The following is a 284,873-nucleotide window of genomic DNA, read 5'->3' on the forward strand; positions in this document are numbered from 1 at the left end:
CCACTGACCCTCCGGGGCCCTCATAAATGTCGGACTTCCTAAACGCAAAAATAGAATAACAAACGCGTTTCGCACTTTCCACTCTTTATTCCCTAATAGTTAAATGAAACAAATCGCTCTCACCGAAATAAATCATCAACGGATAGCCCTTCAGAGTGACAAAAAAATATTGTCCCTTCTATATATTCCTTTTGAAACATTTTTTTCATACCCAGAACAGATCGAACGCTCCGGTTATCCAGGTCTGGTCATTTTTTCCTCTTCTCACTCCACTTTTTATTTTTATTTATTTTTTTTCCACCGCTCCATCAGCGACGCCGAGGGGGTGGAGGAATAGCCGTAAATCAAACGGGCGCATATGCACAAACAAGAGGGAATCCCCGTGTGCTGCATGCAACCGGCGCCATCTTGTGTACAGCAACAGAGACCGGGGCCACAACTGGTGAACCGGAAACGACTGATAGTGACGCCACTGATCGACGCCTATAGAGTATTTTCACGATGATGAGGGCAGGGAGGGTTTTCGAGGCCTCCTGTCTCGTGCCACTGTGTTCACCCTTCGATGCTTCACAACCACCAAAAAACGATATACATCGGCATTGTGCACAGGGCAAATATCCTCGATAAGCGATTTGAGGAGAGATTTTACGGTTCGATCGTATAATCACGCGGTTGCTTTTAAACTTTACGATGTATTCATTCAAATGGGTATGGGAAATGGGGGTACAAATGATTATGAGGGTTTATTCACAGATTCATTTGTCGATGGGGACTGAAATCATTTTTTCTAGTTTTTTTTCGATGAAAAATTTGATTTTTAATCGTGAAAAGTGAACCGTTTACTAAATTAATTGCCAAATCCGAAGATCGAGGGCTCCGTCAATGGGAAGAGCGGCCATTCATCAAGATAAATAATTAAAATTTCATCGAAGTATCAACAAGACACCATTCCTTCCGGCATTCTGCCTAATTACGAAATTTTCCGGGTAAAGTTTATTAAAGTGTTCCTCTCGTGAGAATTTCTTTCTCGAATAAAATATTATATTTCGTGCTGGCTCGACGATTTTTGATCCCTCCATTGATTTTTCAATTTAAACCACCCCAAGACATTCATAAGACTACAATGCAACACTTCGCCCGTATATTTATCAAGCAGAATGACCGCATTCTGTTGTCCCTCTCTCCAGCCGGAAACAACCGGAGGAAGACGTTGAATGAAGAACCTTCAAGCCCCGAAAAACTCCTTGCCAAGAGGCAATGGTGAAGGGCACCCCACCAGATTGCGTGAAAAGGGTGGATTTTGGCACGCAAATGGAGGGGTTTTGTATAGTGGCACAACGAGAGACAGCATCAGGGGATGTATTGTCGTGCGTCAATGCCACGGAAACTAACACCACCCCCTCTCTCCCCATCTCTCCTACATCTCACCATCATATTACACCCAGTGCCAGAGTGGCTCCCAGTTTATGGATGTATTCAGCAGAATTGTCACGTGCTCAAAGCCCTTTAACCATCAAACAACTGATGTCCAGTACTCAAGCGCCACTAGAAGTCAACGGGAATTATTTTTCATTTGGATTTTATGGAATAAAAGAAATTTCTCGGTTTTTATTTAGCTCCATCGATGGACATTGATGGGCATCTTTTGTCTAATGGTGAGCCACTTCAGGGGCTGGTTTGGTGAGACCTTGGAAACAGCCGAAAGTCCATTTTCAAGTTTTTCGTTGTGTTGCCACATTTTGCGGTACATTTCGGGTGAAAAACCACCTACACGCCCTTCACTGTACGATCAGAGCCATTTCTGTTGTATTTTTCTTCCCCTGGAAGGGCCATCAGGGAGAGAGAATCCTCCAAATACTTCTAATTTACGGATTGGTAGATTTTCTTTGTGCTGGTTCTAATTAATTTCCATCGGTTTTGTCCCTTAATCCAGAACAGCTCGGCCATTTTCCCAGGGAAAGAGTTGGAAGGGAATGATTACTAGAGTATTAAACGTCTTTTGGACTGGGGGTAGAATGAAGAGCTGAGAATCCTCAACTTTTAAGTCATTCCATTCTAAATATGAAGATTATATTTTTCCTTCTGGTTTTTTGTCAATTCTATTCATCAAATTCACTTCTCGCAACAACTCACAATTCTATATCATCAAATTCAAAAACTGATTCATACAAAACCATTTCTCAATTCAACCCAAACTCCAATGAATTCTCAATACTTCATTTCGCCCTCGAATTTATGAAAAACCCTATCAATATTCGTGGATAGAAAATTTTTCAGGAATAAGTTTCATCCCTCAGGGATATGTCTCAAGTATAAAGGAAGGACGATGGGGGTGAGGTTAAGGTGAGTTGAAAAGAGATGGTGAGGGTAAATTCGTCGAGCCACCGGAAACTACGTCTTTTCGCTATCGGACAAAAACGATTTATCATCCCCGGGCGTTTCATAGGAATATTGAATACGACAAGATAATCTCTTGAAGAGACGTTACCTCACTCCTGGATACGTTTCATAGTGCGGCCTTTTGGAACACAGAGAGATGATGTGAGAGGGTGGAGGATGGCAACGGTTGTGCTTAATGTACCGCAAGGCCCCGATAAGCTGCCACACTGTTGTGACGTAACCTTGGGTAGTTTTTGTCACAATGACTAGCCAAAGAGAGTGCATGTACCCGCAGGACATTTAACCTCGAGTTTTGTAAAGAAAAAATTTTATTGAAACAATGCATTCCCCTACCGAGTTTCCCTATCTATCCACTTTTAATTGTTCACAAATTTAAATAAAACGAAAAATTTTCTAATGATTATTATCACTGCCATTCTTCTCTCAAGAACTATTTCTCAACAAATACTTGTTGAGGTGCAGAAGATACTCATACAAAAAATAAAATGAGTTTGATTTTGTTTCGAAAATGCAATGTATCATAAAATATAATATTCAAGGGCTCAATAACTCAGAAATATATGAATTTCTTGTTATTCTAAAATGACGTTGAGTCACATTAATTTAAAAAATGTGAGAAAATTCCAAGAGAAATGAAATTCTCGAGACACAATATTTTCCAAGTGTGTTATATCCCCACTCACTGCGGCTTTTCGACTCCCATATGAGCGTCAAATACCATAAGTGCAAACCCCGTTGGGTAAACACACACGTAACATGAAGAAATCCCTACAGGAGTGTGTCTAGCGGACGACGGCCAACACCCACCCATTTTCAGTATAATAAAACCATTAAGACTGATCCTCATACGTGAATTCAAACCGTATAAATATCTGTTGAGATCCCTCACCGTCGTTTCCCCGCAGACAAAAATGAAAGGAAAAAAAAAAAAGCGAAATGGGAAACTCGTGAAGCAAAAATCCAACACACGTGGATTTCACTCGCTATAAATCCAAACTGGAATTTTTTTTCGAGGATCAAGCGCCTGTCCCTCGAGTCAAACGCGTTCACGCTGTTTGGATCGGTTGTTTCTACGTTTGTGGCTGTCAAAGTGCGTTATATAAAACCATTTATCTATTTTTTTTCCACTACTGAATGACTCGGTCTTTATTATTTTTCGTCGGGCAGGGGGAAAGGGGAGAGAGAGAGAAAAATCTCTGATGAATTATTGAGAGGCTCGTCCACTGGGCGGCTCTCTGTTTATGACCGGGCGAGTGCCATAAATGGGTAGATAAAAGGGAGATGATAAAAAGAAATGTTTAACTATTAGCATAAAGTGGTGATAGGAAAATTATGTGCATAAGTTATTTATCTTATTCATAAAATGGACAAAAAAAAGTTTTTATCTTTTGTAAATGTTTGAGGAGGATATCTTATTGGGTTGGTACAAGTAGAATCATATGTCAACGAGATAGAACTTTTTTTTTAACAACAAAAAAATTCTGTAACCTTGTGAGACGCCATATTGTTCATAATTCTCAATTGTTTTTAATAATTTCTGTCGTTTTGTATCGTTCAAATGAAAATGTAATTTCAGACTTATCACTTCAAAATTTCCATATCGTCTGTACTCCGTCTGATAATACCGAATGCGCATTGCTGACAAAGTTATATAGCGTGCGACTGGCCTGCAACGATAATTATGTACAGGGAGGAGACACTTGCTTGGTCAGCCTTTGCTTAGGTCCTTTAATAGGGTAGGATCAGCAGGGCTCTCAACAATTATTCCACCTCCCCCCCTCTCCTCACCCTTCCACAGCCACTTATCTACAGGCTCTTTAAACTGAAATCTTTTCGTCGCGACGTGAAGAAAACACGAGTTTACTCAGGGTGTAAGCAAAAGTCGACCCCAGATGCTTGGGAATTCGAGAGTTATTTACCCTCGAGGGGGAAAAAAAAGAGGGGAGTGGATCGATCCTCGAAAGAATCAACAAGTACTGAGGTCCGAGAGGGACTCCATCCCTCAGGGCGATATATTAAGACCGGAGGGGGCTTCAAACATGTGGCAGTTTCACTTCAGTGATCAAAAGTGACTGACAAGGGATGAAATTTTTTTTTTAACATTTTTTTTACGGCTCAAAGTGATAAGTTTTTAATAAAAATATTCGAGGATATCCAAGTACTTTTATAATTTTTAATTAACTGGAGTAGTTAAATTGCATGACAGAAAATTGAAAAGAAGGGGAATAGTGAGGGGTATTCGGAGGCCATTTAGGGTTGAATTAATGTTTTCAACAGTTATTGTCTGTAAACAAATAATCATCATGATTTTATTGGAATTTACATTCGAAACTTGAGTCACAGAACTGTGAAATGTCCCGTTAATTCAGGCGAGAAGCTTCTCCATTCTTCATTATTCACATTCATCGTTTCACGAAGCATTTTCATGAACCCTCCCAAGTAGCCAAATGATTAAGTTACCACGGGGATGATTTACCAACGGAAGCCCTCGTATTCATCCAAGACGCTGCGGTTTAAGAGGAAAGCTCAGGGTTTGTGAGGGAGCAAACGCGTGGCATATTCCTGAGAAAGTCGTGTAGGGGTGGTAGGGTGAATTAGTAGGTCTCGGTATACGTAGGGTTGATGCTCTGCATCTTCCAAAACCGTGCGGTGGTTTAGCTTTCTCGCTTGTCAGGTCGCCAGAGGGGATTGGGTTAACTCCGAAGAGTGGCCGTGGTCGTCGGGGCTCCTGACCAGCCCCCCTACCATCGAGGATGTTAATGATTGATGGGAAAATTTCCCTCTTGGGAATGAGCAATGAGGACGATAGCCGAGAGGCCGAATGATATTCGCGAAACTGAGGAAGATTTCGTTATGAATAATCGAGAATTCCAGTGATATGCAGTTGAATTGTCAATTTTTTAATACGAAAAGATGTTTTGCATTTTAAATGGAATATCAGAGCTCTCATTAGAGTTCATCTCAACAAAAATTTAGGACAAAAAATTGTTGAGAAACGGTAGACAAACATTCCTTGTTCCTATGCTTTCTCATAATATTTATAAAAATTAAAATTACCATTCTCAATTTAAATGAAAAAAAATTCAACCTTGAAAAATGATTATTCCTCGGTGAACAAAGGGGGAAAAATCAACTAATTAATAAGCATTTCTGCGCGATCCTCTCCAGGAGCAGCTACCGAAGGGAATGCTAATTAAATCATTATTGAAATTACTTGAGAAAACACCTGGCGAAGTGTTCTCCTGTAACTATTCCAATATGAATGCAAAGGCATTCCTCCCTCTCCCGAGGGATTTCAAAACTTCAAAGTTGAGTATTTAAAAATTGATGAAAAAATTTGCAGTAAAATACTGGCCAATGAGAGCTGCATAAGCCCAATACCTTATGGTATTGACAATAAAAGTTCGCGATAGCCATTGTTCATTTCATCAGACTGCACTCAAAATGGTGTGGGTGGTTGGGTGGTCCAGTGGTGTTTTGTCTTTTGTTATGAATGGGTCCTTATCTTGGACCTGGTCCGTCAACCACTGGTTTTGTCCTGCCGCACTGTCTGTGTTTTGTAAGGAGTACAGGAAACCGGACACGCCAAACGTCTGGACAAGTCCAACTGTTCTTTCATTTCTCTCCTGTCCCACCCCCCTACCCCCTCAATTGCACTCGAAATCATTTCGCCTAAATTTCAACTGAGATTGACTGTTTGGGTATCGAATGAGGCGTGAAAATACCCACTTTTTTCACCGAAAATCAACCCCTCGTCATCGCTGGATGGAATTTCAGCCCTCGGTTATGGGAATGAGGGTTGGGATTAATATTTTGGTGACTTTCACTTCCTCGCATGGGACTTCAGGAAATCACAGACATAAAGATAACTGCTTTTTTTTCAATATTCAAAGCGGCCATTGTATTTTGAGGGCAGTAGCACTCGGTGCAATTTAGTTAAATAAAAAATCATGGAAAGTCCTATTTATTTAAAAATCCAATAGAATTAGACACTCAATAATTAATAGTGGATTGTAGAGTTGAATAAATTAGAAACCTCTCATCCGAAATTCACTGTCACTATCCCGAAAATGACTAATCAACTATTTGCAAAATTTTTTTATTTCTCAACAGTATCAGGTCCCCATGAAATTAAATAAAACCCAATGTCACCCATAGCAACAATTTCCAAAGAATAAATCCTTGAAATTCGCTTCATCTACTCAAATATCGTCCACACAATACCCATACACTTTAGTCTAGGCTCACTCGTCCGTACATACACGTGCTTAATGAGAACCGGTGGCTCGATCACACGCTACATCCCTCAGTTGACCACTCCAACCCTCTCTCACTTTCCCTCCCAACAACTCGGAGCCGTCGTTCCGGTTAAAGGCTAGGGTTTGTGCGATGTAAATCAGCCGAGTGGTCAGTCCGCCTGCACTTGCCGCACATTAACTTACCCCCTACCCCCTTGCAACTTCAACCCCCCAGTGCCTCTTTACAGTGGAACAAACACCACCACCTGAGATTTATTCCTTCGTGCAAATGGAAAAAAAAAAAAAAAAAAAAAAAACCAACAGAGGGAGAGAAAATGGGAGAAAAATCCTCAACATTTTAACTCCGACAAACATCGAGGGATCGATCCTCGGTGAGTTTCTGCTGGGGACACTTACAAATTAGCCAATCAAGTACTAATCCCCCTTCTTCAGCTACACCTACATCCCAATTGGCCGGTGCACCCCCTCCCCCTCTCCCACCCACCCGCAAATACTTTAATCCGTCCATTAATCCGAGTGAAGATAAAAGTTTCCCCAGTAGTCACAGCCCTTTTGTCGTCTGTCCATCGCCCCCTCCCCTCCCCCCGTCAGCCACTACAGTTACCCGCATCACTGACAACTGGCACGAAAACCGTTCACTCTGGTATTGGCGTATCGATGACAATCGGCCAGTCTCATTTACCGATTAATCGTACGAAAATGGGAGTTCAGGGGCTGACGTTGGTGATCTTTCGATTTGGTATTGCTTTCTTTCGGTTAATTTAGGGGTGGGGAATGATCTCCAGATTATTTCTTTCACCGAGAAAAAAAACTTCGATAATACATTGGAAATGTCTAGTAATCATTGAATAATCGCCGCGAAAATAATTTTTTTTTTCGATAGACCCAACCCCTAAATTCTCAGTTTTCTTGTGGTAATTATATTTCTGATAAAATAATTTTCAAAATTGATTTATTTCTCGCGATTACCATTTAGTTCAGGGCGGTAAAAAAAATTAGACTGTGGGGAAAAAGGGTGAGTGAGGTAGACATTTGAATTTATGTCTCACATCTTCGTGGGCCGTCGGTGGCGATTTTTTACACCGTCACTACTATATACACTGGACAAACAACAATAAATATATTTTGCGTACATACGGATGGTGGTAGTAGGAGGGGATGAGTCTCTAAAATACATGGGATCGGCATAGCGAACTTCCGTACGAGCACGTACAAGCATAGCTTAGCGTAATCTGACTGCACACCATCCCTATTTCAGTATGTGCCCATTTCAGGGGGAGATACCAATGACCCCAGACCCCTTGAACGCCACAAGTATCATCACCTAAAAGAATTTCTCGTGTCCATTTGAATTCTTTTGTGGAAAATAATATCATGTAAAAAATATATTAAAAATTGGAATGAAATCTTCACATGGAAATGAAAAACATTACGTTTTCTTCAATAAAACTTCATGTACCACCACTGAATTTGATAATAAATAATAATTACTGCAAATATTCTAAAATATCGACTTAAAGTCAATCATTGGAGTGACTAATTAAATTACTGTTCCATTAATTTAAAAAAAATGTTGAAATGAAATAAATTCAGAATTGATACATCCACAATAGGAAGACACCATAATTTCAAATGCTAATGGCCGATTATACACGTAATACGGTTTTTGTGTGAGTTTCACGTGTGACCACGTTCGCAGAAGCTTAAAACATCCCTTAAATTACCCAGCCATTAGTAGTGAGGGCCGCCTCCCTCGAATGCCCAGCAAACGAGGATTTCAGTGTTGCCCTCCTCCCCATCGAGATTTATTTCATGCGAAATATTCCTCCCTCCCCCCGCACCATTCCGCAGAAAAGGGCGAGAATTACGTTGTTACGAGAATAGAAGTTAGGAAAAGGGTTCGAGTGCCTGTGCATACCAACGACTTTTCTGTGAGTGGAGTGAGCCCTTGGCAATGCGTAAAGATTTTTAAGATTTTCCCTTTTCACCCTGAGATTATCCAAACACCCTGTGAATTCATGGAATTCCAAAAAGAAAAGGGATTTTAAAGGAGAGGCGGAGAAGCTCGTTATCGGTCTTATCTCCTTAATTTCTTCAAAGTGGCTACTCCAGTTGGTGAATAAAGAGGATAAAGGGGGCCGAGTGGGTGGTAGTCGAGGGGGAGAGAGAGAGAGAGAGAGTGAAGGAGAGCGATTTTGTGAATTTAAATAGCCCCGGTATTCTCTGGATAGGGATAAGGCCAAGGATTAAACTCACCCTGTCTCCACGAAAAACCATTCCTCCCTCGATATAATGTCGCAGAGACTCGGTTACGCTTTCCTTCCTTCCGTGGGATAAAACAAAACACTGTAGCTTGAGTATATTAATGCCGAGCTTAATGTTACCCCCGTTTGCTAATTAATGGACTCACCGGATGTTTTAAAAAAAAAATGAAGGTCTGTGGGAATTTAATGAGAGATGCGCGAGCATATCATTTTTTTTAATCATATCATTCACTTTAGAGGTCTAATTTTTATCCAAAATTCTTATCCGTCCAGTTTTTCATACCACAAATAGGATAATGTGTATCGAAAATCAATTTAAAAAATCTCTGCTCATAATCAATGCCAGGATTATCGCACCTGTCTCTCAGCGAATCCCCGCAAAGTTCCCTAAAGATAAGGCCAAGATAAAGATAATCTTGTAGTCAAACTGGCTCGACCTATTACTTTCATTCCTCTCAGACCTGTTCTCGAGTGGGCGTAGTCCAACTGTCTCATTTTTTTAATTTTCCGAGTCTCCTAGGAGCTTCTAGGAGATGATAGCCCGGAGGGTGGTGCCACCACATTGGGGCGGGGCCTCAGGTGGCTGCAGAGAGCCGGCGCTGCAGCTCTCAGATTCATCTGAATGCGTCTCAAGAATTTCTCAATTTACCCGACTCCACCCGGAAAAATATTCCATCCCCAGACGGAGAGAAAACCTCGGGTGGAAACAATCATTTTAAAAAATTCCCACCCTGTCATATAATCAACCAGAAATTGCCAGATAACGTTTATCAATCAGTCGATAAATTTTCCTGACCAGTTCAGTCATTTTTCTTGAAAAATAAAGGACAATTGCCAGACGGTTGGGTAATTTCTACCCAACTTTTTCACTCCGTTGAATTATTGTTATATCTGGGTTTATTTGATCGAAAAATTTTGCATTGTCTGATCGGGTCATGGTAAGGGGGTCTCTGACAAGTGCTAGGGATAATGTATATATCGGTTACACTGCGGCAATATACAGTGGTTAGTGGTTGATGAACGCGCAGCGTGACTAATCGAATTAACGTTGCTTTGAGGATCAGGGGCCGTGGATGATCCGATCACGTGGCCGATGGACGAATTGCCAACGATGCGAACCACTTCCGTATGTAGTGCCATTCCCAACTACCCTCAGTAACTGGCTATCTCGTTCCATTCTCTCTTGGTTATTATGGAGTCGACTTGAACCATCAGCCTGCACCGGCGAGCATTTACTTTCGATTAAAATCAGTTGGAAATATATCGTCCTTGGATTTTTTTCTGAGTAACGAATAGGACTCAAAATTATTCAACTCACTCGAAGTAATAGGACCAAAGTTTGTCAGGAAAATTAGTGAATCATTTTTACAAAATAATTTCACTTAAATTGTCCTTGTAAAATTTGTAAACCATTCGAAGTTGTCTATCTGCCTACTTCAAGAGCTACTTTTATAACAAATTTCATAGCTATAAAGGACAAAGCTCCTGCTCAACCTCAACGATTCGTTTTGCGGTAACAGAAAGTACATGAACAAAGTGAAAATCGAGTCTAGAGGGGTAGATTTTGGCCCTAGAGTCGAGAGAGGGTTATCGTTCGCCCGCGGAGGACTGCCCGCAGGAATTTCTGCGGTCACATTCCGACGGTTGAGACTTCAGTATTCGAGAAATGGACTCGTTCAAGCTCCACATCGTATCTGAACTTATTTCCCACTGGTCATTTTATTCACCTGGAATTTACGTATTTTTATCCTGTCATTCCTACATGAATTGAAATAATTTCCTGGTTAGACTTTAATATCCGGATCAAAGGGTTTTGGGTATATTTGTTTGCACAAAACTTGGCTCACAGGAAGATATTAAACGTTGGTTAATATTGTCCAGGATATTCATGCGATAAAACGGTAACTTTGCTCATAATCAAAGTTCAGTCGCCACTGTGCATTGTTGAAGGTATCTCAAACAGAACTAAATCTAAAAGCACTAAAAGCTGCTCTATTGTCCAGCTTTTACTGTAGAATAAAATTCGGTGTCAATGCAACAAATGAAAAACAAATGTCTGAAAAATTATTCCGAATCGTAAAAAATCAAATGGAAAACTCGGAAACGTTAAATAAATTTTCTCCAGCAAAGGGAAAACAAAATGACATTTTACCTCGAATTTTTTCCCCGATTTGAGATGGAAAAATTTTCAAAAAATGAGTAGTTTATTCCACAACCTGAATAATTTATAAATTGACATTTTTCTCCGTACAATCGACTTGATTTACCCCATTCAAGCGAATACATCGGAACATGCTACGGGTCAAAACTAATTCGATTCTAAACTCCTCTCTGACCGCACCACAAAACGCCCCCGCACTCGGACACAGATGGCACTAAACCGCTGTTAAATTCTCAGTGTCCCTACCCCCTTAACTCTAATTACTCATAGACAAACTGAGAAAGCCACAGATACCGGCAGCTGCCGTTGAAACTTGATAAAAGCGATATTCAGACACATTCTGGTGCTAGCAGTTGAGACAGATCAGCATTCTAAATTTATTTGCCCCTCATATTCCATCCAATGACTATTAACAGGACCGTCGAAGTACACCCGAGCATTTTCAATCATTTTCACTGTTAACTAATTCATTTCTCCAATAATTAATCGACTAATTTATTCGTCAGATACTGCGAGATGACGATGGATGTGAGCAAGACGGAGCCGAGTAAAAATGGAGCTCCTCAGCAGGAATGCGCCGGATGTGGAAAACCAATTACCGAGAGGTAAAAATTACATTTCAAAATCATTATTCGAGAGTTGAGAATTGCGTTGAATCACAAAATTAAATTTATTTTAATTAATATATCAGCCATATTTGATTATTCATACATTCTGGAAAGCGTGGTTCCAAATTTAGACGCGTAAAATCTATTCGTTGAGAATAATTGAATTACCCCGGGGGAATTCATCAAGAAGTGAATACCCAGAGGTTTGTCTGCAAGAATAGACTAAATGAAAAATAAAATTCTACGATGTCCATAAATTATTTAAGAAATATCGTCTTGTTCTTCGTTTGAGAACGATTGCCTACAAGTTTTCATCCGAGGACGAATAACCGAAGAACAAATATCGGAATAATCATTTTCCAATAAAAAAACGACAATTTCCCCTTCACCAGGTACCTCCTGAAGGCCCTAGACATGTTTTGGCACGAAGATTGCTTGAAATGCGGTTGTTGCGATTGCCGACTCGGTGAAGTAGGTTCAACCCTCTACACAAAAGCCAATCTGATTCTCTGCAAGCGCGATTACCTCAGGTGAGTCAATAAAAAGTCAATAAAATCATAAACGAAAAAAATAACTCATCCAATACTCCGCAAATATAATATCTCCCTCCCCCAAATTGAATTTCACAGACGAGTTCGCTTTATTGAATGCCAACATAAACTCCGAGATGATTTGCTTTACCAATGTGGATGATATAACACGTGGGTGTAGGGTATTTTATCAATGATATTACTGTATGAAAATGAAAGAGCGGAATACCACCGGTTGGTGAGTAAATAAAGTGGGTTGAGATTACGAAACTCCCGAGGGAATACACCCAGGTGGTATTGTGAGTTGGGGACTATTGGAGCTGTGGACTTTATTAATAGATCCAATATTTGAAGAGAACATTAGGCCATTGTCATCCCCCTCTGGACAATAGTTTATTGGTTACCGTTGTCACTATAAATAAAATTCAATATTTTTGCAGATTATTTGGTAACACTGGATACTGTGCTGCATGCTCCAAGGTTATTCCGGCATTTGAAATGGTCATGAGAGCTAGAGCTAATGTCTATCATCTAGAGTGCTTCGCTTGTCAGCAGTGCAATCACAGGTGAGATATGATAAATGTTCATTTAATTTGGCGAGACAGGGGCAGTTGAAAAATTCCCAGAAAATAATACCCATTCAGGTGAAATTCAATTTCAAGTGGTTTCAGAATTTTTTAAAATTTTTTCATTTCCTTTTACTGTATGAGAATGATGGAGCAATCATGGGGAAACAATGGCAGAATAGTTGGGAAATGCTTTGGTTGAGGTTAGAAGATTAATTTATTCCCCTGATATCAAATATTCTCGGTAGAATTACTCGCAATGTTTTCCGTTAAATTAGGAAAGATGATTTGCATCTGACGTGTAACTCATTCAACTCTCTTATACCCAAGTTGCCAACAGTCGGGGGAAGAGAGAAACTCTGACTTTCAGCCTCAACGCCCGTCCGTCAATTATACTTGCCAGATATAGTGGGGTTGGAGATATGAGATCTTGACTAGCACACATTATACGAATGTCTGAGTTCGAGAGGGAAATGGAGGAGTGAGATAAGTTGAAGTGTTGCCTGTTGTCAGATCGAGGAAAATGTGGAGTTATTCCTCTGAGATATTTTTTTTACAAAAATTACGAATAATTTTGCGTACGAATTAATAGTTAATTCTTCGATTGCACGACTTTAAAAAAAATTTCGTTGTCCATGTCACCCTGAGAGATTAGTCTTTCCGTAAATTCTGACATTTTAATGTCACGTTCACGACATTTTCGTGACCTTTCGCATAAATTAAGAGCCTCCCAGTGGCACGTGATAATTAAATCGAGCAAAATTGCAAACAAAAAAAAAAATGGATGGATACAAAGTACAGGCCTTAGCTAACTGAAACGTCGAAGGTGCATTTCTTTTCGTTAAGATTGTTATCCATTTTTCAAGCCCATTGGGCTTCAAGGGCTTTCTTCATTCGCAGGAGGTGAAAGTGGTGGTTGACCGGGTATAGGGGTTACCCACAACCAGGAAACGGATATGGCCGTTGGGGTCACGCGATCGAAGGCACTTGAAGCTAAACCATAAAACACTTGAAGTTGTTTAATCATACACTTACAAATAACCATAGGTTGCAATAGAAACGCACTTTTTGTGAAGTTATGCTTTCACTCGTGAACATTTTTTTTTCTTCTTTCTTCATCTCGGTTGCTTTTATGGGGAAAAATTAGTGGGGCTTCCGTGCAATGGGAAAACATACAACGTAAAAATGGTAGCAAAGTATGAAAAGAAACGGAAAAGAAATTAAAGTCAACGACTTTCGGTGGGAGCATAAAGTGAGGGTTTCACATAGACTTGGAGGAAAAAAAAATTGCAAATATTTTTTGCTGTAAAAAAAAATACTGTGTAACGAACCGTTTCTAATCGCCAATATCTTCCAACCCGAAAGAACCTCTGGGGATAATTTGCAAATGCCTTGAAGAATACCACCCGAATATACACAATTAACAAATATTTTAAATAACGCGGATAATAAAGAGAAAAAATTGCAACTGTGTAAATGAATTAAAAATAAATAAATAAATATCAGAATTAAGAATCCCCGTGGTACAATATTTTGTTCACTTCCATTTTCGCGAAACAATGCAAACTTGAGTTCAGGTGCGCCAGGGGCTGACCGTCGGCCATTCGGCATCCGGTGTCCCTCCGGGTGACTTCCGCTCGCGTCGCCGTCACGCATTTACCAAAGTGTAACAACACCCCCACCAAAATATACATGCATATAAATATACTCAATGCTGTATGTAGTTGTATACTTAGGAGTAAACTCAAGAACAAGGTGGAACTCACTCACTCACTCTCTCTTTTCCTCTCTCACTCACTCACTTCGTCTGAGATCTCCTTTCGCGATTATATTCAAATTAAATGCGGACTCCCAAGCGGTAATATACTGCCGCCAATTTAGCCACACGAGGGTGTCCCGTGGGGGCGCTTTACGCTGCCTATACCTCTTCTCACTCGAGGCCCTCGTGCTCTGGCAAACCTCTCTAAACTCGTTTCCAGTTCAATTGTTTCGTTTTGTCACACCCAGAGAGCACATTTAATATCAACTCTCTTTGAAACTAAATATTTTCAATTCCCGAGTGTTTTCGTTTCTCATCGACATGTGTTTTCGACTGCGAAAATATCGGTAGAGAAATTGTACACTATTTTACACAAAATTCTTTTATTATTTTCCATTGAGAGAACCAATCTACACGAAAAGAAACTTTAGGTAAAAAATTATACCTCCAGAGGGTGAAACGACACTAATTTTGTGGTTCATTGTCATTTCGTCCCACGTTCGGCCCTCTACAGGTCCAATTATTATCCAAAATTCCGTTCCGTGTATTTCCAACAAAATTGAGTGTGATAACTGACCATACCCCATCAGACATTATTTACCATTACCCAGACGATATTTTTCAATTGATATTTAATTTTCTATCTCAAAAAATTCCCAAAATCCACGTTTACCGAATGAAAGGGCAGTTTTTACCAGATATTCCTCCCTCTATCTGCACCCGTGCCACTGAATAGCTCTGAAACTACCCCCGTATTTTTCTCTCCCATCAAAACATATGTTGAGCGTTCGATAAAACTCCCGGAAAGGGCGAAATGCAAAAAAAAATATATATATTGAAACAATGTTTTCGGTTCCTACAATCAATGAATATGACAAGGAGAGCTAAACTACCGGTTTAACGTGGCGGTATCGCGTTCAAGCGCCGCTGCATTCGAACACTGGGGGGCTTCGGTTGCATTTTCAATGGTGATAATCCAAACGGTTTGGGTGTCTCTCGGTTGGAAAAGGGTAAGGGCGGGGGATAGGTGAGGGAGGAAGAGAGTTTCAGGGAGGGTAGGAGGGTTTTGGAGTAGGCAGGATCCCGAAGCCGCTTTGTCATCGGATAACCTAGACTCGGCATTGCCGGCTCTGGTTGCGATAGACCATCACCCTTCCGCCTCCATTCCCTGTACTATCCATACACGTATTTCCCCCCTCCCTCCCCCTCCATCAACCACCCCACTAGTTCACCATCCCTCGGTCCCTCTTCTCAAAATCCTCATCCTCTGTTTCACCCGATACCGATGGCCGCGTAATAAGCGTTTCGTCGATTATGAATGAATGGATTGGCGGATCATCATTTCGTGAGAGACTATCGCTTGTGATGTGGCAATTTAATTTTGAAAATCGATGAGATTGAGGGTAATGAGGACCTGAGGATGTTCAAGATATTTGGATAATTTTTATTTGGACAGAAATCGTTGAAGAGATTGACGATAACTGAACGAATAAATCAAAAATATTATGTAATTCCGGGCTTGAAAAATACATATACATTTTATGTGAAATGCAGATATTTATTTTATCGATGTAAATGACAAACAATTTCCCTCGCGTTACCATCACTATTTAACTGTCCATAAAATGTAATTTTTCCCGAAATTAGTGTACAATATAAGCATTAATTCCTTTGAAGTAATTTGTCGTAAAAATTATCTGGCAAATATTTGATTAATAAACAAGCCTATTCGTTTGATTTGTCACAACAAATATATCTTGAATATTTTAATGGTAACATTTGGCCCCGACAATTTGTATACTTCACATGGCTGTAATAAAATTAGGTACCATGGGATAAAGTAAACCGATGTATGTGGATGTATGGGTTGCATGGCTGGTAATTAGTGGTATGCATAAATCATCACACACCGTAAATGCTCCCGTGTGTACACGCGTGTGGATATAGACGTGTAACCCACCCATTACCCAACTAAAATGCGGTATAATGTGTGTACGAAGGGAAACACTGTCAATGTTGGACCAACGTTTATTCAAAATTTTTCAATTCTTTTTCGAAATTCACAAGCACTTTTCAATCGATTTGAATTTTAAAAAATCTTTGTAAATAAATCAATCAATTATTGAATGTATGAATAACTTAACAGATGGTCAAAGAAATAAATAAACAAATGCAATGTAAAATTCCCCGATTTTTTAAATTATTAATTCAATCAAAAGAATTGTGTCTAAAGATTAATTCAATTATAAATTATTTCAGCTTTATCTTATGATTATAAATTTGATTTACCCCTGTATATTAATATAACGTAGGGCTTGCCACTTGAGAACGTTAATCTCAACCGGGCTTTTTGGATCTGAAAAGCTCCGTCGTGCAGAGAGTGACGACTTAATCTCCCGACGCTCATGAAATCCCTCATCAGAATAGATACTGAATTCAAAATGGCAATTGGATTATAATATGATCGTTATTAGAGACAAACGGAGCCGAATGATTGGACGAGACCGGGTGTGAGGTATCACAGTTGCAATCAATGTACTTTCCTCTGTTCATTGCTTCATCCCCTATCATTTACCTTTATCAAACAATTCCCGATTGCTTTGATAAATCAATTATTTTAACAGCACCAAATGAATTACGAAGAATACCGTATTATTTTAACTGTGTAAATTTCCTCCGAGTTTTTTTTTACCGGAGAATGGATTTACCGAAATTAATTGACGATTTTTAGCGCATATTTATTTCACTGGTATGTTTTTTCTTCATTTCCGGTTGAAATTAATGAACGTTGAGAGGAATAAATAATTGTGAAATATGAAGCTAACTTTTACTCAATCCATCACTCACATATTCGTTATTTCTCATGAAGAGAGAATTTGAAAAATCAATTTTTTTCTTGTAACAATTGAATTTCATCTGTGAAACGAGTACTACAGAATAATTATCGAAACATCGAATTCCCGCGTCTCAAATAAAGGGTTTCGATTTCAGTGCGTCATTTCTCTCTGCACATACAGAACATGAAGTACAATTTTAATCAATTAAACACCAATCATTTCTGTTATTCCAACTCATTTGGCTCAAAAAATAAAAATAAAAAAAACCTATCAATCAAATTTTTCGTTCATCATCAATTGTCTTGATGAAAAAAAAATCTTTTCCATTCTCCCCTGATATTCATTAATTCTGAGGTGAGGGATTAATTACGCGACCGGAAGCGAACTGTCACTCACTCCAACGAATTAAAAAATCAATCTGTGTTTTCGCAATTGCAACAAGAGACAAGACTATAGAGGTTAAATTCCGTCTATGAAACAGGCACGACAGAATAATTAGCGAAACATCAAATTCCGTTAAATGACCCCACCCACAGTTGAATTAATCGGGCAAATACGAAATTAGCTGAGCGAGCACACGCCAAATGGTGGACGCTGAGAGACACGAAACGATAAAACGTTGCACCTCTCCACCCCCTCTACCCAAGCTCGCGAAATTGTGCGACAGGACCAAATATCGTTAGCAACTAATGTGATTTTCCGTACTTGACACGCGTTCATTTACAATTGAATTTGCATCATTTAATTTTGCTCCATTGAATTTTCCCGGTATTTCAATTAATCAGCCATCAGTATTCAATCATCAATTTTCATTGAATATTTTTTGGCTATTCATCCATGAATTAATTAATTGCATTTACTGAGTCTTGCGTTCAGTAAATGATGTGGAAACATATGAACGAATTTCCCAACTACCCTAATTACTCCCTTAAATAATTTTCAACTGGAATCATCTCTACAATTCTCAGCTCTTCTATACATCAAAAACATTATTCATTTATTTATTATTATCTACTGACTCTGACCAAGAATTCATTGAGTCAATTACTGAGTCAATTACTCACTTAATCGAATGAGATAATTCAAATCGAAATAAATTTATGAATTTGTTAAGTGCCAGGAGAGAAAACATTTTTTTTCTAATCGAAATGAGAACTCGCAATCGATCTTATCGTCAATGTCATATAGAAAATATTTCTGATTGATATTTTTAGTAAAATTCTTCGGCCAAAATGTCATTCAAAACAGCCACCACCCGGACTACAATCATAATAATAGCATCACGAGCAAATACTCTCGGCTCTTACGGAGTAATAGAATCCACGCGGGTGGAGAAGGGAGGAAGGGATGAAACGTAATGTTTCGCATGCATACTCACGTTGCAGTATCGTAACTCGATGACGTCGAGCCTCGTTACCGCTGTGTAATCATCGTACCATTCCCTCCCTCCTCTCTGTAACAATATGTCCTGTCCACCAACAACGAGGGAAGGGAAGGGAGGGAGGGAGGGAGAGGCCCTTAACGTTTGTCAGAGGGTCGAGCCGAGGACTCGTATCACGCGACTTGTGAATACAAATAAATTTTAACGTATACAGTCATCTAGATTAAATTAATCTCAAAGAGAATAAATTAATGGATTTTCATTGGGGAGGGGGTTAATGAGTCGTGGAGTCCTAAACTCATGAAATTGGTCATTGCAGTTTTTTTAATCTATTTTGCAATCAATTTCTAATTATAATTAAGACGAGGAAGTACTTAGTGGTACGAAAAAATATTGTTGAGGTAGATAAATGGAAATATTCAATAAAAATCGCGGAGAATATAATTTACAGCAAATTTTTACTGAAGTATATAGTCCCACGGTCACATATATGACCACATAGAGAAACGTCTGTCACCTATTTTATTATTTCCACTAATTATCTCCTCATTAAAACCGCTCTCCTGAGCCGTTTGTCCTCAGAATCTGATCTATTATTTTTCTAGTATAAAATTCAATCGTCAATATTTTTTTGTTAGTCCCAAACGATCGAATTAATGATTCCAATTGATGCATTACGTACGTTATAACGCGTACGTGAGTAGTCATAGAATCACTCGCTAATAAATTCGCTCGCAATCGTAATCTCTCCACCGTTAAATCGATAAATCGGTATTTTATTATCGCTAATAACCATTGGAAAATTATTCAACGATATTTACACGGCGGAGAATGATTCGTAAATCCGGGGAAGAAGGGGGGAGGAGGAGGTGGTTGTGCGAATTGGGATGCACGCGTGCCATTATTTATATACAAATCCCCTTGTTCAGTGTTGGTGTGTGCCGTGGGGAGGTGCGTAACACGTTCGTCGGTTTAAATCGAGAACGCGGTGGAAAGCTATTGTTTATATCGAAGTAAAAATTAACGGGCCATTTTGTACACGCTCCATTCAACCTGGCCACGGCAAACCACGCCAATTATCATTCTGATTGTTGAAATCCCTTTAATTGTCGAGGGCCATAAAGTCCACCGGGGATTACAAAATATTTCGATTATTGTAAGAGCAATTCATCAGTTTGAAATTCACCGGTTAATGGATTTTTTTTTTTTAACAAATCTCTGAATATGTAGAGCTGTACCGAGGGACTCAGGTGGTGATATCTGCGTCAGACAGACTTCAACTGAACTGATACAATATCAAGTGTCACGTCTCATGTCACATGAAAGGCACATTCAGGAGTTTATGGTACGATGGCAGTTCTATGTGTGCGAGTCAACCAATTTAGTCAGCTATAATTCAATGGCTATAGCAGGGCATTTTGTGAAAATTTAAGCCTCAAATTTATGAATCTTTGAATTTTTTTGTCAAACAATTGCCCCAGTCAGCCACCAATAAACATAATTTTTTTATAATAATGCAATAGTTGCATTTGTTTCACTTATTTATGAAAAGTTAACTCATTCGTAATTTTTTACTGCAATATAATATCGACACATGAAACCCCCCACAATTCTTATTCACCTCATAACCACTGGCAGTCTCGTAAGTTAAAACTTTGGATACAAAACTGTCTGAACACACCAGTTCTCTCTCTCCTTTCCTGACCAACCCGTCCACTGCATCAATTTCAACTTTTCTCACCCACGGCATACCTCCACCATTTTCTTCCACTTAACTTTTTCAACGATAAGAAAACTAAGTGGAAGAAGGAGGTAAAGTCGAATATACGCCAGACGCGTAGCCAAAGTTATTCTTTACTTCGTTAGGCACTTGAACCAGCCCCCTGTGACAGGGGATAGGGCTCCATTTCTTCTTTCTTCAAGTCGTAAAAATTATGGGAATAGAGGTTGAGAGATAACCTAGTAACATTATTCACGGAATAGACCGGTAGAATGATCGAGTCTCTGATAAAATTTTGCTTCTCAAGCGTAAAAGGTAAATCCGAGTATTTTTTTTCATTTGGCGATATTTTTATCATTTCATTCCCTAGCTGTCGAAAATTTTGAAAATATTCACTGCGATCCCTTAATATTTTCCGATCACTTAACAAATAATCGATTTCCCTTAACTTTTGTCCGAGGGGCAACAATTGTCCCCATCCTGAATTCGTTCAGACTGCCGTCATATTGCCTCAAGGTAAGTGAAGAATAGGGGGGAGTGACCCTTCTCCCATCGTCGAAAACTACGTTAGGGAATGATGTCGGAGATCCTTTCGAACTCCCAAGGGTGAAATGGCTCATTCCCGCGCACTTATCCGGCGCGCACGCCGTAGATAACCATAGATTAATGGGTCCCACACTGAACACAAGGTATATAGGTATACAAGAGCCAAATTGAGACTGGGAAAAGAGCCAGGAGTTAGTGTTAAAGATGAAAGTGGCATATTTCTTCTTCTTTTTCTTCCGTTTTCACTGATTTATCGTTTATTGAGAAATATGGCGATTGGCCTTTTTTCCTTCTGCCCTGAAGAGGAAGATTAACCCCCTTTGAGTTCCCTCTTCAGATATACGCGGATTCAGGATATCAAATGAGAATGTGGGGATAAATCCTGGGGTTATTATTGACTCATCATCTGATCCTCCAACTCCAAAAGGGGAATATATATCAAATTCATGAAGAAACATTACATTTATAACAACCAAAAAATCATTATGTATAAATCCATTAATGGAGTAACTCATTCTCGATAATTACCCACCATAATAAATGATTTTTAAACTACTAAAGTCAATTTTTCTTGCAATTTTTACAACGTGACTAAAATTTATGGCTCCCAAAAGTGTTGATCCTAATACCATCAAGTTTCTCTCAATAATTCTTCATTTTCTATGATATCAACAAAACTGAAATCAGTACAGTCGCCATGGGAATGGCCAGTTGTTGCCGAGAGGTATTAAGTATGACTTAGTACTCAAGTTTCCATCATTAGCCGGTCCTTCCTCCAACTTTGTCTGCCACCCCCCCTCCCCACCCCCGCACCCCTTTCCGAAAAGGCACTTTCCACACTAAAGGATACATCGTCCAAGTTGCTCCAGGGGTTTGGGCATTGTCAGGGCTTCCTTTAACGAAAGTTTCCTCGGCTTCTCTAACACCCGATTAGCCGGTACCGAGTGGGGATTATACCTACTTCACCTCCCTCCGACCCCTACCGTTTCATCGAAAATCCCCTCGGTAAACTCCTATCGGTCAAAAATTACATTCACTTCGACTACAAAACTCGTGAATTATCACATTAATGCAGATGTGTTCAAGTCTGTTGTGGATAAATTTTGATAACGCATCGGAAAAGACAAATGTCTGAATTTAACATTCCTTTTTCCAGTGACAACAATTACTAAAAATTTTAAAAGCACTAGAGAAAATTTTTCGGATATTTTGTTATGAAAAATTGGTAAATTTTGATGTAGCTCTTGGGGTTGAAAAAAATTTTTATGAATGAATTCTTGACGAAGGGTACGAGGGAGGGGGAGGAGCGGAGAAGACGAGCAGAAGGAGGATAAATTAAGACGAATCCTGAGAGCTCTAATTCACGTAGTAGAGAGCCCATTAACCCTTTTAGGATGAGATGTTGGTGCTTTAGGTAGGTGCGTTATCTACCCTGAGGCAGCTTGTTTGACTTCCGGCCGGCTGTCTCCGGCTGGCTGGACGTTCACTTGATAACCGAATATATAAACCCAGTGGTAGCTTAGCCACTAATCCTTTCCGGAGATGATCTTCTCTTGTATTATGAAGTCTCACTTATCCATCAACTTCTCGCTAATTTCCAACATTTTCGTATTCAATGGTGAAACTTTGTTGGAGTAGTTGGTTGGAATATTCACTGTTCTTACACGAAAAGAAATTTTGGGATTTGGGATTTACTTTAAATTTCTTTTCGTGTACTTATGAATGAAGACTTGACATATCTTTGCAATTGCCTAAACATCGAATGTCAAATTTGAAGGCGACAATTTTATATTTTCCTCACACGCTTTTTAATATCTGAAAAATGTATTTAACGTCTTTACCGAAAATAACTTCTTGACTTTAATATTACTCAAGGCCCATAAAACCCCCAACAATTGAACGATAAATATTTCCAACTTTTTCAACTTGAAGACTTCATAATTATTCTCATTATTTTCTAGATAATAAGAATGAATGATGATTCCTCATTCATTTTCCCCCTCGATCAAAACTCTGAATAGTACGAATTATTCTGAAGGGGTTGCCAAAGGATTTCTCCGTCACGCAACCCCTTGAAACTCTGGCTATCTCCTCGGCCACCCAAAGCGTCAACTCCCTCTAATTCCCACCATCTACGTGCCATGATCTACGTCATTAATATTGCTTTACCAACCGCGCAATTTCACCAGTATTATTGATGAGTCTGGATTCACCATCGATATGAGAATATCCAGTCACAATGACATTATTAAGCATCTCATTAATTTTCCTGATATCAAAATGATAGCCATTTTAATTTTCAAGTTTAAATCACTGTCCTGTTGTATTTCAAATGACATTTGAACGCGCATCAACTTGACACTTAGATAGTAACAGTCAGGCATCTTCAGAGGGTGGTAAATCTGTCCCCGGTAGGGAGTCTATGCTATACATGTATATAAACCTTAGACTGACGTCACTCTGCGTATTCTACACCGCCCCAACCTCCCACCCCTCTCCTCAAGAGTTCACAACTGATCGAATTAACGCGCCACGGCCGCTCTGATACCCCTTGACAGTCTGAATTAATTAACAGTTGGAAGCCGCCATTATCGAGACGTCTACGAGTGAGCCAAAAATATTTTATCAAGTGATTTACACAGATGTATAAATTAAAAATATCATCCCAAACAAAATGATATGTTTCACCTTAACAACGCAGCCCTTTAAATCAATTAATTTTCTTTTTTAATTGACAATAATAATTGACTGGTTAATTTCTGAGCCTTCACCAATATCATTACAAATGCAAAAAAAATAATTCAATAAATTTCAGAATCAATGTTCCCCTGTCCTCAAATTTACAACTAAAAATAACCAAAATTCCATTAAACTCTATTTCCTTATTCATTCAGCCGCGAAGGGCAAAGATTGAAATTCCATGAATAAGCCAACAATCCTCAACCAGTGGCATCCCTCAATGTCACTGGAGTTTGCATCCACCAGTAAGAGTACCATCATTCTATACCTGAACCTGACTCCATTAACTTCACACTTAGCGCCACCTCCGTCGTCTTCCTTCGACAAGATCTGATTAGGGCCTCAAGAGTCTCAGCTAAACGCGTTAGACTCGCTACTGCACGAGTGAGGATGCAGTATGGAGAATGAAGGCATGGGGTGGCTTCACCCCTTACCTCTCCCACCCCCCCAACCCGCCACTTCATCTCTCTTTCTCTTGTCTCGACGGTTTGATGCAAATTGAGTACGAGCGGCGCCAACTACCGCCAGCCCTCCTATTCCTTCGGGAATTCCTGATCGGAGCAAAGTTTATTCGGGGAATCCCCCAACTCTCGTTTACCCCCAACCACCTCCCCCTTTCAGCCCTATAGCAGCGCTTACCGTTGTTGAGTGTCGTTTGGGGTTTTGCACTTGTTTGTTGGAGGAAAACTTCTAGTCCTTGATAAACAAACATCTCTCAATTTCACTTGACAAATATTTTTGCTTTTGAATTTTGAGAGGTTTTTTTTAAATCTATTTCTCATTATTTTTTTATTTAATAAATATTTAAGAATATTTTAAATTATAATTGACTTTGACTCCCCCCTGTCCCTGTCCCTATCTCTCTCTCTCTCACTTTACTCCCTCTTTGCTTTCAATTTTTCTATCGATTGTCCCTATCAATATCATCAATTCCAGACACCTAATGCCCAAAGCATTCAGCAGTATTTATCCATCATGTTATCATGGAAAATATATATACCCAATCCTGTCAGAAAATCACCGTGAACATTATACAGAAATCAAGGTCGTTGAGAGTGTGGGTTACAGGTTTTTATGACACGGTATTTTGATGTTCGGGAGGCATCGATTTCGATGCCATCGGGGAAAACACAATGGTATGTACTTATCGTACCCCGTTACGATGCCACATTGGTTTTTATGGCTGCACGATGGCACCGTAGTTTCTATAGTGTTGGAGATACTTCCGATTCTGGGGAAATTAAAAGGAAAGATGAATGGTAATGGAAAATACCATCACCATGCAAAGAAATTCGATGATATATTTTTCATTTAAAAAAAATAACGTGTGCTTTCTCACGCCTGTTTGGGCCCTTATACAACATTAAATATGTTTGAGGTGTAAAGGAATCACGTCTACACCAGCATAATCACGAATATAAACCACTGGACGAGGAAAATTCTGATGGTAAATCATGGCCAGCAAGGGCGTAACCAGAATACTCGATGGCTAATGAATAAATAAATAATGTAACCTCGGGATGTTTGAGTACAGTGTCAATAGACCTTCGTATTTGATATGCAACCGGAGAATTAATGATGCAGAACGTAGTATATCCGTCTCACAGTTTGATCAATAGCTTTTTAATATTCTTTCAAATAGGAATGAAAATACTGCCATGAAAAATGATCAAATCTAATTTGTATATTTATATTGGAAAAAATTTTCCCCAATCCCCTCAAATAAAACCATAATGACATTCGATCAAGGCAGATTTAGAAAGACTGATGTCCCAAGGACACACTCGGAATTTTAAGTAATTTCAGAAGGATTTTTGAATCTCCCCCTAGATACCAACGTTCTCTCAACATTTCACATGCATATCTCGACTATCCCTTGTCGTCATTCAAAAACATAAAAAGTGAGAAAAATGCCGGGGTAAAAGATCAGCTTTTAAAACCAGCAATAAAAGAAAAACGTGAAGAACCTCACACACTCTGGTACGAAATTTTTTTTTAAGCTTCCGAGGCGACAGTTGGTACGGTACGTAAAACCAGAATACCATTCTCCACCCCAACACAACAGCCAAAAATCATAACCCAGGCGAAGCACGTTTTCCGAGAAAATTCACCCTGGTTTCTTATTTTGTTGAAGACTCGATGAGCCCGTTCAAGCCTCTGATGATTGAGAGAATCAGCGCAACTCATGTGTGTCCAATCGACTAGTTTTTTAATTTAAAAATTCAATGAAAAAATGAAAAATCGTAAAAAATTTTAGAACATTCCCGGAGCCTTCGAAAAATCACAAATGCCCTCGCAATTGCCATTAACTAATCATGTAACAGTTGCAAATGAAATATTAATCAAACCTCTCATTATTAATTATCAACTCCTGCCTTCAATGAAATGTTTATTGTTTCAGATTTTGCGTAGGGGACAGATTCTATTTATGCGAAAACAAAATTCTCTGCGAGTATGATTACGAGGAGCGACTGGTATTCGCAAACATGGCCCTTCATCCACCGCCCACGGCAACACTAGCGCACATAAAGCGTCAGGTGACACATCTCCAGCCCCAGGTGAGTCTCGAATAATCCTTTACGTGTAGAGGCCTGAGTAAACTCGGGCGATCATCTCAGACCCCGTGAGGGATTTCCAGATTTAGTTTTGAGACACTGACGCACTGTAAGTTTGAAGTACGTGCTACCTTGAGACAGGGCAAGCCCTAGAGCGGTCGTAGCAAGGGGGAGTTCGGGGGTAAAGTGGGCCCCTGACCCCTTCTAAACAACAAAGGACACGAATCCCTCGAGCTTGGCACGCCTTCAACCTCTTGGACGGGTATCGCGTGTCCTTATTAATTAAGTCAAGAAGAGCCCTCCTGGTATGCTTGGAGATCGTCTTTCTGATCATCTTATGGTCCTTCAACTTTCACTCCCGTCCAATAGTGTTTATTAATTTATTTCGCAAGATCCATTCGTCAAAGAAGAGAAATGTTCAATAAAAATTCTAATACCACAGGAGAACCTTAATTTTAATTTCACCTGGAAAAATAACATTTCATTTCCGGAAAATAATGTACGTTGTCTTATTGAACATTTCTCCCCGGATATCAATTTTTCCAAAAATTTTCACAAATGATGATATGAATTCAACAAAATTGCCTTAACCCGCTCCCCCTCAGCCACAATGATAACATAATCCCACGGAAATGTTGCTTCCCAAAAGGGTCTCCCGAGTGCCAGCAACCAATCCCCAATCAACTTAATCCCGTCTCCGAAGATCCAACAATAACCACACCCCAAAACACTCACACCGGCAATCATGTTCAATGAATGTCGATGCAGTTTTTCTCCAAATGAAAATATTCCAATTACAACAGTCCAGATGCGTGATACTCGACTATACACCAAAACTATTCACCCTGAAATCCCCAGGGATGGATTTGGCAAAGTTGAAGGGAGTTGGGCTGATGGAGGTGGGGATTCTCTTGCTTCACTTTCCCCCCCTGAATTCCATATAAGTATGCATAGAATAACGAGCGCGATCATATCGGAGTAACGTGTACTACTTATAATATGCAAATGCCAAACTTCTCACTCCCTTTCGCGGTTGATATTAACCATTTCTCAGTGGAAATAACTGGCTTGTTGTGCTTGGAATGATGCATGTGCCTTCATTTTTGTTTAATTAGTCAGAGTGAGGGAAATTCATTGGGGACGATACCCTTTTATTCAATTAATAAATGAAAAAATCAATTTTTCATTATTTTAAATTTTGAGTGACATGGGATATTATCTAAGAGACGTCCACCTTAAATTGTTACAGGGAAATAAATTTTAGGGAGAAATTAGACCTTCAGGGGGGTAAACGAGGGATGAAGGTTAATTTTATCACAAAAATTAGATTCTCAAGTCTAATTTTTTAAATAAAAATTAGCCTAAAAACTCTAGAAGGCTAATTTTTATCCAAAATTTATTTTCCTGTACATCGCATTACTGCACCTGCCGAATTTCACCCTCAGAACCTTTCGCAAGTGAGAGAACGAATTTACTGGCCCAAATCAATCTATTCTATGCATTAATTCATGATGGACTGATAGATTTTAATATATGTTTATAAACGAAACTGTTTTATCATAATAAAAAATATTCCAAGAATATATTCCTCATCCTTTCTTCTATTTTATGAAGGGTTGTTTACCTGAACTGATGTTTTCAAGAGGGAGCTATAGGGGTGGAAATTTATAAATGACTCGTGTATATAACGCCACGTCAACGGTTAATACCAATATAATCGCGGGAGGGGGAGGTAGAATGCTAATGCTCCTGGAGCATCTATTACCCTTAAGCCCCCTGACGAATCCCACTCGATGTCAGAGGGGAATAAAAAAAAAACAGAAAAACTCCCTCAATGCTCTACAATAGGAAATGGGGAGTATTCAAAAGGTGGACGTTCGATTCATTCCGGAGTCTTCATTCTATTTATTAAAAATACATCCTCTACCTCGGCTACTCGATCAATTATTGACGCGTGAAAAGACATCGTCATCGTCGAAGAAAAGACGATTCAGGGGATGATAAATAAATTTCATTTCACGGAATTATTATATTTTAATGTAAGAAAATGATTGAAACTTGTGTCAATCACTCATTCTGTCCTGAATTAAAAAATTATGGACTTTTGTATGAGAAAAATGTAAAATGAATTCTATCGAATGAATATGTCGGTTCCAAAGGGCTGCTTTGGGGGTGAAAAACGTCAATCTAATATTTTTCTTCATCAAATATTTATAGCGAAGTTAAACTAATTTCCTTAAAATTTTTTCGTTGAAAAATATTCGCGTAAACCATCTCCAATTTTGAAAAACTATAACTGTTAATTTCCTTCTCAATAAAAAATACTTCTCCTCCCGTAAATCAAGTCTATTTTTGGTATTCCGTCTTCCCTAGTGTTTTTACTTTGCGAAAAATAAAAATTATTCCCAGATAAAGCGCAACTCATTCCTGTGCACACCCCGAGCACAAAAAAAAAATTGAAAAATTGACATAGAATTAGGTATCACTCACCGGGTTGAAATTCAAATAGAAGTGCCGGTCACAATCTCCCACTGAAGATCAGCCGAGTAGATTCTTTTAAAAAACCACCAAGTGGCAGACGTTCCCATTCAGGGACTCAACTTACTCCCTGCCACCTCACCCCAAAGAAAAGTTGTTGAAGGGTGCTGAAGCCCTCACACCCCACCACCATCTTCAGTTTTTCTGATTGCCTGAGAATATCCAGCTGTACCAATCTCCTCACCACCGTGACGAATCATCCACCACTCGTCGCTCCATTATAATCTGTAAAAATAATTTATCACTCAGTATAATGCAATTTTATAAATACAATATAAATTTATCTGATAATTGCTGGGACTTTTTATAATGATCTAGATATCACCCTTGGGTGTGTCACATTGGTGAGGTGGGGTAGAGATGGTATGGGTGAGAGATGGTTGGGGAAGTAGGACTCGAAACGATTATCTGAGTTTTAAAACAAACTCTCAAGTGTCTGCAAAGTCCTTCGTGAATCCTTGGGGGTGAGTTTTAAGGGAGGGGTTAGTGACGGGATGAGATAATATGCTAATGCTGAGGAAGCTACATGGGAATTTAAGAGGATCAATGCAACCTCTCATCCTTAACACCCGTGAGGAGATACAGTCGTTACGATTACGTATAACTAATTCTTCAATTATACTGAGAATAATTATTCTCACATGATAGTTTCCAATCACTTAATACAATTAAAAAGTCGACATTTGACACAACAATAATTAATTTTTCACTATCATTTCTCTCTCCCAAAATTTTTCGTCGAAATCAACAGAATAAAATTTCCTACTTTACCAAAAATCATCAAAACCCATAAAAAAAAATCATTTCATCAAAATGTATCCAATCATTCGCCAAATGTACAGCCATTAGCCAAGTTCAATTAGCCGCCCTTGTACTCTGTTATCCCATCAAACTTGCCACCAAAGCCCACCTCAACATCAATACAAATTCCAAACTAAGGAATTAATTTAAAGAAAAATTTGATAAATAAGTTATTACCCCAGTAGGTCTTCCGAAAGTTCATGGGGATCGATTCTCCGTATGTTTCACTCCCTGAATAATAACCCCTCCCCCCCTTCAACCCCCCTGCCCACCAGGATACTGTAAGGTGCATCGTTAGTTCGCGTGGCTCTGCCCACCTAACGAGCTTATTATTAGGCGGTGGTATAGCTGAATTTCACGTAAGCCCTGAGTATAAACGCACCCGGAGAAATGGGGTGTACTGAGGAGGTATGGAGTTTCGCATGGGAAAGCCCAGCTTGGAGGCTTTACGTGAGATTATGAGTTTTGTTCTGAAACAACTCCAAGTTCTCGGTGTACTCACTTTTATAACGATTATTGCCCCCTTTCGTCATACTCAGAAAAACCATTGGCCATTTGCGTCTCATCGTTGATGTAATTGTTGGTTTATTCGAGTGATTTAAGATGGAGATGATTTATTAAAAATTCCGAGAGCGTTAAACAATTGATTTTAACTCAATAATTCATCGAAACCCTCCACAAGCCCCCAAAAAAACCAAAAATCTCTGTAAACCTGCCCACCTCAGGCGATCATCCCCGAGCGATTATCACCGTTAAAAAAAAAAAGAACTCCCACCCCCTCCAGCAGAATCATAGATCACCCCCTGAGTCTCGTTAGTGCCGGCCAGTTAATCTCCCAGAGCACACGAATTTCTTCAGTACAAATGACCACAATATCTTTCTCTTTATTTTCGCTCCATCCAACTCACTAACCACTCTCTATCACCCCCTGGGTAAACTCCTCGTACACAGTGGGGTGCTAATTTTTGCGCGAAAGAAAAGCCGAGGAAGCACCGACACCTGGCACGTTCCCAGCCCCAGGAGATCAACGGACAAATGACACGCGATTCCCATTCCATCCACACCTTCGCATCTCAGTGCTTTTTCGGTTGATGAAGGGGGGGGGTAGAGGAAGAGGAGGTTCAGTGGCAGTTTGTAACCACCCTCCGATTAATGTCTTATTCGCGAGCGACTCATGATTCCAAAAGAGAAATTCTCCCGGCATTCAGACCCCACACATCCCCCGTCGGAAAAGGAGATCATTCTCGGGAACAGTAACACGATCATATACGTGAACGCTAACGATCCGAGGATGGATTTCTCTACCCCCAACCCCCTAATATTATCTCGGATAAAGTAAATTCGACGATTATTTATACTCCTGTTTCTCCACTTAATCCCAATAATATTTTTACCTATTTCAGTTGCAGTGAGAGAATTATTTTTAATGAAATCCTTAGTGATACCGAGATAAATTACCTTTTAAAAATTATATTACATATTATATATTTATATAGTATATTAATTCTTGAAGTATTAACTAAACAAAGAATTCTATCCACTCATTGTTGCATCTTTCCTCGTTTTACCGGGCCCTGTCTTCCCATAATTGAGTAATTAGGTCGTAAATAAAGGTGATAAAAATGATAAAACTTTCTCGTTGTATTGTGACTTTCAAGGGATCCTTAAATCCCAGTGAAGCCAAACCCTTTTCCTGGAAACATTGTCCCCGCAGTCCTTCACCGCACTCCTATCTCCACACTTTTTCGTGCGTATAATTAAGAAATCCCCGAAAAGACTCGACTAAATTAACTCCATGACTTATTCGTGTTTTATCTACAATTGCAGAGTTGTGAAATTTCATTTATTACATCGGATATTACTCAATTTTTAACATTTTCATTCCATAAATATAAACGATAAAAAAATCGTAGCACTAATTATTGTCTTTCTATTCTTCGAATCACACATTTGACTGAAATTAACACACCTTAGAACGTGGTAAAAAGTGGAAGTTTTATTCAATTTTCATCTTTATTTACGATAAACTCCCTTTACAGGGCTGTTAGCTCTCGTTAGACGAGATAATCGGGAGTGAATATTCGAGAATTTAAGATGGCAAACTTGAGTAAACTCAAGAGAACAGGCAAGAGGGTTCTGATTGCAAATTTTAAGCTTGTTTAATTTAACACCTTGCCCGTGTAAGCTTCGTCTTTTAAACTGGTGTGAGGGGGATAGGTAAGAGGGATTGAAAGAAAGTGAGAGGAGGTAAGGAGGAGAAATACTGAGGGAACCAGAGGAGTCGAAAGTTTGAAGTTTTCAACGGCTCGACTAACATCCACTAAATTTCAGTTCTCCCTCGCTCTTACGCTTCACGTCGCTACAGCAGCTTTCGCTCCACATAAATATGGCTTCGAGAGCGAGCTGCACATTTCACCCGTCTATATCCTCCACTACCTCTCCCCACTACCCCTCAGCCGTATTTCCTCTTAGTTCACCACCCTCCTGAGTCAAGTTACCCGCCCGAGTTGAGATACAAGTTCGTCCGACCTTTTGTTTCACCAAGTGAAGCTCGACAGAAGTGTTTCGCATTAGGTTCATCATACTTTGATGATTCAATTTTCAATTGAATGAATTTCAATGAAAGCCTTTCAGGAGAGTTATTAGTAGAGACCACAGGGTGGGAAATATTTACGAAAAATTCGGGTGATAGCCGAAGTGATGGGCAGGAAATAAATTGTGTTACTGAAAATTTTATTGGCCTAAACGTCAATTTTTCCCGAATTTTGGTGAATGGCGGGAGTCCGCAAAATTAGCAACTCAAGAGCAAAGTAAGATCTTGAATCAGTGTTCAATAAATGACAATAATTGTCTAGTTCCATCGAACAATTGATGAAAATACCACCAAAATAAATAGTAATACAATATTTTTTTTTTTCAGAACGTAGCTGCAGCCCAGGCAAGACAAACAAATGGAGATATTGCCCATAACCACAATGGGTATCAGCCAGCAGCAACCTCTACCGGGGCCCATAATTCTCTAAATCCCATGAATAATTTAAATGGAATCAACGCACAAACTACGTACGACACCAAATGACAGTCAAAGTAGGAGAAATTTTTTTACCTAAATAATGGTGAATCTATTTCTCCCCGGAAGAAAGAAAAACGATGGAGAAATGTCTAAAGCTGCCAAAGACTAGAACAATCGGGATTACTTGTTTACCCGCAACTCAGTCCTCTTACGCATTGCAAAAAAATATTTTGCAAATTCTAAATAGATATGCCTTGCGATGAATTTTTTCTTACCGCACGCGTAAAAATTAATCTAGAAATTCAACAATTTCATTTTATTTTTCAAAAGTCAAAGCTAATGAAAATATTTTATTTTCGAGGGCTCGATAAGATTAAAAATATGTAGTCAACAGCAAATGATAAATTAATATCTCATTAATTCCATTATTTCAATATTTTTTCCCTGTTATATTGCACAATTAAATTATTATCTGGTTACGTGTAATTAGGCTGTAAATACTGAGGGAAATGTATGGAAATTATTTAAAATAATTCATAAGCTCTCATTTGTTGATTCCAGTATATTTCCTCAGTAAAAAAAAATTGGTGCTCTCTAGAAAATTAAAATCCATTGTTAGGAAAAACATTAAAGCCAATGGATTCTAAAAGGCCTCTCCCCACCGATATAAATCATCTGCAAGTTCCTCTCACACGAGAAAAAAATGCTGGACAAAAATTACGTAGAAATTCTGGTAAATTATACCGTACAAGTTAACAAGTTAACTATATTTCCACTTCAATGGAAAATTTTTATACAAAAATCTAAAGCGTCAATTTTTCCAAAATTTTCACAGTAATTTCCACAATTTTTCACAGTCAGTGAATGATAATTTTTTTCATTATTCGAGAAAGAATTTCTCTCAGTGCTGTAATTTTTCTCCAGCTCTTTTCTCCATTAAATTAAACGTTAACCAAATAAAAATGATTTTGAAAAAGAATTGTTAGATAGATCGGGTATTCGAGCGAGAGTTAGCCGGGGTACAACCCCGGGGGTATAATACGTTAGGGGTGACTTAGCGTCGTTTCAACTTTGAATCTCCGTAGAGGCCCAGATTGATGCGGCCAACTTTTACGTTGCCTTATTTGCGAGTCAGATAACGAGGCTGAGTTATGCCCAAAGTTTTTAAACACAGGAGGAATAAACCGGAGGGCGAGGATGGAAAAATGCTTTATTTCAGGTCATGTGTAACCAAAGGGCCACATACATTCGCAGGTTGTGGATGAGGGGATGATTGGGCGAATGGAATGAATGAAGCTGAATCGTGCCTGCGACGAATGCTTCCAAATGTAAAAGAATGTTTAAAAAATAGTTGTAATTTATGTAAAAATACCACAGAGAGAGAAAAATTCAATAAAAATTATTCAAATAATTCGGTAATTGTGGAGTGAACGGTCATTAAGAGATAAACTATCAAATAACATTGAATTTTTACATAATATTACAGACAAATCAGGGTCTGTTCTGTAAACAATTCAAGTTGTTTGGTAATTTTTCTCTAAATGATACTTCGCATTAAAAATAAACATTAAAAATTTATCATTTTCCTGTGATCAAAATTTATTCGTATGAATAATCTCTCTGTGTTTCCCGAGTGGAATAAAAAAAATCTAAAAATGTATACTATCCTAGCGTCAATAATCCACGACTAATAAACGTACTTTTCTGTAACATTTGTTGAATCCGGGAGAATTGTAAAGAGACTTCCCTCCTCCCCCCCAAAAAAAAAACACCGAACCATGTTTTTTGTATTATAGTTTATCACTGTGAAACGAGAATAAAGAATTCTTTCGATGTTAATATTACACCAGTTGGATTATGTATGAAAAAAAAAATATAATGGGAAATTGATCCCGGAATTTTAACACGAAATATTCATCGATAACGTCTCTTCACACTCGATTCTTTCCCTTTCCCCAGTGAAATGTATCCTGTGTTCTTATCAAATATTTAAGGTGAGTACGTGATTGGCTGTACAATATTCCACGTCAATAATTTACCAATCATAACGCTACTGCTGCGCTTGCCACCCCTTTTTCTTTTCTGTATTTTGTGGAGAATGCCAAGGGGCCACGAATACACGGTGAATAAATTCTATTGTGTATTCAGGAGGTGAGTACAGATTTTGGGTCTATTCAAGGGGAAAAGGAAGACGCTGGCTCAGACAGATATAGAGGTATCTCAATCTAGCAATTTACACTTTATATTTTACCGGGAATTTTTAAAATAATAACAGACATTAAAAAATAAGAATTTTTCAGAAAATGTTGACGTGAAAATATAAACATTGATGTTATGTTTAACAGAAATTTACGAGAAATAAATGTATTATTCCAATCGATCAAAGGAATTGTTAAAATCGACGTATTATAATTCGTGGAATTGATTTTTTTCTATTTGTTCTAATTGTCCCAACTTGATAAAATAAATTAAACTGGATTATTTTCACCCTTTTTCGATGATGAATCGAGTTTCGATAAAATAGAGAGGGAGTAGACACAATAGAGGGGCTGGAGGGAGCAATGACGAACGACGGGCATTCGATGCAAATGGGCAATTTTTCCCAGGCGGCTCTCACGCGGTAATCATCGGCAATTAGTCCCTCCATACCCTGGTCAAACTCACGGGCCCTCAATAAATGTTATTTATGGGGATGCGATTAGCCGACGGGCGCGCCTAACGGCCAAAGTGCCCCCTGAGTCTGGCCAATCATTCAAGAAAATTCCCCGTCAATCGATCCATCCAATACCAATTGTCTTGATGAAAAACTAAACAGAACTAAGCCCAGAGCTTCTCTGTACCATTTAAAAATTTTCCAAAACCTTCTCTAATGGCTTTTTTCCACTCTTAACGGTCGACTTGAAACAATAAAATCTCTGAAATGAAGAATACTCGAGTGGCTCACTTGTTTCCATGAAAATTCATTTACGGAAATATGCGCACTGACTGAAATAATATCCGGCCGGCTGATGCGTGTCCCCTGCACTCTCCTCGTCGGCACAACCAATGGAAAAAAAAAGGGAATGACACAATAAAAAGGTAAAAAAGCCGACTAGACCCCAGGGAGTACGAGAAAGAAAGACAGAGGGAATGAGAACGACCAATGGGTGGATGGAGATGACGAGGGCGAGTTTGAGAGAAAGAAAGTTTTCACATTTTTTCATTTCCATAACTCTTATAAAAATATTTCTAGTCTGGCATTGTGTGTCTGTACTTCATCCACCTCACCTTCACCCTTCGCTCCTTAGCATCAAGAGAAGGGAGAAGAGGGGGGGGGGGATGCGAAGTGTGATTTAAACGCGCGTAAAATGGTCGTTAAAACAACAAAGCTTTTTAACGCCCTCGCCTTGATTGCCCAACTCTCTTTATTAAAACGTTGTGATATTATATTTCATTTTTTCTCATTTGAGTTTTTTTTTAAACTTAAACTTTGACAATATATATTCTCAGCGGTTTTTTTTCCCTAAATTACATTTTTAGCGGAAAAGTTGATAGTTTCAATTTTACAATTTATCATGCGCATTGTTAAATGAAAAAATTATCCTTATGACAAGTAAAATCCCTTTTTCAGAAATGTATTCTTTAAATATTGAGTTCAATGAATTAATCACCGGTTTATTTTGCAAGAACAATCCCAAAAATTCATTTAAAAAAATTATTCAATCACCAATATGGATAAAAAATTTTCATAAAGCACAAACGTTCCCCAAAAATATCAAAGGGCACAATTCCAAGATATCTGTCCATTGAAAGCTCTCCAAGCACGCGAGCTATCTTTTCATTTTGCTTTGTCCCAGAATCCACCCCCATGTCCATATGCAAGGTCCAGACATCGAGTAGTTTCTTTCTCTCCGGGAGTCTTCAGAGCATTCCTTCAACCATTTCGCGTCAGCGATTTTTCTCCACTGACTTTTTATTCCTCCGCTCACTTGACTTTTTTTATTGCTCTACCAGAGTCGTTCCGAGAAATCACCTGTCCTTACGTACACCCTTGTTCACTCCCTCGCCCTCCCCCACCCAAACAGCCACCAGTAGGAAATTTCTTTTCTTTTCTCAATCGTAACAGTGAAAATGTAGTTGACTTTAATTTTCTCTCTTTATTCACGTTATGATGCCATTTAATTTTTTTTTCCCCGCGGGTTTAAATGGCTTCTGTCAGACATTCAAATGAGAAGAAACCTTTGAAAAATTATTATTGCATTGGAATTTCACTGGAACGATTTATTTTCGATAGAACGATTTAAAAGATTCAGATTTTATATGAAAAGTTATTAAAATATTCCGGACTCTTTACTATCCATTAAAAAAATCAAGAAAAATTAAATATTAAAATTTTATCTCTTTAATCAATAAAAATTTGTGCATGAATTACCATCCTTTAATGCAAAAAAAAATGAGACAACTCGAATGGGGCAATTTCAGATTTGAAAGAGAGCCCCACGAATAACGTTGGTCTGGGGTATTACCTTTTGTTTCACCGGGAACTGCCACTTGTAAATATAATTACAAACTCCCATGCCCCCCCCTCTTTTTCCTCCCCCTCTATTCCCTAATTTGATTCCGCGGTTGTTTTCACCCGCTTTTGCCTCCTCCCCATCTCCACTGACGTCGGAGGTTCTTCTGTCCCCCAATTGCCAAACGCATTGTCTCGCCATCTCTTCATTCAAATTACCGCACGATTTTCCCTCTATTCCACTCTTACTATTCAACGCTGGAAACACGCAACAGAGAGTACAGGGGAGAGATACCTCCTACCCCTTCCCTTTACCACCCCTGGTCTCTTTTTTTTTTTTTTCAGGTATTGTACGGTGGTTTTATTCAATCTACTGTGCCACCATTGTCTACAACGCTAGACGATGCTCTTTGTCCGAAGAAAATTTGACAATTATGTTTTATCTTTTTTGGGAAGGGGGTAATGAGAATTTTAGAGACGACTGAAAATATGTGATTTAATTTTTTATGGGACAGTGGGGGATAGTGACTTGTGGACAACGAGGACAAATAATTGCAAAATTATTTTTTTTTTTTCATTAGCATCTCTATATTTTTCTGGGTTTTTACGATTCTGTTCTGGGAAATTTAAGAACGTCCATTTAATCTCATATTTTGCTTAATTCAGAAATTTTATTAAATTATAGGAAAGGGAAAGTCCTTGAATTAAAAATACCGCTCCAAATCCTATAGAAGAGATCCCCCATCCCCTAAATTAATGAATAATTAAACCAAAAAAAATCAGATAAATTCCCGAATAACTGGAACGGTATTCAACAAAAGATGAATAGAACTGAGGAAGGGGTGGATAGGTAAGAGAAGCCCTGATATTCACGTAATTAAAATTCCACCCTCTCTAGGCAGGCTACGGTGGGTGGGCTATACGGCGTAGGGCAAACGATTCTTGTTTGTCTTGACAACAAAGAGGTTAACGCGGGACTGAGGGAATGACGGTGGTTTCCCGTTAAGGGTGAAAATGGTAACCAGAGGGTAGTTAGTACCGTGGTACAGTTAAGGTGGAAAAGAGAGAGGTAGAAGTTAGAATATCCTGTGCAGTTTGGTTGGACCAAGTGGAAAACCGGGGTAGAACTGAAATTATTACATCTTTTGTTTGAGGTAACTCTGTAACGCCCCATTTGTGGAATTGCAGATCGCATTTGGGACACGATTGCGGTATTTGCGGGACAAGTGCGGAACACCCCATGGGGGGTAACTTCCTGGTATATAACGACGGGTTTTGTTAGTTGTAACTAATTTCTAACATAGGCAAAATGTGAATTGTTAACTTTAATTCTCATCAAACTGAGAAAATTAATTTTTTCTAATGAGAGATATTATGTCTCCACAACAAAATATTTTTTCAACTCTATTATTCCAATAAAAGATTTGATACTCAACTTCATGACTCCATTCAAAGCACAAATCTGTGGATATTCTAACAATAATTTTCTTCAATTCATATAAATGGATAATAAAAATTCCCGTATTTAAATGAAATCATTTTATTAATGAGCACTGAGATTTTTTTAAATCCCCAGAATTATGTTAATAACCCCGGAACCGTTGAATTTTGATATTAGCAATTAAATGTGAATAAACCCGGTATAATCTCAACCCTCTAACCCAAGTTGAACTTCTCGCGGGTACTCCCATCGGTGACTTTATCCGCACCATGTTCGTACCCATCTCAACGAACCCCTTCAACAAAAGGAGAACCGTATAACAGGATCGTTAACGTTAAAGGAACTTGGGCAATGTTATTGCCAATGTGTTCCCAGTGAAACTCAACCGCTCCAACTTTTAGTTTTACGCGTCGATTCGAATTAAGAATTTATGGTAACTGCCACTTTCTTTATACTTTCAAACTGAGAATGGTATACCGGGGTTATTTCAAATGTATTCCCAGTGGAGAATGTACTCCTTTACTTTTAATTATTTTTCAAGAGTAGAATATCACCAAAAGTAAAAGAACAATTTTAACGAACAAATTATTTCAATACTTCATTGAAGATAAAAGAAAACAATGAGAGAGCGTAACGATGAAATATGATACGAGTGTTATAATTATCCAGAAATGATCACAACGACAATACCAAAGTTACAACTCCACTTCCACCCTCAACTGGAGTAAAACCAAGAGGGTAGACTATCCCCCACACCAGTCTGTTTTCTTTGGAGCGTAACTTGGAGCCAGTGGGAGTCGGACTAACTTCTGCTAATAACGCCGAGACATTAATTTCGGACGATTGGGCCCAACGGGGCGTTGTAACGCCCAAGACACATTGCAGAGTTCGCAAAACTCAATTTTTACAACCCTAAATTAATAATCAACGAGAGGAGAATATAATCATCGAAAAATAACTTTACCATCGTCAATCAGTGATATCGAACGTGAAAATACTTTCAAAAAAAATTCTCACCTCCACCCTTTACCTTTCCTTTACCCTTTTTTACGTCTTATAATCGACTCCAAGGCGGCTTAATACCCGTGAGAGTCGTTTACCGGGTGAAACGAGACTCTGAAGAATGAAACGAGTCCGACGAAAAGTTTAACGAGCTGACTGGAGACAATGGATATATTTACTTCTTTATCGGCATTTATTATATTGAAATAAACAACATGTGCAACTAGACATATCACTCATGAGATTCCAACTGATAATTTATTAGAAGAAAAACTCCACTTTAAATGGACAATTACCAAATTATCCTGAACTCAAAAATACTATCCTCCACAAAACGAGTGGAAGAAATTGCAAATAATTTGTAAAAAAATTGCACCTGAAGGGTTCCGTAAACGTTCTACGCTAATAGCCCACTCTGAAATATGCACCTTCTGCCCACCGGGTAGCGGGTAACAATAAACTAACACTCAGCCCTCCCTCCCCCACCACCCTTTGAATGACACAATAGGGACACAAGTCTCGTCACCCTCAGCGTGCCCTAACGATTCTCACCTACGACTCGTCAACTCTCACTCCCGAGTACTCACTCCAGTCGCCGAGTAATCCCCAGGAGTCACACGTGTTTACTCCCTCATTTATTTATTTTTCTTCCTCTACGGATTTTATCTCCATCTCTTTTTCGCCTCGTTTTCTTAAAAAAGTTTATCGTCCTCTGGGTAATTTTCTTTTACTTAGGGGGAGCAAGTTTTTACGAGAATTTGGAGCTCCTCGAGGAGTTGGAGACGTGAGGAAACAATGAATTGTAATGATAATGATGAAGATGTGATTCTTATTTTTTTTTTTTTGTGGAAAAAATATTGAAGATGTTCTTGAGGAAAATTATTGGATCCGAAATACTCGTCAGCATTTCAATTGATGATTTATCAGGAGTAATCAACAAATTAACTCAATAAAAATTAATAAGCGTAAAATAGCTTCAATGATTTTCCATATCCAATGATAAAAATTAGTGTCATTCAATAAAGTGTGAACGATTATTTTTTCAAAGCCTTCATCGTCCGTCAATACCCGCAGCATTTACCCAATGTCAAGTAGAGGACATAAACTAAGAACCCAATGGATTTTGTACTCACCGGAGTGCCTCGAGTAGTTTCCTCTTTCATCCTGTACACACGACACTTTTCACCACTTTTCACATTTTATTGACTATTTTTATTGTTCACCACAAAAATTACACTAACACTCAACAAACACTAACACACTGACACTAAAATCAAGTCCCAATAAATTTAAAAAAAAATTAGTTGATTCTACGTCTTCTTCCCTCCTCCCCCGATCGACGCTCCCTCGATCGAGGATTCCCTCAACCCTCCCTTCGTCCCGTAAATATTTTATCCCGCAAAAAAAAAAATTAACTAATTTATTTACGCGGCTCTCAATCATCGAATAAAATGCGGATCTTAATTTTTTCAAAGCATTCCTCTCCTGTTGATACCCTAAACCCTTACGGAAAATAACAAGAGGAACAAGGGGTATCAGCAGGGGGGACGCCAAGAGAGAACAATGGCTTCCTCACTTACTGTCGGGTAATTACATCACGCGATGTTTTTCCGCGTCCAAAACACATTTTTCATCACTTTCCACTACTTTTTATTATCTAATTTGATTAACTACCGCGAATATCACATTAATCCGATACTCAATCCGCGATAAATTTTAATAAAACTATTAAAAATGAATTTATTCCACATTTTTGCAACGGACATACTTTAGCCGTTCCATTGTCTTCGAGCGTCTTCTTCCTTCTCATCCCCCCTCCCTCACTCCTCCGCCGATCGCGGCTCCCTCGATCTCTCATTGGTCAGGTAAATATTTTATCCCGCCAAAAAAAATTAATCACTTTATTTACGCGGCTCTAAACAACCTCAATCATCAAATAAAATGCGGATCGCGGACTAATTTTTTCCAAATATTCCTCTCCTCTTGATACCCAAAACCCTTACCGAATATAACAACAGGGACAAGGGGTATCAGCAGGGGGGACGCCAAGAGAGAACAATGGCTTCCTCACTTACTGTCGGGTAATTACATCACGCGATGTTTTTCCGCGTCCAAAACACATTTTTCATCACTTTCCACTACTTTTTATTAACTAGTTCGATTAACTACCGCGAATATCACACTAATACTGTACTCAATTCGCGATAAATTTTAATAAAACCAACAAAAATGAATTTATTGCAGATTTTTGCAACGGAAATACTTCAGCCGTCCCGTTGTCTTCAACCGTCTTCTTCCTTCTCCCCCCCCCTCCTCCCGCCCCCGATCGCGGCTCCCTCGATCGAGGATTGTCACGATCCTTCATTGGTCACGTAAATATTTACCCGCCAATAAAAATTAACGATCTGATTTACACGTCCCTGAACAATCTCAACCGTCGAATAGATCGGAGAATAAATTCTAATGTGTTAAAAATGATCCCCTATTGCTGATACCCAAAACATTGACGCAATCGCCAACAACGAGGATATGAAAACAAACCACGACGGTGTTTCCACTCACCAGCAAGTCCCCACAATATTAGATGTGTTTTTCCTGTCTCCACGACAATTTTCGGCACTTTTCACTGCATTCTATTGTCTATCACCAAAGTCACACTAACACTAATGCCGATTTAAATCAATTGCAATAAATATGAGTCTATCCATTTTGTTGCAACGGAAATACCTGAGACACTCCATTGTCTTGGACAGTCGTCTCAATCCTCCATTAGTCATGTAAACATTTTGGGGGGTTATAAAAATTATTGAACTTATTTACGCGTTCCTCAACAGCCTCAATCACCGAATAAATCGCGAATCGATATGTTTGAAAAGTATTCCTCGTCTGCCGATATCCAAAACATTTACCCAATGTCAACAAAGAGGACACACAACGAGAAGTGTAATAGCTTCTGTCCTCATCGTCTAATTCTCGTGTCGTTTCAGGTTTTTCTCTGTTCGTATGATATTTTTCAGTATGTTTTATTACTTTTTATTGTCTATTGTCATTGTTTAAAACCCCTCTAGTAAACATTTAAACCGAACACTGCGTACCGCAACACCGTAGCACTACGTAATTACAAGTACTGTGGATAGATGCCACCGCGCGCGCCGGCATTTCCACACTGAGTTGCACGTCTAGGTAGAGCGCCTCACGACCTGCTCCCGAGTTGTAGGTGGCGCTTCCGTCGTTTCCCCCTTTACGCGCTCGGTCGCCATACTTCGCGTTTCCTCTCGCGAAGTGTTGTATTTTGTATTCCATTAATTAGTGAGGAATCCGTTGATTCCTTTACCGGAAAAATGGTGCAAAAGAAGGTAAACATATTTATTAAGAAGTGATTGCTAATATTTTTTGATTATGTCAATTTGGCAATTTTTGGGGAAAGGTTGAATGTCGGTGGGTCGGCTCAACGACAGATTCACCTCCACGTTATCAACATGTTTGAGCTCACGGGGTGGTTATTTGTTAGGAATTGAACGAGCTGTTGTTTAAATAATTACAAAATGTTAAATTGGCATAAGAAAGAGTGCCTTTTTGAGCTTGCCAATTTGGTTTGCTCAATTGAAATGAAAACATTGAGAGACGAGTTCTCTTGAACCTTTCGAGTTATATATTGAGGTTATCACCATGATGATGTTCTCTTAAATGTATCGACGGTCATTTAATAACATTTTTTGATTAATAACAAATAATTTGAATAAAAATTTTGAATAATGATGAAAAAATAGAGCCAATCCCATGATTTGCTGTGAAAAGAAACCTATTTTTACCTGAAATTTCGTTGTAAACATTTTACAACGATAAATATTTTGTCAGAGTAATTAATGAGCCCTTTGTTTTGTAGCCCAAGAAGAAGGTAGGCAAGAAGGTAGCAGCAGCTCCTTTGGCAGTGAAAAAAGTTGAGTTGAAAAAGCAGACAAATCCACTGTTCGAGAAACGTACTCGCAACTTTGGAATTGGTCAGGACATCCAGCCAGCTCGTGATCTGAGCAGATTCGTCAAGTGGCCCAAGTACATTCGCATCCAGCGTCAAAGGGCTGTACTCCAAAAGCGTCTGAAGGTTCCACCCCCAATTAACCAGTTTACCCAGACCCTCGACAAACAGACAGGTGAATATTTTTTTCAGCTCAGTCCAGACAAATACTGTGCTCTCTGTGCTGTCGATGATTAAATTTGTAGAAATGAATTTCTGACAATTTTATTTCGTGATTTTTTCAGCAACACAGTTGTTTAAAATCTTGGAGAAGTACAGGCCAGAGTCGGCTGAGGCTAAGAAGAGGAGGCTGAAGGCTAGGGCTGAGGAGAAAGCTGCCAAGAAGGAGGACACACCCACCAAGAGGCCCAATGTTGTTCGCAGTGGAACCAACACTGTTACGACACTCGTGGAACAGAAGAAAGCACAACTCGTTGTCATCGCTCACGATGTCGATCCCATTGAGGTAAATCATTACACATTTTGCAAAATTGTGGAGAAAAGGTTATGGGGAAATTGGATTCGTAATTGTAATTTTCTATGATGCTAGAATTTCTTCACCTGAGGCGAAAGGAATAACGAATTCCTCTCGTTCAAAGGATGAAACTTGACTCTGAGTTATTGATAATTTGAAATTCAAAGGGAACCTTCTTGGCTGGAGAAAGCTGATTAATTTTTTTCTGGGTGTCTTATAGGTCGTCCTCTTCCTCCCTGCTCTCTGCCGTAAGATGGGAGTCCCATACTGTATCATCAAGGGCAAAGCTCGCCTGGGACGTCTCGTGAGACGCAAGACCTGCACCGCAGTCGCCCTTACACAGGTAAAAAGCCAATTCACTCGACAATTTACTGTCGATTGCAAAATACTTAATGATGAAAGATAATAGAGCCAATCCCATGAACGGTTGTGATAAAAAACCTATTTTTCTAACTGAAATGCCTCAGAAGCCCACCAAGTTAATTAATGAATTCTCGGAAATCATTAAACTAATCAATCAATGTTTTTTTCAACCTTTCAGGTCGACTCTGCTGACCGAGCCTACTTCACCAAGGTCGTTGAGGCAATCAAGACCAACTTCAATGACCGTCACGATGAGATCAGACGTCACTGGGGTGGTGGTCTCCTCGGCAGCAAATCAGCCGCAAGAATCGCCAAATTGGAGAAGGCTAAGGCTAAGGAGCTCGCCCAGAAGCAGGGTTAGAGAACCAATAAGGTTTTATACTCTCCTCTGGTCAATTAAAAAAATAATAAAAAAATGAAAAAAAATTTAAACATTGTGTTTTATTTGAAACCAAAAAGACAAGTACTTAAAATCATTCTCCAGTGCTTCACCCAACAATAAATAACAGTTGTGGATTCGACAAGAAATTAATTCAATATATACAATCACAAATAGACGGAACCTATCTCAAAGTGATAATTTATAAAATTCAGTAGCAAAGTTGTAAAACATACTACTATAATAATCGCTAACTATGGTCCAACTTTTCTAGCACGAAATTTTTTATCGCGAATTGAAAATCATTCGAAGAATGCGGCTAAAATTGCATCCAAAAATTGATTGATTGAGTAGATCATTGCATATATACAATACTTGCTCATTTACACGATTCATCATAAAGCAATCTTTCACCTTAAACATTCATTCATCTTCACGTTTCCCCTAAAAATCAGAATTCTACATTCTCTTCTTGATAAGCTTCTCCAGCCTCTTGATTTTTCCCGCCTCTAGTTCTGGGCTATCCCTCACAAAGTGTCCCTGAATATCCCCCACCTCACTCCCCCCAATTCTGAATTGCTCGACGAGAGCAGCTTGCTCCTGCTTCCTCAGCCCTTTCATATCCAAAATTTTCTGAAACTCTTGGACCTGCAAATCCGGCAGCAGCCTCCTACACTGGTCTGTAAATGCCTTAGGACACTCAGTCGTCGACATGACGACCTTGAGAATCATTTCAGCCTTAGCCATCCCCTTGACTACGACTTTGGTGTAAGTAGCAGGCGCCTTTCTCGATACCTGACAACCAGTCGAAGGCAGATCCAGTAGGGCGGTCTTCAACATGTGGACATCCAACAGCAGCTGCTCTGCACCAACTGCACTCAGTGGTTTGCACCTGTACAGCTGCTGCACTAACTTAGGAATAAATGAACTCACAAACTTCACACACAACTGCGTGAAGTACTTCCTGCAGGAAGACAGTCTGTCCCTGATAGCTGGAATGGTCTGTCTCAAGTGAGCGACAATAGTACTGACGTAGGGGCTCTGATCTCCAACCCCCTCAATCGCTCCCCACTGTATCTTAATCATGGCTGTCAATGCAGCATCACAGCCGGCCTCCAGGTCTTGCACGAGTAATTGAATGCAATTTGAAATGACATTGTGAAAAATGTCCTGCTCCTGGGACAAATTTATCTTATCAGCAAATGATTTATCCGTCTTCTCCTTAAGCTTCTCCTCCAACTGTTGAGTAGTCTCCAAACAGTACTCAGCTGTCGTCAGGATGCAACAGATCCTCGCTTGCTCCTCCTTGCTGAACCTGGTAGTCTCTCCCTCCTTCAAGAAGCTCTGAAAGTTCTGAATGAGCCCGGCAGTGGACAAATCCCTGAAATCCCTTGTGATGCTGCTCATACTGGTTCCGAGGCTCGTCCCTCCTACCTTTGGTAGGTTGTTCTGGAGCAGCTTGAGGGCGTACTCCCGCAGGTATTTCTGGAAGGTCTCTGCGAGACTCAACATGATGGGACCAGTGCTGAGCTGGGTACACTGGAGCATGCACTTCTTGTAAAAAACGAAAAGATCAGCGCATGAGGACAGAACACTGCTGGGTCCCTCGATCCCATCGAAGTCCTTGGCACCTGGAGGCTGACTCTTGCAGTCTGCCACGAATTTCTCCATCAGATCTGCAAGATTCCTGTCCAAACTCTCTATGTAGATGTTTAGATAAGGCTCGAAGCATCGGCCCACCAAAGTAGCAAAGGGGGTGACTGCTGGCTTCTCACCCTCACTCTTCTCGGTATCTTCCTCTTCGAAGGGATTTCCAGGTACCTCTTCTGCACGAGTCTCGACTTGTGCTGGCTTCTTCGGGGGATCAGAACCCTCCAAAGTCACCCCTGAAAATCTAAGCGCCAACAGACTCTCGAAATTCGTTGTTTTTTGTATCGCGTACAGCAGCAATTTCACGTCGATCTCTGATCGTCTCTTCTGCATCAGTTTGGAGAGATCCTCTCGGGTTACGTTGCAAAACTGCACAGCTATTCTCTCGGATATCTCCCAGTCCACTGGGAAGATCGTCCCGAATTTTTGCTCGAAGTCCATGAGGTGTTTCTTTATCCAGGTGTATCGCTTGTCAATTTTGTCCAACCACGCGATGTCTTGGTTCTCATCAAAGAGGTGGGCATACTCCTGGAGCTGAATACCCACGAACCAGGTGAGGAGGTCTTTCTTGACCTTTGGGTCCAGAACTGAGAGGACTAGGCAGCCCTCAGTCAACTGGGTGAAGTGTTTAGGGTTCTGACCTAAAAATGGGAATACAGGCAATTGTTTTTCGATTGATAGAACCCTTTGAAAATGTTTGTTTCATTAACTGAATTTATAGTATGACAAGAGATTTTACCCCCACCTGAGAAGGCCTCTTTGAAGTCCGAGGTGATCTGTTGAGCGAGTTCTATCTCAATTTGACGGACCTCACTGGACAGTTCCTTGATCTGGGGAATATCCATGTAAGAGCTAAAATACTGCATCACCTCCATGATCGCTTGGAGCTTCAGGACTATTTCTCCATATTGTTTCTTCTGAGTCAGGCTCTTCAGGCTGTCCACCTCACCCACTAGGACATGGAGTTTGTTCAGAGATGTGATGGAGGCCGTGAGATTTTTCTTTGCAAAGTCCAGTTGTTTGATGTCCCGAGTGATCTCTTTCACTGTCTCCTCAGACTGCTCCGCCTTGTCCTTTATATCCTTAATGTGAATGAAGAGCTGGCGGATGACCTTTTGGGCGTCGTCCAAGGCTGCCCTACCGTCCTGACCCACGTTTGTCTGCCCCCGAACGACTGAACGAATTTCTTTGTCGATGGAACAGATCTTGTACTCCATTTCGTTTACCACATCGTCGATGTTCGAGAGCGACTGCTCCGTGGGGAAGAGGGAGTTGATGTAGTCCACGGCGTTGAAGTTGGGCTGGTCCAGAGGGTCTGTGCTTGGGAGAACCTGTGGAACCAGGAGATATTCTTGAATATCACGATGCTTCAAATGAATTCAATCATAATTAAAAATATTTGGTTGTGTTGATTGATTTGACTTTGATATCGTTGATAACCTGTTCAATGACACTCTGGACACTCTCCGGAAAACTGTAAACGGTCGACTGCAACTCCTCGACCTCATCCTCCTCGTGAGTTCCCATCATTTGGCGATAACAAAAACCTCTCAAGCTTCAAAATTCTATCCAATTAGAATTATAATCCACTGTCTGCTCCAAAAGGCACTGTCAGGCCCCCTCCCCCAGCTGTAGTGACAGGTGCTCCGAAAAATTCCCCGAATTTCTACTTTGCCGATGTTTACGATCGAAACTCCCACGACACCTCTGGGTGATGAATTAAAAAGTGTTCGTCAAACACACTGGACCAATCGGAATCAATTGTGAAATGTAAACGTGTCATGGAGCAGATGCATATAAACTCGCGGTATAATCCCCTCCGGATTAAATAGAGTATTGAGTTTTGCACTGGAGGACATGGTGGCATTGGTTTAACTGGGAAAAATCTGGGATTTTATTTTTTAACTGATAACTGGTGGGACTGGTGAATAATGAGAGTTTTGAGGATGAGGCGAAGTCGTACGGTGAATGTCCTCATTGGGCTGACAGTTGTGGTTTTAGTAGTTTATGCTATTTGTTCGATATTTTCGACAGATCATGTCAATAATATTAAGGATTATTTGAGCGAGGGACTGCGAGGCAAAAGGGTGAGAGAAATTTTATCAATTCGTTGATGTTTGCATTTCTAGGGGAAGTGTTTTCCATGGCCAGGTCAGGTCTATGGGGAGGGCAGTATTTTTTATGACGTGGACAGGGAGAACTCGTGGGTTGAAGGGATATTTACTCAGATGTAGTCTATCCAGTTTATTTGGGTCAAAAAATTAAAAGGCATTTAAAGATACTTCTGCAACTTGCCTTCACCAAGTCATTTTCTTTCATTTCGGATTTTCACATTTAAAAAAGGCGGGATAGACGATTATTTTATAAGGATGTTGTTTATTGATAGAATTTTTGACTAGAAATCTTTGTACATAAAATACATATTTCTAGTTCCAGGGATCTTGACTCAAATGGCTTTTATTTGTCTTTGACGGATCAAAGAATCACATGGCACAGAGCTAGAATTCTTATCATTGTTTTACTATGAATTTTTTTCTTTTATTCATTGAGTCATTTTCAATTACGTTCGTACTACTTTCCCGGAGTTTTTCAAAAGAAAACACGTCTAATAAAAATCCAGGTGCAAATATCCATTGCAAATACTTCAATAAAAGTTGTGATCACATAAAATTTAATACCACGTCAGCAGTAATGGAAAATACTGATGTTATTTAAGTAATTGAAACGTCAGCATTATTAAAAGATTAACCATAATTGTAAATCCATCCACGTTGATTTCTGCGTACCACAAATATTCCGTGACCAATTTTATAATCTTTTATTTCCATGTTTTCCCACTCATGATTATACACTTCAATTATATTTGAAATTTATTCATTACACGTACATTTTTATAAATAAATCTAGTGTAAGATCCACTTTACAAGCTTGATGATTTATTAAAAATCGTTGAATCTATAACGTGGTACCTCGATGCCCTTCATAAACTTTGCAATATCTTCAGGTCCCGCGCTTCATAGAAGGCCTCGGCAACTTCGAGCCGCGCGACGTAAAGCCTCGAAAGGGTCCCGGTGAGGGAGGCAAGCCCCACGTCCTCCGCGACGACCAGCAAAACGACGTCCAACAATCTGAATCCGATTATGGGATGAACATGGTCTGCTCCGACGAGATCTCCCTGGACCGAAGTATCCCAGACATGCGTCCGGGGGAGTGCAAGCACTGGGACTATCCAGAGGAACTCCCAAAGACCAGTGTCATCATAGTATTCCACAACGAGGGCTGGTCAGTCCTGCTGCGCACAGTCCACAGCGTGATAAATCGTACACCTCCCCAATTCCTCGAGGAGGTGCTCCTCGTGGACGACTTCTCGGACAAAGATAATTTAAAGGCTGAGCTGGAGTCCTACATCGAGAGGTGGGACGGTAAGGTTCGATTGTTGAGGAATTCCGAGAGACAGGGTCTGATCAGGACTCGATCCCGTGGGGCTAGAGAGGCGAGGGGAAAAGTCATTGTTTTCCTGGACGCCCACTGCGAGGTCAACGTGAACTGGCTGCCACCGCTCCTGGCACCGATCGCAGTCAGCCGCACTGTGATGACAGTTCCAATAATCGATGGCGTAGACCACAAGACCTTTGAATACCGCCCTGTGTATCAGGAGGGCCACCTGTACCGTGGTATCTTCGAGTGGGGAATGTTGTACAAGGAGAACGAGGTCCCCAAACGAGAATTGAAGACTAGATCCTATTCCAGCGAGCCCTACAAGTCACCCACTCACGCTGGGGGACTGTTTGCGATGGACAGGGAGTTCTTCCTCTCTCTAGGAGGATACGACGAGGGTCTTCTAGTGTGGGGGGGTGAGAACTTTGAACTGAGCTTCAAGGTCTGGCAGTGCGGGGGGAGTATCGTCTGGGTGCCCTGCTCTCATGTGGGCCACGTCTACAGAGGATTCATGCCGTACAATTTTGGAAAGCTTGCACAGAAGAAAAAGGGACCTCTCATAACCATTAATTACAAGAGGGTCATTGAGACGTGGTTCGACGAGAAACATAAGGAGTTCTTCTACACTAGGGAGCCCCTCGCCAGGCTGTTGGATCATGGGGACATCAGTGAACAGCTCAAGTTCAAGGAGAGGAAGAAGTGCAAGAACTTTCAGTGGTTCATGGACAATGTGGCTTATGATGTTTATGATAAGTTTCCAGAATTGCCTCCCAATATTCATTGGGGTGAGCTCAGAAGTGCTGCCACTTCAGCTTGTCTTGACACCATGGGACAGGCACCTCCTACTTTGATGGCAACTTCCCATTGTCATGGGTATGGAAACAATCAGCTTGTCCGGCTTAATGCCAAGGGACAGATGGGTATTGGGGAGAGGTGTGTTGAGGCCGATAGCCAGGGAATTAAACTCGCTTTCTGCAGGCTGGGAACTGTCGATGGACCCTGGGAGTACGATGAGAAAACCAAGACACTTCTTCACAGAGTTCACAGAAAGTGCGTGGCTTTTCATCCACAAACTCATCAACTTTCTCTCATGCCGTGCGATGTTAATAATGTTTATCAGCAGTGGAGTTTTCACCAGATACGTCCTGACTGGTGAAAGTGGGGATCATTGTTGAACAGATTTTTAATATTGAGTACTTAAAATTAGCTGTGAAGTTTTCGAGGATACGGACTTTTGGAAGAGGTGGGAAGGTCGATATTTGGAGAATTATGAGAATTATTTTGAATAGTTGGAGGAGTATAGTCACTATTTACGGTTATCTGTTGGGGTTTTGCGGGACTTTTTCAGTACTGCTTTTGACAATTTAATGGAGGATATTAAACATTTTTTTCCATTTTTATAACTGACGAGGGTTTTACAATTTTCTCCAATATCTCAACTTTTTGAAGAGAAAATCATGTTGAGAGCTAGAAAATGTTGGATTCTATCCCTTTGTTTCTTTAGGTTAATAGAAATTTGTAATTTTGATAGACCTAGACTAAATGGATTAATCTTCCTGATTTTTCTGATACTCGTAGGTGCTAAAGACATTCCACGAAGTGATTCCGCCTGATTCCTAAACCAGTCTTTACACGTCGTAATTTTGCGAGATTGTTTACCCCAGATCTTCCACTTGATAGAAATTACAGTTTTGAAATCAGTTCAACTCTGGGTATACGATTTATGAACTCTCTGATGATTAGTGAATCATTGACTTGTGCCGAATTGATATAATTGTACTAGCAAATCAAACATTCTACAACAATGAAATCATTAAACTAGACTAATATCTAGATATAAATTCAATGAACAATTTTGAACAATGGATATTTCTATGGATATCTGTACGCCAGAACTAACACATAAGTTTTTATATCCGAATATAAAAAATGACTGACTCAAATTTATTTCATCTATCTGTTAATTCATTCACACCGAACTCATGTAATTCTACATGCGAGCAGTGACTATTTTATTACAAAATAAACGATGTTTATATTTACATCCACAGCCGTATTCATTTGTTCCCAAATCTTCTGAATAAAAAATCCCCCAAAAATTTGGTAATGAAAAATAATTGTGTTACTAAAGGTGAAATAACTTTATTTATCGTATGACAAGCAGTTGATACCATCGACGGCGCCTCGAGCCCCTCACAACTCCACAATTTGCTGAATGAAAAATTACTCGAAGGAACAAAAGTAAAAAAAACAATCCCTTACTGATTTGTATTGACAATGTCATCGATCTTGAGTATACTCCTCACAGTCTCTGAGGCTAAAGTAATACAACTCGTTGACACCAGGAGTGGCTGTACCACATTCTCCGCTAGAATATTCGTGATAGTTCCCTTCCTGACGTTGATTCCAGCAGTTAACGCTCCCTGGGCGTGTTTATTTCTCAGTTCGGTAACCGTGGCAATAGGGTTCAACCCAGCATTCTCAGCCAGCGTGGATGGAATGATCTCCAATGCATTGGCAAAAGCCTTGATGCAGTAGGCATCGACACCCCCCAGAGTCTGGGCATAAGCCGAGAGTTTGAGGGCCAGTTCAATCTCGGGAGCTCCACCTCCAGCGATCAACGCCTGCTGCTTGACAAGACAACGAATGACGCAGAGTGCATCGTGAAGGGAACGTTCAGCCTCCTCGAGGACGAGTTTATTGCTGCCACGAATTAAAACAGTGACAGTGCGTCCTGGATTTTGAATTCCAGTGATTCTCACGGATTTCGAGGCTCCAGTTTGAATCTCCTCAACGTGCTCAGCAGTCACCAGGTTCTCAGCTGTGAAATGGTCCAGGGAGGCAATTGGCCTGCAACCCAGGGTCTTACAGACAAACGAGATGTCCTCACGCTCAACGTCCTTGATCACCATCACCTTGATCTTGTCCAGGAAGTGAATGGCAAGATCGCTGATGGCGTCACGCAGAATTGACTTCTGGACGAGGAGAACATTGCATCCCGATTTTTTGATCTGTTTGACAATATTGAGGATATAGGCGCGCTCCTCCTTCAGGACACGATCCATCGCGGAGTAGTCGGACACAACGACATTGTGATCCATGTCGGTTTTGGGGGGAGAAATGCAGAACTGAATCAGACCGATCTTGGCTTTTTCGATTCTCTTGGGGCCGTTTACGTTGCAGGACTTCTGGGTGAAGACCAGGCCCTCGATCAACTCTGTGTCCTCGACGGTGCCTCCCAGTTTCTTGATCACTTTGATGTCGCTGAGGTTTGTGGCTTCCTCACGTCCAGGCTCGGTAATCTTCAGGACTGCGTCGACAGCGAGGGGGGCGAGCAGTGAGGACTGTTGGAATACAACTTTCGAATTCAGAGATGTGGCTGCTGCTTTTATCAGGGACGTTCTGTCGGTCAAATCTACTGATATTGCCATCGAGTTGTTGAGGATCTCCACTGCCTTTACTGCTGCCTTCTGGTAGGCCTCGCTAATGGCTGTTGGGTGAATTCCCTTGCGCAGGAGTATCTCCGCTCCTTCCAGGAGAGACCCTGCGATTACTACCACGCTCGTGGTACCGTCGCCAGCTTCTGAATCCTGAGCTTTCGATAACTCTACCAACTGGAAGGATTAATTGATTGATCACTGATTTTATTTGCGAGGGGAATCGAGGGGAAATGTTCATTAAGAAAATACTGTATTACTACAGTGTCTTACCATTTTAGCTGCTGGATGGATGACATTCATCTGCTGCAGAATAGTGGCACCATCATTTGTAATTGTCACTTCGCCATTTCCTGCTTGAATCTGCAACGCAAATTTTTTTGATCTAATGGAACCTATTTATTTGAAATCACTAAACGATCCTGAGTAATGAAATATGTCAAAATAGACATATATGGTTGGAATTATTTATGAAAATGCAATTATTACAGGAATTAATTATTTATTTACCATTTTATCCATTCCACGAGGACCCAAGCTGGTACGAATCGCATCGCAAACCGCTGTGAAAGTGAAAAACCATCATCACTATTACTTATGAAAAATAGTATTAGGAGACTGAAAGATGATAAAGAAGAACAAGTGAGTGAATCGACCGGTGTGTGAGTTATGCCCATAAAAGGTAAGAATTGTACTCCAGCACAGAAGCAATATATTTTCCTCCAAATCCCCTAAAAACCCTCGGGCACTGGAAAATACCTTTGGCAGCTAGGATGTTGCTACTACGAATATCTTTTGGTTTTGTTCTGTCCTGGAAAGCTTTTCCATGACTCTGGGTGCGACTCGGCTCGCCGACTTTGCTCAGTGTCGTCATTTTCGCCTCTACGTTCGTTGTACTCAACCTCTGAACATAAAACACAGTTCTTAAACTCAAACTTCTTACACTAACTTCTTGAACTGCAACAAATCTTCATCTTTATGTTGAAAATAGTAAACTTACGGTTTTATAAAATTTTTTAATTGTAAAAAATTGTCTCAGAGTCGATCAGCACGAGGTAACCGCAGCGTTGGACATGAAAAACATCAGACAGATCGAGATACTCCTCGATTATCAAATATGGCGGCTGTTTTATTCTCCATCTGGTGGGTTATTTTTTAAGCTCTGGACCATGTCCCGGAGCGAAACGTAAATAAACATATTTTTGGAATTGCCGATGGTGCGTTCGACGATATGGATGAGGAGACATTGAACAGGTACTAGTGAACATGAGCACAATTGAGTGAAGGATGAATTTAGTAGTTGGAAGTGCACAACAGATATTGGAAGTGAAATAATTTTTTTTAGGCTAGCTGCTGAGGCCCTGATCGAAGAGGCCAAGGTTGGGGCTCGGAGGGCCGAGATAATGGGCCCCAGTGGCTGGGTGAAACCCAAGGAGACAATCAACAAACGCTTCCTACGATCTACACTCCGAAATGCAATTCTGTCTAACAGGCATCAACAAAGATCGAAGGAGAAACGATGTGAGACGTCCTCTCACAAAGATAGCAGTGCTAAAAATGATGAGAGGTCCAGGAGCAAGAGGAAAGAATAATTCAGGACTTGGAAAATGATTGATCATGACAAGACAAGTGTAAAAAATTATTATTCAATCATTTATCTTTCTAAAATAATTTTTTAATAAATCATAACAAGTAAAAGTGAAAATCAAAGGCAAGTTTGCATCAAACTCATACCCAACTCTTTTCAATAATTTCAGAACAATTTTTCCTGCTCATTCGTAAAAATTTAACAAGCACCGAAGTACGATTTCAAAGTACGAAATTCTATATTGCAATCGCCTTACCAGGTTTCAAATGGATCTTAAAAAATTCTCAAAATCAAATGTTCCACTTTTCACTTATAAAAAACGCATATACAATTATAATAATTAAAATATTTTGCATTGATAGGTTGCTCACAACAGTTCAGTTAATTCCTCAATATCTTAGAATTTTTTTCTAAACAAAACAAAGGGAGAAACCAATGGCTTGATTGTCCGGCAAGAGCTGCCATCGTTAGCCCACTTTTTGTGTGAATACAGTCACTGCAACAGTACCTATCCGGGTGCCACTGGCTGATAAGAAAATTTATCATGTCCACTGACTATTGCAACTCTTTGTTGCCTAATGACGCATTGACATTGTACCGAGAGCACAATGAACGCTCGAGAATAAAAGAAAATTCTTTATCCGAATTTTAACTCAACATAATCATTTAGAGCCATTCTTCTGGTGCTGGGTACTTTTGTAAGCTATCATGAGGCCCTTTATGTCCGCCAGGGCTTTTTCTATTTCCTTCGCGAATCTTCCTGAATCCTGAAAGCAAAATTAAAAAAAAAAATCAGTGAATAACTGATGAGGAGCGAGAAATCTTCTTATATTTAAAAAATGATTTTTTATGGGATATCTTAATTGGGATAGCAATATGGAGAGATATTTTAATTATGATTTGATTTATGATGTAAAAAATGGCTGTAAATATCATTAGCAAGGCCTACAGTCTTAGGACAACTAGTTTTCTTAGCTATAACGAACCAGACAAGTTTTTTCCCTATCATTACACGAAACTCCACAATGAAAAAGTGGGAATTGAAGAGCGTGAATAACTATGCCGTTTCTTTTATGAACTTAATTGAATCAATATGCAGATATTTTCTACAATGTCTTATGTTGATTGAGGATACAATTTATTCCCATCACCATTCATTAATGATTACGTTTTTTTAAATGAAATAAAAATTGAAATGCTTACAGTTTCAGGTGAACTAGTTTTACTAGAAATATGGAAGAAAACGAGATCTTCCCCAGCAATGATATAAGACACTCCATATCCATCGTCAGCAACTGGGCCAAAACCTCCCCCAGCGGACAAGCAATTAGGATGTTTCTTCAAGTCTATCTTGGTGGTCTGTCCGTGAGGTGTCTGCGACGTGGACAGCTTCCAGGGTTCACTAAGGACTTCCTTGAGGAATGGAGAGTCGACCTCCAGGTATTTGGACACCACATAAAGGCAGAACAAATGTCTATCGATTCCTTTCCCAATCATGGCATCCTGGTATCCACGTTGATGCTGATTAACTGCATGTCTGAGGAGCTTATGTCTCTCCTCCACACTGGCCGATTTATTCTCCATGGCCTTGACCCAATTGGCAGACTCAATGGTACAGGGACGAACCGTCTCGGTCCTTCCCTCCCTGTACAATCTCGTCATCGATGCCTCATAAGTAAGTGAAAACCTGCCTGCGTCTCGGTAATAAGCAAGCTGCAGCGCCATTTGAATGTATGCATCCGGTGACATTGAGCACTTCTTCATGAAACCCTTTCCATAGTGATCGTGCTGATAAATGCACAGATCTACATCGTTCAACAAATCGTTAGCCCCCTACAAAATCATAAACGTTAATTTATAAATCTGTAGCGAACCTATTCGCAGGAAAAATAATTCGTCAAGGATGCATAAACTATTTTTTAAAATGAGGACGATTAGACTTTTTTCTTTCAATTGAATTAAGAAAAACATGAGTGGAAAACTCACTTGCACAGCGTCTTCAATCACTTCGTTGCATTCGCTGCTGATCTCCCACTGGAGACGAGACGGCACCAGTTTGAACTCCGGAGTTCCAATGGTATGACCGTCCTCAGTATATCTTCAGAAATTAAATAATAGTAAGTGAAAATATTCTAATAGGGGCTAGTTAATGCCAATGTCGATGAGAACAATGTAAGTATGTCCATTTTGCCCCACCCTGTTCCATTGTTATACAGATAAAAGAAAAATCGTTATGTACAGCATGCACTGGCGTGAAGCAATAGTTCAAGATGAAAGAGTAATATACAATGTGAAAAAGAAATGAGTTAATGAGAGGCTGCGGTGTACATGAGATTACAGTCTATGTAATTTATCTAAATGAAAAAACTCAAAGTGTTCTTTCTAATCGACTGCTAACAGATAACTTTCAACCAGCTTAAATTACCCGGTATCCGTTATAGCAGACCCAATAGCGTTTTCCCACATTGCGCCCATCACTGGTGCGTCCGCCCTGAATCAAAAAATCAACAGAGACAATTAAGCGAAGAAGAAAGCGAAGAAACGTAACTGCAATCAAGAAAGTGCTATAGATCACAGTAAATTATTATAAACATAAATGACAGATGGGCAGCTTATGCAGAGATAGAACCTCGTAGGAGTTACGACTTTTTTTTCTACATTTTTTTTCTACTGATTCTGGATTCTTACACATTGTTCAGCGTAACATCCCAATACTGGATGAATTCCCAAAAGTGTGACATCACGGCTGCATCTGCCCTGTTTTTTGCATTTCAACGTAACATTTTTTTAAATTATACTCTTCGGCATTAATTTCTCATATCTTGGGGGTATTTGTGAGAAGTATGATGGTGGTATCTCGAAACGAGTGAAAATGGGAAAGATATTATTGGGATCGTGGAAGGAAGACGATTGACATTTTACATACCAGGAGTGTTCGGCATTGAATCCGATTCTGCCATTGCTGCCGACGCAGAGGGTAAAGGATTTGTCGAACCATCTGTCGTAGCCTTTCCCGTGGAGCAGGTCTCGACCGTATTTGCTCAATTTCTCTGGATGTACCTGGTTGGAAATAAAGAGAAGGATTCATAGATAGGTAGAAATTCTCGAAGTACCGAATACCTTTTGTCACAATGAATAAATTTCGGACGTACCGGATCGTATTCATAAGGATAATCATCGAGCGTGACGACGAAGGCGGATTTTTCGATGAGCTCCAGGGAAACTTTATTAAGTCCCTTGACAAAGTGCGTCTGCCTTGCTTGTGCCCACGACGTTCTGTTGATAGCAGTGAGAGCCGCAAGTTTCTCCTCTCCCTTCTGCGGTACCGCATTGTGATTAAGAATGTACTGTATCTGGTGCTCAATCTCGCTGGGATTCAAAATCCTGTTCTTATAGTAAATGAGAACCTTGTAGTAACATCCCTTGTGATAAACAACAATGTGCTTTGAATCATTGTAATGAACAATTCTGTCTGTTTCGATTCCAGGCACTCTGGTTGTATTGAACAGTCTCTCGTACTGCCAGGAACAGAGGGGGACCACTCCCTGGAGCATGATGGGCTCCAACTCCTGTCTCTCGATGGATCTGCGATACTGGAGACAACCATAGATAACATTGGCAGCTCTTGATGCTTGAGTTCCGGATGGTTCCATCATAACAGTATCAATACCGAAAAAATTTGAGTTGACCATTATTGGTGATCTTCCACGGAGATAAACGTACTCCTCCCACCAATCAGAAACGTAATTCGTTGACCACCAAGATTTTAGAATGAGATACCGCTGGAGTTTAACAGCTATTCCCTCTTCGAACTCTTTGGCGAGTTTCTCCATTCGTTCGTAGTTCTCGTCGTCAAGAAGTGGTCTAGCGCTTCTCAAATACTGAAATTTCATTCATAAATAATTGAATACTTTGACGTTTCAAATGCTAAATTGAATTTATAGAGACTTGGATGTAAAGTGTCTTTGCTGAGATGTTTTTTATTCCTCTAAAAACGCCAATAAAGTTTTTACTCAATGCAATTGATAGATTGAATAGTGAATATAAAAAATTAATAGAAACGTCTTTCGTATGGAAAATTGCTTGCTCATGAATTTTTCATTGGCTACACTGTAAACATCATGAAGTGCATTGTTAGAAAATTCAATATGAAGAGATTTTCTTCAATTTCTGTTCAACTGAAAAAATTTTATTCGAATGAGATTGAAATGCGGTTGAAGCCAAGTGTGGATGACCTATGATTCGCTAAGTTCATTGAGTAATATGTTTATTTACTCTTTGCATCGTATCCTTGACCGATGGCAATGGCAATCTTGGCAGTGAACCTTGGAAACTGTACAGCATTGGCTTCTGCCATCCTGACAGAAGCTTAACAGCAATCACCCAAGCACGAGTAGCGAGACTGATCTTCTGTCCAGGCCCTCTCGACTCGTACATCCAGCCATGGTACATGAGCAGGAGTTTCAGGGTGTAACGCAGGGTATAGATTACGGTGATCCATAGTAGAAACCCAGCGACTATCGATCCTCCCAGATGAACTGGTATTGATGATCTGTAACGCGTTTTGAGTGGAATGGAACAAGAAAAAAATTATTTTTTGAGGCTCCTTGGGATTACAGACATTTTCAATCCCCTTTCATTTATCAATCTGTCATTATACCGTTGCAAATCGCTTAAAATTAAAAAACTCATCCCAATATCTAGCATCTCTGGATAGGATCAAATATAGAAGAGATAGTGTTAATTTACCCTTCGAGATAAGGTGCGACCTTTCCCACAAGGTCGAACGGCACTTTAAAACCCGCGAAATGGATAGCAGTTACCACTGCTATTGTCAACCACAGGCTGCCCAAGGACGCTGGGTACACACCAGTCCGCAAATTATTCTGTGAATGAAAAAAATTATGTTCGTAGTGACATAGGTAGTAACTCAACCCTCAAACCGCCCCACCATCTCCAATAAATTCTCCTGAATATATTTTCAAGCCCCATAACAATTCCATCAGAGTTCCCTTAAAATCCTATTGAATAATTTTGAGCAATTCATTCCCGTTCGAATCGATTATCCACTCGAGTGATCAACCGCCAGTGGCGTTGATAAAAAACAAATCCCAATTCGAGGTACATCTCCCTCGAATGAACGCGATACCGCAGATGTTGCTAACAGTAAACTTACGTGAAATCGAAAGAATCGCTTTTTCCACGATCTCAAGCCGGACTGCCAAACGAGGTGAAGAACCTCACGGTCAAAATTCACATCCCAGCCCTCATGAGTTATGGAGAAGCTGAAAGCAACGGCTGAGTGTGCCTCCGCCATGCCTGCTGTCTAATTACTCTGCGAACATGATAAAGTAATGCCGTTGAAGTAGAGGTACTCCAGCAATGTCAGGATTTAATACGAACGCAAACATTGAAAAAATTAACGGGGATGAAGTAACCAAGTTGCAGATTGAAGCATGTTGCACACAGGCTGCGACCATTTGACCTTATTTAAACCCATAATTGTTTTTGTGCTGTTGCATGTGTAATATGGGGCCAAAGTATTTTCGCAACTCGGTGAAATAACGAGGAAGAAAAAATATCATTTGCGGGATAATATTACTTCGAGTATTTGGCTTTCTTTCTTAAATTTCCCATCACATTCTCCTTCTCAACCACTCACCAGGTCAATCCACATTCAATTGAGGATTCATTAACTGCCTTCTATATCATCTATTAAAACTCGAATAGTCGCAGACAATTACAATTCCATTTCATCAATTGCATTCACTATATAGAAAATAAAATCTCTATTTATTTAAATCAGAGACGTGAAATATCGCCTTTCTCACGCTGTGACATTGAAATGCTGATTATTTATGATAATATTGATTAGTAATTCAAATAGGTCTAATTATACAGGAATTCTGCAGGAAAAACGCAGACGGGAGCTAATTAATCCTGAATACTCGCGAAGCCAGCCAAAAACCCAACAGATTTTCGATTTCTCGCTGAAATCGTGGAGAAAGCTGATCAAGAATATAGTAACTGTACCTACATGTGTGAGATATAAATACATACAACATATTTATATGTGTAAAGGCGTCATGGACACGAGTAGTCGTCTGGTTGGACTTTGGACCTGAGTACGAAGCAACACAGCTGTTAGGTACTCACAATTTATGGTCTGCCTTCGATGTGTATTTTGTTTCAAAATCCCTCATCGTAGGAGGCTCGACTTAATTCCCCTCTCACCCCCCCCGGAGTCATAGCGATTTTATCACCGCGATACTGAAGTAAAAACTGAAGAAATAACACTCGCAACAAAATATATTTTTTATTTCGCTCAATTCCTTCGATTCCGCCGATCAAAGTCCGTTATTATTTATCTACTCTTCCGTCATAGTTTACCTATCGCAACAAGTGTTTTCGACAAGTGAACTGACAGCAAAATATATCCTATCGATTCACGTTCGGATGAATGACGTCTCTCGGTGTTTGCCAATTGTTCACTGATAGTTCTTATTTTACGCATATTTGGTCAAATCTGGAGGCGATCAAAGTGCGATTAATTTATTCCGGTAAATTCTTAACGTATTAACGACAACCACGTGGGCTAAATTGGACTTTGTACCGATGAAGTATGCGATTCTGATGGTTTCAAAGCCAGTCATCATATTAAAAATCCCAACGCAGCAGTTGGCCTTCACTCACATTTACGTTTGACAAGTTGCCACTACTATTATGCACTACCTTACAATTTTATCTGAAGGGAGAAAACGAGAATACGAAACACGAAGAGAAGTGTTCAGTAAAAATGACGGAACTTACTTGCTGATTACGGAATTCAATATGAAAATCTAAGTGACGATGAATTTTGGAAAATGCTTCGGCAGAAGTGATGGAAAAAATCAATTGGGGTCACTTTCAAGATCACTTTCTCATACGTAATTGGAACCGAGATGACGACGCACAGAATCCCTGTAGTCAAAACATGCGTAAGTGTTGCGATAAATTAGACATCATTAACATGAAATGAAAACAAAACAGCGGATATCGGACTTATTAACCATTAAAGACTGCGGTCTCATCGGCGGTTTGTGTCGCCTACCTTTACTTTAATTAAAAATATCGGACAATGGTGAAATGAATATTCACCGACTTTTACGGGGTCAGAGGGCAAGGATTGATTTCCCTGGGGCCCAGACGATTTCAATAGATAAAAAATTAGTCTAGTATACCCCCCAGATCAATTGTACTGTGCCAGTCTCGTCGATTGAGTGTATTTACACTGTCGAATAACTAATGAAATCTCTTGCAACCCAATACTGGGAATTATTCCGGTGTCCTTGATATCTCTCCGACACCCTCTCGAACAATATCCTGTGACGTCACAAGACGTGGAATGCTGTGACACCTTCTAGAAACGGAAATATAAAGGGTCTGAAAACTTCTGCTGTCCAAAGATTGGAGTACATCGTCTTGAGCGACGTACCGTCCGAACTTGTCAAACGTACTCAATACTCATGTGCGCCAGCTGATTGCTGATACCTCAGAATGTATTCAGAAAATCATTGGAATTTTTACGATTCAAATTACGATATGATAATTTCTGGTGAAAGAAGTGTTGAATAGTCTCGACGAATTTGAATGTCAATAATTTGGAAATTGAAATTGCATCAATAAGACTTTTATTTTATAATGGTACGCTACAAGGCCAAGAGGAAAGGAGAAGCTATTAGGGATTGATAAAGAGATGAAAATACATCTATCAGTTATTCGTAAAAGTTACCAACTGTTTTATCACCCACAGCTCCTGTTTTTAGTTCCGCTTGTTATAACCGCGTTTGAAGGAATAAACGTTCACAACAAACAATTATCCTTAGTCACTCAATCTCATCAGCAGTAGAAACTCACGTGAAAAAAATTCCCTCGGAGACTGAAGAATTTATGTAGGTAAAAGTAACGATGTCTGGGTCAAAGTCACGGGGCATTTTTAACAACAAAATAAATCGACTAGTTGAGGCGGACTAACAGCAAAAGCCAATTACAAATTTTTATATCACTTAGGAAAAACGTTTTAGCTGAAGACTGTGACTACTATTTTTCCTGGTAATCGATTAATCCAGTCAACAAGTGAACGACAGGATTGGAGGCAGCAACACCTGTTGCATATGACCTAATAATCCACGTGAAACGTAGTAGGAATACGTTCACTCGGGCTTTCTTTCCTGAGTTACCGAAATGTGCTTTCACAGTTAGTTATCATACAATGAACGATAAACCAACAACAATCATGAATGAATGATATAATAATCGAGTCTGGAGTATTCGCTATCAGTGAACATTTGGGGGTGTTCTCGAGGACGAGCCAGTGATTAATCCCAACGATTATGCAACACGCGTCTGAATAAAATCACAGGCGAAAGAAAAAACTGATTAATAAATCTGCAAAAAACAGGTGAAAAAAGCCATCAAATGCTCACTTACCAACAGGAGTCAATACACCTGAAAAATCTTCTGTGAAGTTGAAAAATTCCAGAACACTTAGAATTTTCGTGAAATGGATTACTCAGAAAAACAGTAAACGCAGTTATTTCAGTTTTTGAAAATTTATGTGGTGATTTAATCCCGCAAACGTAATAAATCGGCGAATTTACTGTCAGGACACTCACCAATAGGGCCAATACGTCTGATAAATCTTCTCCAAAGGCCAACAATCTTAGAGCACTGAGAATTTTCGCCAATTCGATTAATCAAACGAAAAACAGCCAAAACTTATTTCGATTTTTTTGGGCATTTATTCAGTGATTTAATTGCGGAACTGTGACAAAGCAGAGCAAATACAAAATTGTCTGTCGACAAAAGCCTTCTCTACTCGAAGAAGGAGAACGAACTAACGGACGGGGCACGTTTTGCGAGCCACTTCGGCGTCTCCCGCCGAACACCCGAGCCACTTCGTCGTGGCTGTATTTACTTGAGTAAATTAAAAACAGGATCCTCTCACTCCGATTGCGTGCGTAGGCGACAGACACGAACTGCTGTATTTTTCTCAGTTTATTTGAGAAGAGGAAAGGGAACCGCGGAATTGACTTTATCAAAGATCAATTTGTCAATCGTTCTAACCCGTTGAACACATGACAAACTCAATCCAACTGCACCAGTGTTGATGTTCGACGGTGAATTTTATTTCGCGACGAAGCCATTCGCATATGTTCGGATCATTTCGGAGAACGACTAGACAAGATGGCGACGATCTTGGGGGGGATGGATCCGCTGGAAATCTGGTGTATCTATTTGTGGAGGTTGTGGAGACATCTCAGAGCAGTTTTACGGAGAGTGGCTGGGCCCTCCTACAGCCAATAGCCTCCCAGCCCCGTTCTCCGTGGTGATGCTTTACCAACAGGCACATTCACCATCATAGTTCATGCGCCACCGCTACTCCATTTTGCGGTTGTAGCCGCTCTGCAAGTGTCAGCAATCTCCCCATAATTTTAAGAGTTGATTCAACTTCCATCGAAAATATTCCGTCGGTTAATTCTGTGTTTTGGGAATATCGTGTTATGAATTCTTCACCTTCTCTGAAGTCAGTGCATCGGTGTTGAGACTGTTTGAAGACCCTTTGTGGAGTCAGTCAAGCAGGAAGTCGAGCTCGTGAGGTTATGTTTACAGTTGTTGGAACGAGTTGTACATGAACATCTTGGAGTTAGTGGAACAATCACGAACAGTTGTGTCAGTAGTGAAGCAGTTATTTTAGTTATAATTATTCATCGATAAGAAATTGGATAACAACAACGTTTCGCAAGGGGGTTCCATCGTTATTTGGACGGTTTCGGGCTTTTTATGGAGTGAGTGGGGCAGAAGTTGGACATTGTGGGGTTATGTTTACAACTGTTGCCGTCATTTGTGTTTGAATGCTCTGGATCTAGTGTGGAATCACGAATTGCGTTGCTTATAAATATTCATCGGCAGAACATTTGCTAAGGGCACAATGGAGCCGGAGTACGATGAGGAGAGAGGAGGCTGGGGTGATGATATGGGGCGCGGAGACGATCCGGGAGGTGAGGATCCCCTGGACAATCCCCAGGAGGTTCTAAATCAGTGCCTGGAGAAGTTCAAAACGCCGGATTACATCATGGAACCGGGGATATTCACTCAGCTCAAGAGATATTTCCAGGCAGGAGGCAACCCAGAGACCGTAATTGAGCTCCTCTCCAAGAACTACACAGCCTGCGCCCAGATGGCGAATCTCCTCGCAGAGTGGCTGATCCTGGCGGGTGTGAAAGTGACAGACGTTCAAGCAATGGTAGAAAACAACCTGAAGGACATGATCCTGAAGACCTTCGACCCCAAGAAAGCGGACAAAATCTTCACCGAGGAAGGAGAGACCCCGGCCTGGTTGACAGAGATGATTCAGCACCCAACCTGGCGCTCTCTGATCTACCGGCTAGCTGAGGAGTACCCAGATTGTCTCATGTTGAACTTCACCATAAAGCTCATCTCAGACGCAGGATTCCAGGGCGAGATAACCAGTATCTCAACAGCAGCCCAGCAGATCGAGGTTTTCTCGCGAGTACTGAAGACTGCAATTGCTGGATTTCTCCAGAACACCGAGGACTGGCAGACGAGTATAAAGGAATGCGCCAAGATGGTGTGCCATGGACAACATACTTATGTGTACAGTCAGGTGTTGCTGCAGATACTGGCGCAGGAGACGAGAGGCGGATTCATGATGAAGAGACTCTCCCAAGAGATAACAAAATGTGCTCAGCAGAACAGACACGACGTAACACCAATCACAATGGCGCTGAATGGAGCGGCCAGCAGTCCGGCAGCTTGCCAGGCCCTGGCATCAATGTTATCAAGAAATACCCTGAACCCAGCAGACATTAGTGTCCTCTACAGACACTACTCCTTAGCAGAACCACCCCCAATAGAACTCGTGAGGAATCCCCAGTTCCTGGAGCTCCTCGTAGACTCACTCTTCAAATCTGGAGTTAAACTCAATCCCGAGCACAAGTCGAAGTACATTTACCTTTTGGCTTACGCTGCCAGTGTATGCGAAACTCTCCCCAGGAAGGGAAACACTAGAAAAGTGAATAAAGACGAGTTGAAGACGACTATTCAAGCTATCGAGAAGGTCCACAATATCTGCAATATCAATAAGGGCTCTACTGAACTGGTGGCTGAGCTTAACACACTTTATCAGTCCATTCGGTTCCCAGTGGTGTCTGTGGGAATCATCAGGTGGGTTGAGTGCACTGTCACCGAACCTTCGTACTTCAAACTAAGCACTGAACACTGCCCTATTCATCTGGCACTGCTGGACGAAGTCGTTGCTTGCCACAATTTACTGCACCCCAAAGTTCTCCAGTTACTGGTGCAGCTCTTTGAGAGCAAACAGGATGAACTGGAGATCCTAGTGCAGCTGGAGATGAAGAAAATGTTGATTGACAGGATGGTGAACCTGTTGAGTCGAGGATGCGTTGTGCCAGTTGTGTGTTACATTAAACAGTGCTGGCAGCGGGGAGACACGGATATTTCTTTGATTAGATATTTTGTCACTGAGGTACTTGAAGCAATAGCCCCTCCGTACAGCGTGGAATTCGTACATCTATTTCTTCCAATGGTTGAGAACGAGGAAATCACTGGTACAATGAGAGGAGACAGTGATAATGATCTTGTTTCTGAATTCATCAGTGAGTTTGACTTTAGCTAATTTACTTTATTGATAACAATTCTTTTTACATGACTTCAAAGATATTTCTTATCATTACAGTTCACTGCAAAGCCCATTGTCCTGTCGTGAGATGACGATTTAAGGATTGAATTTTCGTGGTGTTCTTGATGGAGAGTAATTCTACGATGTGCAGGTGGTGGTAAATTACGTGGCCTCTGAAACATACGATCATTTCGCGTAAGAAAATACTTATTGGATATAAATATGATAATCACACATTTTTAAACAGTCGTTATTTTTCAAAATTCACTGTGACGAAAATCGTGAGTTATTGATTATTATTATTAGTTCAACACTCTCAAGACGGGGGAGTTAGGGTTATTATCAGAGTTGCAGGGATAGCAATACGTTTCAGAGGGCAAATCGGGGACTCTTTAGACTTACAATCGTCGATTGATAGCTTTAAGACCTCTCAGCTGTAAATAATTAGAATAGTGAGGTAGTGGATAGACAAATTATTTAAGAATTATCGTAATTATTTTGTAAGGCTGGTAATCCAATAAAATACGAGAAGCAAATCTATTTCCTTTCAATGCTTATCTTAATTTATAAGCGTGATATCGAATAGGAAAGTAGTGGACGTTGAATAAAAATTTTTGTTTAAGAAGGGCTTGTCTGAATGGGAATTTTGAGAGAAAATGTGAAGGCATTTTTTGAAATTTTTTATAATATAAACGTAAGTGATATGAAAAAATATAGAATTCCTCATCATTCAGATGAATTAATATAGAAGAAGATCTAATTTTGAAAGAAACATTATTGTTTCTCTTTCAAATTTGACAAGAATTGGTCAATCTATTTTTTTTCCCTTTTCGGGATCTTCTATCATAGAATTTCCCGGTTCACCACCAAAATAAATGATTCAACTTACTGATAGGCTTTCCATCCTTCCATGGGGTAAACTTGACACTAGACTCCTCTCGCTTGGCAGCAGAGGCCCGAAACTCGGCCTTGAGTGCCTGGCGAACTAGTTTCGCAGCAATTTGCGAGTAATTGATGTAACTAAACACAAAAAATGCCAAAAAATTATTAAAATATGAAAATGATCAAAAAATGGTAAATAATGAGAGGTTACATAATTTCTCATATCACAAATCCTGTCATAGAATCATTAATTCTCCCTTCACAATCAAACCTAATTAACCATTAGATAATTACGTACTTTAATCCAGCTTGTCTCCACGCCGACATTTTCTCTTCAATTTATTTCTCCTTTTTTCGGCGATCGACAATAAAATACCTCTCAATCGACACAGAGGAATGGCTCTGTCCTATCACGCAGGCGCAGGTTTTTTTCTCTCTCACTTCCGGTTCATAGCATGTGCTGCCCCCACTTCAGAGGAACTAGTTTGATTTGGAGTTTCTGTTTTATCGATTTTTTTGCAATTAACATATCCCGTTAATTCATGAAAAAGAGCGAATGTTGAATCGCAATTTTTATTGAATTTCATTCAATTTATTCATAAGATCAACCAATTTTCTATTACCCAAATCATCATCAATCTCTCGAAGTCGATTATTTGTTGCTAAAAATTCAGAATTTAATTATTGAGATGATGATTCATTCGATAATCAAAAAATTGATGAGTAATATACCTCAATTGCCGAATCATTGAAATCATATAATTTGGTCAGAAGCCATACTTTCAGAACAATATTCAATAATGAACAATAGACAGTCTTTTGAAATAATTAATTCCATCAAAATTTAATCCGAAGGACGTGTGTGCAACAATAAACAAAATTTAACTTCAATTTTGGAAATTCCCTGGGCTTATTAATGCCCGAGGTTACGTTATTTCAAGGTTAATATTGTCTTCGCGAGTTTCGTGGCAGGGGGGAGGCGAGGGTCGTTAAATATTTAATATTTGTCGTATAAATATTAACGCAGCGAGTCATCATTGAGACGGAAAAATAAGAATAAACAGTTCGATTCATTAGTGAGAATTGAATCGTCCAGTTTGGGATGGGAATTTCGGAGCGCTCAGTCTGAATTATTTAACGGTTCGATGATATAATGGATAAATCGATGAGTGTGATGACTATGGTTAAGGGGAAACCGTGATTTTGCGACGATTCCTCGGGGCATCCAAGTAGGCCATGGTTGCTTCTTCAGCGCTGGGTCTGGTACAACGCACTCTGCTTCGTTTTTTTTTCCCTCATTTTTTCATGCCGTTTGGATTTTTACAAAGGACACGGATCGATATTGCGTAATGATTTATACGAGTGGCAAATACTTCACATTGACTTGGCTCAATATTCATGGGGCGATACGTGTGCACGATTCGTGATCGATTTGTTTTCGAGAGGAATTAGGTGGATGGAAAAGTCGGATTTTTTTGGAGGACATTTGAGGCGAAGTATCGTTTTTTAGTTCTAGTTAATCCAGGTAAGATTAATCGATTTTGTGTGTTTGTGAACAAAGCTACAGAGACTAATGGGTAACTTCCTACTCTGGGATATTTTTTTTCGCGAGAATCATTTGAGAAAAATGATGAGATTTAATAGTGTAATTTTTTACTAGACCATTTTTGCGGGAAATCAAATAAATTCTAGGAAAAAAAATCATAATGACCGAAAATATTAAATTGCTTCCATTGATTTGAGTCACTTTTCTGCCCAACGCATTAGCATATTTTCACAAAAAATTATAGTGTGGTAACATCAATACTTTTGAGTAGAGCATAAAAAATGATAACTTCAACCTGATAATCGATATTTCTATTTTTGCAAATAGAAACTGCGCACTTGTTTGGAATTGTTATCCATAATTTTTCTAATTTCACGTTGTCCCGAGGTTTTACTTCTCCGAATAAATTCTGCGATGCGACAAATCATTCAATGAACAAATTTCCGAAGGACCTTTTGCGCCCCCAGTCACCATCCACCACTATCTGCTTTCGTAAAATTGAAAATTGAAGATGACAGTTCCATGAACCATTGTTTTGCCAACTCCTAGATATGCGAAATAATCGGTCAAGTGCGCATGTGGGTTTATGATCCGTGAGAGACCTTAACCCACCGCTTTAGTATCCATCGATGTATCTGTTTACCCTTGAGTATTCGATGTGGCTATCGCGTATGCAGGTGCACGAAGGCGTCGGTGATGAGAGGCGCCGATGGGAATAATATATGAAGTGATTAAAAAATGTCCGTTGGAATTATCAACTAATGAAAGGGGAGCTACGGTGGCAGTGCTTGAGACGAATGTATCAAGTAATTAATTAGATCACATGGAGAGTAAATTTTGGTAATGCGAGAGCAAAGTTTCACTCGCTGAAAAATTACCGAACGAACTAGACATTTGCGAAGGAGTGGAAATTGTTGACTTGTCAACGGAGATGTCTCACGCGTCAATTGATACGACAAATAGATCAACGATGAATGACTAGACTAAACAGCGACTTTTCAGGAATTTTCCAGAATCCTTTCCTCCGCTGACATTTTACGGTAATTTTTTAGAAAAGCAAATATTTTCCTTCAATTTCGGGATATTAGAGTCGGATTCCGTTAGCTTAAGGCGGAGACAGAGCTTGAGGTCAACAATATTCAATTCTCTGTAGAAAGTCTCACAATTTCGCGAGACTGGGGTCTCTCAATTTATCTAAGAAGAACACGAACTTACGACTAACGATGTCATACTATGAAACCACCGGGAAATGATTAATTGACGCGTCCCCTAATTCACAAGATACCCAATGATAGATGGGGTATCATAATTAGGTGGTAAATGCCCTGTTCACAGACAGAATCACTAGCGTGAACAAATGACTAGATCAAACCCAGACTTTTCAAGAATTTTCCAGAACCAGTTACTCTCGGAATTGTTGGTCACACAAAAACGAAGTGCGAGTAAACAAGGGACTCATCTTTCTCACTGGTAAACCAGAAAATTTTCCAACAACATTGACACACTAATTTTCCCCCACCGTCTTGAAAGACAATTTCCTACTTTCGTACATCGGGCACCAAAAAAATGATGAAAAGAAAAATTTGAGAAAAAAAAAATGTCGAAACAACTGAGTGAAACAAAGTGACTTGTTCCGGTGGCATTTGCATCCCTCCTACTTCCGCGATTGCACAAGAATATTCGTCTTCACTTCCGCTTGAATTCGTTAACTAATTTCAGTACATCGTCCCGATCCCTCGATGAATGGCATGACGAACGGCTCTGCTCATTCCTCTCTAGATTTTTTTTTTCAATTCTATTATACGATTTAGGATTATAAAAAGCAGCCAGATCAAATCGCATTTCCTCAAGGCGTGAATCAGTCTCACGCTCTTATCTTAATTGCCCAGTTATCCGTCAGCCACAGCGGGTACACGTACATTAAACCAAGAAGTCTACAAACCGTATATTCTTTTCAGCGTTATTCATCCGATTCGTTGTTTTTTCCTCCTGTCCGAGGTCAGACGAATCGCTGCCTCGTGCACAGAGAAATGAAAATTCTATATTTTCAAGAATATGCCCCTAACCAGTGAGATAACTGTCCAGTAAGAAGTACGAAACTCCTAGAAATTAAAGCTTTCGGTCTCAATATTCAATGATCAAACCTCCTGAAATAATTCAGAATTTTAGGTCAATAATACAGGACTTCGTATCATCCCCTGTAGTTAGAGGGTAATTTTTACTGAATTTCGAGTCTAAATTCACCTCACATGATCTAAAAATACCTCCCCAACGTTTTTCGGTGTGAACATCCCCAGTTAATCAATTCTACCGTAAAATAAACCGACTCTAGTAAAAATTAAAAGATGTAAACACTCAAAATTTTCTCATTTGCTCAGGAAAAAAAATATTTCAAAGGAATAAATTTATCGTTTACATGAAATTTTGCTTTTTTATTATCGGATTAATATTTCCGTAGTGTAATTAATTGCGCGATTTTTTTTCCACGTGGAACTATTGTCGAGAGGAGCAGATAATTGGGCCTCACTGGACAGTGTGTTTATCCAAATTATTGACGTGCCTTTAATTTATGTCAACCCACGCTTTACCATGAATCTTAACAGTTTACAAGATTTTCGCTGGAATTGGTGTGCAGTTAACGAGAATATGCTAACGCATAGTGATGCTTGACAAATGGAACTGCTGGGGCGATGATTTACGGAGATTTAAACACTTGGGAGAGGCATTGATGAGTGGAAAAATCCATTTCTGAATGTGTTGTAAATTCTGGGGATAATGGGGTGTCAACGGTGAGTGCCTCCAGCGCATCAACATATGTGCGATTTTTCTTCGTTATTTTTCACATTATTTTTGTCTTCTCTAGATACGAACGTTCGATAAAAAAAAAGATTAGACACGATTTTCCAAGACGAATCCCCATACGTTTACGTGATAATTAAGGTGGAAATTTCTACCCTCATTTCCTACGTCTCCTTCGATTTAAAAAACCAATCGATTATTATCGCCCTCGACGAATTGATTAATGCATTATCCAGTAATGAATTGATAGAGGTTCGCGGTGATAATTCAGGTAACATAATGAGTGCGTGAATGACGTAGGGACGAAGGTCGAGGCAGAGTGTGTTATGGTGTCTCGTTATCTCATTAGGATTTTCGACGCCTGTTTGGTGTCACTCGAAGAAAGGCATCACCAGTGGGTACGGGTTATTTTACCAGCAATAAATCATGATGCTTGGGGCAAACGCATATGCAAATAGAACTCGGTATTGCTCTCGACTACAAGAGAACAATAATTGTGTACCCAATGTTTTCATGATTGCTCCTGTCATATGGAGAAAAAAGTCAGGGAGATAGTGTCTTCGAGATTACTGACGTGTTCTGATTGATTTAGAGAGCAAAGGATTTTATTTAATTTGTCTAGTTGTGTGAGACCTATTTGCGATGAATGGAACGTCCATAAAATCAATGGTATTAGGTAACTCTGGATTTTGTATAAAAATGAAAATTTAGTGAAATTTTTCTGGGTTATTTACTCACGTCTTTCTTCCACAAATTTCGACGGATTTGTTCCGTTTTCTCTCGAGCGTCAATTTTACGAACTTTCTCACAATAATATCGAAGAAACCCAGAACATGAGGCTCAAGAATTTTGTAAATAAATTCTCATGCAGTATATAGTAAATTAAAATTAAGACCGCGGAAAATACCATAATTTAGTTCTATTAATTGTTGTTGTCCGCGTATGTCATCATTCTTCAACTATTCGACTTCTCTCATTCTCCTATTTGTTTGTCTCCCAGCAGTTAATGACGTGAAAGACCATTTTGGCCTAAAAAAATTAAATTCTACTTTCTAGTGTCTTAACCAGATCGTACCGGAAAAATCCAAGTTCATTGGCGTTAAGGAATAAGTTTGTGACGATGTGGTTTAATTGCATCCAATTAGCATTCGAGTTTGAACCAGTTGGTCCAGTCCCTTCAATTGTGGTCACACTCGGGGTAGTGCGAAATAATTCACGTGACTCATTTGAGGAAATTTCAGGCTATTGTCCGACACTTTGAGTACTCTACATTGAGAGACTAATCGCGAAGTAATAAATGTGATCTTTATGGGTTTGCGTCTGGCCCCGACCGAGTTCCTTTGCTCCGGAAAAATTCGGTTCAGGGGCATATGGGCCTATTACCTGGTGGGTGGGATCATGGGGGTCTTGAGTGCTGGGCTTTTGGGCCCTATTGTGAGATGTCACAATGAGATAGTCGAGCCCCTGCAACTCAGGGGGTGGGACTACGAGACTGTCGTGTTGTACAACAATATTTGACTTGCGGTTGGAACGGTAAACAATGAAAATCAGTTGGAAATTGTTGAACGGGTGGATGATTTATACATCGGAGGCAGGTGGATCATCATCGTCGACCTGTTCCCATGGATAGAGTTAATGAGTAATAAATTATTGCCAAGTTCTCTTTCTCGATGAAATGAGCTTTGTCCTTCGCATCAATGAGTGAGTCCCAATCTCGAAGTATTTTTTCTCCAATCACTGATGAACTTCCTCGAAGAATAGAAAGAAATGCCCGACAGACGGTCAATTCAATTCATGCAATTTCTTGGCTGTCGACTGATAATTGTAGAATGGTAGCAACACGTGTGGTTTTCTCGCCAGATTAACTGGTAGTTGACAACGAATGTTTTTACGATTTGTTTGACAATGACGTCGGGAGGAATTAAACTGGCTGTCATCGTGATGGCGATGTCCTCGGTATCGGTATAATTAAACAATCGTAAACAGTGATATTAAATGATTTCATTATTTTATTAGTCAAAATTATTGTTCTCCGAAGATAACTGGAGAGTAAATTTTCTTTAACTTGCAAAAATTGAGATAATACGGAGTTTTATTGACGCTATCAATTCACGTAATGTTTTTGTTATTTTTCTGAAAAAATAATTGAGATAGATGTGGCCATCAACTGTAATTAACACAATTTTTCTGAAAACACGTACCAAGAAACATCACAGAAAAAGCCCGACGAATCCGGGCAACTAATTACAGTCGAGTTCTATTGAACAGTTTGTTCGTTAGTAGACAATGAAAATTAATAGGAATTAATTCTCCTATTCAATTTATCCCATCGTAATTTCTCATAGCAAATATTCTAAAGTTATGGTTTCACTTAATTTTTAGCATAAAGAGAGAAATAAAGCGGGAAAAACTTTAATGAAAAAATTTTCCCTAGTGAGAACTGAAGATTTTTCATTGATTTCCGGAATTTTTCTGCTAAATGTTTTTCCACTGAGTCTTCCCAAGAAGTTGTTTTTCAGTAAAGTTTGTTAAAACTGCAGTTAATGAATTACAATGCACAATGCCCCATTGTCACTCAATTTGGTACGTGCCTTGTAATACCTAGACGACTTTCTGATCGTATTGGTTAATCGTCAACTTACAGTCTCGAACTTTCCTCGAGTACCTGATCGCATGTCTCATTGTTTATTGAAGACACTTCGACATACGACATCAGGCGTCTGGATATTTGCCAGATTCAGATGCCATAAAATTTCCACTCCACTGGAATCGTCCAATTCCAGCGATTTCCCGGACATTTCAGGATTTATTATCTTTCAAACTGCTCCCTCAATACTAAATTTTGAATTCCTTATTTTAATTTCATCGATTGTTTCTAGGATTGACGTCAACAGCACTTAGAAAAGATAAAAATCTTCTTTATGTCATATGACAGAAGTTTTGTGGGTTCCGATATTTCTTTTACGTTCCGAACCACAAAAGTTATAATTCCAATCAAAGTTTAATCAATAATTGAAGATAAAATTCTCAGGACTTGTTTTCAAGTCCCATTCGATCGAAAGAAGGCTCGTTAAAATATTTAATAAATTGGAAAGTATTTTCGAAGAAGTTTCCTAAAGTTAATGAAAAATTTCTATTTTTCAATGTTCGAACCATTTGTCATGAATAATTTATTACTGATTTTCTCCTTCAAAAAGTTTGAACGGTTTTCACAATTTATTGACCAAACTATAATGAAAAAAGTCCACTCTTCCGGACAATGTCATACATTATCCCCGCATTTCCCAAATGGAACCGTGAAAATATTCTTCCACTTTTCATGTTGGAGATACCGGTGATAATATTTCCCCTTAAACGAATATTTCAAAAGCGTCACACTCAGGTCGATAGCTACCGTTGATAACGCGTAAACCGGTGTAGCTAATGCATTTGTGGATGTTCCGAGGTAGCTGAACACTCACTGATTCGCTGACATCATAGGAACGGGGCATTCCCAATTAGCGTTGTCAGGGCTTGTCAAAATTACGAGAAAAGAGGCAACAACTTATCTCTCGACCAAAAGCTTTCGCAGTTCCCTCAATTTTTCCGGCTCAAGCTCTTACTCCCGAGCTGATAAGAGTGGGCCTCTAGCCCCAAATGCCTGAGGAAATAAGGGCACATAAACCAACTCCTCTAATTTTATTTAAAAAAAAGACAACAGCGATCGAGGCGATATTTTCAATAAAAAAATCGTCAGCACGTGGTAAAACCAGGAGAAAATTTCCGATCAATGACATTCCCAACAATCACCCTTAATATATTCCTCTCGTAAAATGAGAAACGACATTGCATACGGGGATTGAGTCACCCAATGATCATGAATAAATGAGAGACATGTGTAAACAAAAGAAAATTTAAATGAGATGAATATAAAAAACGACAGAACGGCCTCAGCCAGTCGTACGCATATCTTACGAGTTAAAACTCGGAGTGAAAAATTGAACAAGTAGTTATATATTTTCGCACCTAATTATCACGACAAGATAAATAAAAAGAGAAATGTGAGTATTGTTATGAATTACTTGTCGCAAGTGTGCGTTTATCGAAATAGATTACACACGTATGAGCTGTGATATTCCAATAATTACATTACAATTGACATGTCTGCTCTTCCGCGTGCGCATAACTTTCACCAATCGAAACGTTCGGTAGCGATTGAAACCGAATTAAAGGAGATATTAAATCCGAAGAATAAATAAACAAAGGGAATACACGAGTTGGATAATAAAACTCGAGTAAATTGGAGCGGTCTCGTCATATATTTATTCATTCTCACCTCATTTGCCGACTTACGCAAGAGGACGTGGCGCCTCTTGAGGCCCTCGAATTCTTTCTTACGATTGAAACCGTTAACAGACGATGTTATCAACATTTTCATTGATAGAAAGACTGAATTTTGAGGAGCGGAACATTTTTTCACGATGGGAAACAGAAAATGAGATTTAATCGAGGAACAGTTGGGCCGCAACGACGATTAGTCCAGTTTCTGACAATTATTATTTGTCTCATCGATTGAAATACCGGGAGGGAAGAGTTCAATCGATTGTTCAACACCTCGAACACATCGAGAAGGACGACCGGGCACTGGAGGATTGACCTTGGTCACGGAAAACCGGAACCCTCTGGCCGATACGATGATCCGACCTCCATAGGAGTAGAAAGGAAATAAATAAAAAAATAAATATGGTTTCTGAAATGAGCGACAGGTTGAAATGGTAACTGGAGGGAACTCCCATGTATAACGAATGTGTAAGTCAGTTGACGATTGGCCAGCATCCAGGCTCGTACGAACTCCGGAGCGCGGCAGAATTCGTCTACTTTTGAAAACAAAGTTTAAAGTAATCGTTCTTTGTGTTTTATTGTGAACAGTTTTTGGAATTTTTCGAGGTATTTATTCTCACAATTTATGTTGATTCTCGGACCCTTTTATTACTTCAAAGGAAATTCTGGAGGATTTGTTCTCTCCCGGAATTAATTTATTAAGAAAGTGGAAATATGTCTAAAGTCCATTTCTCAGCGGTTTGGGAATTATAAATTAATGGATAACAGTTTTCTGAGTTATTTCATGGACTGAAGAAAAGGTGTTACATTTCTTACTAATGCCAATCATTTTTGAGATATCCACAATTATCGAAAGGTAAACTCACTTTATTCGCGTTGCGTTATTTCCTTATGGAACATTTTCTCGGTTCCCGTTAGGTATTTCTTTTGTTTCTTATTCCTTCGAGTGAAATATTAAAGAATCGGTTAAAAATCGTTATCCTTTCAGAATAAATCACGTAATATTGAATTTCAATAATCAGCCATGAGTCGTGAAGTGGAAATCCTCCTAATTCTCGTCTTTCCGTTTCAATTTGAAAAATTGAATACCAACAAGTGGCCGTCCTTACGCAAATATCAAATCAATTAGCCCAATAAAGACAATTATAAACGTTTCCTGTAAAGCAATTTGGCACTGCGAAAAATCGTAATCACATGGGTCTCTAAAACTTCAGTTTCGGATCAATGAGTGTGATTTTACTCATTAAAAATTCTTCTGATTGCTTCTGATTAAACTACGTCTCCTAGTTCTATCGTCGCCATTCCAATTACCGAATTTTGATACACAAGAATGGCCGCGTTTACCCAAATGGCGAGTGAGTTCTTCCACCAAAAAACATCCTCCGATATTTCATTCTAAAACCGCAAGTCTTGGAGGTAAATACCCAATCACAAAAACATAAATTCAATTTAATTTAATATATAATAAATAGCTATTGGGGTAATTAGCTATGGATTAGTCTTATCTCACTAATTGAAAATAGTTATTACTCCGAATTGACCTAATTTGAAAATCTAGTTCTATCGCCTCCCCTCCAATCCCCAAACTTTGTCCCACAAAAAAATCCCCCTCAGCCGAAATCGCTTCGTCCACCAAAAAAATTGCATAAGCTGCAACACCATCGGAGACAAATAAATAATTACCAATAATCGAATTATTCCATTAAAAATATTAATCGCTCCGAATTGATTTGAATTAAAATCCTTCTCCCTGTTTCCCCGCTGTCATTTCCAACTCTAAAATCTGGCACACAAAAGTGTCAACGCCAATACAAAAATCAATTCCTTCAACGAAAAAAAAAAAAAAAACACATTTCTCATTGAAACACGTCGTTAATTCCCCACTCCTCGTTATTGTGTACACAACAATCATGAAGCTCTTCGGTGTCTCCGCTCATACGGGGAGAAAAAAAGAGAATTTCAGAAAAAAAAGAGAGAATCCCAGGGGTGGGGGGAAAGTTGACAGTATAGGCGAAACAAGAGGAGTACAGTAGACTTTGAGTTGTACACTTGGCAAAGCTTATTCCTAACCGAAGGAATATCGTTGGTGGCACAAACTTACAGGCAAACAGTACCGATCCAAAGACCGTTGGACTGTTCAGTTGTCTCCGAACCCCCGAAGTGTTCGGACGTTATTTGTACCGTGAATTGTCGTGACAAACCGCGACAATTTAACTACCCCAATTACCTTTAAACAAAACCCCTCAATATCTCAATCAGTGAAACAAAAGGTGATTTTTTTATTGTTTACGAGGACGACCGTAACCCGAGGGGTGGAAATATATTTTATTCATTGAACCGGACGTTTCACAATCACAAAAACGTGAGTAACTCCCAAAAACTGATTAAAAAATAAATTGTGACTGTGATGATAAAACGGTAAAATTCATCGCGAGTAATTCGCAAAGTTTGACACCCACTACGTGACAGAAACTGCATCATTAATGTCACCAGATCGGTGTAAAAATCGTCGAGTGAATTCCCCGATAAATCAACTCCGTCGAATTACCTCCAGAGATAATAAATAAAATTAATGAATAACTTCCACCGCTGAGCGATTCTCCATAACTTCCTCATCCTCCATATCGTTATGATATCGAAATACAATCCGTGGAATACAATTGACCAGCAGATCGGCAATCGATGGAGGCCCACAGGCTGTGCCCCCAGGACAGACGATAACACGAAATAATAAAAAAAAAAATCCATTAAAGAGACAAACGGAAACTTGTTGCTGCTCAATCCCGAAGCGCTAATGAGTTTAAAACTGCTGGGGTAGATTCATTGAGCCTAAGTAGGTTCAGGTGGTTTATATTTAGATTTAAAACGAGGCATGTAAGAAGTATCGATGGGTAATACGTGTGAGAGTAGATGATTAACTCGACTCGTCGTGAAGAAACGTTAGGATCACATTTTTTTTTCCTTTTTCTTCATTTCCCTCATCTTCTAATGATCGGTCTCTCGGATGCGCACCTCTAGTACCTCCTTTTGTTGGCTATTTATAGGTTTTAGAATCGAGAGGGATTTTCGAAAAAGGTGTTACGAGAGCCGCAGCTTGGAAACACGAGTCTATAACGCTCACAAACGTTCTTTGACACACTTCCCAGTTGACTACGGAATGCTACGATCATTGCCACGGGTGGTTGACTATAACGTATTTTAATGCCTATACTTGGTATTCCAGACATATACTCTCGATCATTTTTCCTTGGCATCGTAGGGGAATTATTCAATTATCTTATCGATTTTTGCGGAATACAAATGAAATTAAAAATCGATCAACTGATATTTTCATTCAATTTCACCGAGGGGTAAAAATAACTCGGGGTTTTTCTTCTTAATTCAATGATAATTCAGTCTGATTAATTGACACAAGGTACAGCATTAATTTTTAATCAGTGGAAAACAGTTCAGGCGAGGATAATCATTAACATTTGGAGTCCTTCGCTTTTGCAATCGCATTACAATAACAAAAAAACGTCAATAAAAAATGAAATGTTTTTTTTTATTCATGCGTGTGTGCATGTGTTGTGAAATGAAGTGTTGCAGATTGGACGAGAGACGCTCGGTGGAATATACGTGTGCACTAATACCGAGAGACGACAGTAATATAAATCACGATCCTTTCGAGACTTTCTAAAGCTAGAACCGATATGTATAAGGCGATATATATCGTACGAAATACGTGGATACGCATACGGAAAAAATTTGAGGTCATTTTGTAGAATTTGTTAATTCACGGGACGAAAAGAAATTGCATTCTCGTGTTTTTTTTGAAAATTTTTCATTTTATTTTACACATGATCCGTGTTTAACTTCGCAATGATAAAAAGTGGAAAGAATACACGTTCGTGCGGCCTATCACGTGTCGAGAGCGCAAAAATGTAAATTTTTTTTTTATGTATCATTTAAATTTAATACTTTCAAAGCCATGGCCAACATTTTCCATTCTTCTGTGCGCTTTAATTATCCAGGGACATGAGTCACGCGAAACAAATGGATAAAAAATAACCTAACACACGATTACCCAAGAGCCGATAATTTTCCATTTCCTCAGTAACCCAAACATTTATTATACAATGAGCAAATCAATGATGCGTCGAGCCGGTCAAATAACTGCTGACTGTGCTTTATAATACAGTGGAAAACATTTTTTTTCCTCCTTTTGTTTTCTTCATATCACACAAATTGTATTGGTGTTGGGAAAAAAAAACGTAGCTCAAGTCGACGTGTGCGGAGACAACCTGGCAGGCGGCAAATGTCGTTGTACTCACGGACACGTGTATCTGTTATTCACGAGTGGCATTTTAAAATCAGTGTAACACGCGTCGGGAAGAGTTTATGCATTTTTTAAAAATTTACACCTCTTTTTTTCACTCTCTTTTCACCCATTTTATGCTGCTATCGCGGATAAAGTTCGGAGTAGAAAGGGAAACAAGTGCGAGACCAATATATTCATGAAGGAACATAATTTTCAGTCGCTGATTTAACGCTGGGATCGATTGTTAGTCATTTTGTGCTGAAAATAATATGGAAATTTTTTGTTATTATTCAGGTGATGGATTTTAACAATTTTTTTGCGATATCTACTTTTATTTTAGGGTTTTTTTACCTCTCTCAGGTATTTTGCGCTGTTATTGCAGATAAATGTTTATAGCCGTGATAAAATTGAATTGATATTTCACGATTCGAGTCCGTAAACAAATTTCTATTAATTTTATTGAGAAAAATATTGATATGAGTTTGTAGTCTTCCGGTGGAGGATTGTATTATTTTTCTTTGGGGAGAACCTTCATCAATATTGATAGCTCTCCATCATAGGCCGATACTAATATATTTATTCAACCTTTATATTTGTATTTGCATAAGAATGCACGTGACACTGTTACCGCTAATCGAATTGCCGGCGCACCTTTCTCGGTACATGGAAAAATAAGAGAGAAAAAAAAAATGATGAAGTTGAATTTTTCAAGCAATGTATCTCGACTAGTCAATTGTAACAACGCGTCGAGACGTAATTGTTGAATAGAAATGACGAAAAATTGCATTCAAGTGACTAGTCCTAGTGATTCGAAATCAATAACGGGTTAATGACTCGTGCGTGATGTAATATTAGACACAGGAATTGCTTTCACGTGCTCGGAAGATCGAGATTCTCGAGACCTTCCCTTCTTTTATTTGTCCGATGTCAAATGGTGAAAATCGATTTCAATTGACCTACGCGGAGTACATTCTAATGTGTATTTATTGGGGAAAATTTTCACTCACTCATAAATTTATTGCCATTCTCTAGTGACACTCAGTGATTTTTCCTTGTAGATAGTGGGCTGAAAATTATGATTGATTTCATTCTCTCACTCATTTGGAAAATATTTAACAATTTTTATACGAGGATTTAGAAGGATTTTCTAACATTGTTGTAGATAAAAATCTTTTTCTAATTTCCGAATATGTTTGACGACATTGCGAGGAATTATCTGTTACCGTTGGCTCCTCAATGGCTCTCAAACATATAAAAATTGAAATATTTACTGCAAATGAGAATGTTGATGACATTTTTTAATTTTTAAACGATCACTTGGAAGATATTCATTGGAGTCTTAATAAGATGAACTGAAAGGTAGTTCTTGAACAATATAAATTATTGTCCCGTTACTGGTGACGACAATATTAGTCAGTTTTTCATTTTTAAACATTTGAATTTTTCCTCAATCACGGAAATTAATCGCTTCTGTCCCAATATTAGCGTAGATAACAATATTCCCATCAATTGTTGAACATTCTCTTGCGTAATTCTGACGTACATTCAACGATGTAAAAAAACGTCTGTTCTTGTTGAATTCTCAATGAGCCCTAAAAATATAAAAATCGAAATCAGTTAAGCTGCAGCTAAAAATGCTAATGAGTTTTGTCAATTTTCAAGCGATCTTTGAACAATTGAAACTCAAGGAAATTGTTAAAAATTATCTGTTTGTGTAATTTTTAATGAGCTCCACAGAAATTGAATTTCAAATAATTCTTCAAAGCAAGAGGAATGAGTTCCCATTACTGCTGATGACAATGTTCCTCCTGATTCTTCATTCTCTAGTCTTATTATCAATTACTTGGACTCGACAAAGCGTCAAAAAATTATCGAACCGTTAAGTATGGAGTGATCAAAGCTGAAATAAAATTGAAAATAATCCCCCAACCGGAGAAAGTAATTGCTCTCACGCTAGACAATAAACTTATCGATATTTGGGGATTTCCAATATGTATACCTTTCTAACATTCTCCCTCCATAAAATCATAAAAATTCATAAATCATCACATAAAAACGTTTCCATCACCAACCGATTCCGTCCTCCGCACGAACGTAAACAATTATCATTTCTCATTGAGTCTCTAACGACCTCTCCCGCAATAAAAAAAAATCCTTCAACAAAGAACCTCAGCATCCCTATCACTCCAAACATAAATTATCAGCATCAATACCCGATCTCCAAACGATTCTCTGAATAATCCAGACTCGCCAAGAGCTCCCTGGAACTAAACCAAAAATTCCGCACACTCGCAGATAAAATATTCACGATAACCATTAATTGTCAAACGTTTTCTTGAATAATCCAGGCATCTGCCTGACAGTGTAAAAAATAAATACCCGATCTTCTCGAGTCCTCCCCGGTGATCTTCCCAGGAGCGAAACCGAATAATCTTCAGCAAGAAAAATCACTTGCCTCACGGTGATTGATTATCAAACGATTTCTTAAATAATTCCGACAGATGTAACATCTCGCCAAAACCGCGGAGAATTATCTATTCCTCGAATCCCTAACGATCCCCCCCCCCCCCGCCCCCCTAATTTCCCGCAAGGGTCATCAGCTGCTCCACCACATTTGTTTACACTTTTATCTCCTCCGAGATTAATGATCCAAGGACTTCACCCATCCTTTTTCGAATTTAGCACGATCAATGATCGTCCTTCACCCGAGATCCCGCCACTCCGCTGGATCATTAATTGCTTTCCAATTGGGTAATCCCAGGCAGTAAAATCGAGGATTGAAGGAGCTCTGATTGGTTGGAAAAAAAACTGGCCAACAGGGCGAAACGAATTATTCTATTCAGATAATGAATTTTTCATCCTCGTTCACCTCGGTGTAAATAAACGGGTAATTAATTTATGGACTATACTGAGTGGTTGGATAGTACTGTGACAAACACTCTTCGTGGGTAGCAGAACTATCGGGCATTAGTCGGTACCTGTTTCTCAGTCCTTGAACTTTTATCACCGCACTTTCCGACCGATACACGTGAGTTATTGGTTGATTATTTTTTGCGCTTAGTCTATTCGCAATCAATGTCTACGATTGATTCATTCTCCTGCAATTAGAATAGTATTCATGGGGACACTATTTGTTGTTATATCTTTTAGGGCAGGTCGAAGGGGGAATTTGATTTTTCGAAAGTCAGTTTCTTTCGAAATTTGGTGATTCCAAATTGGAGTATTGCTGATTGGTATTGAACAAATTGAAGTAATCAATATATTGCAGTCACTTCCTCTCGCATTCCCCCGGAAATCGCTGAACCAGTTTTCTAAACGAATCTCGCAATCGCAGCCTTCTTAATTACCCCTTCATTGGCAACGTAATTACGGCTAAGTAACACTCAATTCAGGGAGCTCCCTCCATCTGATCTGTTCATCTCCATTCTAATTTTCATTTGGTGGACGGAGGAGAAGCGATTCGAAGGTCTCGACTGCTCGTAAAAATTCTCAACCCGCGACTGCATAAACCACTCGCAACTCCCACCGAATAGCGCCGATAATCAGGTATTTTCGGTCGTATTTTTTGATCGATAAATTGGAAGGCAGTCAATCGGGTCAATATTTTGGTTCAGACATTTCTGTCGTACTCCGACAAAGAAATGACACGCGTGAGCAATAATTCAAGTGTCTCGAGTAGCTCCGGAATTGATAAATGTTTTGCGTGTGACTCATTGTCACTTATTTGTCCTATCGGGTTTCTCCATTGTCAGTTGTTGGAGCGTTAAACAGTAGTAGGTATAAAAAAATCAGAAAATGTTCTGCAGTTCAATAAAATTAGGAAAAAAGTGGAAAATTTTTTTGTGCAATTTTCCAGACGATGCGTTGAATTAATCGATAATTTTTTTTTGTTTATCCGAGTATAAATGAGTATAAATTTCATTTCCTCGCTTCATGTCAATGAAAAAGGGAACATATTTCCGGAATTATTCACAACTGAGCATGACCAAATACTTCACATGCACTTTGACTTCAATCACGAGTCCAATAATTCCATGACTAAGTGAGAATTCATAGAAAAGAGCTAAACAATCGGAAAAATAAAATAATCTTTTCAATTCGAATGAAGTTGAAAACCGAGCAAAGTTATTTTCACTGTCAAATTGCTACGTGTCACTTAGCCATGTACTTTTATCAAGTAATATACGTGCACCAAGACACAGACCTAGTTTACACAATACCCAACAGCCTATAGAGGAATAGAATCCATGTTAATTGTTCGTCAACAATCTTCAGTCTCCTCCAATTGATGATAAAGCACGCAGAAGATTATATTTTGTTAAACTATTGATAATTTCTTTGATCTTTTTCTATTCAAGTATTTAATTTAATTTTTCCCTGGAATCCCCTCTTTTCAATTAATTACTCCTAACACTGACTCACAAACATTTAAACAGTGCTAGAATTTAACATAATTAACCTCCACACTTAACCAAGGTGTAATGAATTATTGAAAAATTCCATTTCCCTAACATCATCATGTGCTTTTATAAATAATGAATACCCGATCAATTCATTCACGAACCGTTAATTAATTCTCTCGTAATGAGTCTCATCGTACTCATACTCCACAAAATGATTTTCCAGTTGAAATGAATTAAGGTATTCTTCAACAACTGTTACTTTCCCCACCCGGGGATAAACCTGTTCTACTCTTTTAATCAGATCTTTGCAATTTTTCTGCAAACGCCTGTACTCATTGACCACCTCATTGTTTCCCTCGTTCCCTCGTGCACTTCTGTCTGCATTTAAATTGATTATTATAACGCAATGTCTACCAGCGTGTACCTGGAACGCTGAGCAAGAATTTTATAAATGTCAGATCATAATTAGACGCCGGGGAAATATAAATATCGGGGGTTTTTTTCTCCATTTCTCAGCAAATCCCATTAACTATGTGATTGGCTTCGACGTCGTTACGTTCACTCCTTCAATTCACGTCTATTTTCATCCTCTGAGGATGATTATAGTCAATAGTTAACCAGAAAAATATTAGAATTGAGGAAATACTTGGTTTTGTAATTTGAGCACACGCGCAGCCAGTATTGCTGTTAAAAAATCATAACCGATTTGCAATTGTCGATCTTGTTAGCAAAACATCCCACCAAACCACGGAATACCTCTCATTAATCTCATCTATTGTCAGCGCTGTTTTTACCCCGTGTCTCGAACTCTTGACAATGTAGCCATGACAAGTCTTCTTCTTGTTTTGATGATCAAACCGAAGAGAATAATTCAGTGGAATTGATTTTGTTTAATAGCAAACACTGCTGATAATGCATAATTGATGAGTGTGGTAATTCCATTATTCACATTTGCAATTGAAATGATTTTCCCAAGTGCTTGAGGAAATTGGGAAAAACTACTCATCTTCGAGACTTAGACTGTTGCTTCGTCTCTCTTCTTCGCTTTGAATAAATCGGGGAAATCATCATCAATCATCTGGTTTTATACTCTAATTGACAACTGCCTCTAATTGAGTTCATCATTATGCAGCACTTAAAGTGAGTTTCTCGAGTCAATGAAGATATTGGGAGATTGATTTTCCTTTGATGTAGCCAATGAATAAACATTGATAATTACGCTCAATCCGACAAGTTATTCAATGAATGCAATATGACTTTATTATTTGGTTTTACGGAGAGCTACTGATGATCCCTCTAATATCGATCACTCTCTACTCCACTCGATAACACAATTGTTTCTCAATTTTTAGGTAGCCAAAAGGTAGAATGGTGGCATCGCAGAACGATGGTGGCAGAAGTGGAGGTGATACGAATCCCGCAGCTGGTGAGCACGAGACAGCAGTTTACACAGTATCAGTGAGTGGTGGATACAGAAATGAGGGATACAAAGAGGACAGTGGTGATGGCATACCCCCAGAGCCAACGAAACCCCCGGCACTGCCGGCCCCCGAGGATGACACCCAATCCCGCAAACTCAAAATGTCACGCAGTGAAAAATGGAGAATACTGAAGAATATTGGTACAGTGTCAGTGGCATTTATGGTGCAATTCACAGCCTTCCAGGGTACAGCCAATCTTCAGTCATCGATAAATGCCAAAGATGGACTTGGCACTGTATCGTTGTCAGCTATTTACGCTGCCCTGGTGTTGTCATGCATCTTTGTACCAACATTTATGATCAAGAGATTCACTGTCAAGTGGACACTCTGCTTGTCGATGCTGTGCTATGCACCGTACATTGGCTCACAATTTTATCCCAGGTTTTACACCCTTGTACCTGCTGGTGTACTGCTGGGTCTTGGAGCTGCACCCATGTGGGCAGCTAAAGCCACTTATCTAACCCAAGTTGGTGGTGTTTATGCCAAGCTCACTGATCAGCCTGCTGATGCTATTGTCGTCAGATTCTTTGGATTCTTCTTTCTTGCTTGGCAGACCGCTGAACTCTGGGGCAATCTCATTTCATCTCTGGGTGAGTCATTTTTATCCTGTTATTATTAGAGTAAATAGTGGTGTATTTTTTAAATGTACGAGTGACGTCTGTATGAATATTTTTTTTACTCACAAAACACTATTTGTGAAAATTGCTCAGTGAATTGAGGTAAATTCGAGACAGTGCGGGCGAGTTCGCTGTCTCCAGCGACTAGGAAAAAAGTATTATATTACATAAAAATATCGGTGTTAAACGAACCGAGTGAATGTGAAAGAAAGTTCCGGAGGATATATATACAAAACGTGTATAATACTTTCACGAGACATGCACATCGCCTGGATGATTCCCGTAGTTTATTCAACATGCTTCATTTTGTATCGGAAAGTTTCGAGAAACTTTGATTTTTGATTAATGACATTATCATTTGCCATGATGAACTGCTTTTGCGGGAGCGCTGGGCCAGTGGAGTGGCTCAGCGTTTGATCTGGCGCACCAGTTAATCATAATCGTTTGAAGCGCGCTACAATTGTCTCGTTTAATGAGGGAGACTTTCTTTCGATTTAAATCAATTGCCTTGAACATGTTGCGATTCAATCCTTGACAATTGTCGAGTCACTTCTGATCGATTGTTTGCATCGAAACTGCTTCTCCTCCGGTGCAAAGTGAAACTGAAACGATAAATACGGTTCTCAGCATGAGAGGTACCGTAAAGAACCTTTACCCACGTGCGGGGACACGTGACCACGACTTTATCAGGGAAATTAATTTTTTAAAAGCCTAGAATTGGTGCTGAATAAAATCTTAACTTGATGGTTGGGAAAAATCCTGAGTTGTTGAGGAAAATTTCTAGGGATTTTTGTTGAAACTTCATGAGACCACAAAAATTCACGCACCACTCGCAGAAAATGTCAGAAAATACTGTAATATTGAGCCACCAAGAGACTATAAAATCCTCAATATGTTCATCTCATCCTGCCTATGTGTATCGTGAATAATTATGAGTATGACGTCAAAAAAGAGAGGCGAGAGAACCTCGCCGGCCAGGAGTCGCCAAGCACAACCGTAGTGTCTGTTCCCTGGTTATAAGAGGCGAAAGATCGCCTCGGGCGAAACGACAAACGAGATTTAACCGGTATAAACTCGCATTACCCGGCTTTCCTCGGCTCGTGGCATTCACGTGCTGATGTAGTGACTTCGGACAATTTTTAGTACGAATTACTGTTGATTTATCTGAAAAATATTTTGCATAAAGTATTAAATAATTTCGATTGCTCATCTCGATAGTGTAAAAAGTCATCACGAGAAAAAAAAAACATCTAAATAAAACATGTTTCAGGGGTAATGAACATGAATAACGTGTGTTTTTATAGTTTTATTTTTGCTTACGGAATTGTAAATTAGAGGCACCAGCAGTAAAAAGTGAAAAATCAAAAATCAACAGGTTTTATGGCTTTGACCATTCAATTACGTTGGATATCTATAATTATTTTCTTAAAATAGCTGCTGAGCATTTCTTCGTGCTTCGCCATTACCCAGAAGGTCAAGATCGTTTCGAGTCCTTGCCAAGGCCGTTATACAAACCCAAGTGAACATTGCCCTCGGGAATACCGAACGGGTGAACGATACGAAGCTTCAATGGAGCTCAACAAGAGGTCTATTACTCTGAAATATTTAATTTTCCTGCCCTAGCCAATTTGCTTTTCATCGTTCGATACGATACTAGTCGAAATTAAATATTTGCAAATCAGAGACGAGAGTCGTTATCGCACAACAGAGGAACGTTTTGAGTGATAATGGTCTTTGCGAAAGCAAATCAATGATAGGAGGAACTGTTAAGGGGACAATATTTTGACAGTTCTGAGATATGACGCATCCTCCACTTGTGCAAACCCTCAGTCTGCGTCACTGTTCTATGGTTTTTATCCTCTTCTTTCGTCATAGAAAGATGGGGCCCATGTTTATGGGCAAAAAATGTAAATAAAAATGGGGCCCGCGTCAGATAATTATCAATTATAATGGACCGACGAGAAAAAAAATTAAACTTCACAGGTAATCCGCCTGAAACCATAAACATCCCGTGGAAATCCCAAATTGATGTCATTCATCTCCTTCAGTCGTCGTAATAGACCACTATAATCATAACAACGCGGTAGCTTCTGTATCTCTCGCCTCTCTGGTACCACAATCATTTTTACGTTGTAGAACTTCTACCTGAACAGGTGTTTTCGTGATCGCTTAGACAAATTCAGTCGTTATCGTGACGTTTTATTAGTTTTAGACGTCAATCAATGGACGTAACACGAGGGAATTATTTCATCACCATGGTAGAATCACTTATCGGTGAAATCTCCAAGTCGCCGGATCGTTGTTCGGTGTTTCCTCACGTGGAAAAAAACAGAAAATTTTTCGAATCACCTGTGTCAATTTGAAGAGAGTTATTTTATGGAATCGTGGACATGTTTCGTCGCGTTCCGCAGTTTTGTCAATTATCAGACAAAATGTTTCATCAGAAGGAATGTTTACCAATGGATTGAGAAATTAGTCAATTCTAATTGATTAACTGCGTAGATGAACAAGTACTTTGAGAACAAAAAATCACGCAATTATGTGTTTTGCAATAAAGTGGTTTCCTCTGGTTAAAAAATGTTAATTACCCTTGAAAATGATTTATTGGATGTTTTAATGAATGAATCGTAGTAAACGAATAGCTCGAGATGTTAGATATATATTGCACTCCCGGATAATGTAAAGAAAACAAAATTATATATAATGATACAAAATCATCGCTTATTTATTTAATGGGAATAAATTCAGGAATAAAATAATTCAATCAAGTTCTCAATGAGGTTACATGTTATAGCATATATATTATACATAGATGTACACGATAGTATGTACGTGTGTACATAATATTCATAAAAGAAAAAGATAAAACTGGGAAGCGGGAAGTTTTTAATATTCTGGCGCCCACCGAAAATCATGCGCGTGCCGAGCACGTGTTCTCCCCTATCTAGACAAATATTTCCTGCTGGCACCTGTTACAATAATAATTAATATTCCCTAAGAGAATATGCTAATGTCAAAACTTAATACTTTATAAAAACATTTGTCTAGTCCAGGGATTTTGATGAAATTTTTGTCCCGCCAAAGAAACCTCCCCAATCAATATCTCGTCTTCTTTCAGTCCTGAGTGAGGGAGAATTCGGTGGTGGTGGCGATGAGAATTCCACAAACTTCAACCTGGAGAAGCTGAGCACATGTGGTGCTGCATTCTGCACAATGGGTGGTCATCACGAAGTAGAACGTCCCCCCGAGTCTGAGATCTTCGAGATTTCCTCCATCTACCTGACGTGTGTCATTGTTGCTGTGATAATCGTTGCCCTCTTCGTGGATCCTCTGTCAAGGTGAGCTCCCCAGAAGCAACAAAAAAAAAAAGTATTCAATCGACTGAGCCATGGACACCGGAAATGCCTCGTTAATTCGTAATAGAGAATGATTAATGTACGTCGTTTCGTGTCAGACTGATAGGCCATTCCTTGAGTTCCGATCCTGAACAAAACGATTCACTTATCGTAAGTGTTCAGCACTCGGTTGTGTTAAAATTGCAGGGCTCAGTCTCCTGCAACTTTGAGACGATTTTTTTCCACTTCTCTCAGAATTCAATATTTTTTTTTCACTCAACATTGGAGTTACGAAACAGATGGCTAATAAGCGAGTATCACGGGATCCTCGGAATATCCCTACCATTGTATATCCGCCATAAACATTGCTCTGCTGGTGATTGCAAAATGGCATACATCCGACTTGGGACGCGCATCGTTGCACAGGTAAAAACCGTATGCACGAGGTTTACGTAATTTTTTTTTTCTTCAGCGATCGTTGACGATTTGTATTTATGAAAAATACACTGGACCCAATAGCATTTGCCGTATTTCCGTTGATAATAGATTAATGTACAGGCGGTTTTATGAATGGAGGTGATCCTGTTGATGTCAGAGTACTCACTCTAAGTAATTCGTGACTTGCAATAAGTTTTGCATCGAGTCATTCGAGAGTCGGTGGTTGATTCAAGAGCTTTTGTGCGAGAGACTTCTTGAATAATCACCTGGAAAATTACTATGATTTATTCGGCATCATTACATAGAGTTAACATCGACTTTTTTATTGAATCGACGCATCCGCTGATGTACCTTCGCGAGATCAGGGAATTTTCAGTAATTTTCAATATTATTCATTCACTAGTGAACAAAATCCTTACTTTGGAGCCTGAGGAAAAGTTGATGGGCAGAGCGTTCCTTCAAATTTCAAGTCATGTCTCAGATTAAATCCCCTCGGGAGCACAACGTAGAAACGATATTTTTTTCGATTTCTCCTCAACGAAACAGTCGAAATATCGTTGATTACAATTTTTTCGAGGCTCTGCCTCTCGAGAAATGGAATTTCTCCCGATCATTCGCTATCATTAGCCCCAAAAAGACGAATTTATCCGCAGTAAACATCAGTTACATATTCACGAGTAGAGAATGAACGGCTACAGTCAGACGCGGCGCTCGATCATCATAAAAACCAAGCGACTGTGATTAAAATCCCATCACGTCTTCCGGCAGTACTGATCGGTCTTCAGAATATTCTCGACGATTTCCCCGAATAATTTAACATGCTATGAAAACATCCTCGATGACGTTGATCTGCGCGAAAAATTCTCAAAAATCTCTATGTACGATCCAGGAGATACAGTGATAGAAAAATCGATGAGTTCTTCCTCGTACGTTCGTCGAACCTGTCTAGTCGATGGAATGCGTCAGATGCGACACACAACACCTCTGTTATGCACACACGCGAGTCCTTTCACCTCCGGTCACACGAGAGATCTAAATAATCCATCAACATTTAATGTCAACTAGTAGTCTCATTTTCATTTTAATAATTGCGATCGGCGATTGATAAAGCGCGGAGCGATGGCTCTGACGAGTCAACGAGGTTGTGGGGAGGGAGGGGGTATATTTTTTCTCTCATTTTTTAATGACTTTATCGTCCGTGATATCTCAATCCCTGAGCGTTACGCAATGACAGGTGTATGCATTTAAATCGTATACACTTGCTCACCATGTCCGCCATTTTAACTCGGGGCACAAGGTTAAGCTACTGGCGTAACGGTTTATGATGCTGTTTTTATCGGTTTTTTAATTCGCCATGTTCCTAAAATAATAAGGAAGAAAAACATTTTCAACGTTTATTATAATTTTCGATTTTTAATGGAAAGAATAGATTTTTTAATCCCGCAATTTCCCTCTTTCTGGTGAACGTAATTTTTTTTTCTGTGAAAATCAAACAAAAAGAATATGTCAAGTGAATGAATGTTGGACCATCGTGGTCTGTCAATCATGAAATTTAATTTGAATCACATCATCACAATAATTCTCTTCGCAAATAAAAATAAATTGACTGCACAGCGATGAAAGTAATTTTCCACTTGTTTATTTTTAGAATCTGCAACAAACTCGATTTCTAGTTTTTACCATTCAATTCAATGGAGAAAAAAAATGGGAAAGTTGATGACTTATAATCAATAACGCTTGATAAAAATGAAAATGTTTTATGATAATGACTGTTGAAAACATTTTCCCCCGTTGCGGATGCGAAAATTCATAAATCAATTCACGATAAAATCATTCAATATTCCTGGAAATAACTTTATGGTTTCTGTATGTATCATCGGCGTCAATCGGGTAATTATCCTCTGCTCCAATCCCCCCACCACTGGTTAACGTGTGAGCGACCATGAGATGGAGAGGATAACCTTGCAAGGCTGTCTCCACTGTTGATTTTTTTTTTCCTATCGACGTTGCTCAGAGGGAGAGGGAGAGTTTTTCATGTTCTCGGCATTTTCTCGTCGTTTTTTTCTCCATTCATGACGTTATTGCTCCTGGGCATAAACGGTGATTCAGGGAATACTTTACGATTGCATTATGAGTTGAATTATGCATTGAGATTGTCGATGAGAGTGCGGAGATAGGAATGCACACGAATGAATTTTTTCGCATTCTCGGTGGTGGGATTTATCAGGTGGATACGAGAAGAATTTCTTGATTCTAATGGAGCACTGAAGCTCCCGTGACTTTTGTGTTGTTCAACTAAACAAAGCATTGATAATCATGAATCATTGTTTCTCTCAATGCTATTGAAATGATAAATAATCATGAGAATTGGTGCGAGAAAAAATTCAAATTTATTTACTGTCATGAGAAAATTTAATGTCTCACGCCTTTACCTGAAAATCTACGAGACAAAAACGATAAAGTACTGACGTTGATAATCTAACCTGATAAATTCAGTTATTAAAAATGCAATCCATTAGAATAATTCAGATCATGATCATGGGATTTATAAAACACTCCCGATTACATTAGTATTCCCCATCGGATAATCCAGAGACTAAAAAAATCTTAAACACGTTCGCCGTACCGTGGAATGCGGTCCCTGTACTATATTATGTCGCTTTACCATCGTTAAAATCTCCTGCTTCTCATATATTAATGTTTTAGTCGCCTCTCGTGGACCAATAGCCCTAATGCGCTCAGTGGTGCGCGGTGGCGGAATTTATTTCTCAAATTAGTCACAGAGACAAATTGGGATGAAATAAAAAAATGAAAAATCAAACACCGCGGTAGAATTGGGCGGAAAAAAATGCCTGAGGCTCTGCAAATCTCTGATTTATCCTGACACATTGTGTTCCCATGAGCGGAGGTCATAGAACTTGTTTTTGACCGTGTGAGATAGTCTTTTTCGTCCAGACAGACGCATACGATCATTTTTTATGATCGCACCATGGGAGTCTACGTCGTGGGGATTTGGGACTCAAATGTTTGCTTCACGAAATGCATTTGGAGTTTATGACAGCACTTCGAGAGCTATTTGAGGATTCGAAGAAAATAATGGAGAGTGTTTTGTGACACTAGATAGTTGACACTAAATATTGCACATCACATGGTAATAAAAATATTTTCCTGGGGCCATAATGGATTACTAGGAATCAACTTACATTTTGACCGCATTTTGGGTAGCAGAAGAATTGTTTATGGTTTTTTTTTTTGAGGAAATGACAGCTGGGAGAATGATGAAGGCAAAAAAATTTATGGGAAAAAATCCAGTGCTGGTGTAGGTACAAAATTTTCAACGAAAAATAATTAAAATTTGGTATTCCTCGTCATTTTCAGAGCAGTCCTTGAAAAATCTTGGAATTCCATGAAAAATCATGTAAATCGTAGAATTTCCATCGGTCTTTGTTCTCTGTATTACTGTGATAGAATAAAAGACGTAATTAGCAGAATCTATTTCACTAATCAAATGACTCATAATGAATTCCCTGAAGCAAAAAATGAGGATATCCTTTGATTGCCTGTTTTCCCCGAAGAAAAAAAAATGCAACAAGACGATGGGACATAATAACGAACGCCAAACAACATAAATTAACGCAAAAAAACAATAATTATCTTCCGGGAATCAACTTCTGTTATAATAAGCCGGTCGCTACAATAAAAAATTTATATTTATGCTCACCCGGTTTCCCGTGTCGCTGGCCATTTACTTCCTCCTACATTATTACCGCATTTATTGGACTGATGTAAAGAGAAATTCAGAGGATTATGTTGGCCAGACAGTCCACACGATGGACAAAAAAAAAGGACGTTTACGGGACTGACGCCATCGAGACGACGGTTATTCGGTTCGCTCATCTTCATTTTTTTGAATTTTTATTTCAATTTTTTTTTCTTTGACGCAGGTATGGCGAGAAGCAACGTCGTGTCGATAGTGTGGAAATCAGTGGGATACAGTTGCTATCTGCAACTGCCTATCAACTCAAAAAACCGTACCAACAGCTCCTGATTCCCATCACAGTATGGATCGGGATGGAACAGGCATTCATTGGTGCAGATTTTACTCAGGTATAACATAAAATTATTACATGATCAGTAGTATTTATTCATTGCACAGATACGAGTTAGAAAATTAAAAACTCAATTTTACTGAATTCAGGACAAAAATTATGGAGCAGAAAAATGACATGGGAACGATGTCCTCCTGCAATTAATTGTTGAACTTTCGTGAAACTCATTCACAAAAAATAATCATCCGTATTCACTCACGGTATTACGAAATATCCTTGAGTTTCCTTGAAAACAAGAGGAAACGAGTGAATTGAAAATATTAACCCTGAACTTGACTGATGAGATCTTTCGATAATATCCGGAAATCCTGATCGGGACAATTTTCATTTCGCTTATTTTTTGAATAGACACATTATTCATGAGTTTGTCTGAGAGCTTCCGGGACCTAGCGATGATTACCAGTGGGAAGGTCTAGCAGTCACGTGCCTACACCGATTCACCACACGAACGTAACCGTAATCACTCGTTGCGATGATTGATGAAATTGAATAGTGAAAAAGAGGATAACGAATTATCATTGATACCAGGCTATTCATGATTTATTTCGATGATTTCGAGTCATTTCGATGGTTTCTGATCCCCGACAAAATCATTCCGATGATGAAGCTGAAATAGCAAAAGAAAAAAATACAAAAATTAATGCGAATGACTGAAAAAACCTCTTATGGTCTCAGGAGATGATCTCAATCGGCGAAAGTCAGAAAAAAATCACTCCCAGCTCGCGTATTTTTCTGTCCTCGAGTCGTCCAATGTCACGTTGTCCCAAAGTCGGTCAGGAATTTCACCAACAACGCGAAATTATCGTATGATTATTCCTACCATTGAATGGTACGCTCCCACAAGCTGTTCTCTCGAATAATTCCCAATTGGCTCTGGGATGTCGACGAAATGAAAAGGAATATAAAAAACCCATTACCATTTCGTTATTTTATCGCCCTCGATTCATTCTTTGCTTAGCCATGACGAAATTACTTCCTCGCAAATGAAGGCTCGATCGTTATTAACGAAAAATTCCGAAAATAATTTTCCTGGTGAGCTAACGAAAATAGAGCCCTTCATTCCATCGATCAAATATTTACTGAATCGCTGACATGAAAACTGGTTGATAGAGCTATATTTTCACCTATATCAATGTTTATTCGCTCTACGCGAGCCCATTTAATTTGTAACAACTGTTTGAATGAATGACACGGAATTCGTCGATAATTTTAGATGATGAAAAAGCTTTTACTTATTTTTAGAATATTTTCCTGTGGTGTAATATTGAGAATTAAATGGAAAAAAATTTAATTCACGTGGGAAATGATTTTTTTTCCTCTTTAACAATTAATTAACAATTAACAATTCTATTTCAGGCTTATATATCATGTGCCCTCGGTGTCCAAAAAGTCGGCTACGTGATGATCTGCTTCGGAGTTGTGAATGCTGGCTGTTCACTTCTCTTCGGATCAGTCATGAAGTTCGTGGGAAGACAGCCCCTGATGGCCCTCGGGGCAGTGGTTCACGCCGCCCTAATCGGTGTTCTCCTAGTCTGGAGGCCTCATCCCGAGAACTCCTACGTCTTCTACACTGTGTCAGGCCTCTGGGGTGTGGGTGATGCAGTGTGGCAGACTCAAGTCAACGGTGAGCATTAAAAAAATTAGCCAAAAAAATTCCAAACGTCAGAGCGATGAATTTGCATGAGATTACGATCGCGGAACCCATCACAAAAATTCAAATCACAAGTTCGATAACCGATCGCAAGTTAACGCCATCGATCAGTCTCTTAATGACAGGCGCAGGTGTCACTGTTGACAATTCCCATTTCCTCATTCTCCACCTACAAAGCAGAGTAAAAAATTGTTTGCCGAGGATTGTCCTTCATATACCGTTTTGAAATGGAAATGTGTCATTAACCAATCGAGGGAGAGATTACATGCCGACGTAACGTATGACAAAATCAAAATGAAATAATAAATTCGAGTATTGTATAATAGATTCCGGGACTCCGAGGGATCATAGCGGTTATTACGGGCCCCACTGTGAATGATTGATTAATTTTGACACGCGATAATTCCACTGAAATGTCGGAAACTATTTTTATTTCTTCACTAAATATAGGATCATTTTTTATATTGTTGGTACATGATAATTTGATGAACAATTTGTGGGAACTCTCAATTTGGGTTGAATCATTCGGGGAAATTAACAATAAAAAGAGAAAACTTCGGGTCAACATGATGCTGAATATTAATATTCAAACAAATATTCAAGTAGGCTGTAAAGTTTCTCTTTATATTTCTCCTCCGAGTTCCTTGAATTCGCGTGAATTTTCAGATGCATTTTAAATTACAAGAGGTTTTTTCACCTACACGGGATTTAATGCCACCGCAAAAAAACAATATTTTTTCCAAAGGCACAGGTTCTGAAATGAAATGAGGAGTGTCAAAGACTCTTGCCTGTTTCGAAATAAGGACGGGACATGTCTAGTATTTGACAGATGATATTTGACAACGTCGGGTGAATTACGAAATTCCCATTCTATTTCCATTTGCTATCGCGTTTCCCACATTAAAAAAATATAAATTACCAGCAGCAGAATTTTTTACGCGTTCAGTAATTCTTTACTGATTTATTGTACTAGAGTCCCTGACTCCAGAGCCAAATGTCCTTGGTAGGACATTATTTTTTCGGGTTTACCAAGATGTTATCGTACGTCACAATAATTTCCCTTAATTTTTTTTCACGTAACCGTCCCTTTTGCCCCAGGTCTTTATGGCACTCTCTTCAGACGCAACAAGGAGGCTGCCTTCTCCAACTATCGTCTCTGGGAAAGCGCTGGTTTCGTTATAGCATATGCCTACAGCACACACTTATGCGCAAGAATGAAGCTCTACGTCATGTTAACAGTATTACTAGTTGGTACAATAGGTTACATAATCGTGGAGATACTCCACAGGCGAAAGCAGAAGAGATTGAAGGCACTTGCTGAGGATCCAAAGGCAGCAGCAGCCGCTGCCGAGGCAAATATGCCTGAGGAAACTGACGATGAGAAAGACGACATAGACGACGACATAATCATAACACATCTCTGAATTATTCAATCGGGTGGATTTAATGAAAAAAATGCTATTATCACAATCTAACGAGGTTTGTCCTCAATTTTATTTATCAACGGCCTCTAGGGTTACCTCATTACGACGTCTCTCAAGCCAACGCTCGTCGGCCCGCACACAAAATAATAAATACAATGAAACATTAACTATCATGCGTTGCCGCGTGCTGGACGACGATCGATTATTTATGAGGACGAGAGAATTATGCTTGAGAGCCGTTTGTGTTTTATCGTTGACACGATCATGGGAGAGAACGAGGGGTTAATGAGGCGAAAAAAAATGTTTTGTACATTTATTAATGAAAAAAGGATCTGATAAAATTTCCTGATTGAAGAGGGAATTTTGAATCTGAATAATCATGAGATATCGATTGATTTAATCGCGAAATATCGTCAATTATATTCTTAACTAATGAAATTCAACAACGGAAACAACAAAGCAGTATTTTATAACAAAACAATTGTTCTCTTTTATTTTGTTGCCTGAGGGAATTCAGTTTCCGTCCCACGTGGTGCATTAGCTCAAACGAGTAGCCTCCAATGTAGAATTAGTTGTAGATAAAGTGGTAGGTGTTTGTCAAATTGGAGAGATTTATGAGTTTAAATTTCGCATTGATATTTTATTAGGTAAATTAATCGGTCTTTTTTCCCTCGGCTCAGGTACCACGTACTCTTCTGCAATGTAGTCCTCATAGGTGATTGACAGGTGAATATATATTTTTTATTTTGCGCTGATCAATCAGATAGATTACTTCACATGGAATCGAACGATCTATTCGGAGAATGTGAACGCTAATGCGGAAGAGTTTAAGATACTTTTCAGTGTATAATGAACCGGTGACCTTGGCAGGACCGGTATACCGATAGAAAATTCATTGGCCTCGTGGATAATACCACGTGTCCTCGATCATCAGTGGTTGAGATTATTTTTTCTTCGTTAGGAATTGATAATCGTGATGAATTCCTTGCGCATCAGATTTGATGAGGATTCGGGGCGTGCGAAACTCAAACGCGACAATTTGAGCCGAGAAAAAAGACGACATAAGTGTACTTATTAATCCTAGAAGTAAGGGGAGACTGTACTGGAACTTTGAAATCGTGAAGGTCTTTTAAAACGAAAAAAAAAAACATTTTTTTTATTCATGGTATTATTAAAGACCCAAATTTTTTCATGTAACTTCGAAGAGTTGAAAAAAGCGAATTTCCAAAAAGTTTTTAAACCTAATTAAGTGTCGTCGGAATCCCCTGTCCAATGAATGAAAAAACCTCAATATTTTCTCATTTTTTAAATGAAAAGTTTTAATTAAATTGAGACGCCAGAGATTTTGAAATTTTATTGCAGTCTCCCCTCAGAAAACAATTACTATAAGCTTCATTGAAACATAAAACAGCCGCGGAACAATTATGAAACACAATTAGCAATTAGCACGAAACGAAATCCTATAACTCGGAGTTAGTAGACAAGCAGTTGAATGATTGTAATAAGTTCGTACATTAATGAAATAATGAAAAACATTTACATATCTCCGATGAATATCATCCAGTACTATTAAGGATTTCATTCACACGATTCTCGGGACCATTACGTCTGTTGTTAATTGATTAAGAACTATATATTCTTCGAAATAATTATTATTAGCTGCTAGACCTAGAGTTGTTTAAATCTGTTTACAATGAAAATGCGAATGAGGGTGACATTAATCGATTAAATCGACGGGTATTATTGAAGTTGTATAAGCGTCGATGAACGATACTCACACGATTGAATGATGGAAAAGGTATCAGTGTTATTTCTCATTGTTTACATTGTCCTTGGGACTTACAACCGAGGGATGAGTTGGTTGGTGTGCGTTAATGGTTATCATTCAAACACTATAAATATGTTTTCATCCGGTTGACGCTCGATATTTATCGAGCTCTTGGATTTTATTGTACAGTATCATTGTAGTTCATAAGGATAAATAATTAACAATATTATTATTCGCTCCTCTTTCGATTACTTTAATTAACGCAGTGTAAAATTTAATGCCATTATGTTACATAGTGATTGTAATTGATTAAGGATATTTTAATTTAGTTTTTAGACGATTATCATTTTATTAAATGAAAAACCATTAAGATAATTATGTTGTTTATTTATTTCATTTTACATATATTTTTGGTCATTATTTACCTAGCTCAGAGGGACAGTGATTTTTATTAATTCAGAAGATGAGAAAAATCAGGAAAAAACACGTAATAGTCATCATCGTTATGGCTTTAGTTCAGTTTATTACTCTATGTTTCTTTACGTAACACTTCAAGCATACATGATGCTCATTAGACACCAGGTGACAGACAACTAGAAAGAAATGAGACACTGAAAATGCAACATTGGCCTCATACGCTGTTTGTCATTCTATTTTTATCAACTTACGAAAGCTTATTCTCAAAAGGTGAAGGCACTCAAGTCTGGAAAAAACACTTCTTACAATTATTTTGAAATTATTTTGCTTTTTATGTCATCAACAATGTATACATGTGCATATATCGTAATCACAGCAGCACGTATGTATTTTTATTTATTTATTATTTTTACAAAAATATATAGCTTGGTATTCTCGGTTTATTATTTTTTTTTCTCCATGATTTCACCGTTGGTCTAAGTACTATTTACATTCTATACATTATCAGTAAATTTTTTTAGCTATTCTAGAAGCAAAAATTATGTGGTGAATATAGTTATTATCAGGATGAGAATAATCACGGTTTTTGATCAATTTTCTCATTGGTTCAATAATCGTGATTTTTTAATCCTAATTCCTTTGGAACTGCCGTTTGGCGAAAATATATAATATGAATTAAAAATATCACATTTGTTTCAATTCGTTTCTCATAGTGATCCCTCGAAAATAAATCGAACATTATCAATTTATTTCCATCTGAAATTACATGATGAAAGTAAACTCACTCCAATTAGTCTACAAAATAATAATGCACGGGAAATAAAATGATTGAAGACTGAATTGAGCTTTTTGGATGAGTACAAGTGCCTTACAGTAACAACTGCACTTTGATAAACCTCTACAAAATGAAAAAAACGTATCGTAAGTACCGATTATTTTTTTAAGGAACGTTTGAGTATAAAATACTGATAATTGAGTAAGAGGTAAAACGTCAGCATGAGTTTAACAACAAATATCCCATTAAAATGGAAGCACAATGTGCATTAACGAATGTTTAGCACTAGTACCTTAAATTCCTCCAATTGCGTATTATTCTGTGTAAACGATCTAATTGAATTGAATACCTCAAAAATGAGTGAGAACATTGAGTGGCCCTTCGACTTCATGAACAATAAAATTTTCAATTATTATTGAATACATTTAATTACCCCCACAACTCGAAACATTTCACTGAAAAATTTTATACAATAAAAAATTTGAAGAGTCATGGACTGTAAAAAAATGAATCAACAATTGCATTCCGTGTTGGAAATGATTGTAGCTCGTTCATAATTATTTACAAACTTACTTCCTCAATGATTTCAAAGATATCTACATTTTTGTTATTTTACATTTTTCCCTAGTTCAACTTTTCCACATAATTGCCTAATAAAAAACCTATATGAGCTTTATTCCATGGCCAATAGAATCATCAATTATTTCTCTTATGGCTCGAAATATATTACAGATAAATTTTGTACAATAAGAAGTCTTTTGACAAAATTTAAAGAATCACAACAAAAAAATTACTCAAAAATTAAAAATGATAGTGGGTCATTCATGATTATTTACAAACTTAAATCCTCAACTTCTCTATATAATTAGCTAATAAAAAAACTGAATGAGCTTGAAATTGAAGCACAGAATTTCCAATGATCGTTGAATACATTCACTTGAAAAAATTGTCTAAAATAAAAAGTTAATTGTCAAAAGTTTAAGAATCCCAGCAGCACAGGAAAATATTACGTTTAAAATGGGAAATTATGATGGCCGTTTCTCCATTATTTACAAGCTGAATTTCCCAATAATTTCCTAAATATCTACAATTTTTAAATTTAATATTTCTCCCTAGTGCAACCCCTCCACACAATTATCTAAAAAAACCACTCGAACCAGCCCAAATAATATCGAAATGAGCTAGACATTACCCCCTCGAAGTATACAATTTCATCCTAAATATAAGTGTATCTCAGCTGGCATTGGATACATCCATATCGATTGTCTCCTCTTTGAGTAGTGCACGCCTATCCTCCTTGGAATTGGAAGCCTTTTTCCCCCCAGGTTTGCGTTTACCCCTATTGACAACTCCATTGTCGTCATCCATCATTCTTAATATTTGTGTCTGATCAGAGCTTTCAATAGGAGCTATTGATATGTCTCTCACGGCTCTGAATTTACCGCAATTATTCAAGTGCTCATTCTCAAGTCGAAAGAAATTCCAAACAAATCTCCTGAAATTATTAAAAAAATCAACTTTTACCAATAATTCCACGCCGAGGTCCCTGTAAATATCACGCTTTCCCCAAACACAGCAAAAAACATGAAGCACTAATAATCCAATGCCTTCAAATTTCATAATTAAATAGGTAACATGTTAATAATAGAGGTATTGATCGTAAATTCACCTGAAGACTTCCAATGGTGCCACGATGGAGGTCATCAAGTCTCCCCCGATGTATCCATAATCCACGAGAACAAAACTCGCTATCCAAATGAATCTCAGCAAGAAATCCTCAATAATGGCAAAGTAGTAAAAACCCTATGAGCACAAAAAAACCATAAACAACCCCATGGTATTTATTAATTACCAATAAACACGAGACCACTTACAGCGGATGAATACACGACTTCTTCGCGCAGAAATCTATTTTCGCCTGCATTACTGTCCAATAAACCCCAATCCATTTTTATATCCCAAGTGTACGAGTATATCGAATTTATCAAACAACTCACAACCCAGAGCCACAGCCAGGGGCTATCCCAGTGGTTTTTCTTGTATTCATCTGAAATATTCAACAGGCTATTAACACTGCGATAAATTTCCATAGAACAAGCCGAATAATTTATGCGTTAATAAAGGATAAGTGGATAAAAAAACAAAGGTTGCAATGCAGACGAGACTGTTGACCTCACCTTCATGATAGATCCTCAAGGTTGCTGTTATAACAACAAGAAAAGTTGTTGCGTATTTTCCCGCATTAACAAGATGTGGAAATGCCTCCTTTGAGTCACGATAACGCCTGATACACTGAGCAAATCTTATCCATGCGGGTATGCAATTGACTATCGGTCGGACTATCAGTGAGTCAGATCCACATTGTCGTGTATCGCCGGCATTCAGCCAATCTTCGTTCGTCAGGTAGAAACATATCAAAAAGTGGAAATCCATCAGAGGAGTTACGAGACTGTTCAACTGGTCCGCCAGCCAAAAGTCCGCGAAATTTACGTAAGCAAGTGGCGCTATTAACATTCTCCACTGGAATGAGACGAATATATATGCTACATTGTAAACAATTTTTAGTTTGAAGGAGAATAAGCGAATAATTATTGAATATAAAGCGGAGAAATGAATTTTACAAGCCGACAAAAATGTCTGCTGATTATTTGTCCCATTAATTGTTCAATTGTGTCTCTCATTTTTCAATTTAGATTTCTGTCAGCTCATTTCATCCGCCAAACCAATTAATTTTTTACTAGAAGTGTCTTACACAAATCTTTAATAACCAAAACCTCGCCTCATGCCGGAATATCCTGAACGGATTGAAGAGAAATGCCAGCATGATACAGACAAGCACCAGTGGATTGACGTAAGGTGGCACACCGAGGCTTGCGCTGTAGAGAAAACTGAGTAGACTCAGTGTCCAAACAACTCCAAGGACAGCTGCGAGCTCCATAAGATGCTGCTCCGACAAGTGATTACGTGGATCCAGTTCAAATATCAAAACATGATTAACTCCTGATGATCTCCAGCCATAAACATTGACTCCAATTAAAAATAAAAATTCGACGAGTAGGAGAGGTCCACGATAGAGTCGAAACGCCACTTTGAGATTGTCCCCATTTTCGTGAAAAATTGCTTTAAAAGACCAGATAAACATTGTGAGACAACTATGACCGCTATCGCCAAGACAACGTCATAAAAACGAGAACAAATAATGATATAAATGTTCAAATACTGCAGTTACGCAGCTTTGCACTGTTCAAATAAGGGGAGAATGTGAGAAATTATTCACCGGAAAGCACAACAGCAACAAATAGTATGATAAAACTGCCGGAGAACAGCCCCACTTTGAATGTAGTCCAAGGGCTTTGGTGCTCCCCCAGTGGAGGCACTCGAAGCCTCTTCATCGCCCTCTGCCGATCTCCACTTTCCAATTCATTGGTAACTGTGGCCTCTGTTTCCTGAATCAGTCGGTCGATGTCCTTTGAAGTACAGAAATGAGACGTTTCCACGCACTCTATTCGCCATTTCGAGCCGCTGTCGACAGTCAGTAGCTACACGAGGAAAACAATATTAAAATTTGGGTAATTGATTACTAGCATGTAAATGTTGGGAGAGGAATAGGAGAATGATTCTTACGTTTCTGGGAAGGGCGGGGAATTTTTGGTGGAAGCGCTGAGGGGAAGGACGTGCTTTTCGTAGGCCTAGAGAGCCTAAAAGCCTCAGGGAAAAGGAAGACTTCTACTCGACCAAGGGAATTAGGATTGTCTCCTCTAAAAATAAAATACCTTGTCGTGTTTTTTCAGAATTTTTCGAAAGCCAGTGTAGTTCAAATTTTGATAATTCTGGAGCAAAATCAGGGAGAGGTAGTATTCTGAAAACCCCAGCTTTAGTTCACGTATTTTTCTGGCTGACAAATGGGGTTTTGCCGTTCCCTTGTGCCTTCCACTCCCTTCCTGGAGATCCAGGGCGGTTTTCAGTTCAGTCTGAAGGGCCGCATACTTCCTCGTTGCTTCGGCAAGTTTTTCTATCAGTAGCAAAGACAGAGGAATGTCACGATGCATCATTTGTGCTCAACGCAGCAGCAAAAATAATGCAACACTCACCTGAATAAAATGTGTTGATCTTCTTAAGTTCACGATCACAGAATGTGAAGAATTCTTCATCAAATGACGCAAAGTGCCTTGAGATCATTTCTGGCTCGACACTTTCTGAAGAGGGTGCCTCCTCCACAGCTGTGTAGAGCATCGCCTTCATCTCCTGGTGGAGAAATAAAAAAACGAATGAGAGCAATGTCTTTGCATATCCAAGCAATTGCAGACGACAGGAGTTATTTTGGTTTACCTCGTAACTTATGTACTGCTTTCGCCATTCTGGCGTTATGTGGGCTGATAAGTGTTCAGCGAACTTCATTGTGACTGAACTAAACCCCAGGGAACCTCTCAGATATCTGGAGGATCGTGAAAAGGCGTTAGAAAGAATTTTCAACAATGAAACGATTCAAAGGGCGCCACAAATGATTCCCGAATGATGGAAATGGCCTTCAATATTATCAACGATATCATTTTATGACAGGAAATGATAAACACTTGGTGTAATGTGGCATGGAGACAAAGGAAGAGCTCAATGAAACAAGAAAAAAAAAATTGACCAACTCTTACAGCTCAGAACTCCAGAGAGAATCTCAGTGTATCCCATCAACATTTATATCTTCTCGACTCCCTTTGTCGGCAGTAAAACTCAAATATTCATTACTTTACGAATAAATATTGATAATGATTCGCAAACTGTGATCAAGAGAACGACATAAATTATGTACACTGGCCCACTACTTCGAAGAACGATAAAAAACTGAACACTAGTACCAGCACGACGTTATCACCAATTTCCACCAATTACTGTCATGGAATCACAAGACTCCACCACGTGTCTTCAATCTTTATCAATCCAATGATATGTCATTTCTTATTAGGCAATTTTATGGAACTGAACACACAACACGTACGAAACATTTCACTTTTTTTATTCAACAGAGTGGAGCATAATCTACTCTAACCTCAACAGTGCTTAACAAGTAAATTTTTACAGCATTTATTATAGAATAAACAATACAAATGGAAGATGTATTTTTTCACATTTTTCAATCATTTATGATATTCTTCCTGCGATTTCAATAGTTATAAACAAAAGAGAAAAATCAGTTTTTCACTTCGAAGAATGAGAGATTGAAAAGCTCAGCCATGAACATAAGAATTTGACACTAGAGGTGCCTCAGAACGGTGGATATTTCATCCCCAATGTAACTCAACCCCCCAGCACGCGGCGCTGTGTACCCCATTGAGGGGACAAGAATGGCCGCGGCGCTATTGTCGGTGGCCCTGTTTCTGGTTTCATGATACCCCTCTGTATCATATTTTACCAGTGGTTAGTTGACGCACCGGTTGTGTGGAATTGTTTTGTTTATTTTTCATACGATAAGTAATTATTCATGGGAGTTGTGTGCACAATTTTTCACTGACATTTCGAAATGGCTACAAGCGAAGATGGATTGCCAATAACTGTGGAATTTGGGTAAGTGGCTTACCCAATGTGGAAATCGGTTTGCATGTGGATAACCTATAACAGTTTGTTATTTTCACTTATTGAAAATGTTTAACTGAAATTTTCTTACATTTTCTCAAAAATTTGGCGCAGAGATAAGTCAATTTATCTCCTTTCGCCCCTGCACTGTTTATTTATTGGAAGAGTTACATTTTTTATTTATTTGCGATCGAAAAACTATTAACAACGTTCGTTAAGAATGTTCACAACCAGGAAATTAATTTATTAACTCTGCTGAGTCTAAATTCCTTACATAAATGAATGAAGTACATTTGCGATGAGGGTAACATTTCAAGGAATTAAGCGAGTTACAGTCTTTTTATAGAAAAGTCTGAGCAGTAATTTTATTTTATAGGGGAGGAGCTGAACTTCTCTTCGACAAAAAGAAAAGACACGATGTAAAATTACCTGGTGATAAAGAATGTAAGTTCATTAATTTTGAATTTCATTTTATATTAACCGCAACTCTTTATTCTTAAGGTTTACATTTTTTCAGGGACGTTACAAAAATTATTATACTGGATTAAGGACAATTTATTGAAGGAGAGGGAAGAGCTATTTCTCCAGGAAGACACAGTGTAAGACCTCCTATCCAATAAAATCACAAAAATTCAACCGTTCATTCATGCAATGATGACATCAGCCCCCTTTCAAATATTCTTCATGACTCACCAAGATTTTTTTCTTCTTGCAGTAGACCGGGCATCCTCGTTCTCGTAAACGACGCGGACTGGGAGCTATTGGTAAGAAAAACATTTGTTCTCTCACTGACACATTTTTACCTTCAACTCGGGAAACAAAAACAGTCGAGAATGCGAAAAAAAGAAATTGCGGAGTAGAAAGATAGAGTGAGTGGAGGATTCCGAAGCACGTAGATGTACGTGGGGTCATTCAGAAGACTGGACAAGATGGAAAAAAATCGAGGGAAGATGGATATTTCGTCTTTCCTTCAATTCCCATCAACTCCTGTCCTCAGTAGAAAATGTCGCGACAATATCGTATCACAATTCCGTATTTCCAATAATAATTCAAAAATTTCCCCCAAGACGGTCCATTTAACTTCGCTCTTGCGGTTTTATTCTTAACAATTCAAACGACTTTGGTCCCTTTCACTTGGGAATGAAAAATTTATCATTCTAAATTTGTAAATGTATCGTTAGACCGAGGGGTGGTATTAAGATATTCTACAGGGGTGAAGAGAACTCGGCTGTACGGTGGGTTAACGTGAAAAAAAAGAGCAAATGGTGGAGAAGAGAAAAGAAGCCAAGAAGGACAGAGAAAGCTTAAAAAAGGAGAAAAACCAGACGGTGGAAAGATGATGGGTTTGCCCATTATTATGATAATATCCACGTTTCATGAAAGCTCCCCTTGCATGCCACAGTGCTATCCTTTCACTTCCTCCTTCATATCTTTATTTTTTTGTTCTTTCATTGGAGTACTCTCCTTCTCACTTCTTACACTCACATACGATCCTCCCCAGTCACCCTATGCCGTTCATTTTTCATGTACATACATTCACATACACTTACTTATATTTTTTTCGTTTTTTTATTGTAAATTATAAAGTGTAGACGCGAGACGTTCTGACTTTAAGACCGTGCTTAAAGCTAAAGTAGTTTCGCCCCCGTCGTCGACATGATAAACTGTGAGACCTAATTGAGGGCGGGTGCGGAACTTATAGCGGGGAATTTATTAAGCTGGAAAGGAAAAGTCAGGGGGGCAAAGAGAGACAGGGCAGGTTGAACGACTAGATGGAGTGGGGAGGGGGATGAAGAAGGGGAAAATATATACACCTTGGCATAACTGATGATTTACGTGATTTTACAGGGACAGGGAGAGTACAAGCTGTGTCCTAATGATAATGTACTATTCATCTCAACGCTCCATGGTGGCTAAGAAGCAGGGATGGCCATCAATATTCCATTTCTTTCCTATTAACAAGGATTTCCGGCTCAAGATGAGTATGGTACAAATATACTCAGTGAAATTTTAAAATAGGACAATATGTGATAATTTGAATTTCCGATTGATGGGGAATTGAATATTTCATAATATGGAACTGCCAATTTTCTATTGATTAAATAATAGTACATTTCGTAAAGGGCATTATCGATTATCTACATAATCGCCCACCTCCATAATTAAATTATTAGTGCGGTATTGATATTTCAATCGTCGGATAATAACTCCGATCTACTGATATGGCTATCGCTGGTAAGGGGGTTTTAAACGCGTTGTAAATTGTGAATACTTGGGGACGGGATGGGGGCGTAGGTCGATGGGTAGATCCAGTGGGGGTTATTAAACCGAAGAATCGATGATAGTGAGGAAAATTATGTCAGAGATTTTTTCTTTAATCAGTTCAGATCGTCAAGGCAGGATACAAACACATTTCTAGGGGTTTTGTTCAATAATTGCCACTTTAGAGTGACTTATGTCTTGAAAAATTATTTAATTAACAAGAAAAATGTAAAAATTATTGCACTCATGTGTGTTGATACACATGCAGACTAAGATAATAAAATATCCCGAGCTCTACGATGGAACGTTCGAGATAAGTTTTACGTAATGGCTATAATATAACGGCTGACACTCTGGCACAATGCCAACTGTTCCTGTGGTGTTATTGCTGCATTGCTCTTTCACTTCTGCTTCATCCCCCTTTCTCCCTTCTCTCACATCACTGCGGTTCACAGTTAACTTTCTTCCATTTCCCTACTCTTTTACAAGTACTACCTACCCCTCTGCCATCTTTAACTCTAACAATTTTTGGTCTCGTTCTACCCATATTCCAAAACTGCTGGAGAAGCGTCACTTGGTTCTTTAGTACTTGGTACGTGTTCAGCTTTACATACATTAACTTACAATTAAATATTGCGTACTACCTCGAGTTTTCCGGGTTTACAACCCACCACAGGGGAACTACTGCAATGTTTTTCATCTCGTTTCATTCTCATTAGCGGCAACTCGAGTCATTACTTTTATAAGATGCCATGTATTTTTTTAAAGAACGAATGAATGAAGAAGTTGGAGAAATATGGAGGTCGCAGTAATACAGTTTTTTTTTCGGTTATGGAGGTACAGAAATCTTTTCTCAGTATAAGAGGTTTTAAGAGTTTTGGTACAAACCGCATTATACCATGAGAACAACGAAGTTTTGGAGGATGTGCCTCGTAAAAAATTACTGTCCGACAAAGGAAAATACAATATGGAGCGGAATGGATTTTTTTGAAGAAATCTGTGTCTCTCTGAGTGCAACCCACCATCAATTTGATTCGATATTCCTCATTAGTTCCGAATCCTGGATAATCATACCAATTTATATTTTAATCGTTGTTTTGATAGTTCGTAGACTCATTTATTCTTCCTCGAATTCCGCCCCCTTTCGCTCCTCAGCAGATCGAATTTGAGATGCGATCTGATTAAGGGAGTTCGACGAAAGCCTCCCACATTCCCTTCATCGAATCATCCAATTTCGTGAAATTCACGTAATCTTTCCCCAAAAAGCTACGAAACCGGGCACAAAATAGAAATAAATCTGATGATACTTGAAATACCCTGGGAATCGTTAGCTGCTCAGGACAGTTAATGGTCGAATGATTAATTGGGATAATGTCCAATGATATAACTCGATAAATTCTAAACAGCTGTACACGAGGAATGTTCAGGGGATATTTTGATGAATCGAGTGTATGAAGAGAACGTAGCATGAGCATTACATAGTGATATATACGGGCATTCATGCGTATTTACACACGCTCGAGAAGGCCACAGTATGTGTTACGTGCCCATGGCCAGTAGTACAATACTACAGTAACAGACACATGCTGAGAGATGTCTATAATTCGGTCGCGACGGTGCGTTATGGATGCAGTGGGATTTATGCAGTTGCCATGGGCGTGTATGAGGTTGAACTCAGCACTGCATCTGTTTCAGGATCCTGTGTAACCACAGAGTGGATAACCACGTTTTAGTCAGCCATGACGTAATGTCGAGGTAGAGGCAAAGGGGAACAATTTACTTTCGACGATACGCGAAGCTCTCACTGGGGTGAAACTATTGGGGAAAAAATGAAGTGTTATGCACAGTTAATTATTAGCACTTAGGACAGTGCAAGTAATGTATGCAAATTTGCAATCTCATCTGAAGATTGGGTCTGAAATGATGTCGAATTGTCGAAGAAATTGCATTTAACAAGAGTAACTTCCCACCTACTCTCTCTCATATTCACTCTATGTATGTAGTCCTGAGAAGATATTCAAACTTGGCCAATTACCGTTTAGTTCTGTTGAAAATGATAAAACCGAAAATCGAAAATAATAAGATTCAAATATTTCAGCCAATTCAACGTCTCCCTCCTCGTTTCTGCCTTCAACTTTGGCTATTAGAACGAAACAGTTCGCCTAATGCTTTCTCTGAACTTTTAACCGTCCCCGGTTTACCTTCCAGGACTTTTTTGGTCTCATTTCTCAGACCTATCTCCTCTTCCCTTCCTTTACTTCGCCAAATAAGGGAATATCCTCCTTGCGCTCCTCTAGTTCTCGACTCTCCTCAATATACTGGGCTAATTTCGCTCCTATATTTTCAATTCAACGGCCGTGTGGTTTAAAGCTCCATTCAATTTCACCGGTGGATTGTCTCAGGGTACAAGAGAGAGAGAGAGAGAGAGAGTGCGAGAGGGAAAGCTCTGGAGCGGTTCACAAGGAGGCCTTTGGTCCGACAAGACGAAGAGAAGAGCAAGGGATAGTGAGGGAGAAAGAGACCCTGGGATATGGAAAAGGCCCGAAGTGGGAAGAAAACGAAGTTATCCGGCCATAAATTCTGTTCGCCCGGTGTTTAACGAAGTTCCGATTGGTCGTGAAGCCACTGTCGATAATCGAGCTTGCATGAATTATACGCGCGACTGCTATTCACTATCTCGTTCACTCCCCCATTCTCCTCTCTCACTGTCCCTTCTAGTGATCGTTTGTTCAAGATGTTTGAATAATTAATGCAACGAAAAATAGCCGATAAAAGACCGAGAATTATTCAATAATTTCCTGATAATTTGATAGCCCTTGATAACTATCAAAAAGACACTGACAACTTGGTATTTGGATTCAGTTACCAGAAAATGTATTCTTCACTTCACTTCTGATATTATTTACTCTGACTCCTCGGTATTTTAGAAAATTAAATCCATCGTTTAATCAAGATAAGACCCGTAGAATCTTCGAAGTGAGAGAAAATGGCACTGGGTCGTTTGCGAGTAAACTTTTCCTTAATACGATTAAGCGCTCAACTCCCATACCAGGAGAGGTGTATAAACTAAAGTCGTAGGTAAATCAGACGTTTGAGCGGATCTGAAAACCAGGAGGAGAGCCATTCGTTACACCTGTTGTTTGAACACCAGCACTTACGGTTTTTTTCTCAACCACCTCCCTCCACCCCCTTTTGGTCCTTCCACCCCCTTCAACTCCTCCATCTGGCACTCACGAAAATTGTTTTTCAAGCCAGACAACCAATGTGAATTGATGTAAAGACAAAGGGGTGGAAGGAAGGAAGGAGGGATAAATGTGAGAAAAGAAGAAGAGAATACAGGAATTCTATTGAACGTTGCCAAACGAGTTTGTATGTCGGAATGGCCCCTGGAAGAAAAATAAAGCGGAAAAATACAGAGCTGAGGAAAAAGAATGAAATCTTTTGCGTTGTGGATGACACCTGGAGCGTTTGCCAGGTTCATCTTCCAAATCAACGAGCAGCTAGAGTAGAAAAACACGCACGAATTGGCGCAAAGTTTGCAGAAATAATTCCGGATGTTTTTCTGTTAGCCGCTCAATTCCTCCCCCCCACCCCCTCGGGGGTCCGCTTCTTCAACACCAAATGTCCCTTTAGCCTCATCGTTTCTTCTGGTACTCTTCGTGTATATTGTGTTGTTTTTTTTTTTCATTTTCATTTCGGACATTGCCTCGTTTTTTCCTACTCTCCTTACATCCCAAAGGTTTCGTGACAATGTCTGCAAAGACGCAAGCCATCAGCATAAAACGCGCGGTTTTATGAGCCGTAGCGAGTAGACGGTTTCGCGTTACATCTTCCTCAAATGCCCCGACATTGTGTTCACTCTCGACTGCCTTGGGAAACTTTACCGTTGGAAACTCTATACCTCCACCGCTGCTCCCTTTTCCCTACACACTTTTTTTTTTTCACTTCTCTCGTCCCAGTGTTTTTCATCTCTGTCTCACTCAGTCAAGTTTACCCCCGTCAAGTTCTAGTCTTTCAGTCTTTGGGTGTTAATGTCTAGCTGTATACATCCCACTCTGACTTCTCATTTCAGCCGTGCTTGAAGATTTCCTCCCTGTCTTATGTCTTTATATCTCGTTTCGCGTACGTGATTGTCTAGTCCCTGATTTTTCCATCATGTTCGCCCGTAAAACAAGGTAAAATTGAGGTACACAATGTAGAAAACGAAATAAATTATTTTTCATCCCTCTGGTAGGCAACGACAACGGGACGAGACGTGAAGTGTTCGAAGAAGAGTTCGAAATCGGCCCCACAATGATAAGTCAACAGGGGGTTTAAGCTTAAGACTTTAAGACTCGACCCATCAATAATGAAATTATTCGAGCTCAATTGTGCTTCATTTAGTCCCACCACTCTATTAATCATCAGAAGATAGAGGGGATTGTAACACAGTTAAATGGAAATGTAAAAATAACAATGAAAATTGGAATAATTATTGCAGGAAACTGCCATACGTCAATGAACAGGATAATAAAAGCTGTATTGATTTCATGAAATCTATTGAATACCCGAGATGTCAATGTTTTTTTTTTACCTCTTCAGATTCACCAGCGCAACGTGTCATAATACTGATGGAAGTACCATTGAAACTAGGTTACGCGCACTTTATGGAAATCGTTGAATCATAAACTACTACCATCTTCCTCAGGCCAGTGTCCACTATTGATGTTAGGATTTTCATTTGCCTCGTTAAAATGTTCCATCAAATGTTACTCTTCCTACTAAAATATAGCGGCACTTTAGCTCCTGCTCTCCAACCCCTGCCCTCCTCCCTCACCCCCTCACGTTTACTGTAATCTCTGATACATGGCGATGATGTATAAAGCCTATAAACATCACAAACTTTATGGCAATTAAAAGTTTGTGACTCATTTGGTGTTTTAAATTAACCAAGATGAAAAGTGAATCACCTTCATCAGAACGATATTCATTGGAGTTTCTATTGGCATTTGGTGTCCATAGGTATCAGAGGTAATTCCCCAATGGATGGTCATTACGTACTGACCCTGGGGCGATTTCATGAGACGGCCCAGGGGGAGTGCGCAACGATAGCCGGTGGAGATAGCCAGGGGAAAAGGAAGGAAGAAGATGAAGGCACTGGCAAACCTGGGATAATTTGTCGAGCATCCAAAGTATCGTATGTATATACGGAGATGTATCCCTCAGTCATTCTGGCTTGTGTACGTCGCTTGGGAGTGCGGGCACACTGCACTGTATCTCCAACGTGTTACCAACTGACGTCCCCATGGGTAGCTCGTACTGACTCGCGTTAGTGACCCGAATCTTAACTAGATGTCCATGACTACAAATCTCACGTTCAAACACGCCTTCGTGTCTATCCATTTATCTCTCTTGCCTCCTTTGTCTATGTGATTCATTCTGAAATTTCTTGAATTAGAGGGAGATGCGCCGTTCGCGCTGGTACACGAAGAGACATTTTTCTTTTTCATCAGAAGACCTCGGTGAAAGTTATGATTGCCTTCAAGCCGTTCTTATCGCCTAATGAGTTATAATTGAATTTCACTAGAAGAGTAAAAAGAGTGATTCCATTCTGCTGAATGCAACACAGGTATTCACTCGCATTCCTCTATTTTGATTTTTAATCATAAAGTTTATAATCTTGAGGTATCTCTGGCCAACAACATTTTCATGCAAAATATTAAATTCATATATTATTTTCCGGGGTATATTGGCAGGACTCTGTGCAATCTCGTTGACTGAAATACTTTGGAAACTCCATAATGAAGGGATAAAGAATTCGATAACCTTTGGGAGATCGATATGGGGGCGGAGAATGAAGACAATTGGGGTGGAAAGTGGGGAGAGTGTACGGTCATCGTCTATCAGGGGAAAATTGCGAAACTTGGCTTGGATGATGTGGCTAGTCTCGGAATAACTTTTTACTGGGGTGATTCCGTTAAGTCTGTGTGTGGCCAAGTGATTTGGAGGTTCTCCTGGTTTGATTAAAGTTGGATATGCACTGATCGTTTCATCAATACACTTTTTCCAATTCGAGAACGTTCAATTGAATTTTGTGGCAATTTTTATCTCTGTTTGAATCTTGTAAAATTGGATTGTCAGAAAAATCAGTGAGGGGGAAGGATAAAGTAATGGTAAACATTGCAATGGAGAGAGGGAGAATGCAGTAACAAAGTTGCCAAGTGACCCTCTATGGTAATCCGCACTATGTCACTCAGTCGACGCTACGGTAGCTTCTGGAATGGTGTAGAGCTAATGAAAAATTTTGTGATTTCACATGAAATCCCAAACTCATCCAAAAATGATAACTATAATTTTTTATTTAAACCAGTCGCCTCTACTATCTAACGCAGCAATTATTCCTATCTTCACGCGTCCTATTACCATTTAGGAGTTTATCATACCCCATAATAGTCATTACGATGTTTCATGATAGCCATTTCCATGGCTGTGATTACACTTGTTAAACTTGGTAGATGGTTTGTAGGTCCAGGTTGTGACGTGTGAATTTTTACTATTTTATTTTCCCAGTGAAGTTCAGCGGAAACGCAAGCTCTTGGCAGGGATTATTTTGCTGAGTTGGCCGATGTACATAAGAAGGGTAATAAAAGCCAACCCCCAAACGAAATGGAATCATTATGTTCTGAGGTTGAATACAAACCGTAAAGTACCAGTGCCAAAGTTCAGTCATTAATTTTTAATAATTATTTCCTGTTCATTAAGGCATATTTTGCCCTTTTTCTTCCCATCATCAAGACAGAGTGCAACAGAGCGGAGCGAAACAGGAATATATCCAATTAAATTTCATCGCAATAAACCTGAGTGGGGTATTCTTGACTAAAAGGAAACAATAAAGTAGAAGTAAAAGAAAGTGGGGAGGAAGAAGAAAAAAACAACAAAGTGGAGAGGCAGCATCTGCTTTAAAGGCTTATGTGCAAGTCGGAAAAACGATCGGCAGTCACGCAATGAATCTCAACGTTTTAACCTCTAGCTAAGTATACATTTTAGTGGCCCTTCACGTGAGGGCTCCCCGCGGGCCGTGTTCTTTTCCTCTATCTCACCTCCATCCACCCAGTGAACCCTCTGATCGTCTTTCCTCGACTCACTTCAACTCTCGTTCCCTCCAATCTAGCGCAAAAGAAGGAAAAAAACTTGTAAAATAAAAGAAAACAGAGGAGACCAAACTTATTTCTGGGGAGTGATTTAATTCAATTGGGCAATCATTGGTCGAAGTAATTTAGATTTGAACTAGACGTGGGGCCAGACTTCGCACGCGCAGAACAATTGATAATTGACCGCAGTTTAAAAAAACCTACGTTGTAGAATTCTTCAGAAGTTTCCCGGAAATCCCGGGAAATTTCATAAAAAAATTGTCTCCCTAGTTCTGCATGAAAATCACCAGAGAATCGACTTTCGAGATTTATGACATTTAAGATTTCTCCTGAATTTATGAGCTGCTAGGGATCTGTTTTGGGTGAACCTCGTGTGCTGGTGAAGCGTGTATTGGTAAATCGATGATTAGTCTATTGTCGATCAATCATTAGTTCTTCGGGTGTTTCGACATTCCCCTGTTTCAGTCGATAGGCAACTGAGGTAGTTCAGGGGAGTAACGGCCAAGCGAGCAGCCTTGTTAACATGACCACGATGACTACGGTTAAATCGAGGGCGCCCCCCGATGAAAACCACGTGGTTGAAGCTCTGTTGTTAGCTAGCAACGGTTATTTGCCCGTTGCCCATATACAATGACATGCGTTATACGCCTACTGGTGGTACATGGCTATTGCGTCTGTACAACCTGTTACCATTAATTTAAAAACCTGCACTTTTTAGAACAAAAAAAAAAAAACCACCACCGGAGGGATAAAAGTTCGGGGATGGGACAGGGTTGAAACATTTATTGATTGAAAAAGTTGGAATTGAAGCAACAATGTATTGTACCTTTTCGGGTATTTCCTCTCAAGTTTCCCACTTGTTTTTGTTGTTGTTTTGGTTGTGAGATGGGGTAGGGGATGGTACTTGGAGGGATCTCTATCCATTAGTGCTCTCTTTGATGAATTACAGGGCGTTGATTTTTTTTCTTTTTCTCACTCCTTCTGGGGGAGAGAAAAATCGTATTGAAGGTGAAGGGAAATTCGAGAGTGGGTATCGTGTGTACGTATCACTTCTATCGGAGAATTCTTTTTTTTTTTGGATAAAAAGGTGTAGATCAGTAAAGGAGTGAGAGAAGAAATCGTTAACCTGGAATCTAGAATTAGGGGCTTCTTTCGCTCTCTTCGATCCTGCTGAAGTCCAAGGGTAGCCTAGCAACACCCTATATTCGCCTTTGCTCTCCACCATAAGAACCATTCGTGTTTTTCCACTCTTTCGTTTTTCCCTTTTTCGAGTTCGTCCCTCCCCCTCCACCGCTCGGCACCTCACACCCTCTCCTGCTTTTTTTTTTTCTTTACTCCCACTTGTTCTTGTCTCTCTGTGACCTTCTTCGGTTTCAATTCGCTTCGTCTAACGCAATCTACCTTTGCCTTATGTACTCGTACGTACATCCTCTTTTCTCGATATACGTTGAGAATGAAAAATGAGTAAGTCAACGACCAAATGGTGCTTGAGGATTCGATCGGTAGCCGGTGGAAAAGGGTAAAAGAAGGAAAAACAAAGGACTAAGTGCTGGGGAACTTCAGACATCGTTCTCTGAGAATTTTGTAGAATGGACATTTGTTCAATCGTCTAGCAATGGGGTGAAGAGTCAAATGGGGGGATAACCCGGTATTTTCAATATTATATTTTCCAAAAAATATCTGGCACTGTCAGGCTGTTATTAATGTCGTAGGTCTTCGTGTCTCTGTGTTCCATTAAAATTAATTCTCAAGAAAAATCAGAGAATTCCTACATTAAATATTTGGAATGGCTCCGTGGTAAAGGAGAAAAGAGAAACTCAAGGGAACATACCCCTCAATTCCCACATAATATCGTCGAGAATTTCCAAATTCGTGAAGCTTGCGTAATGTACTCTCGTTCATACTGAACGCATCAGACAGATGCGAGTTGACGTGGCACCACGGCCTCAGGAAGTAAGTCGTAGGATCAAAACTTCAGCGTCGAAGGATTTCGAACTTGGTCGATTACAAACTTTGCCAGTGAACGGACGAGCGAAGAGTAGAAGGCGAGGGTGGAGGTAGATGAGAAGAGGGAGCTGACGTTGGGGCTATTAGAAATGCTTACATCCTCCTGCTGCTTACCCATAGCTCCAGCGATGTCCCCACCCTCAGGGTGTTAAAACCCTCTGTCCCGTCTCGCCCAAACCTTCATCCTATCCCTCTACCCCTTCCCCTCCAGTGAAGTCACGATTAATCGATGTACAACGCTCGATGAAAGGGCAAATTCCAAAATTGTAATTGCCCGATTATGAACCCCCACCGTGAATTCCCGAAATTCTCGTGTGCACATTAACGACACGAGTTACTCTATTCATAGCCAGTTGACAAATATTTAACTCACTGTAATGGTGATTGTACGAGGTAATAATTAACTCGTGATAGGGTTGCGATTGAAAAATTGGTGACAAGATTCATTGTGTTCGTACAAGGGAGTCTATAACGTCTCTTTGTTAGACCGCCTACACGGTTATTATAATGAGGCCATACTGAGGTAGAAATGTAGGGGTTTGTGAAGGGAAGGAGGAGGTACGGGATAGCTTTACACGACTCCCTGGCACCGAGCCTGACGATATAACTGCTTTCTCAACCGTGTGCCTATGCTTTGGCCCTTCACACTGAAATTACTCAATTGTCTCTCGCACTGGTATTTTCCACTGTCTCTCTCTCCGTCTCTCATCCAATTTCCATTCAAAGTGTCCCATTATTTATCATTAAAGATAAGGCAAGCACTCTACACACGAGCATACATGCACATTGTGATCATTGATAAGACGATTTAGCAAACTTCTACATTTTAGTACGAAAAAGTTGTGAATTTTTTTTTTATGATAATTGAATTTTGTAATTACAGTGCGGGAGCTGGCAGAAAGTTGTACATTAAAAGTACATTGGGTTGTTATCGGTTGAATGTTCACTTTTGTTATTGTCGGATTAATCGGACTGATTACGAGGAATTTTATCATTGAAAATTAGAAACTCAATGGGAAAATCTATGTGAATTGTAACTTTCAATTTACTAATGAACCTAATTAAATTTGTTTATGAAAAAAAATTAAAATCAGGCTACACTGGTATTTGAATGTTTAACAAAGTAGCGCAAAAATAAATTTTTTAGTGAGGGAATCTTAGGTCAATGAAGGAAAAGTGAATAGCACTGGGTTATCCCATAACTCGATACATTGCAAGATTATGAGGGCCTCAGTCATTAACAGCCTGATGTACTAGTAATTGCACAGTAAAAAAACTGTGTTAATGCGTCCAATATGAGGGCTCGGAGATTTTGTTGAATGGATATTATACTTCAAATGAGTTCAGTCATGCAGAGGGAAGGGATAATAAAAATATGATGATGATAACATTCAACAAAGTGGAAAACTTCCCAAAATCAGTGGAAAAATAATGTTATTTCATTTACAAAATGAGATAAACAATTTCACCCGGTAAATTATATGCCATATAAACATTCGGAAGTGTATTCCTAATTTATCAGTAAACATAACAGTACTGTGCATTACAAGAGTAATTTTCCACTTGTTTTTTATGGTAATTGAATTTTGTAACTGCACTGCGGATGTTTTCACAAAGTTCTACATTGGGTATAATTACATCGGGCTATAATCGTTTGAATGTTCACTTTTCCTATTCCTCAGAATAATCGTGCAAGTTCTCGAAATAATTGACGGATGATAGGGGGTAGGGGTGAGTTTATGGTAGGGATGATGATGAGCTAACTGCGCGTATGGTTACGCGTTGATAACAAGGCTTAGCACGACTCAAGTGCAACTGCACGTACCCAACGTGAATGTGCATATAACACTTTGGAGATTTGTTGGGGAGGGATGAGAGAGACTGAGGGAGGGTTGGGGATGTGAGGTGGAGGTGGATTGAAGAGACAAAGTTGTTCTTCTACTCAGGGCAATCTTCTTCATGCCTTCTTTCTACTCTCGTTCCTTCTCAATGGCTTTAAAGTTTGATATTACCCTGGCAAGTGTCCATGGCAATCTTATAACTCAAGTAGCCCCTGCTGAATGTTATCCGTGAATCGAATCCCTCACATGCGAGGGCAGCATTCGGTCTCATCGTTTTCAGTTCTGCTGGTTTGCAGGGGTTTTTTTGGGTCAGGATATCATTTCAGAGATTTTGGAAATTATGGGGGAGGATGGAGGGTCTTGGATTGAATTTCTATCTGGGGGTATTGGCACGTGGTGCTTATGGATGGGGGATTTTCAGTGATACTACAGTGACTTTGGTCAGACATTTGTGAACAATACTTTTCTCAACGTTTGTTTTCGGTTCGGGGTTGATGCTGAGAGCCTGCGGATTCTGGAAATTGGGGGAAAAGATGGCACGTCGCGAAGTCAAGTATTGATACTTCAAAAAAATTTTCTACAGCCGCCATGTTTACAGATAAAATACAAATATTCCCAGTATCGATTTTTATACGGCGGATTAAGCGCATCTCTTTCCGTACTATTGAAAAAAAAATTAATTCAATAGACTTCCCGACGTAACATCCTCCAGTCGTAAAGTTGAAATAATTCAAGTAGTAATATCATGACTTTAATCAGCCAACTGGGTAAAATTGCAACGAATTGCAAATGATAAATCCAGGAATGGAACAGCTGATTTGAAAAAGCGAGTGAATATTTCTGCTTTTCCAACTTAGCGGAGAGATTATATTCTTTTTTCTCCCTCTATTTTTCAGGTATTTAGAACGTGGACGAGTGCTGGTAATACTTTTGGCAGTCCCTCCTCCCACATCGGGCCAGTAGAGCGTGTCTCTGCATCAGGGTAGAGTAGCACTGGATAGCCAGAGAGAAAATGGCAGGGGGAAAATGCACGACTGCAGTACGGTGTAAAGGCGGGTTTATAAACTCCCCCCCCCCCCCTCCTCACCCCAGTATGTGTGTATACGTGAGGGTTAGAGGACTCTGATCGAACCGGAAGGAAGTTTAAGTTTAATTAACGTGCCACATCGAATTCATTCGGTAGCTTCCACGTATTACGGCTGAAGCTCCCCATTGCACTCACCTTTCCTCTCTCTTCCTCTCTCATTGCGACCACATACCTTGCGTTACCGTTACGTGTGGAAACTTGGCTTTTCGATGAGAACGAAAAAGATTGGCTGCTGTACAGAGAGAGCCCGTTTGATCGACGGAATAACTAATCAACGTCAGTGGATTTTTTTTATAAACTCCATAGGTCGTCAAATTGTTCTTTTTTTTTTCTTCGTATGAAAAGTTTTGACAACTTTTCGGAATTTCGACTGAAATCTCATTAGCCCGGGGAATCAATTGGTATCCCCCTCGCCGTATTGAGCCACGAATTTGCGAATATTGGAGTCAGCTTTTTATAACTGAATTGGAAATTGGTATGGATGGGCTGACGGTTAAAATTAAAATCATTCGATTGCCAATGAAATTGAATATAACTGATGTACGCCATGATTCTCACGCACCTATGGTTCGATTAATATCTGTCGACGTCGGTTATTGCAATAACTCAATAGGCTAGGATCTTGCCGACGTGCCCAGGATGGTCCAGGTGGTAGTTGCATCACACTCCACCAGTGATTCAACTGGATTTGCTTATTCCGGTCACAGTTTGGCCCCCTCTTTGTTCAACCAACTTGCCAATGTCTATCTGTCTCAGTGTGCATCCTCTTCTTGGCGCTTTCTGCCTCTCGTACCTCTCGCCTGCACCCCCGTTACCCTCCCTTCAGCACGGACGCTAATGCATATTCAATGTTACCCTCATGCAGAGAATTTCTAGATCGGCTTTCCCTCGAGCTGCAGCCGAGATGCTGTGAATTTCTGGAAAGAAAAATATGAAGAAAAAAAAATACTGAGGGACAAATGCTACACAACTGATTATGTCTTTCAGCGGTGGGAAAATTGTTGAAAGGATATTTTTTTTTCTTCCGGTCTTGGGAGATAATGGAAACGAGGAGGTGGAGAAAATCAAGAGGAAGATTAAGAAATGAATTATTACCTCTTTCGTGCATTGATTAAAGGAAAATACAAATTCGCTGACTGAAAGAGATTCCAGTGAATGAGGAAAAGAGTGGAGTGAAGAAAGGCGTCAAAGTATTCATTTCCTCGTGGCATAAGAAAAGCATTCGGTGAATTCTAATTTTCACCGAGGCATCTGTTGGACGAAATAGCATAGAATTCGTTTCTTTCGTTCCGGGAAAAATAAAAAGTGTCTTGGATAGAGAATTGTGGGCGAGTTAGGTGGAGGCAGTGAGGGCTCTTGAATTGTTCGGTGGAGAGTTGGATGGGAGGAAAACGGTTACTCTTTGTGCACGGCGACACTGCGATCCTGGCCCCATCCTCTGTGTGCCCCAATCAGCCGACAAACTGCGAACTGTTTACCGATACGATTCCAATATACCTTCGTCATTGCTCCGGGAAATATCGATTCTTCCGAGTCCAAGCCAGACGACTCTTTCATTCGCCTTCTTCGCTCGTCTTGTGTTCGTTTTAGCGTTTCTTTTTTTTCTAAATATTTGATTTTAGTTATTTTGTTCTAGGTCCATGTCGTCGGGGGTCTGGTGCGGAAACGGTCACTCGGGGGAAAAATTCTCAAAACCATCGAGTAACTTTTCGGAGTTTCCTCTGGGAGATGAAGATGGATAGACCATTTTGTTGATAACTGTGATCCTCTCTATACATAACTACACCCTCTCAATATCCTCTAACGACGAAAATTGTCGCTTGTTTGCTCGACAACTCGACAAGCTATCGACACTTGACATTATCCTCAAAAGACCCATTTTCGCCCGCCTTGTCTCACGTGATGTAAAGCTCGTATGGCAACCAGTTGCATTGAAAACGATCACTCAAAGCTGATGCACCAGAGTTAAGAGATGAGCTGTTGTTGCCCAATTACCGGACAACAAAGCGATCAAATCAAAATATACCAGCTATCTCTCATCATCCCCCAGCATCAGCAAAAACAAATATTTAAATTTGAAATTGAATTGTAAAGTGTATCACACCATCATCTCCGGGATACGTGAGGTCTGAGACAGCTGAGAATTATACTCACGATTATATCCGATGAAAGATGACAAAGTGACTCGTGAAAGTCCAAATTAAGTGTTCTCAAGACGTGCAAAAAAAAACGTGGCCAAAGCTGAGAAGATGGAAAAAAAAATTGGAATTCCCGAGACTTTGCGAGTTGAGAGTCCTCAGGGGCTCCCCCTGGTACCGATGATTCCCCTATCTTTCGTCTATAAATTATAATATGTAAATCGAGGCGTCGGTAGACGTTTCGAGAGGGTAGATAGGTGTAAGGACCTCCGGCAATTACAGAGGCTTACTGTACATACAAATTGCGCGGTCCTCTTTACCACCATTTACAACCCCAAACCACTACTTTTGCTCTTTAAGAGTTGGCTTCTGGCTCACCTCAGACGACGTTCTCGGCAAAAGTATCGCTGGTATGCCTTAAGAAACACCAAGACTCATGAGTCTCGGCGACTTTTTGCTGCTTCCTCTTCCCTCTGCATTCTTTTTTTCTCTGTCCCAACAAAATACCAACAATTTTTTGCGTCGTAATTTGTGCCTCTCTTGGTTGTATTTCTTTTCATAGCCCATGCTAATTCCCTTGGCAATTGCCACTGTAAATTGTCTCTGATTTTCATATCTACGTCGTAAAAACACGGGTTTGCGAGCAATTTCAGGCTGTCTCGTTATTTGTAGAGTCGTAGTAATGATAATTAATCATTATCTGAGTGCATTTCGCTGCAGAAACTCTCGTGAACCATTTTGATCACTGCACAATCTCGGAAAACGGAAATAGTGTGAATCATCTGTATGATAATTTTTTGTTTCAATCCTTACTAATTGATAATTTGATCGTAATATGTGGCCGGAGTTGCGGATAATTTGAATGACAATATAACGTACTACACCGAGAGACATTTTTAATGAAACGTCGTGAATTGCTCTTGAAAAATGACGAAATCTCGAATGAAAGAGGTGATTAAGCAATTTTCATGTTTTAGAATTTCGTAAGTACAAGTGTACCTCCACCTGGCTCAACTTTCCTCTTATCGCACTACAGAATCGTTCTTACATAACAGAAGGAAGCCGGGGTAAAACGTTGCCTGGAAGAGTCTCTAATTTTCCCTCGAAATTCCTTGGGTACATACTCGAGTTAACGAGTTCATCCAGGGCCTTGCGATTTCACGAGAAAATGACTGAGAATTGTGAGTGTAAGGGGATGAAAAAAATTAGGGAGAGAGGTAAAGGAATTGAGTCGTCTTTGAAAATCAATAAATTAATTCATTACAAAGTTAATCAATATTGTATTAAGCTGTTCTAAGTATCTCAAGCATAAGTTGAAGTGGGTACGTTGGGTGATGGCTGTGGGGGGATAATGGTTCGGGGTCGATATAATCCCTGAGTTTATCCACCTGTCTTATCTCTGGTTGAGCTTAATATCACTCGTATCAAACAGAAGGCTCTCGCTCCTAAGCAATCCTCCCCTCTTCATTGATATCCACCACGAGTTCGGACACGCATGATCCTCCTCCTCCCCCTCCCTCGACTTCAAGTTTATCCAGGGCAATTTATTAATGCGAAACGTTTTAGTTTAATTGAACTAAAATATCGTCCAATTAATTTTCAGAAATGCTCGAGGACAAATTCATACTCGTCTCCTTGATATTACCAGTGCTCTGGATCCCCTCCTGAAAGTGACAAATGAGCTCCAGATATCTTGGCCAAGTTGATCAGAAAAGGACCAAAAAAGTCTGATATTCTCAGTGTCCGTTGTCCTTTTTTTCCATTCTCCTCAATTTTTTTCTCTCAGTGAGGAGAAATAAAAAAAGGGGGCCAGGATGTTTTCAGGACTCGACTAGTCCACCTAATGGCTCCACAGGGGATCCCATACATTGAGACATGTGCGAGAGAAAAAACAATTCGCCCTGGAATTCAGTATCCAAGTGTGTCCTCCAGTTGGTTAGCGATTCTTCTTCGTCGCTTTCTCAAATACATCCTCACCAACGCATTTTTCCCACAGTACTCCAAGTGGTCTTCCTTTATCCAGCGAAATGAACGTGCCGTAACATTGTCCAAAGCTCGTGGGAACTTTTGTCACTCAGTCCAAAAAGATCTGGATATTTTTCTTTCCGAGTGAATAGAGGAAAAAAAACTAGGGAATGAAAATATCGAAGGAAAAACTCGTTTGGCCGATTGACAATATTTCAAATCACACATTTCACTTTTTTTTCTCATCATAAATTACCGCGCACCCCCTGCAGTTGGTGAAAATATAGTTACTGATATTGAATTATTTGTTCTGATGAAAAGCAATTTATCAAGTTTCATCCCTCGATAAAAATGTCTTCACATCACCATCTCAATTCCTCGAGTGAGTATTGAAGGGAGAATTTACCATACCCCACGGGTATCCTCGGTAACAACCGAATGAACTCAGCAAGACTTTTTCCTCTGTGAATGTGTCAGTTGACTTACAAACGTCAGGTGGGCAAGACGATGAGGTGAGCTCGTCACTGACTGTGGCACAGTGTGGGTGAGCCATGGGGGAAGAAGAAAAAGGGGTAAAAGGCAGTGCCTATAAATCGGTATGCACTGTACGAACAAGTATAAGGCAATACTTTTGGATATTGGTACCCTGGATGATTGATGGTCCAAGGATATTCAATATCAGCGCAAAACTTCTTACCAAGAGGGCGACAGAATCTACTTTTTTCACTCACCATTTTCGCATTTCGTGTTGTCATTTCATCAGACTAACGATATTCAATTTCGACAATTGTTCATCAATTTACTGTACCCCTTTTTCATCATCACCATAAATTCAAAGGTAAAAATTTCAATTTAACTTGGTGTTGTCGAGCGAAAGGGAAAAAATCGTAATAAGGACACCGGCCAATTATCCTCATTTCACCGCATGCAACTGCGTCACTAAAACCACGAGAGTCGCGGTAATTAACGAGATATTTTCGTATATTTTCCGAAAAACAACGAGTCCCGAAGGAGCGGATTTCCCGTTGACAATTCCCCCTCCCCCTCCGGTGAAACATGACATCACCAGGTAATTCTCCCCCTTTTATTTTATTCACCTTTTTGTTTCACGTCTTTCATCGCAGCGGGTGGTGGGTTAAACCCCGTTGTCGCACGTGCGAAAGTCACACGTCACTGACATTTCTCTTCATTAACTCCATCTTCCCTCTATTCTTCTGCCAACTCCTCTCCCTATGCATAAACACCCGGGTGAAGTAAAGAAATGTCAGTGGTGAATATGGATGACATCGGAACCGCGAATTGCCAGAGAGAAACACCGAGGCGAAGCCACTAAATATGTGGCATGGACATAAAACACAACAGACCCATGAATAAAAAGTGGGTGAAACTGGTGCGATGATGGGTGGAAATAAAATAGTGATGGAGGGGTACGGGGAAATGGTGAGAAAAAGTGAGACAACGATTCGCAAAAGCTCTTTCGTGTGCGCGTACTTACACGCATCGTGGACATGTATCATTCCAGGCGCGCCACTGACTCTTCTCCGTTGCAAAATATCCTGCTATCCAGCCCTGGAAACTGACGGATATATGTAAAATATATGCACCAACGTACCAGCATTCGTCTCTATTTGTCTGCTCTCCATCCCGCTATCAACTTTTTTATTTTCCACCCCAGCCGCCCCCACTTTTCACCAAAAGTTTTATCTCTTTATTTATACGGACGTGAGTATTTCGGTTTTTTTTTGCTTTCTCTTTGGAAACGATTTCACTGGATGGCTGGAAAAGTACGGGCTTTTTCCTACCTTAATCGACTTGTTGGTGGTAATAAGCGTCAAGTAAAAAGTCAAGGGAATTGTGCGCTTGCTTTACAGCTATTCATCAACGCACTAGTTTTCTCCCATTTCTCGCAAAATGTCTCTGGATTATACTTTCTCCCGTTTTCTGGTGTTTTCTATGGAGTTTATGGCGCTGGGTGTTAAAGGAAAATGTCATGGTCGGAGATTACTCGGTGGTATTTTCAATTTTTTCCCATATTTCGTTATTCCAAATCGTGAAATATTTATCAGGGAAATTATTTGCGCATTTGCTGAGGTTGAAATTTTCTCGGGGCGGCATGAGAACGCGGAGAAGTTAAGAAAATACAGGGTAACCAGTAGGTGAATGTAAATTCGAATGGGGGGAGTTTTACTGCTCCATTCCTGGGACTCCAGTATTTTCCACCACCAGGAGCGTCGTCAACGCATCGAAATTCTTGCAATTTTCTCGTCGTAGAAGTCATCAAGAAATTCATTTCTTTTTCTATTTCCACCTGACATATTTCATCGGTATTTCCGGTGTGTTTTCCGGTAAACGTCGATGTGGGTTTAAATATCTAATATCGGATTTAGATTGAAAAGTGAGCGACGAATTATGATCGTAGTTTACGGGCCCTTCGAATCCATTTATTCCAGACACACAGTGGCAAAACATGAGGCAGCTCACATCCGGCAAATTTTGCCACTCCAGAAAATGGAGGAGAAACGGATAAAAAAAAACCCTACGTTTTAAATTTATTAAACTACTGGTCGAAAACCTTCCGGATGAGATGTTGCGCGAAATGTTAGGAAATGGGTCACTAGTTTTGAAAGGTATTGGAGAGGGGAGTTTGTATGGAGTTGGGCCGGGACGTTTACCACAGCGATAAATCAGCCTTTCTACTGGGATGCCCTGTGAACAAGGTGAGTAGTAATGGTACCTTCATAGTGGGACCACAGCTACTGTACTGAGATACCAGGTTGTGCAGAACTCGGGCGATTTCCACCCTTTCAGCTACTCACTTCCGATTACCCATCTAAAATTTCTCCCCGATTGATCCACCAATTTCAAAAGCTGTACTCAACCTCGACAAAAGATATATTAATGCCCCGCATAATACAAGCTCCGATAGATTTCTCATATTTTTTCTTCTTTCCGAGAGAAGAATTTTCTCCTTTATCTCTACCCATTCTTTTGAAGTGTTTGGTTTGATGTTTCCGTTGAATCTAAAAGCTGTTTCTCTTTATTCCCCCGCTGCGTTTAGACCTAGCCATTGACCACTAAGAATGGAGCGCACGAGAACTCGAGACTCCTCTTCTCGATGTGTCCCAAGTTTCTTTATTAGATCCCGAGAAAACATCTATCCATCGAAAAATACGAGGTGAAGATGTTCTCAAATATGGGGAGACCCATGGAGAGCGAAAAAAAAAATGTAATAAACGAACCGGAGTGACGCTGGTGTCATATTGCTCGAGAAACAAATGTTACATGGATTATTAAATCTACTTTTTGTTGATAATGCGACGCTTGATGGTGAATCAAAAATACAAGATGAGAGGGGTGAAGAGGGGGAGGATAATGCAGCGTCATTCAGCATTTCCTGTTAGCCCATAAAAAACATTTCCCATGACGCAGAGGTCGTTGGATATGGGTAGCTCGGTGTAACGTGAATTTAGCGACTTTTTATGGGTATTTTTATCGCTTTTGTCAAGCCAACGATAGTCGGAATCTCGGTTCAACGTTGCGACGTTTCTGGTAATTCCATTCGCTTTGTCGTAGGATTTCTCGCAGATTGGAAGGATATCGAATTGGTTTTGTACAGTTTTGTGACCTTTTACGTGTATTGTTATGTGTCGTGCTAGTTCAGCTGAGAGTGAAGGCGATGAATTTTGATAAATCTTATGGGTGAACTGGAAATGTGAATGGATTTATCGATCGTTAGAATGAAAATTTTCTCAAAGATATGTATCACGATGGGATCTTACGATGCGTTCTATCGGAGCTGTAAACGATGCAGCCAATTGATAGCAATTGCCGCTCTATTGTCGGCAATTTTCTTTATGATTTATCATTTTTATTTTTCAAGGCATAACTTTAACTACTGAACGGCCGCCTCTCACCCATCGCTGCATCCATTTCTACTATTCTATTTTATCTCTTTTTTACGCTTGTCTTCACAATTGGACTGATTTAATTTTATGCATTTCGTATTTGCTATTATATACCTTTATCAATTTTATCATTGTCATCAGCCTGTTGGTGGTACTACCTCAGTAGAAAAATTACTCCACGTATTCAGGACAATTTTTCATATTTATTTAGTTCGTTTTTATTTGCTTTCGTGAGGGATGCAATTGTCTCTATTAGCTGGGGGGAGGGTATAGAATAATATCAAAAAGTGAACGGTCCTGTCGATACCAAGCTGAGTACCTGTATTCAGGCCTTGCATGGTTAGAGTACAGATATCGAAAAAAAAAAATATATAACAGTTTGATCAATATGAGACAACAACGAGCACAACAATGAGTCCATCAACTGAAAAAGTTATTCTTAGTTGGAGCCTCAGGAAAATGAAAAAAACTTTTCCGAATAATGCAGGAATCACATTATATTGATCCGGTAAGAAAAGTATAAATGCTTGTTTTATTATTTAAGGTCAATATCTCTTCATTTGTAAATGACAAAAACTGTCTTCACAATTTATATACCACAAGGAGGTAGAATCCAATAAACTTAATTTAATTTACCCACAAAGGGAAATTGTAAAGAAAACTCGTCCACTAGTGCTCGTAAATCCGATTCCTTCTGATATAATAAATAGATTGGCATAAACAGAACTGCAATGCAATAATCAAGAATGGGGATGGAAAATTTTTACAACAGGATAATTCTATTTCTATCGTTCTCCTTTGATTGAATAAATAATTTAGATGACAGAGTTGGAAAATTGAAGACGAAAAATTCTATCGTATGATTATTACGAAACAATAATAAAAATGTAATGTAATTCATCCTTCGTAGGTTCCAGAGTGAACTGTGAATAAAATTTTATTGTTACCGGGAAAAAAATGTTTATGGGGTTTACTCGTTTCTTTTTCCATTGAAACTCTTCAAACTTGGAATATTTGATCTCTGGGGGTTGTATCGATGGCTTCATAAGGGGCTCTCGGATATTCAGCCTGGTTTTTCGTTGCTATATTCCAAGGATGCGGCGTGGTGCCCGCGTAATACAGCGATATCTTGAAACGAGGTAGAATGAGGGGTGGAGTAGTCCTGCAAAGTCTGGCGAAAGTTATCCCCATGCCCTCTCAACCATTCCGCTGTGCGTCGTACACCGAGAAACTCTCAGTGTATAACGGGGGAAGCTTCTGCGGCCAACAGTTTCGACGAACTTTGACAATCTATATCGCTTACCAGTCCGTGTCTCGACACCTGGCTACACCCCCTTCCCGCCCGTTCAGATAAAACTTGAGAGCACAATCACGATAGTCAGGAAAAATGAAGAAAATTATGTTTCACTCTTGTGCGTATTTAAGTGCACTCGGATGGGTGAGGATGTTACCAGGTTATTGGAAAGATAAAATGTCAGGACTAAAAAAATGTGGAGTATTTTTATTGTGAATCTAACCAATAGTATTAAATAAAAATTAAAATTGCGGAAAATATTCCGACTCGCCGACTCCAATTAAAATATCTCCCTCTGAAAGCTGGGTCGAAGGGTTGGGCATTCGCTCAAGACTATGATCATAATAAAAAAAATATTCCCCGCAGTATTTTGATACATCCAAAAGGAATGACATGAGGGACATGATTACTTCTAACATTCTCACATAATTCTATATTTCGTAACATTCATCGTGACCTTTTTACCGTATTTTTTTAATCTTTTTTTCTCCCCATGTCTTGCTTTACTCTCGCTCGGTTACCAACGACGGGAGATTATATCCAGTTGTTTTGGAACCCGACACACGTAATCGTCCTCTCCTCCTCCTCCTCCCCCTCCCCCGTATTTCCCCTACGAACATTCGCCGCATGTGTGCGTTTTTTCGTTCTTCCTTAAACTTCTGGCGAATAGCCGCTGGCCAAGCAATACTGTTGTCTCCACCCCTCTCCTTCTGCCCCCGTTTCACTATTACTTTTCTGTATAAACGGCATGTGCTCTGCACTCTGACCTTCCACCACCTTTCTCTTCCGCATGAAAGTGGATAAGCTTATCTTTTTTTTCTTCCCTCTTATATTTTTCTCCCCTCCGCCATCATTCGCATTATTTGTCTTATAAATTTTTTTTTCTCCGGCAATGGTGAATTATTATGTAAGACCCCAGAAGAGAGGGAGAATGATGGTAAAGGGGAGGAGGGAGAGAGAGGGGGGGAAGGGGATGGATAGTAAAACCCAGAAATCGATGTTGGAAGGATATAGATCCGGTCATCCGTGCGGTCTGAGCTCGTCGTTCTGAAATATCGCTCTGGGTGACTCGAATAATTCTCTTATCCCGGTTGGCCCTTCCGGCGTTAGCCATCCTCTACTCCAACATTCTATACCCTTTTTCTACTTTACCAGGTTCGCCCGAGAGGGCGATTGGTCGGCTGTGATTTACCGAAGCTTCTTACCTCATGGCTATCCTGGAAGCGTCAGTGCAGTGTGGAGGATCAACGAGAAATGAGCGATAAGAGGAGAAAGAAAAATGGTAAAAATCGTTTCCAGGGAGAAAAAAAAACACTCTCCTCAAGGATCTATGAAAACATAACTCAGTCCTCTATTTACTCTCGACGTTCCCTTAAATTCATGTTTCAATATTCTCAGCAAAGTGGAAAAAATATTGACACAAATCTGAGTTATTTTCCTCTCACTTTGCCCTCATTCTCGATCAATAGTGAATTATATTTTCGATTCTGATTCCCTGAGTATAATTTTTTATTTGTGAAGAGCAACATCCCTTTTTCCGTGGAAAACGCAATCATGAGAATCGAATGAACTCACCGCGTTATATTAATTAATGTGATTAAAGTCATAGGTAAAATTCAAACTAATTTCGCCGTTAAATTTTAAACGATATTAGCGATTAAATTTGCTTATTATACATGAGGTTGTGGGGGTCATAGGAGCTTTCAGCATTTTTACCTCCATAAGCCAATACGATTCTAGTAGAATTTGTGAGAGGCTGAGGACCATTATTATTCAACGTTCAATAATTTTTTCCTGATCAATCGGTAACCTTCCAGCAAACTGTACCGCTCCATAACCTTCACTGAATATTTTTCTCCACCCGACTAAGTGGACCGTTTACCCTTCAAAAATAGAAAGTCAATCCACAAGATAATTACCCATCCCGATTCTCATTCATCGGAAATTAAATTCGGCGTACATTCCCTAAAAATACGAAATCCCCCAATTACTTCAAATGTCCACTTCATCAATCTGCATTTATATTTTTTCCCAAACATTTAACATTCCCCTGAATTAAGGGAGACCGTAACCTTCAGCAATTCTATTTGTGCAGCCGAATGTGCCCCGAATAATTGGAATTCAAAAGCAAATGAATCGGCTAACGATGCAGATCTTCGGATATCATCGGGGGGTCATGCGGAGGTGTAGATGTGTATATGCGATGGTGAGGGGCTGGGGGTGGATCAGGTTATAAATTCCATAACGGAATCGACAAAGATAGGAATACGGTTAGAAGGAAAGCCGTAACACTCACGTTCGGCACGTCCGAGTGTAGAGTGCACAGGGTTGGCCACTAATTGTACCAGCCTGTATAATACGATTAGCGTAATCTCATCGTGGTGGGTGGCCCTCTTCTCTCCCCCTCTATCAGCCCCCTACCCCCCGCCACCCACTCGCCCCTCACCAAGCCGTGTGCAGAGAGGGCAACTGCCCTCTCTCCCTCTCCATGGTAATTGAACGGCTAATTAGATTAATTTAAAATTTTCGGATAGCTAACCCCCGACGACGAGTTCAATTAGCAGATTGCCCAGGTACCCCATCACAGATACGTAATATCACATTACATTGCTAAATATTTGACTAAACGACGCGTAACACTTTCGCGACTCTCAACTATTGCTCTTTCGTTATTTCCCATCCACTTTAATTTCAACAAATTTTAACTCATTTGCGTTACAATGCTCTTTCTTAATAGAAACAGTATAGATATATATCATTCTGTCTTGTCGCCAGGATGGGCTTGAGCTAATTGAATCCCCTTGATACTGAGTGTTCTTCTTGAGAATGTAATTGTCATTTATGAAAGAATTTATGTGCATTATTTCAAGAATATCTCAGCATAACCCGAGAGACTGGAATTTTTCTTTAATAAAAGACGAGAGTGAATGGAAAAAAAATAGATTAAATATTTAGACGAATGTTTATGATATCCTTGGGAGGGAGAGGTGGGTGGGGAGAGGGCAATATATGGAGTAATTGGCAATAAAGGTCGGAAAATAGTTGCAATCTCGAGACACACCCAGGATGCTTATATTCCCTTCATATACGCTCCACAATCCAACCTCGTTCAAAGTACTTGAGATATCCAGTCAAAGTGCAGAATGGCTGGTCGTAGTACTAACGGAAGTAATGTTGGAAGCACAAGTGGTGAGGAGTAGAAGCCAGAGGATTGTACCCCCTGGGCTTATACAGCTTCACCAGTTAAGGATGCACTCCTTACTTGCTACCTCAATACCGCATACCATTCTCAAGACACGATAATCGTTGAAGGCTTTTTCTCCACCGCTTGACATTTGACTGTCTCATGTGCTGAGAATTTGCTTTTCCACGTGAACCGGGGAACGGGAGGAGGGTTAATAGAATAGGGGATGTCATCGGGTCGGATCCACCTATTTGATGTTTCTCCGGGTGTCGAGATAACCCCAAACTAAGATACGGGGGAGCGAGGAGAGAGCAAAAAAGGGGCAGTATATGTAATAAAAAAAAACGAGTCAAGGACATGAGAGAAATGGCGAATGTCACGAACGCCTCGTAAACCGTTCGCCACAACGAATCACCTGGAAAATCCGTGCGACAAATCTACCAACTTCCCCACCACCGTGGCTCCTTTATCATGGAGTTTTTTCTTTGTTAGTGCTTGTCACTTTTGCGTTCCACCACGGCTGCCATTCTCAAGGAGGTATTTTTCTTCAGGAGCTCGTGTATTTATTACCTCCCTCTCCCCCACGACTCCTTGCCACCCCCCAGTGGTATCAGCATAAGTAATAAGTGCATTATACGGGGTGAAATTCAGGGATGCATAATGTAGGTGCACACGTCGTTTCGGGATATGCCAGTGGTTGTTCTTTCTTTGGGGATGTTTTTTTTTTCTCGCTCGTCTTTTACCCCTTATTTTGCTGCGGTTGGGAGAACAACGGGAGTGCCTAGACAGAGTGAGGGTAAAATACATCACATCCCTGGGCTACCACTTTGCACACCCTTGACAGGCTGCTAGTCGTGACCAGGAGTTATGCATTTTATCGAGATCCTCGTCGGGGCTGTGATAACGTGAAGATCAGGGGTATCAGAAAATATTTTTGTAAGGGAATTTTTTCTGGGGTGGAGCCGTAGTGATTTCGATTTTTCTTCATTTTTAGGGCGAAGGGGGTGGGGGCTGGGGAATGTATGCGGTGACAAGGTCGTGGAAGTACTTGTGAATTATGGGGATGCTTGTAAATATGGATTGATGATAATTTAATCGGGGTGGTAGGAGGGCTCAAGTTCTTTGATGGAATATCAATTTTGTACGATGGGAGATCATTAGAGGGAGGTTGTGGAAGCGCCCTTACTCTGTATCAGCAGCCAATATTCCTGTCGAGTCAGTAACTCATGATCATTTACCTTACGGATGGGTACATGGGATTTAGCTGTGTAAATAGGGCGAGCAATCTATTTTCATTGCTTTTTATTCTCATTTTTTATCGCTGGGAAAGAAAAATTGAAAATGTATTTTACGGGTGTTCTCTGGAAGATTTGTTTCCTTAGTTATGAACATTATGTTCTCGAGCGTTTTTATGTATATGTTCGCTTATCATTTTTCAACCAGTTGCAGGAATTTATTGTTTTTATACAAAATTTATTGTTATTAATTGCTGTCATTCCCTCAGAATTTTACATGTTTTAATGACATTATACTCCAGACCATTTTACATACATTTTCAGCGTTTTATTTTTGATCTACATCACACCCCCAGCCACGGATTCCCTCTTTACGATGAAGATCAGAAGACTGGAAAAAAAGGAGAGGAGTGGCACATAGGGGCAGACAGTAGAATGGGTTCTGATTCGCTTTCAGGCCTGGTCTGGAAACGGTTAGGTGCTGATGTAGCTATTCGAAGACCTTCTCGGTAAACTCTGCTCCACGGTATGGTGGTTGCACCGGATATTCCCACGTCCGAGCGTTTCTCTTTTTTTTCATCCCCTTCAACCCTCACGTTTATCGGACTCCTCCGGTACATCGACACACCCCGACACACGTGCGGATGGGGCGACACATCCACGGTATTTCCTTCCCGTCATATTCCGTTCACGAACTTTTTCTTTTAAAGACGAATAGAATTGAACTTGATTCATGAAGACGAGAGAGAGAGAGAGGGGAACAGTAAAAAGAACTGAATTCGTGCGATCAAACTAAATCTGATAAAGATTTCGTATTTTCAGCGACGAAATTTGATTTCTAAAAATGACTTTCCGGAGTGTGAAGTTGCGTTCTTTCACCAACGAACTACTTCCCACTCCTCTCCGGAAAATGAAAATGAAAATTAAGCGGCATTCAATGTCACAATTGCATTAATTACGTCGGGACGGAATTCACTGGGTTCTTTTTATCCCGACAAATATGCAAAAGCAATTTCAGTAATTTTTATTCATTTCCATCTGCTGGAAAAAGTTGTGAAAAAAAAAAATATCACCTTCACATCAGCAATCACGAGGCAGAAATGAGAGGTGTGTTGTTGTTTTCACTCGTGCAATTCTCATTGCAATGGAGTTTCCTTTTGATACTCGTCCGTATTCCCCGTTTCCGTGTCTCTGTCCCACCCGTCTCGCACCTTCCTCATCATCGACAACAGCAATAATAGTAATCATAATTCAAAGGCGATAACAACCGAGAAAATACAGTGAAAACAAGGGAGAGACAGAGATTTAATGTTCATGTGTCAATGGAGTAGAGAAATTTCCGCCTGAGTTTCCTCATTAAAAAGTTATTTCCCAAATGGAATTTAAATAACAAGAAATACATGACAATGCTAAAGCACTGGTACTTGTCTAGATGAAAAGTTTCCGTTTGTTGGTTTTTATCATTTTCAGATTTTTCCTTTTTCCCCGCTGGTGTTGCTTCGTGCCCCAAGCGCTGATGTCCCCACACAATTCTTGATATCATATCTAGGAGACAAGAATTGCGTTTGGACAATCATAGCCTGACACAACGATACCCGAGGACCTTCAGATTTGTTCTCAACGCTCCAACGTACTCCCTCCCCCTGTGTTTTTCGTTTCTTTTACATTTAGTATATTCTCCACCCCTCCAGCACTGCAATTCGCCTTTATTTTCTCCTGAAATTGTTCAATTCACATTGTCGATATAAGCGTAAGATAAGGGAAAAATTCAGGGAAAAATATCAAGGTTTTTTCCCCAACGACTTCGGGGGGAAAATCTTAATTTAATTAATCTCAAGTTTCCAGTGTTTGGTCAGCCAGATTACTCAAGCCATGCATGAAGCTTATAACCAGCCATAGGTCTTGGCATATAACAAAGTACTTAGCCTACTTCGTGGATGGTCCCTTGGCTGCGCTCGCAGCACTTCTCCAGGTACTCACCAAACCCCTCTCTTATACCAGACTTTCACCATTCATGTGAAGTAGTTTATACGTACGTGTGGGCGTACATGTCGAGTACTTGCCAGTTGTATCGACTCACTCTGGTATTGTGGTCTTGGGCAACCGCAAAATTGCAGATTCACCGGGGCTTCGTTCACCCTGGATATAGCTTTCAAGATGCGGTGCAATCTTCTTCGAGGATATGCAAGTACACAGAGGGCTCGTCCGCTACTTCATTGCTTAGGGGTTATCAAACTGTGTTTTATGAATACAATCATATTCACGGTTTATCGATCATAATTCTTGGCAAGTTTACGGTGGTTGGATTGAATGTAATTTGAAATGTGATGGGGGTGCAGTTATGGTGAAACAACATTTCTTTGCGCGTTTCTATTTCAGGGATGTGGTACAGCGGAAGCATCATTCATAGTGTGAAGGAAAACAGAGTGAAGGGGTATTCAGGGGTGCAGATGTGCGTAGGAATAAAGGGGCGGTGCGGGTGAGGGGAAAAATCGAATTTCATACGGAGAATTTCATATTTACAAATGAAATAAATTCGTTAAACAAATCACCGTCAAATGCAATGGGATTTTATGACATATTCCCAGAAGATGCGTTTGAATCCGACTGGACGGATTTCGTCTCACTAAATTCTAATTCTCTTTGACTTCTGTTCTCCTACGTTTTCCACACCGGTACATTTCCTCACTTACCCTGTTCAATGGGTTAACTTTGACTTTGATCATAATGAAATTTATTCATGGAGCTGCTTTACACGGAACGAGGAAAGATTTTTCAGCCGCAGTTGACAAAATGTATCGTTGAAATGCCTCTCACAAATCCCTCAATTATTATTCGAAAAATATTTTCCCCTACTAATTCCCCGGAAAATTACACCTCTCATCTGTTTATCTCGCCCCTCGCTCATAAGATTATAATGTAATGAAATTCATAACCAAACATATCGTGACATTCTGCAGACTCTAATTTTCCTCCATAACAAGCCACCAGCGAGGCTTTTCGTTTATGCTAATACGCCCACTGCCGATGGCAAAATAGCGAGGTTCGCGTGAATTGGATACCGAGGGACGAAATGGGTGGCGAAATAGCCTCAGGAGTGATAGGTATACTCGCATGGTTGGGATCAAGAGTGTCGAGGAATGAGGGCTCTACCGAGCAGAGGGAGATTTGATGATTGGGTGATTCGGTTAGCCGCTTCGAAATGTAACTTCGTTATTTTCCCAAATGAACAGACAAAACCCAACTTTCATCAACCACCACAGTGGATACCAATATGTGTATATTTTTTTTTTCATCGTGGCTAGATTTACCTTGGCTCTCTCCCCTCCATTTCACGGTATGTACAGGTAACCGTCATGTCACTCAATCAATTTTGTTTCAGTATCTTTATAGAATTTATCTCTGATGCCTGATGACTCCTGGGAATTCCCGATACCACAAATGTAATAGCTACAGTCGCACTCGATACAGAGAGAGAGAAATACATTGGGGTAAAAGATGATACAGACGTGAATTTGTGTTGAAAAAAATGGCGATAGAGAGGATCGGGGAGGGAGGGAAGAGTGTAAGATGTTGGAGATAATTTTTTATTTGATTTTTCTCCACTTTTAACGATGTGACGTGACACCATCGATTGTTACTGTGTCTGAATACGTGCTTGAGAACGTGTTGGCTTATGTCGTTACATCGAGAAGACAGTTTGAAGGATGTCTGTAGACGTCGTGGAAAAGAAATTAAACTCCCACCCCCATCGCCCAATTTTTTACAATTTTTCTCTCTTCACTGACTCTCCGGGTTTTTCCAGGAGCGAGAGTCACACAAAATATTCTCACATTATAGCCCGGAGCAACACGTAATGCCACTGGGTTCAACTCGAACGGAATAATCGCGTGTCACCGCTTGTCCCTCTGTATAGTCGTTCCTGATATGAGAATCGATCGATTGAAGGATTTGCCAGTGATTTTGCACGAAAGTCGACAAGTCTCGGGCGGATGTACTCTCTACTTCCATCACTGTCCACCTCCTTTACTCTGTCTTTCGGCTTCTCCTCGACCTCGGGATTCCGCTCGGATTCGTCACGACATTCTCGATAACGAGGGTGAGACCGTTTCTACCGATTGTGGAACGTCGACAGGGTTGCCCCCAACCAATGACCGTGGTTGGTAGAGAGAAGTCAAATGGTGGTGCTGAGGGAAAGAATAGGTGGAGAACTCGGTTCTCGATGGGCGGAGGAAGTGTCGGATCGATTCGAAACTACTCGATTTTCTGTGGGCCGAGTTTTGCGGTCCAATGCCACAATCGGAAGTGAAGTTACGATTTGAGATGATGGCTTGATCTGCTGGATTTTCAGGGAATGAAAAAATAAATGGAGGAAAAATAAATGTTGAAGTGAATAAAAAAAAAAAAAACGTATAGAAGAATGAAAGAAAAGAAAGTGTTTTCACGTGCAGGTCTTCTGGCTGGGAAAATACTTTATAATTGAAAAGCGACGCTTAAACGCAAAGGCTCCATCCTCCTTGCACCCTTCCAGCTCCCTCTCATTCGCCTGTTTTGTCGAATAAAACCTCTCAGAGTTGGAAGAAAAAAAACGGGAAAAATTTCTGGGACGAAGTGAGAGAAAAGTGAGGCAAATTTATTATGAAAAAGCTGGTAGAAATTGAGGAAATGCTTATCAAAAGCTCTCTCTCTCTCAGTGCAAAAATTAAATTGTTTTCCGCGAGTGATATTTAAATTCCCCCTTTTCACAACTTTTTCCTTTCCTCGAACACGAATGAAAGAGAAAAATATTTGTTGAAAAAACTTGTGAAAAATTTTGCCAGCATTATTTTCTATTTTCATTCGCCAGTGAAATTCTGAAGATCAATTGAGCGCGAGTGCTACCGTATGAATCACAGCTTGTAATCGGCGAGTGGGGTAGTTATACCCCTGCCACCTTAGTTCGAGAAGAATGAAAGGGGTGAGGAGGGGGAGAATGACGTTGAAATTACCGCCCTGTTGGAGGATGAAGCCGCCACTTTGTTCCTAATGAAGTCTAACTTTTTCGTTTTTATGGCCCTTCTCCTCCCTCCGTTTTTCCAACGCTGAGAGACTCATTGGGGGCTCTCACTCTTTCTCTTTAGGGCTATAAAGCTAGGAGAAGGGAGAGTAGCACTCATAGTTTTTTGCCATCATCAAGACCCGATTCATCATCGTTCTTTGTTCATCCTTGCTATTCCGGCCTCTAACTCGTATCCTCTCCGCCTACATTTTCCAAGGGTCTCGAGACGACTTTTGCACTCACCGCAATTTTTATATCTCATATTTCTCATTTTCTCCCCAGCGAACATTTCAGGATGAAAAGAAAGATGATGAAAGAAGGCACTTGAATTAATTATCAACGCTGCTCTTTTTTCCTTTATTTATTTTGAAAATATGGTGAGAGAGGGGAGAAAGACTGTCTCTTTCACCTGGAATTCTATGCACTCCACTCGTTTGCAGTATTATCCCATTGTTCGTGTTTCCTTGTTTTTGTCGACGACAAAAGTGTCAGTTGTACAATCAATGAGTACCAGAGAAGTACGTCGGAAATACGTCGATTTGAAAACCAGTTATTATTTTCCCACTTTATCGGGAGTGAGTCGTTTATGTTCGTTCATTCAAGTGTACTCACGTATGTATATCCCAAAATGATGGTCTGCATCGACAATCGTTTTTAGCTCTCCCTACTCCACTGTCCCCTCTCTCGCCGCAAACTCCCCTGTTTCACCACTCTATCGTATTCTATATACACTATTCACCCCCACCCACCCCTCATCCTCTTTATATTCACGGATTGCGCAACGTTTTATTGTACGTAGTATTTTCAATGAAAACCCGTGATAATCAATATGCCAGGCAAATGGCTCCAGAACAAATGAATTCATCGTCGACGTGAATGTGTGTCAATGATGGGTGTCATGAATAAAAATATTAAAAAATGCAAATTTACAAGTATATATATATATGCTATTGTGGAGTGGAATTTTTGGAATTGCAATTGATGTGACGTAAAATTAATATGGGACAGTGGATCGGTTGGAATCAATGTCGAAACAATGTACATTCAACAGAATTTAATTAATTTTAGTAATCATCGAGTGAATGCCATTGCAAATAATTGTCAGGAATTATTACGGATAATAAAAGGGGAAGTGGAGGGATGATAGTCCATTCAAATAAAAAAAAATCCAATTGTTTCGCTTAATCTATTTACTAGAGTAGATTTTCTCCGTCTGATATTGTTAGTTATAATGTTAATTCAAATTGGATATTTGAATTTGTTTAATACAGTAGTGCAGGCACTACTCAATGAAATTTTCAGTGTCAACCCGAGGGTTTTGCTCCGTCTCGTTACTTTTCTCACTCGTCATGAAATCTGCAGTTTTTTCTGATGGTGTACACGAGCTTGCAACAAATTTCATTCAAAATAAAAAAAAATGCATAAAAAGGTAGATGTAAAAGAGAAGAAATGTCCCCTTTTCCTTCCCGCCATCCCTACCGAAGCCAAAAATTGGTTGTCACGGGTGAAAAATGACTCAATGCAATTTCGAGTGGTGTCGCGAATCGTTTCCCAAAAAAGCGTTCAGAATCCGTCGTAAATTTGTACGGAAAAGAGGTTTAAGGTTATCGTTTTTATGGGAATGAAAAAAAGAATAAGCGGACTGAGGAGTGGAGAGGGTGGCGGAGGGTGAAAGAGGGATCTAGATAAAACTGGAGGTTTAGATGGAATAAGGCGCATACGACGAGTATATCTGCCAGGAGATATAATAAGTGGAAAAGTATAAGGTAAGAGAGAGTATGTGTGCTCTTTGGATCCAAGTGGCCAAGGGGGAGCACGGGGAGGGGGTGAGTCTAATACTCTTCGTGCAATAAAAATCGAGGATGTCTATCCGGAACATACATATACCTCGGGGGAGCATTTTCGCAGGAGTGTCTCCTCGATACGACATATTATATCTAAAAATGTATTAAAAAACGTATATATTCTATATTTCAACCATTTTATAGATACGTCTATGAGGCCGATGGGCTCTATCTCCACTGCCGGTTTGAAAATTCCAACAATAAAGGGAAAATTCCATTCTGTGGGGAAATTGATTTTTTATTAGTCAACGATTGGAGTAACAATGTATTCCCATCCGAGAGACATTTAATTCAATTTTTTTTTCAATTGAAACGGGGCTTCTCTTCGTGTATTTTTTCATTAGTAAAATGTAGGTCATCTGTTTCATCCATTTTAATTTTTCATTCTTATATTTCCCATACGTCGAAAATTCATTTTAAATATTGAGGAGAATTTACTTGGAACGAGTTGAAAATACATATTTTTCCGAGCAGTTCATGCTATGTAATTGACGATGTACCCTTGAAGTGGCTTCCCAATAAACAAAAGTATTTAGTTCCGAGAATCACTACCACGCGGAACAATTATTCTGAATATTTCCAACTCCCCACATACACCAATTGAACTGAAAATCTGCATGAACACAAAGTGAATCAATACCCATACAACTTCTCTAGCACCACTCGAACTTCATTGTCGAGTGCCAGCCCATATTCTCCACAGCTGCCGGAATTCCATTCTCGGTATCGAATTTTCCCCAAAAATGATGCATTTATTCACCAACAACTCCTCCCCCCAATTATTTTTCTATTCACCCGTAAAAATACAATATTCTCCATTCACCCACGATTCAATTGCCCCTTCGACTCCATCGGAAATCCGCCACTAAAAAAAATCCCCAACGACAACCGTGAAATATTAATCGAATCACATCGCAGTTAAATCGAATGATCAAAGACATTACGTTATTAATACGATAATTAAAAGCCGTGTGGTACGTTTCGCAAGTACCGGTGTGGACAAGTGGGCATGAAGAGTGCGAGAGGCAGTGGGAGTGAGCGAGAGGGGGGGAAGATACAGGGGTTGGAAGTTATACACGAGAGGGGCCGGCAACGGTGGTCACGGCAGCCTGACACCGGGGTGATTTGTGCGACATATCGGGCCCAGCGAGAGTCGCGCCACCATCGACCATTCCCTTCGCCAACCTCACCCCTCCCCCGCCCTCACTTCACCCCATTCTCCTGGCCACCCCCTTACACAAACCAGCCATCGTCCCATTCCACTTGCCAATATATTTCGTTTCGCCAGTGCCTCTCGGTATGGACCCATACATCCCCTCACGTTGGTGCCACCAACTGTTTCCCAATAACGGCTACGACCAACACACACCCATGCATTGATTCGCACGCATAAATAAACGAGAGAACCGCTGAACTATACCCACCCTTCCCCACCCCTCACCCCTTTACTACTCATTTGGGCGCGTTGACCATGTCTCTTGAGACTATTTCATTCTGAATTCGATGCTGTAGTCTCGCTGCATAATTAACACGTATATTCCATTTCATTCACTTCAGTTCTTTGATTAATTATGCGTAATTATGTATTGAAATTGATCGGGGGTCGGTGTGCATGGCGATAATTACCCCTCGTTTGGATTTTGCGGTGATTTCGAAATTCAAACACTGTCCGTAATTTACCGAGATTAGGATTATTTCGATTGAGGGGCCCGATGTGGGGTTAATGAGTTCAAATGATGATGCTGAGGGGGTTTATATCTACGGAATTGTAAGTATTGAAGTACCAGTACTACAATTTGTCTAACGAATTTCCCTTCGTGGAAGGAGCCGGAGTGATTGACCTCCGGAGTTACCTTCCTTCTCTATTAAACAAACTTTACCCCGCTTTGATTACCCACTCACTAATTCCAAAACTGCTCTCAACATTCTTCGCCAGATGACGCCAATTCTCCGCCCAACTGCTGTTGCTTTATACCCCTGCATACTTCATCCCCCTAAAAAATTCATTTTACGAGCATATAATAAATAAAGTTCCACCAACAGGGCATCAAAAATCATGTGTCCGAATCCCGGCGCCAGTTATAACCCTAAAAATAAATAAACAAAGCCACCCACAGATAGAAACAAAAATGGTAACGCTGGTTGTGTCTTCCCCTGGGTCCTCTTCAACAATAACTCGTCTCTTGTCTGTGTTTGTGGCCCAGAGAGAGAGAGAGAGAGAGAGTCGCACGAGGCCGGGGGATTTGGGGGGGTTTAATCCCGTCGTTGCTCCGTAACAGCAGCAACAGGTAAAAGAATAATTCATGTACAAACCCCCGGTGGTATCCAAAGAAAATACCATCCAATCAGTCGTAAAGTGAAAGCATTTTACGTGAGCCCTAGGTCGACAGAAAAAAAATCCCTCCACTCTCGAGTGTTATTTCCCCCAGTCCGTGGGGGGTTAAAAAAAGCCTTCAGAAAAAAAAATGACAAATCAAATGACTTCATTGGAACGATTACCAAGGGTGTTATTTGTGTCATGCCTTGGTTTGTTATCTCCACGTCTGTACGTTCGAGTGTACAGCGTTGGATTTCTGTGCGGTTGATACGGTCAGAGATTAGTCGTGGGTGAGCCGGGGGGTTAAACTGCGCGCAGGGGGAGCGAGGGGAATGGCAGGAGGACGGGGTACAAGGGGGGTTGAAGCAAATGTTGGACTGAGGATCGATGAAACGCAGTGTGTTTACTATCCAGCTGTGTCTGATGTGGTCGATATGATTCTCGTTAAACCGTCGGTGGGGCATACAGTCCTGCCAACAACCGCCTCCACCTAACCCTCTCCCTCGTCTCCTATACACAGCCAATTCACCCTCTGCAGTTCGCTCGGTCTCACCGGCCTGAATATATCCTGCATACGAAAACTCATGGACATCGCGTGCACTCGCCTATCTTTCCCTCCACAATCACAAGCGCAGAATAAAAAAAATTCCACGTCAGTGAGTTTACCAGCATTACGCAATCCTCCTCCTAATATTTCTCTTTCATCTTTCTGTTTGGAACGTTTATTTAATCGATCATTCCATTTGTTTTTTTTCCCTCGCGTCTTTGCGAAGAGTGAGACAAAAAAAAAATCGGGAGAAAAATTTGTACTCCGCCATTGTCATGAGATCTTCTGTCGTCGATCGAGAAGAAGCTTGGGGAATCGATAGGGGAAAAAAAAGATGATAAGACATGGTCTGGAAACAAAGAGCATCATTTGATATCTCCGTTTTTTTTTTCGCCCATTCGGTTTGATTTCCTCAGGGGGAGGAGAGAAAATGTCGATGTTTGAAGGGTGCCCTGGAACACGGCGAGAAACGAGGGTTAAAAAAAAAGTGAATGGTTCAGAAATGGGATCTTTGGTCGTTCTATCCGGTGAAACCAATGGGAAAGCACAAGGACCTTGGTAACATACGCGTGGGTACTCTGATACACCCCCTCATTCCCTCCCTCACCCATTGTCCTCATGAACGTTTTGCCCTGTCACTATATACGACGATGAACGAGACAATGGACGCCGTTAACGCGCCCCGTAACCGTTTCATTGTTTTACCGACAATGCGACGAGTGAAAATATGTGGGAGAGGAGGAGGAACGGACCCCGGGGCGAGTGGAACAGAAAATAGAGGGTGAGTCCTCAAAAAGAGGATTTAAATCCCGTATTCGACCTTATTCTCCACAAACGCAGCCCCACACACGACGACGATATTTATCCCTTTTTCAAAAATTAATTTTCTTTCAGAATAATTTTACAAAAGTAAAAAGCCTTTGACCGGATAAAAAATACCCAATACATTCGGAAATCCTCAATAACAAAATAATTCTTCCTCATACTGCACCACCAAAACCAATTAAGACTTCGCCAACTGGTGATTTTCTTCTCTTCTTTCGGACTAGAAACAGCAAAACCGAAGAAAGAATTCTTCACCGAGTACCAAGTTAGTTCTTCTTGTATCTTTGAAGTTTCCTCCAAAGGCCCTTCCAATCCCCTCACCCTGGGACTCGCATTCGAATCATCCCCCACAGGCCGTATTCACTGAACCCCCACCACCATGAAATTCTTCCAGCCCCTGCTCTATCGCACCCAGATATAACCATTATCCCCCAACTGTAACCCAGAATGCTTGAAAATCTTATCAGCGATGGCACAGTTACACAAGCACAAAACGATATATTCCATCGAAAAGTCTGGGGTAAAAGAGACACCCCGGGTATGCCTTCCGGGCGTCGGGAATGTCTCACCAGTATATCCACAAATTCGCGGAATCGTCCAACTTGCAAAATCTATTCGTCTTACCCCCCCTCACCTTCTCCACCCCCTCATACCCCGCACGTACTGTATTTTCGTTGTCACACTTGGAAATTTCTCGGGAAAACTTTTCAAATACGTTCGATATAAGCTTTGGATACCGAAAACTTTTCGAGAAATGTAGTTGAATTATTTACTTGAGTCAAAGAAAAAGAAGAAAATTTCGAGGTACGGGCTGTGCCGGAGGTGGGGCTTCTGATGAATAGGCCTCGTACCTCGTACCACAGCGGCGTCAGGGGGTGGGAGGGGGGTTGGGGGTGGATGTTCAAAGCGGTGCCAAAGGGCGAGAGAGGGGGCTAGCCGGAGACAGAAAGGAAATATGGGTTGCCACGCACTCTTCTTCACTCGTCCACAGTACATACACCATTTGGAAACATTTTGGAGGAATGAACCTTCGTGTTTCTGTTTGCCTCGAAGGTTTTAACAGGATGGAAATGGTGGCGATAGGGGGATTGGGTGGGAGGGGAGGAGATGGCGACGTTTTGGAATGGGAACGAGAGATACCCGGGTTTGGACTGAGGGGATAGACGAGACGGGCATAAATTCCACTGAGAACTGGCTACCAACGTCGTGCCGAGACACCCTAAATACTTTGGTGTTGACTCGCCACTGGTTTGAGGGATAAAAAATATAGCTGTTTGGTGGTGCCTCGTCGTTGCTGGTTAAAAAGTTGACACGAGTGGTCGGGGTAAAATGGCACAATCCGATCACGTAAACTCATTTCGGTCGTAAAACAGTAGATTTTCAACCCCCTCGGGGTGAGGCGCGGTTGTGCAGGGAATATAGGGTTTTTGTCTCGTAAAATTATCACATAAACTTTTCTCGGGGGATTGACAATGACGGGATTCTTAATATGCGTTGACAGTCGTCAATTCACGCACCTCTGTGTGGGTTCGATAAATATTTCATCGATATAGTCGATGAATATTCAATAAATATTCATATATTTTCTGTTATTCCGGAGTGAAATTCTCGAGCTCTTCTGATATATCTCTCCACGGAAATCCAGGGTGACATTTTTCATTAAAGGAGAGGCGAAAATATTCTAGAATTCTTCGCATCCAGACAGAAATTTCTCCAGTATAAATTTCCGCAGGAAAAATCACTGACGGTCCGATGACCCGTCATCTTTCTCACCAACACCTCCACCCTTTTCTTTTCTTCTATCCACAATTCTCTGTGGGCCATGGCACAGCAAAGCAAGTAGTATATCCCAGTATCTAGGCAGACGTGCATTGAAATAAATAATATCCAGTCGAGAACGACGAGGCGATACGCCATCAACCATCACTGAACTGAAGCACAGTGGAACGTGAACGTGCGTATATTCCCTCGTAAAAAACTTAATCGGGTGTGTAATAAAAATAAAAAAAACAAGGCAAAAATACAGAGATATTTTTTTCAGTTTTTTTTCAGGATGAACGATACTGTAAAAAAAAAATTGTGGAGAGTGGAGATACGATGATTTTCATGGCTGTATAATTTGTTTTCACTGGTGTAACAAAATGAAAATGATAATTTCCAGGGATATCAGCTTCAATGGTAATCGAGATGTATTAAAATGAAATCGAGGCGAAGTAGTAAAGCGACTGCACTTTGTTTTTCCACTTCCACCCCTTCCTGTCGGATGGTAATAGCAGATAAAAGGGTAGGTGAATAAAGTAAAAAAAAAAGGAAAATCAGGTTTAAATAATCAAAAAAACAATAGAGATGAGTGTGCTGAGAGGGGGGGGGGGAACGGAGTTTTTCTCCCGTGGGAGAAAACGCGGGTGGAAAATGGAAAATAATGCGAGACGACTACGAGCGTGTCGATGTTGATGGAAAAGTGTAATGGTGAAAAGAGAATGGTGAGGAAGGAGGGGGTGGGGTGGAAAGAGCAAGAAAAGAATTGCCGGTAAAAGAAAGAGAGACGGCAGTCGGAAGTATAACGGAATGAAGATGTGAGGGTTTCACAAGCCGACGAAAGGGAGGGGGTGAAAGGGAGGAAAGAGTAGTGGCTGAGCAATAGTGGACGGATGAAAAGAATAAACAGGGGTATAAAGGATGCAGAGTCACGACTTACTCCGAGACTTTTCATCGCGTCTGGTCATTAAAGAGGTTGTGTTATTATAACCGCAGCGACGCTCTCCTGTGTTTATATTCCCTTATTTTTATTTTTTTTTATTTCACCGCATGATAATAATGAGCGAACGACTCGGGTATTTTTTATGCTCGCCGAGTCACCTAATAATGCAATAACACGAACCCTCTGTTAATTTACACAGCATTTTACAGTGTACTCATTGTTTTTTAGGCTCAATAAAACTTTCTCATTTCAACGTGAAAAATTTAAAGTAACGAAGAACAGTCCAGACGTAAATATATATCTATATATGTCTATATATAACAGGAAAGAGGAATGGGAAATATAAATCGAAGCTCGATGGACCAGGAAGTGAGATCGGGGGATGAAATAAATTGACGCATCGCACGGGTAATTTTTTACTCTCCGTTCTCTCCATTCTCTCCTTCTCTCTCGATTTAACCCCTCTAGCCTCTTCTCATCCATTGGTATGTGAGAGGTGAAGGGTGGAAAGGGGTGACGATTTTTCAAAACCGCAAATAGAGCGGAGTCCGTGGTTGCTGCGGGCCATGCAGTTACGACAGTGAATGCTGTTACGGCAGTGGCCAGGGGGGCGGGAGAGTGAAATGATGCTGAAGCTGCGGCAGGAGGGAAGGGGGGGGGGGAAATGATGGGTGGAGTGACGGTGAATGCACAGGGCGAGGAGTTTGGAAGGACGATTGGTCTGAGAATAGTCGCGAGTCTAGAGTAGTGTGGCTTGGTGGGTTTTCAGGATAAATGGCACTCCCGTGTCCTGCGACGCGAGTAGAGATTTCCCCCAGGTTTTCGAGTATACAGATATAAGGGATGGCACATGTGGTATGAGGTGGGGAGAGGGAGGGATAAGAGAATGGAAAGCTAAGACGCTGTCATTTTCATATGGGAGCACAGCACAACTCTCTGCTGCGTACATTGTCTCATATATCCGGGGGGTGTTTTCGGGGAGAATGTCAACTATTTTCGTAAAATGAGAGGAAAAAAATAGGTGATGAAAAAAAATAAGGGCGAGAAGGGATTCGTGGGGATGAGCATAAAGTAGAAAAGAACAGAGCAATCATTAAAGGAACGACAAACCTCTCGAGTCAGGAGGGAAAGAATTATGAGAAGATTGGGGGTCGCATTGTGTCTTCCAATTTATGTAAATCACCGGGCAGATTGTGCTTGTAACCCACCGGGGAGAAATTGGCCGCTTTAAAACAATCTTCATGCCTCGCCTGGCTGACAATGTCAACCGTCAGGGATTGCGGGGGTGATGGGGAGGTGTATGAGACCCCTGGAGTTTTTACAAGAAAAAGGGAGATGGGGGAAAAGTGACAATAAGAAAATGAGGGGTAGCAAGGTATCGTGGGGAGGAATGGAAATACAATTTTGAGGTGGGCTGGATGTTATTTTTTCAATATTCAGAAAAACAGATGGGGAATTGTTTCTGGGATTTTGCAAAGGCCTCGGGGGAACTGCGATTTCGATGGGTTTCAATGGATATAGGGTAAATGGGGATGAGATTGTGACCCGTACATGATACTGTAGCTGTCCCCAAGGGTGTGTAAACACCGTATCCACTCGACGCCCTGTCAATTGCTGGCACTACTGGGTCTTTATTTTTCATTCTGATTCCTTGTGCTCTTTGACCGCTTTCAATATGATCCCCCAGATAAAAAATACACGAGATTGTCTTTGATTTTTAACTTTATTTTTTTGGCACACTGACTGCTCCATTCCGAAATGAAATATTTATTTGGTTTGCTAAAAATTTATTGGCTGCTCGAAACGGGGAAATTGAGACATTTTTTTGATGTAGCGAATGGTATCACACCATGGAATCTCCCAATTTTACCCAGACCGGCAGAAAATACTCTGGAAAATTAATTAGATAATTAAATACTTGAATATTCTCAACCTCGTTCGTATATTAATCCAAGATACAGAATCCTCGTACCTCACCCTCTCCTCCCCCCAAAGCATTACTACCCAGAATCTTTTTAAATGCTTCCGTAACACTCACGTAGATGTCTTTAATTCACCGAGCTGATATCATCTCATGAATTTAATACGTACTTCTTCAGGGTAATCCAATCCCTTCCCACCCTCTCCAACAGTTACAACTACCCTCACAACGACCCCCGTCCCACGCGTTATCTAATGGAATATTATCAAGTGAGTCACGTCTCCGCTTTCTTTAATAACACCATTTACATTTTATTATATTTTCAAAAGCCTAGTTTACATTAATCCAAAAATTCACCGGCAATGCTCAATCTAAAATTTCATTCAACCCCCAGTACAACTGAACACCAAACGACCTGCGTTATCTGGATTCTTCTCATTCACTTTTCCAGGAACGCCGAGTCAGGGGTGAAATCCACCAAAGCAGGAGAGGGTGCTCGTTGTGGATGTGAATCTCAAGGTTTCAGTATTTTACATCACACCCGGACACATAGACAGTTGGGAGGGGTGGGAGGGAGAAATTTCGCGTGTGTACATATCGAAAATTCAAGAAGCTTCATATACGCCATTGGCGATAAGGTGATAAGCTGAAATATATTGGCTCCCATCAAATCGTACCCTCCATTGCTATATCCCAACTCCATGAACGTTAACTCTCTTCTCTCTCCTCTGTTCCATACCATCGACTTTTGGCTATGACTGATCGACTGTTCGAATAAATGCATGAAGAGCCTTCAGTTGTGAAAAATTCTCTTACCCCGTACCGCCCTCCGTCAACCCCCCGGTTCCATGTTTTTCACGTAATACGGGAGAGAAAGAATGAATGAAAAATATCTGAGGACATTATTTTTCGTTGGGCTGATGAACGAGCGACGAAGCGGTAATCCAATGTTGAGTTATGGACGAGGAGAATGGGTGGAATGGGGTGTTACCGAAGTTGGGTACCCGAGGGATAATTTGAGAGTTAAATTATATTCTATAACGAGGGTGAGTTTGTTGAAGAGGAGCGTCAAGGAGAGAAACGGGGGGAGTGACTCCTCGGTGTGGGGTAGGTCACGTTCGTCGTCTGGTTTCGGCAAGAGTCTCTTCAAAACCGAGTGTAAAGACCCTCAAACGATCCTTTGTGGCCTGCCCCGGAACTGAGGGACGTTTCTGGTTATTGACATTGCGTGTCACAAATTCAATTTTTTATTATTAATCACATTTAGACCGCTTCCTCTGACACTACAGGTGGCGTGAGGTTGGGGGGGATTATTTTATCCGTGCGTTCTTCAATGTGAACAAATGAAGATGAATACTAACAAAATTGGGGGAGAACCTTTTTGATATCCTAAGACTGGATACGAAGATTTTTGTAAGATCTCTTTGAAAAATTCAATTTTTCATTGTTAATTATATTTGAAGCGCTTTCGCCAACGGTTTACCCCGCGGTAGATATTGAGTGATTATTCAAGTGAAAATATGGAAAATTCTTGGGAAGTTGGAGGAGGGCGTGGTTCGGTAGATTGCAAATAAATTACTCTTCCGGTAGTTTGAGAAGACGATGCTTCAGTTACATCAGTGACTTTGAGAAACTTGAGAGCGCAGCGCGTAACGTCTCAGCCTTTGAATTCTTCCTATTATCATTTTCTTTTAACACTGTTATCGATAATGAGTAAACTATACCTTGTTAAAGTCTCATCGAACATCGCATTAATGATGGAGAATAATGGAAGGGAGGTATAATCAATCAAGTGGAATCAGTTGCATCATAAATTCATATAAAAATCATCCGACGAGTTTTCCACTCGGTATCGTCGAATGTCTGAATTAATTGAAAAACGATGACAAAACGTTTTGGAAAGCGTGACAAAGAGGCTGGGTGGAGATTGGATGAGAAACTGCTGTATCAGCGGCATTGAGAGGGTGCGAGATTCCGTGGAGGATCGACTCGGAAGATATTTCGATCTAATTTTGTAGTGGTTTTACACAAAATCACCTCTCAAATAGCTCGTCTCTTTATAGTTTACCGGCTAAGGCTGTCTCTGATGATGCAGATGAGTGGGGGAAGAGGCCCTTGAGTACTTGTAATTAAACATGGCCGACCAGTGGCTTTGATAACGCCAGACAGCACACGTTAGTCTTGAGTTGACGTGTACCGAGCAAATTCTCTTGTCTTGAAATTTGTTTTTTTTTTTTCAACGTTTGAGCTTCTTGAATTATCTCGTTGTCTTGTCTAACAATTCTCTCAGTCAACTCGAATACCAGAGCACTTGAGCAACTATGTTTCCTATGCGTGCGGGTGAAATTACTCTCGACTAGTTTCCCTCTCGCGTGCAGATTCCTTCCCCTAGTTTCTGGTAAGATTTGATCATGTGGCTCCTCGTTTAAATTAGAAACTCCTGCATGAAACCCATCACAATTTCACTTCCCCCTATTTATATATAAATTAGGGATGGAATTCAAGGGGTTGTAGTGAAATTGTTGTTCATTTTATGAGAGAATTCTTACCATCAAGATTACCAATAAATGAGAAGATTATTTTTTCAGGAGATACAACGAGTGATGCATTGGGGAGCCCTTTATTTTCACAATAAAAGGACATTTGATAAAATCGTGAAATGAAAATATATCTTGGAAAACGCATTTTTTTCTGTGCGAAGGTCAATCGACTGCTCGCATTTGGAATAAATTATTCGACGCATATGAGACTGAATCCCATGTTTCTGGCTTCAATCTCCAGCCAGATTGAATTCCACATGATATTCAACCGAAAAAATCCACTCAACAAATATTCAGCGGGTGATTCCCTCGGGCTGTACGGCTGAGTAAGTCAATCGGTGTCACGAAATAACGGTGAAATTTGAATTTTTGAATTTCCTTGGGACTAAAGAATGTCCGAAATAGGGTACCATGGAAATGTGCTCACTAGAATTGCATTTTTTCCTGAAGGAATTTGCGGTATATGGAAATAGAGATATCGATAAAGCGAGATCAGTCGATTCATCTCTCCAAATCTGGGAGAAATGATGGCGAATAATCGATTCGGTGCTAACAATTTTTCTCTATACAATTAATTTATCCTCCAATCTTCAATTCCACCCCGAGATGTTTATTTTCCTCACTTCAAATATTTGCCAGTGTTTAAATTGAAAGAACATATCTCTCGTGGAAAATCAAAATCACAGAAGACGAGGGTACTAGAGTGTGAGACAGTTCGACGAGAGAATTCACGGGGGTTTCACAAAGGAGCGGAAATGACAGTGAACTTTGAAGCTATCGGTTTGAAGGAATTCCGGTGAATCTCACGAAAGAAAACGTGTTGAATTCATTCAACTGTACAACGTCGACCGTATGACTGAGGGGAAGTAATTATTCTGAAGATGCTTTTCAAGTACAAATCAAACTTACCATTGTTGGAGAATACTGACAAGTTTTACGGTAGTTTTAATACCCTTGGAATTCAATTTCCGCTTCGTTCATTGCCATTATTCCATCTGAAACAAGCAAAGAATGACAGTAATATGAATATTTGTTTAATAAAACAGGTGATGCTGCAACAGTGGGGGAGCGATAAAACAAAACAATGAGAAGTTTACAGGAAGCAAGAGAAAATATAAATGGAATGAAAGGCCAAATAATTGAAAAAGCTTATCAATTTCCGTCAGTTCATTAATACCCTCAAGGTATTTTGTTCAATAATGTTTAAGTTAATGTTCTTCCAAAGATAAAATACCAAAATTTTTCAATACTGATTTTATTCACCAAATAAATCCCCCAAAAAATTCATATTCTCTTTTGCCACATAATTTTCATTAATTCTTTTTTCGTCAATTGTGTGACAAAATCATATATGGACCACCGGGGAATGAAAAGAGCAGAGGTTACCGCAAAGCGCGCATGTTGCTTGATTCGTCCCCAGAGAATGTCAAGCTCCGTGAAAGTACGCGGCACCAGGGACCTATAGAACAAGAATCCACCCCACCTCCCTCTCTCTTTCATCCTCCACATCCTACAATATTGCTACACACATCCTCCTCCTTCTCCACCTCCTCCTCCCCCCCCAACTACTCCATTTCTGTGCAATGTACGTGCTTGCATGCTGGACGATCTGTGAAATCATTTCAGAGGAATCCATTACAACCCTCATCCCTTTCCCGTCATATTCACAGACTGAAAAAAAAAAGATAAAAAATGAGGCCCTCGGTCCTCGTATTTGTTATCACAGAGTGCAATCAGATTCTATTTCACGACGTTCCGAGAATGCCGAGAACTCTAAATTTTCATTCCCAGAGTATAATAATTAGTGTCCACCATTCGCCTCCATAAATTACGAAAAAAGAGAATATCTCACTTACAGACAGCCACCGAGAAAATATATGTGAGCGCCCAAGAAATTGGGTCTCAAGAGGAAATGTCTACGTGTCTGTGTGTCACGTATTATAGTTATATATATAGTGTCGAGTCGTACGAAGTCGAGAGGCAGTACGTCCCGAAGACGGGATGAACCCGTGGAGTAGTTGAGAATGAGGGAGAGAGAGAGAGAGAGAGATGGGGGTGAAGCCAAGTAGAAAAGCAAAATCAAGTATCAGACAAGGCGCGAGACAACAGAGGACCACCCCCTGCGCATCGCCGGTGGATCGTCGGGCAATTTGTCTTTTCTCTCCTCTTACATCATCCTCCTTACAGTATTGCCTCTCTTCCTCACCCCCTTCACCCCCTGCCACCCTCCTCTCAGCCTATTTTCCGTCTTTTGTTTTCCCACCTCTTCTCCTCGCTGCCGCGTGCTGCAGAAGCACCCGCTGGAATACCGAAAGAGAGGGACTTCTGACTATCGATCCATTTTGAAGGGTGTGGTGAGGTGAATTTTTCTTTTTCACTCCCCCTTCCATGGTCCTATCTCTCCACCGATTTTTACTGCGTTACGCTATTTTCCATTCTATTCTACTTGTTTCTCATTTTCTCCATTATTCCTCACATTATTATGTCATTCCTTGGAAATGCGCACGTGGCAGTGCCCGTGCAGCACGACTCCACGAGTTACGAAGTTACGGTTACTTGCCTCCTGTCGGCATCTCTCCCAGTCTCAAAGCCCTATCACAATCCCCATCACGTTACTGGCTGGGGAGGGGTGCTCCTTTACATGCGATCCTCGCTACCAACCCTTCGTATTGCTGATTCCGACAGTTGGCTGTCGATACGGCAAAGCGGGGAAAAACAAGAGCATAAAAATGTGGAACAACATACGACGGGAGAAGGAACTCAAAACACCCCGAGTTTTTAAGCGAACGGGGAAACAGTGGGGGCGGACTATTTTTTGAGTTGGGAGAAATGAGAGGATATGGTGAGTTCAGGTAATCGGAGTGTGGAGTATGTCAACAACTCCACATGAAAAAGTCTTTTTCGCGATTCGGAATTATAATTAAACACAAATTTAATTCTTTTGGTGAGGTTTTTGAATGAAAATTAATTGGATGTTATGGTTGGGGTATGTAGAGGTGGAGGACGAGCTTTTGATATATATTTTAGGTCTAGTACTGGTCGAAATATAATTGGCTAGTAAATTTGCGAAACGATACGTAAACAATGTCATCCTAAATTCAAATTCAATAGACTTTACATGAACAAGTATTTTATCCAAGTACACTTCACTAAAAAAATTTTACTGACGTTTCCTGTCATTCAGGAACATGTGAAGAGACTCCATAAATTTCATAGCTTGTCTTTATGTAGTTCCTGGCGTAGGGAAACGCTCGCTTTACATTGTCTGCTGATCAGGCCGGATTTTCCGACCTACCAGACGCGGCCAACATTCAACTCCCTGCAACTCCCGGCAAATAGGGAGGAAAATTCAGCAGTCCAACGCACTCCCCCAAGACAACTTTAATCACAGGGTCGCGTTCCTCATCCCTCGAATCGCCCTAATCTCATGACTTTTACCATTTAAAATTGCTAAATAAAAAAAAACCGAACGTTGCAGTGCTACGGCGTCAATTTCATCCCGGTTATGGGTGACGGTATAGTGCTAACAACTGAGGCGTAATGAACATGTACACACGACGGTACAGGCGTGCCACAAGCTTCGTATCACTTTGCAATTACGCCATCCGCGTTGCGTGAAATAGCGATATGACCCCGGGTGGAATATATACATGTATACGGAATACAGAATGAGGGGAAGGCAACGAAGTCAGTAAGCCTGCATTTGACACACGTAGAGAGCCAAGCCCCTCTTCCCTCTCCCTCCTTCAACCCCTGTCTCATCCATCCCTCTGCATTCCGCCATTGGATTCTGCGCATAAATTCTCATAAAAAATTCAATCTCAGGCGCCAATATATTCAATTCCGTGGGATTCCTTCGATGGGATTTTTTTTCTCTTCACCTAAGAGAATCGAGTATCCCTCTCTGCCCATTGGGCTTTCATATATTACATTTGAAAATCACAAGAATTTTTCTGGGCTCAGTTTTCACTACGGCACAAGGGGCGAGGTGGGGAGGGGGGTAAAAAGGGGGAATGTGAATGGGTCTCACAGGAAACTCATTCTCCATGAGTACAGGGTGGGGCTGTCACGAGGCACTGAGACACGTGTCCGGGAAATGTGACCGTGTTTCACGTGTTTACCTCACTCTGTGTATATATTTACTTCATAGTGAAATGGCTGGCCTCCAACCTTGCCAATCCCTTCGGTTACCCTCGCACAGCGCTCCTCATCCCCCCGTCAAAAGTAATTTTCCAACGAATGGGATTAACGTGAAAAGGGGCAGGAGGAAAAAAAAAATACAGATGAAAGCCATTTGGAGAATTCTATCCAGATGAAGATCGATCGACATCTCTGAATCACTTTGATTTCCTGGGCTCTCCCTAATGTGAATGACCGATAGGAAAGAAAAATCTGATGCTGAGCATTGGTGTTCATAGTTAACCGAGGATGACTGAAATTCTGGAACTGTCTGCAGTGGTGATTGCCAGTGAAATGAAATGCTACGGAGAGGTGGATCCTTTTACATGGAGGAAGGGAGTATCCAGGAGAGTGAGCGATTGAGGGGTTGAAGTTTCTTGCTGGATTGGTTAATGTGGTCATCAATCACCAGCAGAGAAGAGTGTGCTTTGGAGGGTGCACAGGTCGTTTGATTACCAACAATCTTTGAGGGTTGAGAAGAAGGGGACACCAATTTTTTTTTTACCCTCAGTTTTTGTGATTGATGATTGAATAAATAAGTCGATAATGACCACCAGAGAATTTGTCAAACTCGACGAATGATAGAAATTGGTCTGAATGAGATTGAAAAATCGATTTTAATGATATAGAATTGATAAGGGCCATTCACTCGACGTAACGCGGGACGAATATCGTCTAGAGTTAAGACGCCAACTCAAATCAGTCCCTTTTTGGCGGCTGATGGTTGTTGGAAAGTTGATAAAGTCTTTAATGGTTTCTCAATAGATTCTCAAAGCCTCTCGATGGCTCTGATCCTCTGAAAAGCACTATTGAAACTCCTATAATGGATATGATGTACTGGATTAGCATAAATGCTCGCATCGTTGCCGAAGCTATCGCTAACTTCCATCGATTCAATATGTGTAAAAGGGTGTGGGGAGGGACTAGGGCAAGTGGGGACTTGAGCCACACAACTGGTGGAATATAAGGCAGCATTCTGGCCTCGTCGGATTAAGTTACACTCGAGCAAGAGACGTTTGAATTAGGGGAAAATTGAACGCTACGTATCCACACGGCCCTTGAGTAGTGGCAACCTCTTGTGGTTGTAAACAAGCCGTTAATAATTTAAGCCTTTTGCCCAGTGGCAACCGTTGCCACGCACTCGAGTGGATTCAAATCTCTTATTGTTGCTCCCTCACTCCTGCATCTCCTTTCTCACTTCACCGAATTGCCTTTCCACTGCTGCAGATTCCATATACCTTTTATCCCATGTATTACTACTCCAACTATCTACCACCCCTCTACCCCTACCACCATACACCTATTTACCAAGTATTTCCCGATAGGAATGGATCATCGGCCATGTAGAGTGATAAACTGTGAACGAGCAATCGACATGAATATGCACCAAATTGGAATGAATTGAGGCTCTGATAGGGAGTGGAGTGAGGATTTGATAAATTAAAAGTGACAGGGTTCGGTGAATTTTATACCATCGTTTCACCACTCAATTTTTCCAGTTTGAATTATGCTGCATTTTACGTCAATAAAATGATTTTCCACTGAATACAAAATATTCCACAATTACAGGTAAATTGCCGCTAACAATTTAACCTGAATTTGTACGAGATAATTTAATGACACTGTTCAACTCTCATAATGTTCAGAGTGACGCAGCAAAGGGATACGAATGATCGCTCGTATGGACAATGAAAAAAAAGGGTTTCCCGAGAAGGAGGGAAAAAAATTAATCTCCCCTAACCTTTTAATTCTTCCTGTCTCCAGCAAAGATGCATGAAGTTAGTTAAGGGATGAGGTGGGTACCTTGGGTTAGAATTTACGAGTTCTTGGTTGAATTCAACCCCCGAGGCTTACGAAAGAACATAGGTATAAAAAGGAAAATGCCAGCGGAATGTCGAGACGGAGACCAAGAAGTTGGGTAGAGAAATGAGAGGGGTGAGAGAGAGAGGGAAAATACCCCCCAAGAAATGTCCCCCGTGGCGGGCACGAGGAAGATTAATAGGCGATCCCGCATCCGCGCACGTCGTTTCATTCGAGCTTTTTCCTAATAGTCAGCGATTATTTTCAGGGCTCAGATGAGATGAGCAGTAACAGTGAAAGCTGTGTGTAAGGCAACTATTTCTCCCCCTCAACTTGTGGGGGTTGATTCGCTATTTTCCTTCAAAAAGTAACGTTATGGGTGCTTTACGTGGCCGAGCCCGGGGATGTAGCCATCCTTTTCCGTTATTACTATCACTGGCTCGAGGATAAGGGCATCTAGTTAGGTGCGTAAATTGGCTTAAGGGATTTGGTTCACACAGGGTGGGAGAATGCAGTCGGATGGATGGAAGGTGGGAAGTAGGGATTCGAAATGATGGGTGAGTTTAATAGGCGTCGACTCTCCCTCCCCCTTCAACCACCCCCTCCCATCGATCCCTCTTCCGTACTCGTTAAACTGGACTTTGAGGGCCAAATATCATTCTCAAAGTGTACACGTTTCCCCCCGAAATTGTGTAATCTACAGTCGGCAGTTATAATGACTGAGAAGAAAAAGTTTTTGTAACGAATGAGCTTAATCCACGTATTCTCCCTATAACTGGCTATAAATCCCTTTGATCATTGACACTGTCTATATTCATCTTACGAATAAAAAAGACACAATGCGATAAGCTGTTGTGAGATATACGAAGTGCCAGTTGTGCGAGTGAATCGCATTCGACGGATCGAGATTTTCCGGATCTATCCTAGGTCATCCCTTCTTAACAGTATTCACTCAAGATGTTCTGTTCTTTGGTCTCGAATATTGAATTTGACACGCGGGGAATATTGTTTCGTGAGAGATCAAGTTGAAGTGGCACACGAATGAAGTCAGGAGTTCGCCTGGGACCAGAGCCATTGGGATTGTGGTAAGCAGGCGAGTGGAAGGGTAGGGAAAAGTGGATGGGTGAGGGGGAGAGGGGTGGGAAATAGGAGAACAGGATATCATGATCGTCGGAGACGAGATGGAAACTCGAGTTTATATTGAGAAACGTCTGTGCAACGTTCCACCGAGCGTTGTAACTCAGCGAGTAACTCTGATTGCCGTACGCTGGTGGGATATTCCCTTAGTGTCCTTGCCACTACTTGTCTCCAGGCTATTCCACGTTATAACTCCCTTCTACTCATGCAACAGTCCTCTCATTTCTCCCCCACAACTGTATTACGGTATTTCTCACTCTAACACTTTCATACCCAGGAAACTAATTCCCATCAATTGCAGCACTTTGATCTAATACAATTGCGATAATAACTGATAAGTTTGTCAGTCACACTGGGAGTATTTCTGTCATTTGTAATTTGTCCAGTAACATTAGATACATCTGGTCCAGTGAATTCATGGGTTTTCGTCTGGAAAAGTTTATTCCAGATCGTGTGGAAATGAGGTTACAGGAAAGTTGAGATACTGGTGAGTAACTCTACACTAACTCTCGTTGCTGAGTATTAGCCCTGGTCCTGCCCTATCAGATTCCTTTCCCTGTGGTTGTATACAGAGGCATGTCATTCCTTTGTCAACTCCCCTGATTGCTTTCGAGCATCAACTGGCTTTCTTACTCTTCCACCAAACTTCACTTTGTTTTCTTGTATGAAGATGCTCTTTCTTGGGTGAGATACTGTCCTATTGGCCATCTCTACATCCACTTCTTCACTCGCCTTTCGTATCTCACTCCATTTCTCATCACGATACACTCCATGTAGGTACCACCAACACGACAATCCTAGTGACAAGATCCATTAGAAGTGGTTTACTTAGGTCCTTCTAGGATTAGTAATACGGCATCCATCGTCTTTGTTCTCGACTCCACCTTACCCTCATTCTCCACTCAAATGACAACCCCACGACAGTCAATGTAAACCTCCCAGGACACTGACGGTATCAATTGTCATACCTCAAAGAATTTCACACAACCCCATGAAAATTATTTGATTACTCACTAATTGATATATCCTGGAGTTGTGACGTAGTTGATGGTGTAATTAAAATTCATACCAACAATTTCCATCAGAACTCCACTTTGAGAAACTCGAGGCGGGATGACACATAATGTATACATTCAGTGTACTTGGATAATTCAACATGTGGAAGACGGGTGAAGCTGAATGTACTCCTTTCTGCTGAAGAGACATAAGTCCATGTCGTTGTGAGTTTCACTCGGCTTCGGTTTCATTGTGGTTATTTCCCAGGGTCTCGGGTATCGTGACTACATCGTACGACTATACGTCGCTGGTGGATCCTGGAAGACAGAAGGTAGTGGTCCTGGCTCACAGTGACTCAGTGCTTTCATCAGCCAACTTCCAACCCGACAAATTGCAACATGATTTTCGAGAGAAAGAGGGAGAGAGATATATTCTCACAGGGACCCGCACCCACTGTCATATCAGTGCACGACAAATGCACGGGGATGAGACATTATGCGACTGAATGTATCACTCTTGGTTGAGTTGAATGTGTATGTTCCAACTCCTTCATTCTCGGATTATTGTAGAATTGTCTACGGGTGTACCCTTTACCGTTGACTGTCTCCAACCCTCCGACATCTCGCGCGTCGACACACGGGGTGAAGACATTGTTAAACATAGAGATGTTTGGATGCTTGGAAGTTACCAGAAAGCATAACATTTGTACTATGGAATGACATAAGATGTCATAATTGAGATAATTAAAGCCCCACCGAGGAAGCTTGAAAGTGTACCTCAAAGTTGGACAATAATTCTGCATTTACATCTGAATTAGTAGCACAATTACTAGGTCCCTAACTCGTTAATTTATTCCGTATCTAAAATTGGATAATTCGTCATAAATTCTCGGTGAATATAACGGGGAAATTTCCTTTTGAAATATTAACGGAGATGAAAGGTCGACTGGAATTGAATGAGTTATTACAGGTGACCATTTTTTACGTTACTGCACATTTTGGACTTGAAAAATTAAATAATAACCATTGAGTACATTATTATTGTTACACGCTACTAACAATAATTTATTCTTGATGTACGTCATTGAGAACACCCTCCGGTAGTCCATTAAATTGGGATCATACGAAAGGATAAAGAGTAAACTAGTCCAATTCCTGAATGTACCGGCTCTACCTTTAACCCTTTGCCGATGAGCCAAAACTGGACGTTCGAGTAGTCGAGCAAACAAGAAATATCCGATCCCAAAGGAGCTTCCCGAGGTCTCCCAGTTCTGTTTGCTACCCCCGTCCCCCAACCCTTGCAGAAAACTTCCCAATTCACCGGGTGTATACACACGTGATTACCTGAACTATTGGTGCATCGGCGATTAAACGACGCCCAAGCTCAACATACATTAACTTTTACAATTTTTTTTTTGTCCAGTCACCACTGGCTTGAGTTGACTAAAGCTACCCCCCATGAACATTCACTCTATATCCATTCGTCTTCTCTCCGTTTGCCGAGGTCCAAGTGAACCCACGGAATTCGGAATTTATCATTGCAGTGATTCGAGTGCCGGTCTCGACGTTTCAAGCTGAAATTGCAGTATTCGGTAGGGTAGAGTGGATCAAGATGGGGAGAATGAAACGAGGGTTAGGGGACGAACGAGAAGAATTCAAATAAAATGAGAAAAAAGGTAAAAGCCCCGCGGTTTTTCGGGTTCACTTGTCCTCTCTTCTATCTAGTCTAGTTGGCGCTTTTGTTCCGTATTCTTACAGGCTGATAGTTCGGGCTAAGGTCTGAGGTCTCAAACCTCCACCTACATCACTACCGCACTGCGACAATTCAATGGCTCGATCGCAGACCCCCGTCGAGGTCGAGGACCCACTCCTCTCTCCGTCGCCCTCGCTTCAACCGGAAGCCCGGATAGACACATGCATTGGGGGATTGTCTGTGAAATTATCTAGTGCCTCCACCCCTCACGTGGATAATCCCGATTTCTCCAAAATTAAGGGATTTGTATTTGTTAAGGTATTTACGGCTCCATCAGGGAGGGGGTGGAGCTTTTTTAAAGCGGATTCTTGAATTTTCAAACTCATATCCAGGACTTTGCGGTCGGTACCAATAATTTGCGAAGCAACGCACAGAATAATGAACTAAATATTATTCGCAGTCTCCAACACTCGTCGATGTATTTTTTTTTAATCCCACAACAATGGAGACGAACCATACCATAAATTAAAAAAATATTTTCAACCCAGAAGTGGTGAAATAGATTGAAAATTCGTAATTGAAATATCGTTTTTTTTGTTCAGCGATTGTTTTTTTGTGTGAAAACAATAGGTTACCCTCCGTCTCACCCTCTACATATCTATCCCGTCATAAATACCTTAAAATATAGATTTTGTATCGCAGGGAAAAAATCATGAATTTATATGCATTGGCGAAATGATAAAGCCAGCATCGTGTGTACATTTATTATCGGTAGCTATCCACCCTCTGGCTTTATTGACCTATATTTTTTATTCATCCTCATATGTATGTTCATCCCTGTAGCAAAAAAAAAATTGCTCGTCAATTTGCGATAAATATTTAAGCACACAAAATTTTTCCTCCTCAGTGGTATTTTTTTCTCTAGATAGAGGTAACTTAATCTCGCGGATCTTCTAGGGGGTGGTGAGAGGGAGGGGGTGTTGACGAGATGAGGCTATCGCTGGTGAGAATATCTTAGGCTGTGTGGAAAGGTAAAAAGAAGTGAAGAGGATGGAAAAAAATGTTGAAGTTCGAGGGGTGAGTTTGTCAGTGAGAAAAGGGCCCTCGCATTTTCCTGCTCCATCAATCTTCGGCAGGGAATGACGTTAATACCCGAAACGTCTTCAGGGCTCTTGCGATTTTCCAGTGGAAAAGCAAACCCATGGGCTACTGGAGAGAACCCACATTAGTGGGATTTCTCTACCTAGATGAAATATCCGTCGTGTTTCATTCCTTCTTTGTACACTTTTCCTGTACCAATTTCATTCCCCCTTCACACCTACATTACTCTCTGTGGGTTATACCAAAGACCTTGGACATCGGTGTGGTCTTCATACATAAATGCATGGAGGTGGAAATCCACCCCTGGGGGAGGAAAGAAGGGAATTAGAATTATTTTGTCGCTACATCGGGAAATGTACACTGGTGCAAAGGCTGAGATAAATAATTCATAAATTAGAAGAATTGAGGGAGAGACGGGTGAAAATGTTTTTTCAAGGGGGATTATCACAGACTGAAGACATCGTTATTTTTTTGTTCCCTCGAATAGCCATTTCCCCTTATTTATGAATGAAAAATATTGAATTAAACGTATTCCGAAGTTGTTGAGCAATTCAACCGGTGTCTCGGTCCCTCTGGGGATAATTAATCGGTGGAAATTAGTCATTCAGTTCACTCGGAAAAATGCAATTAATAACACGAAAATGAAAAGAAAAATCGCGAGCGTGATGAATGGAAAAACGGACTTGTCAGCTTATTACTCAACGGGAGAAGATTATCACTGATTGGACGACAAGAGGGGTGGCGAAAAAAATGTAGAGAGGCGGGGGGAGAGAGAGAGAAAAACTGTAACAGACACGGCATCCGCGATTTATCGATTTTAGCGTCGACTGCCTCGAGACAGAAAACTTTTTAAATTATACGAAGCCTTCTTGATCACCTTTTACGCTCCCTCATTTTTTCTCCTCATTACAGAGACTACACAGTGACTACACCGGAACTATACCAGGGCTTCGGAGTACTTTACCTGAGAATGAACAAGCAAGTAATAATTATGCATCAAAGTGAGCACCGAGGCGAGTCTACATCTAATCCAGTTTACCGGTAAGTATCCCCCTCAGAGTATCTCGACATTGCCTGTCTTTTGCTGTTGTACCCTTCATACACACGAAAATTTCTCATCCTTCGCTCCCCCTTACCTCCCTCCGGGGGCTTCACTCAATATTGAGGGCATCTATAATGCCATCAAACTTTACGTTGGCTCACTCAACGACATCCTAAACTCTGGAATGAGGATAACAGATTTATTAGCGATTGGCAATTATCATGTCGTAATTATGATGATTATGGTAAGGGGATCCAGATTACACATGATACGAGGGTAAAATTACGATCTGCTCTGAGAAAATCAGCGAGTCTCGTATAAATTCCCGCTACAGTTACGTAAAAATTCAAGTTCGTATGGTAATTTCTCTCTAAACGACACTTGGAGCAATTTTATTTTCTCCCAGTATGATCCTCGTTAGATCCTAACGCTCAGACCTTTTGATTTAATGGAACCCGTAAAATTCCGGGGAGTTTTGCGACCGCCGGATCACCTCGAGGATTTGGCAAGTCGAATTAAATGGCCGGGGATTTTCCCTCGTCTTCACTTTTTCTCTCGCTCCAGTCAATTATTCAAATGAAAAATTAAATTTATAGCTTGACAGAGATTAATGCGGATCTTCCCCCAAAACTGTTGAATCTCGGAAATGTATATTTAATTGCCAATTAGCAATTTAAAAAAAATCAAGATTAATAATTTGAATAACAAAATTTCCCCGGCTGTATAATTAATCTCTAGCAACTCCATTAATCGACTCTGTCGGTTTTTCGTTAGCGATTTTTCAAGCGAATTCATTCCCTTCTCTCTCACACCACTTTCATCCCCTATTTCACCGTAACTTTCATCATTCTACGCTGCGTATCACCGGAAATCACGGACGGAAGTGCCCTGTACGGGATCGACAGAAGGAAATTGAGTCGTCAGAGTTTAATGGCCGCTTCGATGAGCTTGAAAATTTGTCGTGGAAAATATATAATCCATATTTTAATATGCAAAAACTCCGTAATTTGTATTACTGGTTTTCACGCTTCATTAGACGGAGAGAACAGATCCGATAAAAATTGCGGAACCTTCTCCAAATAATTTGCGGGGATTTACGTAATTTTTATTGAACTATTTCTCTCGTACCGAGGGTTGAAAAAAAAATCGATTAATTTTTTATGCATTGAACCCCGAAAAAAGCACGAGGCAAACGCCAAACGCAAACCTATAATCCGAATATGTACTCTGCCCTGATAAAGCCCCAATTTCGTAATCAAGTATTCACATATTTTGTCGACTTTGCGGCAAATATTCCGTACTATCCAACGGCGATAGAGTAATCATTATACCTCACGGTATCCACGCCTCTCATTGATACTCCCTCATATTCACAGTTGATATTATATCATTTCCTGGTTGATTTATACCCACAACCACTGGTGTGTCATTTGCCCATACCCAGTTTGATTGAACCGTTGAATTTTCCAATTCCGGCCAATTTTCCCCCAATCCTCGCCAGTTTGCCGTTATATTTTTTCCGTAATCAGTCGATCCATCGTGTTTTGACATTTCATTATTCCCTACCACTCAATAAAACAGGGAAAAATGAACCCGAAAGAAGAATTAAAACCTCTGTTTTGTTGTCGGCTTGAGACGTAATTGAAACTGGATTTTTCCCCCGAATAAAAAAAGCAGAAGAAAAAACAAGAAGCAAAAGCGACGATTGTCACGCGCCCCGTTGTTTATTTCGATATTGAGTGTGGTTGAACTGGGTTTAGGTGGGGTAGAATAGCGTCAAGTGAGTGAGAATCGTGATCGGGGGAGGGGGAGGACACGAGATTTTGAAGTGAATCGAGGGTGACAGTTATTTGCTATGGACACCGGCCGACGGTGTTTCCCGAACGTGACGAACGTGACCGAAGGACGATTTCCGGGATCACTCGCGTGCCATTCCATCATACACACCTGACCGTTCTCCATATTGCCTTCTGCTCGATTCCATCCACCATTCTTCCCCTTTTAAAACCCTCGACCATTCATTCTTCAGGTCAATAAAAACGAATTAAATAATACCGTGTCCCGCAGGGTTCCCTCTCAGTGGAGATGGTAAATGTTATCGTCCAGTCTGATAAACGTGAATTTGAAGACATTTTTTGGTTGACAAAAATATAAATTATTTTACAGTTAATTGATAAAGTTTTTTAATTTGATATCGGATTATTGACCTTCGTCCATCCCAGAAGTATATTTTCATGACAGCTCTGACATTTTGGTGGGATGTGACAGTAGTTATTCTCTCACCAGGAAAATATTTTTCAAACGAAAAATGAAAATGAAAATTTATGTTTATAAATTTCTGGAAATACACCTTCACCAAAGGAAAGAACAATTTTCACCAAAAATTTTTTCTCTGTGTCGTTATGATGTTTTTTCATCTCCACCATTCCCGGGTTGCCCTCGTGCACTGGGACATTCTCCACTTCCCGGGTATATCTGTGTATGGTAATACCGTACGGTGTCTCGTGGGAAATTGTGCGCAACCATTATAGCACACTGAAAGTGACGCGAAGAATTTAATGCGATCTACCTACGTGAATAAATATAACGAAAAAAAATATATAAATAAATAGCACTGGAAAAATATAAATGGGAGAAACACACATTTTGAATTCATAAGAATTTTTTTAATAACAAGAAAAAATTGCATTAATATAACTTTGCAACAGCTGCTCCGTGTTTTCATTTTAGTTTCCGTTTTGGTGGAATGGGAGGAACGCACCTCCGTTCAACTAAATACAGTTTCATTGTGCAAGTCCCATCTGCCATCGATTTTCCCTATATTTTTATTCCCCTACGGTGCTAGAAAATTAGCTCTCAATGTTCAAGCGAAAAATCTTAGAATTTTTGACAATCACTCGTTCACCCGACTTCTCTTTCCATTTTTCGACTTTCAAGTCCAAATGATAACGAAAATTATCAATGAAATTGGTTCAGACGAATAAATAACGCAGACTTCCAGGGAACCCACCTCAATAAAACAATTTTATCTGTCAGAACACGTCATTCCGAAAAATAGCTCCTTCAATTTCACCCCCATCGGCCATAGTAGCTTTCGAGGAATTTTTCAGTGAGGCAAAAGTTTTATTTAAGTACCCGAAGCTTCCAAAGAAACGCAACTGTCAGCGCTATGTGGCGGTGTGAGAGAAAGAGATGGGGAAGGATAAGGGGGTGAGGGAATATCCCCACTTTACTCCCACTTCTTCGAGTATTCCGAAAGCAATATAGAAGTGCCGTGTGCTTTTTCTTTTTTTCCCTCCCATTTTTTCTTCACTCCTCCACTTTAACTTCCTTCAGCCTCAGATTTTCGCTCTCTTCGGTTTCCTCCCCTTCCCCTCCCCAATCGCCCCCGTCAGACGATACGATCGTCTAATAAATATGTATGGATTGCAAAAAAGTCCATGGACGACGAGGAAAAATGAGGAAACAATACAAAAGCTCACTTCATTCCCTATATATAATATTATCATATCCAAATGGGCCAAGGGGGAGGAGGGGGAATATAGTCCAAAAGTTATGAGCACACGAGAGATATGCAACTTAGGAGTAAAGAATTCCCAAGGGTGGTGGAATGAAGTGGTGGGTGGGGAGGAGGGTGGAAAAATTGGCCGCAAGTAATGGGATTAAGCGTGCCGTTGCACGCCCGTTGCTGGGATCATCCCAGAAGAAACTTTGCACTTGGCAACTTTTAATGTCTCTCCTCCCTCCCTCCTGCCCCCTACCTCACTCCCTTCCTGTTCACCTTCTTGAGGAGTGCTTCCTGCTAGCATTCCATCCACTGGGCTTCTCCCATTTTATTCCACTCTTTTGTCCTCAGCCACTCTTCGATGGCATACTTCAACAATCGGGTTAAATCCCCGCTCCGCAGTATCGTCTTCGTCACTTTTTTTTTTCACGATGAATTTTGTTGGAGTTTGAAAAAAAAATGGTATCTGGAAGTTCGAGAGGCTTGATCCCGCGATTTATGTAGACTCTTGAGACTAAATGAGTTTGAAGAAGAGGTAAAAAAAAATCTTTGTACGAAAGTTGTGGAATAAGGTGGAGGGAATATAATGGTGCATAATTTATGTTCATGGTTGGGAGAGGAAAATATAATTTTTGTGATAATATAAGTGGACGTTGTTGGGCAATTACTTGGGAGATTTAAAGCAAACAAAATTGAAAGTAGTGAAAGATATTTTTTTTACTGTAGGGGAGGATATTTTTTATTACTATTATTGCCCCGAGTTATAATACTTCACTCCATGAGGGATGATGAATTCAGTAATGTGTCGTTCTTCTTGAGAAGAGGTAACAATGGAGGGTAGCAAAATAAATAAGAAGAGGTCGTATAGTCTGTTGCGTAAACACATCCGAAGGAGAATGGCATTCGACCTTATAGACAACAGCCCCTCACTGGAGTTTATCCTGGGCGTCGGCCAGTGTATGTATGTGGATAAACGACAAAATGCCAGAGGGTGTGATTCGTCGTACTGGCGTTTACAATAGACCCCCTGAAGACTCGAGGCCAGGGTGTAGTGCCCTTGCGTTACGAGGCTTTCGTGCCCAAGCGTAAGGTGGACGATCATCATCATGAACATTCACGAGGGGTTTGCCAAAGCTGATCTGCAGATTCACGACTTGCTTAACTCCGAGGATACTTCGTTTCAAGGGCTTTTGGCTAGTGAAGGGCAAGGAAGTGAAATGAGGAGAGGTGGTAAAATCGAGACAAGACAGGAGCCTAGTCTGACGATAAAGCCCCCCCAGGCTCTCTCGTTTCCATCCAGTGTCGTGGAGTGAGATGGCGATTGTATGAAAGGGAGTGAGACGGAGAGATAAAAGAAACTATTGGAGAGAGGAAAATAGAGAAGGAGAGGAAGCCGCTTATCCCCTTATCCCGTTTACGTGCCTCGACTTTTTTTTTTCTACTCCCGATTTTTCTTTCTCACTAGTGTCCCTCAACCCTCGTTACATTTTGCTCCTTTTTGTCTCCCTCCCTTCTTGCTTCTTTATATTTCTCCTTACTCTCTCTCTTCAGTCCCTGCAGTATCCCCGGAGGGTGATTGAGAGAAAATTTTACGAGGGGCGGACCAGAACGGGACCAGAAAAGTTGAGAAAATCGGAAAAAAATCTCTGGACATCTTCCGCACTTTTCTCCCCCCTTCTGCCCTTCTTATTATACTTTCCCTCAACTTTATTGCACTCACTGACTTGCCCTCGCTGTATCTACAGATATATATATATACATCGAATTGTACCTAGGCTGAAAGTTACCCTGGGATCGTGACATCGATATCCCTGGCAATGGTTTCAACCCCCCTCCCCCCTAGATTCCGTACTAAGATCTCATCTCTCTCCCAGCGACTGAGGTTGTGCATTTCGATAGGTAGGCACTATCAATCAAACTCTCCACTGAATTCGATCTGGTTTATCCCAGCATTTCCCATTCCCCAGCATCTATAACCCCGTGTGTACCCTCCAACGCGTCACTCTGTGTTACCCCACATCCACCCGCTCCACCCCCCTGGAACCGACACCAACGCCAACATATAATACCTGATGGTACAGTGTTACGTTTCCATGGGGTTTGGTGTTTACCTTGAAAGCACGTTCCATCAGCAGCATGCCGCGTATAAAAAAAAAATACATGCATGTGACATGCGTGTCCACCTTTTCTATTAACTGAACTTTTTCAATACACTCTAAAACGGGATTATTCAACACATGTTGTCTCGTATGCCATACTTTCCGTTAACGCCAATCACGAAATACGGTTACATATTGGATGTGAAAAATCTCATATTACACTTGGCTTTTATCGAGAAAAAAATATATATAATGAACAAGTCGTATTTTCGCGTTCACCGAAAGCGGATATTACTCCTACTCCATCCCCACCTGAAATATGATAAAAAAATCTGCATCCACTTCACGTCCTCCATGATTGATTCACAAACAAAACAAACAGACTGAAAAAACCAAACGGCAGAAACTTTTTTTTTTTAATCTACAGCACTCAATCTCGCGGCATGATTTAAAACCAAATTTTCGTCATGATGGCCCCGAGGTGTGTGGGAGTACTGGTCGACGGATGAAAGGGGGATTGTTGATTGTCAGTGCGAGTGCCAATAGTTGTCAGCCGGAATGGCCATTCGGACACGCGGAAATCCGAGTGGTGGTGGGTATATCGGATAATGAACGCATGGATATCACTCTAAGGGGTGCGAATCCTGTTATATTCAACTCTGTTTTGTTGCAAATGCCAGAGATGGGACAACAATTGAAGTATTTTCAATCGATAGCATTTGGATGACGAATGGAGACAATGTACCGCAGCCGAAGAGGACCACAAATGTCGGGAAATCCCGAGGAAATTGACCAAACTGATGAGCTAGCGGGAGACGAGAGGGTGAGAAGAATTGGCTTACATTATACGCGATAACGAGCTGCGAACGAAACAACAAACAACAAGCGGACAAACCACCCAATACCCCACACGCCCTTTCCTCTCTCTCTCCCTCCCCCTATCCCTTTAGCGTTTCACGAGCCGCGAGAAATTTATGCGCGCAGCGATGAATCGTCGGCGTTGCGTGTACCGAACCGTAACAACGCGTTGGTACACAATGGTCAGGAGATATCGCTTGTGCACCACCCCCCCCTCCCCCTCCACCCACAATGTCCCACGCTGTATCAGCCCACTCCAGAGCCCTTTAACGATACCCTTGATCGATACCCCTTCCCCATCGCCGTACACTTGGCTCAACGGGAAGTCCCTCACCCCCAACCTCGTGAGGGTCCGTTGTGGTCTCCTCTAATTAGGTTAATTAACTGGACCACCAATGCCCCGCGTCCATGTAACAAGCTACACCGATCGCGTCTGTTTTCCTCCCCTCGATTTGGGGTAAAAATCGCGGTGTTTATCTTCAAAATACCGCAAAGGTGCCACAGGGCGCGTAAGACACGATCAACCAATAATTTTGATGTTATTTTTTCCACTGGAGAACCCATTGGGTTCCACAATTTTATTCCACCACGAACAATGGTATCAATACCGATTTACGAGCTTTACATTCCACGATAACAAAGGGAGAGAAGGAGAAAAAAAATATTTCAATATTTGGAGGGGGGGGGGAAACCAATTGAAACGATAAATCATCAGACAGCCTGCCAACAATTATTCATACAAGCATGAATCTCGAAATCATCTAATATGACAAGGTAATTGGAATAATATCTACTGAAGCAAGTGTAATTGTAACGAGCTATGAAATCACTCTAATCGAAGCACCATAAATCCATCCGGTTTATACTCCACTGATCGTAACCCGAAGATGAAATTGAAAATACTTATTATGCAATATTTGGTAGTGCATCAGTTTAACGCTCCTCCCAGTGACAACACAGTCCCCTCCCCACACCCCCGTGTCCCCTCTTCAGGCTGCTCGTCCCCCGCGGCGAAGGGATGATCGTATTACAACGGTAAATGCCGGGTATAATCCCGCACTTGGCGAGGGACTCCGGGGAGGGAGAGAGGTGTATTGCGATGATGATGAGGATGACCGAGGGTTGGTATCGGTAACGAGTGAGTCTATATACCATCCAACCTCTCGTTTCGTCCTCGATGATGGATGAACGGATGGACGAGCCGATCAGGCTTTATAATCACGTTTGGAAAGCCGCGTCGCGACGTACATCATTCAAGTCGCTAGAATGTGCTATTTCACTTGTGCCAGTGAGTGACAGAGAGCCAACTAGAGGATAGAGAAAACTGTGACAGTGTCAGTGGTGTGGGCCTGTCCCCAATTGCCCATTACTCGATCCAGATCCAATTGGCTGTATCGCTCCCAATGGCCCTGGCTGCTTATCTATGCGCCAATGCCCGACCACAACTCCACCTACTCCACTGCCGAGAATTCATGTACATTCATCGCGATATAAAGCGATTTTTGCCATTACTCTTTAGCCTTTGAAAAAAAAAATTGTCCCCACAGACTCGTTAATTTGTTGCTTCACTCTCGGGGGAATTTCACCCAAACTCTCCCCCACTTCGTACGGAATTAATTGCATTTTTTTTTTGGCGATGTTCATTGGTACTTGGAGAGGGGTAAATTGCTGGTGAAATCAAATCCTTGAAACACAGTGGATAATGACGTTACAGTCATTACATAACAATAAGCGTCATACAAGCGAACTAACTAGCGTTGGTAATTTGTGGGGATAAGGGCGGGAGGGTGGAAGAGGGGCGGAGGGGATGTGTGTTTCCTCACTCCTGGAACATTCTCGTTTGTCCTTCGTGCATCTCCTCAACGTGTGTTCTCGCATATGAGGGGTGAGGGGTTGGAATGGGGGGTGGTGGAACGGGGGTTTGTACAGGTAGAGTTGGGGAGTATAATACTAACGATGGTTAGCCCAAAGCTCGAGCGTCGAACCGTGAAATTACCGACGGATCCCATAGACCGTTAGCTAGTTTTATCCTGCTGCTGCAACGATTACCAACGTTGAACTCAAACCGAAGCTTTCCACCCCCCCCCCCTCCGCCCCTACCCACCGACTCTTTTTATTCCACTTTACCCCATGGTTAAGGTTTTCATTGGCCACTGAGTCAAACGAGTAATTGGTCGGCTGCAATTATTTTTTATCGCTGTACAATTATCCGTGAGATGATGATCTCCAGGAGTCCCTCGGTGACCAATTTGGGTCAACTAATTTTCATCCTTTTGAATTTGTCTTTTGAGAAATCCCGGTAAAATGAGAGGGCACGGAAGAGAACGAAACCGTTAATATGGAGATGCAAATTGGAAGCTGTGACTCTGGAGTTTCTCTCCTGTTTCTGTGTTTCATTTTATCCTTTTGGGGATACGGGGGAAAAAAAGGGAAATGAGAGGTGATACTCTGGAGAGCCAGCAGCCACTAACCACTCGGCCTCTACCTTCTCTCGTTACTACATTGTTGTTATTGTTTACAAGAGCCATTAGCATACTCGAAATGTTATTCCCTGATACGAGTTGTATACTTCGAAGGATGTGAGGGTAAAACTGTCGGCGACCTTTTCTGGAATATCTTTCGGACGCTCGAAACGTGCCCGAATGAAAATTCTGTAATTGGATCGTCTCCGCTTGTTACAATCTCCAAAACGACTCGACATTAATGAAAGCTCTCGAGTTGCGACGGAAATCTTTTGGTGGGTGGAGAAGTGAAAGAGTAAAATTCAACGGAAGATACCATCTGAGGGTTTTCAATTTCTATCTATGCATTTCTAGGATTGAAATTGAAATAGTTTATACTAATGACGTTTTGAAGGACTGCTCACTGGAAGATGGGGTGATTCGACTGGGTGATCAGTGATTCTAGGAATTTTTTGGCGAACGGAATATGTTTTTTATTGTTATTGCCGTATGAGGTATTGAAAATTTTCGGGGGTGGGAAATTTTACGGGAATTTGGGGAAACCCACGCGAAAGTGGAATATTGACTTTATAGCGGAAGTTTTATTGAACTGAAACGCAACTTTAACAGAAGGACTGATATTTGTAAGTTTGTGGGGAGAAGGTAAGTTCGGAAAGATGAATTGCACGCGTGATTTTCTATGGATTTACTTGAATGCAGTTGAATCCGTTCTGTAATTTTCTTATCGACTCTGGTACCGTCTCAACCCGGGGGGACAAATTTTGTCATGCAGAGGGATCTAATTTCTGTGAGAGGGTGATTCCGATTTAAATGAATTATTTATTAACAGGATTAAAACAAGTGAACAAGCTCATTCACGGGCAACAATAAGGCTTTGTCACGGGTAAAATTGATTAGAAAATGATGGCTTGTTATCCGGTTTATGGAATTTCTCCCTTTGTAGGAACGGATAGTATATAATGATATCTGAACGAGCCCTTGAGTATCTGCAGCACCTCTTTAACAATTTCGAGTGAAAGTTCAAGAGTTTCCAAACTTGGGTATTTTTCGTGGAACTCGATCACACGTTTATTTTAATAGCCCGAACATTCGAGAACTGCAGAAGTGACAGTAAAAAGTAGAACGACTTCTCAAACAGCCGTGAAACGATGGAATGCAGTAGATGCCGAAGTTTAACAGAGCGTCAGTTTGAATTCACTTCAAATAACACAAACAAATTCATCAAATTGAGATCAAAAGACGGCCGTAAATTCACTGGAATTCTTTGATTGTATTTTGATCAACCGAGTGATAATTGAGTTCTTGTTTTGAATGGATTAAAACAGAAGGTCGACCTTCTGTTATCACCCTGCCCTGCTGAACATTAACAATGTCCTTATGAGGACAAGTCTAGGGGAATGGAACCAACATATTTATTCCATTTATCGGCCTGAGGGTTTTCCATAAAAATAATAAGTGAAATGGTGAATATTTTGAGATGGTGTAAATAAGCCACTTATCAACGAGAATTTTTTATTCAAACATGATTAGTATTTCGTATTTTTGGATTGTTTCCTGTACGTTTTCATTGCAGATAAGTTAGTTTCTCATCGTAGACTCAAGAGGTGCATTTTTTAAGAGGGGTCAACACATAAATCATTACAATTATCGACATCAAACCACGTTCAATGTTACACGATACGCTGCCTCGGCTTGCACGGACATTGTAGCAACCATGATATAGTCTGGGGATGTCAGGACACCAGTCTTCACCACTATTGATATCACCATTTCGGGTTTGATCAGCTTAGGGTTTAAACTCCTGCTAGGCCACCCATTCGGATTGTACTTGGAGTTTAAGAGGGTATTCTATGAATAATAAAAATTTATGAGACTCCCAAAATAGACGCAATTTTGTGGGGACTACAGAATGAGGAAAAATCTCATTTCTCACACTAAAAGAAATTTTAGGTAATCGTTAGACCTCCAGGAGGCGAAACGGGGGACGAAGGTTAGTTTCATTACAAAAATTAGCCTCCCAAGTCTGATTTTACAACAAAACTTCCCCTAAAAAGTGGTTGATTGTCATCTCGTTCCACGTTTCGCCCTCTAGATCTCTAATTATTATCCCAAATTTCATTCCGTGTATAATAAGCTTGAAAGTCATCGAAAGATCTTCAAGAGATCTCTCTTGTGTGTTAAAAAGACTATTGTGAAGATTCCTCAAGGATCTTCTGTAGCAAAACCTTTTTTATATGGATTTGCGTTGAAAAAATTGATCAGCTTTTAATTCACGTTATTATGTAACAGAGCTTACCTCAGGTATTGGACAGTCTTCAGTTATGCCAAGGAGTCCGCGTACAATATCTGCGACGTCATCATTATAATATGGTGACTTGCAGAAGGGGATCCTCTTAACGGATTGAAGTTCATGCCATTCGCTACCATTCGATGTCTTCTCCGGGTACAGTACTCTATACTCAATCTGCATAAAAACGTAGGATATAATAAAACAGGGAATGAACAACTTGTCGTGAAAGTGATGGAATAATAAGAGTGCTTACCTCTATGTCGTAGTCACTTATTATCTCATTTGTGGTATGAATTAGGCCGAACCATCCATGAGCATTTGGGATTGCACCAGTGAAAAAAGTGTTAGGAAGCAGTGAAAGGTGGGTTGCCTTAATTGTAAAATTTTTTCCAAAATAAAGCTCCTGAAATGAACAACGTTTGATTAACGATCTTAACTTTAGATCCTCTGAATGGAATACAAATAAAATATTGAATTATTCAGTGACAAGATTTCCGGATATTTTAATGAAATAGAAATAGTCAAATTCAGGAGATGCACACCATATAAAATTTCATCAATAAATCATTTTTTATACCGATCAATAAAAACTTCTGATTATTCAGAATTTACCAGCAAGTATTGGGGATACTTGACACTGATTAGAATAAGTCTGTGGTTTCTACGCATTAAATTTGGTGATAGATAACCACATATTGGAGGTAAATTTTTTAATATGACGAAATATTTATTTTTTCTGGGGGGCACAGTATTTAACAGTGTATTTGCTCAATCAAGTATTTTTGGAATACGTACCTGTGGCAAAGTGTTTGCCAGCGACAGCGAAAACGCTGATAGTATGAAGCAGAAAGTTATTATGACCTTCATAGTTGAGACGAATATTAAAAACTGATGACAAGTTACTGGTAAGTCGGGTTTATATACCTCCAAATCACGTGTGAACTCCCAGATAAGTGTTCAACTTTATTATCTACAGCTGACAAATGATTTTATGATGGCTCTTTAATGTTTGTATATGGTCTAACAGTATAACTGCTTTCCAATAACGGCCATTAGGGAAATATCATTAATGCGTGAAAGGTTTAAAAAGGTTTTAGTGGCAACCCCTGTATACCGGCAACTTGGTAAATTCATACTACGGTGTTGTATGTTAAAAATGCCTATTGTCTTTTTTATGACACGTTTTTTCAGCTCAGAACAGAAGGAGCTGATTTGACAAAATAACACTAATACACATAGAGAAAAATGTCTATGGAAAATGCGGTACCAGCACAGGAAGAGGGGTGGCGGGTGATGAATCGAAAAACTTCAAATGCTGGTTTTGGAAAATTTACTGTCTTATATGTGAATTCTTGGTAAACTTTTGTGCAAGTTTTTCAGAGATTCCCAAATACTTTGCATAGTAATTTTCATCAACCTTTTCTCTTTATGTAAACTCTCTTAATGAATACCCCCATGTTTTTCTATCATTATTGTCGACGGTATCTTTACCTAAAAAATTATGTAGAGCTCAATGTCAAGTTGAACTTATGGATGTTCAATCAGGTCTATTTCCGGCGACATTAGTAGTACATAATTAAGAATATTTACAAATTGGACTACGTGTCGGTCGCCTCATAATTCGAACTATTTTTAATCATGACCTTCAAATGATTGTGATTCGGGATCAGCTGAACAAACATGTTATTCGAATAGATGATGCCCGAAATTTCGTACAGAGCAAACGACGCAGTATTCTAGTTAATTAAGTCACCACTTTAGAGACAAATATTTAATTTTGCTGGGAGACGACGTAAATTGGTCCGAAATGTAAAAATACAGAATTTTTTGAAAATTTCTGCGCGTGGTCCCTCTCGACCAAAAGTTTTTTTTAGTTAAGAGAAAATATAGGTAGGTAAAAAATTTCTAAAAAATTTCAAATTTCGTCAGATAGTGGGTAAAGGTTAAGGCTAACTGGGTACCCAGAATCAGCCCGATCGATTGTCGTTTTCGAGAAATCGTGATTTGTTTATATTTCGTTTTTCGGAAATATCTCCAAAACTAAGCAAGCTATTGAGGTCTCTCGTCTTTCATCTGCTTCGTCATAATTAGAGCTGTTGGAATCAATTAAAAATTGCCACATTTATGTTTTTGAAAAAAAATGTCCTTCCTCCGCTTATACCCACACAAATCGAACTATTAATTCGAAATTGGGACAGGTAGTTTCATTGATATTCAATTTTTAGTACAAAATGATTATGTGAAATATCTCAAATTTGAGCAGATCGAAATTCGCTTTCTTTATATGAAAATTTTAGTTCTGATGTCCTCCATCATAATCAATTGAATAAAGTAGGGAAAAAATATAGAAATAAACAAATAAATATTTCTTGTTCAAACAATTGAATGTTTATTTTATGTTATTATTTAGATTTACATACATTCTTAGGTATAAATTAAGCGGAAGAGATATATTGTAGAAATCATTCGGAAGTTCGTGGTTAATGTATTGATGGCAAAGAAAATAGATCCACATATTTGAATAATTCATCTACAGTCGCATAACTGCTAGCGTCTGTCTATTTATTTCGTATTTTTAAATTGTTTACAATAGGTTTTCATTACAGATAAATTAGGTCAAGTTCATCCCTGGTAAAAGAGTTCTTCCTTGTAGATTCAACAGATAAGTTTTTTAAAAATCGTTCACAGAATAATTATTACAATCAGGCTCGTTGCGTTTTATATGATAAATATTCTCGGCGTCAATGGAGAACGTAATAGCCAGACAATACTCTGCTACATGTCTGTCCTCACTCCCCAGCACCGCCCTTATCACCATGTCGGATGTCATATCACTCATGAAGAAGATCGATTTCTTCATACCGGACTTATTGTAATGGGGTTTTAAGACGTCGTTCTATGAATAATAATAATTTATGAGACTTCCAAAAGAGCCGCTATTTGGTGTGATTTGTACAATGAGACATTTAAATTTCATTATCGCCCTGGAGTGATACAATGATTGAGAAAAAAATCTCGTTCCACTATAACTAACGACAGTTCTCCGGAGTTCTTCATTCTCATTAAATTGATCCAACACTGAAATGCTGATTTTGAAAAAACCAGCCCAAACAATTTTTTGTCTACTTCTCTCATAGAAATCTTCAGAAAAATCATCGAAAGATCTTCGGATGAACTCTCTCGTTTTTTAAAAGGATTTTAGTGAAGATTCCTCAAAGATCAGCTGACAAAAACTTTTCTACGTGGAAAGGCATTAAAAAAATTTATTATTTTTTCGTTAACCTTATTGTGTAGAAGAGAAAAATAGTGAAAATTTAGTCATGACGGTATACGAAACCAAAATTGACACAAAGGAGTATTCACCTTAACCACTGAACATCCTTCAGACATTCCAAGGAGTTCGCGTACAAGGCCTAGAATGTGATTATTCTCATTTAACTCTTCGCAAAGGTAGTTCCTACCATCGTCAAGCTCTTGCCATCCAATTTTATGGGAAGTCTTATTCTCGTACATTATTGACCAGTCGAGCTGGATGAAAACATAGGATATAATAAAAAAAAGAATAAATAATTTCTTTAGTGAATGTCATGTTATTATAATTAACTTGCTTACCACCAGACCAGAGGAAAACTCTATATTTTTTGTCACATGAATATCATTGAACCAACCATCAGCAGTTAGGTTTCCACCATAAAAAAAATTGTTAGGAAGTAGTGAAAACTGTTGTATCTTAATTGTAGCATCTATGGCAAAAGAAAGGGGCTGAAATGCAGAACGTTCTGTTAAAGATGTGAATTTTAGACCCTTTGAACGGAATATAAATGAAATGTTCGATTATTCGGTGACAAAATTTTCGGAATTTTTTATGAAAAATAAGTGCGACAAAAAGTGTTATTTCAATACGCACACCACGGATGTTCGTTGCCAGCGACACGGAGATCGCTGATAGTAGAAGGCAGCAAGCAATTGCGAACTTCATAGTTGTGATGAATATTAAGAACTGATGACAAGTTATTGGTAACTCGCCTTTATATAGCTCTAAAACGCGCATACATTAACAGATAAGCGTTCGATTTTATTATCTACAACTGAAAAATGATTTTATGATTGCTATTTGACCTTTGTAAATTGGGGCTGATATTGTAATTCATTTCCAATAACAGTCATTTGGAAGATATCATTAATTCTTGAATAAATAAAGAAACTTCACGTGGCAAAGAAAAGATATAAACGTCTTTCGACCTCGGAGCAGGTTGGTTTGACAAAAAAAAACCTTATCGAAGTTCAGTCATACCTATTTCTCGTCCTCATTATAACACATAATTAAGATTTCGTTAATACGTGCCGGTTGTGCTTATTATTTCAACTAATAATTGACAAATCGTTGTGGTTCATAATCACGTGACCCAACGTGTTATTTTTAAAGGTCCAGTAGAAGACGTACGGGAATTCAACCGAGTAAACGACGAAGTGTTCCAGTTAACGAACATTTAATGAACTGCATTTCCATAATTACCATTCAACGAAAATTCACCTCGTGTATTTCCAATATATTTACGAGACAGAAAAAAAACGTATAAAGCAAACCAGTGGTACGCGAGGGGTCAATTCACAGAGATAAATGGTAGAATTGAGGGAGCCATAGTGTGTATATAACCTGGGAAGGATGTAAGAACTGGTAACGATCTATTACCTAACATGGTGTCGAACAAAATGCGGTGGAAAATGGGGGAAAACAGTGGATAGAGAGTGATGAAGAAAAGAAAGGTGGCAGAGGCGGAATTGAGATAGAATGGGAGTAAGAAGAGTATTGGACAGCGGGTGGTAAACGAATGAGGAGTATAAAAATAAGATAACAAATGTACAGAAGAAACTGGACGAAGAGAAAGAAAAACATATACAGAATAAAAAAAAAAACAAAATGAAAGAGCAAAGGACTCCACTGTACCACTTTACGAGGATCAATATTTCACGATAAATCGTCGATTCCTCTCGCTTATGATCCGCCTGTAAATCACGAGGCGCGGTCGTCCCCATTTTTTGTACCTCCCTCCAATCCCACCCCCATACCCCCCCTGCCACCGAGAGTACAGCACCATGGAGGACTGTCGTTGGAACGAGGTGTGCTAGCGTACGCTCGACTGCTCGCGAACGACGCGCTCGTAAATTGTAAAATAAAGGAGGGATGGTGCGGGGTGAGGAGGGAAGAAGGGAGGGAACATGTATGTGTTTGTGAATAGATGTGCGAGAGCACCAGAGGATGGAAAAACGCTACGGCGGGACTATGGCAACAGGAACACCGGGTGAGACCAAAAAATCCCCGGGAAAATAACCGGAAAAAATAAAGTGAAAAAATATATATATATATGTATATGTATGAATACAAAAAAATAAGAAATAAGAGGGGAAGAAAAATGAAGAAACTATTGTTGGGTACTTGTCCCTGTATTTCGCCGAGTAAAATTTTTGTCCAACGAAATGAAATTGAAAAAAATGTCATTTTGTACAAAGACGAGTATTTTTATTGAACTCAGTTTAGTTGAAAACTTTTGTTTCATACAATGGTTGTGAAGTTTCGTTGACTTTTATTGCAGAGGATATGTTTGACGATCAAATGCAGGTACTTTGAAATTTCTCCGGGAAGATTTCAGAAACGCGAGGGGTTTGCGAGGGCACCCAGGACGAGAGAATGGGTTGTGATGTTCGAGTGAGAGGGTAAAATTGGGGAGGAGAAGTTGGGAGGAAAGCAACGGAGATGGCGATGGCTTTGACATGGAAGTGGTATGGGAATGTCCTGGGATAAGGGTATAGGATAGATCTAAAACCCGGGGGCACGTGACAGTTGACTGATGAAAGCCCACTTCACTATCGGCAAATATACACGCACCTCACACGATACAACTGTCTGTTCCTACGTCAAAAGCATACCCTAAGGTCGTCTTACGTCAATTCCGTATCTCTTCGGTCTTACAGAGGTACCAAGAAATCACTGAAAATATTGGAAAGCGGAGAGAAAGGAATTATAATCAGTTTATTGGTCTCTCCGACACAATTGATGAGGATGAACTACCGCATTGATGTGCCATGAGACTGATGAGATTTCGTGTAACTATTGACACATGGAGTATGACAGATATCTACATGCTCCATTGATTATTGCTTAACCCTATTTCATGGGTCCGTGGAGTCTCCACCGTCTGCTTAATACTCCGCAAATGACAAAACAAGAGCCCAGAAATCTCATCCAACTTCCACCAATCAACATTGTGTGCAATTTCAATCCATACCGTTAACTCGTCCTATTTACTCAATCACTTGAAAATAAAAATGTCAATTGTCGAAATTAAATCCATCCAGTGAACCACTTTTAATGAATATCACATTTTCATCACTATTTTATCTCTCTCTGAAAGTACATTTAATCAACAAAATTCATTTGCTAAATTATGATCCACTGGACATGAAATATTGCTCATTTTTTATCATTCCTACTTTTTACTGGCAGTTTAAAAAAATGTTGTGCTCAAGCACCGTTTTTTCAAAAAAAAATTCCAAAGTAAATTCTCATTGAGTACGCCCCTCATTCGCTCCAGTTTTGTACAATTTTATTGGGTCATCAGGTTTACACTGGATGGCAGAGTGCCTTCGCGTCTATTTTTCCCTCTCGTGTTTTCCCCATTTTTTCTATTTATTTCACTTCCCACCCGTCACCAAAAGGTCGCTACAATTTTCCTCCATATTTCTCCGGTGTCCACACCCACTCCCTCCCTCCTCTTTTATTATTATTCCACATCCTTTTCCCATTTTCTTCCAAAACCTCCCCCCACACCTCACCGCCCCCCGTGGTTCCAGGATAATTCAGCCCTCAGGAGCGCAATTCTACAAACAATATAAAAAAAATTCAATGGAGAAAGAATAAACAGAAACTTCAGGAGTTAAAAGAAGTTCTGTTTATTCCCCTTCCCAGGGGGTCTGCCGCGAGCCATAGAAACATGTGCAAGAAAGATGACACATAAATTTTCAAACATTTCTACCCATCAATCCCTATCTCTGTTCTTTTTCCATTTTTTTTTTACATCATCCTCACGTGGCTCATATTGGCATGTGTGTGAAGCACCACGAGCGGCAATAACTCCCCAGCTCTATGGACCGACATGGCTCGTGTGTGCCACGAGTTTATCGTTTTCGTTGGCTGCCTTTCACAGTCAAAAGCTGATCCCAATCCCCTATCCCACCTCCTCCCCCATCACCCCCTCTGCATTGTTATGCTAAAGCACTGAAATATAAAGGTGAGCGAAAATGTAGAGGAACGGGGGAGAGGAGTGAGCGCAGTGGAAGAATGGAAGCGTGAAAGGAGCACAGGTGAGAGAGTGGGTTGCGGACAGAAGGGATGAGGGGTGGAGGGAGAGGGTGTTAGGTTGGCATTACTCGGCAGTGGAAAGAGCCTCGGCCCCCGGAGGCCGCAAAACACAAAACGTCGGGACTTGCGGCGCCGCCGCTGCTACTGAGTTCTGGCTTTGTTGCCCAGAATATAACACCCCCTTCACCAACCCCCTTTGAGCGTTGATGTATACATAACATTTCTCCCCCCCCCCCTTCTTCCTCCTCTCACACCTCTTAAACATACAACACTTTCTCCCCTAGCCCAGTCCTCTTTGTCGTCGCTTTAATCTACCCACTTCAGAGCTACACGTGAAGCTCTGCGGTTAACGTTGTTGCAAATTTAATGAAATGGAAACGAAAACAAAAAACAAAAAAATTGGTGTGAGTGAGAATAAATAGAATTGTGTATTCACATGTACAGTGAAAAGTTGCCGAAGAATAAGGGGTGAGGGATGGAGAGGGTGAATGAAGTCCTTCTCACAGTCGAGTTAAGTGGAAATACTTTCGTCGAAAGAATAAAACACTCGTGATTTTATTTTCAAACCCTCGTTTCCATTGTTACACACAAAATGTGTGTGCTTACGTTTGTATTCCAGTGGTTATATATATTTGGAAAGTTTATACCGCAAGTGGTGTGGGTATTTTAATTCGCGTATAACTTCCCCCCCAACCTATTCATGAATTATTGAGGTTGAATGCGTACAAGAAAGCAATGGAAATGAGAAATACAGTGGATGAAGTGCACGAAGAGAGACTCAAAAGCCTCTGCAGTTCATTCAATTTCCATGAAAACAATTAGAGGATATACCTCTTCTTTTCGAATTTAATATCACATGGACAGATGTATTTTTATTGAATATATAACCATAGATATATCACATTGTTGATGGTTATTTTTTTTTATACATGAATTATTGAGGCAAATATACGTTTGTGAAATGAATGAAAATATGGCGATGTCGAAAAAGAGAAAAGCGTCAGTGACAGTGTGGGGAAGGGAGCAATGCAAATGTGTCACAAATTGATTTAATTCTGGATAAACAGTTGAATTGATTACTCCCTCTTTTGAACTCAAAGGCAACGTGTCGAATTTAACATATTCCATGGTACAGAAAAATGGAGATAGAATGGAATAATTGAAACATTACTGTAAACTGATTAATCAAAATCAACAGATTTCGTTCAGCTTTTCAATCTACAACTTTCGGATTTTTATTTGTCGGATTGCGCACAGACAGTTTGAGCATATTTCTGGGTCCACGTGTTATTTATGGGGTTTTGTTTATGCCACCCCCCATCTCCCACAGCGAGAGGGATTACATACGATGAAAAGACCATGCACGAGGGATAGTTTCCGCAGTTTACAGAATATTCCAGAGTCCGGTATTACAGCTTATTAAATTAAACCCCCTTCCCTGAAACACAAATTTTTTTTTCTCACCCCATTCCCATTGTCCCACATGTCCCACCTACGCCTGCTATACCAACACTGGGACGTGATATAAACTCTCGTTAATATCCCGACGATTATTCGTATATCACCGACTACCCCGTCCATCGTATCCCGCTGTGAAAGATATACTCTTCCCTTTCCTTCACCTCTCCTCCCCCCCCCCTCTGAAGTCCGAGGACCGGACACATTCATTAAGGGGTGGAGCTTTAATTTTCATCCGGAGCCACGACCTTTCACGATTAGACACTGTCCAGTCATCTCGTAATTACAACGTGACACATGACACATTCATTTTTCAATTCAATCTTCTTTCAATAGGGTACAGGGAAATTTAATATTTTTGATGATCTGCGTGTGATGAAAAAAAAATCTCCACTAAGAAAAATTACAAGACAAATAATTGTCGAGGCACTTTGCTTTCCACTACAATAAATTTCATCACACGAGATTTCAGAATCCGATGAAAAAAAAAATTGTACGATATAAACAAGTTAAACCGATTAAAATCAGTAAGTTCCCCGCTCTGATATTTTTTTTGTTTGCACGAGAGAGACGAGCGAAGGACCAGGGATTTCCCTCTCAAGTTGAAAAAAAAAGTCGGTAAAAGTTTTTCAAGCTCTGTCACTGACTTTGCGATAACACTCCTCAACTTTCCTCGTACACGCCTCGAGTTATGGAGCCAGAAAATACAGTAAGCAAACTAAGGGTGGGGAGAAACCAGTGAGAAGTGGTGTATAATGTGGATGAAAAACCTTGGACCCCTTCAACTGACACTTGTGACAAATTTCCCAACATTCACTTCCTCTCCTACCCCCCCTTACCCTCCCTATCCCTCTTCCACCCTCTCGCCAAATTGCAGAAACACCTCTATACCGCATTAACCACTGGGCTCTCAATCTCCCCATTTAAGTGCTCCTAACAACTATTTCTCAAGTGGTAAAGGAAACATTTCGGTCAGACAGGTACTCACCTTCAGAGCAATTACTTCCACAGGATCCTCACTCCCCTGAGATCTGCAACAGCGATAAAAAACAGAAAATCAGACGAATCGTCAAATTGATCATTCACTTCAATCCCTCCATAATAAAATAAAAAATAAAAAAACTACTTATTGTCATATTGTAGAATTACGATAGTGAATTTTATGGTTTCAGGTGGGTGACGATAAAATGACGTAAATTAAATTCTCGGTAGCGTCAACGATAAATCAGAGAAGGTGAATGAACAGTAACGCAAGAGGATCAGGGGATGAAAATACGCACAGCAAGTGATATGGACCGTGATAGATCAGACGTCCGGACTGGTGAGCACATAAATTCAGAATAATTAAATGGCAGCAAACCAGTAGTATATAGACAGAGATGGATGGGGTAGGGGGAATGGGTTGGGGACAGAGGTGGATGAAACATCCCACCCGTCCACCTCCCACCCCCGTGGGCCGTCCATCCCCCTCGCCTGCAGCCCCGGTGGAGTTGAAAACGCTCTAGCGTTTGGTATCCCGACATTACGGTTGTTCACCTCAAAAGGTGGGTGGTTCACGCAGCCACTGAATGCCAGGAAACTTTGCTCAAACCCCCCCTCCGCCCCTCCAGCATTCAGGGTGGCTTAGTAAATGCGCGTGTGGCTGAGGAGAGGCCGATAAAGCGCACGAGGGCGCAGTGGATGCAGTAGTCTGACGTCTAACCTGGCATTAGTACTGAATTATGCACAGGCCAAACTCGGCGCCCTTCGATGCTCTGCAAACGCAGTGGATTCCCTTGCCCTGATGCTGCCCCGTCAACTGGAAAGCAAAGGCAAGAGCGGGAAAAGCGTAGGGGTAGAGAGCGAAGGGTTCGACATGGTAAAAGTGGAGTGAGAAGGGTTTGGGCTAAATTCGGGTAGTCCGTTTCTTTCTACACTCCTCTACCAGGCATTTTGCCACGATGTATATTCCCGAGGACTCACCGAGAAATGGCAAACGCAAACCGAGTGACGTTTCCGTCTCTCTGGTGGTAGTTCTGGTATGACTGGTAGAACTCACTTCACTTACCCTCTGTGTGACGTACAAACGTCGTTTAAAGGTGCATGTAGCCACCGTGTATACAAGTCAGTTGGAGTGACGATGTGTGTTTGTGATCGATGCAAGTAACCGGGGGAGTACTCGTTTTTGATGGACTCGAAATGTTTACAACCTCGAGAGTTTGTGGAGAATTTTCACTGACGTTTTCGTGGTGAAAGCTTCATCTTGGGGGTTTATATATCAGGCTTGTGGGAGGATGGGTGTGAAGGGGGTTTAATCAAGTATTTTGTTTCTCATATTCAGTAGAAGGTAACAGTTGATTGATTATTATTTTAGATGGTAGAAGTTTTATCCTGATGCATTGCAATTTTACCCTTTGACAGTAATTTTTATTGTACCCGCACACCGAGAGCAAAGTTCAATAAAAATCACTCATAAATTTTCATCATAATAACCTTTCTCTAATCTAGAATAAATTTTAATTACCATACATTAATTTTTACTAAGTATCATGATCAAGATGAGGTCACGATGACTCATGATCCACTTTTATAGAACGGTAATATAATTTTTGTAAAAAATTTCTTTCCGTGTAGAATATTAAGTTCTTATCTGTGAAGTTTATCGTGCGCTTGAGATGTTTTAATTCTAACCTTAATGAGATTTCCGGAAATTGGGTCATGGGGAAAATTAGACGATTATAATCATTTGATGCTGGAGCTATACAAACTACAACTTATGCATTATCTTCAGTCCAGCAGGGGAGGGGGGGGAATAGGGGGACAGTATCTCATGGGCATTAAAAGATCCCACAAAAGAAACGCTCGTTAAGTTTCACGACTGGCAAGTCGTCAGTAGTTACAGACCAAGAAAAAGATAAAGACATCAGACAAAGTGGAGTAAGAACACTAGAGTGAGAATGAGAAAGGATGGGGTGGTGAACAGTGGTGGAGAATCGTTGGTAAATTGTTGAAAGAGTCGACGATGGAGAATTTAAATTCAGGACTGGAAGTGAGATAGAACAAAAGCGAACCAACTCGAGCATCCAAAACCGCTGGTTCGCACGACCGCACGACAACCCTGGGGTGGGGGTGGAGAATGGAGTTTACGAGGCCAAGTGGACTAGTAGACCGATCGGTACATCGTCCTACCCCTAGATCACCCCAGTTGCAATCATCTTTTTCTCCAGGACTCACTTCTTTGTATTCTCGGACGATCTCTGCACTTCTTAGTCGCCACGTGTGCCAACGACAATGGCCGAAGTGGGAGTTGAAGAACTATAAAATACTCGATTCTCTGCTGATGGAACTTCAGGTTCAGGTCTTCACTGGTTGGAATTTAAAGTTTTAAAACTGAAACCACACCGAGGGGTACAGAGGGGGAGGAAAAAATGTAGGTTGGAGGAAGTTGAACGCACTTGAACTACTGCTACCTGTGGATTTTCATTGGATGGCACTTGACGAGATTTTAAAACTTTGATTTTTTTTACTCCCATTTTTATTGTTTTTTTTTTCTTTCGCCCAAGTTAACTCCAATCCCCGGCTTTCAAAGTTCCTGACCGTAAGTAAACGAATGAAGAACGATTCATGAACTGAGGAAATGAAGAGGGCTAAACAGTGGAGAGAAATTCATTTGATGAAAATTAAATTTTTAATGGTTATCAACTTTTCCTCTCAGGGTATTTCAATTTATTCTCCTGTTCTCCGGAACTTTTCGAGGTCCGTCGAATCATCTTGAACATGGTGTACATACGTATGAGTGTGTGGGCGAATATGTGCCACAAAATTTCGATTCACGCCCTCTCAAAAGTGGATAATCCCATAGAATTGATGAATTACACGATCGATGGGTTTTACAGCAGCTCAGAGTTGAGTGGATTTTGATCATTTGATACTGAACGATTGTTCAATTTTTACGATGAAAGCGTGAAAAAAACGGTATTACCCGGGTTAGGGTAAATGTGACCCGTTGGCCTGCATTACTTCACCCCCAGTCACCACCAATCACCATCACCACTTTTATCCAATCCAAAAGCCCTGAAAGGGCCACACCGCGCGATAAATAACAAGTTCCCCGGAAAATTATTGTTTTAAGTTAAATAAAAGTTATTTACAGCAGACTTGTATTCATTAAAACAAACACTTCCAATATAATTTATATAGAATCGTAAAATCACATCTCTACCGGGGAAACCGTTTACCTGATTTGACTGAACTAGTTATTCATTAATTTATCAATTCGATATAATTGAATTCTTCTTCGCCAAACAAGGTAATATCAAGATGTGCCATTCACTCTTTACAACTGCACACTTGAAATGAATAAAGAAATATCGAATAAAGATTTTTATTTGATTCAAATAAACCATTTTTCTCAGCACACCCCATTGTACAGATGCAGTGACATGTGCGCGACGATATGAAGCCGAGACGTTGAAATTTGTGAATATCAAGACAGTACAGTACCAGGTATTTGTAGTTGTATATAGGCTCGGAGACTCCAGTGAAAGAGGGAAATGTACTTGGGAAAGGTATGAACGAGTGGCTCCACGAGGAAAAACGAATGAATTGCAACCACACAATACAGTTCTGGAATATGGAGAAAGTGGCTGAGTACGAGCGTTGAAAACTGAAGGAAAAAGAGGAGTAAAATAAATAAGGTGAGAGAGATAGTTGGGGGTAGAAAAAGAAAAGAGAAAAGACGAATCGTAGGAAATGTAAAGCTTCACATGTGTACTTATACGAGAATGTAGAACGAGGGTGCCTTTATATTCTTCAGCATCTCCTCCCTCTTTTCTTCTTCTGCAGCACTTCCTCACGCTCCGTTTCTTACCCCCTTCTTTATCACTCCTGAATTTCTCCCCTTTACACATCATATCACCGTCAATTTCTCTCTTCTTAATATGCCCTCTGGAATTTTCGTGAAAATTTACAACACTCCTGGAGTCCTGAAAAACTTACGTATAATGGAAAAGTTTTTACAATTGGGTTTCCGGTTAATGAGAAAATCCACAGGCTCGCGCAAGTTCTACTTCATTCAATGAATGGAATTGCGTTTCTGTCTGAAACAGACGGAAACCTGGGACTTTATGTTCTGTAGATGATCGTTTTATTTATTTTTTCTTACGGTTGGAAGCGTTGGAATGGTGGGAGTTTAACTTCAAATTTTGTCCCGTGATAGTGTCCGATTATGATCCCAAAAAACCGACAATTTACTCTTCACTAAGGGATTCATGAAATTAAAATATTTCTTGTCATTAAAAATTTAGAACTTTGTGGGAAATCAAAGAGCTGGGAATTTCTCTTTTATTTGATTATTCCGAAAAACATTTCGAAGTACATAAGTAATGGATATGCAACAGAAACATCTTTTGCTAAAAACGCGTCGGCCATGAATGAAATTTCCAGGAGAAACTAATGGAGGGGGAAGGTACGTGGAAAAGTATAAAGTTTTCAAGATAAGCGAGTTTACCAGAAATTGCTGTCTACGCAGATTGCACGAGAATGTATCTTTGGAGGCCACTTGCGATCTCTGAATGGTGGTCCGAACAAAGGGACACCTCTACTAACAAAATCTCTCCCTCACAGTAGCATTGCTCTCTTGAGAATGGAGAGATGAAAGGAGATAAAAATTCACGAGAAATTTTGAATATTTTCTTATGAAGGGAGAAGGGAGGTCAGGGGTCCTGATTTCGTCGCTCTGGAATGGTTATGTCCTCCGATTGTCTTTTTCCTCACATTTTCCACCATTTTACTCAGCCCCTCGGCATCACTTTTGTTTCGTGTGTGTGATAAGGCAGAAAATACTTGTATTTGAATGATCCCGGTTGCCGTAAAAAAAGGGTGCGTTTTCTCTCTTTTTTATTTACGCCAGTTTGATCTCCCTCAGTGACGAGGGGTGAGGTTTCGGGGAAACATTCAAGACATGGCTGACCCTCTTTTGGCGTCCAATGAGGCGAGCCTGAGCGCAAACTGTATATTGGGGTGGGATAAAGCGACCGAGCGAAGTACGAAGTAAATTGTTCGTGATACGGAAGTAAGAATCATTTCGGCATCTTGTGAATTCACAGGGATTATTCAACTTTTTATGTATCCAGAGGGGAACCATGGGAATATGAATATTTCATAGGGGATGACGGTTTCATCCCTCTTAATATAACGTGTCGTGTGGTTGTGATGTACAGAGTATTAAAGTGAGTTTACACATTGGGGTGATGTAAACGTTTTTTTTTTTCATATATCACGGAATCACGTGCGGGTGATTACCCCGGGTGTTGAAACTACAGTTACAATGTGATAAATTTTGAACAAATTTCTAGGGACTCGCCATGCTGAAAAAAATTATTATATGGATTCTAACAACTTGTCCAAAGCGAATTGAGACATTCCACTTCAAAGCCAATACTTCATTAAATTTCATCCAACCAAGAGAATATTTTCTTCGTGTTATCACATTTTTTATCAGCCCTCGATGAGTAATTACAGGAGAGAAAGAAATCTCGAGTGCTCATTGTATTGTTCTCATTATTCCGAGCTTTTTCCACGATGTCAACCAGTTTCCGTAATTTCCGGGGACGATTTCCCTATCTGCTCTCGTACTTTTTTCTTTCCTGGAAAGAGGATGGTCATTCGGAGAGGATTTTTACCTCGTTGAAGGAGTGCTCGTGGTGGACGATTCGTTAAATCGCTCCACACAGGAGAAATCATTTTATCGTGATCGTACGGAACCATCCCTCACTGTAAGCTGGACAGCCGGCAGCTCGCTCCCTCTTTCCCCCTCCCTCCCGCAATTTTCTATCCCTCTTACTCATTGCTCAACACGGGTTGAAACTCGTGTTCGTGCAATTCATTGGCACTCTCCGGTCTGGGACAGGATCGATTACACGGAACGAATAGTGAAGCTCACGATTTACGAAGGTAACGGATTTATTCAAAATCACTGAGGGAGAATACAGGAGTGAGTGTGTGGAAGGGGTTGTGGCAAAAGTTGATCGGAAATTTCCGATAGATATCCTCGAAACAGACAAATAGCCTCAGCAATTTTTTAAACCCCATCACTTACCGGTATCATTTTTCCCCCACCAGTCCCATAACTTTTCTACAAAATGTCTCTCCACGCAGTGGTAAATTATTAATAGTGATATAACTCAACATCCTCCCCGACACATCACTGTACACGAGTTTAACTTATCCACGAATAAATAGTGGTGGTTCTCGTTTCACCACAGCCCCGGAGAGATCCTCGAAAATAGAGTGCAATTTACGATAACGAGAGAGAAAAAAAAACATGGAGGATATAGAGTTGAAATGTGATAGAGGTAACTGGAAGAGAAGTGACACTTTCTTACTGGGAAGGGCAGTCTCCCCCTTTACAGTCAGGAAAACGTTCTCACAATGTGAAGAACAAAAGAATGAAGAGAATCAGCAGAAGAAAAAGAAACAGGGACGAAGCCACCTCTGCACTTTGCGCGCACTTGTGGGCTCTCGAGCAATAGGAACGAGGGAAAAGGGCTAGAGCGATGGGTTGAAGTTGTCGGAGGGGCAGAGGGAGAGAACGATGAGAGGTAAACGGGGATGAGGGGTGAGATGGAGGGCCAAGAGAGAGAGAGAGAGGGAGAAGGGACAAGTGCTCCGTTGGGTCGAGGGAAATTAAGCAATTAGTAACTTTGCACCGCAGGCGCTCTCAGCTAGATTTGATTATGTTTTCGGTTTAAGCTGCTTCCCCTTGTTTTTTTTTCTTCTCTTGTTATTACTCCTTTGCTTTTCCCAGCAGCATCCCCCTCCCCTCTTCAGACAGTGTTGGCTACGACTTGCGTTCTTCCACTTCTGCCCTTATTCGATGGAGCCCAGTGCCCATTACCGTGTTTCGTTGTCGAGTTTGCAAGAGGAAAAGTGGACCTCACTATATAAACCAGACAAAACTGCTTTTCACCCTCTTCTACGTTTTTCCCGTTCGACGATTTGTCTTCGCCCCTTTTACCCGGTGAAGTCGATCGGCTGGGCAATGAGAGGGAGGAGGAAAGAGGATAGAAGGAGTGAGGGTTGGTTGGAAAATAGTGGAGGGATATCAAGACAAGGGAGAGTAGGACGAAGATGGAGAATATAAAAAGTGAGGAGGATGTGAATTTAGAGTTTATTTGTGGCTTGGTAGGACAAAGAGTGAGGCAAGGGTTGAGAGGAAAAATTGTGGGCTGTTGGCGAGGTAAAAAAAGAGAACGAGAAGGGAAAAGTTGGATCAAATGGAGGGATAGTACAAGAGGAGTTAAATTTGTATGGGAACGCTGAGGGGTGGGGGGGTGAGGAGTGGTGTGGTGGTATAATTGAACTGCGTCCATCTTCTCGACAGCGGAGCAAGCTCCGGAGGTCCTCCACCCTTTTGTCCATTCGCCTCTCTTGTCTATGGTGGCACGTCCCTTCGGTCCTCACCCGTGTAGCCCTCTCCAGAGCTTACCTTCCGTGGCTTTCCACTTCTTCCTCTCATTCCCTCGTCTCTTGTCACGACAGTGGCACTGTTTATTTTCTCGACTCTATCCCTGCTGTACTCCAGTCTACTCCAGGAACAATCCTTCAAGTCGAGGGCGGAGACAGACGTGACTCAGGTAGACGTTGGTAGGTATTGAGTACCTCAGCAGTGGGAATTACTGACACTTTTCCGACGATTCATTAATATCTTGGGAAGAAGTAGAATTTGCAGTGAAAATTCCAGTGTTTCGGTTTTTTTTTTTTTTTTTTTCACCACCGCAAATTGTTGACCCGTACGTATCCTCTTCCCATTTCCGAGGACAGACACCCACGAGATTGTACACGACATTTCTAATTTTCTGCCACGCTACCCGGCAACTACGTGGCCTCACCTCCCCAGCCCCATAAACCGACCGCTACCGCACGGTACATCCGCCCCTCTTCTGCTTTGTCATCGTTGAATCTCGTACAAACATTCCACAGCCGAGTGAAAGGGATGGACATTGTCAATCTCACATATATACCGAACTCATCCAGTATATGCTCTCTTTTGTCATCCCTCGAGTTTTCCGCGATACCGCTGTCCCTTCAGATTGAATCCACTCTTTTACCCCCTTCGCAGTTTATTTATTCTCCCCCATCCCTTTGAGTATCTTTCTTTTTATTCACTCCTCTACCGAAACCCATCACCAGGCAATCTTCGCCATTCGTATAACTTATTCACGTGAGTTGTTTGCAGTTAAAGCCCCTCCCCTCCCCCTTCTGTCGACAATTCACAAAATAAACTCCAGCATCGTACGTATAAATTTCTTTAAAGTAAAAAGAGTGAAGAGTAAACGAAGTATTCCTTTAATTAACCAACCACTTTCCTTCTTTTTCTCCTCGTTTTCTACTGTCTCACTTTGTACGTTTTATCTTCCTCCCCCTCCTTATGATGACACGAAACTCATCACTTCTGCCCTCTCTTTCACCTCAGTATTTCTCACCGAGGTATTTACAGTATTTCATCAGAATTAAATTAGACACAAAAATGGCGACACGTTTGTGGGGACAGACGGGTTGAAATAGAAGGACGACACAAAACGCGAATGTCTGTCGACAGTTGCAGCCGCTGTCCCGTGTGGCTTTCGTTAATTAACCGGAGTCTGCTGGGTTCTACTCCCCCTCCACCACCAACTCTATATTACTCCCCACACACACACACACACCGGGACACTTGCCATCGGGTCCCTCTGCCTCCCTCACTGGCAAACTTGCCAACAAGAGTTTGTGGAACCTTACACCCTTGGTAGCCCTGCACTTGCACCATTGAAATGTCTCTATTGCATTTTCACTCGGAATTTCTCTCGGCAATGGGGCAGCATCACACGAGTAATGCGATCGTATGTGTATTTATCGTTCAATACATATTCATAGGTGGTAATATACGTATGGCTTGAACTACTGTGGGAATTTCTCCAGTGTTTGGGTTTGTGAGTAACTTGAGGTACTTTGGCATTGGTGCAGTCGGTACGATTATACCACATTGTGTGCATATGTCATGGGGGTGAGAGGATGAGTTTTCGGGAGTTTCCATGTTTTTGTGTTTACACTCATCCATTTATTCATGTGTGCACGTATTGGGAAACACTTGTGGAGAGATTGCAGTCTGGTTTTAGGTGCAACATTTATTGGTTATCTTTACGCACTCGATTTTGTACTGAGGGCAAACAGGGGAGGAAATCAACTTGATTTTCATGAAATTTCATACCTCACGGGGGGTGGGGATCATTCCGCAAACTACAGATATTAAGTGTCGTCCCTTGTGTATAGGAGCTGCATCGCAATTTCGTCGGACCTTAGGGAGCTGTTAGCATTGAGCCATTTTAGTAATGTATATAATTTACGAGTGTGAATCAAAATTGTAATTAGTATAGATTAACTCATGATTAGTTCATGTTGTCGTGAGGTTGTGGACATTTTTGAAGAGTAAAGAACTCTGGAATAAAATGAGGACTGGGTAGAGGTTCAAATTGAATTCATATGGTCAGACATCTGATGGTTTGAGATTCAATTAAATTTTGATTTTAGTCAGTGTGTGAACTTTAGTGATTCCTTTTTCAATTCCAGAGTTAATTAATATTCTCATCGCCCAAATTATTCAATATCCACTGAACCTCTGAACTTGAAACTGTTGAAAGCCTCAACTTGAGTCATTTGGGAAATTGAACTTGAGATTGTCAGTTTCCAAATAAAACCTGTCTATCTGTCTGCAGAAATAGAACGAAGAAACAGACTACCAGTCGCAAAGCATAAATTATCAGTAGGAATATAACTCAATTGACCCAGTAAATCCCCCTGATTCAACCCCGGCGATAAAAGTTGGAAGTTGTAAACCAAATATCGAGTTCAAACTTACTTTATCCGGACAGAAATAATTATTTACAACTTCAAGAAAATTTACCATACCCCCGTATATCGAGAGAAGCTGAAACCAATGAAATATCACCATTTCCTTCCTACCCCCCTCACGAAAGAATTATTCTGAATACCAACTTCGCACGTAATTGCCTCGATTCGGTCTAAAAAATAAGGGAAAAGTGTTAAAAAAAATCGATAAATTGCATCGGCTCTTTCACTTATTCTTCATGTTTTCTTTAATGCTTTTGTGACACACATTCACCCTGGCTGGAGTGTTGGTAGGACCTTTATCCAGGCGTAAATCGCAGAATGCCTGCTCCCTCTATCGACAGGAGAACGGTGGTGTCGAGATTGAAGGTAGGGGAAATTAGATGGGTGGAGAAAAGTAATGGTACGCTTGGTTAAACGGCTGAGAGTGCAAGCCCCCGTGAGGGGGATGCACGGGGTGTGGGAAAGCTATCGAGTGTCGTTTTGTATTTACGGGCGAGAGAGGGTGGTTGAAGAGTGCCGATGAGGGTGTGTGTTGCCCGGTGTCAGGAGAATAGAGACAAAATGGATGTCTGCAAAATACGCGAATGAGAGGGGGTGAGAAAGTTAGAGAGACGGAGTGAGACACACGGGGACGAAATTGTGGGGGTGGTAAGGGGTGAGCGTTGAAAATGTCTGGGGTGAGGTTGAGCGGTGGAAAGGGGGAGAGGGAGAAGGTGGTCGGGCCTATCTCGGAGATGTTCGAGGATGCCAGAGGCAAGCTAAAGTGAAATTTATCTAGGCAATCTCGATTGTGGCTTCCATCCCCCACCCTTCAATGCTGTACAACTAGCCCTGTATCCTTACCCACTAGCTTCACCTAATAGTCCTCGTCTATGGTTCATACCTACATCCATACTGTTGCTTTACAATGCACCCGAAACTTTGAAAACTTAATGAAATATATCAGTCAAGTTTAAACTTTTCAGACGCCCGGGTCTGAAAGGCCAATTTTGGGGCAAAGTCTAAAATGAAGTTGATAAATTCATTCTGCAAAATTCGGAGTGAATTAACGTTAAATTATATTTGTAAAACATTACGCATTCCAGTGACACAAAAACATAGGTGAAATGGAATTTGATGAACACGGTAGTAATTAAGCATATCGAGTCAATGTTGATAGGCTCGAGCTATTCGATTAATTCGCGGAGCTTTTGAAGATTTAATTATGAAATTATATCAATACGGTGATAATTATATTTTCCCGTACCGGATGAATATTAGTACATCCAACATATATTCCCCGAATGTTTCTCAAATTGAACAGGCAGTAGTGAGTGGTGAGGGAAAATGGAGGGAGACATAAATAGATGGGACAGAGAATTTGTGTTGAGAGACGCGCTTTGCGTAAGACAATGCTACCATGCATTAACGGGGGTGAGACCCAGAAGCCAGGGGTTGTGGGCCACGCTCAGGGGAATGAGATTTATATTAATTTCTGCAGCCGTCGTGTGGCCCTGTCGTCTCGCAACAACGGCCCAAGCCACCATTTCAATGTGCAAAACCCAGAGATTTTGGCTTGCATTTGCCTCGTCGACTTCTCGCTGTACTGATGCCTCCTATCATTGGTTAAACTGTACTTGTGCTTGTATGTACAGAATTTCCCTGGTGTTGAAGTACCCAGGGAGGGTGGGGACAGAGAAAGGAAGGCAACCCTTAACCCTCGAGTGTGCGCGAACCTACAGACTCGATTAGAACCATTATACGTATATATAGATGTTGAAGAGAGTGAAATGCGGTGGAGAGAGAAAAGCCGGGTGAAAGTGGTGGATGGAATGGGAATTGACGAGGAAGGGAGAAGCGGGAGCATGAATTACTTGGGATACCGTCTATTAAAGGGCCGCACACACGGCCTTGCTAAACGAGGAATCGCGGACGATTAACCAACCCCGCAAGGCCTCGTTTCCTAACACCCCTTTTGGGAGAAACCGTGTTGGAGCACAGATGATATGGCATCAATTAGGGGAGGGATACTTGACTCTTATCGTTTTCATCCAAATCATTTCTCGAATTTCAACGGCTACATTATCGTACCGTTTATTATGCTGCGTTCAGGGATGGAGGATTTATGGGCGATGGGGGAAATCTGGGGAACAAGAGATGAAGATGCTTTTGAGAAAAAGGGCTGATGGTACAAGCACCGATGGAATGAAAAACTCCAAATGTTCGAATGTGAGGGATAAGAAAGTGAATTATCGAAGTTAATGTCGGGTTATTCGGAGTGGCGAGGAAGGCAGACTAAAATGTGCAATAATAAGTCTTCTAAATTGTTCCTAAAGGGTGTAAATGGCCCTAAAAAATGAATTCATAAAGGCCAAATTTTCCGACAGCTCAACCCGTTTCATTAAAAAAATTCTCACAAATTCTCGAGTTTAAGCTTTTACCATTCTTCACAACACTTTCCCCACAGAGTTCTAAATTAACGCTCTTTACTCCCTTCCCACGCCACGTGCTCTACGCCCATTCTCTTAGTCGTAATTTTTCAAAAAAGTTGGTCCCCAGATTTTTCGCATTAACATTTTTTTCCCTCCCACTGACCATTAGTCAGGAATGTTTTACGATTTTTTATATTCCGACTCACCCGCACCTGTTTCACTTCAAGTAAAAATGGCTGAATATCTTCCCCTCCCACCTTTTTTTATTTAATTGTAGATATGAGTTTCTCATGACGCCTATCAATGATGTCTTTCCTTTTTAGACTTTTAACGAAAATGTTTTGTATCAGTCTTATCACGTCTTGATATAATTCTGCAAAAATTTCCCTTCCCATTATTCTCAATTCTGCACTCACAAACATGAACATAAAAAGCGTCTTGAATTTTTCTCTTTGAAGCGACATTTTTATCAATTCATTTCCTTCTCCACGTATGAGGACACATGGTCCACTGGTCGTTCGTCTCACTTTCAACTAGATTAACTCGGTCTAGTATGATACTTTGTCCTCGTTTGCTAGCCACCCACCCCAGCGAAGAGTGTGAAGAAATTCCGAGATGATGATGCTCGAATATAATACCCCTGTGAACGAAAAGGGAATTTCCGCAAAAAATTACACCTCCAAAGTCTCGGAGATCCAACCTCCTCCAAAAATTCCAGTCCCTGTAACATTTTCGTTCCTCCAAATATCAATAATAAGTTCGAACGAGACTCCAATGAACTGCAAATAATTCTCCATTGAATTCAATTAGTTTTCTTTGTTTCCAAAGAATTGTGGCTCATCCCCAACGGCTGTATTCATCATATCCCGAAGGATGGATCTCCAGTTCCTCCCTTATTCTCACGCATTCGTCGGTGCACGTGCTAGGAATAACTCATACTGTGTGTATTTACCTGTGCATACACACCTACTCTTCACTCATCGGATGATGCCGGGGGCCCTCTCATAGCCTCCAACCTCCACTCATACACAACACCAGAAACAGAGATAGCAAGAGACAACCTCTGACAGGCAGACAGATAGAGTGAGGAAATATAGCACTGTACATATATCTCTGATATAAAGTACATATTCAGGGAGTGTACTAGTGCCTTCCACCAGGCCACGGTATGTGTCTGAATATGCATGCCAGAGAGTACCCAGGCGAATATGCATGTGAGCATTCACTCACGTGTTACATTGCACAGACACAAGGGAATGGACACTTGGCCACCACCTCTACCTCTCATCAACCTCTCCTTGTTCAATTCCAATTTCCATCTCTGTCTCACGCTTATATACGCACCTATACTGCCAGTTCCATGGTCCAACTATTGCCACCATTTGCATGGTCACGAGTACTTGAGAATTTACACGTGATGAGTTGATGACTATTCGACACAACGACCAAATGTCCAACCCCCAACGCACCCAACCCTGTCAGAAAATTGCGTTTAAAATTGCCAGTGAAACAGGTCAATTTTTGCACCGACAAACTCGAGAATTGTTCAAGTTGCAATAAAGTCGAAATAAGCTGAGGAAATTCCCATTCATGAGGAAATAAAAAATACATGGGAATCTGTTTTCGTCAGGAGGAATGTCTGACTACAGCGGGTATCAACATTTGGGACCGTATTTAGAGGGAATTGTTGATACCTTCCACTGAGAATAATCCTCGTAAGGTATTTAACGCGGCGATGGACTCTGAATAAGTTGAAAACTGAGATTCTCGATGAGGAATTGAATTTTAAGAATGTAGAGCCCTTGAAGTAGTCTATTCTGGAAGGTTTTTCGCCTGACATTAAATAACAAAGCATTCCCTTTCTCCGTTGAGTCGACGTTCGTGATCTTCCTCTCATTTATGCCCTAGATCTCACAGTTGACTAACTCTAGTTATCAAATGGAAACACCAAAAGTGATAAATAGACTGTCTTTACTGAACATAATATCTAGCAGTGGTATGCTCTACATTTGAGAACTGACTTTCCAGAAATTTCTCGCTGAAAGCCTCGACCATTTGCCTCATAGATATGCGTGGACTCTCGCAGTATCGAAATCATATTTTCTGTCAAACTAACCGCACATATAGCTGGGTTATGGAATTCGAGGGAAACTCTCTATTTATTCCCCAACACGACAGACTATTCGTGGATTATTTCCTTCATTCAAATGCCACTCACTGGAAATTCCGAATTTGACATTTCTGTGGAATAATAAATACCTTTTACTATTATTGAATGCTCAGTGACAGGTGGGGTATTACCAAAAATTATCGATATCGTACAGAGCCGTTCAAATATAGTAAAAAACGCAATCCTATTTGATGTTTGAAAAAAATTCAGAAATATTCATCGAAATCCGATCAATAGCCAAATTAACTTATCTCGCTTTACCGATTCGCTCCTGAATTCAACAAATACTGAAGTATTAATTTGTATTCTTTACTCTGAAAATCTGAGACGGAAATGACAACTTCTCGGAATATTCAAATGCCGACTTTCTTCATGACCACCATGAATTTTTTTATTACAAGACTATTTCCGTGTCGTAACTGATATTTCTGGGATTTTTTAGCAACAGTTCTTTTCACTCGTAACGTCTGCTCTCATAGATAATATATTTTTTGTAGGCCCCCACGGTAAATGCCTGTGGTTACATATAATATAAAAATATATTTTGAAACCCGCTGCACTTGGCTGCCTATTTCGAAAATATTCACTGAATACCAAATCCTGCAAATTCACTTGCAGCAATACACGTCAGAAATAACAATGAACTCAGCGTAATCCAACTTGAAATTCACCGGACAAATAGTTTGATGGTGGCATTTATTCTTTGTAAGAAAGCAGAAAATCTCTTTAAGGCAATTGTGATTTTTCGTAGATCAGCCCTGAGAGCGTAAAACCGTGACGAACATCCTAGTGCTTCATCCTGCGAACAACCTGTTCAAGCCGTAAACGTGTCCTGTACCTAGCGTACCGTGTACTACGTGACCATAATGCCGAAGGTGGTACAGAGTCAGCCCTCAAACCTATGCTTCTCGTTGGGGGAATGGGTTTGTATGTGGGAGGGTGAAGGGAGGGAGGGAGAGAGAATGGAGTTGTCCTCTCTCGATTTGAACCATTGCGACTCGTCTTCGAGAAGAAAAGCCCGAGTAAGAAGAAAGCGAAGCCAGGGGTGAGGGGTAGAGGAGGGCTGGGAGATGACGCGTGACTGAAATGCCAAATGTCTTTTCGAAAATAGGCTATGAAGAGGATAAAGTTGGAAGTCGTCTGCCATTTTTCCATCGTTCGCGTCTCTATTTTTTCCCCATTGTCTCCACCCAACCACAAATGGTGGGATTATCAGACAAGAAATTGAGCCCGATAGAATCCTCAATTAATAACCATTTGTGATCTAGCTCACCCCCTCACTCCCTAAAACTTCTAACAGCAGTTGAGCGCTCCGACAAACCTCAGAAAGAAGAGAGAAACGATCATGAGAAGCGTTATGAGCACCTCGTTGCTCCGTTTTGTCGTTATAGCCTCATATACACCGACTAGTGGATAGAAAGCACCTCTGCATGTGGTTATGGCACGAAACGATCCAACAGGGACGAGTTCAGCCATTTCCCAAACTACCCATACACAGTCACTTGCATACATTCGGTTTCACGGATAGTATCAACGGTGATTCGCTCATACTAACGCAACTACTGTTGTGCGTTGGCATTTGTACGACAAATCCGATCTGACTAGTCTACACTGGTAGTCAGGGGAGATGGATGTATAGTTGATCCACTGTGATAAGATAATGCGACGTGAGATCAATGAATCGCAGTTGACAGGCAACCCGATACAGCAACTGACGCAGTGGTGCGTCATGATTCTCTTTCAGTTTTATTTTGTTCCATACACTGACAGCAATTTTCAGATAAAATTTCTGGTAGACATTATGGAATGGTTGTGCATACGATAGTTCCACTCAATTTTTATGACATTTTAGCGAAATTAATTAATATTTTAATCACTGGACTGAAGTCTCTCCAAATCCAAATATTTTTCTAACAAATTTCCTGGTCTTTGTGAGTGAATCATGTATTTATGAATATTTTATATAAATTGAGGATCCGCGATTTCTTCCACCTTATTCCCTTTCACTATTGACCCTTCCAGGGGATTCCCACAGATCAACCAGTGCTCATTTTTGGGATCACTGTACGAGGCAGTTTGTTGTCAGTACGTGAAACAAACTGCACAAAATATAACCCGAAACCCAATATACACTGTTATCCAGAGGTAAAGTGTATACCACGGACCACTGGGACATCATGAAACTCCGGGAAAAGAGGGTGGAGACAAGGTGCAGAAACACGAGTAACCGGAGATTCCAGAGAAAGCTCGAGAAGCTTTTGCTCAACGAAAACTGGTCTGGGGCTAAAGGTGAGGTGGATTGTACAGTGAGAGCTGTACCAACTATACACTTTGGAGGATGGGCAAAGCCCGCGGGATAACAATTGTGCATTCATCGGACCAGCGGGGCTCTAATTAAAACGCATTGTTTATATTCGCAGCACGGAGCCACTATTCTATGCCGAAGCCCTCTCTACTATAGCCAATGCACTTGCCAACCCTGTCTCACCTTCGTGTTTCCACTACTTCAGAGTGAGACCCCGAGGGGCTCTCTTACGCAAACTTTCCGGTAACTCGTTAAAGGTCGACCGGTCGAGCCGGAGTAGAAGACCAGAAGGAATACCGTAAAGACGCTGAAGAAGGAATAGAGATCGAGATAAAGAGAAGCCCAGGGTGCGTTTGTTTTCTTTGTTCTTTTAGACGCTTGTCTTTAACTTGCTCATCAGCTTTTTGGTTTGACAAGTAGTTTGTTTTTATGCTGTTTGAGATGTGCAATAGATTCAGGTAATGAGTGCTGTTCAATGGAGAGATATTGCTGGTGATATCAATGGTGAGAGCCAGTTAAAATACCACGGGAATATACTTTCACAAATTACAATTGCAAATTGAGTTCTGGCCTCCAAAAATAATAGCCCGCTCATTTAATTCCCGAAGTCATTCTGATTACAGTGTTAAATTTATCCACCGTTATTTGTCCAGACTCTTAGCCCAGTTTGTAAACTACACGATCTTTATTTATGAAGATATTTTTTTTCAAAACAATTGCACATTAATGGGGCTGTAATTCTGTAATTGCATGCATGAATCGGAATTTATGTGTATTAAGTTCGTTGACGTTTATGTGCAATTAAACGACGTGAACGAGTCGATACAGGTGTTGATAGGGTAATTTTACTCACATGGACACCTGGTTACGCATCAGGGTATGAGAGAAAAAGAGGAGGGGGTGAAATCCCCTCGTGGAGTTTGGGGGATAATTGACAAATCATAAAAAGTCTCGCTATCTCCAGCAGACGTTACCAACCTATCCTATTGCATAATTTTCTTTTTATCTTTTTTATATATGTACATAGCCGTTCAACGGTACTGTTAACAAGCATATTTTACATTTTACAGCACCACTTAACGCAATACCCGACGCCATTACTGCTGAAATAAAAATCGACCAACAGCCATTTCCACCGTATAACCTCGGTGTTTGTAAATTCAACAATGTCCCATGGCACAGGTTACTTGACTGTTTTTCTTCTCTCTTGTGAAATGCAGTAATTCTCGAGAGACCATCTATACACCCCTATCGGCTCTATTATCATGTTATACTTGGCTTTTCTTTTTCATAGTACAACGTACCCACAACAGCACGTGATATCAGAGAGAAGTTTCCAACAATGACAAACGCGGCTACATTGCCCACGGTGTATTTACCCTTCTACGTGACTGTGATAAAAAATTGTCGTGTCATTGGAAATGAGTTGAATCGAGAAATAGAATAAACACAAGTAAATTATTCCCAACGTCGTTTCTCTATTCCGATAGCATCGGAATATACGACTAGCTGTCTACGGTAATTATTTACTCTACTGGTACTAGATAAACTATGCTATTATTTCCGTACCATATAGCCGAGATTTTCATCTAGAATTTGGACAGACGTATAAATTTTAACGACACTCAGCCACAATTCGTGGGACTTTAAATGAATTTCATTGACCATTAAATTCGTGTGAAATTGTTGATCTGCTCTGGCATGATTTTAAGGGAGAGTATTTTAGGAAATTTTTAGGATAGCCTATCAGGTTGATTCTAGTCTCCCATTTGAATATCATCGAAAAGCACAACTCCATCTCTCCCAGTCACAGAGTCAACATTTTTTTTTCACAAACTCCACTGAGCATTAAAGCCGGATAGATCCCTTGATACACCAGTAAAGATGAAAAATCCTTTGCGATACTATCGCTAGGGGGCACGGCTGGAGCTTTCGTCTCGGTGTGAAAATATACCGTTCCATGGTTTGATTTCCAAGACGAAAAACCAAAGTGCCTACCGTATGTACATTATATAACACAGCAGTGAATGACGGTGAGGCGCGTGCATAGAATACAAATTGCATGGTTTTTCAGCAATACAAATACTGAGGGAAAATATTCCACCAACCGTGTTATATATGACACATCTATAGTACGTTAGTGTGGCTCAACTTGGAATTTTCCAAAGACCGTCTGCGTGGACCGTCTGAACATATCTAGCCAGGCCCCTCACTCCAGCACCAGAGTATATTATGTGTACGTGGAATAGCTGGAGATATCCACCAACCACTACGGTTTATCTGCAGTCAATAAAGGCAACCTGTCAGCATTGGATACCAAAGCGGATATGCCAACACAACCCTTACCACACTTGCTGTGCTATATTCTATCTGTATATTTCATCTCGTCTCGGAATTGTACTCAATACCCACACGAAAGTTGATACAGTCTAGGAGGGTAGGGTACTTTCATGCTCAATGCCATTATATCGTCGAAGCTTCAATTCTAAATTACCTCCATGACTCACGAGTAACAACCTAAACTGCCACAATGTACACATTACCGTTGGTATCCGATGTAAAAGCATTCCTTTGACTCTTCAAACAACATCATTTCATCTCCTCCCAGCATTAAACATATTTTCCCTCGGTTTTGTTGCCTAATACTCTTTTTTTTTTATCCGTTCTCGGTTTTATCTTTTCTCATATTACCTTTGCTTCAACGAGCCTTCCTTCTCGCTCCTTTAACAATTTCGTGTTATACTTTTCGTAGATTTCTTTCTTTTTTTCTTCCCCAGGGCAACGCCTGCCTCCCCCCGTTTCCCTCATCACGACGAAAAGAGAGAAAATCGGCTCGGACGACATCCGGCAATGAATTTTAAGCCCCTCTTCCGAGAAACACTCAGAATAGACGGGGGAAAAAAAATAAGCAATAGAGGGAAAAGAATGAGGAAAGATACGATAGCCGAGATTTCGCGGTCCTCTGTTCGCAAACCTCCTCACCCCCTCTATCTTCTCTAGAAAATTCTGGTACGCGCGTGTCTCCAAGCGTATTCGAGCAGATAAAGAAAACCGTTTCAATTTCCCTAATGCTGCCACCATCTCACTTTTACATTACTGAAGTCCCGTCACTCGGGGAGGGCTTTATTTGTCTCTCCCTCGTTTCGCATCTTCTCCCTCTTCTACTGCATATCTCCCAAGTCTTCACCCTCATAGTACCTCTCTCCTCAATTCCCAAGAGCGTCACTACTTCCACATCACTTCTCTTGGTTTTTTTTTTATTTATTTTTTTTTTTTTTCACTGCAGCCTCCACGAATCGCGGATCAACCTGACAGTCGGATTTTTTTTCCACACCGAGTGCCAGTCTGCTGTTCATATCTTTTGTCAATTCTGCTTGTTAAGAACATCTACAGGGGAAGGAAATCTGAATGAAGAAGTGAGTGAATTTGAGATCTATTAGTTTGTGTGACACAGGATTAATCAACTGCACAGGTTTTCTGTTAATTTTTAAGGAAAACAGTGATCGAACGAAGAAAGTTCGTTACTCACGTAGAGAGAGGAATATTTTGAAGTCTTATTATCGTCATATTTGTTTTTGTAGGAGACAAAAATTTCATTTCACTGCATTAAGCATTCGCTCTACGAATAAACATGGAAATTTGTTTGATCTTCGGGCGCGTTCTGGAGACTGGTCGGATCACTCTACTGCTATATCCAAACAAAAACTTTTTATCCGGGTAAAGTTGAAAAGGTCTGCATCAAGTTGCGCTGCATTCGAATCAATGAACAAAAGTTTTCATCAAAAACAACCCCACTCGATTCTATCTTCTCTAACTTGATTCGAGTCAAATGGATTTCATGATTCGAACAACCCGAAACGATGCGGAAGAACGTCTCGTTTGAAAGCCTGTCATATCGGAAAAATATGAGTGTCAGGCGATGTCGATTCGATTTTTGAGAATAGAGAAATTTTATTTTAGGTTAGGGAAATTCTATCCTCCTAATTACAATGAAAATTACTGTCACGACAGACTAAGACTCGAGAATAATTCCTATCAGAGAATTCTTTCCGGCTAGTGGTCCTTTGATAAAGGGACCTCCATATGACGACCAACCAGTGAGATTTAACGCGACTGTCATAAATTGTTCTGTCACGAAATTTTGCACCGAATTTTTCCATTTCACCAATTTTTCATTGCAATGTTCAATTCGCCAACGCACTGCTCGACGCCCTTTAACCAAAGAATGTAAAATGTGGAGGGGATTGTTCAGTTGAAAAAGTCTGTGAAATATTTGATTTGGTCGAGTGCAATTTTTCCATGAATATTACGTGAAAAATTGTGATGAAAAATTGGAGGGAAATTTCGGCTCGAGAGGGACTTGAACCTTCCCATGAAAAATAAATATTGTTCGAAATCATTTATATATATTGATCTCTTCTGGATTAAATTGAGAAATTATCTCGACGCAACATCACGAAAAAAGTTAGAACAAACCGTTGAACCCCTGAGTAAACCCAATAAAGTAATTTTTCTTTAAAATTCGCCATAAAAATTCCGCTATTTTCTGACCTAGTTCTGATTGAAACTCCATCGTGCGACCATATGGCCAGGTTCTTGTATCAGTTCCACATTCGATCAGTATTGAAGTTGCGTGTGCTACCAGAGGACGATCATAAACTAGAAGTAATGTGAGGACCGGTGGCCGCAACGATCCCAGCAGAAATTGGTTAGTTACGTGCCATCAGCCAATCAGGAAATATAATCGTTACGGTCCTCGTGGTACTTCAAGTTCATGATCCCCCCAGACTATCCCAAAAAGCGACTTCTCCGTCAGTGATTGAAAGAATAATTCCGTTCCAATTTCCAGCGACCCCCCTCCCCTGCCCTCACGAAGAAACCCAGTTACCAAAATTACCCAAAATGAAGGAAAAAATTCCCAGGATTTTTCAGTGATAAAATCCACGTTCGGTCATCCACACATTTCTCCCATATCCCACCCACCGATGACGATTTTCCCTTAACGGATGAGTAATGACGTACAATCACATCACAATGACAGAGTTAGGACGTCCATTTTACCCGCAATCCGAGCCCTCTGGTATTGCAATAATTACAGTGTTACGTTTCGGTCAGACATCAGGATTTCATTGGAGTACCCGGCAGAAGGGAGACAGAGGAGGGATATCTTTCATTTCCCCTTGACGAGGAACGTCAAGAAGGTGGTTTGGAGTCTTGAAGGTATGGGTCATACCGTAGTCGGCTTCTGATCGTCCACCGAGCCGTGAGGATTCCAGAGTGAAAGAGAGAGACTCACCCAGACAGTTAAAGGAGGTAAAAGTAAGAGAGAGACGGATCAGATGAGATATCCCTGGGATCTCTTTGGTTGATCCAGGAAGGACAGTGGCAGCACTGGAGGAAATTGTTCTGGGGTGGGATGTTAGTGAGATTTCTGAGGTCAGAGAATTGCAGGATAGAGAGAGAATGTTAGGATGAGTCAGGTACAGTTTAAGCCCTAGGGGTTAATGAAACGAATATATCATCGGTCAAATCCGTTTCTACTATTAGGCCACACAGCGTCACACTGTACAAGCTAGTGTAAACTATGGTGGACTAGTAGATAATCGCAGGTGGGATGAGAGTGTGGGGGTGGGGGGGAGGGATATCAGTGTGACGGTAACCTTTAGAGGAAACGTGAGGTAGTGGCGTTAAGCGTCCCATTAACTTAGACGATGGTGGACGTGCTGGTAACGGCCCTCTAAAGCCTTCGGCATAGGTAAGCACCGGGAGCTTTCATACACCATGTCCCACGGGAAGGGGAAGGGGTGGGTGCAGGGACAACATAGGGAGGGGAGGGAGGCGAGAGAGATGGGAAATTTGCTCTCGGATAGTGCACCAAGTCCAGACAGCTACGATTGTTGGGTTCTCTCGGTACTATAACACCTCTCGGCCTTCGGTAACTGCCGCTGGTTTGCTATTGTTATCGATAAGACTATGCACTTATGTACAACGGGATTAGAAGTGGTTTATTCGGGGAAAATCGCAAAATAACAATTACCAGTTGAGTGTCATAATATTGCCCCTTTCTCCCCCCGGTGAATTCAGCCCCGGATGTTCGGCGAAATGCTTCGGAGAAATAGGGGTTTCTCGGGAGATGGAAGAGATTCAATTGGAAGGCTCGAGGACGGGCCTGAGTAATCCACGGCTCAGCTCTTTAAATTCCAAATCCCCCCTGGACTGTCTTCGAGCATCTTCATCGGATCGGATTTCCTTTTTTTGTTGCCCTCAATTCATGAGTGGATAAAATGCCAGGAGTACCTTTACTCGTTTCACGAGTCAAGTTACTGATTCGTCGGTTAAATTTTCCGAATATATTTCACTCTCATGAACGACTTAATTACCACCCGATAACTGGTATCAGGAGGTAAATAACTTTTTTCCAAGAGTCTGTTCTATTCATCCCGGGGGTGCACTTGGTAGAATGCAAACATCAAGTACGCCTCGAACGTTCTCCAAGGATGCAGAGGATGAAAAAAAGGAAGTCGAGTGGAGGAGGTGGAAGAAAAAAAAAATCTAAAATTCCTCATTGCCTGAATCCCAGAAGACAAAGTCACTCTCCAGTGTCCCTCATTTCTCTCTCGACCCTTTTACTCAGCGTCTTAATTAGAAAAGTCAATATCGATGCTCCCAGGCTTGTCCCATGGTAATCGTTAAATTACAATATTCAAGGAGTGTCTTTCTGTGACTCAAACTCTTGTAACACAATGATGAATAACTTCGGTTCACAAACGAAGGGGAATTGCTATCGATTTTCCAGGCCTCGAAGGACAATGGAACTGCTGACCACTTTCTGGAGTGGGGGAAGGGGGATTAAAGGGGGTTTCAAACTCCAGAGGGCTGCTGTTGCACTGCGGACACATGCACTTGAGACAACTACAGTAATTTGGAGAGGGGCAGTTTTTGCTGCTCAAGGCCCACGAATTTTCGTCTTTTCAACGAAATATTCTCATTCACAGAATCACGAGGGATGGAATAAAAAAGGGATTTAGATTCACTGCACAGTTCATCGCTGAATACCACACCATCACGATGTCCACGACGCGTGTTTATCGTCGACAAAACGGCGACACTCGTTAACGCCATAAAATATTGCTGTCCATAACGAAGGGACTCTTTGCAATTTTTATACCTATCAACACCACTGTCGCACTTCTCTCGCACCCTGTTCAGAGTTATGGGAGTTTGAACGAGCGTTTATAATGACCATTTGGTGGAGAAGCGTTGATTAAAAACAAGAGCAGAAGGAGGGAGAAATGGAACGAAAAAAAAAACGTTAATACGAATGAGAACGAGTCATTCGTCTCGAGCATAAAACTGCTTGACATTTTGTTTCATCGATTCAATTTACTTCAGATAAATCGAAGAGGGGGGGAGGGGGAGAATTTTGAAACATTATCGAGTTGTTTGAGCAATTTAACATGTCGCTTAATTACTGGGTCTCTAATGTACGATCCTCGGCTAACGCAGGTGTTTCGCATTAATACTTTACCGCGAATTTTTTCGGGGATGAAAAAAAAAATTGTGAAATATGAAAGTGCACAAAAATGATTAAAATTGGAGAATAATGCATGACACAACTTTAATTGTTCCGTTGTGTGTGCGGTGGACATTGAGGTGAGGGCGGGGAGGAGGGAGGAAGGGGGCGATAGGTGAGGGGCGTGGTTGATTCATTATCCGCGAAAAGCTGAACGAATGAAAGGCTAACCCGTGGTTTTAATTGGCCGTACCACCCCCCCCCCTCCTCTCTACCTTCTGGCATTAATGCCCGACAAAACGAGAGCACCCAACGCACGTTTAATTACTCACGCGTCGACGAATCAGCCAAGTGTAAAATTCATCTCTACGGTGGTCCTGCAACGATTTATTTCAAGTTGTAAGGAGTTATGATGTTGAGAGGGTATGACCAGGAGCACAATGAAACAGTTAAATCGCGATTAGAACAGTGTAAAAAGTTATTCAATAAAAAAAAAAAGAATTAATTAAAAAAACATTTGTCTCCGTGTGTGCGATAAATTAACGAGTTGTCAGAAGCTTATTTTCACGTCATTTTCATTTGTCGTGTCGACACGACAGGCCAGTGAGAGAGGTTGGAAAAAAGCAGGAGAATGAGAAGCAGGAGGGGAAGAAAAAAAATTAGCAGCTGTATTTCATGCTATTTTATTTTACCACCGGGAGGGTGGGAGAGGAGTGGGATGTACTCGGGTGCAAGTCGGATATAAATTCTAAAAAAATTCGTCGACGCCACGCAAGAACCGTCGTATGCCACGTGGATAAACTGTGCGTCCGTGGGACCACTAATGGCTGACGTTGGAGTGAGGTAAAAAATTTTCACTCTTGGAATTCTCCGTGACGTTTCAACAATCGTTCCAACATTTTGAATTTCAACTTGTGAAAAAAAAAAAAAACGAAAAACAGACAATGAAAATGTTGAGTGAACTTTTTTAACGAAATGGGCAAACGGTTTTTGAGAGACATGAGGGAAATGAGAGTACGTTTACAAGCACTCGGTGCAACCCTTTACCAAACTCACCCACCCCTCGTCGGCCCCCGCCCCCATCCTCCTCGCCTAGTGCTTTGCAACCGACATTGGCGGACGTGGAGCAACACACCAGGATTTTCATTTGCGCTCACGGTTTTTTAATAACATTAGCCGTCACGTTGTAATCTGTCGTCTGTCCGACCGTATGTCACTCAACAACACCTCTTCGACCCCTTTCACCGCCCACCACCCCTCTCCTCATCATCCTCATTTTCACTGGCTCTTTTTTCCACCTCTAGCGTCACCCCCAACTTCTCCACCCCCTGTACCATCCCCCTTTTTTTTACTTCAGCAGGGAAAAATGAGAATGGAGGAAGGAACTGGACAGTAGATAATCCCCAGGTTTAACACATTCAACCAATAACACCAGAACACCCAGCCAACGCTTTTTACCATTTTATTTTCACCCATTCCCCCCCACCCCCATCCCCTTCTATACTAATAGGACGTCACTCCTGTCGTCTCTTCATTTTCTTTATTTACCCATGGAAACTTTAATTTTTAGTCTTTGATACCGTTAACTAATTTACTGTACCTCTCTCAGCGGCAATTTATAATTGGATAACAACTGTCGTTTCCGGTACTTCTTGTGCTCGAGAATTTTTTAGCAACCATCCCCTCATCCCCAGTGTACTTTCTTCATCTGCATACAGCCATGCTGAACGAGGGATGAATGGTATGAGTGAAGGTCGGACATGGAGAGTCTTGAATTTTTTATATCCAAGGCATCCACCAGTCCACGGGAGATCATAGAATATTCCTGAGCCTGATGAAGCGAACCAGAGGTTCGACTTTTCTCTTTAGAAGGTGGAGCGATGAGCAAGGGATGAGGGGGAGAAGGAGGGGAGTATGGTATGACTGCATGGGACGAATTGGAATTGGAAGAGATGATGGATAAAAAAAGACAACGAATGAGGGTTGGAAAAAAAATACAAGAAACCAAAGGGGAAATGTCGATCGAGCCGAAACCAAAAGAGGGAGGGGGGCGGCGAGGGGTAGGTGGGAAATAAAAGGAAAATGAAAAAAAAAACTGCGAGTGGTGGCGTTATATCGGCTCTTCATAAATCGAAACGTTGTGTCCGCGATTGGATGGCACCCAGGCTTTCACGTTTTCTACTCTTTTCCCGCGTACCTGACCATCCCCTTTGTGTCCAACCCTTCTCACACTCTGGTCCCACATTCGCTCCTCTCATCCTTTCCCATTCACTTTGACCGCAATTCGGACTGGTGCCGCCAAAATTCGACGTTCCGTTCAGCGTGATGGGGGGGAAAAAAAACCCAGAGATGGGTGGGGGAAAAAAATTGGATTGAGAGAAGTTACAAAAAAATATCAGATAGTCAGATATGGCGTGGATAAAAGTCCTCGTTGTGACATTTGTTGGGTTTTTCAAGTGTCACAGAGATATGCGGACATTTTTGATGAGTTATCATATTGGGGAATAATTCTGGGAGTGATGAGAGTCGAAAATGTAGAGGGTGAACGCATGATAATTATTCTGACAGGTTTTTTTCATTTTTCGTGTCCTTTACAAAAGTATGAGACTGGATTTCAGGTCCAGTCTCATACTTAGGTAATTCAAAAACCAATAAAAGATATCCAATCGTCAATGGAATTGAATTCCCCATTGGGAATTCACGTGAATGAATTCCCTAATTTCCCAAAAATTCTTAACACTGACGCTCACTCTCCCCCTGACCTCACCCAGACAAAATCCTAAATTGCAAAGCACCGAACTCACGAACCGAAATGAAATCCATCCCGCAGCCATTTCCCTCGGATCCAATCTATAGATAGCCATCCTCCTAATTATTTCCTCACCCCACACGCCCACTGGATTTAATTATCTTTTCCCAGCTTTTCGGTACGTGCCTAGAGCCAAAGACGATCCTGAACTTCTCCAAGGTATCTCGCTGAGCTTAATGCGACATACGAAAGAGAAACGCGAGAGCTTCCCACCCAGCAATGAATTTGATAGGGGAAAACGAAAGAGGACTTAACCGACTGCTGGAGAGGCCAGGGGGGGTTTGCGAGGGGTAGGAGGAGGAGGAAGTGATGGAGGAGGGATAAAGGGTCCACCACTACGCTTGGTCACCGTGTCATGGCCGGAAGCCGAGCGTTATTTCCGTAAATTATGTTCCGCCGGTACTTTGGCGGTCTAGTCACCCTGTGATATACGCCGGCAATTAATGTGCACGGGAGGTTGATTCCTGTATCCCCCTGAATTAACTCTCCCCCTCCCCCAACCAGTTACTCTCACCGCCATGAGCTCCACCGAGGCCAGGACGTACATTGAAATTTTTATTGGAAAAATCATTGTAATTATACTTTTATGAAGATTGGCATATTCACATCCACCCTCTGCTTAAAAAAAGTAATAGTCGGGTAAAGAACGAAATGAGTAGCGAGCATCATTCTTCTGTACCTCCATCCCTCCCATCCCCCTCCACAGAGTTGAAGAGACTAATGGGAAAACTAGCGTAGCTCGACTTTTTGCCGGTAGATTAAAATATGCAAATAACGTGCAGAGTCGACACCCAGCTAAGCTAGTATTCTGCGAGCGCGCCACGACGACGACCCGATTCACTCCCACCGGTTTTCTCAACTACCCCAACCCCTCTACAAAACCCACCCAACTTCTCCTTCCCCTTTCCTCCCTCTTTTCGCTACTTCAGTGTATTTGCCGAAGCGACACTATGGGAAATGCGAACAGCTAGGAAATTACGCGAGAGGGCGCCCAATGTGCAGAACGGCATTACATTTTAATTTCATCGGTTTTCAACTCAACCCCTAACCCGCCCCTCAACACAGCCCTCTTCAGTTCCTCATTCCTTCGATACAAATCCCGGGTATATTTGGCTCTGCACCCATATTCGGGGCTTCAAATGTCGTGATCGACATAGTTGCAAAGGGGTTTCGCGTATTTGAAAGCGGATGGCACGAGCAGGGATGACCGGGGGGGCAGAATTCACCCCTCGGGCGTTGTCATGGTCACACGCTGGTCAGATAAAGTGTCGAATGAGTTGGAATAGGCGGAATACAACAGATATACCGAGAGGAGAAACATGGAAAGTGCAAACATCGTGCGACACTTGATATTGCAGGATTCAGATAATGTTTATGGAAATTCGAGGGGCGAGGGGGGGGGCGGTGGTTTGTGTGCATATGTGTCGTCTAATTTTGATACTCGGGATACTTTCCACGTCAAATAAAGCGCAATTAGAATGAGCAGTTAGTGCACGTTAGCGTTGGACGATATTAGAGCTACTCCTGTCTCCTCCACTATTTGTCTTTGTTGAATATTTGTATTAACTACAATGCCTTCATCCTGGGGTCTGGCTGGCTCGAGTGCAGTTGGAAAACGGCAGTGTGCATGTATACGTCGAGTGGACGTTGAACACTTTAACCAGAGAATGTAATACTCATCCCCAAAACCAAAAGTACTCGTATAAATTTACCAGCCCTACGCTTTTCAGTTAAATATCACATTACCGAGTTTTTTTTTTAATCTCGTAAATTAATTTCCATTCATTCACGATGAAATACTTATCGTTGGGGGAGGGGGTAATGTAATATTTTTTTTTATGAATTTTTATTCATGAAATTTCATTCCATACATTTTCCCTCAGCTGCACACCGTTGAGCTATGAAAGGCTTCTAAGAACCCCAGAAATTTACAGTTCAACATTGCAAGCTCCACATTTACCATAGTTCAAACTCCCGGGGTGTGCACTTATACTCTTATAGAAAATGGTATACGTGTGCACCCTTAACGTGTGGGGATTCAACCGTCGACTCCGCAAAATGGAATTTAAGCCGCGATCGCACACCAAACGCCTGTGTAGTATATCACGCGCGCTCTCAACGTTTCTACCTCGCGACTTGTTCACGAATTTCCATTCCCCCTTTACTGTTATCCAACTTCCTACCCTTCTACCCCGCCCCGTTCTTCATTGGAAACAAGCTCAAGTAGCCCCCTCCCTCCGCCAATAATGTACGGCTTCTAATGAAGACTAAAAACTCGTGGGGGGGTAATTTTTCATGGCAAATTCATCTCCTTTTTTTTAAGGTGGAGGAAAAAGATTAAAACGCGAGAAGTACCCTTCATCCGAGGAGTGGAGAGGGAGGGAAAGGAGTTGCGTTGTGAAATACAGGTAAATTAGGAGTGGAGTGTTATGAACAAGAGCCGTGAATTCTGGTTGATGCCATTATGAGCGTAAGGTTTCATGATTCAATGAAATTTTAATTAATTTTTTATACTGGGTTTGGATTTTTTTTTTTATTTATTTTAGGGCGCGAGTTTTGGGGCTTTTTACACTAGAAAATGAGGGTGAATTTATGGATGAATAGACGGGTTTAATTGAAGTGTAGAGGAATAGTGAGTTCCGTCTGTTTTTGATGATAATGGACGTTGAATTATTTAGAGTGAATAATTTAAATCACGGAGAGTTATTTCGTGAAACGTCGTTTTGTCGTTAGTGGGAAAATAGGGGGTATGTCTGGAGATAAATATAGAGACAATGAGGAAGTGGAAGTGAAAAGTGTTTAGGATGGATGACGGTTTAGAGTTTCGTGTGTTTATGAGAGGTGAGTTTTCGGGAAATTCGTGTTGTGTTTCACGAAAGTGCTTGGGGTTGGGTAAACAATGAGTCGATTGAGTTTAGTTTAAAGCGAATCTGATGTTCTACGTTGAGTGATTGAGATACAAGAATGAGAAAATTCGGGCTTTCAAGTCCGTTAGGCTGAATGAGTTCTGCAGAGAAATTATGAGAACAAAGGGAGGAATTCCCCATCGTTGTGAATTTATCTCGTATCTAATTTCAGGGGAAAACGTGAGATATTTTCGACAAACGACTCAACTTGCAACAGAAACGTGTTTCATAGGTGAGTAATTTTCTAGCTTCACTTTTCCAGAAATTTTCAATGGAAAAATCGTATGTTGATAGACAAAATTAATCGAAAAAACTTGTAACTCGTCAAATCGATAGAATTCAATTTCAGGACTAATTTGTCTATAATGAATCACTCGTAATGAAATTTACCAGGGTATAATAAAACACCAGTTTGCGTGATCGTTGTTTTTCTGTCAAAATAATGAAACATATTTTTTGTCAGGTGTCACAAATGTGAAAGCTCCCTGTCGCAAGGAGAATCGACACGCTCCTTCAATACATAGAATGGAAAATACGACGACTTGGTGGAACGGAGGTGTACGAGGGTAGTTGAAGGGAGAAGATGGGGGAGTAAGAATTCAAGGAGGATGATGCAGGGTGTGCCACACGTCGAATAGTCCCCTCGGGGTAGTGGAGTACACAGGTATACTATATCCCCAAAAGCACGGCTGAGGGGTCGACAAGCGCCGTCAGTAGTTCAAAGGGCTGTCATAATTGCCAGGAGTAATGGCTTTTCCTTTTTGCCGTTTGCTTTTCTCCCACTCTCCCTTTCACTTCCTTGTTTCAAAGGTGAAAATGCATAAGCGTTCACGCTCAACGCACCTTCCACACACACCAACTCCGTTATTTTCCGGATCTTTGGCGTTTTGTTCTTTTCCCCCCTTTCATCCTCAGTCTCTCCCATCGTCTTTTTCCCTCGGCTTTGTTTATCCCACCCCCTTCCTCCCTCTTATTCGCACTATATGGCTGATCATGGACGGTGCAGTGAGTTACAAACTAGATTTACCCCGGGTTAACCCGGAGAACACCTTCGGAGTGTCTAACACTCTTTCCCATCTCAAGGGCAAAGTTTGAGACAGAAAAAAGACGAGAATGAAGCAGTCAAGGGGGATGAAAAGGTGGAAAATTAAATTAACTCAGTGTCAAGACTGTGTACTTCCTTTGATACTTTTTTTTTCTCCCCTTTATCGGCCAAACCCTTGCTTGTCTTTTTCCTCAAGTAATTGACGAATTTTTTGAGCCATTAGGCCGTACAACATTCACTTAACTAGTTACAACCCTCGACCATCCCCCTCGCCGATTGTAGATCTAGCCATCGTGTTTTCCTTTAAATGTTTTTTACCATTTTTTTTTTCACGGATTCGTTTCAGTGGAATATCGTGTCTCTCTGATGCTCTCTCATCGGCTCACTCTGACAATTCCAACCCACCCTCAACCCCTCTCCTCTCGTCCCTACTAGCCGTTCTCGGCCAGTTGCGTTGTGCCGGCAAACAGGATTATTGGAAATGGACTGGCACGTCGTCGACGATCGGGGTAAATGGTTTTGCGAGCAATCCACATGTGTGCTTTCATTTTTTTTTTTCCTCTATTTCTATTTTGGCAGCCTCACCCCTGGCCTAATTGGCCGACCGGGCTGTTGAACTCGCATCCACTTTGACGTTATCAAAATTGCAAAGTGTGCGCCCAATGACCGTAAATCAATGGTTTAATTTGAATGAATTGCACCAATTTTTTTTAAACATTTTTTTTTCCTCCCTCAATTGAGTTTTAACTTGATGAAATTCGCGCTCTTATTCGTAAATCGCTATGAGAACGGATGAATAGAGGATTTTAACTAATTGACTTACCGTGTTTCCAAAGAGGTTCTCCTCCCACCTTCCAGGTTTCTTCGCTCTTTTATTTTCTTGAGTTAGACGATAGAAGAGGAGAAAAAAAACACTCGCGATAAATTTGCTAGATCCGAGTTTTTACAGCGACGAGGAAAAAACGAGAAGAGGGGGCGGAAGGGATGTCGATGTGGAGGGGCAGAGAAGGCCAAGTGCTCTCTTCTCGGTTTCGCGAAGTAGATAAAATATTAGTCAGACAATCGATAATTGCATCCTCCAAGTTCGCGCACTCTTTCTCTTCAGTTTGTTTGCCATTTTTGTCCGGAAACTTTCGTAAGACTTCACGCGTGAGCCTCAGAGCTTTGCACTATCACCAATTCATCAATAAATTTAATAATACCTACAATTTGGAAAAAAATACTTTCCCTCGAATTTTCATTGCTTGTTTTTACTCAATAATTTAGAATTTTATTTTTCAAATTTCCGTTTCTTTTAAATTAACGCGAAAATATAAAATTTAATTTTAGCGAGTCAGTTCTATGCGAGAGGAAGACGGAAATAAAATCCAAAATAACAGCTCGAGTTGGCGTGAAAACCCGAAGGCCAATTGTCCCGCCGGCTATCGGCACCCGCGAACTCCCGAGTCCCGCGTCAGACTGCAGGGTGTCACCCTCGCTCGCACCCTCGAAACCGATTTCTATCCCCACTACCGTCTAAACAAGCAACCATCTACCAAGCGCAAGCGCGTCACATCCTCATACTCCCTAGGAAAGTGTATTTCAACCCCACCCTCTTGCATCCCTCCGACTATCTCCTCCACTCTCCTCTCATCCGAAAGCTTTCCTCCTTACAGTCTCCCCCTCCTCCCCACCCCCTCTCGCTCACCACCCATTCCACGCCACTGTATACACACCCTTCTGTCTATGGGAATCCGACGTGCACATGGACAGACACATGGACAAATCGAAATTTTGGTCGTTCCGGAATTTCCACTGTCCTTCACCTCTCGTATTATGTCGAGACCCATAATGCAGCCTTTTGCATTCTAACGTGAGATAGAGACAGTTTTTTAGGGTTGAGGGGATTGTGGCACTTACCGCACAGATGACACTGCAACGGGGTGCATTGAAATTTCATTAATTTTCCAAAAGACCCTGAGCTACCGGAAATCTTCGGTCCTCCATTAGATAGATAAATTCCAGTCTTCCAGTAGTGAGTCTTATTCCATAGAACTTATCAAAAAAATAACGAGAATCCGGAAAGTTTCGGTGAGAAGTGCACGTGGGATAAATTAACTAATGGTTAGCTCCATGAATTTTTCATGTTGAAGTTGATAGGGTAAATGTACCTGTGCTCGTCTCCATCTCTGGGACCGTTGAGATGCTACCAGATGTTACATTTTCATCATTTTGACAGTCTCAAGGATCTGTTAAGAGTCAAAGAGTATTGGCGATATTATTTGACTTCCAGTGATTATATTCTTCTATCGTGTCATGCCCATCAATGCCGGTTAATGTAATTTTATCTTGGAGGTCATTGTGATAGAAAAGAGACTCATGATGTGTTGATCTTGGCTAGAAGAGCCTAGGACTGTCTACTTCACTGTGAGAATTTTCTTTTCTGTGGAAACCCAGAATTTTATTTAATAATTTGATCCAGAACTTGTTTCTTTTGTTATCCTCAACTTCACCTCGTATTTTTTCTTTGATATTCTTATTTCTTAATAAAATTCCTCCTGCTCTTTCAATGCTAACATCGAAAGCTGGATAAACTTGTGAAAATTCGAGGCAATGGTAAATAGAATGAATTCGCCACACTATTGAAATCCTAGATAATTCCGATGAGTGGAAATATCAATACCGGAGAATCCTGAGAACTCACATTTGCTCGGATCTGCAATCCAAAACCGAACTGCAATTTCAATACTTATTGAATTACCAATAGCTATATTGGAAATTATTCAGCAGATCATTCACGGACTCATTCGAAACTAGCGACTTCGCTAACAACGTATGCTAGTTGTGAATTAATTTCAACCTGGCATTGAAGGTAAATTAATATCCTATTCCCAAACGTCTGAAATTGAGATTTTTACCTGAATTTTTTTGGCAAAAAGCTCCAATAAAAAAAGAAAAATTTCAAAGCTGTCAACCCGAGACTTTCCGAGGTTTTGATTTGACTTTTAAATTTTTTTATTGAAAGCTCCGTAACGTCCCTACGTGAAATTGTTAAAAGACTTTTGTACCAGTCATGAAATGTGAATAAATCGTTGCGATTCAACCTTCCGCTCCCTCATTCATTAGAATAATTACCTCAGAGGAATTGAAAATGAAAAAAAATCCCTCAATTTTCCATAAACCAATTTCATATCGGCGGATAACGATACCGTGCACGTCTCTGAAACCTATTAACTAGATGTAATTACTCCATTGATGCCTGTGGGCAACAACTAGTTGTAAATTGAGTGAAAAAGGAAAATCCGCAAAAGTCGGAATGAATACAGTTACCTCAATCGAAACGAATTGACGTATCAACACACTTTCATTTTACCGAGAATATTTTGGGGAATAAAATTCAAACAAAAGCGTATTTCTCCCGCTAACTCTGTAATCCACCGAGCGTATTCTCAGCAGAAAAACCAATCACGTTTCCAAAAAAAGGAGGAGAAACAAAAAAATATATGTATAGAACTATTAGTGTAGATATTCCACAGTGGACGTTGTTCAGAGTCCCGAAATGAAAACAGCTTCATCGTTCGAATGGAAAAAGGATATCCATTCGAACGAATGGTTCCAAATGAAATCAACAAAAAAATAACAACATTTTTCCCGAAAAAAGATATTACTTTTAATGAAAATCTCGATCAGTCGCCCCCTGGAAATCCTCGGAAAACAAAATGGGCTATCAATGATGAATGACACGAATCGTAGCAATCAATTATCCGCGGTAAAAGCCACTAGCACAAATCGAATAGCAATAATCTCGATGATCCGAAGTGGTTGGAAAATAGGATCCTCCCTCGACCCCTCTCAACATCCGTGGAATACAAGCGAAGGGGTTACCAGGGATCAGCCATTTGGCGGAAGTGTGAGAGAGATGGGTTGAGTTTGAAGCGGAATCGTTAGCCCCCGATTAATCCCCGACGAGACATCGTGACCATCCCCGCAAAATGATCGCCAGTTACAGTCCCCCACCCATTGCGCCATTAATTCGACCTGTGTGTATCGTTAATTACCCCGATATAAACGGGTGCTAGGTAAAATGAAATGTGGACAATCAATTCATTTCCCTGGGAGGTCATTTCCTACTGCTAGTTGCGTTCTACAGCCATCACGGAAATATTCACTTCCTGCTTCCTGTTTATCTTTATAATGCATCAGGACGAGAAAAATCTCAGCAAAATTACTGGGCCATTGGGAAATTCGAATGCAACGCACAATCACCGCCATCTGATGGTCGTGAGGTCTCATACGAACGGACGAATATCTTGCAAAAGAAAAGAGACTGAAAAATGGTTCATTTTGAGGAATAAAATGTTCAAACTCCATACCAAAATCTCAGGAATATTTTGCCGTTTTATTTTTTGCAGTGAAAACCCCCCGCACTCGTCAGACATTCGTTCTTGTCGAGGTCCGGCTAAAAATCCCCACCGCCTCCCTAAAAATATAAAAATTGATTCTCTCCGATATTTGTATTTCGAAACAAATTCTGCAGGGTGAGTATCAACAATTTTTCGCAGTAAACCCACAACCCCCCACGTCACAGTGATTTTTCCAGTATTTTTCCCTCCGTCTGCCAGCTTCTTTATCCTGGTTTTCCGTTTCTCAGTTCCCTTCTTGTTTGTTTTTGTTTCTTTCTCTTTGTTATCCTGATACATCCCGAGTGTGAAGTAACGCAGACCCTCCGTGTGACCTGTTACACTGAAACTCCACCTACACCCTCTCTCCATTTGATTCCAACCCCCTCTCCGGAGTAATGACGCGCAATAATGTCCCCAACGTTATCCCACTCACGTGAAGAACGAAAATGGGAAAGAGGGGGTGAGCCTGTATATTCGATTGTGTGATGTGAAAGAAAAGAAGTATATCGCAGCCGAGGTGTTAGACTGAGGGGGTAAAAATGTCCTCAGCACACACTGGACCTCCACCGAGCTGACGATAAAATAAATACGACGGCTAAATAAAAGCTTGTCTTTATCGCGCTGGCCTTTTATTGGCTAGGACGCAGCACAACCCCCTCCTCCCCCCCCTGCCCCCCATCCAGTGAATATACCTGAAGTATACAGCTTCAACTATTGACGAGCTCGAAAAAAAATATATATATGTACATACATATATACATATATATCTAGGAACAACGGTTTACGTGAATGCAACGTCATATAATAGACGCATAAACCTCTCCGAAGTAAAAAATAATGCAAATGGAAGATAACCGTAACCTCTATTGTATTTTTGTTGACCTAAATCTATTTTGCGAGTGTTTCGTTGGTAAAAAAAGGAATGAATTTGGCGACAGGAGCGAAGGGTGGCTGGGGGTGGGGAAATTGGTTGAGTTGAATTTGGAAATTCAACGAGAGGGTCGCTGTGTTTACTGAAGAGATTCGACATTTGCTGGATGGATTTAGTGGTTGGACAGAGTGGCAACAGGGGGAGGGGGAGGGGAATTGAGGAGTATGAAGAGGAGGCTTGGGAGGTTCTTGAGAGAGGGGCACTAGAGGGGAGTCGCAGAGTTTGAAGCTGTAGATGGTAAGTTTGCGTTTAAATTCCATGAAACGGAAGGGACCCTGTCTTCTGTATCCTCTCACCGCGACTCGGCAAACACAAATTGTCGATGGAACCGCTGGGGGAGGTGAGGGGGTGGGCATTGTTTAATCTGGTTGTCCTGTTTTGAATTGACCGTGAATATTGTTTACCGAAAATTTAATCAAAGTACAAGGACGAAGAGCGGAGGAGGGAGTTTGGTGAGATGAAGATGGATGAACCCCGGGAAATGGAAAGACAGATAAAGGTGGAGGGGAAAGTCGGGAAAATCATGAAGATGTGAAGGTGAGAAATGATGCTGGTGGATTCGCTGTGGCAATTTTTATGGGAAGCCGAACTGAGAGGGAAAACGAAATTGGTGGAAGTTGGGTGAAGAGGTCACCGGAGACTACGTCGAAAAAGATAAATCAATTCTGTGAGATTTCTTTGACGATATTCTCCGGTACACTTGGAAGCAACGACAAACGTGTACTGGTGCACACCCGTGTCCTCCGGACACATAGGGATGAAAGTTTCAGGTTTTACTGCCCTCTCGAGTTCACCGCGAATTCCGTTTTCCCTCGACGGGCGATGATTTTTTTTTTCACACGTACTTGTCCACGAAAATTTTCTTTTTTCCACCGTCAAGACGACTTTTCAGCGTTACCCTCCCCAAATCCATGATTTTTTAGTATCCTCGTGCTCTGCAATGATTTAGTGAAAGTGATTCCGATAAAAATATTCCGCATCGACTATTTTTTATTACCATCTGAAAGATATGAAATTGGATTTAACCGAGAGGGAGTGAGGGAGGATCGAGTGATATGCGATCGTTTTACATCGAACCCAAATGCAATGGAGCTGTTCCAAGGACCTTCGTACTCGATATTAAACGTAAACCAAGTTACCCTGATCCTTTAACCAAAGTTTTGGGCATACCTCCAGAGAAGTTCCTCCAGGACAACCGATTATCCTCTGCATAACCTGGGGATTCAACCGCGCGACCAAATTATTATTTATCACTTTGCATCCCTTCGACGAAAACACCCACCCCGCACCCCCAATATCAAACTGAATTTGAACTTACGACATCGATTATCATAAACTGAATTACAAATGGTAATTTTTCCATCAATCTCGGCGCACCCCTCACCCGGCAGTCAGAAAAAAAAAATGTTAAAACTTTTCGAAAAACTATTCCATCAATCATTGCACTAAGTCCAACCATTGGCTCTCAAAACTATAGAGGGAAAAACGAAAGTAGCATCCCTCGTCATTGCCACCGCTAATTCTCAAAGTCTCGTTCCATCAACTGTGCAACTCGAGGGAAAACAACACTCACGTCCGCTTAGTGGGGCTCTGATTGCGCCACACTGAACCCTCTTGTTATCCTCTCATCTTTCCACCTCCACGGCGTTTACCATTTCACCCCCATCCCCAAGCACTCTCCCCCTCTATCCCGCCCCTTCAACCCCCAAAACAAAGAACAGCTTTTTACCCCATCCCCTCACTGCTCCTTTCCGGGTTTATGTAGGACTGCATTATCGCATCGCCCAGGGAAGGGGTAAAAATATAATGCTCATTTTGAAAATAATATTTTTGGCCCTGGTCCATCGTTTATCCGCATCCTCCCCAAATCCCCCCCACCACTCACATATTTTCCCACCTAAGTAGACCCTACAATAGCCCATTAACCCAATGTACGTGTGACGTGTTACATTACCACATTTTGAGGTAAATTCTTCCCTACCCCATCGCCCTCCCCTGCCACCCCCCTTGAAAACTAACCTTGGTGTTAATGCGAGACAATCTGGACCCACTGTCGTCTTCTTCTTCGCAAGCGCTGCAACTGTCTCCCTATCACACAGTGTCAGTGCCAAAATGGAGGGTAGAGGCCAGCAGTTATCGTTTGGCAGCGAGGCCAAACCTTACATCCCCCAACCCTCACCTTCTCTACCCAGACACTTTGATACAATGGCCTCAAGCCCCGCGGGTTTAATAGCTTGTAACGCAGCTATGAGCAAGAAACCACGTCAGAGCCCTCTGTCCCTCTTGAGGTTTAGACCTATATAATAACCCAGGACTTCTCGACATTACCGTACCTGTATTATTGCTCTTTGCGTTAGCGTCTAATTTTCCTAATGAGTGCGCTTTCAAACTCTGTTCCGTCTTCATTCCGACTAATGATATTATTTTCTTTCCTTTTAATTTTTTACTCCCCTTACCCGGCGTCGTTTGAATAATTTAGAGAGGTGAAACAGTTGCTCGGAAAAATGACTTGAATTGAGTTGTACTTTACACCAGAATTAAATGTATAAAGTTGGGACAAGAACATTATTCATGAGTTAATCTGTAAAATCTCGCAACTAGTCGTACAGTGAGAGGATAATATACCGGTTATTTTTGGAGTGAAGCATTCGGGATAATCTATCAACGATTCTCATCGATTATGTAATTATCCGGGGATAGAAATAATTCTCCCAATCAAATACTCTTTTTTTTATTCAGCATTGAAAACCGATTGAAAAGGTTTATTACCTACGCATTTTAATGACTTGTTCAAGTATTTATTTTCTCCTGATGTGAAAATTTATTGTACCCCACATCAGTGCAATGGAATTCCCTCCATTTGAGCGCATATTTTTGTTATGGGAAAAAGATGTTACCGCACCTGCGAAATTATGAAGTAATTCAATGTGAGGTATTAAAAGTTCGTACATATTCATCGGTTTTCCTTTTTTTTCGGAGTAGAAGTGGCAATCTAAAAAGCCACACTGGCTTATCCTAATTGCCGGTAATAAAAGCATTTTTATCGCTGACGGAAGTTTACGCTTTTGGATTTGCTTCTTGTCGTACTGCTTTAACAAACAATACTCCGCAGTACATATGGGGGGTATCTACTCGACGCCCAGAGGCGAAAAATAATATCTACAATGCACTAATCGGCCCTCTCGAGGGTGGAGAGGGGAAGGTTTGAAATATATGGTGTGTATTAGGGAAAAGATTGGGGAAGAAACCCTTAGGGGTGGGCAACTGTTTGCATTGCATTTTTTTCCGTTGTTGTTCATATATTTAATCCTCCGTAGAGTCTGCCTCCATCCCCGAGAGGGGAGGGGAAGGGTGTGAGGAGGAAGAGTTTATGGAGAATGACGAAAAATCATTAATCGATTAAATTCGCAAGAGAGATGAAAAAAAAACTAACGAAGTATGGGAGAGTGATACTGTGGAACGTGCGGGATTCTCAACTGACCGTTAAGTCGTCCACGAGTTATATCCCAGGCGTTATTAAGCTCCATAAGCGACGCCTCTGCCCAGGCCACTTTACGTTACCGTTTTTTCCACACTTTCCACCTTATTCCTGCTATAACTGCAAGCTTCGTGCAACGTCGACCATTGCCAACTTACCGTTGGGGGTATAAAATCTTTGAAAAGCCCCATATTCACCCACTATTTTTTTTTTATTTGCGTCCGATGGATGAAACTTGAACACCACTTTCGTTAGTCCCATAATTTTGATAGGAATAGAATTTCTTACATCTGTTCGTGTACTCACATGTGAAGTGAATATAGTATGGGGAATTCATCGGAGAATTGGGAAATTATCGAATAGCGAATGTGCACAGATCAAATAAAAAAAAATTGAAATTGTTGGCGAGTGTGCCCCACTGCCAATTTACACAAATGATCGGACACCATTCCCTAAATTCTTTCAGTCATCCGGAACGGAATTCGTTTCAATCGATATACTACATCATCTCCAATAAAAAAAATCCCTAAAACTTTCTAATGTAATCTCTAATAAAAAATTCAGCCAACGCGTATTCATCTTGATATATGTGAAACCCGAGAATTTTCGTCAGATTGTGCTAGTTCCTCTCTCCCTTCTATCCACAAATGTGTCTTTTTCAACGGAAATACGCATAAGCGAGTTATAAGTATTCACCTCGTGTGGCCATCACTCTTCTTCCAGGGCGGAAGCCACCACCCCATCTCGCTTGTTTCTCCCCAGTGCTCGTGGCAAAGCGCAGAGACTGCTCTTCCTCGGCTTTCCTCTGCACAGTCTTGCTTCCATCTTTTTTACAGTGGCTCGGAGCGAGACTCGCGGCTATGTGAAGAAAGAGCGGAGGGTGCAGAATTGAGGGGCGGCACACACGCCAACATCCCTTGACTTTTATTAGTTTGGCCAACAGTGTTTTACGCCCGAAAACTACCTGGGGCCGCGTGCTCCAGGAGCGTTCAACAAAAAGCCAGCAATATGTGCAGCATAACCTCTGGATTTTTATTGATTGTGAACGGCCGAAAGCCAGTCCCTTCCGAAATCACGGTGTCACTTGTCGATGAAATCCCTTCCGAGTCTTTTCTAATATCCCTGTAATTTTATTTCCTATTGTCGAGTCATTTTGAGTGAGGGAATTTCCTGGGCTCCTCAATTTTAAACGCCCTAACCCTTCCTCCGTTCGACAAATTAAAATGATAAAAATTGTCATGAAGGGCAGCATAAAAGGTACATAAGTCGTCAGTCAACAACGCTTCCAGGTACAAGGGAGCAATGGCAATGGTGAACTCCTTTCAGCTCTTAAGTCATGCGTTTAAATGACCTTATTACGCGATTCTCTGGTGAGAAAAGGGGGAGAAGCTCGTCATAATTACAACAGGAACGACAGAAAATCCTCAGTGAGACATAGTGTACAGTTTGAGGGGATTTAACGAGGGAGAGAAGCTGGGTGAAGAAAGAGAGGAAGAGCCCAATAACCAGTGATGAAGTAATTAACATCCAGTCAACTCCAGACCGTACCGATAATTTTCCACCTCCAGCGACTGACCCACCTCACCATCTCGACCGCCCTCAGTACTCTTCCGATTCGATTATAGGCACAAGAAAGAAAAAGGCAAAACTCCTATGAAGGAGGCGAAAAGGGAAGATAGAAATTTCAGAAAAGTTCGATAAAGATCTATTCAATCGTAGTGCAATAGCTTTGTCATTATTTTCGGAATTATTGTGCTGCAATTGACGAAAATTTATTGCGCGTGTTGAAAGAAACGGTTGATGGGGCGGGGGTAGTTGCGGGGTAGTGTAATGTAATCAAGGGAAAACATGAAATTTGCATAGTTAATTGTTGAATGGAATACTAAAACTTTTAATGAAATCGATTGAGATGAAAATAAATGAGTTGCCATGAAAAAATGAGGAATAAAAAGTAAACGAGGTATACGAGAGAGTAAAATGAGTTGGTATAATGGAAAAGATGTAATAAAATGTCGAGATGGAGAATATGGGGCTGGATGGTGGATGGTGAGGTTGGAGATGCTCTTCCACTGACTATAGACGAAAAATTATTATGCGTGCAAGGTGCAACATGCGGCGGGGTGGTGGGAGAGGGGTTCCAGGGGAGGAGAGTTGCAATACAGCCCACCCACAACTAATCCAACTAAAGCAAGCCGGCTCGTTGCGCCACGAATACTGAAGCAGGTTGCACAGTTGCAAGTTGAACCGTCTCACTCGTGCTTGGATAAAATATACGAACAAAGGGAAGAATGAAAACACTGGATAGCTAAAACGAGTATATATTCCTGGTTACTCTCTCCTGGGTTGGAGGATGTGCTCTGTGCTATCCCCATATTGCGTATCCCGTGGACTTGTGCGCTATGGGGATAGCAACAGATACGGTCTAGGAAGCTGAGAGAAAATATATATATGAGGGGAAGTGAGACGGAAGTAGTCACGTTGGTATGTCCCACTGAGTTTATGAGAGCATAACTTAGAGGCCAAGTATGCAGTAGTGGAGAAGTGGGTGGAGAAATTCCAAAATCGCCAGCCCTTATGTCAAGACACTGTCTGCACATTCAACTTGTTTCTTTTAAGGGGAAAAGCCCGTTCCTCGTCGGGCGAAGAGAGCGACATTTTTTTATAAGTAGACATATTAGAAATGAGGGTGGCAATGGTTGGAAGTCATGGAAATCACGGGATTTCCAACCTCTGGGGACGATTGGCAATCTATGAATATTAAGGATCAATTCTGTCCTCTGGACTGGGGATTAACGTTCTTAATACAGGGAAAATCGAGTGACTTAATTACACCCACCCTTTGTAGAGATTATTCCTCGAATTAATTAACACCATGGAAATGAGGGGAATCATTAAATCTACAGTTTCGTGATGTCATTTTTATTTGCTTCGGAAAAATGCGGAGATAGAGGAGCAAGAAATACCTGTTTCCGTTGATGCTCATGGGAGCTTTTCACATCAGTGATGAAATTTCACATAAAAAAAATTGTTGTTTAGATTACAAGAGACAGGCCTTGATCTAGTCCTTATAGATGTCTTCTTTGGATACCCAATTTTTTTAGTACGTCTTAAATTTATAACTATAAAGGAAGAATGAAGCTTTATAACTTTGATGGGGATAAAAGGGAGAATGTGGGAAAACGGTGGAGTTAAAAAATTTAATGGGCAACATAGAAAGACATCCGAGTATGCTATTTAAGATTGTTTGGAAACTTGAAGATTGTCGATCATTGTAATGGTTTGCTTACTCGTTTTTTTTTTAATCATGTCATCACCGAAGAGCAACCGCGGCATGAAAGCTGTGGACGATAGTCCTTAAAGACCTTTGAACCTAATTATTATCTGAATATAATCATTGCCTGATAAACAAAATTGCAGTATAACTAATACATGGATCGAGTAGATCATTGGTGAATTGTTCATCGGAAAAGTAATTAAAATTCCTTCAGAAAAAATCCCTCAGATACAACAAAGAAATAATTAAATCCTCCACTTTGATTGAATCGTTCTATTCAATTGATTACGAGATTTATCACCCTGAGGAGGGTAGTTTACGAGACTTCTTGTACACGTGCACTTGAGAGCCATCTTGGGATTCTAAACGAGCGCAAATACTCAGGAATTTCGGGGGTGGAATTGACAACGAGACGCCCTCCCTCTAAATTGTATTTTCATTGACTATTGATTCGCCTCGAGTCATTGTTTCATCGATACGGAATACGCTACGCCTCCCCTTCTCCTCGTCCTTTTTTTCAAATTTTAATCTGTCACTTGAGAATGATGAGGGCTGCGAGACCCTATTATTCATTCAGGATCGATAGTTGCACGTCGTAGCTGGCGCTAAGTGCGCATTATGAGGTAATTAATTTTACGCCTCAACTCGAACTACCTCACCCCCCTGCCCTCACTTGCCTGCGACATTAATATAATAAATAACCCCGGGATTTTTAACATTTAATTGACGATTACCCGAAATTCTAGTGTCACTAGGGGAATCTTGAAAAACTATGACCACGAGAATGACATACTGATTGCAATTAGAGTTTCAAAATTCAATGACAGACCATAAAATACACGGTATCAGCTGCCGGATAGTACACCCATCACCTCCCCCAGCTTGTGCAAGGGAGTCCCCCAAGACAATGAACTTTTTTCAAAATTTTCAACTTTTCACATCTTATTCAAGAAATAATAGTGCACCTGTCTTGCCCAGCGGTGAAATATAAAAGTCAGGGTAAAAGTGGTGCATTTGCTTGGTGTGAAATACACATGCACATCTACAGAAGTAGTGCCCTTGCATTCTGGGAGAAGAACTTTGCAAAAAACAACAGCCATAGAAGAATGGTGAAAAATAAACAGGTACGAGTATGAGGATAGAAGAAAAAGTGCAGGGGACGAATAAGAAGTAAACTCATAACGGCTTTGGTTCATGACAGGCCGTTCCACGAGGCTGCACTACCGTCTTTCCACCCCCTTTCCACCTCTATCTTCCCTTTCCTTCCGGTTTTACTGATGGCAATGGCACTCGCCTCTCGTCTACCCCCGCTGTACACCCCCCCGCCGGGGGAAAACTTAACCAACGAATAAGCCCTCGAGTCGAAGATCGCGATAAAGAAGTAGGACGAAGAGTTGGACGGAGGGGTTGTAGACCCAGGTGAGACGAAGATAGTGGTATAGGTTTGAAACTGAATGTGCTATGGAGACACGCTTGCAAGTTTGATTAAATTAAATTACCCCGACGGAAAAGATTTTTACGTTTATTGGTGTGCCTCGGCATTCCCCCAAGAGAACGAAATGGTAATTATTTATGATAATTTATACAGACTTACGGAAGAGTGATATTACCAGCGGTAAAGTAAGGAAAAGAAATTTATATTATAAAAAAAAATACGGCAAATCGTGGAAAGAAGAAAATGGATAAACATGAAAGAGATACTGCCGCACAAACTTTCTATTTCTTCATCCATTTTAACAACTTTTTTTTTTTACAACACTCAACTGATTTGTCCTGGTTGTATGTTTATTCGAGATATATGATTTAAAGTGGTATGGAATAAATGGGATTATGGTACATAGCAACACTAGAGCTATTCCATTCGCGGTACTGCAATTTCTAGCTTAAGGAGGTACATCTCAGGGATAAAATGAATCCTCTAAACTGCATATAAACTTAGATAGGCCGCGGGGAAGTAACATTTTGTCTCATTTAAAATGTCTTAATCTTCAGGGATAACTTGCGAAATAAACCTAACGCTTCCACCTCCCCCGGTCAACCCCTTCCCCTGATGGATTTCCAACTGGAAAAAAAACGGTAATTACTGGATTTCCGTGCCTTCTGCGTAACCTCCAGTGGTGTCCATTGTTTTGAGGGCACTAGAGAGACTAAAGGGCTTATTTTATTTGCTGTGAGAGGGGCGAGAGAGACGGAGGGCCGCGAGAGGAACAAAAACCCTGAAATCACCCGTGCAACGCGCTCTCGAATCGGTGCTATATCCCGCCTATCTAAATAGTTGGCCGACTCCATAAATTCGCCAGGCGAATGTTCAACCTCTCACTCTCTCTATCTCACCCTCTTCGGCATCACTCTCCACCCTTCTACCTTTATCCTCACCCCTCACCCCTCATACAACTCTCCACAACCCCTTGCCGATGCGACCACGCGAGCGACGCGGCAAAACCTAGCAATTTGTCTTAACGCGTCGTTGAATGAGAAAATTACAGGAATTTCCCTCCAATGCGCCACCCTCACCTCTCCTCTCCTTTCACTATACCACCATCTCCCTCCCCCTCGCTCCTTCGTCCGCGGTTGAAAATTGAATTCAACGGTGAAATTTTCGAACGCGCCGGAGACATTAAACGAGGGTAAATTTAAAAAATCACCGAGTACAGAGATTACCGCGAATGAATGTTGAATTAAAAATGAGACTGAGGTCAAATATAAATTCAATGGTAATTTAAAGGAGTTCTTTATGTGTGTTGAGATACACTGAAAATCTCCTACGTTTCGGATAACTGGAGGGAAGGACAAGGGGATGTGGGTGGGGAGGGGGGCGGTGAGTCTCTTGAGTAGGGACGACTTAATACGGCAACTTACCACACGGAGGATTAAGCTTAAGTCCCCGCGACCAAGTACCGCATTGTCTCGGGTACCTTATCTCGAAAACAGAGCTCAGCAATTGACTCTAGGGGATATTGCCTGTGTGTGCCAGACACCAGTGTCATTAACAACCCTATCGCCCAACCAAAAGTGCGACTAGTGGCTCGATAATTTTTTTCCAGTCCAAGACTGAATAAATAATACTCAAATTGACTTTTTTCCAGGACTACGTGAGGTAGTTTATTTTATTTTTGGACATTAGAATTTCTCTAGTCGACCTTGGCTAATCCGACTCGGGTAATTTTCACGTTTGGTCGTTTAGATGGTGGTGAGGGGAGGGGGTTGGTTATCGTATGCACGAGGGACTCCTGAATATTTATAGGGCTCGGGATACGTTTATCGGTCGGTATCATATTACTCGGGATTTTTTTTTCCATTCGGTATTTCGTAATCGTGTTGAGGGGCTAATTGATTTATTTGATGAGCGGGGGGTGACGCGGTGGAGACAGAAATTTGAATGTCGAATGGGAAATTGGGTAATGAGGGGAAATTGAAGCACGTGCTAGTCATCCTCTCTGTAATCCTTTCAGTTTAATTTCAAGAGAGGACTTTTCCAGGTCTCTTCAACTCCAAGTGTACCGCATTTCTTGTTCCTTGATGACTGGCACACGGAAATAACCTGAGGCTCGATCATCTTGTGTTGGGGCTCTCGGTGGGGTTCGTGTGTCTTCTCACGGGTAAAATTTTCGGAGGAACCACCAAGTTTCTACGAGCCAACTTTTGCCCCGGAGATTCGAACGTCGTGGAGATGTCCTCGGCGTTTTATCTGAATTCATCCCATTCGCGCTCACCCCTGATAGCTGTCTACGTTCCTGTTAAAAAGTGGAAAAAGTATCCTATACGTGGGAGTGATATCCTCGGAAAATTGTTTCAAACTTGGGTTAGAGAAAATTTAAGTCGACATCTTAGCATTCAACTGATAGCGGTGAGTAATATAATTTTTTTTGTCAGTGATCGTTTCATTATTAACGGGAGGAATACACACTCACGATTGACGTTTAATAATAGTCCCCTGGCCCTTCTGAATTAGTTAGGGACGGATTATAAAAATAATCTGGACCTTCGCGTATTCAGAAGAGTGATTTTTCGCACTTGCCACCATGGAAAAACTCAGTGGAGTTTGGCTGGGTGGATAGCCTGCGGGGATTGTGCAGCAGGGTGATTCCTAAAACGATTACGACTGGTCCGTTAAGCGCATAACGATAGAAGAGGGTTTTCGCAGGAGAAGATAATTAAAAAAGTAATGGCTAGGATACTGGAACAATTTCTGAGTTTGAAGAGAAGAAACAGTGTATATAATAATAGCTCAACTAATAGAGGGACAAATAATTCATAACAAATAGCTCGTGCATTATTTTCATTTATTAATGCTCGTCAAGAGTTTTATTATAGCACCTTAATCTTCATTAATACTATGGTCGGAGTCAAAATTAAGAAGTACGCACTTCAACGGGCGATAACTCGTTTTTTCACTTTTGTTCTCGTCTCCTCCTGTCGATCCCCAATAAAGGACTTACTTTGACTGCTCCAGCCCATAGAGCTCCCCTTGATCCTTGGCTCCTTCATTATTATTATTTATTTACGATAATAGCAACGACGAAGGAGGCCTTTCACTGGATTTATTTCACTCACAAGTCATACTTTCTTTTTCAATGGTGAGGTAGTTTTCCCGCATGACTCGGCACAGTATGTTCGTTAAAAAGTTGGGTAACAGAAGGGATGGAGGGAGAACATCGCTTTTCCGTACAGTCAATTGCTGTCTCCCTTCAGCACATACGAGCCGAGAAGTTTTGTACGATTACTCTCACGAGTGCTCGACAGAACCATCGAGGAACTTCACCGAAAAACGTATTTTATTTTCTTGCTCGTCTCTCGTTTTCCATCTGAAAATCCTCGGGTTTCACCGAGAATGCCACTTTGTTTACAAGCACTTGTGATAATATATATTTTTTTCCATTCATGTCTCATCAAATGAGTCTGTCATTTAGAGCACCTGAACTACTGCGATTTCGTCTTCTGGGAGGGGTGGGTACATTGTGTGGAGTCTCAGGGGATGGATTCTGGATGATTCTGTGCAATCTGCTTGGCTTGGGTGGTGATTCAATGTCGTGATTACTTTTATTGATTTTTTCGAAACCATTGATAGCAGTACCGTTAGTTAAATCGATGCTCACCATCTCGGGGGGAGTTTCCTCGACAATTAGGGGAATGATTTTCGGTTCAATGGGAATTTCTAAAGGTTTCTCGGAAATTTGTTTGTCCTCTGGACGATTCTCGGGTGTCTCCAGTTGCTCATCCTGTTTCTCCAGCATATCTGATAGCGCTGCCTCCAGCTCTGTCAAACTCGGTGTCATTGAACTCAAATTACTGTCATCAGCCTCATCCCTCAGCACTTTCAAAAGCGTCGAGTGATCGTTACTCTGCAACTCTGGCTTGATCTTTGGTTCTGGGCTGGATGGAGGGGTTTTAACTTCATTCTTAACAGCCTCCAATTCCTCACGTATTTTGGTTATCTCGTTCCTGGTATCCTTGACGACTTTATCCTCGAAAAAGTCAACCTCATCTGGATCCTCCATCAGAGCACTTGGAAATGACTCCTCCGATATTGATCGGGTTAGCACTCGCGGTGAAGAGTCTGATTGAGATAGGGAAGTTAGAGTGTTTCTATCTTCAAAGTTGTCGAAAAGCTCAGTGTCGTTTGATAAGGATCTGCGGAGGTTTTTCGTTGATTGAGGCTCGCGATGGCGATTGAGAGAATCTGGGGATAAAATCAGAGGAATTGAGTGAATCAAATGCTCCATGGGACACATTTTATTTACTTAATTTTTTCGTTGAATCGGGTCTTTTGACAAAAAGTGATCGCTAAATTTCCCGATTCCCTGAGTCAGTCAGAATTCTCGTAAAATACTTACTCGTTCTCTTAGTCTCATCCACCGGAATGTCGAAGAATGGATTCGTGTGCGTATTTTTCGTAACATTTCGCACCTCCTTCATTTCCCCTTGAATCTCTTGATTTTCATCCGGTCCTGGAGAATCCTCGAATCGCGTTTCCCTGAGAACCCCATGAGAATCAGTTTATCCTAATTTATTAACGTCATAAAATATTTGATGTCGACATTTCAACTTACTTGTCAGGATGCAAAAACCATCCATCAACTTTAACGGGTGTTCGTGGCTCATCCTTGATATCCTGCTTCAACGGAGTCGAAGTTTTCCCTTTATCGAGCCTCAAACCATCCACTGGCAAGTCCGTAAACTGATCAAGACGGGAAGTTTGCCTTTCTTCTGATGATTTTTGGTGCTCATCTTCGCATCGCGATGTCTCGAGTTCGTCGTAATTCGGCAAGCTAACGGTGCTCAAAGTTTTCGATCTTGTAGAAGTTTTTTCATGACTAGAGAGCCTCTCCGCTGATTTCCAGCCCGATACAATAGCACTGGGAATCACTTTACCTATTCCATTGATCTTTAAAAAAAATCATAAGATGATCGGTATAATGAAAAAAAAATCATTCTGTTTGAAGGAAAATCAGTTACCTTATGCTCATAAATCTCCTTCGTCCTACTCTTGGGAAATTTCACAGATGAGTAAAGAGGCTCCTTTGAATCCTTAGGAGCAATTTCGGATTCTAAACTCTCGTAACTCTCACTGGGCTTTGGTGGCAGTGGTCGTCTCCGATTTTTCTTTTTACTCCTGGGCGGTGGAATTGGGGTAACGTCTTTTAAATTAGAGTCTAAATGAAAATAAAAAATGATAAGTCATTCATCTTCCTGTCCCTATTCCTCAGGGAGTGTTCAAATATGATGTTACGATTAGGGGTGAGAGGGGGGTCAGTGTTTTGTGACATTTGTGAGTGATGCATCGTGTTAGCGATGCTCCTGAGTTACAAGACAGCTCAACTCATGTCGTTTCAAAGGATTACTGTTCCTTTAAAATGAAAATAAAAGTATTTTTAAATAGCATCTGTCTGAAATAAATAATTTTCCTCTTTCTGTTATTCCGAAAAATTGAAAAAAAATTCAGAGAACGTGAGTGATGTCTTTGAGGATCGAAAAATACGTCAGCTAATATTTGAATTCTTCCCCTAGGTAATCAATTCCTCTCCTTAACTCTCTCCAATGCTTTTAACCGATATAATGTAGACAGAAAATAAATGAAACTCACAACTCGATGCTGGGCTTGCGGTGTGATAGAGTGTCGTATCCAACGTGTGATTGGTCATGACCGAGCTCGCTCTCGGTGTATTCGGTACTTCGAGATTAACGTCTACCCAGTCACTTGGTTGAAAGGGTCGATCGACAGAGTCGATACTACATCCTCTGGTGAGCAATTCCCTGGATGGAGAGCCAGCATACCCAATCTCCGAGCTAGAAATTTCAATCGCATGTGAGACGAAAAAAAAGGGAATTTAATGATGATGAAAAAAACGGTGACTATTGAAAGCCGCTGGCCAGATCAATCTTCTACATTTTCAGGCATGAACATTGTAATTAAGGTGAAAAAGTAATTAACTGGAGTTTAAGTGAGAAAGTCATGGCGTCGCCCAATTACGGAGCCGTCTGGAGGGATGTCCAACGGGAGAAACAGGGATAGAAGAATAATCTTCATTGATACTTCTCCGTTCCGTTACTCTCTCTCCTTCTCCATTAATCTCTCTTTTAAGACGAAAATAAATGACGCGTTTATCTACCCTTTAATGACATTCTTTATTACGAATTGCTAATAATACAGAAAAAATTCCCACTGAAATCCTCCAACGCAGATATAAACAAATGGAATAAAAAACCATTGACGACTCAATTGCTTCAATTTATTAAAAATCCGAGCAAATTCTTTTTCCGTGGATTAAATAACCGGAAGCGAATCAGATATCCATTGCCGTGGATCATGGGTCCTCTGATATCCCCACAGCAGAAGGTAAAATAACTGAGATAGAGGTACAAACGAGTGGTTTATTGCATAGAGAAGGATAATGGCAACCGCCCAACTACAAACTGCAGAGGTAAAATATATAGATGAGAGAGAAAATGGAGTAAGAATTCACTGGGTAGTGGATTTTCCATGGTGGTTATAGTTGGAGGAGAAAGTGGAGTGGTAGGCAAACCCAAGAACAGATAGTCTGAGGACAACGAATAGGGATACAGACAGGAGACAAAATAGGAGAGAGGTGGATAGGTAGAGGAGAAAGATGGTTAATGTGGGTGGGTTGGGTACGAATATATACATTACACATGTCGTATGTAAATCGCGATATGCTGGCGTAACTCTGTGAGTTTCCAGCGTAACACAAGAGAACAAGAGGGCACGCGATGTGAGCGTGTTTATTCGACTTGCTTCTATTCTATAAATAACCCCGTAGAGTTCTAGGGGATTTTCGTGAAAGGGAAAATGTATGGGTTTTATCTGGTACTTCGTCCATTTGGCATTGCCATCGATTATCTTTAAAAAGTGTAACATCGAGGTGGAGAAATAATAATCCTTGAGGATACGACGAATATATTGGAATGGAAATGAAATATTTTTATGGACATTGGGAATTATTCGCATGCAAATTTCACTCTGGTCATGAGCTCCATGTACTTTTTTTTCATTCTTTCATTTTTTTTGCTCTGTACGTCGTTTGATTTTTGTTGTTATTTTTTTTTTGTTCGTGCCGTTTTGTTTCGTTCGTTTGCGGTTATTTCAGCGCGGGGTTTCGATTGATTGGCTTTTATTTGACTTCGCGGAATATATTGCTGGGTGTAGGTTGGGTGACAGGAGACAAGAGGAGGAGAATCTGTACTCTTGTGTCTCCTAGTTTTCTCCTGGGAACCTACGCGGCTTTATTCAAAAGCAGAGGAGGAAAAGGTCGAACAGAAGGCGGAATTGAAATTAGTTGCTCTGTACACTCTGGCTTCATTATATTAATTTTTACGGTATACTGCATTGTTTGTGGACACAATTGTACACGGGGATTTGTCACACTAATTCTGGGATTCGTTATTTTGTGGGCAAAGAAAATAAATAGTACGAGAAATGAAGGGGCGTTGACACGTTATGTTGTAATTGCGATAATTGGTCACGCAACGGCAACTCCACGGAAAATGTCACCATTTAAGGTCCAGTGCGATAGAAAATACGGAGATCAGACTCCTTGACTCAGTTTTCTAATCCAATAGCCCATTTCTTTGCCTTTCATTTGTGAGAAAAAATGCATTTCTTTTGTTCACTTCACGGCGACATTGAAATATAAATAATCGAGGTGGAGAGAGCAATGGATCCTTCGATTTATCGGGGAAATGAAAACTACGTTATTATCGCGGCTTGAATTATTACCCGGCTGTTCAAGTCAACGTAGTTTTTCATGCTCCACGGTAAATTATACAACGACAATGAGACTTTTTTTTTATTTAACCTACTGTACAGCTGTGTGCGGTACAGATATATGCATACAAGTGCTATGTCAATGTGCGAGCCAAGAGAATTGCATAATGCCCACCAAGTGGGACGCTGGAAAAATGCTTTGACGTTTCTTATTTCTTCGAGATTTATATAATTTGAATTCTCTGATTTTCGTCCCTCTTGAAGTCATAATCATTAAGTTAACCTGACGTTTATGGCGATGGTTATTGGAAAACTTCATTGGGAAAAAACTGAACTAGTTCTCGAAAGCGTATTTCTTTCGGTTTTCCAACGATTTTAATTGCAATGTTATTTTGCATATGATTTTTCCGCGATTCTCTCACTGCATCGAATTTTCATTCGAAACACTTTGATATGAGAAATTATCTGTTATTGGATTACGTGCACCGCAGAAACCAACAGAAAACTCATTATATTTACCTTGTTACCCTCTGCGTTGCTCCACCGAGAACCGACCCCTCCTCTTTCAGCCCCGGATATATCTGTCAACAAACACCGGCATATTAATGATTAGGGTTAATTTTATTGCGACTCGTGACACACTCAAGGATCACAAGAGTATGAAACATACCTCCGAGCATTAATGAACTCTATTAGTTTTCCTCCCCACCCCATCCCCTGGTGACTTCATACATGAATGCATGGCTTTTCATTAACATTGTCATTTGAATTCTTTCTTCCGTATTCCATCTCTTTATATAGTACTTTGCTTTAGCTGTTTGTACTCCGGCAAAATCGTGTGCACACTCATATTTAATGACGGATGTTAACATCTCTGGTAATAACTATTATCGAAACACTTCTCTTCGCACACAATGAACGAGGTACAGCGTATAATAAAGATTAAAAACAAACTGCAACAGCGATATTGTAATTTCAGGGGAATTATTGTGTTTGTGCAACGGGGACTGTTATTGAATAATGAAAATTTTCGGGTAATTTATCGTTGGAGTGAGTGAATGCCCTGGGTGGATACAGTTGACAATGACAATATTTCCAGGTATAATATTAAAAGAGCCATTATACCGAGTTTGTCTCCGTGGGGTATAATAAAATCTGTTGACGTTTACCTATGACCCTAACGTAGTGACCCATCATAATGCTCATCCCACGCTTGTCCCATTCATTTATCATCAATTTGTGCGTATCTGTGGTAATTATGCTGTGCTCTATGACCTCGGTTCTATGGGGAAATTCGAAGGTGTAGACGTTATCGCAAACTCAATGTTTGTCAAGGTATTTTGGCATTCGGAACACTGATGCATGGAAATCGGATGAGAGTGGGAGATAATTCGAATTTTTTTCCGATAGTCGGCTAAGGAGAAACCCTGTGACCCATGACCGTTGTGTACCTGGGACCCTCGAAATTGTGGGGACTCACAATTCGGAATGCGAAGTTTATAGGCGTTCACACTTATCCTTCGAGTTCCAAAGATTATTCGGAGGGATAATAGAAAGCCTCTTAACTGGCAGGACTTCTCAATATATTTTTATAATAATGAAATGAATATAGAAAATTGGGTGTAATCACTCAATAATTTTGATTCTTTCGAGTTTAAATTATTTATACATCGATAAATAATTGAGCTGGGATTTTGTAAATGTTTTTCCGGAATTTCTCAGGGAAAATATTCCACCAGATAAATCAAATCGAATTCAATACCGGGATTTCATTCGGAAGTATCGATTTAAACGTGATTCAAAAGACTTCGACAAACTCAGGAAAGTAATCTGCTTTGTCATCACTAGAATATACCCTAGAATCTGTGAATACCTATTGTTGTCAATAATCTCCTTTAAACCCGATATATTCTGATGTCTATTTACAGAAACAATCAATTCAGGTTCGGCTCAATCGCATAATAATAAGTGTGCATGTGAGCCATTCGCTCAGTGCGTCATTTGTCGTTACATAACTTGGACTGCAATGTTCTCGTTGAAAAAAAAAACACGACCTTCCCGCCTACAAGTTTTCAGCTACGAGATCGGTAATCACTGAATACCTGAGTACTATTTAAAAGAACTGAAAAATAAATTGGAAAATGTTACGATACTCTGAAAATATTCTCTTCTTCTGTGAATTGAAGAATTTAAATGTTACAGCTTATTTTTTTCATTCCGTGTGCGGAAAAAAATTGGAGATGAATTGAAGGTTCACCTCGTTTGCCGATTTATTCCGCCGTCTCGTTTTCGTGAAACGTATCGTTTTCATACTTTATGCATATCCACTGGTTGTGGCTCGTGTAAAAGCCAGTGGCATGTGTAACGTACATATGTATGCACGTTTTTCGGTCGGGGTTTATACTGAAACGCTTATCGATATCCACTCATCCCATCTGTATCTTGTCTGGTCGTACACTGGATGAGTTTAAATTGCAAATTTGCCCGCGAAACTCGACCGTCAGTGCGGTGACATGCTGACAAGGTCCGAGCGCATGTCAATTTTCATCGTGGCAAAGGAGGGAGGGATAATAAAAAATTCTAATGAAATATTGAAAAACATCAGTGCCCAGCAGAGTGTTTTCAAATTGATGGAAATGTGAGCCAATAAAAGGCCCTTGAATTTTATTTTTCACTTAGCTGAAAAAAATTTCAACTAATTTGAGTAGATGATAAATTAAACTCCACGAGAGCTGACATATCTCTTTTCAAAGCCCCCTACCACATGACTATTTCCCCTGTACTTGAAATTGACAATGGGTTTGGCTCGGCCGCAGTGTGGCCTGGCACACTCAAAAACAATCAATCGCGGATTAAATTCATTCGACTGACCCATCAAATTTTATTGACCATTCAGCTATACAACAATAGCTTATCGAATATCATTGGAAATATTTCGTCTCAGCTACTATATCGTTATATAATGAATTATATTTTCACTGCTGATGATTGCGAGTTGGATTGAATAATGAAGGACATTTCAAAATCATAAAAATCAGCGCATAAAAATCAGTAAAATAAATGTATAAATAGAAAGGAGGGTTGTTTTGGGGATTTTCTCTATGGATGAAAAATTTCCCTTCCCTACAATAATCTGATCGAGATAATCTAGAAAATTAAAGGTGACTGATAGGACGTAATTCCAATTAGATAATCATACTTTACATTATCGTATTCGTAAATTAGGATTATTTTATTTGTACTTCACGTTTACTTATCCAGAATTAATGAGGAAGAAAAATAAGTGATTTCAAGTGTAAAATACGATGCTTTTTGCGTAAATTACGCATAAATAAATCGTAAAATACGTTCCTATTAAGATCGTAATTTGCGATTTCTTAAGCGTGAAATACGCTTAGTGAAACATAAAAGACTCTATGTTTAGGCGCCATTTAGATTTTTATTTTATCTGTTAAATACGTCTTTTTCAGCCTAAATTTCCGTTCTCATGGTGGATAAAAAAAAACTACCAGACAGATTGGCGTTAAACGTAAATTATACTTAGCAAATCATAAACTGCGCTTAGCAAAACGTAATGCAGGTTTAAATTCTGGGTATAACTTATAATTTTCCCGTGCAACGAGCTTCGATTTTTCTTCCCATTACTTCCTGAAAAATATACGCAGATCATTCCCACAAAACTGTCATCATGTCCCACGATTACGTGTCAGAACATAATTTTTGCGCTATTTTCACGACGTTTTTCTACTTTTTTCTTCCTCCCCTCCGTGTAAAATGCCCTGAAATTCACAACGAATTTCACCATTATCATGTGAGCTACTCCGGATGTGATTTATCGCCAGTGTAAATTGCACTGTGCGCACAATATCCACCAGGCGCAAGATAAGGTGGAATAGAGGTTAGGCGAAAACCGGAAACCACTCGTGAAGGCGACTGCCCTCTCCCCCTATCCTCTCCTCAAGAACACGACACACGAGTGAACGTGTATTCGGGCCCAATGGAAATCAGGTGCTCCCCATCCTTACACTCCCGCCGATCTCATACGTGTGTCCCTGATAAAGATAACGGATCACCAAAATATCTCCAGGATTCAAACTAAACAGGTGCACTACCCCCCTTGCAAAAAGAAAAAAATCCATTTCCTCGCTATTTCCCTCATTAAATTTATCGAATAGAGGTTACCGTCGAGGTCAATTAACTGGAACACATTATCGCACAGTGGCTAATAAGCGTTAACGAAAAAAACCAAGCAAAAGAAAATAGCTGAACCAATCATAGAAAAATAAATAGAACTCACTCGATGTGCGCAACGACGGAAAACGCGGTCCAGAGGTGATTTTGAATCCTGTGCCTTGGTGGACCTCTCCTTGCACCACGCCTGCCCCATTCTCGTCTTATCGATTCTCTCCCTCTCTCTCTTCACCTCTTTTCACCGTCTCTCTGTCCCTCTTTATGGTCTTTTTTTATTTATTTTATTTATTTCATTCGTTCCTCCAGTCGGCCGTCACATCGGCCCGCCCCGGTGCCAACGCTCGAACCCCATGTAGGCCATCATATTTATATCGAAAAATCTCGTTTAAACTTCTCTCCACGACCTGCCGCAAAATTTTACGCACAGCGGCACATTCCACTACGCCTTTATGTACACATGTCACTGATTTTTTTTTTTTCACCAAAAGCCTCGTGACACTATTATCTAGGCTATTGGTGGTAACGTACTGAAGGTGTACACAATCATGCGGTGAAAGAAAGGTGAAAGAGGAGGGGTAGAGGGGGAAGGAGGGGGGCGAGCTGTAACAGAGCTCGTGACCTCTTCTTTCTCTTCCTCGTTATGTTTTCCCTCCACCGGTTGAATCTGAAATGTCAAATCAAATATTGTAAATTTTTTATTCCATAATTAGGCCGTTTAAAATCCCCTCGCAAGCTGTGTAAGTGATTAAGGTACATGCTCAATAAGATGCGGGATTTAATATTAAAAAAAATTATTCTCCCACAGCATTTGAGAGGAGGAAAATAATACCGAATGCAGTGGCATTTGAAGAACCTGCGGAACGTCCATACTCCCGCGGTATTTCGCGATTCCGAACAATTTCACAAAGAATTCAGACAGCCTAGTGTCGAAAACGCCAGCAACGCGCATAGTATGTATACTCGTACTACTTTTTTATTTTTATTTTCATCCTCATGAATGGATAAAGCCGGTTTCCGTTTTGGGTGAGAGAACCCATGGCGCAACTACGTGCTTTTTGGTGTATGTGCGCATTTTCACGGTGCACAGGGCGGTAAACCACGTTGACCGCACGCTCGTGGTTGCGCACGCGCTTCCCGGATTATACTATATGTCACAAAACTCTCTTGCACCAGTGAATTTAATTCAAATGTGGACAAATTGACTCTCAATATTTTTCCCGCAAAAGGTTTTTTCCCACAATAGACGAAAAATCATGCAACCTGGGCAAGGATTGGATGAGGGCATTCCTATGTAAACATAATACACTGGAGGTCCGGTGTCAGCGGATAAAAAAAAAATTCGAAACCAGTCGACCGGACCCGAACGATGCATCTCGAGTTTCCTCAGTGTAAGCAAACTGCTCATCACTTTCTAGTTTCGTTGGTTTTTCTTTTTCGAGTAGAGAATAAAAACAACTTGTATAAAATTTTCCACGCATCGACAACACTTCCGCTCACATTCCCCGTACCATTATCACGATGAAATGAACGTTTATTTTATTGAAAAACCATCGCGGATGTTTTAACATGCATTGCTGATAAATTCGATTGCGATTGAGGATAACAATGGAAAGTGCAACTCCAGGAAAAATCGACTGTCCTCGACACACGAGATGAATCGTCGTATCAATACAATCATCACTTACCCGGTAATTAATTCCTGATTAATCCAGTGGAGAGCCGTAGAATATGGGTTTTGTGCTTCGAACAACTGGTACCAAACTGGTACCGGTTACATGAGAGATCCACGACGCACGCCGGTCGCGTAAAATGTAGACAGAGAGATAAAAACAGGGGGAGGGATGCAGTGAAACGAGTGGTGGGTAGGGGGCCCAGGGCGACCGCAGAGATTCACAGGCGTTTCTCGCGTGACGATTAAAACATAAAATTGCACTTGAAAATTTGAAATACGAACTTGAATATACGAAAGTACAATGGATACTGTGAGTGGAATGCGATAAACGGAGAATGACGTAGACTGACAATGACCGAGTATGGTTTAAAGGCTTTCTAACCACATCGACGGCCAAGCCGACCAACCTCCCGGCGTATTCCCATCAACAACCATCTCTTCACCTTGCTCTCTCAACCAATCCTCCTCCCCCCTCCCTCACCCCACCTCCCCAACATCTCATCTCTTCTCCATCTGCTTCACGTCCACATATGCCTCTCTCGCAGCGTCGATGGTAACTCATTTATTTATTTTTTTCACACTGACAATGAAACAATGTGTAAACTCGTTTATCGCTTTTATTTATTTTAATGAAGTCATCAAAACGTCTATTGACATTCTTATGCCTCACTGTCTTTATCGTAATATCCATGAAATGCCTCATAACATTGGCTTAGTGTGGTTTAGAGATAAAGTTGAGGCCTGAGTGGCGTAGAATTTACCTTTCGGATTTTCAAGGACTTGATTCACCTTTAAATTGTAGAAGTGTCTTAAGGATATGCGAGTAATTTGAATATTTGATATGCTGTTAAATGCTCTACGATCCTTATTTGATTGTAGATACTCGGAAATATCCAAAAAATATTTCAGTTTTTATTCTGATCGTCGTTGTTTGACCCAAACCCACACCACAAGAGCTGTGTTACTTTCGCAAGACAAGAGGACGCGGGGATATGCTACTTGAGCGACTTCCAAACATGACCAGATCGTGTCCAAGTCCGCTACTCCGTACCGGGATATTTTCAATGATGACGCAGTCCTGAATCCTTGATTTTAAATCGTTTTCAGAAACGAGACCATTGAAGCCGAGCTCTCTGTCTCTCTCCCTCGCTCTCATTATTTCTGTTGAAATTGTGGTATTTAAATTTTGAAAGAGAATTTTTTTTTGTGAGATCATGAAATGATCAGTGGAAGATTACGGCGGAGGTGGGTTGAAAGATGTTTCACCGATGAAGAGGTAATTACCGAGGATTGTCGCCGGCAGTAGATTCTCGATCCGTATGGTCGCCCTACCTTGTGGGGATTACCTGGCGCAGGTAAGACAGACAATGCCAGCGGCGGCTGTCAGGCATACCAAGCCGCTTACCCCAATACATCAGGAAAACCTCTGTTACTCCCCACTATCCCCCCTCCACCGCACTCCAGCCTCTAAAATTTCATTTTAAATCCACCCCCCTTGAAAATTATTGGGCTTCTCATTGGCCCGGGCATACTTCTAATTTTCCTATAGATAGGCAGGCGCACTCCGGAAACTCAGTTTTCCACAAGTTTTCAATGGTGTAGGACCTCGAAGGGAATCCGAAACCATGAAATTTTACGCTCCTTTTTTCTGTGTTCTGGTGAGCACTTGTGCTCTCCATGTGACGACCGATATTCCGATAAGTGGAACGAATAATCCTGAACAACAAAATGATAATTTGGATAATGTTATGTGGCGTCAGTCAGTGTGTGTTATTTATGGTGAAAATGTTGTCGCTTCGATGATTAATCAGACATCAAAATTGAATGACGAAGAGAACAGATCTCAGGACACGGAAAATCATCAATCACCTGTGCAGTTGATAACTCCAATGGTCTTCGAGAGTCTCAGCTTGTGGGGACACAGTTGGCCGTATCCTAGCGCTGAAGGGAATCTGATAATTCACACCCTGTCGTTGGAAGACAGAGTAAATCTTTTTCAGCGGAAGAGCAATGCTTTATTTGTGGGCAAAAGGGAGGGACAGAATCTCGTGATAACTCCAGCAAATCCTGAGTCCAAAGGGGTTGAAAAACATCTAACGAAGATTGTGGATTCCCCGGTGGTTGCTACCCTGTTCACGAATATCCGTTATCTGGGGGATGAGTATCCGATTTGCAAAAATTATCAGGAAGTAACAACCGGCGCAGCCCAAGGTAACATCACTTTATACAAAGTCAATTCAACCGAACTGCCCCTTGTGTCTACGACCGACTCCGGAGAACAGTCATCTTCTGTGAGGACACTCAAGAAAAGGGAGTCTGACCCTTACGAGTATTCGGTGAAATCTCAGAGGAGAATGAAGCTGTACAGCTATCCCTATTGGCCCACCCTGAATGCTATGAAATCAATTGAAAGCATGAAAAATTTTGGGGGCGACAGCGCATCGGCCACATCTGCACGAGGACCGTACGGAAGGAATTTTCCATTCACATCTGGGCTTTTCAAAAAGTTTTTCCCAAATTCCTCGCCACAGCTGGTAAAGCTAGATTACCAGGGTCCTGTTATCTTCAAACTGGGAGTCACCGACAACGGGCCCGAACTAACGCAGGGACCCCCTGAGGAGAACCAGATGTCCCCGGTGTTCGATTACTTCTTCAAGCGAGGAGAGACAACGAAACAAGATGATACCCAGAACGTAAGTTATCCATGAATCGATATAAATAAATGATAAAGGTTTGCAATATTTTAGATAATGAGTTTTCATGTGTATGTAAGGACCCAGGAGAAAGCCCTATTTGTGGAAGATTTTTCCGATCTCATAAAAATAATTTTCCCCGTCGGAACGTGATTATAGATAATTACTCTCACAGGTAGAATTTTGTAACTTCAGAATATTCCTTCGTCGGAATTTTCTTTTACCGTTTAGGGTATCTTGTCCCGCAGCGTAGACCAAAAGATTACTGGAAAATACAAGCTAATCCCAGAAATCTCGACTATCTTTGGAACTACATTTTTATAGATAAGAATGAGAGAAAAATTCTAAATAATAAAAATTATCACATTGATTGAAATCGTTAATCGACTTGAAGAATCACCACACAATTCGATTTTAATGATTTCGATTGAGAAAAAAATGCGGTCAGTGCCTAAACTGTTTTTTATCATTATCAACATAAAATGGTCACTCAATATCCAATTTTATTGGTGTCACTATGTCGGGCAACAAAATTTATTGTGAATAGTAGATTCAATGACGCAACATTCTTTAGTAGAGACATTCGCTCTTGAATGTTTCGTCAGATTACATAGGTTTGTGTGTAAATTCCTGAACACTCGAATATTCGATCTCAATTGTTGACACTTCTGAGTGATTACGGATATACATTACCTAGAATTCCATCCGTCTGATGTGTATTTAAATTTGAGCAGTTTAAAATATCGTCATTGAAACGTCACAATTTAAATGCCTGTAATCGAATTGGAAGATATACGTTCCTGGGCCTTAAATACCGAGATAGTTCTTGCAGTAACTAGCCCAGCGCATTCAACTTCTTGTTTCTCATAATTATTCCTTGATTCCAAATGATTAATATTAATTGCTTTTTATGTCAATAGGTCATTAGTCCAGTCTCAGTCGTCCAAACATTAACAGTCGAACCGTCCAGTCTAGTGAGTGACTATACAAAACCAGAAGCACCAATTTCTCATGCAACAGTCCCAATTTCTCCGAAGATCCAGCCAGTTGAAGCTAATACCGAGAAATCCGAGACTACCCCGAATGAAGCTACTGAAGTACCAGATCTTCCTTCCACAACAGCTGCTGCAACAACAGAAGTTCTGTCAACAATTGTGACCGAAGTACCAGAAATTTCATCCACTGAAGCTATCCAGACAACAGAAGATGCATTAACTGAGGCCACTGAAACACCAGAAGCTCAAACAACGGAAGTGACACAACAGCCAGACGTTACATCAACTGAAACTACTGAAACATCTGAAGTTCCATTGACTGAAGCAACCCAACTGGCCGAAGACATAACAACTGAAGCTGCCGAAAGCACAACAACAGAAACAACAGAAGGCCCATCAACTGAAACAACTCAAATACCAGAAGATACATTAACTGTGGCTACCGAAACATCAGACAGTCAATCAACTGAAGCTACTGAATCATCAGAAGGTCGAACAACTGAAGTGACTCAACTACCAGAAGAAATCTCAACTGAAACTACCGAAATATCAGAAGATCAATCAACGGAAGCTACGGAAATTTTAGAAGGGAGGCGTATGAGGAGATCAATCGAATTTACAACCTTAGAAGAAGAATCAGTCACTGAAGGTTCTGGAGTTACAGAAGAATCAACAACTGAAGGATCTGGAGGTACAGAAATCCCTGAAGAATCCGCAACAGAAGGGTCTGGATTTACAGAAATCCCAGAAGAATCAACAACTGAAGGATCTGGAGATGCAGAAATATCCGACAACTCAGTAACTGAAGCCACCGAAGTACCAGAAAATCCGTCAACTGAAAGTACTGAAATATTCGAAAATTTGTCCACCACTGACTCGACAGAACCATCAACTACAGAAGGGACTGATGTGACCGAACCTAACGAACAACTCACAACTGAGAGCCAGCCCGAAATCAGCGTCACCGAGGACGTGCTTTTCACCGACCTCCCAGACCAAAATAGTTTCCCAATTCCTGAAGAAACGGAAAAAGAAATGTTCTACCCCCTATCAACGAATGAGACCAACAATTCTCAGTTAGACGTCAATTCTAAAAATAATGCTGAAGTTGATTCAAATATGGAGGTGCCACAATCAGAATTATTACACTCACTGACAGACATAGACCCACGACAGGCATCCCAAGCTATCGCTATCGCTGATGCCATCAATGCTTATGAATCCGAGGGTTCTCCAAACGTAGCAGAGAGGCTGCACGTCATCCTGGAAGCAACTGAGGACATCACAGGTAACGTGGAAACACCTGACGAAACTCCACTCGATGGAGACGAGAACACAGAAGATGACGCCTAGAATATAATTTTTTAATTGTAACAGAACGAAAAATTGAATAGTTAATAAACCAAAACAAACTTGTAATATGCTTTATTGCCATCGCATAATTCACAATATTTTTCTAGCAAATAGGGATGAGAGTGCATATAGAGAGCCTTTTTTCTGTGATTCGACATGATTATATGGTAATAAACTATTTGCAGTGGTTACATGAGCCTTTGACCTTCTAATATTCATTAATATCCTACAAAGAATTTACTATAACCTTATATTAAACAGAGAAGCACTTGTCTCTTGTCAATGTGATTATCCATGTGTAATCACAAAGAATTGACTATAATAAAAAAAAATAGTAAACATGCCTTACGTATACGTATCACAATATTTTTCGGCAACACGCCAAAAATCGAGAGAAATTTTCCGAGCCTTCAGTAAGATAATTCATAAATTATATCTCCTCTTATTTTGTCTCTCGATTTTAAGTCCATAAAATTGACTTGATTATTCTTTTTATCCTTCAAACTGCCGTTAAACTTCAGTTCAAAATTACTTCTTCCATACTTTTATTCTTTATTCCTTAACGTGACCCGGTGATCGTGCCTCAAGCCGCCTCCTGAATTCCGATACTTTCCAGTGATTGTAAGGTATTGCTTTGTTATAAGGAAATTCATCACCCTCGTTTATTACTTCCCTCTTCCACAGCTTCGATTCTGTCAACTCATTGCGATTCTTGACCCACATAAGCAACTGCTCCAACTTCAGGGGCTCATAAGGAAGTGCCTCATCGTACGGAAAGTATTTTGGTTCTTCTTCTGGACGATGGCGCTTCTCCTCCGATACATGAAGAAGATTTTTGTGCTTCTCGGGGTCGAAGGGAATCGACTGTGAATAAGGGAATTCACCCCCATGTCTTGTGTACTCATCGCTGCCCAGTGAGTCTTTTGGTAGATGAAGGAATCTTCTGACGTGCACTAGATCGTGAGGAACCGCTCGATCGTAAGGGAATTCATATTCTGGAACGGAGCTGTCAAAAAATTGTCGACCTGTTCTTGCAGATTTCTTGAATCCCTCAGTGGTGTCGATGTCGTTTCTTCTCCTATAGTGTTTTGACTTGAATACAGCAGGTAATACCGATGAAATGTCCCTATTTTCCATCATCTCACCGCCCAATGCTTTCTCGTGCTTGCGAATTTTCTTCAAATTTTCCAAATTCAATTTCTTCTTCCTCCGGGAAACCTTCGTCGCCGTTTCCTTCTCAAGATTCAAGTCTTGTCGGCTCTATTTCACAAAAAAAAAAACAAGCAAAATGAGGAAAACATTCACTGTTTGCTGGAAAAGCGGATGGCCGAGAGAAATAGCAGAAAAAAAAACGCTTACAATCACAGGATTATACATCTTCTCCTGGAGCACCCCCGTGGATTTGTACAGCTGTGCGGCTTCGACTTCCGGAAAGATGAGGGGCGCGGTAGGCGGATCACCGGAGATGACGAATGGAAAAAGCCTTCTGACCTCCACAACATGACCAACGGTGTCTCCAGTCTTGCATATTGGCAATGTGAATGGCAATCTAAACGAACCCGAGCGTTTCATTACAACACTTCACTTCCTTATTTATCTAGAAACGCAGCGAAAACCAATGCCTGAATCTCGCACACCTTCCGTCGATATATTTTTTTTGCATTAGTGTAAAAAACAGGTTGCAAAAGGTGTGGAAAATCTATTCATTAATTTTCCAGTGCGGTAATGGAAGATTCTCTTACCTCCTGGGAATACAGCCCTCGAGTTTGTAAATGACAACTGTTCCATCAGGAGCTTGGTACAGACTTTCCATCACAGCACCATTACTAATCCTTGTTTTTTTCTCCAAATCGCCCTTGCTAGGGGTCCTCTCGATCCTTCACAACAAACGAAAATCCAACCTTTACATCACTTCCTCACTGCGCAGTGGAGAATTATGTACAATAGATAATAAAACTTGTGTTACCTTTCAAAATTGCAAGGCTGGAGATCGGGATTGTCCTCAAGACAGACGTAACTCGCTTCAGCTTTGGAGCCACATATCATAGTTATAAACAAGAGACCAAGCAGAGCGTGTCTCATGATTTGTACTGATTTTCAGTAACTCAGGTGTCTGAAATTAAATAATAATTTCTATTTTTATCCTCGATAATGACACACGGTGTGTTGGAGTGAGCTCAACGAGTCGTCAGAAGCTCGCTGATGACTGGGAGGCTGGAGACCCTAGCCAGCCCTTAAAAAGCCTAGAGCGAGGCGTTGCAGAGATTGTGGTGATGTGTTTTGCCCCACCCTCACTTCTCTGACTCGTGACCGCGACCGTATCCGGGGGCCAGCGGACCTCTGTAGTGGCTCTCACGAGGACTCATCAGAGATGTCGTCCCAAAACAAGTTAGAAAAAAAAAATGGTGGAAGATACGAAAGAGGATTGATTTACCTCAGTAATCGATCAATACGTACAGAGGATTTTTGTTGCCTTCCGAAGACGAGAATCATAAAAGTTTCTTCAGAAATCGCGACTAAACGATAATCAATTATACAGAACACAATTATCCCATTCATCAATAACGATACGATAATGACCAGGTAATTAATTTCCATAATAAGGGAACATTACTGATGTCGAGGTAAATTTACTGAGGTCGACTTGAACATAAATTTAATTTAATTTAATCAAATAAAGTTAACAATGAGATGTCCACGACCGAAGGGGGTGATATGCAAAATAAATAATCGAACGCCTAATGCTAATTTTACAGGAGCTTTTTCCCACGCGTCTCAGTCAAATTCATTGGAATTTTGCAAAGAGATCTCTGCATCAAGCATTGAAATCCCTGATGGCCGCAGGTGATATGGATCACGATAAATAACAGTCATTCCGTGGGAGAAAAAACGTGAGAAATAATTACTACTGTGTGTAAAGACCCACGTGGAGGGTACGATGTATTTTTGTACAAAAATACTCGTAATCAGGGTTGAGACTCCCGATAAAGACAGTACCGTGGTCTCTAAAGATAAATTCTAATGTCCATGATGGGTTATCTCACAAGACCTATCGTATAAAAAGGAAAGATCATAGATAAAAAAAAATTCTCACCAAAACATCGTAAACAACATGAATTTGTATCACTCGGAGACTCTCCTGGCTATCAACAGTAAAATAAAATCAAGTAATCCATCCGCAATTGATATTATGGGCCTTTTCCCACCTTTATTAATACCGGTTTTCCCATCTTGCGGGACAGATATTGCGTGGATGTATAATTAGATTCTATTTACGGAGTATCTTTAAATAGACCAAACTCCAGTAAACAAACTCTCTGCGGTTTTTCCCTCCCTTTTTTCCATTCATTTTTTTTTTTTCATTTATTATTTTTCTTTTTTACGTGATAAACAAACTCGTTTTGGCATTCCAGGAGGCGCGGAACGACCGCGAGGCGACCTTTGCGCGAAGGCCGAAGGAAAACGAGCGACAAAGTGGGAGGAAAAAGAAATGAAATAAAATGGTTAAAAAAAGGAGAAATAAACATGAAAAAATCAAATACGATAAAAAGAGAAATTGTTGGAGAGAAAATGAAGACTGGTATTATTTTAAAACCGTGAGTGGGATATTCCTCGAATAACAATCGTGTTTACCCCGCGATTGCGAGTGTAATGTCTGGCCGAACGGGATTTTGCGAGATTGTGGGGGAGGTAGGGAGGGAGGGGGAGGGGAACGGTATACGGGGATATGGAACTAAGTGGCGCTACATGATAACAATTGGCATTGGATACAGGCAAACAAATGATTCGGTGGTTTTATTGGGTAATAAAACAATTGATGATTGATTGCAACTACTCTACCTCAATTAGGGTCGAGTGATTATGCCTCGACTGATAGACTCAGACGATCCATACGATTGAATTTATCATGAAACTATGGTATATCTATTATTAGAATACCGAATGGTCCAGTGAAATCATATTCCACTCCAGTGTACCCGATTTATCGAACAAAAGCCCGTTAATTAAGCATGAGACGTACTCACCGAATTATTTCAATTGTTCAGCGATATTTTCTCCTATTTGATAAGCACCAAACTGACCCTCAAGCGACCCTCGAATGTCGCTTCCCCTCACACGATCCCTTGGCATTCATTCAACGTGAAGGAGTACGAACAAGATGACTCTGTGAACTATTACCGATTATCCAGATGTAACAGCTCCTTCGTCGAGCGTCTTTTTAATCCACAAGCGATTTTGATTGATTTTTCCCCTCGTAACTGACGTCTGAGCTTTCACCTCAACTTCTGACGCTGGTTGAAACTACTGTATTCTTATTTTTCCCAACATTCGAACATGTACACGCGAAATCGATCGTGAGACTTGAGCCCGGCGCCATGAATGCTCGGGTCGTCTACTAGTCAGCCCTGGACAGGTGGCTTAGAGGGGGATGGTAAATGAGCTTTTTACGGATGTATGGGTAACAACTGCTTGTACGTGTGTCTTGCCAAATGATAAGGAGAGCGTTCTCATGATATTATTTTTCGTGGTTGGTATTACATTCTCAGAGAGAGGGAGAGAGAGAGAGAGAGAGAGAGGGAAAGAGGGAGAGAAATAATAGAGCAAAGAGGGGGTGGAAAAAGGGGTGAGTTGGCGAGAGGTGACTGAACGAAGGGACGAGGGGTCGGTGGTTGGGTAACTTGATGTTTTTTCGCGTGCAAGTGAGACAGGTGAATTTTCCTGGCTATTCGTGGAAGGGGTGAAGGAGCAGGCAATTTTGCCCTACAGAGGAGGAAGTGGAAAAACTAATAAAAGATCAGACGGAAAATAAAAAAACAGTGACAACCAAAAACAAACTGGCAATTTCCGCCTGGTGTGGGGTACGTTTGTATGCGTTTGGTACGATAATACGTCAACACGATCCTTTTTTGAAAAAAAAAAAAACTACTTGATGTTATCACTCCCGCCTTATCCACTACTCTCGCTCCGGCTACTCTCGACTCTAATAAGTCTCATGGACCCGGATCACCGCGCATTTATATGCTCCTGTCTACCCCCTGTGTGTGTCTCATCCCCAGCCGATGAGACTTATGTACGAGGTAGTCGCGGATGTACTGACGATACAGCGAATGAAGATTCAATTGTCATTGGTCATGTATTTGTTTTGATAACGGGAGTATAAATGTGAGGAATTGAGCGATACGTGCTTTCGTAATTAAAACGATGAACATACCCACGTCCAGAATTACCCCTTGACTCAATGGGTCCCTTAAAGGGACAGTGGGGTCGTGAAATGGGGAAAAATATTCTATTATTGTTACAGGGAAGGGGAGGGGTCGCATAATAAAATAAATAAATATCTACTGGAATGCATTCCAGAGGAAAAAATAGACACTGCACTTGCACCCACTGGTCACGTGACAGGCGCATCTTTAGTGACACGCACTGATTCATATCGCCTAGGGTACGCGCACTTAATTGCATTCCATAAATATGTACTTCCTCATTCTTTACGGAGTACAAGTGGGAATGGAAGTTGTACTTTTACTTTTATCTTCATTCAGTACAAAAAAAAAAATCGAGAATAGAATTCCTGAAGGTTTCTCAATCGATAAGAGGAGATAATTTTCGTCACCGTATGCTATTTATTTCTTGACTGTGAAAAAAAAGTCTCTCGACTAAACACGATAAAAATGACAGAAATTGTAGTCTGAGGAAAGTAAGAGATTATTAATAAGCGAAGTAGAACTTGTACAACAACACAAACAGAATATTTAACCCCGAAGACCCGAGGAGGCGCAGTGGCAAGCCCAGTGGGCGCCATCCGCATCCCATATCAATTCCTATCCACACGACCACTACTGGTCCACGTGCGGTTTATTCTCATCAAAACGTTATCCACCACAATTCGTTCCGGGATCATACTGTCTAATCTTCAACGGTAAACCCCTGTCACTCTCAAATTGAAAGGAGTTCATCTCATATTGCCTTATCAGTGCTCGATGCTATACCAATTTTATTCTCCTTCGAGAAACTCGGAACATCTGCACGTGTTGTTGGGGTTTTTTTTTAATGTTAAAATTAGATTATTTCAGTGAAATCGACTATCAGCATCACTCATTGGTTTGAGTACATGTTAGTGATTTTATGGCAGCCTTGACAGTTCTCAATGGATGTCTGCATGTCTCGGGATCTTTTCACCTCGTTTGATAAACTCTCAGGGCACCCTGGGCTTTAACAGATAAATAAAACTGCCGGATTTTTACGTGCTAATGTCCACAGGGGGAATAAAATATCTCACTTTTATTTTTTAATCAACCAACACTGCTTCGCTTAATCAATCGAAACTCATCAGCGGAGAAAATCCACTAGCGCAGCAATAACACGGTTCAAGTTGACTTAGCCCCTAGCTGAGGGTTGATGGAATATCCCCACATGTCGCAGAGATTTAAAAAATTTTTAATAATCTTTTTTCTAGCTCTCTAATCAACTTACAAAAAATGTTAGAATGAAAACTTTGTTGTTTGCTTCAATTACGAGACAATTTCTAATGAGGAAATCACTTCTGCGGGTCTCGGCCAAACATCACACAATTAAGGTACGGTGCAAAGTTCTAAAGCGCTCGTTGAATGATCGGGAGCATTCGAGTACATATGGATGAAATAAAAGACATGTGTAAACAGTTGCCAAGTTGAATAAAAAAAACACACACACGTCTATGGCGCAGCATACGCTGAGCACTTCGTCACTTTGCTGATGTCTGTAGTGTCGATTAGAATTGTGTGGGTGATATATATGAGGTCTGAGCTCCTCCGGATACCTCATCATCAGTCCGTGGAAAAGCACTCCACCGATATTATAGACGAGGAAGTGAGCGAGTTTAGTATTAATTTTCCTTTCCCCCTCTCCATAAAAATTATCAAAATAATAACAGTAAAGGCGTGTATGATACTAGCCAGTAGTTATTCACGTGGAAAATTATCTCCTTTGATTATTTGTGTGGAACGATCAACATGAAAGACATAAACGCGCAGGTGAGTTGATGCCTTCAATCATCATAAATTAATTGCTCTATAAATAGCTGATTAAAGAGAATAAATGAGCTTTGAGATTTTCTATTGAAATTGGTGACGTAGAAAATGCACTGAAACATCTCTAGTATCGACCAGCCTTCGCTGGCCGGCTTTGATGATCTGTCTCACTCTCAACTACTTCAAGAGAATCATCAGTCGGTCCTTGTTTTGATGCTCCCGTAATCAGCGCACACCATTAAAACCAAGATGATGGATAACTCGTGCATTTTCTTCTCTATTCGCACTCATTTATTCCGCATTCATTCCCGTAAATAATTTGTACATATTTCGATGAAAATAAGGGGTAAATGAGGGGTCATCAATCTTGACCTACATCAAGCATCAGGTTTGAATTGCCATGAGTGCAGTGGGATAAGTGGAGATAAAAAAATAGAGAGCGAAGGGCACTGTGAATGTCATCGTCAAATTGTCGAGGTTGAGGAAATCCTCTTTTGCCTTCTTCATTCAATGCTCCTAAAGCTTCCTGATCTATTTTAATTCACGTACGATTCATCCGATTTGAATTACGAAGACGCATGATACGTGTGACGTTATCGTGTGTCATCCCGCCCACCTGTGGCCAGTGATTATTTTCGATCTCTGCCTCATTCATTCGCCGTTTCAAATTCCACTTAATTACGTGAGCCTCTCACTTTTCAGTGTATTAAGTTCAAAGTGCGAGGCGCAATTGGCTCCGAGTGATTAATAAATTGATAGCGTATCGATGAGCGATTTATTCGCGTCAAAATAATGATTTATTGAGAATTTCAACATTTTGTACCTATATATCTTCGAAATTGAGTACATGGGGATAAATATCTCGTGTTCATACCCAAACAACATTTTTATCTTTTCCTGTTTACAGCCTTCCCAAGCTCCAAAAGGTATGCGTTAGGTGATACTAAAAATAACCCTCGTCTTGACCAGATTTAACCGAGAGATGTTCAAAGTCAGTGGGTGTTAAATTCATGGGGATTCCACGTTGTTGTCTCTTTTCTCGACGTTTTCGACAAGAGGGTCATCCAGGGAAAAGGGACGACGGGAATTGAACGAAGATAGCGCTCAACCTTTTACCTGAGTAGATACGCTCTTAGAAATTCTTTGAAATCCAAGTAACTCCTACATCTGCATTCTCAATGTTGTGAGTTTAAATTCAATTTAAAGTTAAATCGTCCATGAAATTTCATATTCGTTTGAACATCCGGCAAAATAGAGATTTTCACGTTAAACGATGGTATCAAAATTTCAATGACAACGGGAATTTCAAGAGCTGTCGGGTAAATTGAACATTCCATTCATTTGAAGTATCTGTAATGAAAATTACTGCATATTCTTTTGCTGTTGGCGATCATTGTTCATTGTCTTGTAGACATGTCAATTGCATTTACATTGAGGAAGGTGATTGATCAGTTTTTAAGGATATCCAAGTGTTTTGGTTATTTTTTTAGCAATGAAATGCTTTTGGAGAATTTCGACACAAAATTGAAAATTTTCTATTGGAAATTTCAAATGTAATTTGCGAACAGTGCAAGGGAGAAGGGATTATCCAGTGTACTCGATTATTTACATCCTTCTATCCTTCTTTATTCTTCACTGGTCTGTGTGTGGGGGCGGGGAGAGCCAGGATACCAGTGACATGGGCATACTCCCAACCCACAACAGGGTTGGTTTATTTTTAACCCGTCATTTATCGATGCACGGGTTATTATTAAACTCCAGCACATTCTTAAAACGTTACTGGAATTCCTCTCCTCGTGTTTCTCTTTTATCCGGTTCCAAACAGTCTCAAGGTACCTTCTCCTTTTTGATTGGCCAAGGGAGTTCTCTTATTTTTTTTGTTCGCAGGCTTGAGGTGAAAAAATGTGCTATGTTTAGGCTGGTTCCGTTGAACCTGCGACTGACCAACGCATCCCGGAAGGGAGATACCCAAAAATAACGAGTGACCTTTGTTGGACCTCTTTCTCTTACTGTTCTCAATTCCGAATCATCGATAAAATACCGAATCATCTCACTCTATTCTGCATCAACGTTTTTAATTTGTTGGGGGGAGGGCAATGAAAACTCTCAAATTTCATCGTAAAATTCGAACTTGTAGAGCTTCATCGGAGGGTGGGAAGGGGTTGAGATTAATTTACAGAGAACAGAGACATGTGAAACAAAATGGTTACGGTCACGCGATGCAAATAGTAAAAGCCAAATGTGCGTGGTCGACTGGTATGACGCGATTGCAAAACAACGCTGAACAAACCAAACTCAAATCAAACTAAATTGAATGTACGATGTATGTTTGCCGGGTAGAGGGGGAGGGAAAAGCGGAAGTTGTTGTAGGTTTTTGGTACATTGACGTAGTCGCGGGGGGTTCTGAAGTACTGCCAGGGGACTCAGAGATGTTTCGTTTGAGTCATTGGACCAACAACATTTCCGGCTCATTTGGTCTAATGCATCCGGAGTTTAATTAATTTTATGGAGTCAGATGCCATTGGCTTAATTTGCTTTGCAGATTCAGAAAGATGGCTACGCCGTGCTGGAGAATTTTTTCACCCCCGAAGAGGTAGAGGAGATGAAGAATTGTGGGGAGGAATTCACGAACAACTTGCCACCGGAGAATCAGCGGAGTATCTTCAGTACGACTGATACCCAACAGGTGATTACATTTATTTATTATTTACCAACGCGTAATGACTATCAGTCGAATTACACGGCTCAATAATTTCCTCATTTTTCAGAGCAAGGATCAGTATTTCCTCGACAGCGCTCACAGAGTCAGTTATTTTTTTGAATGTGAGGCCCTCGAGGAGGATGGAAAGTTAAAGGTCCATCCGAGAGTGTCTTTGAATAAGGTAAAGCAGCTTACGTAGAAATTTTGTTTGTCCCTTGATTTTTATTTCGCTTTATATTCCGCTCAAGTACATGCACTCGGACACGAAACATACTTGTATTTCTCCTCGATATACATGTTATTAGGTAGGACATGCTCTTCACTGGCTTCATCCGACGTTCAAAAGGCTGACTTTCGACGAGAGGATAAAAGAGGCTGCGTTTCAGTTGAATTTCCAGGAGCCCGCGGTCGCTCAGTCCATGTACATTTACAAAAATCCCGGGTTGGGGTCACAAGGTGAATAAACAACCTGAAAAGCTATTTCATTTTTTCATGAAAAAAAAATTAGATGAATAGTGGTTTGAAGTCGTTGAATGCAGAAAGGCGGGTAGATCCTTATTGTTGATTATTCAATCATGACAGTCATTGGGACATTGAAGTTTTCTCGGATATTTTTATAGTGGCAAATGAAGGGGAATGAAGATGCCAGATACGATTTTTTTTTATTTTAGAAGCAGCAACATAACGTAATAACAGGAATCTCTTCAAATTGGCTGCGGCATCACATTCTTCTATTGTTTTGCAAAATTAAGTACAAGTAAAGATAAGCCAGGGAAAGATGAGTCCACGGGTGAGATGGATATCTCCCCCGTCTTTACTCCCAAGCGGCATATCAAAAAAGTTAATGCATTGTTAGCTATATTTTGACGTCATTTGAAGACCAATTTACACCGAGATCAATTTTTTAGAAAAATTCTAGTGCTTCTCCAGAAAAATAACAGCAAAGTGAAGCGCAGGGATAAATTCCAGAACTGAGGAAGAAATTGAAATTTTTTTCCTGTGGTTGTAATAGCGATATTTAATTTTTTTTTCAATTTTCTTTTCGAAATTTACGAGCAGATTTCACGTGCAATCTCGTTCCCCTCCTTGGGAAAGTGGATTATTGAAGAATCAGTCGCTATGGAGGAGTACGAGACTGATAAGTTGATGCTTTATCTTGCGGAATATTAATGAGTCATTGTCTGTCATTGTCAATTTCAGTTATTACCCATCAGGATGCTTCTTATCTCCATACAGAGCCAGTAAAGCTCGTGGGATTTTGGATAGCATTGGACGATGCGACTCTTGATAACGGGTGCCTGTGGATTGCCCCAGGATCTCACAAGAGCGGTGTCCACCGGAGATACATCAGGAATAAGGACACAACCGTCCAGGAGTTGCTCATCTACGATAAACCAGCGCCGTGTTATCCCATGAGCAACTTTCGTCCTGTGACGGTACGCAAGGGTACGTGCATTCTCATCGACGGTCAAGTTGTTCACTTCTCGAAAGCGAATAAGAGTGAAAATTCCCGACATGCCTATACTTTTCATATTATTGAGACAACAAATGTACGTTACTCCAAAGAAAATTGGCTACAGCCACCACCAAGTGGATTTCCACTTCTTTATAGAAATTAAATGAAAAATAATTCATTGATGATTTTGTAATGTTAATTACAGTCTATTTTATGCGGCTGTGAACTGATTCTACGTATTTGAACATTGAAATACACAGAAATATCCATTTTTATTAAGTATTTTTATTTCAAAGTAGAAATGACAGAATTATTCAGGCCCTGAAATTCGCATTAGACAATTTTTAAAAATATTGCAGACAAATTACTTTATGTTATGTCCAGAAAAACAAATCACCTGAAAATGATAGCATTTGCTAAATATCTCTCCGTCACAGGCCTCCTTTGGATTCTATTATTCCATCTAATAACCAAATTGTGTCTGATTTGCTGTAGAAAATATTTTATTTGTAAACTTTGACACTTGTGAAACATCATGTGGAAAATTCTTACGAAATGAGAAAATAAACATTTGATTTTTTCAATAAACCACTGAAATCGTCCCTTTTGGTTGATGCTATCCTATAATAAAAACAATAATTTAAAAAGATTGTCGGATTTCGAGAGAAGTAGAATAACGACAGCGATACGAGGCCAATCGACAGAAGTGATCGATAAGCTGCTGCAGCTGTCCCACACCGAAGCTAAGACTCTTCTCCTTGTACTTCAAGCACGTGTAGACATCAACAGGGAAAAATACGTCAGTCACTTCATATTTATTCTCCGGAAAGGAGTATAGTGCATCATAAAGACCTTTGACTGATTTGTGGTCTTTGTGCAACAGTTCCAAGTCTTCCAAAGCTCTGCAAAACCACATAATTACGCAATAATAATTCACATTACCGTAATATTTCCCATTAAGGCCCAGCTGATAAAAATTTTGTGAAAACATGCTTTTCGTCTCACCTGCTCAAGACCAATAAAATACGATTCAAACCGGCAGCAATTTCTGGTTGCAAACTTGTGATGTAATCGTCGTCCACTGGAGGATCCAACTTTTTGAAATCAAAGGTGCAGGGCATTCCCACCAAGGTACAAGCAGCACCACAAACATCCCTGGCATAGGAATAAATCTGGTCAAACCTACGAAAGACTGCTTCAGCTCTCTCCTTTAGCGCCTTCTCATTTCCCTCCCTTTCAAATTTGTCTGTAATCTCGTCCGCCTCAAGGCCCTGTACAGCTTCACGATACCTTCTCCTCAGATCCTGAAGGGTACTTTCAATTCGTTGAATTAAATTTGGATATTTTTTTATAATAAGACACTGCACGAGCTCATATGTGAGATCAATCACATACTCGACGTCCCTCAATCTCCTGTTTATGTCGTATTTATTCATAACATCCAGTAGCTCTTTTAACATAGGTTCAGCTCTTCTTATGAATGAATCACTGACAGCTGCCATCCAGTGTTTAATGGCACATTTGAGTACAGTAATGGCAGTCCAGGGGGGTGTAATGAGGACGTATTTCTCCCAATTTACTCCATACAAATTTTGCATCTCCTTTGCCACAATCACAGTGAGAAACTCTCTCAAGACAGCTTTAATCTCCTCGAATAGGTCTTCAGCAATTGACGATTCCTTCAGGTGCTTTGCTGTTGCATTCCTCGGATTAGTTCCACTCTGATTCAAATGAGATGTGAGCGAAGATTCATTTCTGTATTCACCAGCAATCAAGAAATCAACTTTTTCCAGAGGATCATTTCTCCCAAGAATGACAATATCGTGAATCATGGCTTTGTTGCAGAGATTCTTATCATAAGATAATAAAACTACCGTCTGATTTGACTTTCGTATCTGCAAACATGTCTGGAGGATCTCATCATCGGGACACTCAACAGCAAACATCTCACGATTGGTCATAACGTCTCGGGCTGGCTGTCCCAACAACCTCGGGTGTTTAGCAGAGAAATATCTATTGATAAATTGAATACCCTGCCTTGCTTTGCTCTTCAAAGCCTCAGGGCGGGAGTTTGATTTATCATTCTTGATGTAATCGAGCTCTCGAATTACCGTCCATGGGATGACGATATAGGGACGTCCATGGGTCTTGAAGTCAGTGTCTAAGGCCTGCTTGACAGCTTGAATATTTGATAAAAAGACATTGGTGTCGATGACGATATACAGAGCACTACGAGCGGACTTAATTGGACCATCAACGAGATCCAGGCTGCACTCCTCGGGATGTTGCTTCATCACAGTATTAACATCGCAACCGAGCTCGTTCCTCACCGACTGGATCTCCTGCATTAGCACATCGTCTTCGATCGGTTCCCAGTCCATTGCTTCATCATCACAGGATAAATCGCGGAGGAGGGCGGCGGGATTGCTAGCTCCATCCACCCAATCTCTAGGTCTTGGAGAATTACTTGAAAAACTTTGAGAGCTACTCGAAGAAGCGTTCAGCTCCTCGTCAGCTCTTTCTACTTCTTTATGAAGTTTTTCTTTCAGAGCCTTCGTCCTGGCTCCCGCTGAGTCATAAACGTCGGGAAGTACGACTGTATGTAATTTTCGTAACGATGAATCTTGAATCTCCTTCTCCGGAGTTTTTTTACGTTTCTTACGTTGAGGGGTGTCCTCCTCTGAGACATCAGTCACCAAACTTCGTCTTAGTTTCTCCATTCTCTCCTTGGCGAGGTTTTTCTTAGTCTCAGGAGTCAGTCGAGTTCTTGAAAATAATTTTATGTCCTTGGGGGTTGTAACTATACACTCTGTGTCACTTCCGGATCTTTGCCGTTGGAGCTTCGTCGAGGGAATCAACATCGTTCTGCGACGGTTTTTGGAGATTGAAGATTGGGGTACCTTTGGAACTCCAGCGGATACTGGAGTTGATACTGGACCCATGGACTTAGCTCTGGATCTGCCACGTCTAGGAGCGTCTTCTTCAGATGAAGGCAAAGGCACTTCGGATACTCGTTGCAATTCTTGGGCGACTCGTTCTGACTTTTTACCCTTCGCCAGGGCTTTTCGTGCTTGCAATTTTTCGTAGACTTCTCTCATGTGAGGAGTCATGGTGACTACATTCATCGAGGGCTTCTGATTTTGTTTTTCATCCCCGGATTCGAGTTTTACCTCCTTTTGAGATTTCTGTCCATCGTCAATTGGAACCTTTACCTTTTTTGTTGCAGTAAGTTTCGCCTGCTTTACCAGTATCTTTTCCCGTAGAACTTTCATTTGAGGTGTCTCGTTAGATTCTCGTCGTTGATCGCTTGTCACTGCTGGTAACGTTCTTCGGGCTTTTAACTTGGGTCTCTCGGTTTTTGAGGTTGTTGGAGCCTCTTCTGGTGTGATAGGTGTCTTCGGTAGATTGTCCTCCTCATTCTTTCGCTTTTTAGTGACTTTAGACATTCTCTGAGGGTCATGAAGGTATGATGTTTATTTTTGTTGTGGTAGAAATTTTCTAGGTTAAGTTTCAAAATAAATTTTTACGAAAATAATACGAACCTCGTTTGTAGTATATCCCGGATGTTTCCATGAGGTCTCATTTGTCCTTTCGTTGAAATAATACACACGGTCTGGGTGTTTTTTTGAGGGAACGATAATCCAACCTTTTGGCAATTTACCCTGACTCATGACATAATGTTTATAGAATGTGAAATACGTGAACGAACCTGTTTACTATTCTCATGTCCCTTTCGCTCAATGAAACCAAGGAACTCTAAGGCATGACTAGTTTTATTGCAAAAAAAAATTGATTCTCAGGTATACTATATTAGCCGCAATATGACAACACACGTTGTTTTGATTCATTACGTTGAAGTGTTTTAACTGCGCAGCTCGCTGAAAATGGCGGCTACTATAGCGCATCGTAGAAATTTTCAAATGTAGCAAAACCGGAAAACATTTGAATTTTTACGAAAGAGATTTTCTTCGCTTGACAATGTGAATGATGAATTGTCAGATATGAATTTTTCAATACAAATACTTGGGGAACGAAATGTAAGAAAGGATTGTGCAGGTGTCATGGGAATCATGAACCTCCTCGGAACGATACTGAAACGGAAATTTCATAAAAATATCATTTATTTGTTCATCATTCATTTTTTCACAGTCCGCATTTCATTTCGCTCATACCTCATAGTTACATACCACAGTTATGTACTTCAATAAACAAGTTCGAAAGAGCCAGATATCCTGCTAAAATACTTGCTCTCCTCCATTCCCAGATAATATCTCAATAAGACGTGTGCACGAATCATAATTAGAAAATATGCTACCATTAGACAGTTGTGGGTATTACATTTATTATTAAATTTATTATGATAATTCGCATTGACTCACGCAGTGTTCTATACCGTAAAGAAAAATTATTTCCAACTGTAATAACACGGAATACATTCGCAGTTTGAAAACCAACTGAATGTGATTTGGTTTTCTTATAAGAATTGGGTAGAGGGCATGGTCATGGGTCCCTAAACGCAACACTCGTAGTTATTTACCCACTTTAAACACACAATATCTTAGCTGATTCTCGTTATCACAATTATACAAACTCCTAGGGTACAAAAAAAATCGGGTCGAAAACTCTAGTAAGTTTCTTGTTGTTGATTCTTAATGCGCCACTAAATTAAAATATATTGACGAACAATTTATTGGAAATGTAACTCTAAATGCCTACTGAAACATTCTCAATCTACATTTGTTTTTATTCTTTAGTGCTGGACACTACAGGCAGAAAGAAATGATAAAGATAATTATAAGGAAATTATTACGACAAACGGCCTGCCACTTTGTCGTTGTAAAATATCGCCCAAATAAAATGGAAAACACTAAGGGGGCACTTGAGTTTTCACATCAGAGTGGTCCCCAGTGACTAAATTCAGTTCAAGGGTCTGATATCATTCACGAAAACTTCTAACACTTTGTATAAATTTTCTATTTTTCTAAGTGAGTCTTTTTTTATTAATTTGAGGTTCAGTCATACTCGTGCGAAGCCTCGCGTTTATTTATAAGGCTATCTCGTTCTTCATCGTTGACACTGACTTCTGTTGTTGTTGGTCTAACGATTTTCGTTGCTCTGGAAACCTTACCGAGACCCTCGGTAAACCCACTGGCCCCTGACACACTGGAAAAAAGCCTAACGTCGTAAGATTAGAGTAATAAAATTAATATAAAATAATGATGAGAGAAATAAACCAGGGCATAAAGGAAATTATGAGGGGATCAATGAGAAGATTTTTTTGTTTTTCTTTGTTACGTACACAACGTCCATTTCATCATCGTCTTCATTGGCTGCCAGATCGTCGTTAACTGTGAAGTATGGATTGGCTGATGCTGGTCGAAATTTGTAGCCAGTTAAGACAAAGAAAATGTACGTCGCCATTTCACGGAACATCTCGTCGAGCCATTCGTACTGGAAAGGTACTGTCATCTGTAAATAATTTAATTTCAGGGGAAAACGTGAACATAGAATTCACTTATCTGGGAAAAAAAATGTCATTAGGTTTCGAGTCAAGAAGCAGAAAGAGACCTTCAATAAGTACACGATGATCCGAGTGAAGTAGATATAGCAGACAATCATAATATAAAAGTGTCTGAATAATTTGAGCTTTTGTAGATTGATAGCGGCTTTGCCATCGGTATTTGCTGACTCTTGGAGATGTTTTATGCTCCACGCAACTGGGAATAGAATAGCACCACAGCAGAGTAGATCAACGAGGATGAATACGTCACGCCACGTTTTGTGTTCCACATCTCCCTCTTCGCTTTCCTCAATTATAATTTCAGCAACATTAGCCAGAACCTACAATGATTACCAATGATCATGAAACCCATTTTTCTCTGCTAATGAAAGCAGAATTGAATTTTCAAAATGATTAAATTCCAACGGATTTACTTGAAGTGGTATCACAATCATGAAAATTTTCTTATCCTTATCCGCCAGGATGTGTTTGATAAAGTCCCATCCAGTGCCCACAAGCACAATCGTAATGAAAAGAACAGCTCCTTTCAGTAAATGCGTAATATAATAGAGAATAGCCCAAGCTGCCACGTGTTCCCCTTTTGTTTGTATGAAGTGGAAGTTTATTCCATGGAATAGCAATGAGAGAGATTTCAGAAAAACGAGAACGGCCATGAGATAGTGAATTTTGAAAACGGGATGCCTAGAAATAATAGAAAATTAATTTATTCAGTACAAATATAGACCTTGAAGACCTTAGATTCTCTGAATATGACACATACTTGCTCTCTTTCAAAATAAATACCCAGAAGACCCCAGAGACAAAGAATAGGAGTGACATCATGAAATAAAGCGACGGAAGTGGCATTTCTCCAGCGCTTAAGAAATTCCTCCTATTTTTCGCCACTATCCTCATCTGTGAATCATAAAATGTCACATGAGTAATCATTGAGGATACGTTAAAGCCCAAACCATTAAACAAATGAGGACAAAATTCTGATAATTCTCACCGTAAAATCAATCGAGACACGAGTATCATAATTATAGTTGGGACAACTGTGGAGGAAGAGATTGTATCTACCCTCTTCCTCCTCATTTGCCACAAACATCGCAAAACTCGTGTTGAAGTATTTCTCACCCTTGACAGTTTCAGTTGTTATAGGAATGTTTATTTTAGAACAGATCTGATTCTGTATGTCTCTCCCATCCATGTCGATGTCTGCAATAATTATATAATACCATCATTATAAATTATTGTTGGCAAGAATGAAGGGGAATCCGCGTGAATTTATCATCACACATTCAATCTTGACTGTGAAATTGCATGATAATTTGTTCTCGTCTTCATTCTTCTAATAATATCAGTGAGGACATGCGTGAATTATTTTGGAACACAGGTTTGTTCCCATTCATTCCTGTCTTGAGTTCATTCAGTTGCATAATACTATGATTTAGAGTTGTAATTTGTGAATAAGCAAAAGAAATCTGTATATTATGTCTAAAAATGAATGGAAGAAAATTCATCCAGTTGTGAAGGTAAAAACAAAAAATAAATAAATAGTTCAGTACTAGAGCTATTATTCCACATTGTGATTCCATTGGACATCATCTGCGTCCACCTGTTGGCTCGCGTTGTGCACAGTGTCCGATAATTTTCTATTAATATTTAACGGATGATAAACGCAAGAATACAGCAATTTCAAGCATTCGTGTTAAATGCACATGGCGTACGCAATGTTACTATTATTAGCTGAGCATAACGGTAGCATCTGTTACATCAAGTGCAATGCACTTTTCACGCTTATTTCCTCCATTCTGTTCGTATATCAACAACCCACGCACAAGAAGTTGGAACAATTCGGGGTTTAATTTATGGAGTTGGAGAAATTTTGAACATTTTTGGCAATTCATAGGTAATTCGTTGGAGCTATTTATGCCCCACATTTTTGCCAGCTAACTTCGGGCGCTGGGTGGTTGCCAAACACGAGTATCTTCTTTGAAGACATAATTTCTAGCGTAACCTTTTCTATTGCAAGTAAAGTGTCAAGCAAATCTAGTCTAATTGAAGAAATTCCGGAATTATTTATGGGGATTTTTTTTGACTCACCATGAGGTGCTGTGTCACGTTTTCTACGAGGAAACAGAGCAGTATCACTGAATCCAGATGAAGTTCTTTTAGTCCTGAAATTTCGTATTTCATCTGGATCACTCGAGATGTGTAACGATCGCACATTGTGACTGCAATTCACCAGCAATCTGGAATAAACATACCAGTTACGATAGTCATTAACAATTTATTAATAGCTCATCCGTGGGATCAGATGCTCACAATTTATTTTTGAAATCCATCGTAAAATAAATCACCGAACTATCATCCTTAGAGTCTAGATCAGCCTTGGGGCTGGTGACACCCTGCAGTAGGCATTTCTCTTGATGGCTGTCTAAATACGGATTCATTGCGTCACTTCTGGTCCTGTCCAAGCTAAAGCCATACTGGAGAAATAAAATTATTGTTATGATCCATTAAAATTAAAGGAAATCAAGCATTGGATGGTGCTAGTGTTGGATCGCACGCCACCTTACATCGATCGTCCGATTTTAATGGACTTTAATTGACAGGATCATCTAAATGTCAATTGAGGAAATATATGGCACATTGAGTGATTGAAATAGCGATCGAAACAGGTGGCTATTGCGTCTCTGGCACATCGTCAACTAATTGATTTTTTCCCCAACAATGACCGATGATCAAAATGGGAATGTAACTCACAATTGAGTTTTCCTTGAATGGCGTGACTTTGAAATTCGTTAGATTGACTGTCAGAATGCCTCCCTGATAAAATCCAAATGTTGTTAAAGCGATATAGCGTCTCGTGTCACCCTGGAAATTTATAAAAAAAATATACGAAATTCTCAAAAGATAGATCAATAAGCAAATGTTTGGAAATTTTTGTCCAAGGGTGGTTACTGAGGTAAATGCAACTGACCCGTATTTCAAGTTTGTGAATTCTTGCGGTGACCGTCGTGATGGTCCCGAGGATGAGAAGGACCCAGAGGAGTCCCATTACTCTTGCACTCATTGTTAATGTCCTTTTAAAATATTTATATTGCTGGAAATACGCGGCTAGGAACACTGGTATGTCACATTACAGGTCTTTTATTTAAGACCAATAACAGGAGGTGAGACAACATTGACATTCAGATCATCGATGCTCGTGTGGATAGATGAGGTGAAACTGACTGACACGTCTTGCGAAACATGTGAACATGAGGAATGGAGAGGAAAATGGAACGACCACAATATACTTGGCCGGCGGGGGGTTGAAAACGGAAAAAATAACTATTGTACATGATTGTTCATCATAAGTACATCATTGTACATGTATTGATTTTGTATGTAGCTGTGTGGATAATTAATAATTATCATTTCAATTTTACCTATGGTGTTGATCGGAAAAAGAATAAAAAATCAACTTGTTCATGGGACTGGACCTAGTTTTGTAGGAAATCGTTTGTCGATTGGCAATATAAAGGTTCATTCGTTTGTATATACTCTAATTATATACATTAATCAGTTTTTGCATTTGCAATCCCCCGCCTGCTAAGGTAATGGAATGTGGACATTCGGGGAAGGTCAGTCATCTATCAATTTGAGTCAATATCATTTTTTTATTTTCTTCGTACATAATGATTATTAATTTAATTCCTGAATGGAAACTACTGAATATATTATTTAAAGAAAAATATTTATTCCAGAGAAAATAACAACAATGGAGCGTTGAAAGTTTTTTTAAAGAATCAACTAATTTGAGAGGTGATGAGAGTTTACTTCTACATTTATTCGTTGTTTCTAAGTGTTATTTCGCTTCAGGGCCTTCATTTCTTGATGATAATCCTCCCACCACCTAAAAAATAACGACACACGAATTGTTATGGTTTTTTTATGGGAGATTAATGATGAGATTCATTCATTTACGTACTCTGGGCTACGGAGATGATTCCATCGCCAGACCAGGGCAACAAAAGTGAGTACAACAAATGGTTTTCCAACGACCGTCGTAATCGAAGGCATTTTGAGCGATGCACCTATAAATAATTTGCCACGTTTGATCTACTATAATAATTTTTATTGAAATAACTAAAAAAAATGTTCACCTTTTAATCGATCAGCTGATTTCACCGAGAGAAATCAAGAAATGTTCACCAGAAAAATTCCAAGGAGGTTAGGTATTTTGTGTCGTCGTTGGAATAGCGAAACTAAATGGAATTGAACCAGTATTACAATGCGGAGAGAGCCTCCTAGGTGGTGTCAGGTTCGTTTCTTGTGGCAGGGCGACCGTCGACTTCTGCCACAGCACCCGCCAACATTTGAGATGGGGAAAAATGAATGTTTTGATAGAATTTATATGGAACTTTATTTTTTAAGCTACTAAGCGTTTCAATTTTACAGTATGTCATCCGTATTAAAATATCATGTTATTGATCACAGAGATGTCGATAGTTCCAGGCTTGTGTTCTCGCTTATTGTTCATCGATTGAAAACACTGAAAGCGTGCCAACAATTTTTGAAAAAGGCTAAAGAATATCACACAACGTATAGTTGTGTGGCTGAGGTTTCCTCAAATGTCACAACCCTGCTCTTGATCGGTTGAAGTTGCCCCGCAAGAGAGGGGTCCTCGATCTCGTGGGCTTTAGTTCAGTTTCATCTGCAGCTGTATTGAGATTCTCCATATGTTTTTTCTTTAGCATCGTGGCTCCTGTGAATCCTGTAATGAGAGTAAGAAGAAGAAGTTTTTCAAAGAAGGGCGAGGAATTGGTAAATGTAATAATTCTATAGTTACTTATAAGTGACTAATAACGTAGGGATGAGGATGAAATTACCTAAAATTCCACCACCAACAGCCGCAACACCGCCAAGTTTCAATCCAGCAAATAAACCAACCGGTCCAGCTATGCAGGTACCCAACAGTGCACCCGCGATAGGGTAAGCAGCAGCTTTATATTTTGCTGCCCTTTGGAGGAAACTGGTCCCATCCCTGACGTTCTCCTCAGCCTCAACAACGTCATCTTCTATGATGTCGACTTGCTCCCGTTGATCCTGAATTATTCACACAATTGCATCATCTAGATGGTTTTGAAAAGAATCTTAATGAAGACCCTCACCCTAATTAATTGGTCGAAATCTATGAACAACTTCTTTAATTCGTACAATTCACCCTGCAGGTCATTCCAGGCATGAAGACAGGCCTCCTGTCTCTTCAACTTTTCTGTCTCCATCTGAAAATGGAGGAAAGCCTCGTCATGGTGAGTCTCCGGACTATCTGGATTAAGGTCAGGAACAAGAACGCTCGCAGGTTCAAATTTCATATCTATAAATATTATGAATTTACTTTTAGTTAAATAAATGTGGTTATACATGATTGAAAACATTTTACAACATTCCTCATCGATGTTAAGTTACGAATTGTCGCGTCATTGTTGCATGGTTTTTTTAGTGAATAAAAATTCTAGAACATCGCAAGAAATATGAAAGGAATATTGGTACTAACTCTTTAAGATTTTGTAAAATCGCTGGAATGAAAAAAAACAGTTAAATATTTTCGACATTTTCAGAACACCCGGATGGCCGAGATAGATCGAGGCCAAAATAAAATTAACAACATTCTCAGATCTTCTACAAATATTGTAAACATTGACATGGTCTTGCTTTTAATTACAGAAATTCTGAGAAATCTCGACATTCAATTTGGCCTTAATCTGCCTAGGCCATATCACATAGCCATAACTGTATCAGACAAAAATAATAAATACCTAGGTACTCTTGAATAGCGATGATCGTGTTTTGCCTGGACTTAGCAGTAAGTTTATCAAATTTATCTATGTCACTGTGTTCTACTTGACTCCTCAGTACATCCATTTCGTACAGCAGTTGCTCCAACTGTTTGACTAATCGTGATGCGTTAATTTGCTCGTGTTGTAGTTTCTCCCAATCACGGAGTCTCTCATACTTGATTGAAAAATGACCACAAAACAAAAATCATTCATTTTTTATTCGTAGGACAGGCCACACTACGGATTCAATAATTTTCTAACCGGTTAACAGGAGAGTGAACTTCAGACCAATAAAATTATTAATAAAATCGTAGGAAAAAGCTGCGAAATCTAGGGTTAGGTTGATCGCGAAATAAAAGTCGTGACGTTTAATGACAAAATCAAAAAATCATTTTACTGAACCAAGGCATTCAAATAGCTAAACTACTTGCACATTCTTATAACTCACTCGTTTAAGATTATCTTTGTGTCTTCGCAGGAGATCCAGGTGATACGGAATTGCCACCTCATTAAATTTACTAATAGGTATCTCCAGTTTTCGAATTGAATGCTTCATTGATTTCCTCTCACTCGCCATTGGGATGAAATTTATTTATAAACTTTTTATGCGCTGTTATGATACACTTCTATCTTGTTGCTGTTGAGCAATGTCTTTCTGAATTTACTTTACCCTATCGGTTCATTACCTCACGTATCAACAGCACAATTCAAAGTGATGTTTCTCCTTAACACGATATTGGAGAATTGTAATTTACGCATTGTTGATGTTATCCGTATAAATTTTATTGGCATACGAAAAATTTTACTGGAGAGGGTAATAATTATGAAGTTTTTCGACTCAGTGCCGGCATCTGGAGATCATTCGTGATACTTATTCACTGCGAAATTCAATTAGAGCACTCGGTGAATGCAGAATTAGTGATTTATTACAGCCTTAACTCCCATAAGTATTGGAATCCAATTTCAGAATGTGTCTAGATCCTTTCTCCCTGGAGGAAGCGAAGGAGGAGTCCTTGAACGAATGAGAACTCGTGAAAGAATTGAACAGGACTGTCACGTTACCGACAGACACTTGGACAGTTTCAATTAATTTCGTAAATGAACTTTCAATTCCGACGCTTTTTCTGCAGCAGTGAGACTCCATTAAACCCATCTGCGACTCATTTGAATTGTCTCGATTAAAAGTTCTAAATTGTTCAACTTTATTTATTGGCCTGTTTCTCGAAGACTGCCATAGATGTCGCTACTTGGTCAATTTTCAACTGCACTCCATTCGGCTGCGTTCCAGTAATCTGGATCAATGGAGAGGCAGACATTACTTTCGTCTGGCTGTGAATCTACCTTCGGAGTGCTACAGAACGAAATTCATAAAGGCCATCTCCTGGTTGATATCGCCTTTGGACGCAGAACATCGTACAACTCCAGGTACTTGTTCTTTAAATGATTTTTAACATATTTATAATGTTTCATGATATAAACATCATTAAACATTATTATTTCTCTCATTAAAATTGTACAGCTAAAATTTTGATATTTTTTTTGTTGGAAAAGTGTTATTTTTCTCAATCGAAGACAAACAGAAATTAATTTTAACGATAAAAGTGTTTATTCATCTCTAAATGAAGGTGGAATTACAAAAAATCAGAATTTAAATGAACAGCATTTTTTATTTGCCCGTCAGCTAAAAAAAAATTTGCCTCCTTTTTTTGGTAATGAAAAACCGATTGCGACCAAATAGGCTCTCAGCTGTTCGTGACGTGTAATCGAGTCTTCCCTTCCGCATAGTTTGCCCTCCTCCCATTAACTTACCTACCCATTCTATCCCCCTTCCCTTCTCCACCCTTCCTCTCTCCCTCTGCCTAACTTTTTACTCCGCCATATCCGGCGGGCCATTTTCGCATGACCTTTTATTTGAGGCGGCATCCAAATCACCGCAGGCTACTCTGATATTCGGCCTTTGACCTTTGTAATGGTCCCAGCGATAGAAACTCTTTGATGCTATCCACCTCCTTCGCTCCAGCAGATTTCATTTTTATATCTCCGATTTCCTTGACGATGAATTAATAACGAAACAGCCAGAGATCCTGTTGAACTGTCAAATTATATTTATCTGCCCACGAATAAGTTGAAACATCATAGTTGAAGAGAGAATCAGCGAATTCATGGAAACTCCAACGATTAGGGCGCCCCCATTCAGAAGTAGAAATTCCGCAGGGAAATAAAAAAAAACCCTGGAAACCGTTATAACAAGTGGATGAGACCGCGAATAATCCGACTGAAGTGTAAGCGGTCTGCGGTGAGAGAGATCAGAGAGTGTAACGGACACGGCCTTCCTCACCCTTTTCCTCTCCATGAAACGAGGGCAATCCTATTCGTCTGTGCATGTCAGGGACCGTTGAAACATACCGTCGTGAAACAGTAAAAACATGACGCAAAGGTCGGACGTCACTCGTCAGTGGTTAAAGGTACATAACGTTTCAGACCACATGAGCGAATGAAGAAAATTACGGAAAAGAGAGGTAAATTCCCATTCACCGATCCAGACTCGATCAAAAGTTCTCCTCAAAACCCATCAGCGATAATGGAAGGAATGAATGTGAATTAATCTAGAATGTCTTTATAACTGTGCACACGATTGTACCCTTAAATTGGGAAGTTCAGTTGAGAAGTTGACGGGTGGGGTTGGGGTGAGGGGTGGAGATCGTATGGTAAAGTCAAGTGAATTCGATTACGCTCTCGATGGAGTCGAACGAGACGCTTAGGTGCGTATACATACACAGTGCTTTGGAACTTCTTGTCGAAATTAAGGAGTGGGGGCAGGGGATGTTGAGTCAAAGTGAATTGCGTATACCAATATGGCGTTGGATGAGCCAGGGGGGAAAGGGATGTGAGAGGGTGGGAGTGGAGAACACCAATAGAGACAGTCCCAGACGCGCCCAGTGATTATTAATTATGTCTTTGCCATCCCTCACCACCATATGTCGGCAGTTGGTTTGAAATCCTACATGATTTCTCTGCAGAGACACTGCCACGTATTTACCTGAAATCTCAATGTAACGGTTTCCCTTTGACGGAGTCCCTCAGGGGGAAGGGGGTTTATTTGGTTGTGCAGGGGAGAAGATCTCCCTGGAGGTCATTCAATGAATATATTTTTTCGCTGGGAGTATAAAAATATCGACCTTGGTATTGATACGAACTGGATATGCTAATGAATAATCGATCAACATTATGGCAACTCTAGGGTCACTTGCCGATTACGAAATTCAATGGGCAATGGTTATCACCAGACTTTCTAATTTTCTCTCACTTTAGAATAATAGTAAATAGCAGATGGTGTCATCGAATTCTCCAGCGTCTTTGTAACACGCAACCTGCATCGCGACAGTGTCGTAAAAGTTTCTTTCTGTGAAATAAAATAGGAGAAAAAAACCAAAAACCAGGGAGCGCGCGGTGGAGGGGAGTGGTGAGGACGGGAGGAAGCAACGGTTGGATTTGAAATTATTTTCAGACAAAACTTTTATCCAATATTCGGCATGTAGCATCTGCTGGCAGAGTGGCGACAATGTCGACGAGTCGTTTGTACGAATTTCGGGTACAACTGCGTAGATGCCAATTTCCAAGTACATTTGAGGTACGGTGTATTTAATTACGTGTAATTGAATTTCACGAGTCTAATGAGTTTATCACAAATGTACATTTCATCGGTGATATATTGTACACTCAATGATTACAGTACACAGTACGTTATAACTCATGTCAGGAGCAAAGATTGAAGTGATAAAAAAAAAGAATATTCTCCGCAAGGCAAAACATTCTTCCATTCATCTTTATGGTTTTTTGTGATCTTGGGCTGGAACGAGGTGTCGATGCCATACTGAGGTGGTGACGAGAGGGTGAGTGATGAAATAACTCTCTTGAATCCAAGTTGTCCTTATATCTTTTATTTATTTATTTTTTTTTATAAATCAAGCCGCATGTCCTGACGATCCGCGCCCGCTGAAGCTCGTAAAGGACGGATGGCAGGAGAAAGCGAAGTACGAGGTGAAAAGGGCGAGAGGGCGATAGAGGGAGAGGGGGGAGGGGCGGGAAGGGGAGATAGAGAGAGAGAGAGGGGTAGGTGGAAAGGCCCAGATAAGCGCGGATACAAGCCCGCCGTAAAACGCGGCCAAGAAATAAAAAGCTCGTTCCTGGAGCTCCTCGGGTGCGCACAGGATCGTTTCGCAATGGGGGATTACTTCTTCCTACATTTCTCATCCCCACTGACATAAAGAAATGGAAGGGGGTTAAAAAAAAAGATGCACTTCACACGCATTATACTTTTCTTACGCTCATATTTTTTCCCTCGGAGCTCAATGCAGTGGAAAATCGATATGAGAAAGAATCGAATGGAGGTGGAAGAATGTGGGAAAAATATTGAAGATGAGGGGAAGTTGATGTAGAGAGAGAGGGTGATAGTCAATGTATGGAAAATAGTTGGGGGTGAAATAATTTTTACGAAATTAGAAGAATTTTTTTTTGTTGCTCCAGCTGGACGGACAGTTCTATTCGCCAGCTTTCGGCCGTAAAATTACCGAGAGTTTTCCTCACCCCCTCTTCCCCCACCTTTGAAACTATTTCTCTCAACCAGCACATGTACCAATGAAACCCATACACAGAATGGTTTCATGGCGTTGCATTTAGCAGACTGTAAACTACGACTCTATACCAAAGTTTTTATAGTTTCAGGGGAGACGGTTGATGCGGGAGGAGGTGAGGGAGGTGAGGGGTTGCGGGAGAAGGTAGAATCGGGGGAGGGTGTCGTGTGGGTGATCGTAAATAATTTTTTTATCGCCAATGGGCTTGTAACGCACGTATGAGTACTGAGAAATAAAATGAAGTTGCGAAAAACAAGGCTCCGGGAAAAGAACATAAGGAACGGGCAGAAGTAATTAACTGTTTGTTGACTTGTACAACAATTACAGTTGACGAATTGTCTTGGAATTTCGGTAGCTGGGGAATAGGTACGAGGAATAGGTGTTTGGTGGAAACGTAAATAAACATTAACTTAATGTCATACAAGTAGAAATAAATTTTTCTAGGAAAATTTAATTTCCACAGTCAGGTATTTTCGGTTTTCCATTTGTGGTATCAGATAATTATTGAAAGTCTTGACAAGTAGAACAACGCGTACAACAGTCGTAACTCAATGTAACTCAAGTATTATGATCGAGTAATAAACTCTCATATTTATATGACCATCCACTATTCTCAGGATTTACCCCCTAAAGCCCAGAACTTACCATAATCATAAGTACCCCCCAAAATATTCTGTACGTGAAAGCAATCCGTATATCCATCGCACGATACCATAATATCTCTTATACTAAATGGTTCAAAGCCAGCGATCCAGCATCCTGAGACTAGGCGAGCCATGTTTAAACCGACATAGGACGTTATCGTTACTTCGAGGGCTGTAGGGTTACCTCTCACTGGCATTGCTCGGGCCATTATGCTTCTAGCAGTTATAAATATTGGTTTGGGCGTATCATGAATATGCATTTGAGCGAAGAGGTAAAGACGCTGGGGGTGAGGGGTGAAATGATGCGGTGGAGGTAGAACAGTGGAGGGTTTGTGAGCATAATCCGTGCTTTCCGCCCCCCGGTCAACTCACCACCCCCTCGAGTTAAGGGTATAATATCGTCTGGCACGAGCGACTAAACTCAAGTACATTGGGCCCTTTTCTAGTTTTCCCTCTCGTGTGGCCCTCATACTACGCAATAGGAAAATTAGGGAGTTGAGTTTTTAAAAAGTTTATTCGTCGCTGATTCGGGCGGAGAATTCCGGGGGATGGTGGAGCATGGGCAAGGGGGTGAAGGGCAGATGAGTCTGGGTTTACTGAGTGCTCTTCGCTTGTGGTTTTCAATCAATAGTGGAGATAAAATGTGTCCCGGGGAAGCGTTAAGTGTACTTGCCATTATTACCGGCAAAGTCCAATACGTTTTCGTATTAAGTGATACGATAAACGGAGCAAAGTGGAGGCTCGAAGGTTGGAAGCCTCGAAATTAATTCCGGGGAAGAACACCCGCTGAGTATCGTGTCTCTCTCAGTCTCTCTCATCGTACTATCAGTGTCTCTGGCTTCGGCAAACACTGGTGGAGGTGCACTTCCACGTTGGAGGTGGAAATTTGCGGTTGGAAACGAGTTCAATCAGCCGGTGAATTTCATAAATACAAAAATGAATGCATGAGTTTGGTTTAACCGGTAGTTTTAAAACGGTACATTATTTCAATCTGAAAATGTGGTGAGGGAGGTGAAACGAGTAGTAATGGCCGAATGACTTTTCTTGGACTGCGCGGGGGACAAACTGTGTTTATCAGGGGAGAGAGAAAGAGAGCAGCCATTAATCCACCAGTTGAAACGTGTGCTGGCAACAAAAATCGCCGACATCTGTCACATACTCTGGGCCTCTCCTCGCTTTTACCCCCTTCCACCCCTCCGGCCCCTTGGTCCAGTCATTGCGAGACGGCTTTTTAAATAAAAGTGCAGGTCGTCCATTTTTTTTTATATCCCCAGCAGGCGTTGACCAATTCTTTTTTTATAACCAACAATTTGTTTCTGGTGAAACAACCGAAAATAGATCTCGATGTGGAGAAAAATGAGATGAAGGAAATTGTCAGGTCATTTGAACATATGGAATGTGAAATATGTGAGATAAAGGCTATATGGAAACGATAGAAATATTATAGCTCAATTCCATAGCACTGAAGTGATTAAACGTACTGTCTCTGACGGTGGTTATTGATTTCGATACCATTGATTCACTCTTATTTTTAACTTCAAATCAGACAGACAGTCTCGAGCATATGTTTTCAAATTATTTAAATTCTAAAAATAACTGATACAAAAAATGCTATCGAACTTGATTTCACCCAGATGATGGGGTGGTATAGCTTTTTTAAAGGTTCTCTAAAAATAAATCTGCATATGACAGGTAAAAATGGATTATCGATCTACTTCTCGTCTGTGATTTTATGAAATTTGAATCAAAGTGCATCTGAAGATTCGAGCTATTTTTAAATTGGGCAGAAATAATTAGCGCTAAAACAAATAATTTTTTTGGCCGATGGTATTCCCCCCCCCCTCGCGCCGCTTAAGTAAATAATAGATTCTCCAATAAATTTCTTTTCACGTGTGGAAACGTGCTTTCAACCGCGCCGGTAAAAAAAAAATCGTGGAACGAGTTTTCCACTGGAGTCCAGTAGAGATAGCCGAGAGGGACTTAAATAATCAATCGAGCAAGAGCCTCTGGCCAGAAGTTGAAAGTCGATAGGGTTGACTCCGAGTATTTGCCGACCTTCCTTACAACCCCACTAGTTTCAATCGTTCTCATCTCCTTTTCGTTGATTTTTTTTTGTTCGTTTGGCACACCGTCAGAAGGGTTGTCGTTAAAAAGACCCGTCAAAGCGAATCTCCGGCTTTCTACCCGAGGGTACGGCCATCCTTCTAATTTTCATACGTATACCAAAGCCAATATTGGAATTTTTATAAATTCAAGCCGGGAATCCCAACCCTTCCCCAGTTTTTTTCTCGCCAACAAAAACTATCTCCTCTAAGGTTTCAGCCCTGTAAGCGAGTTAATTATACGGTGCGCGGGTTAATTGGAAAACGTGCTTCTCGGATTGTCGCTATGGAAATGAGATGGAGAGGCAAACCACCAGTGCAGACTACCCTTTTCCTCCAGACGGTACCTTCGAGTATACACCTCACCCAACCTTCTATTTTTCAGTTGTAAATTTTCACAAATCTTATAAAAATCTGCCACTTCTCCTCGCTGTTTTGCGTACCCTCGATCGATGTGGAAACTTCGTTGTCTCCGTCCAACGGCGGAGTCTTAGTCATGACAAATGGGCAGTCTGGGACAAGTGGTGGAGTGGTATGCATGTACCAGGGTTGATAAGACACTTAAAGAGGGAGGGAATGACGTATTTTTACGAAAAGTTACCATATTCATAACAAAAAATATTGTAAACCGGTGATATCGATGTTCCGAAAGATTTACGAAAACTTGTTATTTAGGACTCTCGTTTGATCAATTACAATTAATCAAATTTCATCCGTCAGAGCTATTCCACTGGGCAAATATTTGAGATTCACTATGGGGTATGAGAAGTACCAGGGGAAGGACATTAATCGATTGGAATTCCCGTAAATCCGTTAAAATCGTCTATGGGAATGGAAAACGATTTCACCGATTGTTTGTATCCGATCCACTATCACATCCCTCTTTCCCTGCTCCATCCCTGGCACTCCGTTTTCAACCCATCACAGTTGGGTACATACGTAGATGGCGTTGAGGTATAATTTCAGAGTGGACACGAGAGTGGAAAAGGGAGCAGTCGGGCGTTACAGCAGTTAGCAATTTCCATTTATTTATGCAGCTTGTAAATACGTATACAACTGAAACTGAAGGGGCGACAGGGGGAGAGGGGGAGGTGTGGCGTTTGTTATCGAAACCATGTCGATGCGTGCATCCACAGTGAGCGCAGTATACGATGCAAAAGGTATCTCCTTCCACACTCCCCCGTACCAACACAATAGTTCTCTCGCTGGCTCCTGCACCCTTCACCCTTCTCCAGGAACTTTGGATTTATCTCGATGGTGGCAAGGGGGTGAGGTCACAGGGAGCGATCTATACCGTGTAAATAATTTTTCTTCCCCAAACAATTTTCATTTACCTTTTGATACGGTTCTTACGCAAGCAGTGCAATTACTCTAATCACAAGACTCGTTAAGATATTTATTACAACCCCCTGGCTTCTGGTAGGAAGATGTTTCCTTTAAGAGGATAGCAAAGTAGAGCTTTTCCAAGGCTGTCCATGATCCATGACACGAGCGGCCGTTTATCCCGGAGTCCATGCAGACACTAGATGTTTTTTTTTGTCCTTCTCTGGCAGTCCCCATGGCCCATCCCAGCCAGAAATATTCCAGCAGACAGGGCCTCCAAACAGCTTACCGGATCATCCGATAATCCCATTATCCTTACTCTACTCTTGCCTACAGTCTCTCTATTTTTGAGGGGGTGGCAGGGGGAGTCGTAATGCTCAGTGCGACGTGTTTCCATGGGGCCAAGTCCCATGGCTACCTAGTGTCCGCTAAACGTCGCGTGAATTCATGGTAATTCGTTAGATAAGGAGACAGGATGAGCGATTTGAGTGAAGGAAAACATGACAAGGTATATAGGCAGTTCTCAGGATTTTTATGTTCATTATTAACTGCTGGCACTGTCGCACGGTGATTTTTTTTTTTTAATTAGGGGAAGTTTCCTTGCGGAGAAGAGAAATATCACTCGTTTGGCAATAACGCTCCGCAGATTGCGAGCAATTATCTTTTCTCACGAACGTGAAATAACGGAGGTTTCGTGACAAAGGGAGGAAATTTTTTTCCTTTATTTTGTGGAGAGATTACTGTGAGTTTAGAAGAATATTGAGTTGTGTTTGCATTTGTAGCAGTGCTGGTATTAATATGAATATTCTGGTGGGTTTACGAGGTGATATTGGTGTACATCGGAGACGCCGGAGCATAGCCGAGCCAGAAATTCACACCCTTGACTTTGACTCGAAGGAGGGGGTGGAGTTGGAGCAAGATTGTGGGTGATACGCCAGAGGGTCACAAATCGTATTGCACTCAGTGCCTGCACAATAATTCTTAGACGTGGGCGGAACGCCATGGAATGTACTATGATAATGGGTTTGGCTGGAGACTCCAGGGGTGCAGAGAAAAACGTTCCTCTTGCAGTTAAAATTTCTCAATTCCAAGACACTATCGTGCAATAGCAAGTAACCAGAGCTTTTGTTATTATTTAAAGGTGAAATCTGTTAAAATCTTGTGAAAACCTGGAGTTGATCGGTGTCGGTAGATTCCTAGATCGTAATGGTAATCATTGTTATCGGTCTCCGATGGAATTGAACGGTCTAATTTTACATCATGACCTCGGTGCAGTGATATATGGGTCAAAGAGCCGGATGAATAGTTATAATATGTATAAATTATATATGTCGGACGCGTTGTATCGCTTCCTTTCCTTGCTCCTTCCTGTCAGGGCCCAGAGGAAGGTGGTGTGTGCGTGTGTGAGCGGAGTTTTTGGTATAAAATATCGTTGGTGAACGGTACATGAGAGTTTCTCGAATAACGGCACGCTCAGCCATACCATTCCCGGTCTATGGATTATTTATTACGCTCATTGTGCTTCGATAATAAATTATCTCACTATTTACAGAAGAATACCGAAGTTGGTTCAGAGGGTGGTGTGCGGTTGAAATGGTTATCAGTCCAGTGATGGAAAAAAATATTATTCTTTACAATTCTCATTATGATGGTTATTATTAATTTTAGAGTGGAAATTGGAATGGGATTTGCATAGAGTGAATTTCAGGAGTTTCCCTTGAACAACCGGAGGGCGAGGATTATAACCCGACACCTGGGAATCCTACGAGGCGAGGGACTGTATGATATCACAGCTCTCGGAAAGTTGTTTGACACCTCAACTGTTCACTTGCTCTGTTCTAACGGCAGAGGGAATCTCATGTGGCTCAATGATGATATACCAAAGTGGAAATTCAAATCGGAACAGAATGAGAGATCGACAATAGTTGATAAGTGTTTGGGATTAGATCATGATGAGCTGTAGGATATTTTTCATCAAATTCAAATACTTTCGTCATTTTATCAGGTCGTAATCCAGGAGTCCAATCAATCAAAAAATATTGATCGGTATTGGATCGAAAAACGATTTAGACTGGGGCAAACGGGGGAAAATTTTCAGGCGAGTTGGTGATCTGGAGAAATTCTTGAGATTGGAAGAACCTCACTCTATAAGGGCTTACCGGTACTTCGTATTGTCAGCTCTGTCATCTAGAGAAATAAAAGGTATATAAGAGGATGAAAAAAGAATAGGGGAGGAAAAGAAAAGGGATAAAACTGCGGAAAGGAGAAACGAAGGTATCATAAAAAAAGATTCCGTCAAAAGTTGGAACCCGCGGACTTTTTCTTTACGTGACGAAGCGTTTTGCACGAAGTTTTATGGGAGGCTCACGTACCTGCACTCCGGGCCTCGTGCCAAGGGCATAAAGCACCACCGCTGCAACATCCTTAGGATCCGGGGCTGGCATTTCTTCGACGAGATTCACCATTGGTGTGTCTTTTACCATTTCAGTTTTTACGAGATCCGGACTTATACTCTGCAAACGAGGGGATTTATTATCAATTTTTTAATCTTCGGAAAAGATTTCTTCGCAGAGTTCCCTGATACGCGGAATAATTACGTTAAGGCAACTGGTACTTCGGCGATGGTTAACTATCCTGAAAAGAACTTTCATGAAGGGCCTGGGTGTGCCAGGTAAATTATTAAAAAATTCTCACAGGGCAATTTCGGGAGGACCCCGGAATTGCCCTTGTCAGGATCTACTGGAGAAAAGTGTATCAACAAATCCAATAAATGAACTTATAGAACAGACTTATCGGTAAGGCGACTAATGTTGGCATTCGTGACCACCCCAACGTTATTCACCATTCTGTCAATACCATTGAATTTCCATTCGATCGGTTGAAATTTTTAGATAAATCATCTTTCTGATCGATGTCACAGTGCGGTCCCATAAAATACACCGACATTTTCACCGTTAGAAAACTGTTACGATATATCCACCCACGATTCCGTCCAGTCTGAATGTCAAAGCCAACCACATTTATTTTGTCAGTGATTTAGACATGGCTGGTCCAATTTCAGAGGCAGCTTCCGTTGCAAGAGCAGTTTTTCTTAACAGACGATTAATATTTCATAAAAAAATCAAAGGATGCGGCTTTTCTCCGCTAATATACGAGAGTTTGCAGGCTAAATGACTCCAAAGCAGATCTTTCCACTGCTAGATCTCGCTGGTAATTTTTTTGCGGCATAAAAAATTTTTCTCTCCATTTTTTCAAATTTTATATGAAGAAAATCCTCATTTTTTTCCTCGTTCGTGTACGCTACACGTGACAGCGGATGTCACCGGGTTTCACGAGGTATCTTAGATGTTCCTCAGACGAAGAGTGTCTCCGGAACGAGTAACAAGAACTCGACAAGGGAATATTTCGATATCTCTGTAAATCTGAGGGAGTGGAGAGGAAGGAGGAGAGAGAAAAAAATACATAAATGTGTGGCAGGAAGCCTTGGCGACGTATGCGGCTACGAGGATGCCCTCTGCACTGGCATTAAAACTTTTCAGACAGGCTCGATGTTACCGTCAACTCGAGGCCTCCTGTAGAGTGGAGATACCCGTATATTACGTAATATTTTCACGTGCATTACTATGTACACATTTCTAACATAATGACTTTCATCTGAATGTAAATACCCGTCTGGCTGTTTCAATACTATCCCCAATTTGCTCGGTTAGAAAGTTCCACAAACTTCAGCTTTTTTTAGACTAATTAAAAATCCCAAGTACAAGCTTTGTACACATACAATATTTGGCCGTGCTGTAGGATTTATGTGGTGGTACACGATAGATTGTATCTCAGCATTACCGCTTTATTTAATTTACCAAATAATAAACATCCCATCTTATCGTGTCTAATCTCTCTCCAGTGATCAAACCTAGGACATTGTCAGACAGGATGATCTATATCTTCCTGGGGATAACCACACTCACGTGGGGGTCAAACTTCAGTTATGAACACAAGATTTAATGAAAATCGCGGATGATGGAGCCTTGGATCACGATATTTTTAGATTATTTTTCTCCTCGTCGTTTTTCTTCTATCATGGATTATTTTTTTTTTGTTGAAACAATTGTGCATGTCGGCTCGGTCAATCTCTTTTTCCTCCCAACTAGCCTCACGAAAATAACGCCGTGATTTATGACCGCCGGGCTCCCCTGGTTTCTTATGAGCGAAGAGTAAAGCCGACCATGGAGCTTACAGTTGATCCATTTCACCCCCCCCCCCGTCCCCGACCCACCCGTTACACCCTGACGCCATGGACTTAACTTGATTCAAACGAACCGTTACGTGATCCCATACAAACATAACATTCTTTATACCCTTAATTTTTACTTCTATTTTCAAGGTAAATAATCACAAGCTACAAAATATGAAATAACCAAAATATATTTGGCCATTTCTTTATCTTGAGTAGGGGAATTTTCCTGAAAAATATCGTCGACTTAACGATCCCTGAAATATAAATTTTTTTATGTACCTCATTTTTTGTGATCTTCAACGACGTCAGGACGATAAACGCACAATGGACTTTATTGTCACGTCGTGGTTTCCGATAAAGTATCCTTAGAGCACGGTTAATGATTGCCGCGGGGCTGATGAGATAGAAAGAAGAGAGGAAAAATGTTGTGAATTGCCAGCATCACGGAAACAATCACGTCCTTCCTCAATTGCTATGAGAAAAAAAAATGTCTCGTCAAGTCTCTCTCGCCCCTCCCCTTCTCTCATCTTCTCAATTTTATTCGGAATTTTATTTATATTCTATGGAGAGAGAATAGTTCAGCAAAAATTGTCAGAATTTTTTTTCAAGTGCAATTTGGAATTGAATTAATGACTCACGGTTGTAGGAACGAGATCCCTAAAATTTCCTGTGTGTGTGTGTGTGTAAAAGGATTATAAATCGCTCAGAATCAATAAAATAAATTATTCATAGTAGATTCAACAAAAAAATAAAAGAATGAAAGATAAGCCCACGAATGAAACCCTTTTCTCTTCAACCGTAGGTTGTATGCTCAACCCCTGGGAAATCATTTTCATTTAAGATCGAGTCCCGTAGTACAAGCGTCGAAAGTAGAACCAACGAATACGACTCAGAGGGTGGGGGAGGAAAAAACTTAAAAAATAAGGAAAAGGCGACAGAGAGAAGAATAAAAGGAGGATCTACCCAAGAA

At 40.6% G+C, this 284,873-nt stretch overlaps 22 protein-coding genes and 1 long non-coding RNA gene across 49 annotated transcripts in view; 10 read left to right on the forward strand and 13 right to left on the reverse strand.

Moving 5' to 3' along the window:
• Bx (Beadex) overlaps window positions 1–34,621 on the forward strand; it is a 53,212-nt gene extending 18,591 nt beyond the window's left edge. Inside the window, exons 1-6 of one of the 2 annotated variants that reach the window (XM_064130740.1) lie at window positions 9,749–10,049; window positions 11,591–11,689; window positions 12,085–12,222; window positions 12,663–12,788; window positions 26,172–26,328; window positions 32,585–34,621. In XM_064130740.1, coding sequence (XP_063986810.1) covers window positions 9,997–10,049; window positions 11,591–11,689; window positions 12,085–12,222; window positions 12,663–12,788; window positions 26,172–26,328; window positions 32,585–32,743 — 732 coding nt within the window. In that variant the 5' untranslated portion in view covers window positions 9,749–9,996 and the 3' untranslated portion in view covers window positions 32,744–34,621. Of the gene's footprint in view, window positions 1–9,748; window positions 10,050–11,590; window positions 11,690–12,084; window positions 12,223–12,662; window positions 12,789–26,171; window positions 26,329–32,584 lie in introns of those variants that run through there. The other variant, XM_064130741.1, reaches the window with a different exon arrangement.
• The window catches only part of LOC135167494 (uncharacterized), a 162,867-nt gene extending 120,188 nt beyond the window's left edge, over window positions 1–42,679 (reverse strand). For 4 of the 6 annotated variants that reach the window (XM_064130751.1, XM_064130749.1, XM_064130748.1 and 1 more), the window contains exons 1-2: window positions 40,746–42,679; window positions 28,816–29,088 (exon numbers count right to left, since the gene is read on the reverse strand). The gene's annotated coding sequence lies outside the window, so the exon portion shown is untranslated. The remainder of the gene's footprint in view (window positions 1–28,815; window positions 29,089–40,745) is intronic. The other 2 variants (XM_064130752.1, XM_064130750.1) reach the window with 2 other exon arrangements.
• Window positions 42,680–42,808: 129 nt separating this feature from the next.
• LOC135167490 (large ribosomal subunit protein eL8) lies at window positions 42,809–44,897 on the forward strand. The gene is made up of 5 exons (XM_064130739.1): window positions 42,809–42,968; window positions 43,499–43,763; window positions 43,873–44,093; window positions 44,323–44,445; window positions 44,644–44,897. The coding sequence occupies exons 1-5, from the start codon at window positions 42,954–42,956 to the stop codon at window positions 44,824–44,826; spliced, it is 807 nt and encodes a 268-aa protein (XP_063986809.1). The 5' UTR covers window positions 42,809–42,953; the 3' UTR covers window positions 44,827–44,897.
• On the reverse strand, window positions 44,888–48,164 carry LOC135167466 (vacuolar protein sorting-associated protein 53 homolog). Of its 4 annotated transcripts, none has more exons than XM_064130690.1 (3): window positions 47,917–48,164; window positions 47,234–47,825; window positions 44,888–47,135 (listed from the first exon to the last, which is right to left on the reverse strand). In XM_064130690.1, exons 1-3 carry the CDS (start codon window positions 48,022–48,024, stop codon window positions 45,304–45,306), a joined length of 2,532 nt encoding a protein of 843 aa, XP_063986760.1. In that variant the 5' UTR covers window positions 48,025–48,164; the 3' UTR covers window positions 44,888–45,303. The 4 variants fall into 4 exon arrangements, with proteins under 4 accessions (XP_063986760.1, XP_063986761.1, XP_063986762.1 ...); XM_064130691.1 differs by having other exon boundaries at window positions 47,240–47,825; window positions 47,917–48,162; XM_064130692.1 differs by having other exon boundaries at window positions 47,935–48,160.
• Window positions 48,165–48,236: 72 nt separating this feature from the next.
• Window positions 48,237–51,974, forward strand: LOC135167475 (N-acetylgalactosaminyltransferase 7). The gene is made up of 2 exons (XM_064130715.1): window positions 48,237–48,581; window positions 49,499–51,974. The coding sequence occupies exons 1-2, from the start codon at window positions 48,426–48,428 to the stop codon at window positions 51,086–51,088; spliced, it is 1,746 nt and encodes a 581-aa protein (XP_063986785.1). The 5' UTR covers window positions 48,237–48,425; the 3' UTR covers window positions 51,089–51,974.
• Window positions 51,975–52,058: 84 nt separating this feature from the next.
• LOC135167481 (T-complex protein 1 subunit delta) lies at window positions 52,059–54,265 on the reverse strand. The gene is made up of 4 exons (XM_064130722.1): window positions 54,129–54,265; window positions 53,880–53,932; window positions 53,643–53,732; window positions 52,059–53,546 (listed from the first exon to the last, which is right to left on the reverse strand). Exons 1-4 carry the CDS (start codon window positions 54,241–54,243, stop codon window positions 52,191–52,193), a joined length of 1,614 nt encoding a protein of 537 aa, XP_063986792.1. The 5' UTR covers window positions 54,244–54,265; the 3' UTR covers window positions 52,059–52,190.
• A 221-nt stretch (window positions 54,266–54,486) lies between these two features.
• LOC135167496 (protein POLR1D-like) lies at window positions 54,487–55,365 on the forward strand. The gene is made up of 2 exons (XM_064130756.1): window positions 54,487–54,623; window positions 54,715–55,365. The coding sequence occupies exons 1-2, from the start codon at window positions 54,601–54,603 to the stop codon at window positions 54,959–54,961; spliced, it is 270 nt and encodes an 89-aa protein (XP_063986826.1). The 5' UTR covers window positions 54,487–54,600; the 3' UTR covers window positions 54,962–55,365.
• Window positions 55,023–64,077, reverse strand: Whd (withered). Of its 6 annotated transcripts, XM_064130697.1 has the most exons (12): window positions 63,612–64,077; window positions 63,427–63,456; window positions 60,134–60,292; window positions 59,707–59,843; window positions 59,233–59,509; window positions 58,110–58,838; window positions 57,884–58,017; window positions 57,646–57,714; window positions 57,383–57,448; window positions 56,944–57,055; window positions 56,161–56,790; window positions 55,023–55,724 (listed from the first exon to the last, which is right to left on the reverse strand). In XM_064130697.1, exons 3-12 carry the CDS (start codon window positions 60,272–60,274, stop codon window positions 55,620–55,622), a joined length of 2,400 nt encoding a protein of 799 aa, XP_063986767.1. In that variant the 5' UTR covers window positions 60,275–60,292; window positions 63,427–63,456; window positions 63,612–64,077; the 3' UTR covers window positions 55,023–55,619. The 6 variants fall into 6 exon arrangements, with proteins under 6 accessions (XP_063986767.1, XP_063986766.1, XP_063986765.1 ...); XM_064130696.1 differs by lacking the exon at window positions 63,427–63,456; XM_064130695.1 differs by having other exon boundaries at window positions 63,427–64,077.
• Window positions 64,078–64,272: 195 nt separating this feature from the next.
• LOC135167476 (negative elongation factor D) lies at window positions 64,273–67,194 on the forward strand. Its single transcript, XM_064130716.1, has 2 exons — window positions 64,273–66,635; window positions 66,716–67,194. The coding sequence occupies exons 1-2, from the start codon at window positions 64,928–64,930 to the stop codon at window positions 66,748–66,750; spliced, it is 1,743 nt and encodes a 580-aa protein (XP_063986786.1). The 5' UTR covers window positions 64,273–64,927; the 3' UTR covers window positions 66,751–67,194.
• On the reverse strand, window positions 66,637–67,996 carry LOC135167498 (protein stunted-like). Of its 2 annotated transcripts, XM_064130757.1 has the most exons (4): window positions 67,839–67,996; window positions 67,548–67,678; window positions 67,061–67,092; window positions 66,637–66,831 (listed from the first exon to the last, which is right to left on the reverse strand). In XM_064130757.1, exons 1-3 carry the CDS (start codon window positions 67,865–67,867, stop codon window positions 67,079–67,081), a joined length of 174 nt encoding a protein of 57 aa, XP_063986827.1. In that variant the 5' UTR covers window positions 67,868–67,996; the 3' UTR covers window positions 66,637–66,831; window positions 67,061–67,078. The 2 variants fall into 2 exon arrangements, with proteins under 2 accessions (XP_063986827.1, XP_063986828.1); XM_064130758.1 differs by lacking the exon at window positions 67,061–67,092.
• An 8,707-nt stretch (window positions 67,997–76,703) lies between these two features.
• LOC135167433 (UNC93-like protein) lies at window positions 76,704–100,106 on the forward strand. 2 transcript variants are annotated; one of them, XM_064130618.1, is made up of 6 exons: window positions 76,704–76,811; window positions 86,261–86,979; window positions 90,125–90,344; window positions 94,724–94,886; window positions 96,245–96,512; window positions 97,638–100,106. In XM_064130618.1, exons 2-6 carry the CDS (start codon window positions 86,277–86,279, stop codon window positions 97,961–97,963), a joined length of 1,680 nt encoding a protein of 559 aa, XP_063986688.1. In that variant the 5' UTR covers window positions 76,704–76,811; window positions 86,261–86,276; the 3' UTR covers window positions 97,964–100,106. The 2 variants fall into 2 exon arrangements, with proteins under 2 accessions (XP_063986688.1, XP_063986687.1); XM_064130617.1 differs by lacking the exon at window positions 76,704–76,811 and adding an exon at window positions 78,240–78,567.
• A 425-nt stretch (window positions 100,107–100,531) lies between these two features.
• On the reverse strand, window positions 100,532–106,113 carry LOC135167430 (solute carrier family 53 member 1). Its single transcript, XM_064130613.1, has 10 exons — window positions 105,570–106,113; window positions 105,253–105,358; window positions 105,015–105,168; window positions 104,697–104,935; window positions 104,201–104,462; window positions 103,676–104,043; window positions 103,101–103,443; window positions 102,798–102,970; window positions 102,593–102,726; window positions 100,532–102,418 (listed from the first exon to the last, which is right to left on the reverse strand). The coding sequence occupies exons 2-10, from the start codon at window positions 105,319–105,321 to the stop codon at window positions 102,157–102,159; spliced, it is 2,004 nt and encodes a 667-aa protein (XP_063986683.1). The 5' UTR covers window positions 105,322–105,358; window positions 105,570–106,113; the 3' UTR covers window positions 100,532–102,156.
• A 165-nt stretch (window positions 106,114–106,278) lies between these two features.
• Urm1 (Ubiquitin-related modifier 1) lies at window positions 106,279–180,364 on the forward strand. Of its 6 annotated transcripts, XR_010299856.1 has the most exons (7): window positions 106,314–106,479; window positions 106,865–106,932; window positions 107,006–107,087; window positions 107,204–107,252; window positions 108,337–108,475; window positions 164,087–164,215; window positions 179,857–180,364. XR_010299856.1 is itself a non-coding variant. In XM_064130635.1 (5 exons), exons 1-5 carry the CDS (start codon window positions 106,436–106,438, stop codon window positions 108,403–108,405), a joined length of 309 nt encoding a protein of 102 aa, XP_063986705.1. In that variant the 5' UTR covers window positions 106,279–106,435; the 3' UTR covers window positions 108,406–109,123. The 6 variants fall into 6 exon arrangements, 2 of the variants coding, with proteins under 2 accessions (XP_063986705.1, XP_063986704.1); XR_010299855.1 differs by lacking the exons at window positions 164,087–164,215; window positions 179,857–180,364 and adding an exon at window positions 120,625–121,235; XR_010299857.1 differs by lacking the exons at window positions 164,087–164,215; window positions 179,857–180,364 and adding an exon at window positions 113,332–113,551.
• LOC135167124 (uncharacterized) lies at window positions 174,698–217,517 on the reverse strand. The gene is made up of 7 exons (XM_064129972.1): window positions 217,500–217,517; window positions 217,224–217,445; window positions 217,100–217,155; window positions 185,237–185,279; window positions 175,684–175,833; window positions 175,437–175,604; window positions 174,698–174,988 (listed from the first exon to the last, which is right to left on the reverse strand). The coding sequence occupies exons 1-7, from the start codon at window positions 217,515–217,517 to the stop codon at window positions 174,794–174,796; spliced, it is 852 nt and encodes a 283-aa protein (XP_063986042.1). The 3' UTR covers window positions 174,698–174,793.
• Window positions 177,913–179,741, reverse strand: LOC135167526 (uncharacterized). Its single transcript, XM_064130808.1, has 6 exons — window positions 179,725–179,741; window positions 179,550–179,616; window positions 179,338–179,430; window positions 179,043–179,192; window positions 178,794–178,958; window positions 177,913–178,326 (listed from the first exon to the last, which is right to left on the reverse strand). Exons 1-6 carry the CDS (start codon window positions 179,739–179,741, stop codon window positions 178,102–178,104), a joined length of 717 nt encoding a protein of 238 aa, XP_063986878.1. The 3' UTR covers window positions 177,913–178,101.
• LOC135167440 (uncharacterized) lies at window positions 214,648–216,991 on the forward strand. The gene is made up of 4 exons (XR_010299858.1): window positions 214,648–214,733; window positions 215,404–215,463; window positions 215,695–215,895; window positions 216,623–216,991. It is a non-coding gene; the product is annotated as an uncharacterized LOC135167440 (long non-coding RNA).
• Window positions 217,518–232,607: 15,090 nt separating the features above from the next.
• On the reverse strand, window positions 232,608–243,844 carry LOC135167431 (uncharacterized). Its single transcript, XM_064130614.1, has 8 exons — window positions 243,441–243,844; window positions 241,862–242,419; window positions 238,084–238,145; window positions 235,426–235,628; window positions 234,798–234,994; window positions 234,392–234,726; window positions 234,176–234,315; window positions 232,608–234,021 (listed from the first exon to the last, which is right to left on the reverse strand). Exons 2-8 carry the CDS (start codon window positions 241,949–241,951, stop codon window positions 233,231–233,233), a joined length of 1,818 nt encoding a protein of 605 aa, XP_063986684.1. The 5' UTR covers window positions 241,952–242,419; window positions 243,441–243,844; the 3' UTR covers window positions 232,608–233,230.
• Window positions 243,845–244,990: 1,146 nt separating this feature from the next.
• LOC135167429 (uncharacterized) lies at window positions 244,991–248,659 on the forward strand. Of its 2 annotated transcripts, XM_064130612.1 has the most exons (3): window positions 244,991–246,120; window positions 247,041–247,806; window positions 247,915–248,659. In XM_064130612.1, the coding sequence occupies exons 1-3, from the start codon at window positions 245,053–245,055 to the stop codon at window positions 248,466–248,468; spliced, it is 2,388 nt and encodes a 795-aa protein (XP_063986682.1). In that variant the 5' UTR covers window positions 244,991–245,052; the 3' UTR covers window positions 248,469–248,659. The 2 variants fall into 2 exon arrangements, with proteins under 2 accessions (XP_063986682.1, XP_063986681.1); XM_064130611.1 differs by having other exon boundaries at window positions 244,992–246,120; window positions 247,041–248,659.
• Window positions 248,526–254,961, reverse strand: LOC135167434 (uncharacterized). 3 transcript variants are annotated; one of them, XM_064130620.1, is made up of 6 exons: window positions 252,494–253,548; window positions 251,563–251,611; window positions 250,435–250,581; window positions 250,211–250,345; window positions 249,828–250,017; window positions 248,526–249,728 (listed from the first exon to the last, which is right to left on the reverse strand). In XM_064130620.1, the coding sequence occupies exons 3-6, from the start codon at window positions 250,548–250,550 to the stop codon at window positions 249,021–249,023; spliced, it is 1,149 nt and encodes a 382-aa protein (XP_063986690.1). In that variant the 5' UTR covers window positions 250,551–250,581; window positions 251,563–251,611; window positions 252,494–253,548; the 3' UTR covers window positions 248,526–249,020. The 3 variants fall into 3 exon arrangements, with proteins under 3 accessions (XP_063986690.1, XP_063986691.1, XP_063986689.1); XM_064130621.1 differs by lacking the exons at window positions 251,563–251,611; window positions 252,494–253,548 and adding an exon at window positions 254,943–254,961; XM_064130619.1 differs by lacking the exon at window positions 251,563–251,611 and having other exon boundaries at window positions 252,494–253,545.
• Window positions 254,962–254,982: 21 nt separating this feature from the next.
• LOC135167435 (phytanoyl-CoA dioxygenase domain-containing protein 1 homolog) lies at window positions 254,983–260,237 on the forward strand. 2 transcript variants are annotated; one of them, XM_064130623.1, is made up of 5 exons: window positions 254,983–255,045; window positions 258,021–258,164; window positions 258,247–258,360; window positions 258,485–258,635; window positions 259,380–260,237. In XM_064130623.1, exons 1-5 carry the CDS (start codon window positions 254,998–255,000, stop codon window positions 259,796–259,798), a joined length of 876 nt encoding a protein of 291 aa, XP_063986693.1. In that variant the 5' UTR covers window positions 254,983–254,997; the 3' UTR covers window positions 259,799–260,237. The 2 variants fall into 2 exon arrangements, with proteins under 2 accessions (XP_063986693.1, XP_063986694.1); XM_064130624.1 differs by lacking the exon at window positions 254,983–255,045 and adding an exon at window positions 255,197–255,481.
• Window positions 259,901–263,608, reverse strand: LOC135167428 (uncharacterized). Its single transcript, XM_064130610.1, has 3 exons — window positions 263,178–263,608; window positions 260,641–263,084; window positions 259,901–260,537 (listed from the first exon to the last, which is right to left on the reverse strand). The coding sequence occupies exons 1-3, from the start codon at window positions 263,304–263,306 to the stop codon at window positions 260,276–260,278; spliced, it is 2,835 nt and encodes a 944-aa protein (XP_063986680.1). The 5' UTR covers window positions 263,307–263,608; the 3' UTR covers window positions 259,901–260,275.
• Window positions 263,609–263,738: 130 nt separating this feature from the next.
• LOC135167432 (protein GPR107) lies at window positions 263,739–268,364 on the reverse strand. 2 transcript variants are annotated; one of them, XM_064130616.1, is made up of 10 exons: window positions 268,122–268,364; window positions 267,905–268,015; window positions 267,464–267,627; window positions 267,242–267,390; window positions 266,145–266,353; window positions 265,917–266,050; window positions 265,570–265,837; window positions 265,204–265,476; window positions 264,935–265,104; window positions 263,739–264,798 (listed from the first exon to the last, which is right to left on the reverse strand). In XM_064130616.1, exons 1-10 carry the CDS (start codon window positions 268,212–268,214, stop codon window positions 264,648–264,650), a joined length of 1,722 nt encoding a protein of 573 aa, XP_063986686.1. In that variant the 5' UTR covers window positions 268,215–268,364; the 3' UTR covers window positions 263,739–264,647. The 2 variants fall into 2 exon arrangements, with proteins under 2 accessions (XP_063986686.1, XP_063986685.1); XM_064130615.1 differs by having other exon boundaries at window positions 263,739–264,810.
• Window positions 268,365–268,783: 419 nt separating this feature from the next.
• On the reverse strand, window positions 268,784–271,701 carry LOC135167436 (syntaxin-17). Its single transcript, XM_064130625.1, has 7 exons — window positions 271,415–271,701; window positions 270,946–271,141; window positions 270,298–270,503; window positions 270,016–270,232; window positions 269,290–269,900; window positions 269,115–269,220; window positions 268,784–269,039 (listed from the first exon to the last, which is right to left on the reverse strand). Exons 1-5 carry the CDS (start codon window positions 271,541–271,543, stop codon window positions 269,761–269,763), a joined length of 888 nt encoding a protein of 295 aa, XP_063986695.1. The 5' UTR covers window positions 271,544–271,701; the 3' UTR covers window positions 268,784–269,039; window positions 269,115–269,220; window positions 269,290–269,760.
• Between the last annotated feature and the right edge of the window lie 13,172 nt (window positions 271,702–284,873).

Source organism: Diachasmimorpha longicaudata, chromosome 11, assembly GCF_034640455.1.
Source record: "Diachasmimorpha longicaudata isolate KC_UGA_2023 chromosome 11, iyDiaLong2, whole genome shotgun sequence".
Taxonomy (NCBI): domain Eukaryota; kingdom Metazoa; phylum Arthropoda; class Insecta; order Hymenoptera; family Braconidae; genus Diachasmimorpha; species Diachasmimorpha longicaudata.

What these genes read in the sequence shown, in the direction of transcription:
- LOC135167490 (XM_064130739.1), top strand. An exon ending in GACCCTCGACAAACAGACAG is followed by an intron (nt 43,764 to 43,872) that starts GTGAATATTTTT and finishes TGATTTTTTCAG; the next exon opens with CAACACAGTTGTTTAAAATC. An exon ending in CCGCAGTCGCCCTTACACAG is followed by an intron (nt 44,446 to 44,643) that starts GTAAAAAGCCAA and finishes TCAACCTTTCAG; the next exon opens with GTCGACTCTGCTGACCGAGC.
- LOC135167466 (XM_064130690.1), bottom strand. Translation starts at nt 48,024, where the DNA reads ATGATGGGAACTCACGAGGAGGATGAGGTCGAGGAGTTGCAGTCGACC. An exon ending in AGGTTATCAACGATATCAAA is followed by an intron (nt 47,826 to 47,916) that starts GTCAAATCAATC and finishes CTGGTTCCACAG; the next exon opens with GTTCTCCCAAGCACAGACCC. An exon ending in AGAGGCCTTCTCAGGTGGGG is followed by an intron (nt 47,136 to 47,233) that starts GTAAAATCTCTT and finishes TCCCATTTTTAG; the next exon opens with GTCAGAACCCTAAACACTTC.
- LOC135167475 (XM_064130715.1), top strand. Translation starts at nt 48,426, where the DNA reads ATGAGAGTTTTGAGGATGAGGCGAAGTCGTACGGTGAATGTCCTCATT. An exon ending in AGGGACTGCGAGGCAAAAGG is followed by an intron (nt 48,582 to 49,498) that starts GTGAGAGAAATT and finishes CAATATCTTCAG; the next exon opens with GTCCCGCGCTTCATAGAAGG.
- LOC135167481 (XM_064130722.1), bottom strand. Translation starts at nt 54,243, where the DNA reads ATGACGACACTGAGCAAAGTCGGCGAGCCGAGTCGCACCCAGAGTCAT. An exon ending in CAACATCCTAGCTGCCAAAG is followed by an intron (nt 53,933 to 54,128) that starts GTATTTTCCAGT and finishes TCACTTTCACAG; the next exon opens with CGGTTTGCGATGCGATTCGT. An exon ending in CTCGTGGAATGGATAAAATG is followed by an intron (nt 53,733 to 53,879) that starts GTAAATAAATAA and finishes TTTGCGTTGCAG; the next exon opens with ATTCAAGCAGGAAATGGCGA.
- LOC135167496 (XM_064130756.1), top strand. Translation starts at nt 54,601, where the DNA reads ATGGATGAGGAGACATTGAACAG. An exon ending in GATGAGGAGACATTGAACAG is followed by an intron (nt 54,624 to 54,714) that starts GTACTAGTGAAC and finishes AATTTTTTTTAG; the next exon opens with GCTAGCTGCTGAGGCCCTGA.
- Whd (XM_064130696.1), bottom strand. Translation starts at nt 60,274, where the DNA reads ATGGCGGAGGCACACTCAGCCGTTGCTTTCAGCTTCTCCATAACTCAT. An exon ending in GTCGCACCTTATCTCGAAGG is followed by an intron (nt 59,510 to 59,706) that starts GTAAATTAACAC and finishes AACGCGTTACAG; the next exon opens with ATCATCAATACCAGTTCATC. An exon ending in GATGTTACGCTGAACAATGT is followed by an intron (nt 57,449 to 57,645) that starts GTAAGAATCCAG and finishes TTTTTGATTCAG; the next exon opens with GGCGGACGCACCAGTGATGG.
- LOC135167476 (XM_064130716.1), top strand. Translation starts at nt 64,928, where the DNA reads ATGGAGCCGGAGTACGATGAGGAGAGAGGAGGCTGGGGTGATGATATG. An exon ending in TCTTGTTTCTGAATTCATCA is followed by an intron (nt 66,636 to 66,715) that starts GTGAGTTTGACT and finishes TTATCATTACAG; the next exon opens with TTCACTGCAAAGCCCATTGT.
- LOC135167498 (XM_064130757.1), bottom strand. Translation starts at nt 67,867, where the DNA reads ATGTCGGCGTGGAGACAAGCTGGATTAAA. An exon ending in TGGAGACAAGCTGGATTAAA is followed by an intron (nt 67,679 to 67,838) that starts GTACGTAATTAT and finishes TTTTGTGTTTAG; the next exon opens with TTACATCAATTACTCGCAAA.
- LOC135167433 (XM_064130618.1), top strand. Translation starts at nt 86,277, where the DNA reads ATGGTGGCATCGCAGAACGATGGTGGCAGAAGTGGAGGTGATACGAAT. An exon ending in TTCGTGGATCCTCTGTCAAG is followed by an intron (nt 90,345 to 94,723) that starts GTGAGCTCCCCA and finishes TCTTTGACGCAG; the next exon opens with GTATGGCGAGAAGCAACGTC. An exon ending in TTGGTGCAGATTTTACTCAG is followed by an intron (nt 94,887 to 96,244) that starts GTATAACATAAA and finishes ATTCTATTTCAG; the next exon opens with GCTTATATATCATGTGCCCT.
- LOC135167430 (XM_064130613.1), bottom strand. Translation starts at nt 105,321, where the DNA reads ATGAAGTTCGCTGAACACTTATCAGCCCACATAACGCCAGAATGGCGA. An exon ending in GATCAACACATTTTATTCAG is followed by an intron (nt 104,936 to 105,014) that starts GTGAGTGTTGCA and finishes TGCTACTGATAG; the next exon opens with AAAAACTTGCCGAAGCAACG. An exon ending in TTTGGTTATTAAAGATTTGT is followed by an intron (nt 103,444 to 103,675) that starts GTAAGACACTTC and finishes GTCTCATTCCAG; the next exon opens with TGGAGAATGTTAATAGCGCC.
- Urm1 (XM_064130634.1), top strand. Translation starts at nt 106,436, where the DNA reads ATGGCTACAAGCGAAGATGGATTGCCAATAACTGTGGAATTTGG. An exon ending in CCAATAACTGTGGAATTTGG is followed by an intron (nt 106,480 to 106,864) that starts GTAAGTGGCTTA and finishes TTTATTTTATAG; the next exon opens with GGGAGGAGCTGAACTTCTCT. An exon ending in ACGCGGACTGGGAGCTATTG is followed by an intron (nt 107,253 to 108,336) that starts GTAAGAAAAACA and finishes GTGATTTTACAG; the next exon opens with GGACAGGGAGAGTACAAGCT.
- LOC135167526 (XM_064130808.1), bottom strand. An exon ending in ATCAGCCCCAATTTACAAAG is followed by an intron (nt 179,431 to 179,549) that starts GTCAAATAGCAA and finishes ACTTGTCATCAG; the next exon opens with TTCTTAATATTCATCACAAC. An exon ending in AGTTTTCCTCTGGTCTGGTG is followed by an intron (nt 178,959 to 179,042) that starts GTAAGCAAGTTA and finishes GTTTTCATCCAG; the next exon opens with CTCGACTGGTCAATAATGTA.
- LOC135167124 (XM_064129972.1), bottom strand. An exon ending in TGGAAGTAATTGCTCTGAAG is followed by an intron (nt 175,834 to 185,236) that starts GTGAGTACCTGT and finishes TGTTCATTTCAG; the next exon opens with GAGCTTTATTTTGGAAAAAA. An exon ending in AAGACTGTCCAATACCTGAG is followed by an intron (nt 174,989 to 175,436) that starts GTAAGCTCTGTT and finishes TATTATTCATAG; the next exon opens with AATACCCTCTTAAACTCCAA.
- LOC135167431 (XM_064130614.1), bottom strand. Translation starts at nt 241,951, where the DNA reads ATGGGGCAGGCGTGGTGCAAGGAGAGGTCCACCAAGGCACAGGATTCA. An exon ending in TCCGTCGTTGCGCACATCGA is followed by an intron (nt 238,146 to 241,861) that starts GTGAGTTCTATT and finishes GTTTGTTGACAG; the next exon opens with ATATATCCGGGGCTGAAAGA. An exon ending in GGATGAGACTAAGAGAACGA is followed by an intron (nt 234,022 to 234,175) that starts GTAAGTATTTTA and finishes TTTTATCCCCAG; the next exon opens with ATTCTCTCAATCGCCATCGC.
- LOC135167429 (XM_064130611.1), top strand. Translation starts at nt 245,053, where the DNA reads ATGAAATTTTACGCTCCTTTTTTCTGTGTTCTGGTGAGCACTTGTGCT. An exon ending in AACAAGATGATACCCAGAAC is followed by an intron (nt 246,121 to 247,040) that starts GTAAGTTATCCA and finishes TTATGTCAATAG; the next exon opens with GTCATTAGTCCAGTCTCAGT.
- LOC135167434 (XM_064130621.1), bottom strand. Translation starts at nt 250,550, where the DNA reads ATGAGACACGCTCTGCTTGGTCTCTTGTTTATAACTATGATATGTGGC. An exon ending in CAGCCTTGCAATTTTGAAAG is followed by an intron (nt 250,346 to 250,434) that starts GTAACACAAGTT and finishes TTTGTTGTGAAG; the next exon opens with GATCGAGAGGACCCCTAGCA. An exon ending in GAGGGCTGTATTCCCAGGAG is followed by an intron (nt 250,018 to 250,210) that starts GTAAGAGAATCT and finishes GGGTTCGTTTAG; the next exon opens with ATTGCCATTCACATTGCCAA.
- LOC135167435 (XM_064130623.1), top strand. Translation starts at nt 254,998, where the DNA reads ATGAGGAAATCACTTCTGCGGGTCTCGGCCAAACATCACACAATTAAG. An exon ending in CCAAACATCACACAATTAAG is followed by an intron (nt 255,046 to 258,020) that starts GTACGGTGCAAA and finishes TTTGCTTTGCAG; the next exon opens with ATTCAGAAAGATGGCTACGC. An exon ending in TCCCGGGTTGGGGTCACAAG is followed by an intron (nt 258,636 to 259,379) that starts GTGAATAAACAA and finishes TGTCAATTTCAG; the next exon opens with TTATTACCCATCAGGATGCT.
- LOC135167428 (XM_064130610.1), bottom strand. Translation starts at nt 263,306, where the DNA reads ATGAGTCAGGGTAAATTGCCAAAAGGTTGGATTATCGTTCCCTCAAAA. An exon ending in CGGGATATACTACAAACGAG is followed by an intron (nt 263,085 to 263,177) that starts GTTCGTATTATT and finishes CATGACCCTCAG; the next exon opens with AGAATGTCTAAAGTCACTAA. An exon ending in ATTTTATTGGTCTTGAGCAG is followed by an intron (nt 260,538 to 260,640) that starts GTGAGACGAAAA and finishes GTGGTTTTGCAG; the next exon opens with AGCTTTGGAAGACTTGGAAC.
- LOC135167432 (XM_064130615.1), bottom strand. Translation starts at nt 268,214, where the DNA reads ATGAGTGCAAGAGTAATGGGACTCCTCTGGGTCCTTCTCATCCTCGGG. An exon ending in TTCACAAACTTGAAATACGG is followed by an intron (nt 268,016 to 268,121) that starts GTCAGTTGCATT and finishes ATAAATTTCCAG; the next exon opens with GGTGACACGAGACGCTATAT. An exon ending in TGATTGTGATACCACTTCAA is followed by an intron (nt 265,477 to 265,569) that starts GTAAATCCGTTG and finishes TAATCATTGTAG; the next exon opens with GTTCTGGCTAATGTTGCTGA.
- LOC135167436 (XM_064130625.1), bottom strand. Translation starts at nt 271,543, where the DNA reads ATGGCGAGTGAGAGGAAATCAATGAAGCATTCAATTCGAAAACTGGAG. An exon ending in CGCTATTCAAGAGTACCTAG is followed by an intron (nt 270,504 to 270,945) that starts GTATTTATTATT and finishes TAATATTTATAG; the next exon opens with ATATGAAATTTGAACCTGCG. An exon ending in ATTTCGACCAATTAATTAGG is followed by an intron (nt 270,233 to 270,297) that starts GTGAGGGTCTTC and finishes TGAATAATTCAG; the next exon opens with GATCAACGGGAGCAAGTCGA.